This window comes from Astatotilapia calliptera, chromosome 7, assembly GCF_964374335.1.
Source record: "Astatotilapia calliptera chromosome 7, fAstCal68.1, whole genome shotgun sequence".
In the NCBI taxonomy this organism is placed as follows: Eukaryota; Metazoa; Chordata; class Actinopteri; order Cichliformes; family Cichlidae; genus Astatotilapia; species Astatotilapia calliptera.
Window position 1 is genome coordinate 26281841 of NC_137428.1, and position 273353 is coordinate 26555193.

Consider the following 273353-nt stretch of genomic DNA (forward strand, 5'->3'; position numbering starts at 1 on the left):
CAGTTTGTTTGTATTTTAGGCCACTTAGAAATCATTCAAAATATCTAACTGAAAGGATGAACCATTTCTGTGTCTGTAGATAACAGACAACATAGCAAACAAAAGCAAAGAAAGAATAAAAGTGGTTGTATCAAATATTGACTTTCAAGCTCGTTAAACTTTTTTCCCTTTCTATATTGTATTTTCATGTATGACTGCACATTATTTTTAATTTCTTTCACCTATTCAATTTTTTTCCTAGCATAATATAAAGAAATGATGGGTGTCTTAAGACTTTTGCAAATTAATGTGTACATTTATTAAAAGTTAATGACGAGGAGTACGTTCCTCGATTTATCTGACTCCCCTGTTTGAAGTTAAAATGACTTTACTCCTCACTTGAAGCATCTCCAGGACCTCCATGTGGCCACGGACCATATTTTAGCAATCAAGTATCACCGCTCCGATAGCGTTTTGCGCGTAATTTATGGTCATGGTTAGAGTCACCACTCTTACTACGACTTTTGTGCCGCTGGAGGGCGACTTGACTTCCTCTTCTTCAGACGCTCCATGGCACGAAGTACCAGCATTCCCCTTTCTATTATGCATGATTTTTACTTTCCGTAAACACTTATCCTGGACTCCAGCTGCAGTTTACCTTCTCTTCACCTTTAACCCAGATCATCGCTTAACACTAGGAAGGCCCAGAGCCCAGCCATTTGGCTTTTCTACCTTTAAAACCCGGAGAGCAGCCAAATGGCTGGTAGGCTTTTAGCTAAGCTTTAGCTTCAGGCAAGTGGAAGCTAAATTGGCTAGTCATTCATATGTAAATTGGGTTGTTACCTGGGAATTCTGGAGGGAGGGGAGTGGGGGTGTGTGGATGAGGGGGTGGGGGAGCTGCTAAAAGCGGTGAGCTTCCTTTTGTTTCATCTTGATGCATTCTCAATCATCCAGGGAAACAAATCTCCAAAAGTCACCAACTTGGAGTGTTTCAGTTTGCCATCTTAGGGAGAAATCAACACACATGGGTGTATGTCCTTTGTTGCTGAGATTTATTGATAAAAACAGTACAAAAAATCAACCATTTGTACACATTTTTACAAATAATTATAAAAAGTGAGTGAGTACATTTCAACATTTTCAGCAATCACTCACAATCCTGGCACTGCCATGGTATCTGTAGTCTGCATTTACCTTGGCTTGGCTTCCTGATCAATTGTCCACTACCAAAAGGAAGCCAAGCCCTGCCACCCTTTACAACAAAACAAGGTGTGATCACATTGATGCCACAATGGACGACTGATCAATGCTCCACTACCAAAAGGAAGCCAAGCCCTGCCACCCTTTACAACAAAACAAGGTGTGATCACATTGATGCCACAATGGACGACTGATCAATGCTCCACTACCAAAAGGAAGCCAAGCCCTGCCACCCTTTACAACAAAACAAGGTGTGATCACAGGGCTTGGCTTCCTTTTGGTAGTGGACAATTGATCAGGAAGCCAAGCCAAGGTAAATGCAGACTACAGATACCATGGCAGTGCCAGGATTGTGAGTGATTGCTGAAAATGTTGAAATGTACTCACTCACTTTTTATAATTATTTGTAAAAATGTGTACAAATGGTTGATTTTTTGTACTGTTTTTATCAATAAATCTCAGCAACAAAGGACATACACCCATGTGTGTTGATTTCTCCCTAAGATGGCAAACTGAAACACTCCAAGTTGGTGACTTTTGGAGATTTGTTTCCCTGGATGATTGAGAATGCATCAAGATGAAACAAAAGGAAGCTCACCGCTTTTAGCAGCTCCCCCACCCCCTCATCCACACACCCCCACTCCCCTCCCTCCAGAATTCCCAGGTAACAACCCAATTTACATATGAATGACTAGCCAATTTAGCTTCCACTTGCCTGAAGCTAAAGCTTAGCTAAAAGCCTACCAGCCATTTGGCTGGTGGCGGGTTTTAAAGGTAGAAAGGTAGAAGCCTGGGACTGCCAGTGTTAAGCGCTGCAACTGAGGTGGATGGGCTTTAGTAGACACACGAAGCTGGACAACCAGACATGCTGGTGATTAAACGACTCAAAATCAAACGGAGTGTGGCCCTGTCCAATAAGAAGTGACATTAAGCAAGAAACATCCAATCACAGGGCGTATAGCGAATTGTGGGCGGGCTTAAAAAGCGCGTGCATAAGGTAGAGAGTAGGAAGAGGAGGTCAAATGTATTGAGTGAAAACGTGAGGCTGTTTCAGGACAGATAGCTACAATATAACAGTTCAGTTTACAGTGGAGTTATTAGATATTATATTCAGAGGCAGGAGCGGGGGGGTTTCTGTGCATTTTAGTTTGTGCTGGTAACTTCCGCTAATTTAGAAGCTAGTGAAGAGAGATAAGGTTAGCTAAGGCTAACGTTACATGTCGCGTGTTTGCAGACAACTCCGCAGCTAGTGGCACTACTAGAGTAAGTTATGAATTTTTCTTTCTATAGTTGTGCATCATTATCTGCGTAGGTAGAGAGGGAATGCGCGGTGGTAGCTCGCAGCGCATTAGCTTTGGAAACAAAGTTTGCTAGCTAACCCTTGCTGCTGCACTCTGCTACTTCTGGAATTCACGTTGTCTTTGTGAACTTGTGTCACGGACACAGCTGTCATGTTTCACTCGGTGCCCCGCCGTCCGATCTGTGAGATCGGTATAAATACAGTGAGGCTTCAGAGCAGCTGGTCATTTCGACGCACTGTCGAGGAGGGAAGGGGAAAGCTTGAGAGGCTCCCGTTGCTAGGCAGGAACGTGGGCCTGCTGCTGTCCTGGCTGCAGAGGGCAGGTGTGGGTGCTAGCGACTCCGCGGCCTCTGGTCCCAAGAGGAAGGGTTTGCTGTCCATATTTGCGGACCATTGCGGCTTTGTGACCGGCCAGAGACTCCGGCGTGCATGCCAGGTTGGAGAGCTTTACTCCAACCTGTACTCGGAGCGCACCAAGTGGACCCTGGTTGGCAACATATGGCGCAGATTACAGAGCAAGCACGCCCCTACTGGGAAATTTGTGGCTGCCCTGGCTGGTGTCTTCATGTGGGAGAATGAGAAAATCCAAGATGAGGAAATTCAGAGGTGGGACAACATTTTATAAAGGCATATATTTTTGCAAAAAAAAAGGAATAGATGTAAACATGCCTCTTACTCTGTTGACACTCTCAACAAAGCAGCATTGATATTCCTGTCTTGATTCAAAATTTGAGTAAACAGTGCAGTTAAATTTGTTCTTACATTTGTATGTACAGTTAAGCATTTCATTATGACCTGAATATAACCTGTAAGTAATCTAAGCTTGTTATTTGCATCTTTGTGAAGGTGTGGACTGGAGCTGCAGGCGCTGGAGGCAGCAAAACGACTAAGTGTGTCTTCGGAGACTGCAACTGGGCAACAGGAATCTGGCTGGGAAATTGTGGTGGAAAAGAAGGACTTCAGAGTGTGGAAGCGACCTATTCCCAACAGTCACCTCTACGAATATCGAGGTCAGCTAGTCACATACATGTTTAACAGTGTCTCACATATTTGTCCAGTTTTGTCATAGAGGGAGAAATCTTTGTAGCTCTAAAGGATTCTGCAGATTTTTCTTGCATTTTAAGCAGTTAATTGAAGGTACTTTGAGCTGGTCTGATTTGTTATCTTTTATTTGCAGTATTGGGCTCTTATGATGATGTCACACCAAGACAATTCTTCAATGTACAGGTATATTTAAGTTCAGTCTAATTATGTGCAATTTTGACTACCTCAAAAGTTTAAGTCATTGAGGAAACTGCGTGAAGCTGATCACCTATTCTATTTCAGTGCTGACATACATGAGGAAATGATTAGGACGTACGATTAGGCTACACTCCTAATCCATTATTGGGGATTTAGGTGTGCAGCAATCTCTTTACTCTTGAAGTCTGACCTTCTGAACCACTGTTTACTCAGACAACCTTTTAAAATCGACACATCAAGTTGGGTTATAGATTAATATTAATTGGAGTGGGTTTTTCGGGGTTATGGGATTTTATTTTTTTGGAATCGCATTACACATCACAGGAATGCTTTAACAGCAATAACACTCTGCCTTTCCCTTCCCCCCAGTTGGACATAGAGTACAGGAAGAAGTGGGATTCTCTCGTTATCAAGCTTGAAGTGGTGGACCGACATGCCAATACTGGCTCTGAAGTTGTGCATTGGGCTACACACTTTCCTGTGAGTTTGTAGATTGCTATTTGTTCAGCCTACCCTGCATTCACCCGTGACACTTTTTTTGTTATCAGTCAAAGTATGAATAACCTTAATTTACCTTTTGATCAAGAGCAACTGCCAACCAAGTAAGGTTAGGTTGCATTTCGCACACTCAGTTGTTATTTGATCTTGTTTGATGTCCTTCACAGTATCCCATGTATTCGAGGGACTATGTATATGTGCGCCGCTATGATGTTGATTTCAACAACAACCTGATGATCTTGGTCTCCAGGTCAGACTTAAAGAGATGTTTGTTAATTTGTTTATTTTGGGGTGTATTTATATAATCAGACTAAATGCTGTATCTTATCTTGTGCATTGATAATCTGGCTGTGCAGAGCCGTACAGCATCCCAGAGTACCAGAGACACAGGAATATGTGAGAGTTCATTCATACCAGTCAAAGATGGTCATTCGCCCACACAAGTCCTTTGATGAGGTTAGTGATGAATGTCATGCTGCACAGATTATTTAATTTTAAACAACTGTGTCCTTTTTTTGAAGTTGCTCAGCATAGTTTTTCTTATCTCCTCACAGAATGGATTTGATTATCTGCTGACCTACAGTGATGACCCTCAGACCGTCTTCCCCCGCTATTGTGTGAGCTGGATGGTGTCGAGCGGTGAGTACTGAAAAAGTCATACGCTAATCACGTAAGGATTAACTGAAATTTATTCAAAAAAGAATATTTCAAAATGACTAATGTTGATCAAAGAGCTGTACAAAGCACAAAACAGAAAGAGGATAAAGGAATGGAATAAAGGAAACTGACTCAAATTCCAGTGAATAAATATAAGTTTTCAGTCTAGTTTTAAAAGTCTCAGTGGAAGGAGCAGACGGGGTGGGGGATGCTCTAACAAGTTTGGAGGCAAACACGGTTTAAAACAATATTTAAAAAGTTGACTACACTGTGGCAGTGCAATTTGTCATGATGTTGTTAATCAACACCATAACTAACGGACATAAGGCAAGATTTTGACCATATTTTACATCATATTTAACCACATGTATTCATATTTAATTGAATAACATATATATGAATAATACTACATTTTGTAGAAGTCTGGACAGAAATGTAGCAATCTAAAATGTAAAATTTAGTTTTCAGAGAGAGTGTTCCATCATGTTATGCCTTTTCCAGCCTGATTTTGAGAATGTTCTCCCTCTTAAAACCTGTCTAGGTATGCCCGAATTTCTGGATAAACTGCACACTGCTGCCCTGCGGGCCAAAAACTTAGAAGTGGGAATTCAAGACTACACGAGTGTCATTAAATCCAGTGACACAAACAGGCCGTCAAGCCAGGAGCGCCTCACTGGAGAAAATGCCCATACAGGTGGTTCTGGACAGATCTACGCTTGAGATGGAGATTTCGTAGAGAGCAGAGGTTTTCTTGGTGTGTTTTCACTTGCACTCAAGTCAGGAACAATAACCCTCCAACCCCAAACTTAGGGGTAGATTAGAAGAACTGAAAATGAAAGGTGCGATCTAAAATAGCGGCACGTGTCCATCCATAGACATGTTTATGCTGTTTATAGAGGAGATGTCACAAGAACGATGGACTACATTAGTGACGGCATTGTTGTCACTGGAGAAAGTGTTGCAATGCAAGTTGTCGTTCAGACTGCTGGTTTTGGCATTTTTCTTCTTCAGCCAGTCAATGCCACCTGATGTTTTCCTGCAATTATACAATTGAGCCAAATTTCCTAACCATAGACATGTTTTTGCCAAACACACAGTTTTACTCATTTTAGTATTTAATGGCTTGTCTTATGTTTTTAGACAAAGCTTGACTTTAAACTCTATTCAAACCGCCAGCTTGCTCACTACTGTATTAGCGTCTTTAGTGTGATTTCAACAAGTTGTGGCGGAAATGAGTATGACATAGAACTGCAACTACACCTGCCTTGTTTTTACTAAGAAGTTAACGCTTGGTCAAATTATGGATTAAGAGAAGAACTGAGGCCCCCTGCTGGGAATTTAAAGCATGACAGATGACAAGTTAAATTATGAGTTTGGCCAAAAAATGATACAATTACTGAATTTAAAAATTAAAAATAAAGCTTTTTGTTTGCTATCGACATTAGTTTACTATCCACCCTGTTGAGGTATCAGACGGTCCGTCTCACTGTGTTCCTGCAAGTGTTTAAAGCATCCAGCCTTCTGAAGATGAACCAGTCCTTCAGCATTAGGGGCATAGTGTCTTATAACAACCATATAAATCCTCAGATACAGTGGTGTAAAGTTTTAGGTATTTGTGCCACATCCCAAGCCATTTGCATTTAATGTGATAGTTTTTTTTTTTTTGGTTTTTTTTGTGTTTTTAAGAGGTGGTCCAATTTCAGTTCAGAATTTATTTTGTTACTGTTGGGTTCATCAACACAGTTTGCACTCCTGGAGGTCTGGATATTTCTGTGTTGCTGTAGATCTTGTATACTCAAAAAGTCACATCTGGAGGACTGGATTTTTATTTTGTTTTTGTTTTTTTGTCAATGGGTGCAATGAGATTCACGTCTTTCTCCTAAATTTTGATGCTACCGTTTTGTTCTCGTGTGTCCTACTGAAACTCCTTTGAATTCATCTTTCCATGTCACCCTTGCATGCAGGGGGTGCTATGAATGTACAAATAGCAGCACATGCCACAGAATATATAACATCGCCTAACACAGTTCACTGTTTACAGACTGGCACAAGAATCGTGAAATAATGTTGTAAAAAAACCCTAACATCTTGTAGCGCAAGCTTGTGCTGCGAGATGTGATTCACTCAAATGGTACATTTGAGTGAATTGGCTAATTCTATATGGTGGTTTCCACTTGTGTGAGGGAGGTCCCATGTGTGGATACGCGTATGCTCCCAGTGTATCAAAAGTGTGTGTAATTATATTCTGTTGTGAAGTGTTTTCCTGCTGTTTGTGTTTTTAACAATGGCAGTGTAAGATGAGATACTCTTCATGGGTTGACTGTGCAAATTGACTCTCATTATAACCCAATTAAACAGTATGTCATACTTGCTAATGTTTAGTGTGTGTGTGTGTGTGTGTGTGTGTGTGTGTGTGTGTGTGTGTGACATTTGAATGATCTGATAACTGAAGACACCTCTGTGCCACCTGCAGTATTTAAAACCAGTTTTCACATCTTATTTTTGTTTTGCAGGTAACTTTTTTTCTCTCTCTCCATTGTTAAACTTTTAGGAAAAGAAAGAGGGGGAAAGTGTGGCTTATGAACAGGTGCACTTGTAATCCACGTGATTTAAAATTAATTTCTGAAATGGAAGAAACATTAATCTGATGAAATAAACAGTCCTTTATGTGTATCATTGTGGGTTCAACTTTTGATGCAGAAAGCATTTGGCTTTGACTTGTGCTGCTCGGGGCCATGATTGATTAGCATAGTGTTTGTACTGAAGGGCCACCATCGTCCAGTCTAATGGGATAATCTGTAAATCCAATAGGCTGTCTGGTCAAACGGTCTGTGACACTCTGCACATATAAGCTTTACTGCACACACACTGTTTAATTTGTCTGCTCTGGATAACACTCACTGCTATATCTATGCTGACTATTGATTCTTTGCAGATAATCAGCACAGTGTACTACTTTACCATCAAATATTTATACGTGTTAAAATAGCTGCATGTCGTTTATAAAAGATATCTGCCAGTTTTGTCTTAAGTGCTTGACTTGAAGTTACCTCCACATCTTTTTAGGTTCATGAAGGTTCATTTAGGTTCATCGCCTCTGTCAGTGCGCCCCAGGGTGGCTGTGGCTACAATGTAGCTTGCCATCACCAGTGTGTGAATGTGTGTGTGTGTGTGTGTGTGTGTGTGAATGGGTGGATGACTGGATATGTAAAGCGCTTTGGGGTCCTTAGGGACTAGTAAGGCGCTATATAAATACAGGCCATTTACCATTCATGAAGACCTTTTACCTCTCATCCAAGAAGCTTCTTCAGTACTAAAACTGATGAGTCCCAGGTGCAATTAATGAGCACTTAAATCTGATAGGTTTATGTATAATAGTATTGAATGAGTTCATGTGGCTGAAGTTTGAAGGTGATAATTGGACAATGTGACGTAGCATTTTCCAATTGATATCTTGGGTCCATCCGTTAAAAGTCCCAGTGACCTTAACCTAAAAGTCAGTGGTTTCTTTGATAATTTCTGAAAATTACCAATGATTTCCAAATTTAAACCATAGCTGCATTTGGGATGCTTTTTTTTCCCAAATATATATTTGTGATGTGTTCATGGTGCAGATGTAAATAAAAGGTGCAGTCGCTGTACGGAAGAAGAGAGGAGTCAACTTAAACAGAGTAGTCTTTTTTTCAAGTGGCAGGAAATTTGAAATGCAACTTTTCAAAGTTGCTTACTAAATAACAGCAAACATAGTTTCTGCACAGTTTGTCGCAAAAAAGTTCTCTGCTAGCTAATGTCCAGTTGCTGTATTTCTCAGGGAGAGAGACCTTAGTGGGCACAACAGATGTTTTTGCAAAACATCTTGCAACCTTTAATTCGACTGACTTAATCCACAGAAAGCAGCAGCACAGGTCAGCTGCTGCTTTTATAGGTGACTGATCAGTCTACTCAGAGAAAGATCTACTGGCACTCCAAATAAGCTATTATGTCACTTATTAAGTAATTCTGCTCCCCACATTGCACTATAGCAGTCTGATTTGACAGGTAGAGGTCAAACAATCTTTAACCCTTTGTAGGGGCAGATCCCAACAACAGTTGCCTCAATGTCCTTTATAGTTTAGATTAAAGACCCTACAATAATAGGGAGAACACTCCAACAATCAGAGGACCCCTTATGAATAAAGACTTTGCAACAGTGGAAAGGAAAAATAACCTTTTTTCAACAGGAAGTAATCTCCAGTAGCGCCAGAATCGTGGAGGGGCAGCCGTCTGCCGTGACCACTTATGAATGCAATGAGGGGAGGGAAAAGAGGCGAAAGAGGGACACACAAAGAAGGATTACAGAGGTTGAAACACTTGGGATCTCTGGATTGCATTATAGGTGGCTGATTGCTGGCGTTGCAGGACACCAGTTCTCTTCAGTGATGATCTTTCACTTTGGCTGTTGATGTCCTTTACTCCTTTCTCAAACCATCTGTCTTTGGGAACATTCGGATTCTCACAAGAGCGTCCCCTCTCCTTTAAGTGCAGACGTACCACTGGCTCTTATTCTGATGAGGTGTTTCTTCTTTGCATCTCTGGGGTGGATGTTTGGTCTTTTATATGTACAAGAACTCCTCATTGTATTGCACACCGGACATTGTGTAGTCTTTACTTTAAGTTGGCAAACAACCCTCAGGACTACCGGTACCTCCAAGATGACAGCTTCCCAGGGTTAAATACCAGGTACATGCGATTAGCTGAACCCGCCACTTGAAAGAAACGTGAAACATCCTCGCAGACCAGAAAGAAGCCTAGCCGCCTTCAACACAAGCACTGAAGACTGAGGACCTGCAAACACAAATCTGCCCGTTTAAATTCATAGATAGAGATCTGAAGATTGAATAGCTCAAGCTAAGAGTTTCACATGGGAATGGGAATAGTTGTTCTCATTTAACAATATTCTTGTCAAGTCTAGTTTGAAAAATAAAAACTGTCTGCTGTGATGTGTGTATCTAGTGAATTAACCTTACTGAACCTGCTTATCCAGTCCTAACTAGTTTTAGTTTGAGAGGTTTATCGAATATTATACCTTAAAGTGTTTTTTATGCTTCACAGCAGAATTTAGGGCTACGTAATCATTGTTTTGAACGGCAGATGGTGAGGTCTTATTATTTTTCACTTTGCACTGCCATGCTGACTGCAGACTGTAGTGTTTAGGAGGTCGCCTGACAGACGTCCAAAGCTGCTTGTTGACTGTGGCTGTCTTTGTGTCGATATTTCATGTTCTTCTGCTGCCTCCATCAGTTTTCTCAGAGCATGTTCATTCTTTATTCTGAAGTTGTCGTGACTGTGAGTGCGTATGTTTCTGTGTCCCTGTGCATTTGTTACCTCTATTATAGACTGACCACGTACCCAGAATTTACCCGACCTCTCTCTTAATGGCTTGAGCCCCCTCGCATTGGGTAAGTGGTTAACAAAGTGGATGGATGGATGATTCTGTCACTGCAAACTTTCTCTGTGAGACATTTGAGTAGAATGTATTAGTAACACTTACACAATTACTGTATTTAAAATAGCAGCTACAGCTGAGGAATAACAAATGGCATGGCACCACATCCATAATGAGTTGATTGATTAAAATAAGAGTCGTAAAGAAAGGAGGAGTCTGGTTTTCATATTTCAGATTTATTGGTTTGATGCATTAGTTGGGATTGGACGACACAGACTGAATTTTAAAAGAAATAGCCGACCTCTGCGGAGAAAATGGAGTAATATATTTGATGATCATTTCAAGAACATAAACTCGGGCTGAGACATATTGGCTTGTAAGTTTCAGGCGTTTCTAAGAGTCTCGTCATTTGATTTACAGATCTGTGATGAGTCTGCAGTCCTTACAAACGACACATTGTTTTAATATATGACCTCTACCAGGCTGAAATCACTGGACATGCTCAAAATCACTGAGCACTTATTGTAATTGATCATTTCCACAAACCTCCCATATTTTTTGCTATCCAACTTATAGATAAAAAAACAAAACACTTTTTTTTATATGAATGCTATGAACCCGATTGCTTGCTTTCACTGTTAAGTTTTCCACTTTATTCAACATAACCAGTAAAAATACACAGAATATTTAGATGGTATTAATGAGCCATAGCCCCACATCTTACTGCATCATGAGATTTTATTAAAATATAAACTAAACACGTGTAATATTATTAAAATTGACCCTGTGGTTATTGATCTTCTTTGTGTTTTTCTACCACACACCACCGCTGTCGTCCAGTCTTATTTACTGCCCTATTTTTTGTGATCATTTCATTTATACATGAATATTTGGAAAAATGCAGAGACATTGAAATAGATATCCAGATAGCTGAGGCAGACAGTGCACACAAGACTCCAAGGTGCTTGGCACAACCATGGACAGAAGATGCACTGCATGGTTAGATCAAGCACAATGGAGTCATGAGCAACGACAAAAAAAAAGTCCAACAGATATTGCACAGATGCAACTCTGCACAAATTGACCAAGCAACGTGCCGTATCGACCAGGTTTTTGTGCAAATGTTAAGTAGCAGGTTTTATTTTTTTCCTGAAAAAAGACACAGCATTGTTAGAATATTTTATGGGTTTTGCTGAAGGACGGTCCTGCAGTCGGAGCTGTCGGCAATGCAAAATTTCAGAAAAATCCAAAAAGTGTGAGAGAAGTGATCTGATCTCATGGGGATGTTTAAAAAAAGAAAGAAAGAAAGAAAGAAAGAAAGAAAGAAAGAAAGAAAGAAAAGAAATGCTACTGGTTGGTCTACGATCAAAAAAAGATGAAGAGACTTGTAGCTAGGAAGAGCTGCAGAATTAAAAAAAGCGAAAGATTACTCACAGGTCATGGTCACTGCGGGAAAAAAGGGCTACACCCTTCCTGCGCACGAACTGCGTCAAACCCCACCCTCTCGCCCTTCACGCCCAACTCTAACAGAGGAAAAAAGTCACCATTTGATCACTTTTCACTCTTTTAAAACTCAAATCTCAAACATTTTTAAGAAAGGACCTGCAGCAGGCCTGAAAAATGTTGGCTTGATTAAATTTGTTTCCTCATTGGGCATTCCCAAAGTGATCAATGGAAACAGAGTTTGGGTAATTCATCTGTGATCTTATTAGAGTCGCAAGATCTCATAGAGTCCAAGTCCCTGAAATTTTAGTAGTTATTGACTAAAAACAAACCATGCTCCCTGGACACTATTGAATTAAGAATTAGAGGTATAGCTACTTCTCTGTAGTCCATCTGGGGTGCATCTGCCATCTACTAAGAGCAAAGAAAAACCACTCCTAACATTTTAGTCTTAACTATGTTAAGTGTTCCTGTGTTGTGATACCATCAGGCTAAGAGAGCTTCTTTTCCAAAAGGTTTGACAATCTTGTTACCTTCCCTTGTGTCTCTTTCTAGCTCCCTGAGGACATTTTACTACAATGAAAAGGCACGGCACAATAATCAACTTACAGGGCTCAGCAAGTGAAACCACTTTGTGTGATGAAATTACACCATAATGCATATTAATGCACCAAACAGGAAAAAAGCTGCCTTTGGAAGTGACCAAATGGCACGAAAATTGGAGTACTTTGGGTGAAGATGGTGGGCGGCAGTGATGAAACAGACTTTTGTTTTTCAGAACAATGAGGATGTTTGAAAGGGATGCAGCGCAGCTGATGGGATGGTTTAATGGGTTTTATGCACAGATGATGATTGTGATACATGATTACGCTTACTTACCTTCTATTTTCCTGTCTTCTTCTGGAAACCAACACAGCTTAAAATACTAAGAGAAGTATTTGAAAAAAGTGCTTTCTGAGCTAAAGCAACAAAACCTAAAGCAACTGTTCTTCAAACCTGACCAGCACAGTATCACTGAAAACAGTTGGTCTCAACCTACTCTGTGTTTAACGGACAACTTTCCAGCTGCTTTCGTTGGAAAGTCTCCTCTACACATTGTCTTTCCAAGAAACTCACCTTTCCATTCGCTAGCCTCAAAGCAAGCGTAAGGCGCAGGTGGTTGAGGGGTGGTGAAGACCGCTGGGTGCTCTGAGCTGTGTCTTGGGGTCTTCCAGCTTGCTCTACTGGAGACAGACTGTCCTGACTGCGTCCTCAGCACCCTTCAAGTCCCCAACTCCTGCCCCTCCTTCAAGCTAGGAGGGGTTGGGGATGTTCTCTTGGGATAGGTGCACTGGCAAGGAGGACTTGGTCAGGCTGGGATTGGATGTAGGTTGGGGAGTCTGAATGGGGGGGCGCCGGTTCCGCATTTCATAAATATTAATACAGAGTCCTCTCTCTCCAAATGGGTAGATTCTTTAATTTTGTTAGAGGGGGAAGTGCTTTATTCACTTAATGGCTTTTATTAGTGCCCAGTGTTCAACTCTTTCATTAGCTAAAGTGCTGCTATAATTTACAGGGTAAAAGGGGGTGGGGAAGAGGCGGTGTCTGGGAAGGGTTGATCCTGCTGCTGCTGCTTCTGCTGGACAGGCAGGCTTCACCTTCAACCACTGCAGCTTTTACTAAAAAGTGGCTTTTGGGCTAAAAGAACTGGAGTCAAAAGATATCAAATACACTCCATGAACCGTTATACTGTCGGTCATGCTGTCTCACTTTCACATCTGTTTTTTTTCCTAAACACATCTGTGCAAATCTAAAGTGTTAAGGATGATCCCGAATTAGACACTGTAACCAATTTATTTTAGAAAAAAGCACAATGTTGATGACACTTCTAACAAATAAGTGGCTTTTTACCTATGAGCAGAGAAAGATTTTGTGGAAACATGCAGTGGATTTCTCTCGCTGGCAAACTGGAATCATTTTTCTTTGCGGTTCCATATCATATTAATTTAGTAAATGAAGATAAAAGCATGCATTTTTTTGCAATACTATATCCAATATATGATAAAATGCCTGCATTTGATGTATACATATTAAATATACTGTAAGGGTCTCCTATTTAGCTTGGCAACATCTTTGCATGGGTTTTGCACACACGCTTGATAATTAAAAAACAAAACATGAGTATCTTTCATGTTTGGACTGCTTGATTTCACTCTTCAAATTTCTAATCCAGCCATATTATACCACAGTTTACATGCTTGGTGTCATCCATCGCATTCATTCATTAGCTTCTGGTACTCGCACTCCGAGTGGTCTTGTTGTAACATACGGACATTAAATAACACCAACTTCCAAGAGTGCACCCAGTGCCAATAAAAAGCAGCTTTATTTTGCTCTGTGGAGTTTGGCTACTTGTGAACATCCCAACAACCCTCAGACTGCATCTGAGTGAATGAACTTATTAACCTGAGTGGCCGTCCCCACCAGAGAGCGGGGGAGTGGGTGGGCCACCAGTTTGAATAACTATCCCCATCATCAATGTCATATAAATCTCTTTCCCCCCCTCCCCCCTCTAAGCCACAGTTAAATGTTAGCCATAATGCTGGCTGCGGGTACGCATCTGCAACATTTCTGTCGGATTTTTCCTAAAAAACCAAATTTAGCACAACACAGAACACTCCTGGTTACACTTTTTGATAAAGTAATAAATCTATTATCTGAATAAAAGCACAGAATAATAAAAAGCATAAAATAACAGACACATTGAGATTCCACTGTGATTTTATTGTACAGTTCTTTTAGGAGTCAATGGAAGCCTTAACCAATATTCAATATGAACTATTCATGGTGTTAAGTACTGTGTGTTACTTTAAATATGACACTTTAACCTGCCATTGTTTTAAATCAATGAAAGCAAAAACAACAGATGCTGTAATGACAGACATGTCCGGTAGTTTATTGAGCAGCTGTACAGAACACTTTGTGATAACATGGGTCATGCAGTGAGCATTAAGAATCCTTTTTTTTTTTTTACTTTTTCACCAGCTGGATAACATCTTCATCCTCCATCACATGGTCCTTGCCCACCTTTTGAGGGTTGTGCTTTACAGAGGAGCCCCAAACAAGTGCACTGAAAGAAAGAGTTAAGAAAAGAAAAAAAAAAGAGTTTGATCCTGGTTGACTGATGATTCGTTCAAGAGTGTGAAAAGAAAAGATATCAGGCCATTATAAAGTAGCCCGACAAATCATTCTTTGCTACAGCTCTATTATAAAGGAACCTACTGGGTATGTGACATCCTTAAGGAGCAAAAGCTTCCATGTGTCACAGTTTTACCCGTCCGTTCCCTTGAGGATGGCTAATGCTCAGCAGCACTAACATAATGAATGATTGACGATGTTATCTTGCCAGGGCCATTTAGAGATGGTGGTGCAACACGCGGTCACATGTCTAAAAATCAAACGTTCCAGTGATGGCAACATTTAGTCTGGTAAATGTTGCCATTAAGGGAGGTGATAGAGTCATGAGAAAAAGAATGTCCACCCAGTTTTAGTTTTAAGGTTTTGACGCATAAAAACACATTAAGAATAATCTGATCAACACCACACTCTAAAATCACTTACATATAACCTCAGATGACAAAAATATTTTTAAAATATTAGCATTTTAGCTAAGGCAACTATACTCACTACTTAAATTCTTTGATGAGGTTTTTGTGAATCTTCATGCAGAAATCCTCCACTGAAGTTCGGTCATTGGGGAGCACAACAGGAGATGTGTAATCAGGAAGCTGGCCTTTGGGTTTGGTGTAGCTGTAAGTAAACGTATCATCTCAGTAACTTTTTCCAGTTTGAACACACAAACACTTCAATTTTCCAAAGACTTGCTTTAAATCTATAACTGACTTTCGCCGCATTCACAGAATCTTTTGCAGGTTGTATTGATGGAAATTCTTACATGCGCACAAGCCTTAAGTAGTCCCACATCCTCTCCAGCAGGTCATCAAAGTTCCAGCGGTGGTGGGCTGAGATGGGCACAGTGTGGGGCACTTTGTAGATGATGTCGAGCTCTTCAATGGAGATCTGGTCGATTTTGTTGAGCACATAAATGCATGGGATGTAGACGCTGTTGGGACAGGGACAGAGTCTGTAAGTGAAACCACTACATACTCAGTTATACTAAATAATCCAAGAAATAAAATGGTGAATAAATGAGTCTATATTTTGGTGCAGCATGAAGCCTTCTACTACATTTACTTGTTAACTAACATGTCAGCTGATACGCAAATGTTAGATATTACAACTAATGCCATTTGCCTAGCACAGGGTGCACGCGGTCTCAAACAGACGATTTACAAATCAATTACTTTTGGCAGAATAACTCCTAATGAATATCATTATAAATTCATAGAGCTTGCAGTAAAAGTAAGATCAGGTGACCTTGAACTATCCCTCGGTGTTGCTGCTGTTGGCTCAGAATAATGCACGACCTCCCATAATGCATTTGCCTCTTTCACTCCTCTTGCACTTACATGCGACTAGAGTAAGTCCTTTTTTTGCACTCTGTCACAGTTTGTGCTTTGCCATCTCTGTGCTTTTCCCTTTCCCCTCACAGCAGATGGCTGCTCCACCCTGAGCCGCGTTCTGCCAGAAGCCTCTTCCTGTTGAAAATGAGTTTTTCTTCCCACTGATGCCAAGTTTGTGTTCATAAGGAAATCGCTGAATCACTGGGGTTCGTCTATAATGTTGTCTTTAGCTTAAAATATTAAGTGTCTTGAGACCATTGTGATGATTTGGTGCTACATAAATAAAACTGAACTGCATTGTCAACTATACACTCTAGTATACTCTGAGTCACTGACATGCTCTACTGTTTCTACTACATTTAGTAAGACATTTAATTCCTTTATTCTGCTTGTTGATTTTGAGATATTTTGTTTTTCATATAAAGCTTAATATTTTCATTTAAATGTAAACTTATCTTAATTTATTGTATTTATTTTTTAACTTCAAATTACTTTCTGCCTTATTTCTTTTGACATATCTTATTTTATCGATCTATATACTGTTTAAGCACTACTGCCTGATGTGGAGTTTACACGCCTGGGTTCTCGCTGTACTTCCTTCCAGTCCAAAGACATGCAGTTAGTGGGTTTAAGTTAATTGGTGATTGCAAATTGGCTGTCTGTGTCGGTGTGAATCGTTGTCTGTTTCTCTGCGTTAGTCCTGCCACAGACTGGTGTTTTATCCAGGGTGTACCCCACCTCTCTATGGTAGCTGTGATAGCCTCGAACCCTCTGCTACCCTGAATTGGATAAATGGAAGAGAATGGCTGGATGGATGGAATAAATAATGTATATTTCATTCAATTGTATAACAGGTGGTTACAGTTTCCACTGTGTCCATTTTCCTCCCAAAGTTCAGTAATTTTTTGAAGGAAAAAGTGTTTACTTTTCACAGGAACATTTGACTTTATTTTTTTTTAGATGTATATTAAGTAATTTTAATCATGTTTAAAATATGTAGTGCTACATTTCCTTTTGTTAAGACACCTCTCTTCAAATAAATACTGTAAGTATACAGGCAAGGAGGGGGCCCCACCTAGTGCTTTATGCAATTACAGTTAATAGGCCCATAGGCTTCTGAATTATGAGAATTTTTAAAAATATTTTGCCCTTATGAAACATCACAGTGGATTTTAACTCAATTAAATGTGAATGAAAGCCAGAATTTCATCATTAATTCAAGGGATTTTCACAAAAAACCCTTCTCTGCTCAGGTTCAGCCAAATGCTGCAAAACTGATCAGACAGAGCTTTGCAGTGCAAATGGATGATGACCCAAAGCATACTGCAAAAGCAATGACGAGTTTCTCAAGGGAAAGAAATGAGACATTCTTCAGTGGCCAAGTCACCTGATCTCAAATCAGTAGAGCAGCTTTTCAGTTATTAAATACAAAAGTGAGGGCAGAGAGACCCACAAACAAGCAGCAGCTGAAGGCAGCTGTGGTAAAAGCCTAGTGGAGCATCTCATGGGAGGAAACAACATCTTGTGATGTCCAAGGGTGACTTCAAGCACTCACTGCAAGAATTACAAAAAAAAAGTCCTTGTATTTAAAATTATGTTTTTCCAATTACTTTTCAGGATTGTTTAGGATTTACAGCATTAAGAAATGCTGTAAATCCTAAACATGTAATGCATTTTTTGGCCAAATCCCTTACAATAAAGCTGACAATAAGTCCGGACTTCAGACTTTGATTGGCCAGTCTTAAGATCCACATGGGGGTGTACAGGATTTAGACATTATTTAAAAAATATTCTATAGACATAGTGTTTGATAAATTTGTTTCCTTGCAGAAATTGTAGTTTTTATTTTATTGTATTGTGGTCTTTCTCCTAGTTGCTTTTTTCAGAGGAGGGACCATGCTCAACTCCACATATCTCTGATCCCATATTTGTTGACTTCTTATATTAAGATAAAAACCTTTGAGTCATCTAAGTAAGATTAAAACAGGAGTTCTCCCAGATGCTGCCTAGCACATAAACAGCATATTTAAATCCATCTGTAGTGGGAATGATGGGAGTGTTAAATAGGATTTCAGACCGGCAGGCCACACCCACTGAGAATGACTAAGAAAGGCCCATTGTGACACTTCAGCAGCTCACCGATTTCCCTCCACCACATCGATGAGGTCATCAGCTGTGGAGTCACTGCGCAGAGTGATGTCGGCGTTGTGGATCTTGTACTCTGCCAAGATACTCTTAACTGTTTCAGCGTCAAGCTCACTCTGTGCACACTGGAGAGAGAAAGAGAGAGTGCATGTGGATGGATGACTTAAAGTAACACAAAAAAGCAAGAAAATAGTCATTAAAAAAGTCACAATTTAAAGATCTGTATTAATCAATTATTACATATTAGAGTCAGCAATACAATAAAAATCCATATGTTCTAATCCATGTGGCATCACTACCCATTTCTGCATCTAAATGCTCTGCTGAATTAATAAAAGTGGCTGCTCTCCAAGGTGTTACAATAAACTGCAAAATATGAAAAACATTCAGCTCTGGACATAAACGAAAAAGGGAAAATTAAATACCACCCATGTTTGTTTGATTAGAGAAAATGGGATAGCTGACATTCTGCTACCTCATGATGAGCTACAGAACTACTGTTAGGCTAACATTAGCGCAGGTAAGCTGTAGCAAGAGGGTTAAACTGTTCTCGAAAGTACAGATAGACACAAATGCCGGACAGGAGGATAAACACAAATAAAGGACAAAACATCAAAATGTCTGGGACTGTGAGATTTTAAAAACTTAGCTTGGAGAACACATTACACTTGAATGTAGAGGCTTTAACTTTAATGACAAGTAAATGATGTTTTAAGTATCAGTGTAATTGTTCACTTGAGTTTTTAATTCTAAAGTGAAAACTGTAAGTGCGAAGTTTCATTTAGTGTGTTTATTATATGAGACGTACCGTAGCGGTAAAGTTGATGCCTCCTTTGTCCTTTTTCTTGAAACCAATGTTTGGTGGTTGCTTGTTAAGCCGAATGCCAAAGCCTTCCAGCTCATGTTCTATTAGCTTCTTATGAAGAAGAGGCTTCAACACATCGAGCACTATCAGAATCAGATTGCAGGTTCGAGCCACTGTGAGAGAGCGGAAAAAGAAACAATAACATCAGTCAGAAATGTGTAAAAAGAAATCCCAGTTGAAGTTCACCTGTTCAGCTGCTCGTTAATGCAAATATGAAATCAACCAATCACAAGGCAATATTTAGACATATAGCCAGGTAGGTCATATGGGTCAAGACGACTTGCTGAAGTTCTAACTTGAGCTTCAGAATGGGGATTTAAGTGACTTTGGTTTTTGATGCAGGACGAGCTGGTCTGCATTTCGGAAAAAGCTTTCAGGATCAACAGAATTGTCTGAAAAAGGGAAAATATCCAGAGAGTGCTGTGAGGAGTGCTTTTTATGGAAACCAAATGACCACTCCATAAACACATGGCACAATACAGGAGGGAAAGCTCAACAGAACAAAACAAATGAACTTAAAGGAGAAAGCACATTTTTTGAGGATGCCAGTGTTCACATTTTGGACCACGAACACAGACGGTTTGAGAGACGAGTAAAGAAGTCCATCTACATCCACTGTGAATGTCTGTCACTAAACAGAGGTGGTGGGTGTGACACGAGTTATCAGCCACCTACAATGCAAATTTGAGAAACTTTCCCGAGCATTTCCACACCCACTCTCACCTTGCCTCAGGTGACCTCGATAGCTCATATGAGGTGCAAGAAATGTTTTCACAAACCTAAAGAAATCTGGTTACCTTCTTTTCAAGCACTTAAGACTACCATGACCTGTAAAATCTACATAGACCACTGAGCACTATTTAAAATGTCACAGCCTACCTAGGTATTGTTGCAGCAGGATAGCACACCATGTCACAAAGCATCTTAAAACAGATTTTGTAAACATGACATTAAGTTGTCAGCAGCTGATAAATCTGCAGCAACTGTGTCACGTTATCATGTAAATATCTGAGGAATGTTTCCAGCACCTTGTTGAATCTGTGCCACATAGAATGAAAGCAGTTCTAATGGAAGTACCACAACCTGGTACAATGAAAGCGTAACTAATAAATTGTCCAGTGAGTGGATAAAGCTGAGGTTCACTGCCTGGCCATAATGGTCAAAAGAAATCTTTGAGCAGGCTTGCACTTTTTGATGCCAGAGAAAAATGTAACAGTAATGAAGAGGCTCATGAAAGGAAGAGCTTAAAACACCAAGACTTTATTCAAGAGTGTAGAGTGAAAGGGTGGCAAGTATGTCTGTTTCCTCTAGAAGTGGGGTGTGGAAGGTTCCCAGTACAGTCACTGTAGATGGCACTCACTACACTCAGAGTTTCAGAAAATGAGCGGAAGACAGCTGTATGCAGGATGGTGGAAGCAGCAGAAAGAGCCTCTTATGGGCTCTGGTGTAAAAGGGAGGTGTAGGGTTGGAAGTGTGGAGGTGGTGGGCAGTGATTTAAGATAAGATAAGATAAGATAAGATAGAACTTTATTAATCCCTCGGGTGGGTTCCTCTGGGAAATTCGACTTCCAAAAAAAGCACAGCAACGACCAAAGTTACAGTTACAGAACTGTTATATATATACACACACACACACACACACACACACACACACACACACACACACACACACACACACACACACACACACACACACACACACATAAATACAGAGACAAATATAAATAAAATATACAAAGGGGATAAATAGAATAAATAGGAATAAAAAATAAAAATACAAGTGAATTGCACATTTCAAGTATTGAGTCTATTGCACTGTTGACTATTTACAAAAAGTATTGCACAAGGTATTGTACAGTGAGGTGCAGAGGCACTACAGCTTAGTTGTTCCCCCCTCCTTTGTCCTCCTGTTTCCCCTCCCTCTCCCCTCCAGAGAGGAGTTAAACAGTCTGATGGCGTGTGGGACAAAGGAGTTTTTGGCCATCGCTGCTGACACGCCAGATGGAGGGTGTTGCAGTTAAGGGTTGAAACACCAGGTTAAGCCTGGGCATGACATCAGCTCCAGGCCAAAGGCCACAGTCAATCTGTAGAGCATCAGCAGTTGTGTTTTAAGCAAACTTTAGATAAAGACGTGAAACATTGTCTCACTGAAAATCATTGATTTTAGTGTTCTCGCATCTACAAATACAACATCTTATGATTTAATTTGTCTATAAATATATACAGGAGAAAGCTAAATTCTAGTAGCACTATTAGTAGTGCTGCCATTAGGGCTGGGCCATATCATACCGTTCACAGTAATACCGGTATAATGTTGGGCAACGATAAGAAAATGAAATCTCGCGATAGAATATGGGTAAAACCCGCATGTGCAGTGCCTTTGTTTTCATACGCACATGGCGGAAAAAGCATGGCGGCGACGGAGAATGAGAAGGGCGAAAGCGGATCGTTGAATGAAACGGATGAACCAGAATTGGTTTGTAAAAATGCTGCAACTTCAGTGGTGTGGAACTGGCTTAGCTTTCGTCTGTCAGATACACAACAAAGCACTATTTTTGGTAGAGCATGCTAGCCGGCCGTCATTATTACCATGTTTTTTGGAAAATGCGGCACCCCTAAAATCAATCCTTTGATTTTTCTGAAAATCGACAGTGCCCCTTATAATCCTGTGTGCCTTATGTATGAATTCTGGTTGTGTTTACTGACCCATCCATCCTCATCCGCTTTGTCCGGGGCCGGGTCGCGGGGGCAGCAGCCTAAGCAAAGAGGCCCAGACCTCCCTCTCCCCAGCCACCTCCTCCAGCTTATCCGGGGGAATACCAAGGCGTTCCCAGGCCAGCCGAGAGATATAATCTCTCCAGCATGTCCTGGGTCTGCCCCGGGGCCTCCTCCCGGTGGGACATGCCTGGAACACCTCACCCAGGAGGCGCCCAGGGGGCATCCTTGTCAGATGCCCGAACCACCTCAGCTGGCTCCTTTCGATGTGGAGCAGCAGCTGCTCTACTCTGAGCCCCTCCCGGATGGCCGAACTTCTCACCCTATCTCTAAGGGAGAGGCCAGCCACCCTTCGGAGGAAGCTCATTTCCGCCGCTTGTATCCGCGATCTCGTTCTTTCGGTCACTACCCACAGCTCGTGGCCATAGGTGAGGGTAGGGACGTAGACCGACCGGTAAATTGAGAGCTTTGCTTTTACACTCAGCTCCCTCTTCACCACGACGGACCGGTGCAGCGTCCGCATTACTGCAGCTGCAGCCCCAATCCGTCTGTCGATCTCCAGCTCCCTTCTCCCATCACTCGCGAACAAGACCCCGAGATACTTGAACTCCTCCACTTGGGGCAGGAACTCATCCCCGACCCGGAGTGGGCACTCCACCCTTTTCCGGCTGAGAACCATGGCCTCAGATTTGGAGGTGCTGATCCTCATTCCCGCTGCTTCACACTCGGCTGCGAACCGTTCCAGTGCGAGCTGGAGGCCCTCACCCGATGAAGCCAATGGTTGTGTTTACTGACCTCGAAACGATTTTATGTCGTACACGGCGCTTGAAAATCTGTCAAATGTTTTAGTATGACTTTGCTAAGCTACAAACCCACAGCGCTTGATGGATTGTCGGAGCATTACGGCTATCGTAGGCAGGCGCCTCGCTGAGTGATACGTACTGTGCTTCAGCATAATATTACGGTATTGTGTGTGTATAACCTCTTAAGTTTAGTGGATATTATACATGGTTATGCTGAGGATATGTCGGCCAGTTTCCACTGGAAATGCCTTTTGGTTTAACTGTCAGCAAGGAATTTGCATTTGCACTGTTAAATTTTTATAGAACTTTAATGCACATAAAAAACAGCTGCTTGTTTAAGTGAAAATACATTGATGGGTTTTTTTGCACTAATAAAGTTGTGGAGTTGTAAAGTATTTTGTCTAGTGTCAATTATATCGTCAGTTATATCGTTATCGCAAATTTTCAAATGTATATCGTGATAAATATTTTTGGTCATATTGCCCTGCTCTAACTGCCATTGTATTTCCCTCCAAGCAGATTCCACTGTAATCAAATCATTACCTGCGATGACCTGTCGGCCTCTGCCCTTTCCATCTTTGGCGCCCTCAATGATTCCTGGGAGATCCAGGAGCTAAAAAGGACGAAGTCAGAAAAAGAAAAATATAAGCAAATAACTTAAACCTTATCACAGCATGAACAATATTCCAGATTTTGAAGAAAGCAGAAACTCTTGTACCTGAATTTTAGCACCTTTATACCGAATGACTCCAGGTACTGTTGTTAGAGTGGTGAACTCGTAGGCAGCAACCTCAGAGTATACACCTGCAAGGTTACTTAGCAGTGTAGACTTTCCTACAGAAGGAAAGCCGACAAAGCCGACACGAGCGTCACCGGTTTTCGCTACATCAAAACCTAAAAGTTGGAGGAAACACATGAAAAAAAATCAAATATGCATTAGCATTCTTTGCCGGGCAAAAATAAAGAAATATTTAAAACAAAATTTTGGTAACATCATTAGGACACAAGTATCCTGATCTCACCTTCTCCTGTCCCACCACCGCTGCCTCCTTTAGGTGTGATGAGTTCCCTTCTGAGTTTGGCAAGACGTGCTTTGAGCAGACCCAAGTGGTGAGCTGTGGCCTTGTTCTTCTGCGTCCTGGCCATCTACAGTGAACAATAATACCAGTCTGCATGAGAACTTTCTAAAAAACATTAAGTAAGCAGTTTTTACTGACTGCACTCAGGTACAGTCATGGTGAAACTTAAAACAGAATAGACTTATCCTTTACAATTCAAAGTTTAATTTTGCCCATCTGGATTTACTGTAATGTCAGTGCAGTAACAACACAGTAACAACACTATAAACCTGGTCCCATTCTCTCATGTTGTACAGTTTTTACTTTATGCCAACTTAAATGCAAGAGTTTCTTACATTTGACATGCAACTTTAACTCAAACTTACATACTTGAATGATCATAGTTAAGGCAAAGAGTTTTTTTTAACCCTAAATTAACAGATACTCATTCATTTTATTTAATAATCCTAGTTTTTCTGTCCATTTGATAAATAATACAGTTTAAAGCATTTAATGTGGGAGGAAACATTTTTAATAGGCAGAAAAGTCCTGGCCAAGATCAACACAACTGTGTTTCTCTGCACATTAAAATGTACACCTAGTGCTGGTCTCAAGTTAAAGATAAATGGGTAGGTTGTGACAGGGAGGGCGTCCGGTGTAAAGTCTTTGCCAAATCAAACACGTTAGCTAGAAATGTTACTAGTGACTTACAAGAACTGCTACCGGTACAACTGACCAGCAGGGTGGCTGCTAATGGCCAAAGACTGAGAAAGAATAGTAGGGGAAGGCATGTTTGGAGGCAGTAAAATAGAAGGCAAGATTTTAAATGTAGGAATTATGGCTGGTAAAGTGAGAGAAATGGCTAACAAAGGAAAGGATGTTCAAGATGGATCTGCCAGGCAGGGAGATAAGAGGACGACCACAGAGAAGACCGATGAAAGCAATGATCTGCTGTGGCAACCCTTAAAGAAGACAGTGAAACAAGTAGTCTTTGCACTGCAACCTGGAGAGTTTCCTTTTACTGCCTCTGATAATACAGTAAGGTTTCCATTAAAAACTAGAAAAGGCATTTTCTGAAGAAACTGCAGCGTGAATGCCGATAGCTGAATGTTTTGAGCTGAAATGAAACAATTGCTGAATGTTAAGCTAAAGTTAAGTTTAAACTAAACTAAAAACTTAAACAAAAACATTCAGTGTAATTTAAAGCAAGTACCCCTGCTGGTACGAACTCTTATGTTCAAATTTGAGGCTTTCTCAATACAACAACAGACGGCACACCATACAAAGATCATAATATATGGATACGTGTGAATTAAAAGACAACACTGTCGTTTTAAGTTAACTTGTATTGAACAGTTAACGTGTACACATTATTTAAAGGCGAACTTGTTACTTGTTACCACCATCAACCTGCACTAGCACGTCCGTTACACTGTCTTATATGATTAGTAATGGATTCACAAGTTCACTGACTGGGTAAAGCAACTTTATATGCACTTTGTGGCCAAAAGAAAAAATGTGAGTTAGAAATATTAAGAGCAAAACAAAGCCCGGCTGTAATATTTTTGCTAACGCTAACAGCTTGTGGCTAGCTTAAACGTGACAGTCAGCGGGTTAGCCCGCCCGCTGTTTCCATCTTACCTCATTTTCAATTTCTGCTATTTTGGCGAGTATACTCATGGTGACGGTGTTCCCCGTGTAAAATTCACGTTACCGATTGAAACTGAAAAGGTTTTACATGGAAGTTGGCAAAGTTATTGGGGTACTTTAGCATGCACACCACACGAACGCGGTGGTGCGGTGTTTCCAGGGAAATCTCGCGAGAACCCGGACAGAGGCGGGGCGTGATACCCGGTGCGTTGACCAATGACAGCCCGCGTTCACTCACAGGTTGCTCACTGAACAAAAAAGAGAAACGCCAACGCAGCATGAGCTTCCATAAGTGCAAATGCTTCATTTGCGAATCAGGAAGGTGGAATTTAGTACAACTAAAATTTCAAATAAAATGTATAAACACAAGTACTGCTATAGTACGGCTATGGATAATGGAAAATTCCATTATTCATTTGGAAAGGTTGTTCTACTTCACTGGATATCAGGAAAAAAAACGTTTAGTTAACTTGCTTGATAAATCCCAGTTAGCTCTTCGAGGAAAAAAAAAATCTTTACGTCAAAACGTACAACAAAGCTATTAAACACAATATTTTATTAAGAATTAATGAGGCCTGTGTGCCTGTGCAGATGAGCATTGGCTTGTACTTTTCTCAAGTTTCGGATGTTTCTGAGTTGTGAGGAGACATCGTCGCTCTAAATTGATTTAAATAACTGTTTTACGCTGTAAAACATCAGATTTAATCAGTGTCTAGCTGAGAATGTACCACTGTTGTCTTATATCGTCATACAAAAGTTGTACCTAAAATACTGCATGAGTACATTTACTCAGGTTGGATAGTGCGCTTTTATTTATTTTGCTCTTTTATTGAAATAATCCACAAGTTAAATATTAGAAGTGCTTTTCAGTATAAAACAAAACTATTTAACTACACATGAACTAAATTATCGTCTCCTAAATTAGGTTATGAATAAAAAACACCTCTATAGAAGAAAATTTTGATGAAAAAATAAGCTCGTGGGCCACTTCACTGAGTACACCTTAGTGATATGAGGTTAGAATACCCTTTGCCTTTTGAATAGCCTTAATTCTTCGTGACACAGATTCAACGAAACGCCGGAAACATTCCTCAGAGATTTTGGTCTATGTTGAAATGATCACACAATTGCTGCAGATTTTGCAGCTGCACAACCCTTTATGAGAATCCCCCATTGCCACATCCCAAAGGTGCTCTATTGGATTGAGATCAGACCATTTGAGTACAGTCAACTCATTATCAGTCAGTATGAGATGATCTGGACTTTGTGACATCATGTGTAATCCTCCTGAAAACAGCCATCAGAAGATGGACACACTGTGATCATACTGAAGACCGACCGATATATCGGCACTGCTGATATTATGAGTTATGTTATGAGTGGTAATGTTATCAGTTTTCATGTTGCATAGTTTGTCCACCAGAGGGCACTCTTTAACGTCTCTGCTGGCACCAATGACTGTCATTGGTTGGCACAAACACGGCAGATCTAAGTAGAGTCAGGCAGAGCATGAACGAGTAATCCAGGACTTGCTTTGACAATAAAATATGATTATTTTTAAACTGAATTGGAAGGACTCATAAATAACATAACAGATATTATGGAAATTTGTTTATATTTCATGTATCGTATTTCATGTCACCCATCAGCCCGTCTAGCACCAATGACCACGCCATGTTCAAAGTCACTTGAATCACCTTTCTTCCCAATTCTGATCCTCCGTGTGAACTTCAGCAGGTTGTCTTGACCGTATCTACCTGCCATGTGATGTGTATCATATTTAACACATGGGTTTTTGTCTTATTTATGAGCTGTTGAAAAGGTGTACCAAAAAAGCATCCAGTGAGTGTATAACTGCATATAAAGTCAAAGTATTGCAAACTGATGCTTCGGTAAGATTAATATAATATCACATTTGTTTAATAATAATTACATTTATTCAGGTAGACGTTTAAATACTGTAACTGGATTTCTGGTGTATAATTGTAAAATTGTTGCATGCTAACTTTTAAGAAATAATCAATTCTACCTTTCTGCTTCTAAATAAGAAAAATCTTATAACTTTGTTATATACTTAAGGACTATGCCTTTACTTTTGCCAACACAATGGCAACTCTGGCTATATCAAATAACCTAATGTATGTCATAGCGAGCCTATTTCTTTAGAAGATCTACAAAGTCTGTGGTGCACTTTACCTGGAGCGTACATACTGATGAGCACATTGTCTACAACACTGGTTATTGCACTGAACTGTGTAACATCTTTCTACAAAAGCACATAAGATACAAACCCACATTTAAATGCACACAAAAAGGATGGAGACCGGTGAAATTGTATATTTTTATTGTTTAATTCTTTATCGTTTAAGTCGCATACAGTATAGTCTGTCATTGGTTTCTATGCTGCTAAAGTTTGTGGACGGAACATCTGTGTTTTGTCAACTCTCTGATTGATTTATTGGTTAATGAGTGAGCTGGTTGAACAAGACCTGTGATGGATCTCCTCTGACCCATGCAATGCTCTGTGAACCTTGGAACAGCTGTTTTAAAAATACACAACCATTATGGTCGTATACTGAGTAATAATGCATAAAAGGGTATGTTGGACACATCAGGAGATCTCACAGTTCATATGTAGCTACTGTGCATTAATGACCAAAGTGGATATATGAATAAAATCAGAATATATGTTAAATCAATTGTGGACCGTAACATTTCCAAGTGTAGTAAATGCCAATCACATTTACCAGCCCTGCTCTTCCAGCTCATCCCGCAGTATCATCCAAAGCGTATGCTGTAAACGATAGATGAAGTGTGAAGAATACCACAGTTTTTAAATCACACTGTTTGTTAATTATGTTCAGGAAAAAGTCTCACAGACAGTTTTATGTATCTTAACTCCAGTCCGAGATATCCTTACCGTGTGCTAGTTATGCTGAATCTGCCTCTTAATCGATCCCACGTTGTTGTTTGTTTAGTTTTAAGAGGTGTGCTTCTCCTCATTAAAGTATATAAAAATAGGCATTTACTTTTTAAAAGGTAGATATGGTTATGGTTTTGTTGTTCAGCATTTGATGGCAGCAAGCATAAAGAGCACAGGTAAAAGAAAAAAAAAAGGACAGGAGGTGAGACACAGCGAGACTGGGGGTTAATTAGTAAATGTATGATCACTCAGTAAGTTTCTAAAGACTTTTGCAGGTCTAAGATGATGCTTCTTTGTGAGAAACAGAAATAGGGCTTCGATTTGAATCATTAACACTAGCCACAACTCGATAATTGACAATAATAAACCCATGCCCAAACATTTAAAATGTTCTTCTTTTAATGAGCAACGTATCTTTATATCATATCTTAGTCAGCATTGAAGTGCATTGATTAAAAAGTAAGTGCAAGTACAGGTTCTGATGCATTCATTTTTACTAGAGGATTAAATTATTTGCAACGTGGCCCCAAAAAATAGTCATTCTACAGGGGCACTCTGCAAAGGAAAACCATTATAGTTGATGCTGTTTCTAACCTAAAAGATATATGCTGTTTTCCTCATTTCAAGCTTTTAAAGTTATCTCTGAGTGACAGTGTGTAGGAGCGATTTTCATCTGGCTTCTGCTGTCAGCTCACTCCAGTCCGTAAACCGCAGCATTTTTCCTCAATATCACTGCCATGCTCCCTGACTGATTTCTCAGTGGTTTCTCGGTTTCCTTTGAGGAACACAGAGACTGAATCAAGCCAGCAGAAGCACAAAGTCTGTGAGAAGCACTATTTTAGTGCAATAGTTTCACACTTGGTAACTCTGCTACCTAAAACTGGCTACCTCTGCATAGAGATGGAGAAGAGTTCTTATCACAGCCCCATCGATAGGCCTTTTAGTTGTTACTGAGGGAAGCGCCATTATTTTTATGTCACCAGAGCAAGGATAACAACATCTTTTGAGGTAATAAAAAAATAAATAACAGCATGAAGTTATCCATTAAAATGTATTGTCCCCAGTATCTTGGATTCTGTCATCAGAATTTGGATAATACTTATTGAAACCATAAGGCTTTACGATAAATGCAACTTGGCCATATGATGGCAAAAGTCTCCAGTGGAGGCGTTCCCCCTGGACTCTAGCTGCTCTCGGAGGAGGTGGGCGGTGCCGTGGAGGACGACCTCCGCCGGGACACTGACTGTGAGCGCTCAGGGCTGTGTTTGTCATAAGGCTGGAGCTGCACCTCCAGGAAGTCCCTGTGCTGCTGGCTGATGACCTGGCTGATGAGTCCGGGCAAAGCTTGCAAGTTACTCAGTAGAGTCTCCAGCTTCGTCTCCAGCAGGGCAATCCGTTTCTCCATGTCCTCCCCTCTCTCATTCAGGTCTGATACCATGTCATACATGATGTTCTGAGTCTGGAATAGGAGAGATAAAACAAGCTTATTGTTAACATTTTCAAACCGACGTTACTTTTGATGGACCACCAGAAAATTTATTATACATTAAAAAAAATAGGGAAAATGCATTTTCATCACATCAAGATGCACTGATAGTTCTGAAAAGAGAAGAAAGAAAACTGGTTACAAGAGGCTACGAGTGCTAAAGATTCACTGTTCAAACACATCAAAGTCAAAGTAAAGAATGACTTTAAAATAATAAGCTGATGTATATCTATTTGTACGTCTGTCTGAAAACAATACTCACATTCTGCCTGCAATTTCAATGTCAGAAATCGTGAATAAACATCAATGGCGCTATGCTGTGTAAAAGTGCAATAAAAGTTCAGCTAATATGATGCTTCCACAGTCTGAGTCAGATCTATAAAGCTCACAGTTTCAGATGTTACAGGCTTTTTTCACTGTATTGCACAATATTTGCTTGCTAAACCAAGATAGAAGGAAGAAAAAACTCACCATCACATTCAAAGTATTTTAGGATTTCATGTTTCTCTTAAATGACAACAAAAAATGTTCATGACTGAGTGCAGTAATGACTCGGATACACTCAACAGCCACTTTGTTAGGTACACCTGCTCCACTGCTTGTTAATGCAAACTTCTAATCAGCCAGACTGCTTTGAGTTGATAGGATGGCAACGGGAAGTCAAACAACTCCTCGTTACAGCTAAGGTATGCAGAAGAGCATCTCTGAATGAACAACATATTGATGAGCTACAGCAGAAGACCACACTGGGTGCCACTTCTGTCAGCTAAGAACAGGAAACGGAGCTACAATTTACTTGTAATGGTGTGGAGGATATTTTCTTGATACACTTTGGCCACTTAGTACCAAATGAATATTTAAATGCCACAGCCTAACTGAATATTGCTGCGGATCTTGTCCATCTCTTTATGCCCTTTATGGCCACAGTGTGCCCATCTGCTAATGGCTGCTTTCAGCAGGATAGTGCACCATGTCATGCTCCTCAAATCATCAAAATTGTACTCAAACGCCCTCCACAGTCATCACAACCTAATCCAATAGAGCACCTTTGGGATGTAGTGGGATGTGAGATTTCCATTATGTGCAGCCAACACATTTGCAACTGTGTGATGCTGTCATGTCAATATGGATCAAAATCTCTCAGGAGAATGTTTCCAACTTCTTGCTGAATCTGTATCCCGAAGACTTAATGCAGTTATGAAGGCAAAAAAGGGTCCACCCTGGTATTAGCAAGGTGCATCTAATAAAGTGTCCAGTGAGTGTATACACCTTACGCCACACACGAGATCAGCCTGTACAGAACCTGCATTATATGACAGGATGGTGATTGCACCAATGCTTCAGTTTATGTGTCAGGCTGCACGCTGTCGTAATACTGCACGGTAAGATGTTCCTGCGCAGGCTTCTTGAGCTGAATCAACAGTTCAGATTTTACAAACTGCTTTATGATACTGCCATTTTATCCATCTTGTCTGCAATGGCTTGTGTCTCACCCAGAGAAACCTTCACCATCCTTCAAAATAAGGTCAGAGGAACATTATTGGGAGCACAGTATCTACCGTAAACTGATCTAGAAGGGTGAATTTTATTTGGACAGTTTACAGGAGCTTTATGTTTTCATGCAGACCAGAGTACATTAGTTTGTGACCTTGAGGAGACAGGAAAGGTGCCTGCTGACTTCACATAATGCTCTTCTGATGCATCAGCCATCTCATAACAGGCTATTAAAAAACAACAACAAGAAAAGAAAAACAAACAAACACACAAACAAACAAACAAACAAACAAAAAAACCTCCATGAAAATTATATAACTACCGTATAACTACTCTTCTCTAAAACGGTTTGGGCTTCCAAAATAGTCAGCAACAGCCTAAGAAATTCATGTCACATTCCAGATGAGAAGTGGTGGTGAGGCTGCTGGAAGGTGGTCTCTGAGGTACTATTCAGTGCAGGACTAATAACCCCTGGCAGCTTAGAGGCGATGTCATCCATCACTTACCTTGTCCTCTTCTGATTTGAGGCGGGGATGATGGGATAGCTTGTTTATATGAATCAGTGAGGACTAAGGAAGCCATGACACTACTTAACCTGACAACTGTTGTTAGGGTTGTGCTATTAATATCAAATCAATCCAATAAAGGTCTTTTTCCTCTTAGTGTAATTAAGAAATGATTGCATCCAGGCACAGGCCTCCAAGTTTCAAACCGTGAAATGAAAGGAGAACATGCTCAAATAAGGTGGAATGGATGATAGAGAGCAAGAAAACCATTAGTAGATCATTGAGGAATATATGTGATGGAGCAAGAATACAGGTGGTTAATAGACATCCACTTGGGCTGTAATGTAAAACCGCAAATTGACATTATAAACCAATTTCTGTACAAGACGAGGGAAGAAGCGCGAGCAGAGTGGCAGAGATGGTTGTTAAAGCCACTTGAGTGAGCACTTTTGTAATTTAAGGATATGTACTGGAAAAAATGAAAAAGAAAAAAAAATCCTGTGGAAGGAAACTGCATTCAGCCAATGTCACATCGTTTATGTCACGCTGGATGAATAAACAGGGTCTGTATAAGTGACTCTGGAGGAGATAATGAAATAAGGGGATACGTTATGATCTGAGGAATTTCACTGTGCACTGCAGTGGCAATGCATCTTCCAAAAAGATATGTTCAGCTCTATTTAGCTCCGTCTTTCCACCGAGAGCGTGAAAAGACTGAAGCCACACTGCCCTCCTATGGTTGCAGACTCATACAACACTGGCCATAAGCCACCTTACTCAATGTCACGTCGCAGGTTTCCGTGCTGTTTTACAGCATGAGGTGATTAGGCAATATTAACTAATACCTTTCATGACATGCTGGCCTGAATCCAGTTTGACTGTGGTGTACTTTTGAATGTCAGAGTGCTCTGCTTTTCTCTCCTCTTTTTCTCTGCCTTTATTTCTGGCTGAATCATCAGATCACAGTGTGTCTCCCTTTCCAGGTTACTGTTTCTGCTGTGTCAGGCTGGCGCACTGCCTGGTCTTTCCCTAAGGTTTGTCGACTTCTGTTTAGTGCATCTGGAGACAAACATCAGAGAATACATAGAGGGAAAAACTGTGCCGGGTTTCTCATTACTCCCATTCAGTAATTTTTTTGTCCCGGGGACAGTGATTTACACTGCAAAATGAAGATGCGTTATTATTTCATACCCCAAGCAAATTGAATTCCAGGTGAGCGCAGTCAACCGCAATCAACACACAGATTGTAAAGCCTGTCTGTTTATTTGACACCTGTAGACTTTGATTTATATTAGAAAACACAACTAATTCAGCCAGTCAGCTAGCATGCATCGGATTCAGCCACACAGAGGGAGGAAACCTACAAAGGCAGCAGTGTACTGTTAGTCTAGCTTACCTTAGCAAGGTCCACTAGTGAGTTTGCTTGGTCATTCAGCTTGCGTTGCTCCATTTTAACACTTCTCAATCTGAACACAAGACCATTCAGAACCCAATAAATTAACGCTATTAGTGTCGATATGTTTTTTCTTTTTCTTTTCTTTTTTGTTCTTGTTGTAAATTTGTGCACACACAAGGCATACACATGAAGAACACTCCCAGGACATGCATGGGATATGTGTAGAGAATGCAGGGTTTGGAGGGGCAGTCTGCTTGGTTGAGCTGCATGCAAGTGGAAAGGAGACCACAGAGAAAGAAAGGGTGGGGGGGAGGAGAGGGAGCTGCCACGGGGGGTGAATGAAATCAGCTCTGCGTCCTACTCAACCAATACACACCACAAGGGAATGGGGGTGGGGGGTCATATCTGGGTACAGTGTAAACAGCATTTATCAAGTCCTACTGTATGTCTTCTTGACATATGAGATTAGAAAACATCAACAGCAAGGGTAAAAAGGTCAGCTGTTGTTCCTGTAAAGTTCCCTTCTGGTTAACTTTTTTCTCTTTACTATTCCCATTTAGTCACTCAGAGAGCCAAAAACATCACACACTGTTTTGTATTAACACAGAGGGTAAAGTTTAACCTTTAAACAGCAGCTATGAGCCTGCTTCCCTTTTGAGACTTTCCAATATTCCCATTAGAACAGAGAAAATCGTGTCATGGTGACAACTTTTTTTTTTCTTTCTTATTTTTTCTTCTCTCTTTTTTTTTAAGTGACAACTTAAAGAATCGTTTTAATTGTTAATTGCGGGCAGGAAATGAAAAGATTTTTCCAGAAACTCTCTTGTGGGCTAAAAAACCATGCAAAACGCTAATTTTTCTATCACCCAAAAATCCTACCTGCAAAGACTGAAAATTGCCTACTTTATAAAATGTGCTTAAATAATTTACAGCTCCTGTTTAATTATGCTACTGAAGCACCATTTTAAACTCTTCTTCTCAGGGGACTTAAAAACAGCAAAATGTGCACTATTGTAGAGTATTAGCCACGTGGCATCAACATATTAAAGAGGGTTTTTTTCCTTCCTTCTGAATCGCTTAAAAATAATAATACACCATTAATACAGTCTGATTCTTAGGTGATGATTGAGGGTCAAATTTTAAGATTGCTAAAGACGAAGAAATTCAAGAGTCTTCGAGGGAGACTGATATTTCATCGAGAAACTCCCAAATGTGCAGCGAAGACCAACAGAGAGTGCCACAGAAGCCACTAAAGAAAACTTCAAGCATAGGGCAAAAATGTCCTGCCACCTTAGCCCCATTATGCTTCATACAAAGAAGACTCTCAGACAAATGCAGAACAAATTTCAAAACATCACTCTTATATTCTTCTAGTTATAATGAAACAAATAAAGAAAAGAGCAGTGGTCTGCTCTAAATTACAGAAGATAATAGGTGTTCGGGGTTACATGGTTTTGTAGTTGACATGAGACCTGTTAGAAATATACATTTCACAATTGGAAGACCAATAGCTGTCAGAGGGCAGGTTGAGGTGAGGGCGAGAAAGCCTGCTGACCTTCTATTTTATATTCAAAGTATGTTTTCCACAATCAGTCACTGCTCATGGGCACTTCCCTTTGTGAACGGGCACTTTATATGCGGTTGGTGTTCATCGGGGGAAAACGGCTATGCTAAGCGTTTCAATCTCAGTTAGTGCTGCTCCACATTTTTTACCCTCTCAAGTTGCTTTATTTGTCATGACCTCCATTAAACTCATGGTGAAAAGAAATGCAAATTATTCTTCAAAGTAATGGATGGGTCTGACGTCTTCTTTTTTTACCCCCCCCGTCGCCCTTGTCCCTGCTGACCATTCACACTGTTGGTCACAGTTGCAGCCTCTCGAGCACAAACGGGATTTCTTCAAGGCTTTACCCTGACCTTCCTCTTAGGTCACTTCCCTCTTTGTTCAATTCGCTGATCTCTGAGCTAACAAGCGCTCACTGTCCTGCTTTTTTTTTTGTCCCCACTATGGTTCCTCCTTCAGCCTTGCGCATGGAAAAAGACTTCCTCCCCAAAGGGAGACATTTGATTTCACAGCCGTTATGGCCTAAAACATTCTGCAAGACATTTGGCTAGCACTTGTGTCATACCGTGCCTCTAGCACGAGTCATCCAAAGGACCTCAGTGTTGTTGTGTCTCCAAACTCTTCTTGCATGGCAGCTGCATGTCGTTGCTATTATGCTGTTTACCAGCCATGACAACAACAATGGACTGGCATCTCTGCTACTGTGTCATCCAACAGGGAAATGGAGGAAATGTAGCTGCAAATGTCGTAACAGGCGTAACAATGGTTCCACTTGCCGAAAGATGACCCTGAGCCCTGATCTGTGCGAGCGTGGCCGCTTGGGCGTATCGCATGACTTTTTGGGGTATCACAGAACGTACACGTCTGCAGGCTAATGCCACTCTGGTCGTCATCCTTCGGTAGGTGAAAGCACAGTCGATTGGAGTTTAATCAGTTGCTTTCTGATTAAAGATCAAAAGTCTCATCACATCCATGCAGAAATGGAAAGAAAAACACCCTCCATCATTGATAATTGAAATTCACTTAAACTGCATCTGTGGGTGTGTATACAATGTGCAGCGCATATCTGTTCACTAACAAGGTGCCTGTACCGGTGATTTAAATCAGACAAAGAAAAATGTGATGCTGTGTGTTTCGTCAAACTGACATGCCAACTAAGAAAAACACACTTTTAGCAGGTGTGACTGGGTTGTGTGAAGCAAAGATTTTTGAGGGATGAATTTCACTTATCAAATGAGGGAGTGTAATTTTTGTTTTTTTTTGGTAGTTATTGGGTTCAAGGACAAGCTCTCGTTAGCATGCACACAACAGGTCTGTATCTACATGAGAGGCGAAGACTTACTTTCGAGCTCTATTGCATTGTGTCGACACAAACAGGAAAAACAAAAACAAAACAGGAACAAAAAGGAAACATGAAGTAGACAAATGAATTATTACAATATCAGATAAACATAGTCAGATGGCAAACTGTGTTTGCTCACGTCTGGCTGCTGAAACCCTCATCGCTACACTGTCACCTGTGAAGAGCAGCCACCGCTTCTCCTGACTTCCCTCATCTTGAAACCAGTTTGTCATTTTACCCTGCGTGGACCGTTTCTGGTGGTTGCAGCTGTTTTTGTTCTCTGAATCTAATTTAGCCTTTTCTGGTCCTATCAGAAAGACAGTGAATAAAAGCAATCTTCCTGTTAATGCCGGCAAACCAGAAGTGTCTGTTTAACAACAGCTTTTACCCCCCTCAACTAATAAGGATGTGTGAGCAAAGTTTTCTCACTGTCTTACAACTTTGACCAGTAGAGGAAGTCAAAGATTGCTGTAGGCCTATTAAAAGCCTCCACTTGTTAATCCACTTCCTATTCTATATTAATTGCACGCCAGAGTTTGTCTGTCACACCCTGCGATTAGGCTACAGGCCCTACTTAAAACTCTCCCACACGAACCCCGTGAACACTCTGCCTCATAACCGAGACCGAATCTCTCTAACACAAAGAATGTGACCAGGAGATGTTGATACCACGCTGAGTGGTCGTTCTAAGCACACAGAGCAACGTGACTTTTCCCAACTGAATCTGGTTCTTTATAGATTGCACTTTAGCTCTGAGCCATTTCCATTATTAGGCTGTCCAAGAGAACAGGAGGTGGACATGAGAAGCCGTCATCAATGCCGCGAATCACCTGAACCCAACAGCAAGGGCATAATGACTCGAAAAGCAGCAACAATGAGAGAAAGCTATTAAACTGCAAGTCTGGATGCGGGTTGCAGCAGCAGCAGACAGTTTGTGTATATTTGTGTTTCCCTACCTTCCCAATAAACATCCGAATGCCGTTAAAACTTAAATGTGTGTCCAAAAGATTCACGAGCAAAGCAAAGTTGCACACAGTACACCATATATATATATGTGTGTGTGAATAAAACCACAGAAAGCAAAACAAACATACAAACAGAGGACATTTTTACTTGAGTATGAACAATATACCAGCGTATTTGCTATTATTTATTCTAATAAAGCGCCGAGGTGATTGCCAGTTAATGAAAGAAGCCTCAGTGTGGCTGTGCTGGTAAGCACTGTAAGCTGAAGGAAAACAACAGTGAGGTGAGGTTAAAATCAATACTGTTTTGGAGTGAGATAGCACTTTGGGGGTCCTTGGGGACCCACTAAAACACTAGCTGACAGGTGAATGTCTGAGCAAGCGCTAGAGGAGTAGAAACCGAAATGTGTCAGCCCTGAGGTCAGCCTGACATCTGACTCACAGCGAAGAAGACACACAAGAGTCAACCTGACAGCAAAAGGTGGAGAAATCGATATCATACTCCTGTGAATTCTGTAAAACCTGCATATTTTGAGGTAAAATGAACTTTACACAGAGTTTCTTTTTCATGATGCTAGTTTATGCCTTTTAAAAAACGGGTAAATGCTTTACAGGAATCTCCAATGAGTCATTGTGTATATATACATATATAACATTCAAACATCAGCAGAGGAAGTTGTGAAATCAGTCAAGTCAAAGCATGGTTATAAAAATACAAGATCCTCCAAATCTATGAGCACAAAGCTTTGCTACAGGTGTCAAACAATTCAGATTTCAGGTTTGTGTTGCTCTGGTGAATGAAATTGCTGAAGAAAAGTGGCGAGGTCAGGGTTAAGAGCACGGCACCTACTGGTGAATGGCTTGGAGAAATTTTCTCTGGTGCTTCCTGACTCTGGCGTGGTCCATCTTCCTCACCAGTTTAGTGTTCTTGTAGATGAGCCACGTCTCCCTGAGAACGTTCGCAGCTGTGTTTTTCACCTTAGGGTGCAAAAACAAAATTGCTTAAGACTGTAATGAAATAAAGCATCTATGACACCTTGCAGCGCTTTCACTTACTCTTTTGGTTAGCTGGGTGTCCATCATAAAATTGTGAACATGTTTTTCAGCTTTGGTTAATTCCAGTTTCTTTGCCACCACAGCCACCACCAAGGCAGTGCAGCCAGCGCCCTGGGAGCCAGAGAAAATATACAGCGTTCCTTTACTTGTCAATATTTTTCAGTCACGATAAATTAGCAGCAGATCGGCTGCTTTTACATAATTAATAAGAGTCTTTCAATAGTTTCACAAGCTGATAAAAAAACAAAACAAGCATCATAATCTCACCATAATGCCAGTCAGGAGGCAGACTCCTTTCCCACAGTACGTATGTGGGACCATATCCCCATAACCAATGGTAAGAAACGTGATTGAGATCAACCACATGGCTCCAAGAAAGTTGCTGGTTATGTCCTGGTTATCATGGTACCTGTAATGAATAATAAATGTATCAGACTGACACACCTTCATGCACCTGAACAAACTGCTACTTATTTCTTTTTTAAAAAAAATAGGTTTTAGCGACTGTAATGCCTAAAATCCAACGTTTCAGGACTCTGCAGTTTCATAATCTTTTCTTACAGCTTGTGTTAATCCTTCTATCTTGATGCTCAGACAGAGAGTGAGTATTCTATCTATTTTTAAGCCTTATCTATGTTTCATGCTGAGCAGCGCGGCATAGCATGAGAAAACTGATCCAGGCACCTCTCGCAGGCTCTCACTGTCCATGCAGCGATTATCCATAGCGAGATGGTGAAGACCAGCAGCACAGTGCCGGGGCAGATGGTCATGAGAGTCTTCATCACAAATCGCGTGTTAAAGTTAATCTTGTTGAGTGCACCGATGCTGCGGGACGAGGCATCGGTGAAGAGCTTGCTGTGCAGCAGCATGACGCGAGCGATGAGGTACAGGCGCAGGAACATGGGGATGGACAGGATGATGTCCACATCTGCATCCGTCTTGGATGCCACGTAGGAGTAGGCCAAGCGTGCCGTCCAGGTGAAGGTGTAGTTGCCTGGGATGGGGTGTATGGCGCACACCAGGATCTCCAGGCAGATGAAGAAGATGCGCTCGTATGTCATGGCTATCCTCCAGTCATCAGCTGCATTGTCCACCATAAATAGCTGCAAGGAAAGGGCACCATGAGAGTGATGAAGGGTAGAAAAAGCAATCAAACAAAAGGAAACAGCTGAAATTTTCATCATGTTGACACAGCACACTACAGGAAATCATTAAGCCCATTAAAGAGTAAACAGCAAATCGCCTCAAGCCATTAAATTACATTTTTTTTAAAAAAGAAACTGTGCTCAGAACATTTGAAGGAAGTGTAGCCAAAGAAAACGGAAAAGATTTCATGACAAGGGGAGGATGTTACAAGCTTTCAGATATTTACAGATATATACAACATCTAATGACCTCATCATGGCTTTAATGTCATATCTGTGTTTGTGAGCGCACCACACCAGGTGTGTAAGTTTTAATGCCTTAAGGAACGTTTGTTGCTATTTTTCCCATTTCCTTTAATGCCAAAGGTCTTTGTAACAAAATAAGACTGGGGCCGGGTCATGTTTACCACTGTGTTGCATCACCCCCCCTTTTTAACAACAATCTTAAAGCATTTGAGAACTAAAGCTTTGAAAGTCAAACGTTTCCCCATTTTTGCTTGATGTGGGGTCGCAGCTGCTCAGCTGTTTGACTTCAACACAGACTCACTGTTGCGATGTGTGTAAAACACTGGAAACCTCTGAGAAAGACTTCTGGATGGCAATATGTTCCTCTAAAACCTGCGTATGCCATTCAGCATTAAAGACGCTTTTGAAAATGTGGAAACCTTTGGTTGTTCTGACCACAGCAGAGTTAGTTTCCACCCCAGTCCATCTTAAATGAGCTTGGGTTCAGAGAGGATTTGTGTGTTTATTTTCTTTGATCTGAAAGCAGCTGAAAATGGGACTACTTATAAAAACGACTGCAGTTCTTAAACAGTTAATGCAATACCTTTGTTACAGCCATCGATTTAAATCTGAAAGTCTGCACTTCACCCACATCTCAATTGCTTGATTTAAAATCCACTGTGGCAGTGGACAACTTAACTGTTGGTACAGTAAACGGTTATTTCAGCATCAAATTTAAAAAACAAAATAGTCCAAAGACTTCAGATGTTCACTTATGATTGTAAACCAGTTTTCTTTAAAGTTTTACCTTTTCAACAAAACCGAGACATTTAAAGATTGTCAGGGCAGTATGGACTTTTTAAAGCTACTTTGACGTGAAAACTAAATAATGTAAAAAGAAAAAGAAAGCCAGGAAACGGCAGACTCATCAATGCTGTATAAAACAGCTTCTGCATACAATAAATTATTGAAATTTCTGGAATAAATGACAATCCTTAGTGTAAAGCATCTTAGTGCCTGTAGAATAAATTGTTCTGAAGATGACTGAAAATTTTGACTTCTTCATTAAAATGCATTAAAATAAAATATTATTACATCAGGCAATACATTAGCGGTGTGCAGTAAGCATTTTCAACTTCTAAGCAGTATACTAATGAGAACATCTGCCACCTCCACATAGCATTAGGTGCTGATCGCCTGGCCACCCTGACCAGAAGGCTGGCTGTCTCACTGGGGACTTCAGTGTGAGTGGATTTCAACACCTCCCATCGCTCTTCTCCACCCCGTCCTCTGTCATATATACGCAGGAGCTTTCTCACATGGTCATTCCTGCTGATGTCCCTTCACTCCTCTTTATCACTTTCTACAGCTATCTTCAACTCGTGTCCTCACACAACTACCAATATCAGCTCCTTCACAGTCTCCACTTCTCACGCTAAAGGTTGTAAACAGGCGATCTCAATTTTATACCTGTTGCTTTGTATTGTGAGGCTTGTAGATAAAAAGCGCTCCAAACTGTATTCCTCTCTCTGACACCTCGCACTGGTATCCCTTCTCTAATGCGCCCGCTCTATCCACTCAATCACATCAAGGTCCTGCGCCTGTACAAGCTGTCACAAGTGGCAGTAGATTTTTCACAAAACATTGTTGTCAGCAAATCCAATCGAGGTTTCCTGGCAGCTTTTTTTTTGCCATGAGAGCAGACGCCTTTATGAAGGGGGAAAAAAGAAAAGGAAAACTGCACTATTACGTGCCGTCCGAAACCTCCCTAATGTACTCGGTAATAAATTATGGGGTGTCCACTGACTTCTCAGGCTTAACTATGATATACAGTACAATGATTTTGCTTACAGCCCTCTGAAACAACATCCTGCACAGTTCTGTTCATCTTTCAGCTCAGAAATGTACAAGAATTATTAAAGTAAGAGGAACATCTTCACAATTTGTCCTATTAATGTGTTATATAATACTGAAGTATTTGTTTGCTTACTCAATGGTAAGAAATGAAAATCAAAAAATAACCCAGATATTTAATGGAAGGATTAGTTTCAGGTTATGTCGTAAGTCACAGAAAATGTATAGTTAAAAAAAAGTCATGATGCTCGCTGCAGAGGTTTTGTGCTGATCTTAATGCGAGAGAACAGCTGAAACACTGCAGTTACTGAGTCGGCAGAGCGTTAGCGAGTTTTTCTCTCTGTGCCATTCAGAGGCACTCGGTGATGCCGCTCTGTAACTTTATGTGGTCTGCAACTATGTCGTTGAGTTTCTATTGTTCATAAATGCACATGTTGCAGGGGCAACATCTCACAAGCAGTCAGGTCATCTTAAATGTGTCAGTGATATAACTCGAGAGGTGGAGCCATCAAAAAACCCTTTTGAGTTCTCGCTTGGCTTGGCTCCCAGTTAAATCTGGAATTGAATTTAAAGTCCTTCTCTTCCCATACATGGTCTTGAATAATCAGGCCCCATTTTATCTTAAACACCTCATATTAATGTATCATCCCAATAAAGCTCCTTACTCTCAGACCACTGGCTCACTTACAGGATAAAAGTAGAACGGGAGGCAGAGCTTTCAGCTTTGAGGGCCCGGTTCTGTGGAACCAGCTCCCAGTTTGGATTCAGGAGACAGAAACCCTCTCTTATTCTAAGATTAGCCTTATAACTTTAATTACTGATGAAGCATATAGTTAGGGATGAATCAGGTGACCCTGAGTGATACCTTAGTTATGCTACAATAGGTCTGGGCTGCTGGTGGATTCCCATGATGCATTAAGTGTATCTTCATCACTCACCTCTTTTAACGTGCTGTTAATGTGTTTATACATCACTCTGCATTTAATCATTAGTTATTATTGATGCCTGGCTCCACAGCATGTCTTTTGTCCTGTCCCCATCCCCCGAACTGGTCACGCCAGATGGCCGCCCCTCCCTGAGCCTGATTCTGCTGGAAGTTTCTTGCTATAAAAAGGAAGTTTTTCCTTCCCACTGTTGCCAAGTGCTTGCTCATAGGGGGGTTCTCTGTATTATTGTAGGGTCTTTACCTATAAAGTGCCTTGAGGTGACCGTTGTTGTGATTTGGCAATATATAAATAAAACTGAATTGAACTGAATAGGAGTAAAAAGATTTTAAAGAAAATTAGATGACCATTTTTAGAATAATTCATCATTTGCAGCACATAATATTAGTAAACATTGTATCTGAAGAAATCCCTACACACAAAGGACAACACTGAAAAACAAAACTGACTGGCAAAGAAAAAAACAGGTTACAGAAATGCTGCTGCATCCTCTGCTCGTGTAAGATGGACTGAGGTGAAGTGGAAAGCTGTCTGTGTTCTTATGTATCAAATTTTAAATTCATGCTTGAATTCACGCGCGCTGCTCTAACCAGGCTAAAGAGGAGAGGGACCGTTCGACTTGTTGTCTTGCTGTCAGGAAAGGCCTTATTTATTTGTGTAAGACAATGCCAGAGCCCATTCTGCGCAGAGTACACAGCACGGCTCTGTTGCAAGAGAGTCAGGGTGAAAAACTGGCCTGTCTGCAGTTCAGACCTGTCGCCTATTGAAAACATTGGATTAATAGGCAAAAAAAAAGACAACAAGAAGCAGCAAGAAGCATTTGATTTACAAAACTGCAGCAGCTGGTCTCCTCGATCCCCAAACATTTAAAGAGTGTGTTGTTAGAAACAGAGGAAAACCTGATCCTAACCTTTTTAAAATGTGTAGCTAGCATTAAAAATGTGGGTGTATTTTTCAAAAACAATTATATGCCTCTCTTTTAGCATCTATTACCTTGCCCTCGCACTTTTAATCATTTATATAGGACTTATATGATTTGCAAATCAGTCTGTCTTAAACTTTATGACAAATCATATGGTCATAATTTTCCGGACACTCTGGAGGCATACATCATGACTCGGCAGTTTGCCAGCTACTCTCCATTTAATTTGGAATTTCTCATTATAGAAGCAAAAAGAAAACTGTCCCACTCCTGAAAGGCTAATGGGATCACTGACCTAGATTGTAATTTTAGCTGTGACATGTTACCTAAAATGGAATCGCTGAAATAGTCATGTTTCTCACATCTTAAATAAAGCTCCCCATTCAAAGCGTTCATCTCAAGGACAAAGCCAGCGCGCAGAAATCAATAAGACTGCGCTACAGACGTGTACGAGTGCTCCACATGCTACAGTTCGACAGCTTCAAAGGGACTCCGAGACTACAGCTTCAGCTGCTTTAATGCAGAAACGGCACACTGCACGCTTATTATAGCTTCTGAGCCAAGAAATGTGCAGGAAATATCAGCTGTCAACAAGCCGGCACAGTACAACACCAGCCAACAACAACAGCAACAAGTCCGTGAATAAATGGTACAACAACCCCACGTAGCCTCTGCAGCTCATTTGTATTTATTCAGAAGCTACAATCAAAGTCCCCCGCCCTCCCCCAAACACAGAAAACACGTGAATTAAATTTTCAGCTGTGGTTGTTCCTATCAAATGAGCGACACTGAGCTCCTTTAACAAACTGACATCTGACAAAGAAGTGTGTAACTCTAACCACAGCTTGTCCTGTTCAGCTTTCCAGCTGAGTGTAATGTAGACATGGAAACACAAGCTGTGTCTCCACTCACACTGTGGTCTCTTACTTACAGAATTAGCTCTCTGAAAGAGGCTAAATCTATTGTTTGTACGCGGCACAAGCGACGTTTTATTTTACATTTTAAACAACAAACCGGTCGTGTCAAAAGCAGTTACAAAGTTTGTTACCTCCAAACAATGTAATTAAACATTTAGCAGGAGCTTGCATAAGGAAAGCCTACTTGGTGAGTAAAAGCAATTATGGTAATGGATGACCTGAAATACAATACTCATGGGGCTTTAACCGCACAGCATGAAATATTTCATACTCGCTGGAAAACCATGACAGAGAGGCGGAAGAAACTGCATCTATGGATGAAAAATATTCAACTGTGAGGTTTATTTTTTAAAAAAAGAAAAAACTTATGTTAACAGTGTGAAAAACAAAAGCCCTGATGAGAAATAGAAGGTTAATTATTTACAGCACAGATGGTTTAAGTACTATAAAAACAGGCTATAAATATAATAATTTCAGTTACATCATAGTTACATTTTTTAATGTTAAGAATGAAAATATGAAACAATTAATAGAGGTTCAAAAAAACAAATGAGTCCACAAGTAAATCTTGTGGTGATCATTAAATTATTATTACATTTTTTATTTTATTTACATATAGACAATTACATAAATGAAAATTATAACCACAGAGACATGATTATTAAAAATATGTCCAACCTAACATGAGAATAAAATAAAGGCCTGTGACTTGAGAAACATACCTGAAAGTTTATTTTTAAGATAAAGAAGGTAAAAAGAATCTATTTCAAGCGGTAAGAGCGCCGCATCTTAACCTCGTACACAGTGGATCATTAAGATTTGAAGATGAAACAGAGGCACAGCTAGAATAGAAGAAATCATTTTTCTTTTCAAAAAAAATCTTGTGCATAGACTTTCTTTGTCGTGCTCACTGTGTGGAAATATGACATTTAAATACGGTTAATCTTTTGTAAAAGTGGCAGAAACTTTATCAGGTGTCAATTAGCAACCTAGTTGCTAAAATCAACTTGTTTAATCTGCTCAAATGCTACACGTGTATGTTACTTAGCGTACACTTGTTAACCACTTTATTAGGTACATATGTTCAAATGCTCGTTAATGCAAATATTTCATCAGCCAATTGCATGGCTGCAGCTCAGTGCATTTAGGCTTATAGACAGGGTCAAGATGACCTGCTAGAGTCAAAACCGAACGTCAGAATGGGACTGCAAGAAGATCTATGTGACACTGAATGTGGCATTGTTATCGGTGCTAGATGGGTGATGAACAGGCAACAAAAACTCAAACAACTGCTTGTTACAACCAAGTGATGCAGAAGAGCATCTTTGAATGCACAACATGTGAAACCTTGAAGCAGATGTGCTACAGCAGCAGAAGATCACAATGGGTGCCACTCCAGCTGGGAAACTAAGGCTATAATTCGGCTCACCAAAAATGGATAACAGAAGCCTAAAAAAATGTTGTCTGGTGATGGTAGAGCCAGAAATTGGCATAAACAAGTTGAAAGTGTGTATCCATGCTGCCTTGTATCAGCAGTTCAGGTTGCCGAGCATGTACTGGCTTGAGGGATGTTTTTTTGACACACATTGGACCCCTTAGTAACAGCGCCGGTCTACCTGAGTATCTTGGTGACCATGTCCATCCCTCAATGGCCATAGTGCGTGCACCCATCTTCTGATGCCTGCTTCCTACAGGATAAAGCTCCATATCACAAAACTCAAATCATCTCCTGATCATGGTTTCTTGCATATGACAGTGGCCTCATATGACCCACACAGTCACAATCTAATAAAGCACAAAGATGGGAATGTGGAGCTGAAAAATCAGCAGCAGCTGTGTGATGCTGTCATGTCACTATGCTTTAAAATCTCTGAGGAATAATTCCAGCACCTTGTTGAACCTGTACAATGAAGAATTAAAGACGTTCTAAATATAAAGGGGGATCTAACCTGGCATTAGCACCTGGTACCTAATATAGTGGCCAGTGACATTTCTAATTAGCACACAGTACAGCTCAGAGTGATGGGAATGCCATTAAGTCTGTGAGGTTATAAACTAAAGGATCAGGTAAAAAAAAAAGAAGAAGACAAGACCTTAATGGCATTAGATTAAAAGCTAAGGAGTCACTAAATATATTTCAGTACATCCTGGGGGAAAGACAAACATGTGCACTTTATTCAGTGGCAATCCATCCAATAGTTGCCCAGACATATTATTTGAATGTGAACTGTGTGTGGGGTCACACAAGAGATTAGGATTTATCCTTATCTGCTCAGTATGAATGCCTATAATAAAGTTTCATGGTCGTTCCTTTAATAATAAAATGGCTAAAAATTTAGTCACAAAAATAATAGATGAAAAACAGGCCTTTAAATTCTTACAATCTATATTCATCACATGGATATTGAAAGACACGTTTGTTTGTATCTATATATGTGTCCTAACCTTAACTGTGTGCCTTTATTCTAAAACAGCTCTCTCCAAAATCCCCACCTTACCTTAGGAAAAAAAACCTAAAATCAGTTCAAGAGCACAGACGTTAATCCCCTGCAATGTACAACAGAGCCCAGGGAACAGGGCGCCAGCCTGTTTCTAACTCGGGCCAAATCAAAGCATCAGCGGTTTCTCTTTGACATTCATCTTGTTTTCTGATGGACTTAAAATACAGTCTAATCACTCAGAGTGCATGCCCCTTTCCCATCATCGAAAAGGCTTCTTCATGTCAGTCTGAGAGACAGCACAGCCGAATATGTCTTGAGCTCATTCCCTGCCTGCCGATGTCCTGTGTCTGCACTGTGCAGCCCCGGAGGAGCTCACCTGCGCTGCTAGCTGGGTTGGTTACTGGTTTCACTACTCTCAATATAACTAATGGAGTGCAGCTCAATATTTAATCTGTGTAATGTGTAGATGGGAACATATATCTTGTCACTGAGAATGAAATCACTCAATCTCATTAGTGAATTAGGTTGAGAGGTTGAGAGGTTCCAATTAGGCATTAATGCAATGCTTTATTTATGATATCAAAGTGAGCCACTAAGAGGCCAGTTTGCAGAATAAATCTGAAGCTTTTGCAAATTCTGTTTGCTTTCGCTTCCGAGATTAAGTCTCACATTTGCATGTGCAATTTTTCCATTCGAGCAAAGTGAAACATTTCTGAGCCAAAGTAAAAGCTTGTATAAATCTTTCTTTAAAGTGCTGTGGCTGCAGCCAAGTCGCCACACATTAATAATCTACATTCAGCTGCATGTTTGGAGTCACACACACGCACAAAAAGAGCAATTTCATAAATAATCTTCAGGATCCTCAACTCTATGGGTGGTTTGGTATCTGTGCCCTTGAAAGGCGGTACGTTCAGTGAAAACATTGAGGTCACCAGCCAGTGGTGGTTATCTGACTCCAGTCTGGAGTCTCAGGTAGAGGACAGATTTCACTGTGAGAAATTTAGAGCGTCTCCTGCAGTTACACCATATCTCTGACACATACGCAGCACTCAGGGGCAATCTGCAGAGCACAGCCAAGTTTGGCTTTGGCAGAATTTTGCTGGCACAGTTTGGGTGACGCGTTGTTGTTTTATCTTTTCCGCTGAACCGAAAAATGTAATATTGCGCGACTGTGAAACATCAGCGCAGACCCTTATCGCAAAAGTACACATCAAAGACAAAAAAAACCCCAACCCAGCCCCCAAAGCATTTTGCATTAGTTTAAGAGAACTCAGCAGAACTGTCATCACAAGTTAGAGTGACACAGCAGTGGCCTTAACACAACACTTTGATGTGAGAAGAAGAGGGAAACTTGCAAAATGTCAGTTTGTGTTCGCTTAGAAAAACAGAGAGAACTCATCAACCACCTCAGCAGCTTGCAGCTCATATCAGACTCTGACAAGGACAAGTCAAAGTTAGGAAAGAGCTACACACTCAATGCAGCTGTGTTAACTTCCACAACACAGCTGCATTGCCTAACTAAGAAGTCTAAAAATTACTCATCTGGAAATATTAAGGAGACGTATAATGAGATTCATGCTTCCGGCTCTTTATCAAAGCTGGTGTGTAGAGGGAGGAATACATATAATTTTCCTTGTGGACACTAAAAACAAAACAAAAACTAAGGACAAATCTTTTTCTTTTTTTTTAAGCACACTCAGCTCAGTAGGTCACTCCTCACTGCCAATGCAGCACAGCAGTTGTATCCCTAAACAAATGACAGCCTGTGTCCGACCTCTCTCCTGCCTGCTCAGAGTGACCTTTTTTTGAGTTTTCAGTCACTCTGCGCAGAACAAACTCTGTGTTGTGGAAATCAGAGAGCGCAGACTTTACCGAGCTTGACAAGTAAATCAGTTTTAAGGGGCTAGAAGTGGTGGGGAAACCATTTCATCACCCTGACTTATGCCTCTACATCTGACAGGCATCTGTGAGTACACATGGATGTGCATGCATAATCTACTTCACTGCAGGAACAACATTTCCCACATGGCAAAGTGCACTTTAGAAACAGCAATTCATATTGCAACATTGCAAACACATTAGGCTCTCGTAGAGGCGTAAAAATGAAGCGCGGGGATGTGGATGGGGAGGGCGTGTTAAACCTAAGAACATTGCATAAAACCGAATAACACAACAGCTGACAGAGTGCTGATGCAGTAATGCTAAATAAGGATTCAGTCGATGGGTGTGTTTGTGTTTTGGTGGGCGCGGTGGTTTTCAAACTTTTTCTCCAGGGGACGTCATTTGCAGATAGAAAATAAAAATATTTGGGTTGGTGAAGCTCTACATGGGAAATCTATCATTTAAAGCGATTAGTTTCTGAACTCAGGCTCTAATGTCAAATATTTGGAGTAGCCACCCCTCATTTCTTTACATTTTGTTAGGAAAATGGGAAATAGATGCAGAAATTGTCTAAACAAATATAGAAATAGAGCTTGAACTCTTTTAGACAAGCTTTCTCATAATTACTTTTGTCTTCAAGAATAGTTTCCAGGCTTCTTGTTAAAGCGCTGCTTTGGATGCTGACATGGCAGAGCCTCCACTGTGTTTACAAAAGGCTGTAGACACTCTTTGCATCAGACCTGTTGCCACTGAGACTATTTCTGATGAGTCTTCAGTGAACTGTACACGAGTAAACTGGAGTGTCAGATGCATCTTTCAGGTCCTGCGTCAGGTCTTTGTTGGATTTTTTTCCAATTTGTCAAGGACACAACTTCCAGAGCTGTAGAGAGTTTTTTTTAGACCTGCCACTTCTTGTTTTGTCCTCCACTGCCCTGTTTCCTCAAAATTTTAAAGACACGCTCCACAGCATGCTGAGTTATGCCAAGTTTTCGATTAATAGCTCTTTAGGAATCACCTTTTGTTACAAAAATCCTATTTTAAGTCTGCCAAACTGGTTCAGCTAAAGAAACGGGAACAAAGGATGAGCTTTTGTGACAGGCTGCTAGCAACAAAGTGTCTAACAACTCAATTCAATATTCATTCTTTGCTAAGTTGTGTGTTATGTGTAGACACAACACCGGCTGATCCTTGAGTTAGGTGTTTTTTAATACTTGAATGATTCATGCAGTAGGTAAAAATATTCCTCTGAAAATGGGCAATGTCCAAAGAAAATCTTTAAAACACCTCCATCCTGGAGAGCTATTGTTCAAGAGCACTTTAAAAAATTACACATCTTGTTCCTTGGAAAGAAAATATGAAGCAATTGTCGTTGGCTTTTGCATTGTAGTGCACATTTACATTGACTTCATTCATGGGAAAATACTGTACTTTTTGCTTTGCTACACTTACTACTTGGCAGCCTTTATGTGAGGTAAACAAAACATGGTCAAAGACAGAATGATTCAACTATCAGAAAGTTAGTTGGCAACTGATTCCTCTTTAGGTTTAGACTATTTGATAAAACACGAGTTTTTAGATGTTACGTTGTTCATTTCTTTGCAGCGAAAGCTTCTACTTCTGATATTTTAGGTAAACTTCCTAATCACATTAATAGATACATAAGAAACACTTTCAGTAGCTTTACTTTCAGCTGAGCTTTTAAAATGATTGACTTTATATGATTTTGTACTTTGTTGTTAATACTTGTATAGCATCTGATAACCTCTTTGCCACTGCCAGATTTCCCTGTGTGAATTTACAAATCACTGAAAATTTACCAGTCAGTAGTCGTATTCTTCCACCTGTTAAAGTAATGTTTCTGACTTTGGAGAAGCTTTTCTCAAAAGACTTTCCAAAACTGCCAGTTAAGCAGATAATCAAGTTAAAAATTAAATGCCAAATTAAAAATCAAGAACCCCCCTCCCCCCCAAAAAATTCTCTTGTTTCAGCTCGTCTGGTGTGACAATTTGCTGGTTTTTGTTTGTATTACATCACTGTCAGTGTTTGCAAGCATTGTACAAAATCTCTGCATTTAATAATGGAAAAAAGGCTAATTCAGCACCAATAAATGACTCCAGATTATTTAGAGATATAGTGAAGACTTAATGATATAAAATCTGAAGTAACATGATGTCACGTAGAAAAATGCGCATTTAAATCCATCCATCTCCATCAATCCTAACTGCAAAGACACTAAAGTCCAGGTGAAACTGGACATACACACTGAACATATCACCAGTGCATCACATGACTAATATCTACACCCAAACCAGTTTAGAATCACCAGTTAACCTAACATGCATGCCTTTGGACATTTGCACTCAGCACAGTGCCTGCAGGTGACCAGGTTCAATCTCAAACCTTCTTGAAGTGAAGTGAATGTGCTAACTGTTGTATCACCCCAATTTAATCATCTATCAAAATATTGGCAATGGTAAAATTTGCATTGGACAAGTTTATGTCGTTCCTAATGCACCCGACGTAGCACCTCACTGCTAATAAAAAAGTCAACCTTCAATCAGGATTTTCAATTTGGGGCATTACACCTTCATTTAGTCCTGATATTTAAATGTTTAAGGATTCAATCTGGAGTCTGTTTCAGTTTATCTTCCTTAAACAAAAAATAAACCGAAAGAAAACAATCAGTTTGTTTTTTTCACAAGTGTATTGAGTAGCAGGCAGCACACGGACAGAGAAAATCAGAAAGAAAAACACATTTTATCAGCTCTCTCCGGTCTCTCTCTGTTCTGTGTGCTTGTGTGTACTTGCGTTTACCATCAGCAAGGCAGATTCAGAATTAATTCAGCCGTCTACACATGTGCATGTGTACGTTTTTGAAGGCACATATGTCAATCTGCAGGAACCAAAAAAGCCACAACTGGCACAAAAAACAGCAACAATTGACACAAAAGAGCCTCAGGCAAGGAGGGATGGGAGCAGCTGTTGTGGTGGATGTTGAAGTATAACAGTGTGAACTGGATTTAAATAGTGAGACAAAGTCAGTTCCAGGGACTGGTTACTCCCAAAGGGAATGTGATGAATTAGAGGACAGACCTTCTAATCAACTTGTATATTTACAGAGCAGGTCTAGTGAGTAAGACTGCGGTGACTTGATAATGTTTTCTGACTCATCAAAGTGTTCCAGCTTCTACTTCAGTCAGCGTGAATATGTGGCGAATTGCAATAATCAGCTGTGAAGAAACAACTGCCTTAATAAAGTTTTCTAGGTCAACAAAGGAGGAAATGTCTTTTATAGCAAAAAGAGAGCTATGCGGGGTGAAAAATGTTGTGGATATTGACGTGACTGTCAGAGGGGACTTGATCAAAGATGTCTGAGCAGCCTGCCTGTGTGTTAAATATGCATCTGCTGACAATTAAAGGAATGGAAAGAAATCCTTGCTTTAGAGCTAAAATAATCACTTGCGCTCAGGAAACAGCGGTTCCTCAGAGTCATTTTAAGCAGAGAAAAGAGATTTCAACTTCTTGAATCCATGTTTATAATATACAGATGTGTTGCTGTAACATTGCAGCAAGGATATATATACATAAAAGTAGTCTCAGCGTCTCAGCAAACTGGTTTCCTGTGAATGGGAACAATAACCGCGTGGCTGATGCAGGACTAATTTGATACCTCTACCTAAATAGAAACATGCTGTGTACAAAGAATGTCTCTTTACATCAAAACTAAATTGTTACACCGGTCGGCAGCTGCATAAGCAAATGGTGAAAAAAAGCTCTGTTTATGGATTTATTTATTTGCTCTGTATTTTAGCAGAAATATCCAATGGCCAAAAAAAAGAGGAAGAAGAAGAAAAAAATGGGTTTGATACTTTCATACCAACGTATGATTTTCTTTCTAATTTATACACAGATCCTGGGAACCATCTGCAGGGGAAATGAAACAGCTTCTGTTGTACGGTGAAATATGATAATGATGCCTTTCTACCATCTCTTATGAAGAAAGGTTTACAATGAGAGATCTCAAGGCAGTGACACATTTTACTGTTGGGCTATTTTAATGACTGATCCTCTCCTGGGGTTTGTAGCTGCTAAATATACCAACAAAGCTGATGAAGATTCTGTTTGCCAGATGCAAGAGGTAAGAAGTGATGTTTTATCAAAGTGTAATGCACTATTTCAACAACAAAATGAGGCTACGTCTTGAGTTTGAGACTATAGACTGGCAACAAAGTGAAGAAATAAGGTCAGATGAAAACAGCTGGATCAGCTTTTACAGTTCAGCTGAAGGCATTTTTAAAATCACCCTCTTGTGCAAAGGTAAGAAACTCCATTAACATGATTAAACATGGCGTTGTTTAGTATTTGAGAAAATGCTTGGGTGGTGTTTCTTTTAAGGTGAAGCTTTTCCCATTTAGGTGAATTTAAAAAGAAAGAGACAGAAACACATCAGGCACATGGAAGCTGTCTGGCATGCAACGGAGGCCCATGCTGCAGGAAGTGAAAATTTGTGGCAAAGACATGAGTACTGAAGCACAGTAATGCAACAATGCTCCGAGGCATGGTCATAAAACTGTCATGTTGGAGTATCTCAGGCTAATAATCATTCATCCACTCAACCCTGCGAGGAGTTCCTTAATCTTCCCAATATCTATAATGAACTGTTAATGCGGCTTCAATAGCTGATGATTAGGCCTACAACAGCACCAGTGCAACAACCTCTCCCATCATTTACACACTCACAGGGCTGCAGAAAGTCTTTGATTCTTTGAAAGAAAGAAAAAAGATGGCAAAGAAACAAACACACCTTTCACATGTTTCACAATGTTCATGCATTAAATGCACAAAATACTTAAATCTGACACTAAATGAGCAGCAATGACTTTAAAATCAACCTGTAACAGTGTAAAAGAAGGGGAAAAGTGTGCAGAAATACAGCAGATTAGACATAAAACTGATAAAACATGCTTTGATTAAAACAAAAAACAAAAAACAACAACAGAGTGCATCAGCATTACCTGTATCTCCCTTGCATGGTAGATGATAATCAGCCCCAGGAGAATGATTGTAGAAAGGCTTATCAGGCATTTTAGAGCTAATGAATATAGGGATTCCTGCAAAAGAGCAAGGACAGTAAAGTCAAAGAAGACACAACAACATGACAGAAGATCTTGTCTTACATGCTGGAGTAACTCCTACTAATGTGCCAAAATAAATAAATAAGTAAGTAAAAACGGCACGATTTAGCTTTTTAGGACACAGTGCAACAAATTCTAACATTGCAGCTTCTTCTCCCATTCATTTTTTTGGAGGTGATGGTGGTGGGGGGTCCCCTTCATGGCTGGACAGCTGTGGGCCTTTTGGCCTGCGTGCCTGGGACCTGCCTGAGAACACTTTATCCTACCACAAGTTGTTTAACGTTAAAAACACTTGTTTCGTGAGTCACATGTCCCCTAAATCAACTCTAGCCTACATGGGACTGCGAGGCACGGACTTTGAGTGGGCTATACGCACCTTTCCATACGCTCCCCATGAGAGTTCAGTCTCTATAACCATAACAACGATCCCAAACATCCCAAAGATTAAAGCATAGTCGCTGAGCCGTTTCCTTTTCTCAAACAAGGCCCTCCTGTGCCCCAGCTTCTCCCCAATGTTCTGGTTCTTCTTTTTACCCGATTTGGCCCCGCTGTGGCTGCAGCCTCCCCCTCCGTCTCCCGATGCGTAAGGCATCAGGGTGCTTGAATTATTCTCCGGCTTGGATACTAAAGTGTCCGACGCATCTGCGGCGGAGATGGGCTGCAAAGGCTGGGACTCGGAATCAAACTCGTGTATGTTTCTGCGGGACGAGCTCAAGTTGCTCAGCGGCCGCATTACGCCGCCGTTGTATCTGCAGCTGCTCATGGCTATTTCATTGTAGGAGTTACTGTCTTTGTGGCTGCTGCCCAGGCTGCCCCGCTGCCTATCGCGGCAATGCTGCTGCTGCTGCTGATGGTGAGGATGATGATGATGATGATGTCTGGATGAACTACCATGACTAGAAGGTGTGAACTCGCAGACACTGTACTGGCAGCCTTGCCTCGAAGACGTTTCCGAAGGTGCCCTTAAAGTTCCCACAGTGGCCGGCGACGTCCCGCGAAAGACGAGGCTTTTTCTCGCATCACAGGTGCAATTATTGCAGGTGCAGCATTGGTCGTGCTGCTTGCCGAGGCGATCCTCGCGTCCGCAGTAGTGCTGGTACTTACAGTGCTGGAGCTGCTGCTCTGGGAAGAAATCGTTCTGCAGCTGTAATGGGGTTTCCATGTCAGTGCTGCTTTTTAAAGCAGCGACCAGGCGCCACAGAGCCCCCGACAAAGGGCGTCACGGTCCTTACGGGAGGACAGAGCTGCTGCATGAATAGATCCATTTCGGCTCCGGTAGATGTGTGAGAGGAGCCTCCGATTGGGCAGAGGGGACCAAAACAACTGTCTCGACGTCATGAAAAGGTTGCAACCACAGGAACTGAAGCCCAGCCTCGTTTCATTCTCATCAATATAAGCGAGTGAATTGTTGCTTCCCCCCACCTGCACTGTCACACCTTTACAAAGACACACAGGGAAAACTTACTCAAGGTGTGTGTGTTTTTTATTTCTCATTATTTCTATTGATTTGTGAAACATCCCTTGATCAGTGCAGCTCTGCTTTGCTGAGACACCGCCACTCCCACAGGTGCATTTTAGCTTTTGCCCCCAACAACACATCAGCACCTCCTATTAAGAAAACCCGGACTGATTTCCAATTTCTTACTTGAGAGGAAACACAAGTAGCTCGCTGTCACCCGTGATTTACAACAAGGTGCTGATTTCATTCAGCTCATTGGCCGTTGAGCGCGTGACGCCTTCGCAAGCAACGGCCCTCTGTCTCCGCAGCCAGATTGATGTGAGCGCTGGTGGCTACCTTATTAATGGAGTGCAAGAGTTATATCACCCCAAGGAAATACAACCAACTGCCCGAGATTGAGCAGCTGTGGCATAAAACAAAGACCGAAACCTAATCATCCAGACATCGCGGCGTAACAGCAGCAGCAGCAAATTTAGTCATAGGGCCGTTTGGCGCTATTGGAGTTATGTTGTTGTGTTTGCGGTGGGATTTGAGTGCGAGCTGCGCAGTTTGATTGCTCGGAATGATTTCTTTGCTTCATCTGCAGTGAAGTCGTAAAGTTGCCCTTCTATGCAATATTTACATTAAGCATAAAGCGTAGATCCAGAAACAACAAAACAGCTCCAAACGGGCGCAAAAGTTTGAACTGCACGAGAGTGCGTGGTAAAGCATTAAAGTGCACGTGTTTTCCTGCAGTTATCTAAGTGGAGCTGTTTACTGGAGCTCACAGACAAAAAATTTGAGTCTTCAAAGTCAGAAACTTCGACTCCGTGGACTGCTCCACTCGCCCATTGATCACTACCAACCCCTCAATAAAACAAACCTTCAGCACAGGATCGCAATGCGCACTTACTCCTGATTGGCTGATGCACACGCCACGTGACATCTCTCGCCTTAACGAGCCGGAAGCTTCTTCTTCTCTCTCCCCCCCTCTCTCTCTCTCTCTCTCTCTCTGTGAAGTCCGATGAATGAGAGCCGTGCTCGTTAATTCAAGCCACAAATCGCACGCAATCTATGGGAGTCTATGGACTCTTTTCTGTAAGGCAGATAAAATAGCCTTCATTGAAACAGAATGGTCATTTCTTCCCCCCACTTTGAATAGAAAGCATTGTCAGATATCTTAGCCTTCGTTTCTCTGCAAAACGGGCAGAGCATTTTAGTCCTTAAAAGCATTTTGAGCGGTGTTTTGAAATTACACCGTAAGAACAGCAACACGTTTGTCCTCTTAGGTAATTTAAAAATATGTTTATTTTACAATGTCACAACACTATTTTTGTTATAAGACAAAAAAAGAGAAGCTCTAATTGTAAGGGAATTCCAGATCTTAGGAAAAAAACCCACAAGATCCAGAACAATCATATGCACAATAATATGGGAAAAACAGGAAGTTATAAAATCAGATATTCTCGGTAATTTATATTTAGTTAAAATAGTATTTTAAAACTGCTAAAGCCTGGCTAACCCACCCAGGTACAGATTTATGATCGAGTTACTCACTTCAGAGGAACTAATTATTGCGCCTTCTAGTGGTTGCACAGAAGGGGAGAGAGATTTCAGTAGACAAGGAGACAGGAAGCACATATTCTAATGAGATGCTGGCAGCTGTGATGGTGTACATTTTATTCTTTCAAAATGGCGTGCACCAAACAAGGAAGAATAAACATGAATGTGAATTCCAAGCTGGAGAATAAACCCAGATAAATTGTTTTATATTCATGCCTTTTTGTAGATCCAGTTATATGAAAACCAAAGTGTTTCACAGGACCATATGGAGTTCCATGGAAAACTTTGGGTCTTTGTGGAATAACATAACTTGAAATAATGGTTTTCGTTTGACTTTGTCAGTCTGTCACATCGTTAGGGATGAATTTGGGTCCACTCTTCTCTACAGCATTGCTTCTGTTCATTGAGATTTATGGGCTTTATCTATGCACAGCTCTCTTAAGATCCAGCTGCAGCATTTCAGTCAGTCACCTTTGACTATAGAATACTTTGATATAAAGAAGATTTCATAGTCGACTCAATGTCTGCAAGGCGTCCAGGTGCTGATATGTGCTAATATAGTGTATTTGGTTTTCTCCAAATATGGTGTTGTGCATTGTTGCCAAATATCTCCATTTTGGTCCCATCTGTCCACAGGACATTGCTCCAGATGTTCTGTGGTTTGTTCAGGTACAACATTACAAACCTGAGCCTTGCTGTCATGCTCTTATTAGACATGGAAGACGTTTTCTTGGCAATCCTTCCAAACAAGACACAGTTGTTCAGCTTTTTTCAGAACTTTACCTTTAACATTTAACACATTAACTAAAGCCTGTAGAGTTCGAGATATAACATTTTGCAGTTTCTCTGAACATTGCATGATCTGACTTTGGAGTGAATTTGTTAGGACATCAACTTCTGCACAGAGTGTGACATTGTGTTTACACACAGTTGAATGCTCCAGAGCAGCAAACCGCCAAAACCGATGCTTTTTCAGAGGTGCTCACATTTGCTGATGATCAATTAACCACGTACCTTTGATTAGCAACACCTGGCTGCTACTTACCCTCTTAATTAGAAACAGTAATGGAGTACTTAGTTTTTTACAGGACTACATGGAGTCATGTGAAAAAGTTCCTTTTCCACATGACTGAATATATGGGCCTTTGCATTTACAATCTAAAAGTATGCTATCTCTGTTCATTCAGGCTTAAACTGTACTGTAATTAAGAGAACGTGTGTAGCTTTGGTTCCGTCGACAGGAATGTGTGTTGAAATTTCCAGGATTAGATTCATGAGTTTTGCACCAGAGTTATGTCTGTCCTCCTTTGTGCCATTTCTCCATTCTTGCCTCTGATGTACCTTGAAAGAGAAACATAATGCTTCCTTACACAATTACAGAGTCAGCACCAGTTTGCTCTGCAACTCCATGTGTTTATCTACTGGACTGTGTTTTGATCATACTGACAAGTAGGTTAGGAAAAAGTGAGGAGAGAAGCAAGCTGCAAAGTTAACAGCCTGCTTAGTCAACAGTATAGTTTGCTCCTTCCTTTCAAAGCACATCTGACGGAGTCGTGCACCTGAACCCAGTGTCACCAAAACAGATTCCCGAACATCTTTATTTAGATGCTTTGGTGACAAAACAGTATTAAAATTGCTCAAGGTGATACTGCCTTCAATATAATCTCTTAAGCCCAGTCATGTCCAACATGTACAAATACGAGTGTCTGCTTTTAATGTTTTTTATTTTTATTTTTAAATAACCATTTAATATTAATTAATGTTTAAATGCATATTTCTTATGTAAAATGACAAATAAGTCTTATAATTGTTATTATCATTTGGTCTTATAATGGGCGGTATCCTGCTGTTGTCCATCTGCACATAAATGATTCGTATTTGAATGTAAATGTGCGTACGCAATTATTTACATTGTGATTTTGTAGATGGATAGATAAAGAAGGGAAAGTACTTTCTTGAGGCATTTCAAGCTCAATGTCACCCACCTCCATTGTGCTGGGAATGAATTAAACATGATTTATTTAGCTGTGAGTCATATGGACACTGGATACCTGACTTGAGTGAGAAGCTTTAACTCCAGCATCAGTTTGCATCTGTTTTCACTACAATTCCTCCTCTAATGTCGCTGATACCTGATTACGGAGGGCTTTTAGGTGCGTCACACCTGACAGAAGAGCCATTTGTGTTGAGACGCAGATTTACTGGCAATCTGATTTAAGTGGCACCTTCAAGGGCATGATGGCGCGTCATGGAACCTGGGATTTTGACTCTCGGTTTCCATGAGGAAGAGTGATATAGTGCTGCTGTGCTGATTCATCTGTAAATGTGTCACTTGTAATCTGGAGAATGGGCAGCAGCCATGCATGCATTGGCAGAAATTCGCAGCCTAATTAGTCTGTCTGACTTTCGTGTGCTTTATGGCAAGAAAACTGAAGATGAATGTGAAACACAAAGTGAGGAGTGAGGTTTCTGACTGCGGCATGTGGCATCAAGAAATGAAGATTTAGTAGTAAAACACAAAGACATATTTTACGTATCTGAACATAATTAACATCAGTACTTGCAAAATCCTTTTATTAAACTTGCTTTGTTTTCATCGGTCTCTTTCCTGCCACTGGAGATTAGAAAATGTATCCACTGTGAGTGGCACTTTGAGGACAACCCTGACAAGCTCAGCATGTTTTTTCTTCAAATTATGTGTGTGTGTGTGTCTGTCTGACAACCTGAAAGTACCACTGTTTGTCATTTTGTACAAATTATGGATCCAGAAATGCAGCATCGCTCGAGTACATAATAGGACACTGCTTTGAGCACAGCAACTTAAATGAGGGGTTATCTGAAAGTCTGACGTCAGCTGTGCCTTTCCCCTTTGCTGTTCTTTGATCATTTCTATAACCCCACCTACAGATAACAAAAGAAAACTTCTCTGGAATAATAATTCTGTATTAAGCCTGGAAAGTCTAATTCTGGGCAGCATGGTGGTGTAGCACTTAGTACTCTTACCTCTCAGCAAGAAGATGCTGGGTTTGGAGGTTCTCAGCCTTTCTGTGTGGCTTTTGCATGTTCTCCCACAGACATGTTGGACAGAGATGGTTGTGTGTCATTTAGAGTGTTGACGGTGCAGCACCTGGGTCCACAAGTCGAAAAGTCCTTTTCCACTAGCACTTACTCGCCTCGACTCGGTTGACATGGCTCAACTTGACACATCTCAGTTTCTGATGTTTTCCATTACAATTGAGCACCGGATGGGCACATGAGCATTAGAACCGGACCACAGAGCAATGGAAGTGTGAGGGACCAAGCAACCAAAGCAAAGAGGACACAGGCAAAAAGGTATCTTCAAAAAGTGTTTTCTTTATTTTAACCCCCAAAAAGTCCAAAATTAACAACATTCAAAAACATACTTAGCAGGCCCGTAAAAGAGGTCAACTAAATAAAACGCTACGAAAAGTAATTTCCAGAAACTTAACCAAAACAAAGTGAGACACAACTTAACTCACAAACTGACCTAATTAGAAAGATGCATGAGGGTAGCTTTTATAATGATTTGGCCAAACCATTTACACACAATAGGGGGAAAACAAAAACATACTAATATTAACTAAGCACAGAATAACCTAACTAAACCTAAAACACCCCTGCTCCTGGTAAGCCCATGGTTGGTCCTGCTGAGCAGGCATTTTGTTCCCAGAGTCCTCAGCCTTTTTGCCCAGACAGGAAACAGCCACCGCCCAAACCCAGGGAACTCAAAGAAAGAGAAACATAATTAATATAACAAAACATTTTAGAAAAACCACACGATGCTATGTGCGCGCCTCGTAATATCAGTGTTAGGTTTAACCAAATGATCAACAGTGTTGGGGAGTAACGGAATACATGTACCGCCGTTACATACAAAATATGAGTAACTGTATTCCGTTACAGTTACCGTTTAAAAAGGTGGTATTTAGAATACAGTTACTTTGTTGAAATAAATGGATTACATGGCGGTACTTCCCTGTTTCATATTGTGGCGGGTCAGGACTGTTTGGGTTTTGTTTGACAGCTGTGATGTTCTGTTGTTCCAGGCGGCAGCGTTACGGTTGCCATCGTTACAGGGTGAGGCTCTCTCTCTGCTTGTTTTCTGGGTGAGAGAGCGCCTTTTTGTTGTTGTTGTGCTAAGCTAATAGGCAGAATGCTACAGGAAGAATGTAGCCTCATGGGCAGTGTAGTCCGTGCTGCAGGGAGAATGGACTGCCATACACGTTATGTGTCTGTGAGCGCGAGGAGGGAGAAAAAGGAAAAGTACAAGCTGTCACGGAGCAGAAACGGGAGCTGGAAGCATGTAAATATAATAATAACCACTGCAGCCAAGAAGAGTGTCTGACGAGCCCAGTTGTAAGTAAGGGCTTTGGAGTTGACTCGACTGTTCGTGTTTTCCTCCAAAAACAATAAGTTCCGTTGGAGCAGTCTTTCAACTCCTCTTTCTGTCTCTCGCCAGCAAAGTTGACCCACACAACAAAGTAAAGCTATTTTTCGGCTACGTGCCTGACACAGAACCCACCGTATTAGTCAGAGGTCCCTTTACTACGGTCCGGAGCCGCGGACCTTCAGTAACAGTAATAAATCACAGCAATAGCACATTCATGTAGTTGTAAACAGCATGATAATATATTAAGTAATCCAAAGTATTCAGAATACGTTACTCTCATTGAGTAACGTATACGTTACAGAATACATTTTGGGGCATGTATTCTGTAATCTGTAATGGAATACATTTTAAAAGTAACCTTCCCAACACTGATGATTAATGAATTATATTAATGAAGAAAACTGCAAAACAAACTAATAAAGTGGAAAAATGGACTGATTTACCCCTGTGTGGCTGATGCCATCACAGGAAGAAGGCGGTCATGTCGTATGAATCACATTTTCGTTTGCATCATGTGGATGGTTGGGTGCCTGTGCGCTTCTTACTGGGTAAAAAATAAGACCAGGATGCACAACAACGAGTTTCTCTGTATCAGGATTTGCATCTCGGTGCAGATACGTCAGCACACCTTTAGGCGACTAGTGAGTCTATTCCGCCAGGATAATGTTAGACAGATAGTCATAATGTTATGTCTGATCGGTGAAAGCACCAGTCAATTTTCATAGTTTTTTTTTTTTTTGAGTTTTAGCTCCAGTTTTATTTTAATCCTTATTTGTGTTTTGGGTACTTTTCTTGTCTGTCTTTCTTTCTCTTTTTGTGTGTTTGTGTGTGTGTGTCCTTTCTGGGTCTCAGTTATCTGCTCTCCCTGTTTTATTTTGGTAAATACTTTTCTTTGTGCCTCATCCTGTCTTTGTTCTTTTCCTGTCCTTGTGATGGCCTGCTCTGCTGTGAACTGTTTGTGCTCACCCTGGCCTCCCTTGCGTAAATTTATTCTTTGTGCTTTCCTCCAGTCTTGATCAACTAGCCAGTTTTTCCCACTTCCTATTGTTTGTTTAGTGGTTTCTCTGAGTTTCTCGTTCAGACTGGCTTGGTTATATCTTCAGTTTGATATTCTGCTTCTCCCCTTTTGTTCATCTGTATGTTTAATCAAGTGATTACAACCTCACTTCCCTGAACTATAAAAAAAGTGATTTTAGTTTAAGTTCATTGAATAGAAGTAGGATTGTGATTGCTTTGTGTGTGCTCTAAGGAAGCCTATTCAACAGTTTTCTTTAGTCTGATTCTCCACAGAGTCAGTGGAAGTTCTGATAGAGACCCCCCATCCCCATAATTTATTGCAATCATGTGCCTTTCATTTTAGCTGAAAGGGTTGATTCCTGCCAAGCAGGGGTGCAGTGTTTCTGGAAATAATCAGCCGAGAGGAGAGGTTATAAAACTGTTAGACAGTTTAAGTCACCCTGACCAGACTGGAGTTAATGAGGATATAGAAGGTGTGTGTGTGAACCTGAAAAGCTCCTTGTAAAGTGAACCTGTTAGGCATTCATTATTTATCGTGATCAAGCGTTGCCATGGGTCTCCGTCTACTTAGGAGGACTTCACGAGTTTGGCACCAGGCCTTGAGTGTCAGTTTCTACTGCCAAGTGTTTCTGAGACAGCCTGAAACAAAGAGCCCAGACTCAGAAATACAGAGTTATTTCCTGGGAATATAAATGGAGAAACTGACACATTGTTCCAAATCTAAAGTCAGTGCAAGGGATGGAAGATGCAAAACATGTCACTGACACATGACAAGAGAAAACACCAGACTATCACAGAGCCAACACAAAGAGACAGACAACCATTTGCCCTCACATTTACACCTCTAGGAAATTTAGGATCAATAATTATCCCAACTCCACTAACTGCTTGTCTTTGAACTGTGGGAGGATCCCAGAGGACCCGGACAGAATTCACGCAGATACATGGGAGGAACATGCAAACTCATCTGAGGTGACTGTGTTAAGTACTGCACCACTGTGCTGCTTTTCCCATTTGTGTACTAAACATTCTTACACCATACACAATATAAACAAAATCTCTACCGTGGTTAAAAGTTTGCAAGAACCGAAACTGCTTGGATAAAAGTGAAGACAGTTTGGATAAATGCAATGGAAAAATAACAGCACTCATGAAAATGCTAAGTGACACCTCGGTTTGGAGCAGCTTCTCAGGCTGACTTCATTTAAGGCGTTCTTCACTGATTCATTTTGCACTTCTATTAAACTGGAGGGCTCACAAGAGACCACTTAAAACAAGAATGAGTTTTGTCTCCATCTCTGTGCGGGGACACTTTGGCTGTCTATATACAGAATGTATATTAATAATATTATTATTGTTATCATTACCATTAAGTGAAGATTTGTCCTGCTGGTGATGCTAAATAAAAGAGCTAGGGATCACCAGGGTTATTAGGGTTTGTCTTATGGATATCTGGTAGTTGTTGACACAGTTTAGTTTGAAGTTCTTAGAAAATATAAGAAGAGTCTCACTGCTTTGCACCCACTCAAAACCACTTTGGACATTTATTTGAGCAGTTATTTTGAAGCATTATCTAAATGAACCTTAATTAAATTACATTTTAATGGAGACATAAAAAGTACATTTGTACAATCACCAGTTCAATCTGATAAATGCAGCTTCAAACCTGCTGACTTTGCTTCAAATTTAGGTTTAACAAGCTTTCCTATTTTAACTTGTACTTTCACCCTTGTATTTGCTGTTTTAGCACAGATTTCAGTTTGATTTTCTTTCAGTGGCATCTTTCTCTCTCTTATAACATCTGTTACACCCCGGCCTAGGCAACCGGGGTGCAACGTAGAAAAACAAAGATAAGGAAAATAAAACCACGAAGGCTCTCCACCAAAATCCCAAAACGAAAATATCCCATGACGAAAGTATTAACAAACCCATTCACAACTATTTACAACAGACTATTTATTTACAACAAAAACACCAAACTATTTACAACACGGGGGAGATCGCGACCATGACACACTGAAACACAGGGTTTAAATACATAGAGGGAGCAATCAGGAAATGGACCACAGGAGGGAAACACAGCTGGGGCAAATTAGAACTGACGAGACAGGGAAAATGTAAACTGAACACACTAAGATAACACAGACTTTCAAAGTAAAGCAGGAAATACATAAGTCATGCAAAAACAAAACACTGACACACCGAAACGTAACATTTCCCCCTACCCAAAAATCAAACATGTAACCCCAAGTGAAAAGTTTGATTCAGACAAACGAAGGCTGAAACGAAGGCAGACGAAGCTGATGGAGGCTGGAGCGGTCCCACTGACCCTCCAGCAGACGACGAAGGCTGGAGCGGTCCCTCGGACCCTCCAGCGAAGGCGGATGAAGGCTGGAGCGGTCCCACGGACCCTCCAGCGACGACAAAGGCTGGGGCGGTCCCACGGACCCTCCCCCCAGCGAAGGCGGATGAAGGCAGACGAAGCTGATGGAGGCTGGAGCGGTCCCACGGACCCTCCAGCAGACGACGAAGGCTGGTGCGGTCCCCCGGACCCTCCAGCAGAGGCGGATGAAGGCTGGAGCGGTCCCTCGGACGCTCCAGCGAAGGCGGGTGAGCAGCCACCAGCTGCACACACGGACACGCAGCCCACCAGCTGCACACACGGACACGCAGCCCACCAGCTGCACACACGGACACGCAGCCCACCAGCTGCACACACGGACACGCAGCCCACCAGCTGCAGAAGGCTGGAGCGGTCCCTCGGATCCTCCAGCGAAGGCGGATGAAGGCTGGAGCGGTCCCTCGGATCCTCCAGCGAAGACAGACGGAGGCTGAAGCGGTCCTCGGACCCTCCAGCGAAGACAGAAGGCCGAAGCTGTCCCTCCTTCGGACCCTCCACCGATCCCGGACGAGCCCCCATATGTTACACCCCGGCCTAGGCAACCGGGGTGCAACGTAGAAAAACAAAGATAAGGAAAATAAAACCACGAAGGCTCTCCACCAAAATCCCAAAACGAAAATATCCCATGACGAAAGTATTAACAAACCCATTCACAACTATTTACAACAGACTATTTATTTACAACAAAAACACCAAACTATTTACAACACGGGGGAGATCGCGACCATGACACACTGAAACACAGGGTTTAAATACATAGAGGGAGCAATCAGGAAATGGACCACAGGAGGGAAACACAGCTGGGGCAAATTAGAACTGACGAGACAGGGAAAATGTAAACTGAACACACTAAGATAACACAGACTTTCAAAGTAAAGCAGGAAATACATAAGTCATGCAAAAACAAAACACTGACACACCGAAACGTAACACATCCCAGGCCAAACCCTGCCAGATAAAAGAAACAGTTCTCACCTTCTGATGGAGGTAGCATGGCATAAAGGAGTGGTTCCAAGGGCTTGGCGAAGAGCAGGAGGTATTCTGATCCCTAAGGAGAAGAACTTCTCATCCATCAGCCACTTTCGTCAGTTTAGCCTGCTGAATGTAGAGGGAAAGATCTTCTTCAGTGTCTTGGTCAAAGACTATCTACTTTCTTGCAAAGAAATAACTATGCTGACAGATCAGTGCAGAAGGCCAGCATCCGGGGCTTCTTGGGATGTCTGGAGCATGCCACCGTCATCTGGCACCAGATTCAAACTGCCAAGAAAGAACGAAGAGACCTTCATCTGGCCTTTTGATCAGTTCTGCATGAGATCTTGTGGATGGCCTTCAACTATTTCAGTGTACCAAACAACATCACAGGACTGGTCAAGACCTATTTTCAGGATTTATAGTTTTGTGTGAGAGCTGAGAACACCACCACAGCCTGGCAGCATCTGGGAATTGGAGTTATGGCAGGCTGCACGATTTCTCTTCTGGCATTTATCATGACAATGGAGTTGGTCATGCGGGCATCTTGGTGGGTAGCGGGAGATGAGAGACTCAGTAGTGGCCTTCATCTTCCTCCCATTAGAGTCTACATGGATGACATGACCATCATTACGAAAACAAAACCATGTACTAGGTGATTGCTATAAGCTCCGGGAAAACATCGAATGGGCAAGAATGGAGTTTAAGCCAAGTAAATCTCACAGCATCTCCATTATAAAAGGAAAACTGACAGCCGAGCAATTCTATATCAGTGGAGAACCAATTCCAACAGTCTTAGAGAAGTCCATCAAGAGCCTGGGACAGTGGTATAATGCAGATGTGGCAACTTGAACAACTAAGGCAGAACATGGCTAACGACCTCAAGCGGATTAACAACACTGCACTCTGAGGGAAACTGAAGCGCTGGTGCTTCCAGTTTGGGTTATTACCCAGACTACTGTGGCCGTTGACAGTGTACGAGGTCTCACTCAGTCATGCCAATCAACTAAAGAGGCTAATGAGCTCCTACGATAAGAAGTGGCTCAGACTTCCCAAATTCCTCAGCAGAGTTGGAATCTACAGTGAATGGATACTGTCATTGCCTATCCCTAAATTGAGGCTTGAGATCACACTCACGGAATTCCGGGACCCAATAGTGAGAGGCACTGCTCCCACCCTAGCAACAGGGAGGAAGTGGACCCCAGCCACAGCTGTGCCACGGGCCAAATCTGCTCTTCGCCATTGTGACGTGGTGGGTCACGTCCAACTTGGCAGAAGAGGATTTGGTCTTGGAGCAGTAACACCTCTGTGGCAACAGGCATCTGTAACCGAACGTCAAAAAATGGTGGTGGAGGAGGTGCGTCGACAGGAGGAAACAGTAAGACATGCCAGAGCCATAGCGCTGGCCAAGCAGGGTCGCTGGATGAATTGGGAGAGTGTTGAAAAGAGGAAACTCACATGGAGTGAAATCTGGGGAATGGAGTCCAATAGGCTAAGTTTCATCATCCGAGCGACATACGATGTGCTACCTTCCCCAATAAATCTGCAGCTGTGGTTTGGAAAGGACCCATCTTGCACCCTGTGTACAGTCACAGCAACATTTAAGCACATCTTGGTTGGTTGTAGGACTAGCCTTACTCAGGGCAGATACACATGGAGACACAATCAGGTCCTCAGGTGTCTAGCTGAGAAAATTGAGAGCAAGATAAAATCCATCAACGCTCAACCTTTCATGAACCAAGAGGAGCGTCAGTATTCATCAGCATTTGTCTGGGAGGGGGACAAGCTGAGGACTAGCCCTTCAACCTCACTGAAGGTTGCCAGGGATTGGCAGATGCAAGTGGACTTGGATCAGAGGCAAATTTTTCCCACAGAGATCATAAGAACTACTCTGCGACCAGACCGCATCCTTAGGTCTAACTCCCAAAAATTTGTGTACATAACTGAGCTGATGGTACCATGGGAGGAAGCAATTGAAGAAGCATTTGAGCGTAAGACACTGCGCTATGCCAACTTGGCAGCTGAGGCAGAGGACAGAGGCTGGGAGATCAAAGTGTGCCCGGTGGAAGTGGGGTGCAGGTGCTTTGTTGCCAGTACAACAGCAAACCTGTTTATAGAGTTTGGGATCAGAGGACAGGCACGACAGCAGGCTATAAGAGAATTAGCTAACACTGCTGAGAGGACCAGTCACTGGTTATGGCTAAAGAGGGCTGACATCACTTGGGTAGCTAAGGCAGTCTGCTAACCGTGAGACAACCCGTGGTGGGCCTGCCTCAGGAGAGGGTGTCAAAAGGGTAGAAAACCTAACAGTAGAAGTTTTGCTGGTTGACTGATACAGCTGGCTAAGAGCCTACTGGGAGCTGTGCAGTTCATGAAAGTGAAACCTAAAGGAGGAATGAAAGAGAAAAAAAGAAAAAGAAAAAAATGTTCTGCTCTTCTCCCCTCTGCTCTTCTTCCCTTTGCTGGGAGGCAGTGGGGAGGTAGAGCGCACAGCCCGATCCGGCGGGGAGGTGCGGGATGCCAGGCACTCTCTGCTCTCTTCTATTTTGTCTCCTTTGTCTTACTTCTCTCTATTACCTTTTCTATTCCTTTGAAGAAGTGAGGCTCCATAAATATTAGAGAGGTAAGTATTATTTCTCAGTTGCGGTGAATTGATAGAAGAAAATAAATTGTAGAAAACTAAACAGAAGAAAGTAGAAGAGAAATAACAATTTAAAAGTTTATTTTAAATTGACACACTGACACACTCTGGGGCTTGATCAACCCTGGCAGGGCCTCCTTGGATGAGGGTGTCTAGTGATAACACCCGATGAATCCAAGGTCCACTACTGACGATGTGTCCCAAATTTTAATATGATAATGTAGACCAGATCTCTAATCCCTAAACCTAAACAAGGAGGGTAAAAAATGGTGGATTAGCCTGGGGATAAAAGACCAAAACACCCTGTGAAGTTGAGGCACACAATGATGTGTCTCGCTGGTAAAGTTTGTGGAACTTTTCAGAACAGAGCCTAAAGGAGAGAGCACGAGTTAACAAAGAAAGTCGATAACGCTGATGTCACCCCTATTATTGCTGACGGGGTCTTTATGTTTTCTGAGGATAGCTAGCATAAAGAAAGCATAATGTTGAAGTGTCTTTGTAGTACCCAGCAAACATACTACAAAGCCACACCAGGTCACGGTGATAGTGTACCATGGGGCACATAGTATGGGCTTGGGACCCATCTGGGGCTCCAGCCATGTTTGCTTGGTATAGCTGGTCTCAGTTAGCACACAACACAGATTGCTCATGGTTTAACTTTGCTCATGTTTCACCAACACCATTTAAAACCAGTGTATTGTATTTAAGTTCTAGTTGTTTGTTTTGATAGATCATCACAGTATTTTGACAGGAATGTTCTCTTCACACAGGAGAGTGATGGGCAGGTGGATGTGGCTGCAGTTACAGGCTTATAAAGAAGATCGGCCTATGCTTCTCAGAGTGGGAAGTCTGACATAGAGACTCACAGCTATTCAAAATAACTTTTATCCAACAACAAAGTCAGAGAATTGAACAGCAACGTGTGCAACCTGTACAACATTGATACTGATGGTTTTATTTTTGCCCTGCATTAGTAGGTTTTTCATGAATATTGTGGGTTTTTTTTAATATGTATGTAGGTTTGCCTTCCTTGGTGAAATATATATTTATGTATCTTTTACTGATTTCAGATGAAGATCATTTTCCCCTTTATCCCCATTGTTTCTTTAGTCCTTTTCACTATTGACGACGAGTCAATTTGGAGCCCAAGTTAAAGATTGAATCCTTTATAATTTGATCTGAGGGTGCATGTGTGGTTCTCCAAAGAAAGAAAAAACACACTGGTTCATCATTCAGTTCGCAGTAATGACTCCGTAAGAAAAGTCTTACAGCTTTCTCATAAAGTGTCAGCTGTTTCTCCTTCAGTCAAGCTGAAAATACAGCCTCAACGGCAGTTGCAAAAGCTTCATTCACCAGCAGGAATTTATTTTTTTAAGTTCTGGTCTTTCAGTGCTTTATTGACAGTGTTTTTAGTCTGAAGCTGACTCTGCTTCCTCTCTGGAGGTCAGCTGTGTGACATCTGGCTGCATCATGTGTCAGACACAGACACACTGTCTCCTTGGGACAGTTGTGCACAGCTTTTGTCCTTTTTGGAGAACCGGTTTACTTTTGAGAACCAGATGTTATGTAACAAAATTTGTGCTTTTCACAGTGAAGCGTCTTACTGCTGCTTTTGATCGTTCGTTGATACTTTATATTTGTGATTCTGACTCTGAACCAGAGTTTTGTAATAATAGGTGTGTTGGGCCACTCTTGTTTTTCTAGTGGAAACGACTGAAACAGCTTAATTTGGGTATCAAACCTAAGAAGCAACACTTTGAATAAATAGACATCTCACTGTGCCTTTCAAAGACAGATTACTATACACAATTAACAAAGGATTTAGAATAAAAAGAAACTCCCACACAATATTTTTTTTTTACAAAACAAAAGAGCAAGACCAATGTGTTTCTTTCTTTGCTGAAGAATCTTCCAGCAACATCCAGTTTCTCCTGTTCACTGTTTGTATAACTGAATGAGGTATGTGCAAACATTAAGGAAGTTATGTTGGTTGTAGCTTAATGTTTACTGACAACTGACACTGAGGTTTTCCCTGTCTGGATAGCTAATACATTTTCCAAAATGTAACCTTTCTTTTGAGACTTATGGCTCTGTATCCCTTCCATGAGATGATTTTCCTGTTGTGTTTTGTGATGCAATTCTCCACTAAGCTTTGAGACAAATAAAAATAGGTTAAAGGTTTTGGCTTAACTTCATAATCACGTCTTTGTCTCTCTCTGTGTAACTTTTTCAAACTTTTAAACAGATTGCAGGACAATAAATAACTTTTCTTTAAAGCAGCCTGTTAACCCTCTCAGGCCCAAATTAAGTTTTTTGTTGCTAATGCACAACCAAGTCCTGCAGTGGTACTTCTGAGTAAAAAAAAACTCATTAAATATGTATGTGGGGTAATCAGGTTGTTAGTTTTTAACTGTTGCAAATCTGCAACTTCTGCCTGGAGAGGGTTAAGGGTCTTTCATGATCACTGGGCAGAATCCTTAAGCAAACAAAAGTCATGCCCACATGACTTATTCCACATCAGACACATAACTTTTTAAGTTGTTGTTTTTGTTCCAAACACCTTTTATTCTTTGGCCCAGAAAAAAGTTAATCATTTCAGCGCTCAGTTAAATGTGTGCTGCATCCATGTGAATGATCTGAAAAGACTTCTCACCCGAAAGCGACAGACCTACAACAATGATTCAGCACTTAGGACTCCTGGTAGGTGACAGTTAAAACTATTTTTATGTTTACATTATGTTTTTTGAATTGTGAATGGCTAGCTCAAGCATATAAATGAAAGGAAAACTTCTTTTTTTTGATATTTAAATGACTGCTGTATATGGAGAATTGACACAATCCATAAAAATAATTGAACATACAGACTGACAGATGTAAGTTTAGGGAAATGTGGTATTGAAAAATTAAAATTTGATTATTTAGCATGATTGACGTTAAACAAAATGTACCTACATTTTCCATAAAAACATTTCTTGATTTCTTTAAAAACATTTTTACAGGTAGCTTATCCTGTTGTATTTGCTGCCATTTTTGTGTGTGGTATCGGTGGGACATTTCATTATGGATACAGCGTGTCTGTGATGACCTCCCCCTCTGTTGTAAGTGAGATACTTTACTAAATTAAAATACAGACAACCTTAAGCTGTATTTTCAGCATGCATAGACAAGTCTATACCTGTTCACCTTGTTGTAGTTTATAAAGGAGCTGGTGAAGCAAACATGCGTGCAAAGATACGGTCTCTCCCTGGAGCCATGGCAGCTCTCGCTCATCTGGTCCTTCACAGTGTCCATTTTCTGCATTGGGGGTTTACTGGGGTCGCTAACAGCTGGTTCACTGGCGTCAAAATTTGGCAGGTTGGTGTACATGAGCATAAAAATTCCATATTCTGTTTAGCTATTAACATGGCACTGTCAAAGACATGCATAAATAGATGTTCTGCGTTGGCCTCAGGCTCTAAGTCTCTGTTTTCCTGTCCCATAGAAAGCGATGCCTTTTGTTAAACACCTTTGTGGCTATACTTGGCAGCGTGTTGATGCTCTTGAGTAAAACAGCCATGTCCTTTGAGATGATCATGGCAGGACGATTTTTCTTTGGCATTAATTCAGGTAACCTTTTGAGCAAACTCACTGGAGCTAGTTTCCCGGCTGTCCAAACTGTCACCTCATTGAATCTGGTCAGATTGTGTATGTGTGTTGTTGATTTTTCCTGTTACTTTAGGAGCCAGTCTTGCAGTTTATCCAATGTACGTCATGGAAATCGCTCCTCGGAAGCTGAAAGGGATTGTTGGCGTGTTCATTGGTTCCTTCATGTCTTTGGGGAAGTTCTCTGGCCAACTGCTGGGGATCAGGTGAGGTAGCCTACATGTGAAAACGAAAGTATCTCACAGTCCTGTGAAAAACTAAGTACATCTCGTGATTCTAACACCTTCAGCAGAAATAACCAGAAGTAATCATTTTCTGTATAACATCATCATTCTCTCATTGTGGAGGAAATTTGGCTCACTCTTCTTCACAGCACTGCTTTGGGCATTCATTTAGCTTTCTTAAGAGCTCACCACAGCATTTCAGTCAGGTCTTAATTTTGACTGAGTCACTGCAGCCAATGCAACAGGACTGCAAAGGGTCAGATCATGTGGTATTACAATGTGGGACATATTCACATATTTGTAGACATTTTTTTGTGGATTGGTAAATTTCATCTGGCCATTTCTCTGTAAGATGCTCTTTTCACTTGTTACCGTTAGCCTAATTAGATGCAAAATGTTCCTTCAACTCCTTAGTAAAACTTAATTTCCCAGCCTTTCATTGCACATTCCCAGCTTTTTTGAGCTGTCTTGTTGCCATGAAATTCATCATGAGCTAATATTTTACATGAAATTTTAAACAACATATCTTTTCTATTTTGAACAAAATCTGAAATTTGAAAATCATTTGCATTCAGCTTTTATTTGCATTCTACACAACATCACTACTTTAAGGTTTTTATAGTATTTAACTGTATTTCTGAAAAACAGTCCTTTATGGTTCGTATTATTTGCAATTGCAAAAAAAGGAAAAAGAACAAAAAAGTGATAGTTGCAGGGATGGATGGCCACACTTCAAAGGCAGTGAAGGAGGCTAAAGTGATGTGGGAGTGGAGGGAACAGGGTTGGATGGTACATCAGGGACATTTGAGTGAACATGACTGCGCAGGTCCCGCTTCAGTTTCAGGCCCCAGTCCGCGAGATCTTCAACGCACACCTCCGGCAGAGCTTCAACAGCATTCCGAGGGAGACTGGGGACATTGAGTCCGAATGGACCATGTTCAGCGTCTCCATTGCCGAAGCTGCTGCATTGAGCTGCGGCCGCAAGGTGGTTGGTGCCTGCCGTGGTGGTAATCCCCGAACCAAATGGTGGACACCAGAGGTGAAGGGAGCCACCAGGCTGAAGAAGGAGTCCTATCGGGCTTGGTTAGCCTGTGGGTGTCACGGTTTGCGGGGCAAGCCGTGTGGATTTGTAGTAAGGACCCAAAAGGCGGCAGCTCTGGTGCAGGTGAGTGTTTATTTACAGGGGTGTAAGTACAAACAGCGGTGGCGACAAAACATGAAACCGGAAACCTAAACTGGGTAAACTAATAAGACAAACCAGAATGAGGATGCAGGGAGGTCCGGAGAAATACATACGAGGAGACGCAGGGAGACCGAGGGGAAACAACACAGACGAACCAGCGATTACTAAGACAGAAAATACAACTTAAATACACTCAGAACACAGGGAGATTATACACAGGTGGGAGACACAGCTGGGAGTGATTAACATGACGAGACCAGGGAGGCAAACTGAAAACACTCACATAAGATGCAGACCTTCACAATAAAACAGGAACACACGGGGGGAACAGGGTAAACACCAATTAGAGAACAGAACCAAAATCGCGAAGAGAAAACACAAAACGCTGGGTCAAAAGGACCCAGGATCATGACAGTACCCCCCCCCCCTCAAAGGCTGGCTCCAGACAGCCCAACAAGAAACAAAACAGCCAGAAAAAACAGAAAACAACCCGACCAGGGGGGGCGGCGGGGGCCCAGGAAGGAGGGCTCGAAGCAAAACAAAACCGGAGCACCAGAAGGCCAAAAGACAAAAACAAAAAACGAGCCCAAAACCAAAAGAAACGAAGCACACCAGAACACAGGAAAAAACAGAGCCCAATACAGAAGAGTTCAGGGGGCCGACAGCACAGGAGTCCAAAACAGTTTAGGGGTCCGACCGTGCGGACGGCAACGGCGGCCACTCAGGCGATGGCGGTCCGGGGGCCGGCCGTGCGGAAGGCAACGGCGGCCACTCAGGCGATGGTGATCCGGACCAGGCGAGGCTGCAGAGGCTGGACCAGGCGAGGATGAAGACTCGGATGAGGCTGGACCAGGCGAGGATGAAGACTCGGATGAAGCTGGACCAGGCGAGGATGAAGACTCGGATGAAGCTGGACCAGGCGAGGATGAAGACTCGGATGAAGCTGGACCAGGCGAGGATGAAGACTCGGATGAGGCTGGACCAGGCGAGGATGAAGACTCGGATGAGGCTGGACCAGACGAGGCTGAAGGCTCTGAGGCTGGACCAGACGAGGCTGAAGGCTCTGAGGCTGGACCAGACGAGGATGATGATGATGCTGCAGCCGGCGAGGATGATGATGATGCTGCAGCCGGCGAGGATGATGATGATGCTGCAGCAGGTGGCTGGACGGGCTCCTCGGGCCCTCCAGCTGAGACAGGTGGCTGAACGGGCCCCTTGGACCCTCCAGCAGAAGCCATCACAAAGCCAGCAGGCATGGAGTCCTCTGGCAGACATGAAGGCAATAGGTGCTGTGCTGAGCACTGGCCCTGCTCAGACAGCACTGACACGGAGTTGTTCTCTGAGGGCTGCTTAATCTTCAGGGGTCCAGAATCAGCTGGGGACTGAGACCTAGCCTCTGGGGAAGCCCTGGAGTGCAGAACGGTGCTTGAAGCAGCTAAAGCGCGAGAAACTCCCTGACTGGACCTTAAATCTTCTCCCTGCATGGAGTGAATGAGTGGAACCGGTACTGCTGGAGCCAGAGCTACGGGTAGCGGGGGCACTGGAGCTACTGGGGCCTGCGCTACAGGCGGCACTGGAGCTACTGGGGCCTGCGCTACAGGCGGCACTGGAGCTACTGGGGCCTGCGCTACAGGTGGCACTGGAGCTACTGGGGCCTGCGCTACAGGCGGCACTGGAGACTGAACTGAGGGTGGCACTGGAGACTGAACTGAGGGTGGCACTGGAGACTGAACTGAAAGGAGCACTGGCTGCGGGGGAGCTAACTGAGCTGAGAGTGGCTGCGGGGGAGCTAACTGAGCTGAGAGTGGCTGCGGGGGAGCTAACCGAGCTGAGAGTGGCTGCGGGGGAGCTAACTGAGCTGCCGGTAGCTGCACAGGCGATAAGCAGCTCGCGTTGACATCCGCCCCTGTCATGCAGTCTGAAAATGAAAAAGAGTCCTCACTCACCACAGCCGGTGATTTAGAAGCCCGAACGTACGGCTGTGGGGTGGCGCGCTTGCGGCGCGATCGGCGTTTCCTCCCCGCAGACGGCTCCGACGGGCCGGGCAAGATCACATCCGGCGAGTCGGGCAGTGAGGCAGGAGTGGCTGAGAGAAGGTGAGGTGTGTGCCGGAGAAAAGCCTGTATGGTCGGAGGAAGTGAATTCAGTAGCCATGGCAGGCCGGAAAAGAGACGTTGTAGCCGACCTTCCACGGCGCGGCGAAGCTCGTACGGAGGATTCTCCAGCCACAGCCCGAGGAGGATCTCCACATTGTAGCCGATGTCATCCTGGAGCTCCTCGGACGGATTGACTGCCGCTGGGTCCATGGTGGCTGGTTCGTTCTGTCACGGTTTGCGGGGCAAGCCGTGTGGATTTGTAGTAAGGGCCCAAAAGGCGGCAGCTCTGGTGCAGGTGAGTGTTTATTTACAGGGGTGTAAGTACAAACAGCGGTGGCGACAAAACATGAAACCGGAAACCTAAACTGGGTAAACTAATAAGACAAACCAGAATGAGGATGCAGGGAGGTCCGGAGAAATACATACGGGGAGACGCAGGGAGACCGAGGGGAAACAACACAGACGAACCAGCGATTACTAAGACAGAAAATACAACTTAAATACACTCAGAACACAGGGAGATTACACACAGGTGGGAGACACAGCTGGGAGTGATTAACATGACGAGACCAGGGAGGCAAACTGAAAACACTCACATAAGATGCAGACCTTCACAATAAAACAGGAACACACGGGGGGAACAGGGTAAACACCAATTAGAGAACAGAACCAAAATCGTGAAGAGAAAACACAAAACGCTGGGTCAAAAGGACCCAGGATCATGACAGTGGGACTCCGGAGGCAGCCGACAGGTATCGACAGGCCAAGCGGAATGCGGCTCGGGCAGTGGCTGAAGCAAAAACTCGGGTGTGGGAGGAGTTCGGAGAGGCCATGGAAAAAGACTTTCGGGCTGCCTCGAAGAGATTCTGGCAAACCGTCAGACGTCTCAGGAGGGGAAAGCGGTGCTCTACCTGCACTGTGTATAGTGCTGGCGGAGCGCTGCTGACGTCGACTGAGAAAATTGTCAGGCGGTGGAAGGAATACTTCGAAGACCTCCTTAATCCCACTGACACGTTTTCCGAGGAGGAAGCAGAGTCTGGGGATGAGGGGAATGACCCGCCAATTTCCGGGGGCGAGGTCACTGAGGCAGTTAAACAACTTCTTGGTGGCAGAGCCCCTGGTGTTGATGAGGTCCGCCCCGAGTTCCTGAAGGCTCTGGACGTTGTTGGGCTGTCCTGGTTGACACGCCTCTGCAATGTTGCGTGGAGATCAGGGGCAGTACCTGTGGACTGGCAGACCGGGGTGGTGGTCCCCATCTTCAAGAAAGGGGACCGGAGGGTGTGTTCCAACTACAGGGGGATCACACTCCTCAGCCTCCCTGGGAAAGTCTATGCCAGGGTGCTGGAGAGGAGAGTTCGTCCGTTAGTCGAACCTCGGATACAGGAGGAACAATGCGGTTTTCGTCCTGGTCGCGGAACACTGGACCAGCTCTTTATCCTCTCCAGGATACTTGAGGGTGCATGGGAGTATGCCCAACCAGTCTACATGTGTTTTGTGGACTTGGAGAAGGCATTCGACCGTGTCCCTCGGGGTGTCCTGTGGGAGGTGTTGAGGGAATATGGGGTGTCTGGCCCATTGCTACGGGCCATTCGATCCCTATACAACTGTTGCAAGAGCTTGGTTCGCATTGCCGGCAATAAGTCGGACTCGTTCCTGGTGGGTGATGGGCTCCGCCAGGGCTGCCCTTTGTCTCCGGTTCTGTTCATAATTTTTATGGACAGGATTTCTAGGCGCAGCCAAGTGGCGGAGGGCTTTCGCTTTGGTGGCCTCAGAATCTCATCTCTGATTTTTGCAGATGATGTGGTTCTGTTGGCTTCATCGGGTGAGGGCCTCCAGCTCGCACTGGAGCGGTTCGCAGCCGAGTGTGAAGCAGCGGGAATGAGGATCAGCACCTCCAAATCTGAGGCCATGGTTCTCAGCCGGAAAAGGGTGGAGTGCCCACTCCGGGTCGGGGATGAGTTCCTGCCCCAAGTGGAGGAGTTCAAGTATCTCGGGGTCTTGTTCGCGAGTGATGGGAGAAGGGAGCCGGAGATCGACAGACGGATTGGGGCTGCAGCTGCAGTAATGCAGACGCTGCACCGGTCCGTCGTGGTGAAGAGGGAGCTGAGTGTAAAAGCGAAGCTCTCAATTTACCGGTCGATCTACGTCCCTACCCTCACCTATGGCCACGAGCTGTGGGTAGTGACCGAAAGAACGAGATCGCGGATACAAGCGGCAGAAATGAGCTTCCTCCGAAGGGTGGCTGGCCTCTCCCTTAGAGATAGGGTGAGAAGTTCGGCCATCCGGGAGGGGCTCAGAGTAGAGCAGCTGCTGCTCCACATCGAAAGGAGCCAGCTGAGGTGGTTCGGGCATCTGACAAGGATGCCCCCTGGGCGCCTCCTGGGTGAGGTGTTCCAGGCATGTCCCACCGGGAGGAGGCCCCGGGGCAGACCCAGGACACGCTGGAGAGATTATATCTCTCGGCTGGCCTGGGAACGCCTTGGTATTCCCCCGGATAAGCTGGAGGAGGTGGCTGGGGAGAGGGAGGTCTGGGCCTCTTTGCTTAGGCTGCTGCCCCCGCGACCCGGCCCCGGACAAAGCGGATGAAAATGGATGGATGGATTATTTGCAATGTATTTAAGTGCAATTTATTGCACTTTGTTACCATGTATGAAAGAATTATATGCAAAAATCTTTGTCCCTTTAAAACTTTTCATAACTGTGTTTTTGGAAGCATGTTGCTATTTTAGATATTAACCTGTGATAACTTGACTATTGATGTTATACTTGCAGTGAGTTACTTGGTACAGAGAAGCTGTGGCCCTGGCTGCTTGGTTTCATCGGTTTCACTGGGTTGTTTCAACTCATCACCCTGTTCTTCCTGCCAGAATCTCCCAGCTTCCTGTTGCTGGACAGAGGAGACCAACGAACCTGTGAAAAAGGTGTACAAAAACATTTTTAGCCTTAGGGGATTTTTTTTACTTAGTGACTGTTAACTTACCATTTAAATCTCATGTTTTTTCATGCCACCTTAGCTTTAAAGCAGCTTTGGGGCAATAAGGACTACAGCAGAGAGATCGAGGAGATGCTGGAGGAGAAAGCTGCCCTGCAGAGTGTCCGCAGCTACTCAGTGTTGGAGCTGATTCAGAACAAAACGATCCGCTGGCAGCTGATCACTGTCGCTGTAACTTTCACCTCAGTGCAGCTCTGTGGCATCAATGCTGTGAGTGTATATGCTAGAAAGAGAGGAGTCTTTCTTTCACCAGTCTCTGTAATCTCCTTTTTTAGATTATGTTCTTTCAAAAAATCCTGTAATGTCTAAATATAATAAAATGTAATAAATACATAACTAACAATAACAGTGAAATATTCAGCAGGAAAACTGGCCAGTTTCAGTAAAATGAATAGAAACATTACACAGTTTCTTATCTGTGTATGTTTAACTTCTCTACAGGTGTACTTTTATTCTTTTGATGTGTTTCGTGCGGCGGGAATCCCAGAAGAAAAGTTACGATACACTGCCTTGGGGACAGGGCTCTGTGAATTTTCTACTGTTGTATTCTGTGTAAGTACTCTTTCACTGATATCCAATCATGTTTGTATCCAATAAAAAACGGACTGTCCAGCAAAATATAGGTGCTCAGCTCAAGAACGACAAACTTTAAAGGACAAAAAGTAGTGCAGCACAATGACTGATCCAAAGGTGTTTATTTGTGCAAACAGACTAGCATTTCAGCAGGTGGAGCCAGAGTGGACAAAAACTAACAAGGGCAACTTGTGTCCTATGACTCATCGTCATTTCTTTGTTCAGACTTCTGTTGAAATGTTAGTCACTTAGCACAAGCCAATTTTAGGGAAACTTTGTGTTTAACATCCTGTAAACACTCTTTCATTAATGTTTGTTTTATTTACTTCCTGCTGATGTATCAAATCATTTAAGGGAAAAAACGTCTGGAGGTCTCACCAGTGATGTAAATGCCTTGTGGCAGCTGTTTTCATGTGTAATCGTAGCTCCCCCATGTGGCTGTTTAATTAATTGTTTAATTTTAATTCTGTGCAAAACATTTACAGCAGCAGGCTAAATCTGTTCTCATGTTGCAGTTCATGATTATTAACAGAACAGGAAAAACGGCCCTGCTCTTCAGAGGCTACGCAGGAATGTCTGTGACACTAGTTTTCCTCACCATCACTTTGTACCTGCAAGTAAGTCACTGCAAAACTAACCACTTTTAAAAATATATTTATATATACACTACCAGTCAAATGTTTTAGGACACATTATTTTTTTTCCATTTTTTAATTGAAAATTACGCTGTTTAATGTCTCATTACACCCTGAAATGAAAGCATAGTACAAATAAGCTGTTGGAGTTAAAAGAGAAATCATGGAATCAATTTATAGACAAAAATGTATTCTAAAGTTTTGATTTATCAAAGTAGCCAGCTTTGGCAGATATAACAGCTGAACACACCCGTGGCATTTTTTCTGCAATAGAAATCCAATATTCTTCAGGAAGTTCTTCCCATATCTTTTGCAGAAGTTCCCATAAATGTGTGACACTTGTAGATTGCTTTGCTTTCACTCTTCTTTCCAGTTCATCCCAAACCAGCTTGATGGGGTTTCAGTCTGGAGCCTGTGCTGGCCTCTCCATGTTTTCAAGCTAATTATCTCATTCTTTTTTTCCTGAGGTAGTTCTGGTAAAGCTTGGACTTATCTTTTGGGTCATTATCTTGCTGTAGGATAAACCCCAACTAGGCGCATACCCGAGGGTGTTGCTTGGGGCTGCAGAAAGCTGTGGTAGCCGTTTTGGTTCAGGGTCCCTTTCACTCTCACCATCAAATTTCCTTCCCCACATTTGACAGTTGATACCACACACTGTGAAACCATCCTTTCGCCTACTCGAAAGGGTAGTTATGATGGGAAGATTTCAAATTTTGATTAGTCCATAATACCTTTTTCCAGTCTTCAGTAGTGCAATGGCAGTGTTTCATGGCCCAGGCAAGCCTTTTGTCTTATTCTGATTATTCTTAGCAATGGCTTTCTTATTGCTACTTGTCCTGTTAAACCTGCTCAAAGTCTTCTCTTCACAGTTGAAACTGGGACTTGCTTATTACGACCTCTATTAAGCTGTGCTTGAAACTGTTGTCCTGTGAGCCGCCTATCACGCAAACTGTTAACTCTCAGAAACTCGTCCTCTGATTCAGTTGTGGCTTTGGGTCTGCCAGAGCTCTTCCCGTCTGAGTTTCTGAGTGCCTTTTGATGTCGAAGGGAACTGTACTCACTGACACCTTTACTTTCTTTGCAATTTCTCTGTAGGAAAGACCTACATTTTTAGGTGCTATGATGGTCTGTCTCTCTTCCATTTTTCTCGCCATTTTTGTAGCCACACACTTTCTGTAGTACAATACTGTTCAACTGATGCTCACGAGGGCATGGTACCACAGTGTGTTCCAGCACTGCTTTTATGCAGACAGAGGGGCCAGTAAGTAATCCAGAAAAGTTGCAATTAGTAGCACCAGCTTTCAATGGTTGATCAACCTCCATTGCTGAACGACAGCTTTAAATTGTTAACCCATTTTGTGTTCCCCGAAAAAGACCTTTTTTAAATAATTTTGAAATGTATATTATTTTTTAGTTTTGGGTAAACTTACCTTCACAAAAAAAAAAAAAACATCTGGCAGTTGACCACTTACCTTTGTACCATTTCAAACTATTCACTGGACTTGAATGACTTGAATTGTGATAAATGACTGGAAAAATTGGGGTGTTCTGAAACCTTTGACAGATAGTATATACATCTGCATATTTGAATAAATAAACAAACTTAAACCCTTTTGTTTTCCTCAGAGTCAGGTCTCCTGGATGCCGTACTGCAGCATGGTCCTTATTTTCCTCTGTATAGTCTTTTTTGCCATTGGTCCAGGTACGTTTGTCTCTCAAGCTAATATTTCTAAAGACTGTAAAATTAACACCAAGAAGTTTTTCTTTTTGACCAAACAATGAGGAGATCTTATTGTAGCATGTACATTTTCCCCAAAGTTGGAGTTACACCTAGTCTTCCAGGGGAACTCTTTGCTCAGCCTTTCAGATCGGCTGCGTACACAATCTCTTGCAGCCTCAACTGGTTAGTCCTGTTTGTGGTTGGGATGGTCTTCCCCATCCTAGTGGTAAGTATGTTAAAAGTATGTAAAATGTGGCATATTTTTAAGATCATTTGAAATGTGTCAAGCACAAGGACTGACAAATTGCCTCCAAATGCTTTATTTCCAGGAGAAACTGGATTACTTTTGCTTTCTCATTTTTCTGTTTTCTTGCTTCATCTGTGGGCTTTATATGAAGTTCAACGTCCCCGAAATCAAAAATAAGACACCGCTGGAGATCGCTGCAGAATTTGATAAGATGCATTGCAAACCCAAAAGAGAAGACGTGACTGAGAAGTACGCCAATAGAATCATATCATACGAAACCAAACTGTGATTAGATTTATTAAAAAAAATGAAAATATGCTGTTAAATGTGCAGCTTGAATTAGTCACTGTATGTCAGACAGACAGGATATGAATGACGTTAATAAATATTTAGGATTAAACTGGTCATCAAGGACATAGCACAGAGGTTTTTTTTTTTTTTTGGTTTTTTTTTACTGATGAAGGACATTCACACTGCACCAAAATAACTGTGTAATACAAAAAACAAATAAATGACAGAAAAGTCATTTTATCTACTATAAAAACGTATTTTCTTTTTTTCTTTTTCTTTCTTTACAATGGATACGCAGTAAGATAAAAAACAAACAAACAAAAAATTAAATATAAAATAGGACATTTTCTGTCAATGAATAATTTATTTCTGTTTTCATACCTGAACTTTTTTTGTAATTTTTAACATTTCTGTCAAACATTTTCTTACAGTTTATACCTGAACTTTCTTTCATTTACTACAACAGTATAGTATATGGCATAGAAAAACAGCTGTGCTGTTGTAACTGCACTTCTTTTTCTTATGTTAAGATGTCTTAGGGATTCAGTGTGTAGTTAAATGTCTTTACACAGACAGAAAGGAGAGTTTCACTGGTCCAGCCCACTTATGATCAAAGTGGGCTGCATATGGCCCATGACCCATATTGTGAGTTTGACATTACTGACACGTTATAGATCTTTCACTCTTGTTTGATTATTAAAAAAATGATTTTAAAGTGAGTTGTAGCAGCATTTTTTTCTATTTGCGTTTTCTTACTTTACTCTAAAACTTTAATATCAGACCTTAAAATATTGTTGTGTTTGCTCTTGTGCTTTTTGCTATAAGCTATGATTTTTAATTTCTCCTCAAATGTGGTAAATCAACCATAAATTACACAATAATATTTAACTCGTCTGAAACATGATGCATTTCTATAGTTGAAACTGCTCCACAGTCTTTTTCCATCCTGACCAGTTGTATCACTGGAGTGCCGTTTAAATACTGATGACGTTTTTCCACCTGTGTGACACTATATATAGAAAAAGAGGGTTGGTTATGTCATGGTGGTGTGTCATGCAGATAAGTCCCAGCCCAAAGGGACTTACAGTACAGCACATAGAGAAACAACCGCACTACACAAACCACAAATGTACAAAACATGAGTTTTACAAATAATATTTGCTACAAAACAAACAAAAAAAACCCAAAAACTGCGAAGCTCAAGTTTGATGTAAGTTACTAAAAGGTGAAGAGATTTAAAAGCATACTTGAAAACGCATTTTCTTATTTTTCTTAAAGGGGCAATGCAGTTTAACATATATGGAGCATGAGACAGATGTGCAGCACATAGTATATAGCTGTTGCCTATTTCCAACACGTTTCCCTTGTTGGGCTTTTACATTCACAATGCATAAACAAAATGACAACATTCAATTACGTAAAAGCACCTGTGTGACACTATACATATGAAGTTAACAGTGTAAAAACGAAGAGAGGGAGACTGAAAGAGAAATGAAAATGATTTCCAATGTATGGATGCTTGTATACAGTTTTTCTCTTCCTGGTGACCCTTAAGGCTGCTTTGTGCATAAATGTGAGGATGGGGATGTGTTTCTGGGTGAAATTGGACAGTATGTCTCCAAATTGTTGCTGTTACTTTGAGCGCATGCTGCTGATAACGCTTCTGCACATGAAACGCAAACCAAATGATTCATAAATCAAATATCAGAAATGTTTTGCTTTGATACATGCAGCGTGTACTTGAGCTGCTCGAGTCGCAGCGGGACTGACAGCCATCAGCAAAACTCCCATTAGTTACGCACACATGTAGCCTGTGCACATGTGTGTGCCTCTGATAACACAATCTACCCACTCCAAGCTGAAAGCTCCGCAGCACCATGGGTGTCAATGCAGGGGGGCAGCAGGCTGCGTGCGCGTGTCCCACGGCCGTTTACGTCATTAATGAGCACTTAGTCAAAAGGAGGGGTTTCAACATGTGCACAAAAACAGAGAAGACGCTCAGCGGCACGCCTACAAAGTTTTGGGTACATTTGAGAATTTAAATACCTCTTTGAAAAGAGGAGCTGCACATCAGCAGGTGTGGACCATGGAGGCAATGGACACAAGCATCTCCACCGAGGAGAAGAAGAGGCGCCTTGAACAAAAGTAAGTTCAACTGGGGTAATATTGCACACGAATATGTAAACTGCTGCTAATTGAAACACTTTTTAACCTAAAGATGAATTTCCACGATCAGAATTTCTAAGGTTTTACAATATATTTTTAAAAAAAGAACACAAAAAGAAAAGAAAAGTCGTCAGTTTCAGCTCTTTCTTTGCATTTTTGCTGATCACAAGTTAATTACGTATTTTTACATCATAAGAATACTGTTGCTCATATAATAAGTTAGACAATGAATTGCAAAAAATAAATTTAAAAAATCCACTGGTATATTTCCACAACTTCCAGTGCTTTCTGACATTCTGACCTATTTCTCTATTCTGAAAGTTTGCACTCTAACCTACACAACTATTTGAATCATCAGCTTATTCAGCTGCTTCCTGTCAGTAAGTGCTCCTGCATCAGAAACACTCCCTTGCTGACAGCTTTTATTTTCTGTGTGGAACTCAGGAGAAACACATTCACAGAACAAGAGCTTACAGATTAATTATTTACAGCAACTCTATATGTATGAACTGTCAGGAAAGGTTGAGACTGGGCCATCCTGGTGCTGCAGACAGGCCTCCCTGCTCTGTGTGGTTAAAAGGTAGCATCTGGGGGCAAATGATGTAGAAAATACATGACAGACAAAAATACGTCATGATTATTTTTAATATGTTGTTCAAAATACACCATGTTAAGTATTTGGCAGTCATTTCAAACATCTGTGATGACATTGGTTTTGATAACATCTTTAGCCTCCACCCAGCACCACCCTGACTTGAGGGACTTCAAGGGTAGGATAGGTTCAAACTAAGTATGGAAGTCTCTGAATTTCTTTGGTGGAAAAGAGAAATTAAATCATAGCTTCACACACTAAATGACTTCTGCCCCTTGAAGATTCATTTAATCCACATCTCAGGGCAGACCTGATGTCAAAAAGCCAAGACGCAAACTGAACCTTAGGAAACCCATTCTGATAAATGAAAACATCAAATTGACCATAGTGCATAAAAAATGAATTTCTATGACTGTCTGCCTTCAGCTGTGTTTCTGTTTGATCACAGGGTGTTTGTCAACAGAAGCCTGACGCTGGAAAATATTAAATGCTATGGCTTCGACATGGACTACACGCTAGCAAGTAAGTAGAAGCAAAAAAAAAAGTTTAATCATCTTTATTTATTCTATTTGATATTGAGTTATCTGTACTTCTCCTTGCTTTCTGAGGAACATGACTGTGTCTAGCACAGAGAGTCATAGGATTATTATTTACCTACAAATCCTTAAGTTTGCAGTGTTGTGATGATGTCAGCTATACAATGTTTACATTTGATACACTTGGCCAAGAACAGTACAGTTTATGTATAACTGTATAATAACGTCATTTTTACTTTTACTTTAACTTGATTGTTTAATTTATGTTTACTGCACACTTTTAAAAATTGCCACCTATTTATCTATAGTACAATATATAGAGTGTATAATGGTCTAGATACCAACAGGATACCATGTATCCTACCAATAAAGTCATTATTACTTAACAAAGGATAAAACCCTTCCCTGAGCAGAATGAAGTATAAGGTACTTAATCTATATTTGTTCATTTTTAAACTATATTTTGCTTATCATACTTTTTACAGCATGTGTATAAAATATTAAATCACCCTGAAGATGCTACATGTTGTCTTCATTCATAATTTTGAACTCTCTGTGCTGAATTCTTCATTTTAGTTTCTGACTTTCCTTTCAAACAAGCTGCACAACAGTGGATGATTGTGTATTCATGCTTTTGCTGTGTGCATTTCTGCTTGCAGCGTATACGTCTCCTGACTACGAGAGCTTGGGCTTTGAGCAGATACGAGACAGGATGGTGTCCATTGGATACCCTCATGAGATTCTGCGCTACAAGTACGACCCCAGCTTCCCCACTCGGTTAGTTCCAAGTCGATTTACGCTACAATGAAGTAGCCAATCAATTCTTCTTATATTTTTTTTTTGTTCTTGTCTATTATTGATAAACCTTCTCCCCTTTTCTCCCCCTCAGTGGCTTAGTGGTTGACACTACATATGGGAACCTCCTGAAGGTGGACTCAAATGGAAATATATTAGTCTGCAGTCATGGCTTTCAGTTCCTCAAAGGGTAAAGTTGGAAACAAGTGAATACAGTAAAGAAAATGTTTGTATAATCTATTTTGTACTGTTTGGAATGATAGAGATCATCGAGGTGAGGACAGGCAGAGAGAAAGAGACAGAAACATAAAGACTAAAACCCAAGCAAGGCTGGGCCAGTTGAATTCAACACACACACACGCACACACACACACACGCACGCACGCACGCACGCACGCACACATATATATATATATATATATATATATATATATATATATATATATATATATATATATATATATATATATATAAACACCCAGCACGCCCCTGTATATATATTAGGGGTGCAACGATACTCGTATCGATATTGAACCGTTCGATACAGTGCTTTCGGTTCGGTACGCATATGTATCGAACAATACAAAATTTGTAATTTATTTTATCAACTTTCCTTCTGACGATGCTGTCTGTGTTGAGCGCTCAGTGAATCTGCGTTCGACTACTCCGCCTAGGGTCGACAGTGCAGCCTAGGCGGAGTAGTCGAACGCAGATTCACTGAGCGCTCAACACAGACAGCATCGTCAGAAGGAAGAGCGCAGGGCAAGCTAGCGAGACAGAAGTTAAGCTCTCCTTACATGGACCTCCCCCACCGTCATTCAGATCTGGCGTTTGGAATTATTTTGGTTTTCATGTGACGTATGACCCTGAAGGTAAGCGAGTCATGGACTAAAGTAAAACAGTATGTTGGATGTGCCATGCAATGCTCAATTACATGGGTGGGAACTAGTGTGTTAGCGCAGTTAGCTCGTTAACGTGTTGGCCGTCTAGCCCCATGCACGGGGCGATTGGCGGTAGCTCGTTAACGGAGATTTGCTGTGTTGTGGCGTTAAGGTCATTTCAACGAGATTAACCTGAAAGCACTAGTGGGAACACAACGAATATGACTGCACATTTACACCGACATCATCCTAGTGCAAAGACAAGTGGAAGCAGACAAAAAAAAGCAAGCATGCTACTAACTTTAGCCGAGTCATTTAGACAGCTGTTAGCACATGATTCTCCTTATGCTGCTGAGAATATAGCCCAGAAGAAGCGGATAGTATAGCTTTTATTTTGGAAAGAGACATTTCTCTGTAATAAACTCTCTTTTCCAAAGATGAGTGATTCCTCAATCAGATACAGGGCTTGCAATATCGCTAGCCTGACGTCCCGGAGCTAGCGATTTTTTTCAGTCGGGCTACCAAAATCTATCTCTGCCCTGCCCGTCGGGCTATTGTAGGAAAAATATATGTCAATGCTTTTGCATTCTTTCAGAAATGTAGCTGGGTAATTATGTCATTGGCATCGGTGAGCCACTGTCAATATGTGAAATATTGAAATCGCGTTTGAATTTGCGCTTGTTTTTTTGCTTTCACTTTGCAATCGTGCGAACTGTGTATAGAGAGCGACAGCACTGATCTGTGAGTGATGATAATTTGTGCACCAATTCCTCTGACATCGTCTTATTAATCGTTAGCTTACTATGCAAACATGACAAGTGAAATCTCCCGCAGCTTAAACATGTGAGAGGTTGATCGCGCAGAGAATCGCTGAGCTTATGTGAGTGAGTGTGTAAAAGCATTTCAGTTCTGCTGAGCCAAATAAGACAGGTCAGGGTGAAGAAGTGACAGCCAAAGAAAAGCTTACCACAAAACGGAGAAGTTATGACAAATCAGACTATAAGGCAAAAAGAAAGTGCAGCTTTATGGTTTCATGGACAAAATAATTTCTGTGGCTGCAATATGACGAGCTAAATAACCAGGGCTGCACATAAGTGGTCCGCAGGTGCGCATTCGCTGTCAAAATAAAAAACGCGCACAAGGGTTAGGGTTAAATTTAAAAACTGTACTTTTGAGTTAAAATATATATTTATAATTTTAATAAATGACAAATTAAAAAGGCATGAACATTTTTTTGTATCGAAAAAATATCGAACCGTGACACCAAAGTATCGAACCGAACCGAACCGTGAATTTTGTGTATCGTTGCACCCCTAATATATATATATATATATATATATATATATATATATATATATATATATATTGATTGTTTATATATATATATATATATAAACAATCAAGATGTGATTAACTTATAAACTTTCAGCTTAAATTCAAAAATTACATTACAGTAATTTTTATACACAGTCCCCTATTTTCTGTGACAGAGGGCTCCCTGACAGTTTCATAGCCAGGTGAGGTCCTGGTCCAAGTGCATAACTATATTTGAAACTCTCAACAGGAGGTACAAAGAGCTGTCAGTGCAAGTGAAGAAGGCCATCATCAGACTGAAAATCCCAAATAAACTTCAGGGAAGAAACGTAGCACTTGGTGACATCCATTCTTCTAGACTTTTAGACTTCAGACAGTTACTGACTGCAAAGGATTTTTATTGAAGTATTATAAGCAATTCTTATATATAAAGTAATTTTGGTTTGTTCAATTGCTGTTGAGCCTCTGAAAACAGGGGAATGTGTATGAACATGGCTGTAATTCCATAAACTTGTTTTAAAAAAAATCAAGTCAGCATAAAATTGTTAGATATAGACACAATGTCAACAAACAGTTATCAACATCAGCGGTCTCACTTGTGTAATTAAGTCCCACCTTTTTGTTGTTGTTATAAAAAAAGCAACATCAGGTTTCCTTTTAAATATGAAAATGAGATATTACCTCACTGAATAAACACTGGTTTGCATTGATATCCAACAGACAAGGAAGAAAAAAAAATCTCAAAATTGAGTAGTTTTGTTTTGGCCTTTATATTGTCTCACTGAAATGGCTGTCAACTTCTTCTTTTTTGCTTGTAAATCGCAGCAGTCAGTACAAGCAAGTGAGTTCAAAGCTAAGAATTTACACAAACTAGATGTAAATTCACGCACGTTTGCAAAAATGTTTTTGTTTCTCTGCAGCCAGTCAGTGCATCTGGGTTGTTAACATTGATCCGTGTTATCATTTTGTGCCACAGTGAAGACATTCACAAATATTACCCGAACATGTTCATCCAGAGAGACGACACTGATCGCTTTTACATCCTGAACACTCTCTTCAATCTTTCAGGTATAAAATCCTGCACTCTGCTATACTTTGTGTAAATTTTGTTTAGCGTCTTTGCTTTTCTACAATTTTTCAAATTTTCCTATGCATTCTAAACAATTTACGATTTATATGCACCCTGCAGAGACTTATCTCTATGCCTGCCTGGTTGACTTCTTTACTGGATGTACCAGATACACAAAGTAAGTCACATATTTTATCCATATTATATTAAACTATCATCCCACCAAGACTTGGAGAAATATTCACTGTTGAATAAACTCTTTGTCCCTTCCATACCTGTGTTAAACTCTTCCAGCCTCCTGAAAGGTTTCCAGCACGGTGACTTGCTAATGTCGTACAGAAGCATGTTCCAGGATGTTCGAGATGCCGTGGACTACACTCATGATACGGTGAGTTCACAAAACCCGCCAAAGTGCAACGTTAAACACAAAGAAAATGTGTGGACTTCTCAAAATTACAAAATGTTCAAACTGTTTTTTAGGGATCCTTGAAAGAATTAACTACCAAGAATTTGGAGAAATACGTTGTCAGAGATGTGAGTAAACTGAAAAGATTATCAGTCTGAGTTTATGTTAGCAGACTGAAACACTGAAAGTATAAATGTTTACAGCCAAACCTCCCTGTGCTCCTCACCCGGATCAAAGAGGTGGCCAAGGTTTTCCTCGCCACTAACAGTGACTACTACTACACCGAGGTGAGTGTGCCATGACTAAAACCTTCCAACTACAAAGGAAAATCAATGCCCCCATCGTCAGCTACACCTTGCTATTACTAGGTTGGACCCCTTTTTCCTTCAGAATTGCCTCAATTCTTTGTGGCATATATTCAACAAGGCCCTTCCTCGGAGAACAAATTCTGAGTCTGAATGTTGAAGCCAAAAGTTTGAGATACTGTTTCCTTTATGGCTCAAAGTAGTCTGGCTTCTCTGGGTTCTGGCACAGCTAAACGCACTGAGTTGCTGCCATGTGATTGGTTGATTAGATATTTGCATTAACAAGCAGTTGAATAGGTAGACCTAATGAAGCGGCCTGTTAATGTTTATGAGATCATTGTAAATGATCATTCTGCCTTTTAAATCATTCTAACTGTATATTTTACACTTTACCTTCTTCATCAAGGTCATCATGACATACCTGCTGGAAAGTAATGTGAAGGTAAGGCATCTTCAACTGTGGTTGGACTTTCTGTCCTCTAAAGAGAATCATGAGAATGACATTTAAAAAAAAAATTTTTTTCCTTCCAGCCTGGAAGCCCCAGAAAGAGCTGGCGCTCGTATTTCGACCTTGTCGTTGTGGACACCAAAAAGCCGCTGTTCTTTGCAGAGGGGACTGTGCTGAGACAAGTGGACACGGTGTGAAAGAGTGTTTGAAGAGTTGCATCACAATGTTGAGCATCAACAGTTTCCAGTAATCTGTTTCCTTTTTATACACAGAACACAGGAAAGCTTCGCATCGGGACATACACCGGTGACCTCCAGCATGGAACAGTCTACTCAGGAGGTGAGACAGCACTGAGTTTTCCTTCGACTATTTTGTCCTTATTAGTAACGTTCAATTCTGTTCAGTTCAGCTGCTTAACTTGTGTTTTCTGGTTACAGGATCCTCAGACATTGTTTGTGATCTGCTGGGCGTCATAGGCAAGGACATCCTCTATGTCGGAGATCACATCTTTGGCGACATCCTGAAGTCTAAGAAGAGACAGGGCTGGAAGACTTTCCTGGTCGTTCCTGAGCTCACCAAAGAGCTGCAAGTGTGGGAGGAAAGGAAAAGTAAGAACAATGATCCACTCGTTGTGTGCTGTTTTACTGTTGTGTCATGGTTTTGATGCAATACTTGGTTTTTCAGATATCTTTGAGGAGCTCAAGTGTCTTGATCTCTACTTAGCTGAACTTAACAAGTGAGTCTATTTTTTGTTTCGGTATATTTCCTGTAGATATGTTTAGATTTGAAAGGCACTCAGATCTGCAGTTTTTAGATCGGTGAGCTTTACCATTACTATAATTTAAAATAGTTAAACCCAATGAAATAATCAACATGTTCTCATAAGGTGCAGGGTTCTATATGTGGCTAGCAGGTGGAGCACAAGCACCCACAAGCCCCAGTTTTGGAAAAAAAAAAATCCCATCTTGTGTCATGTATAGATGGGATAGACTAACATTTTATTCAGTAACCATATGTAAGATTTTAAATGTTTTATTAATTCATGCATTTTTACTGGAAATTAAACAAGTTTGTTGATGTTTTGCAGCTCTTGAGATTCCAAACGAGAGAACTCTTCGCTGCGTATTTACTCACTAACACTAATGCTGATAAGACTTGCATTTGATTTTTCATTTCCTACATGTGACACAGTTAGATAAAGTGACATAGCACGTGTTCATTTTTCTATATGTGTCTTTTGAAGGCACCCAGACACCACCAGTCAAGAATATCGTGACATCGGTTCCATTCATATGAGAATGAAGGTGAGCTCTGCACACCACAACACAGTATTTTAAACATTTCCACACCTTAGTTGTGGATGCGCGTAAAGTTCAATGCATTCGTACAACCTACACTGTACCTTCAGCTGGTATTAGAAATGCTTTTTTGGATTCAAATTCTGCCTCATTCTCTGTATGTTGAAAGCTCAAAGTCCTGCATGGGAGCTAAATTATCACCACCATGAAATAAATATGTCTCATATGTCCTGAGATATACCTGGAATACGTTTTATGTCATTTTAAATGCATAAATGCACTTCTAAAATTTACCACTACGATAGCAATGCTTCACTATTGTAGCAGAAGAAAACCCAAATGTGTCTGTGCAGCATAACTGTCGTTCAGCACCATTACAGTTCACTTCACCACTTTGACAGTGTTTCTATTCCTTCGCTCTACATATGGTTAAAACTACACTTTTTAAAGTATTGAGTAACTTTCCACAGTCACCGAGTTGCAGCACTAGTTGGCACAAGTCACCCATAGTGTTAAGGTTCACAGAATAAGTGTATTTTTTAATAGTAAATACAGGTGTTGGCATGTTAACAGTACGGAAGACATAAAATTGCCTTCGATGTTGAAATCATGTGCTGATTTGTATTTTATGGAAACTGTTCGGAGTCTGTTTACAATCCCCGATTACACTGACACGCCCAGTACCATAGACTGTATGAAAAAGATGGAACAGAGTCCACCAAAGGCTGTTCAAAAGTGGTAGCGAGGAGCAAAAGGTGAATTTGGCTACAAAAAAACCTGAGGATGTAACTCATTCGTGTGTCATACTGAAGGATACCCAATCTTTCCATAAACCAGACCATAATCAACTTTTCAGTATGACTTAAAACTTATAACCATGAGTGTTAACAATAAAAGTGTTTGCTGAGGTCATAAATCAAGTGAACAGGGAGTCATGTTACAATAGACTTTTATACATTCTGACTTGTAGCCAGCTGGTGGTGATGCCCCCTGCTGGCCTTTGGAAAAAATACAGGTTTAAGGCACCTCAAAATATGCTTTAGTTTTCAGACCCTGAGGTTGTGTCTAGCTTTCATATACAGTCTACTGCTAAAAGGACAGAATAAAAGAAAACAGTACAAAAAAGTTTATGGTTAAAATGAAGCTGTTTTTGAACAAGAAATCATCCCTGAATGAGCAAGAATGAACATGCTCCTGGAATGTGTCTCTCATGCCAGAGACTTGAACTGTACACTGACACATTTCCTCTGTGGAAATTTACCATCCATGGACACTCATGGTGCAACATGATTTCCAACACAACAGCAACTGCACTCTGCTATGAAAACTGTAGAAGGACAGTAACACTAATGACCGAGTAACAGATAATATCTGTGGTCTCCAAGACTGCAGGGAAACCTCTGCAGGCTCCTGAGCGTAACACGAATCTCCTTAAAACAACACGTCAGAGGTAGATTATGACTTTTGACTCCCTCTGTCTATAAGAAGTCTATTCCCAAAAAAGTAAACTTTCTTAGAATTAAATTGGACTAAGCAGGAAGTCAGATTGGTATATTTTCACTCATCAACATTTAAAATGTTCGATGTGATGTGTGCCATTAAGCCACTGCATTGTTTATTTTATACTTGCAGTTGCTGACCTACAGGATGGACATGTCATATGGCCAGATGGGCAGCCTCCTGCGCAGCGGCTCCAGGCAGACGCTGTTCGCCAGCCAGCTCATGCGCTATGCAGATCTGTACTCTTCCTCCTGCCTGAATCTGATGCATTACCCCGTCAATTACCTCTTCATGGCTCCTCCAGTCCTGGTCAGCCCTCCTCTTTGGTCAAACATCACAGAAAGGAGATGTTTGTCTCTTTCATCATTTATCCTGAGAGTCTTTTTTTTTTCTCTCTCAGATGCCCCACGAGGTTGTTTCTGAGGCATCTCCAGACTTTGTGTCATCGCCGCTTACTCTCAACAGCTATCCTCTCACAAACAAAAACTGAGGTAACAGATCTTTATGATAAACTGTATTTCTTCTCTACATTTGTTCATGTTAAAAAGTTCACAAGTAGTTCATTTGTTTCTTCCATTGCAGTGACGGCAGAGTCAGACTCAGGGATGAAGAAGCTACAGAGTAATGTGCATCTTCTTGTCATTAACATTTCACACACTGAAGACGGCTGCTTGTACCCGTGCACACATGAAGGGTTTATTGTAAACCTAAGGTGCACACACTAGCACGAAATTAACTTACTGCTCCACATGCACGCTGACAGTTTAGGATTTCAAACAGAAACAGACTCAGTGTTTTTACTTCTAGTTTTAAAGGTTATGTAATGGTTTATTATTTTTTTTTAAATGTTCAAAAAAAGGAGCTTTACTCCATAATCTGTTGAATTGGTTCAATAAAACATTCATAAAATCCGTTTTTATTGTTCTCAATGAAGTAAAGCTCCTAAATAAGCATATAAATCAGTTTTGTCTAAGAGAGATAAATAATATTCAGAATTTTTTTTTGTAGTCGTTGCAATCACAGTTTTTAGATGTGATTTTTCACACAAAAATATAAGTATTATTATTTTAAAGCTCAGCAACAGATCGTTTAAACTAGGAGGCAAAATCTTAAAAATATAGCAATATAGCATACTTTAGGAAAAATAACGTGTAGTTAAAGATTTTACTTTCTGCATTAAAGTTTTTGTCCAGTGGGTGGCGCCTGATCACCTCTGCAGCCCACCTGAGGATTGATTCCTGTGTGGTTGAATGAGTTTATTTTTATACCCACAACAAACATATTGAATAGTTTTATCTCCTTAAACAAATATTTAATCTTCCAAAAAGCTCTCATCACTTTTATACCAGAAACATTTATCTCACAGCTGTTGCAGAAGCTCGTCTTGATCGTTAAACTTAAATAAGTTACATTTATTTTGAATACATGAAAGCAGAAGCAGATGTTAATATCAGGAGCCTCCATCTGGGTATTCATTCATCATGGAGAGCACCAACATAAACAGATGTGACGCAATCCATGAGCAAACACCTAAACACACTCACAAATATGTGTGGCTCTGCAGGACACAGGGCACCTGGACATTTAGCATTTGTTCTCCTTCTGTATCTCAGGAACACACACGCACACACACACACACTTTCTCTCCGTTGTTACTGTAGGATTTCCGCGCTCATGTGTGATTGTGGAGGAATTTTCTATCAGAGTGTCACGATGGTGAAAATGGTGAAATCCTTTACCATCAGTGACGCTTCACTCTGGAGCCAAACTTCAGCTTCACAGTGATGTGCTGATCGTGTTATTTTATTTTATTTATTAACTACTTAGAGCATTAGTAAAGATGATGTGTGTGAAGAGATTAAATGTGAATCTAACTTAATCTAAAGTCATCATTGTTTTAAAAATATTTCAAACTTTCAGCTGCTTTAAGATTAACACAGATGAACTCTTTTGCGTTTTTTCGCTGCTTGCTTCAGATTGTTTTCAGATAAGCCACGAGAGGTAAATCCAATGCTCAGTTTTCAATCCCTCCTCCTCCTCCTTGTCAAAACAGGCACATAAACATTTCCTTGATGATTTCACTTCTTGTATCGGGGCTATTTTGGTTTATTTGGATTTCTGCCTGCCCATTGTCTGTTGGTCACCCGTGTTTATTGTTGCTGTTTCTTGAGTCATTGTGTTCGCTTTGCCCTGTTGTATTTTCTCACCTGCACAAATCAGCTGATCGCTTCTGTTTAATCTGCTTTTGAATGAATGCATTTTGTGAGAATAACCCACACTCGGCGTCCGCTGCTATTTGATGTTCAGTGAAACTAAAGCAGGCTCTGATGATCAGTTTGTCGCTGTGGTAAATTTTCATTTCATCATTAATCATTTATCACATCAGCATAACGAGCATTTTGTGATTGTGTCAAATTCACTAGTTGCCTCTGCACTACAGCGCCTGTCCTTTGGATGGCATTAAACTGCCTCTCTGCAGCAGGGATGAATCTTTGAAGAGGGTTAAATGATGGGCACGGTCAGCACATCAGCAGAGAGGCTGTGCATCTTCATTTATCTCTCAGCAAAGAAAAGAGCCGAGAGAAACGACAAGTTTTGCTTTTCTTTTCAAATGTACCAGCTCCCATTTTTAATATGAAAATAAAGCATTGCTTCCTGTTTCAAATATTTTGAAAGTTGCTGAAATACAAAAGAGATTATATAAAATAGGAAACTTGTTCCCTGCCAAAAATACAATAATTTCCTTTTTAGACTTGTCCAAAAATCAGACTAACATACAAATCTACCCTACGCATCACACAATAGCCACCACACCGCTCTCTGATGGGAGAACTGTAAATCACAACTGTTTGTCTTTAAAATAATTTAGCGTCTGATCACTCCTTTAATAGCCTAACTGCTTAAACAGAGGAGGAAGAGGAGTGCCATCAGGATCCAAAATAGGGCCGTGACATTAATAGTTTCACACCAGCATTATTTTTGGCAAACAAAATTCACAGCAATGATTTTTATCATGATATTAAAGGAGAACTTGAAACACGAGTAGCCATAATACTGTTGGTGAAATCCATTAAAACACGTATATGTTCTGTGTTTTGGGGGGAAATGAATGTGACTCAAAATCCAAGTGCACAGACGTGGTGAAAGAGTCTGTGGTTATGAATTTCTAAAAGCATATAATGGGAACAATTATGCAAATATTTTACAATATATGCAACATGTGTATTAGTGCCACAGTTTAGATGTATTTTATCATCAGTCAGGGTTAACATGGCACCCCGGCTGAACGATGACAGCATGTCTGCTCTCCAGAGAGCTCATCACACCGTCGAAGCATCCAGAACCTGCTGTTTGATTTAAACACAGTGGCTAATGTGCTTTTGGTTGGAGGCCTTTCTGAACTGTTTGTTGCATTTATTAGAATGTGAAAAATGTCACCACACTGAATGGCTTTGCAAAGTGTGAAAATGCCAAAGAAATCGTTAATAATTCCAGTTATTTGCTTTGTTATGCAGCGAAAGCAGCATCACTGCACGAGAGTGAAAATGTATGGAATGCCAAAGTGGTTTTAGATCTGAGCCTACAAATAAGATACTATTGTTCACAACAAACTAAAAAAAATCATATTTTATTTCTTGTTCATCATCTACTTTGCAAACGGAAGGTTCAGTGAATATAAACATTTAAAAATAAATTGTGCTTACTTACACTAAAACAAATGGAAAGTCTTGGAGGTGTAATTTGAAAGTTACTGGTGGTTTTTACTGCTCTGGCCCACTTACAGTCAAACTGGGCTGTATAAGGCCCATGAAGTCAGATGAGTTTGACCCCCTAATGTTTGCCATATGAATTTCAAACCTAATGATTTTCACTTTGTTGATCCTATGCCTTTGCTGGGTCATTGTTTGCATTTACAAACATTTTTCCTCACTGCGTGTGAAGCTCTGAGTGTTTTCCCCGTCTTCCACTTGACTGGATAGTCTACAAGTGAAATTTAAACCCAAATATATACTTTTATTTTTTCCACGACACAATAACACCGATACGGTTCACACGTACTCACAATAGTTGATTATTTATTCTGCTATCTTTCTAAACTTTCTAGTTTCCTCTCAAATTAAAAATGGAGTTCTGTAAGTTTTGCAAAATAAATAAATAAATAAATGTTTTTAATAAATGCAACACAATTTTGCAACAAGATCCAGAGCGAAAATCTGTTTGTGCATCAAAACTGTCGAAGCTGTAAGTGCACCCTGCTAAACCGTCCGTTTAAGGCCTGCAGGGATTTCAAAGTTTAGGTACAAAAACTGACAATTTTCATGTTTTTTTTCCACCCTCTACTTTCTAGACTTTGTCACTGGAGTATAAAGGGCAATTTATATTTTTATGAGAATGCTGCATCTGCTGTGCAATCGTGTGGTTTCATTTAAACCCATCATTTTGCAAAAAAAAATAAAAAACTGACAAAGATGTAAATTTAACTGACTTTATTTAGAGAGAGGGTGACAGAAGAACATGACAGCAGATTAATGAGAAAGGTTTCACAAACCTGTTAAATAAATTATTTAAAAGAAATACACATTTACTTGGTTTAAGATCAATTATATAAATGCATCACATAATTTAACTTGTTTTTTTTCCCCCTTTTCAAAAATGTACATTACCAAAAACTAAATCAAACACATTAACTCGTGAGCAGTAGCTCCAAAAATAAATGACAAACAAAACAAGCACAGCGTTTGCTCTGTAATTGAGTTCATGTAATCATTTAATTAGCTTCTCTTGCCTGGAGTTTAACCGTGCATTCTCTGATTGAGGTTTTAAGCTGCTCAAAAAGCACTGCTGACATGTTGGGTTTCACTGCAGGATACTTGCTGCTCTATGCAGTCAGATAGCTGCAGAAGCACCACCGTCCCCCATTCCACACATTCCAGGATTTCCCAGCAAGCATTGCAAGCAAGCCTAAACAAGTCACGTTCTTTACTCAGGAAGAATTTCACACAGTCAAGTGACTGAAGCCTGCTTTTGTTTTCCCTCTGGTGAGCAATCAGAAAGACCCACCTTTACATCTGAAACACCTCTGTCACCGTTTAAAATGTATTATTACTATCATACGTTTTCTTTTTTGTCTTTTTTTTCCCTTGTTCCTTTCTGGAGAGACCTAATGAGATTCTATAAACCAGCTTTACTACACAGTCACAGCAAACCTTCTTTTCACCTGAAACCTTTTACTGCAGCGGGGCAATCTGTGCCCCAAAATATGCTTCCTGTCTGTTTTTAATAATACCTTGAGTCCTTCTCCAGCAGCTTGTAACAGCAACTGGACTGTGGTTAAACATTTCCACCCAGAAAGGTCCGCTGACAGTCATCAAAACAAACGTCTTTGCTCTCCTACTTCAGGGTTCAAACACGAGGCACACACGCACGCACACAGGAGCAGTGACACCTAATCTCGACACGGAAAGAGAAGGAAGAAAGAAAATAAAGGGAAGGCAAAAGGCAAGAGGGTGAGAGGGCCTTGCTCCCTACATTCCTCACAAACGTCCCCTCCCCCCATCGACCTGCTACCACCGAGGATGCTCAGAAAGAAAGAAACCCCCCCCCCCCCCCCCCACATACATTGACCTCCCACCCCTCCTCCTTTTCTTTTTCATCTGCTTATTTTACCCCAACATCCATGCTCACCATCTCATTGACAACAGAACACCATGAAGAAAAAAGGTAGAAGTCTGATAAGAAGAGAAAAACTTGATTGTTTAATCATTTTAACATAAATAAACTGCAGTGTCCGCTTTTACTTCAAATCCATCTACAGTTGTGTGTGTGGTTTTTTTTTTTAAGTTAAATTCACACTTTGTTTGGCGCCTGATGGAAATATGTGATGATTTCCATCACAAGCTTGACCCCTCCTAAAAAAAAGAAAAACCCAACTGTACCATATGTGTCTTCTTTACTTCATGTGCCTCATTTGTGAACCATTACCCAAAACTCTGGTCACAAGGACTTATGTCAGCCTAGAAAATGTGTGTAAACTCTGCTCTGTAAATACAGTACTAGGTAAACAGCTTAGGAGGCTTTCTGCCTCTACCTGCCATCAGACACTGGCTTTACTTCTACACAAGCTCGTCTGAAGCGAGCCCTTTAAGCACCAGTTTTAGTGTGAACTGAGGCCAAATGCTATGACAATACTATTGCACTGCTAGAATGGATGGTACAGTAGTGCAACATTGTCAAAGCAGCTGACCTCAGCATGTGTCAGCACGTGGACATGGGGTGGGGGTGGGGGGTGGGGGTGGGGGGTTACAGCCATTCTTCACAGCCAAACTCCAATTACGCTTAAATAAGAAGCAAAGGTGTTATTTATAACAAAACAAGAAGGTGGGTGTTGAAATGCAAATTTACCTGTCTTCTTCCATGTGGCTGATAACGTCTGTCGAGTGTGGACTTAAGTCTACAGGTTTCCGTGCAGCAGGAGACACAGTTGCATCACATTTAAGCACACCCGGGGGAAAAAAAATAAAAATAAATCTCTCCACACGCAGGTTAAGAGTTAAGGCAGTAAAGGGAGGTTTGAGTGTCTGTTTCATCAGCCAATGCCCTTTTAATATTGCACTGCTCATCTCAGTGTCCAGTAGTGCAACAGAAAAAGGGCAGTGGACAACAACATGGACACAATCAGCCTCCACTGCACATACTGACTCAACTACCCACCTTGTTTTCTCAGCCCTGCAACAAACAGTCGCTTAAATCACACAAATGAATTAAAACACACACACACACACACACAAACACACACACACACACACACACACACACACACACACAGTTGGATCAGAAAAAAAAAAAAAAAAGAGGGAAAAAAAAGTAAAGTTAGTTTGCAAACTAACTAAATTAAACCGGAAACAAATTGTTACTTCTGCACAAAGTCATGGGTTTAGCTCAAAAAAAGTTCAGCCCTGCAAGCGTGCATGTCCTGGAAACAAAAGTTAGGATGTCACAGATTAACAGTATAGCTTTTCAGCTGAGGAGTTAAATGAACTTCCCAAATTAAACAGCATTGGTTACTCTCACCCTGGGAGAATGGGAATTTCCCAGCATGTGGGCCCATACTATTCTCTCCAGTGAATGACATGCATTCTAATTTTGGTGGAGAAATGGGAGGTTGGAAACAGGGGAGGGGACACACACACACACACACACACACTCTCTCTCTCTCTCTCTCTCTCAAAGGATTCAAAGAGCCAGGGCTGATAATGCCAAACTATAAAAACACATTTTAAAAATAAATAAATATTAGTTTTGTGCAAAACGAACACATGGTGGGGGAAAAATTGAGCTAAATTATTTAACATATTCAAACTGAAAAAAAGTTTGCATCAATACAGGAAAAAATTAGTAAACTGTAGCTCTCCCTGGAAATAAAAGTGAAGCAAATCCTGCAAGTTTACACAATGGGTGCGCAGTTACACAACGTACAGAATCTATAGCATGACAGGAAAGAGGCGTTGCAAGCGTCCAGAACACAGCGTAGCTTCCTCATTCCTCAGACATCTGACGATTCCTATAAATACACCTCAAGGTGTTCCTCTCCCCCCCACCCACCCCTTTTTTCTTCCCCCCTTTTTTTACCTGTTCTTGGGAGCTTTATCCGCCATACATCTCTGTGAGCGGCCTATACGCCATCTAGAAGCGCTGGCTTTGCTGTGCGAGCCACTCCGGCCAGCTCTCACAAACCCACAGAACCATACTGACGACTTGTTAGATTGCACAACAGCATATAGGCTGCACTAAACGTACGCACACGCTAGCACCGTGAAAATGTCCCCCCCACCCACCGAACCCCCCTCGGAGAGACCCACCGCACTAAGATAACGGCGCGATAAGGTGGAGGACGCGGGGTGTCTGTCCACAAGGCGTTAAATCGTGTCCTGATCAAGTTTTGAAACGAGCTTCCAGATGCGCAGCGCGCGGGATTCACTCAACTCTTATCGCCGTTTTGCTCCTTTAGGTCACAGAAACAGGAAAATCTTCGTATCTCGACCTTTGCAACTTCCAAGTTTGCACTGAGCTCCTGACAATTTACGCACACAAAAAAGAAAAGATTTTAAAAATAAATAAATAAAAATCAGCTACAACTCATCGTGGCCAACCTCCCCCTCCTCCACCTTCTCCACCTCCATAACCTCCTCCTCCAAAATCATGAATAGTATCAAGCCAGGGAGGGACAATCCGTTATGGGCAAAAAAAAAAAAAAAAGAGAGAGAGAGAAAGGGGGGGGGGGGGGGGGAGAAAAGGGAAAAAGTTGTCCATAAAACAAAGAAAAGCAGCCCTCTCCACAAACCACACTTCGCGTTCCGCTAGTTTGAGGATTCGAGCCGTCATCCTGCGAGGTCGCGGGTGGATACAGATCAAATCTGCGGAGCTCGGAGAGTCAGAAAAAATCGCAAGTCTTCCATGCACAAGCACACGGCCTCGCAGACCCGGACTCCATCTTTGACTACTTGACATTCAGAGCCTGCCGGAGCAAATTCCTCGTTTGCATGCCTCCCGCTGATTGGCCTCTTCTTGCGCTAGTCTTTGCTATATGATGCGCCATTGGTTTGGTTTCGGCGTGTTCGACATTTTCAGCGCGCACGGGATTGGCTGCGGGCGTGGAAGCGTCACAGCGTACAACGAATACCTGATTAAATGTTTCCCATTCACAAATTTCTCATCATCTGCCCCGCACATTATCTGGATACTTAATCACTAATTATTGCGTTTACTGCGTGGCGCACAAACCTTTTGTGCGCTTATAAAGGAGATTATGGTTGGTGTGTAATTGGTCTCTGAGGGGACAGTAAGCTTCTCATTAGTTAAAATGTGGACTAAGTCCAGCTTATTCTCACGGCTTGGATAGCTCGGATCAGACCATCAGGAGTGACCCAAAATTTAAAATAATCGATTTAATATAATTATGACAGGAAGGCGGAAGTAGTATGTAGTCCATAGTGGGCGCCGATATGCAACCTTTATTAAAAGAAATTAGAATAATAAATTCAACTTGGACAGGCTTTAAACCACTAAGACAGTTTTTCTTTTAAAGAATATCCATAATTAGCCTGTATGGATCAGCTTGTGAGGGGTCAATGCTTGGATCGGATCACACGGTGCTGGAGGCGGACCTACTGGGCGCCTCGGCCCCTCGCAGAGCTTTGATTGACGCACAGAGAGGAGTAGCGGGCTGTGAAATTTGGCATTCCTGGCCAGAGGAGCTGAAATAATGGCATTATCCAGTGGGAGAGGGCCCACTTTTTACTCCCCACACACCCACCCGACTCTAGCCCACTCAGAAGGGATCTGATTGTGCAGCCAGTCGGCAAAATATGTTTGATGTAAGGCGAGGCATGATGGATCCGGTGAAGGTTTGGGCCAGTGATGTCCCATCTGAATCCACACAGAGAGGCTTTTTTCCCCTCCTGTGACTGTTCGCATGCTGGACCGAGTCCTGTCAACGTTTATTACTACCTCTGAAACTGATCATAAAGACCAATTATGGTATATATATTCTGATTTTATCACTGCTGCTGAAGCCCATTTTCACACATTGTTTCTGTCCTCATTCATAACCAAATAGAAACAGACAGACAGGAAATCCGTTTTAATGAATCTGATAAATACACCAGGAACACTGGAAATCTGTTTAAAAAACACTGACATGCAATATATGAAAATGAGTGGATCCATATTAGGTGGATGTATGAAATAGACCTGTTTTTCACATTAAAGAAATTAATTTATTAAAAGGAAATAGACAGTTTCAAAAACAATTTGGAGAAATGAGCTGATTCACTGCTGCTTCAGGCTGGATTTAAAATAAAAATCTGGTTTCACAAGGAGTGAAAATGAATTATTATTATTGCTATTATTAATAAGCATATTTTCAAAAATGTTTGAGGAAAGATTAATGAGTATTTAACAGGATTGACATAATTACTTTTACAAAAAAAACATTTTACTGTTTCAAAGACGCAGCAACGACTAATCTATGATACGACTTGATTATTTGTTAAAATGAATTTATATGTATATATTTTGTAAGATTATAAAACTGAATACACTTCATTAGACTCTGTTCACACTTGGTTTACCTTTGGTAAAATAAAAGGAATCAAATTTAGAAAGTACAAAGAGATACTTTCTTTTCAGATTTGTTCATTTAAAATGTGACACAATTACATATTTATATTTTGAAATAAAATAACATCAAACAAAAGGAGATAAAATACATTTATTGATTGGACAATTTAAACCATTTTACAGCTAAACTCAAATCAGGTTTGTGGTCACCAAAGGCTGATTTTCAGCTGTGTTTAATTCAGATATGACGATTTGCATTCTTCAGTTCAGGGAAATCCAGTTGGATTTTTTAATAACTGTAATTTAAGAGATTTACAGAACTGAATAATTTATTCTGTAAATAACAAAGACTAAAACAACATATGTTTTATGATTATTTCAAACATGTGTTTCCTGATTTAAATACAGTGTTTGACTCACATTTACGAGGATCCCACAATTCAACCTTTACATTTTAGGTTTAAACTATAAACTGTTAATAAAGCAAATTTGTTTACAGTTTCTGATAAAGCAGCTATCACTGAAAACACACCAATAATGTCACCGTTCATTTATGCACATATATACTGCAGTTCCTGACACATCTATAAGTTAATTTTACACCTTTTAGGACATTTTATCTACATTTCTGACATTTAGGGCTGATGTTTTCTGAGCTAATTACGTCTGATATAATTTAATAAATAAACCACGAGTTAAAAGGATCAAACAATTCAGTTTTATCAGATTTTTTCAATTATTTTTCTTTTTTTGGTTTAACTTTAAAAAACATTTAGAAGATCAGTATTTCCCAAAACAGAGATAGCTACACCTTAATTAAACTGGTTAATCTAGAGGACATTAAAGAAGGAATACACCTATAGAAACACAGGATGTGGTGCACTCAAATCCTCCTTTCATTAAGCAAATAACAGAAGCAAAAAACATATTTTTAAACATAAAAAAAATGTTTCATTTTTCACAAAATGTTTCTTCTGAGCTCGAGCTTGGGAGAAAATTACCAGCTAAAAGCTAAAAAAAAGGCCTGACTTTAAACTGCTGCCTGTGTGAGGTGTCATGGGGGTTGAGAAAAGCCTTTTAAACATGGGAGTTATTGTTCCCTCTCTTTTTCCCAACCTCCCATCCTCCGAAAATGTACCTCCTTTCTTCCTCTGCCCTTTAACCTCTACCAACCCCCTATCCCTCCATCTTACGTGTCTCTCCCCCTCAACATTTCCTCTCGCCTCTCGTCGGCTGAAGACCAAACAACTGTGATGGATCGTCATTGATAATTTCCCACACACAGAAAAAGGTTAATGGAGAAGGTTTTGGTCAGTGGAGAGAGGTGTTTTCTGCTTCATCTTTTTTTATGAAGTAGCAGCAGTAGTATTAGTGCTAGTAGTGGAAGACGTAGTAGTAGAAGACCCCACCTCGAGCACCGGCTCCCTTCCTAAAAGAGGTTTCCCCACCTCACCTCCCCCCTCTCTCCTCTTTCTTGAAACAGACTCTATGGACTGCATACATGACATTCCAGCTGTGTGGGTGGCACAGCCTTTACAGCTTCTCCAACAGTACACATGGCTCCTAAAGCACAACAGCAAAGGAGCCCACGATCCATCTTCACTTACACTTCATCACTTCAGCTCTGTGCCGCGGTTTTACCTGAGAAATGTAATCACAAATGTTGATGGCTCGTTATCTGATGACCCAAAAGTTCACAGGGCAGGACACGTGAAAGAATAAGTCACAAGGCGGCACATTTTCCCCTCTTCTTTATCTTTAACCCTGATTTTGTGTTTTAAGAGCTTTAAGGAGCTCAGAAGCATTCCTGGAATTTTGTTTTACCACCTTGACACCTCATGGCTGTTCAAAAATATGTTTTTGTTCTAAACATGATTTTTCTAATTAGTTATATGTTTTGGGAAATAGCTGTAGGCAGCAGCTTTAATACACAATTTAATATGAAAGATTTTCACGTGCCCTGTATCTGTGATAAATATGTAGCTTTTCCATTACTGGAGTTTTAAAAGCCTTTAATAGCCAGTTATATGTCTCATAAGTAAAGTCAGAATCTACAGCAGTGTGTACATTTGTCTGGAACCTACCTTTGTGTTTAAAGAAAGCTCACATTTTTAATACATTTCCATATCATATATAACATTTGAACTATATCTTTAGTAAGTGTAATCACAATACTTTTCGTTTTGCTCTTCAGTTCACCTCAAAAATGTTCTCCATATATCCATGTAATGGCAATAACTTTGATATTTAGTGGAAGGAAATAGTGAATAAACATTGCGCATGCACATGTATTAAGTCGCTCAAAGGTTTAATTGCACCTTTCGTACTCTTACGGTCAGAGACTCCCTCGCCTTCACTATACTTTTGTTTTACGTGTAATTCGTTTGTTAAAAAATAGACAAAGCACACAATAAATAAAGTTGGTGAATAGAAATTTGACTGAAGGCAGAACCATCATTTTTTTCTCTGATAGAGATCATGATAACGTCGTTAATGTAATAATTTACATTAACGACTCAGCTTCAGGAATCAAAAAGACAAAATTGGATACTGAGACCTACAAACCTTACAAAAAATGTTCTTATAGCTGGTCACAACTACATTATCATGCACCACAAACCAGTGATCAAAGGTTTATGGCGGTCTTCTAAAAGTTAGGGTGAGGGTTATTAAAGTTAGTAAAGTTGGTAGTTTTTAAAAAAGACGAGTGGAGTTTATGAAGAAGTAAAGAGGATATCAAAAATAAACAAAATGCCTTTCAGTGCTCGACTAAAAATTATAGAAACTGTTCACCAGTCTACTATGAATCATGTCAGCGCAGGTTAATAATTTGTGATTTTGCTTGTTGACACATGTTCTGTTTGTATTTATACAGCTCAGTGTCACAAATTTGCCACAAGGGGCTCAATCTGTCCCCTCTACCCAGAGACTCCCAGCCCCCCTTGGAATAAATAACGGGGAAAAAACTCAAAAGCATCAGTAATAATTTTATTGTCATCATATTAACCCAACAGCTGAGCTGTAGTGGTAGCAGGGAGTGGAAGCACCAAACAGCCTTCAGCTTCCACAGACCTTCATGCCTCCATTCAACAGCACCCTCCATTAAATCAATTAGTCATGAGGATCACTGCAGAAACTTACTGAAGCTCAAAACCTGCGGGTGGGAGACATCGATTCCTCTCCTACCACCAACAAACAACAAACCTCGTCCATAACTCACAGCGAAGGCTACGTCAGGCTTGTTCCCCCCCCCCCCCCCCCCCCCCCCTCACTTCCACCGGGCGAGTGCAGGAGCAGAGTCCAAAGGATGAAAAAACTCAACCCCATTAGCTGAACTTCAGAGGAATTCCTCACTTTACATACGGAATGCACATTAGGTCAAAGGGCAAAGGGCCAGAGGGGAATCCACCCCCGCCCAGGCAGGCAGGCAGGCCTTATTTAAACAAGCCAGGAATGCCTGGTTTGAGGAGAGGAGAAGAAGGAGAAGAAGAAGGGGAAGGAACCTCTATGCCATTAAAATGAGTTAAGGGGCCACTGCCAATGAATACCAGCACTTTTTAAATTACCCGCACTGGATGAGTTCATCTGCTACTGACTCTGAAATTTATTATGAGCTTTCCCTCATTAGATGTTTACTGCTTAGATGAGTCTTCCTGTAATGATAGGTGAAATTACTATGTGTGCTCAGATGTGCCGTGCAGACTGAGGAAGTGCAATCAACCTCTGAAACAGAGAAGCTCTGAAGATGGACAATGAATACATATAGACTTTATACTCAGTTTAATATACATACTGACAGTGTTGCGTAGATTAATATAGGCTTGTTGTTGTTTTTTATTAGTTAAGCCCAATCAAATCTGTTTTTCGTGACTTTTGCATTGTTTTTTAAAACTCTTGTGCAGAATTCATCCAAATATTTTTGATATTATTGGAAAACCTTTCATATGAATTGTGTTTGGCACTCCTTAAGACACACCAGCGAGGCTTATATCCACATTTGTCTCTATTTCATGTGCAGCTTTCACACTTAGTACTAGACAAATATCCTGAAAGTTCATTGGATTTTATTGATCTTCTGTCCCCATAAATTAAAACAAAGGATTGATTCCTACAGCAGTTGCTGGCTAATTGGGACTGTGTCTTGATCTGCATGTCTCTAATTTTAGGATCAAAAGGAGAGAGCGGTACGAGCGCCTCTAAATACAAAACCCTGCATTCCAGGCAAGGGCCAGCTTCCCGAGTTTTAGGACCATCTCGCCAAAATATCTTACAAATGACATGCTACAATCCCCATGACTGTGGTGGAATTCTGTCCACTTCAGGGCTTCAAAGCTGTGCAGGAATCGTGGATTGCTCTGGCCAATAGGTGGAGGGGGATGGACCCTGCCTGCTTTGACCTCAGAGACCTTCCCCCCCAAAAAACCTCCCCCAGCCACGCATTCAGTGTCCTGGCCTTCATTCACCCCCTCACCATCCACACCATCCACCTATCCACCGAGCCAGTCAATCAGTCAGTCAGTGGGTCGGCCTGTTCATCTGTATGGCAGTTTGAAGGTCTTCTGGGTGTCTTTAAGCAATGACGAGCACTCAATATGGAGCCGTTTCTTTTAGCACGAAACCTCAGCCAAATGTTACACCAGCATCTTTTCATTAAACTGGTCCCTGCTAGAGTAAATTGGCTTCCTCTCCATAAACGTTGGAGCTCAATCCTGACCCTGCTCGTACTCAAATATTTTAGCGCTGATCTGCCACAGCAGATCAGACAAAATGCCTCACATCCACTACAGACACAAGCACGGAGTGAAGATCTCAACATTATTGTAAACTCTTGACTCAGCGTCTTTGGTCTGTCATTGAGGCAGCCATTTCCCCCCATTAAGATCTCCCTACAGAGCCCTGCAGGAACCAATTACTGTACTTTGATGAGAGCACACCTTTCATTTCTGTTAACTGCTTAATCAAGGGATGATTTCTCTCTTTGATTGTTTGATTCTGCAGCTTTCTGCTTCTCCCAATGTAGCCTGGCTGTGAAAATGTGAACTGTAAACGCTGCGGCTCATCTGCGTGTTGATACATTGGGTGAAAGCTGCTCATATACAATGGAAAACAAGCTTATAACATCGGCCAATAAGTGAAAATACACACGCTGAGTTTAGGAGTAAAAACCTTTCATAACTGACTGGTGTCATAGGGTTTTCAGATATTTGTGCTCTGCTGCCATCTGCTGGGGGATGTTCATGTTGCAGAGAATTATGCAACTGATAGTTAATGGAAAATTTCATTTTCGATAGGAAGATATGGGGTCGATTCTGTAGCTGCATATGAAAACCGCCAGAATCTATCACCAGTGCATGCATTCTGCCTTAAAAATGGCTTGAAATTTCTGTTTCTAGGCTGACAATATATTTTTCTTTATTTTTATCTAACGTAAATGGGAAAACCTGTAATTTTTTTTTTTTTTTTTTTTTTTAGGTTTGTTAGCTAAAGTATTTCTCCAAAGTGTACATCATAAAATAGAAATCATAATCCACTATTCTTACTGTGAGCAGTTTCACACGGGAACTATTTTCTTTCTACCAATTTACACCTGCAAACCACATCACTGCGCCCATAGGGTGCGCATAAACGCGAGCAGAGGCTTGGGTGAAGACTCCGGCACACATTATATGTGGTATATTACTTTGACCAAAACTCTAGCTGGCTTCTGTTCTGCCAGTGGACCTTGTGGATATTACAGGATGCTGACACAGACGTTTCCTCCAGTGGTTTCTTTTAAACGCCGTATATTGGAATTCAGCGGGGGGTGACTTCAAAAACAGTCTTTTCTTTGCTCGATATCTGTTACCTTTACTTGGTTGTACTGCTGATGCCTTCATCACCCATCTCTGGTGTGAGTTGATGATTTACACCACAGAGCTGATGAAAAGTGTGACACCCATTATTTAGTCAATATTAGCATGTCATGTAAAATTGTTGCATAGGAAAACGTTTATTACGCTCACCTGCTATTTTATTAGGCACACCTGTATAACTGTCCCAATCAGTTAATAAAATGGCAGCAATTCAGTGGATTTACTCATTGCCAAGATCACTTGCTGGAGTTCAAATTGTCGCATCAGAAATGGAGAAGAAGGGTGATTTAAGTAACTTTTGAACTTTCTATGAGGCAAGTGTGAGTATTTTAGAAAACTGTTGATCTACTGAGGTTTTCCCGCACAACCATCTCTGGAGTTTACAGAGAATGGTCTGAAAAGGAGAAAATATCCAGTGAGCTGCAGCTTTCTGAGACAAAATGCTTTATTATCAGAGGTCAGAGGAGAATAGCAAGACTGCTTCAGGCTGATAGGAAGGAAACAGCAACTCAAATAACTGTTCAGTACAATTGAAGTATGCAGAAGAGCCTCTCTGAATGGACAACACGTCGAACCTTGAAGGTGATGGACTACAGCCATAGAAGACCACGCTGGGTAGCACTCCAGTTAGCTGAGAGCAGGAAACCGAAGCTACAATTAAGGCTCGCATGAAGAACAGGACAGTATTGGAAAACCTTCACCTGGTTTGATGAGTCTCAATTTCTTCTGCAACTTTCTGACTGTAGGATCAGAATTTGGGATATGAATACATCCTGCCTTGCATCAAAAGTTCAAACTGGTGGTGGTGTAATAGTGTGGGAGATTTTCTTGCAACCCTCGGAGCGCCTTAGTACCAGCCGAGCATCATTTAACCACCACCACTTACCTGAGGTATTGGTGGTGACCGTGTTTATCCCACTAGGATCAGTGCACTGATCTTCTGATGGTTGCTTCCAGGAGGATAACACACCCATTCACAATGTTCAGATCACCTCAGTGTTTCATAACTTGGCAATGAGTTCACTGTACTGAATGACCTCCAATGAAGCACATTTGGGATGAAATGAGATTTGCCTCATGGATGTGCAAAAACTGTAATGCTTTCATGTCAAAAAGGACCAACCCTGTATTTAACGTGTGCCTAATCAAGTGCTACCAAAGTCGAAGCACAACCTTTTTTTCCCCCCCCTTCTTCAATGGCACTACCGATCATGTATGACAAACCAACACAGGAGATGGACCCAAAGAAAGAGATGCACTCGTGTTACAGTTAGAGTCATGTTTATTTACAGCAGAATCCTGAATGAGGGGGGAGAGGAGCAAAGGGGGCGGGGAAGAGGGGTTAAAAGGAGACAAAGTGTTTTTAGATCAAGCGCTTCAGGATTCATGTTTCACTACACAGTTCTTAATTTATTTTATTCACCATTTTTCTATACAGAATCCATTCAGCCGTAATATCAACTCAACCGACAGAGCTCGTGTGCTCTGCTGGAGGGGAAGAGAGATGGAAAGAAAAAAAACAAAGAAAAAGAAAAAACCTAAAGCACTAAACTAAAAATACAGAGGGGCTAAAAAGAAAACAAATTTCAATAAAAAAAACAAAACAAAAAACCCCCCAAGATCATTAGTTATGCATATATTCACATATACATACACACACACACACGGGTATGTATATGTGTATATAAATCTATATATTTTCTGCCTTGTCCATGAAGAGGTGAAGGGGGGGGTGTAGATCCATGATGTCAGTTATGACGACTGCAATGAGCAAACTGCCAGAAATCCCGAAGCAGACAGTACTCAGGTCAAAACTTTCAGTCAGAGCTGACCAATCAAAGTCCTTCTGACCTGCAGCCTTTGTACTACCCACTGACAGGAGTTCATAGGTCCAATGTCTCCGTGTTGGCCAGCAGAGCTCAGCACTGCAGTAGCCCTGTTTAATGCAGTCTGAGAAATGATACACTGTACACTTAACATGCACGGCCAGGTAGCATAAAAAAGTAAAAAAAAAAAAAAAAAAAGAATAAAAAGAAAACACAAAACAAAACACCACCCCAAACCCAAAAAGCCAGCAAAATGCATCCAGACATCTTCAATCACACACTTTCCAGTATACATTAGATATTAACTGACAAGCACCACAAAACAGTGGAAAGACCAAAAGAAAAAGAAAAAACAAAACAAAAAAAAACATCAGTTAATGGTGACAGTAAAAACATCCTGTGGGTTAGCTTCAACCTCAATTATTTCACTGATTTCTGAATGGTGTGACTGATTCATGACTCAGCTCAATGGATTCAAACAGGTCCAAACACACACGCATACACATTCACCATCCATCCACAAAACCTTTAATCTGTAGCTACTTTAATCTCAGTAAGCCTTCATATCCAATGACCCTCCTCTGCAGCAGGCTTCGATTTCAAACTCTCACAATAGTCAGGTTTTCATCGACTGAGGTCAAACACTGACATTTACAGAGTTCAGATCAGATGTTTCGTTTGATTTGTTCTTTTTGTGGTTTGTTGTTGATTTTTCCTTTCCTCCTTTTTTTTTTTTTTGCCAAAACACAAAAAGACTTGTGTATTCTGGAAAGAAGTGTATTTTCAAGGTCATATATAAAAGGTGCAAATTTGGGATGTGCAAAATCACTGAAACATGTAGTTTCAGGATAAAAGTAACGTAGCATACCTTCAAGTTACTTCAACATTCATTTATTTGAAACAAACAAAAAACAACACTTTTTACATTTCCACCTGTCCGAAGAAAAAATGACCTCTGGTGAGTTCTGTGTAAAAGTTCATGCAAGTTTTGATTGAACATCCAGCTCAATGCAAACCTGACTATTGTCGCTGTTTCTAAACTTCAGTGTTCGTGATTTCAAATTAAAACCCATGTAAAACAACCATTCACTCATTTGTTCTGCTCTCTCTCTCTCTCTCTCTGTCTCACACACACACACACACACTTTAACACTAGAACAGGAAACTAACTTTGCAATTGATCAGTAACAAAGGAAATTGTTTTTTTGTTTGTTTTGTTTTTTAAACCGCGCACGCACGCACACACACACACACACACACACACACACACACACAAAAATCCATCTGTTGATTCTATTGGACAAGTCGACAAACATTTAGAAAACTGTCTCCAATAGATGGACGCTTGCTTGTCGACGCAGCTGGCAGTCAAAATTCACCAAAAATTCGGCTGTTGGCTGGCGTCAGTTTCCCACCCTGTTCAACATGCTCCCAAACACAAATACAAACTCAAGATACTGCAAATACATGTGTACACATATATACAAATAGAAGCGCCCCCCACCCGCCGATGCTGGGGGGAGGAGGCAGCTTAACAATTTATAATGCATCATTTCTGTATATGCCAAGAATAAAACTTTTCTAAATAAAATACATAGTTATCTGTGAGGGTGGGGAATGAGGACAGCAGATGAACAGAGAGGAGGAGCTCGCGGGGAGTGTCAGAGGAGAGCATGAGCGCCGAGGAGAAGCCATTATGGAGCGATGGTGGAACAGATGGGAGAAAGCTAAGGTGAACGAGGGCAGACGGATGGAAGGGGAAGACTCTTCTCCTTTACGGTGTCGCTGCTCGTGGGCATTCTCCTGTGCCGCTGCAATACTCCACCTCAACTCCATTTTTTTTCAGTTGTTCCATAATAATAATAATAATAACAACAATATTAATAATAATGACCACGACAATGCTAAAAAAATATATATAAACCCCTGCTATGTCTCACAACTGCAAGTCCACAAAAAGGGGGGAGGGGAGGCCTTGCCCTCGAGTTCATCTGAGTCATAGACAAAGAGATGCAGAGGAAATTAAAGACGTAGAAAAAGGAGGAAACTGCAGACAGAGAAGAGGCCTGACGAATGAGACGAGGCCATGTGAGGGAAGTGGCAAATGAGACCAACTATACACGTGTGAAAAAGGAGGGGGGATGGGGGGGGGGGCAGAACAAAAACAGCATGGGCAGGATGTGCTGTAGTGAAGAGGAAATAAACAGCAGAGAGGAAGCAGAGATGAAACAGGGAGGATATAGGGACCAAAGATGAGTTGTGTCGGGGCGTTGTGATCCACACACTGGTGTCCCTTCGGAGGGTTTTCTCAGAAGATTGGTGGAAAGCATGAACGAGTGATGACAACATGGCCTCACTGTGAGTGTGCCCTCTCTCCTTCCCTCGAATTAAGGGAGAAAAAAAAACAAACCAACAACAACAACAAAAAAAAAAAAAAACAAAAAAAAAAAAAGAACTTCTCCGTGCTGGTCGCTTGTCCCAAGTTGTATCATACCTCTAGGAAGCGAGAGCTGCTAGACTTAGTGTGGAAAGGCTCAGACCACATGCGCCGCAAATCCCCCTGTGGGCCACAAACACCAAGACAAACACAAGTTACGAGTCTTTAAGCGAATCACTCAAATGTCAGTAGATTGCAGACAGCAGTCAACCGAATTCTGTTTTCTTACCCCTCCCAATTCAACTGCGTAAGCTACGGTGGCCCCTGTAGGACAAACAACTCTCGCTGCTGTTCATCCCTCTGTTTACCTCAGGTGTCAATATGCCAGGTGTCCACCTCTATGTAGGAGGAGGCTGTAAAACTTTGTGAAAGTAGTCTGATACGAGGCAACGACTCAGTGAAGCTCACTTCTGTCTCATGAAAGTGATACTGAGGTGAGTTATCGAGCGTATCCTGAACCTTTCTGTCAGTAAGCGCTGCCGTTTTTGCAGGGTTAGGTCAACATACCTAAAAGACTATCGGCAGGATGGCGATGTCCATCTCAAACACTGTATTATTCAAGATGGCAGGCCAACATGGTGGCTTCCACAAAGTGGCGCCTGCTTCTATGCTGTTGTTGTTTTTTTTAAATGGACAAATTTTAAGTTTAAGAGTATGCATTAGTTTGTTGGAACACACACACACACACACACACACACACACACACACACACACACACACACACACACACACACACACACACACACACACACACACACACACACACACACACACACACACACACACACACACACACACACACACACACACACGAGTATGAGGAGTTTTTTCTGTTAAATAAACCCTGACTGAACCTTTAAATACACAAGTATGAGTTTCTTGTTGAAGTCAGATGAATGTGCGTTGAAAAAGCATGCTGACATTTTATCACTGTCTTCTGATTTTCCTTAGTTTAAAGTCCCAGTAACCAGTTTATTAAACAACATGGGCAAGCCTTTAGCACTTTCGAAGAAAATGTTACCATTTATAGAAATTGAGTGCAGTTTATAGTTTCACTTAACAATTAGATTCACACTTCTCTAAAAGCAGCACAAAGCAAAGAGCTTATTTTTTTCCCCCCACACGTAGTCTTTCTTTCTTTCTTTTGTTATTTCTAAATCAGAACTGCAACAGCTAGATTTTTGCCACAGTCCATGGCTGTTATTATACCTTCAGGTAGGCCATGGTGAGCAGAGGCAGCAGGGTGAAGGGCACCAGGTAGAGCAGAGCGGGCTGTGCAGCACGATGGATCCTGGAGGCCACGGTGGCAGTCAGCAGTCCTGAGGAAACATCAACAACATGTCAGAAATGTCACAAATACTTAAGACAAAACATTTTGAAAGGTCACAGCTTTAAAAAAAACAAAACAAAAATTCACCACTGCCTAACACTGAGACAATATAACCTTGACCTTATCCATCCCTTCATTGATTGCTTACCTACAAAGTATCCGATGAGAGTGCAGTGGAAATAGGAGACGCGCTGCATGCGTCCAGACATGTTACCGGGCCCTGGGACTTCCCCGGTCGCTTGCTTCTTGTAGTTATCATAACGCAGGACAAAGCATAACAGCAGCCCTGGCATCACGATGTCTCCTATTCCCAGCATCGAGAAGTGACTTCCTGTGGAACTGCGCAGGAGCAAAGAGCAAAAAAGAAGAAATGATGGCAAATCAATTCCTGTGTCTTTTATTTCCATTTCATCACTACTTGGCTAAAGCCAACACAAGGTCCTGAGCAAATATCAGACTGAAATCGGCCAAAAGTCAGTCACCATGGTAGCCGCACTGTGGTTACTACGATCACTGAAACAGAAAAGGAACTGACAGCTTTAGGTGTCAGCTTCAGCTGTATTATGTTAACTGCAGCTCTGTTAGTGCTACTAACACACTCATTTTTAAAGGGGCCCTAGAACTGCTTATTACCAGCTATTATTTATAATAATAATAATAATAATAATAATAATCTTTATTTAACTTATAATTCAACCTACACCTGGAAGGCACTTGTGGCTCCTCTACCTTTAAGCCTAGTTTCTTCTGACCTGCTGCGCTGGAGACCATGGACCATATTAAGTATATCTCCTCTCTGACATAATACAAGAGTCAAAAAACTGTCCAAAATGGAGCACTTAATGCAGTCTGAGGCTTGAGCTTCACTTGATTTTACCTCAGTAAAGAAAGTTATGCAGAGTAAGATAGAATATGTGATTGGTTTAGTTTGCTAGCAGGATCATGCAACAAAATTATAGCTGGAGATGATTAACCTCTGGCATTGGTCCAAATCTGGGTTTAGATTCGGTTTCCAAGTTTCCATTTGTAAGGACTGTTTACCATTGCAAGACGGGGCAAAAAATTTCACATCATATCCTGAAAAATATGCAATTCTGAAAATAAATAAATAAATAAATAAATAAAAAATAAAAAGGAAAAGGAAAAACATCAAACTAATATTGATCCAGGGACTCGATTCATGCAATTCAATCCTTTAATGGAGGTATAGAGAATCAGCAAGGTCATGTTTGCAACTCATTCTATGGCAGGAAATAAAACATTAACAGCTGTTTTCTCACTTAATCAATATAACTCCAAAGCAGAGTACGAGGAAAACATAACATATCAAACCTTTCTGAAGCACAAGCACGTGTTTTGTCTGACGGTGTCTAAGTTCATGTTTAGGTTGTCATCCAACACAAAGAATACATACTCATTGTGACAAAGGGACAAAAACAAACAAACAAACAAACCCCACAAACTGGTATACTAATTCACTGACAGTTTCAGCTATTAGGATGTACCCTTTAGCATTAATCTTGAGGCAGATCTTAAGAGGTAGTTAAAATGTTTGTCCTTTGTTTCCTGAAGGTGTTGTAAATTTGTTGGCGACACCAACAGCCGCGAGATAACAATACTTTAGGATTCACCTCGTGGGACCTGAAAGATGTCTTTTCAAGGGTCGGTAACATTTAGCAAACTTAAATGTCAAAAAGCTGAGCGGTGTGATGAAGTGAGCATCAGTGACTGAATAAAGGTCACACATCATGCACACGCAGAGGCTGATCACAAGCAAACGACTCGGTGATCCCAAATGAATGTGTACCAAGCACACACTGCACTGCTTTATGATTGAGAGCAGCATTACCTGGGAAAGACGAGTTTGCCGGGCAAGGAGAGGCGGGGTACGTCACGGCCCATCCCCGGCCCCAAATGGAGCTTCCTGGACAGAACATCTATGGGATTTTCAGCAGGCTGAGTGGCTACTTTGACCATCACATTACTATTGAAGATGTATGCTGAGAAAAACACCTGGAAAGAAAGAGAGCCGGCTGTTAATACTTATCAGGCTTCACCACAACCCAAAGTGACTGTTGCGACTTTTCTCATAAAACTCAAAACACAATGTTTATGGCATGAAAAGCAAGAAAATCCCACTTAAAAGAAGATGGCTGCAGCCAGTTTGATATTAAGTAACACGGAAATTCCACAGCAGGGACGGCTTATAAATTTGTCAATGCCCAAGTTTTGATAAGAGGCACCATCAGTATTTATGCACTTTTAATTCACTCTGACAGAGCAACTCATAACAGCTCTTTAATAAAGACAAAGCTACCGGTCTCAGGAGATTATGTCTGACTACTGTGTGTTTGCATTATGTGCTCTTCAGTCATAGCTGACAGGGCAGACTCTTCAAGAGCGTGTGCTCACTTTGATGTATTTAATGGAAATTCTACTGAATGCCATAAATGAAATGTATATGGCACTCAGCTTTCCTTACCCTTTTACCCATGTGAATTTAAAATTTCTATAAATCTGAAGGAAAGCGGCATGTTTGTTTGCAAAGCTGCTGCTGTACTGCTTTCCGATTCTGGTGCTTATGGCATTTGTCAAATTCAAAGGCAACTGACTTGGCTTTAAATTAGGGTAACACTCAATACTGGTGTAAAAATGTCTGTACTTAGCGCAAAATACAATTGACCATTTTTAAGCACTTTTCAAAATGCTGGTTGTTCTGGGAAAAGCAAACGGCTTCATCAGTGGACAGCAGACATGCACATTTAACCCATTCCTTAGTGCTTTACAAAATAAAATCAACAAAAAATTTTATTTTGTAAAAAAAAAAAAAAAAAAAAAAAAAAAATCATAGGGCTGTCATCAAGTTAATTTTGAATTCTTCCTGAACATGAACTGGGGGCTGGAGCCTATCCCAGCTACTACAGGGCGAGAGGCGGGGTACAGGTCACCAGCTCTTTGCAGGGCTAACACATAGAGACAGACAACCAGTCACACTTACATGGGCAATTTAGATTCACCAGTTTGCCTAAATAGCCTCACCTTTAGACTATGGGAGGAAGCCGGAGTATCTGGAGAGAACCCATGCAAACAGGGGGAGAACATGCAAACTCCACACAGAGAGGCTTCGAACAGGTGGTTGAATTGAACTCATGACCTTCTTGCTGTGAAGCAACAGTGCTAATCACCGTGCCACTGTGCTGCCACAATCTCAGATATTGACCGATATTTTTCTTCCAGGTAGACGAAACAAACAGATTTCATAACATGGATGAAGGTTGTTTTTTCTGTCCCTTCCTTTTCATTTAAAGCCATATACTGACAGATTGAAACATTTTTAATAGTGGTCCTCCAATAAACTGGCCAGGTTCTCTTCTTATATATACACCGAATGTCACCCAAGTATACAACTACGTCCATAAGTATTTCGATCATAAGACACTTGTTTGTAAGTTCTGTCTTTGCATACCAGAGGTGTAGTTTAATAAGTTTTAATTCAAGAGATTTTAATAAGTGCTGCATCGTCTGTTTAGGAATCACTGCCAGTTTCATACGCATATATATATTTTTATGTATATATGTCTTGACTCTTTTTCTCATTGCTGAAGCCACAACTGCAGATGTCTTTGATAGACAACTGTCTAATATAAAATATGGATGCAGCTACCGGGTCAGAAAAATGAAGCCAGTGCAGACGTGGGAAGTGTCTTAATCCTGGAATCTATCTGAAGGCGACTAGATAGTGATGGCTATAATTTCAAAAAGACTTCTGGTCCTATAGAGGTCTAAGGGAAAAAACTGCTTTCTGACTTTATGCCTGTATACACCTTCCTTGAGCTGAAGGGCTCAGTCAATCACTTCGGGTAATTTTGAACACGAAAATAAATAATTAAGAAAATTAAGCCTGTTATGTAAATCTTCGTCGTGGCTTGTTTCAACATAGAGGAATTTCTGTGGTATGAATCACAAGTCAATAGAAAATGAGCATGTGGCTTCACAGTCAGACTTGTCCTTGTCACTTTTGTGGGGGTTTTTTTACAATTAAGGAAGCGAGAGAGCAGAAATGCTCAACCTGAGGCTTCACAATCAGGACTTCAGAAATGAATGGGTGGCGTTATGACGGCACACTTTTAAAACAGTCTCTGCCATTATTAAAGTTGTTGTTCTGCTCTGGAGATCTGCTGTGAGCTGGAGGACAACATGAACCCACAGCAGGTAAAGGGCTGCTGCTGTGATGCTGTAGCTCATCTAGGTTGCTGAGCAGAACGAGTGGTCTAAGACAGTGGCGCTGAAGACCATCCACGAGATGAACTTACTGCAGAGACAGCTAAACATCGCTCTATTATTTATAGACACAAAACGTAAACCTTTTGTGCATGTAAACACAGATACACAACTATTTTTTTGTGTCTTAAAATATATTTTTTTCCTCTGTTTTGAGCAGCTCTAAGCAGTACTCAACACACTACCTACAAAATGGAAGAACTGTTTAACTGACCAGACATGGGGCTGTTGAAAGATGTGTAGCATTGTAAAATTAGAGGATATTAAACAAAGAAGAGAGACATACCAAAAGTCTGCCATAAAATGCTAGCAAGACTTAGATGCTTAAATGTCTTAGTGAATTAGTGATCTAGTGTTTCCTGGACTAGCACCCTCTGTAGCAAGATCACCTTCATGATTCATTTAACATGTTAATTCGATCAGTTTTGCTTTCTGCCAAATGAATTTTTAATTTTTCATGATTTATTTAATTTCTGCACAGCAGTCAATGCGATCAAGTTCTCCCCCAAACTCAATACTGTTCAATGTAAAGTGCCTCACTTAATCAGCAATGACAGACACCGGCCTGCAGGTTTGAGGAATAAATACAAAGCCTTTCATAATCGTGAATCATCATGTTTGTTTGTTTTTTGTTTATAAACAGAAATTTTCTCTTTGAATGTGTGCTTCATATATCGCAGTCTGTTTGCTGCGTCTCATGGAAGCTGCTTGTATGTGTTGCAGGTTTAATTTGGGTTGGGAGCATCTCTTACCCAGAAAACATCATAAATGAGCAGTCCTGACAGCAGCAGGCAAGACACCTTCAGACTGGGAAGTCGCACAAACGCTATCATGGCGACGCACAAGCCCATGGCTAAAGCTGAAAGGAGAGGACAACATATAATTTCACATTTTCAAAAGAAATGAATGAAAACATCAACACGATAAAGCTGTTCAAATTATTTTCCTACTTGAAATTGATTTTCTCAGGGCTGCATAACTGAAGATGAATACCAACATATACCTTTATATTGAGCTGGGAGTCTGTCATTACCTTTTTCAAAGTCCAGCGAACTGGAATGCCAGTTCATGGGTTAGTCATGTGGGTAAAATATAGAACCAATGACTAATATTTAGCATGTACTTTTCCACCATTAGGAGAAGTACTTCTTTTAAAACTATGAATCATTACAAGCTGAAGATGTTAAAATGCTTACTTTTAGCATGCTGTGTAGCAGGGCATGTTAAAACAACACCAAATCACACATTGCAGTTACATTTCTGAAACCTGACTACTTTGTGTTTAAATTTCATTGCTGCGGCTCTTATCTGTGGATTCTCATTCTGTTTGTAGTATGAACTGAAGCAACATTCATACAAAAGTTAAGGCAGAGCAACGTACCGTCCATGAGAAGCCAGTGTCCAGTCAGCACCCAGATGAGCACCAGCATAACAGAGAGTGAGAAAGACAGGAGCTCAGCCAGAGTGAAGCGCCCACAGCAACCAAACGAAATCCTGCAATGAGACAAAAAGACACAGAAGTGACCCACTTAAATCTCACAGAGCACTTTGGGGTAAAATGCAGTGCACAAAAACTTTTACAGGTGGATATATTTCTTAACTGAGGATCTGCTGCATATCGACTACTGTACAAAGAACTTATGTTTGAGACAACTGATGTTTGGATGAGTGAGAGTGGAAGGTAAGCCTGTAAACTGCTTTACAGATCAAGTTAACAGTAGTTATTTTGGTAAATAGCATGCAGGTGTCCATCTTTCAGCTAGGAGTTTTCCCTGGGGTGTGGCGCTGGCAGAGAAACCATTACATTGTGTGGGTTGTAGGGTGGAGCCTCAGTGGTTCAGGCTTGCTCTGGGGCATTCAGCTGATGCTTTGATGGGAGGGTGATGTCAGGAATTTTTGTCAAATGGCATGTGGAAAGCCGTTGCCATCATGACCATACTTTATTAAGTCTAAAGGGATTCTGGGTAGGTATGGAATTGTTTTGGGTGAGAGAAGCAGACAAAGATTTACTGAAAACTAGATATGGGGATTTGAATGTTTAAACAAAGTCGTTTTTATTTAAAGCAGTTTTTTCCGTGTCAGTTTATTGAGCAGATGAGCTCTCCTGGTGACTCTGTGTGAACTCCCCGGTGGAATAGAAGAGTTGATTATTCTAGATGTCTTAATCTAGAGACTATGCTGAACTTTTAAATGGAAATTATATGGAGCAAGGCAATGCAAGAGAATTTATTGAATTTTTACTACCTCCAAACATTCTAAATAAATTTCCCAGTGGTATTGAGCTTTGCATCTAGTTTCCGTTCTACTCTGTGAAATTAATGCAAAGCATTTCCATCACACCAGGAACAGCTGAGAGGACAAGGACATTTGATAAGCAGTAGTAAAAGAACTTTTTGAATACTTTGTGGAAGAAACGCAAAACACCACAGAGCAATTGAGCAGGAGCCAGAAAGACTATGAAACATGATTTTCTTACTTGTTCTGTGGGGAGCAGGGTCTGGTCAGATACTGGCACATTGGCAACAAAAGGAATGCAAATGCAATTGTTGCAAGAACTGAGGAGAGGAACAAAACACAGCAGTTAAATCCAAAGCCCAGTTCACCTCCGCTGCTTGTTCCAGTGGTTCCTGTCAGTTTAATGGGGCAGCTAATGTCTTCAGTTATAATAATCAATGCAGTAAAGATGTTTCCCCAGTGCGTAATTACACAACACTAACATAAAAGCTTTATAATAACTCCACAGCTTATTTTTTGTGGTATGTTCAAGACTGGTAGTTACCTGCAGTGCAGATGGTGAAGACCACCTGTACAGAGTCGAAGAAGAAAAACATGACTAGCAGAGACACTGAGGCTCCTATGGGCAGAAACAGGGCCTGTGTGGAGTCTATAGTCTGAATGCCTGAAAAGGAATTCAAACATTAATGTAAGATGGATTAAAATGCACAAAACAGAAATGGATATTATATATGACTTTAAAAACAACGGTACGAGCAGAGAATTTAATCATTCATAAGTTATTACCTGAAAATCCAAGAAAACGTTTAGCATGCACAGTTCAACTTTGCCCTGTATGTAATACTTACTGTTGTTTGTATTGTTGTTATTGAATGACCCCGTTGTTGAAGGGTTTCCATCCTTATCCTTGTCCTGGTTCTCACAATCCATGTTTAATGACCTGCACAAGGAAGGGAAAGAAAACCTATGTGTGATTCTGGCTTCCACAATTAGCTCCTCAAAGCATGTACATTAGTATGAGGTGAAGGGAGGTGAAAACGCAATCTCTGCAAATCAGATCTCATTGTGGATGCTCTAGCAGCTCAATTTCAGGGTCTTTTGCATGATAAGCACCTTGCAAAAGACCCTCACATTTAGCATGCAAGCTTTTAATTTTATTTCTTCATTTACTAGGCATAGGTTTTGTTTTTTGTTTTTTTAAATATTTGGTTTCTACATAAGCTGTGTATCTATTAAAGCAAAAAAGACAAGAGACCTGTACTGCCAAAAATGCATATTTTAATATTTCTTTGTCACATGTCAAACAGATAATCAATACTGAGTTTCTTCATATTGTGCAGGCCAAGTCTGCATACACAGGTCCAGTCTGATGACTTGCTAATAAAGAGTGTGGGCAGAAGAGTGTAAAGCTTGTGCCTGAAAAAGCACATCTTTTCTTTGAGTCAGAATGCCTGACTCACAAATCCCGTGACTGGAAACCTTGAGTTCAAAAAAATTTAATCCTTAAACATTAGCAAATTTAAACTTGATGCATGTTTTGAATTAATTATGCTTATCTACAGTAGCTTTTTTAAGTCATACTTTGATACCAATTTTCCATTCTGGTACTATAAGCCATACTACCAGAAGAGGGTGCAAACTGAAAATGTGGAGAAGCAGTGGAAATTACGTATGGATGCATGTTTATCTAAACAATTATAAGCAGACTTTATACCATTTATTGTTACACAGATAGAAAAATGCTCACTGGATATCTTTGAAAACTCGTTGCCTTCTCTAACCATCTTTTTTGCATTCTTTAACATCTATGGCACTTTTCATGTTAATAAAGTACAAGATTACTGTCACACTAGAGAGGCTGGGATCCTACAGTTCAAACCAGATTTGATTCAAAGACAAAACGAAAGTTTTAAAGACCAACAACACAGTAACCAAAAATAAAAAATCCTGATATCAGTTACTTAAAGGTGCCACTTGTGTTTGTGGTTGGGCTGAGGTTCTTTAGATAGTCTCGTCAACACCTGCAACAAGCTGATCTGAGATGCATGAGTAAGTCAAACTTGCTAATGTAAACCATCTTTTCAAACACACATGAAAATGTGGGAAATTCCAAAGTTTGGGAACATCAGTTACCACCAAGTCGCATTTCAAACACTTGAAGATCCTGCAAAAATAGTTTGAGGCCACTTATCACTTACAGTGGGATGCAAAAGTTTGGGCAACCTTAATAGTCATTATTTTCCTGTATAAATCATTGGTTGCTTCTGTAAATCCAATAAACTTTGTTTCACTTCTCAAATATCACTGTGTGTGTCTCCTATATCATATATTTAACTGACATTTTTTATCGTAAAAAAATTTATCACTTTTTGTTTCTAATTAAGATTTCACCTTAGCCAAGTTGGAATTTTTTTACATTTTGATTTATTTTTGTCATCGCTGCCAGAGATTTATACTGTGCAAAATCAAATGGCATGCCTCCCAACAGCAGCCGCCTCAGACTAGAATGAGCAGAGTGCAATAAGTTAATAATAATTAACTAACTAAATTTTGTCTGATGCTTTGCAAGCTGCTGTGCTTGCTGGAGTGATGGCTGAGTGGCAGTTTCATGGTATAATCACAGCTATATGAATGTTTAGTGTTTCAACCTTTTTTCAGTACCACAAAGTGTATAAAACATTTTAAGGTCATAAAAAGAGACAGAGACTCCCATAAGAGGCGTTCTCTGTTGTTTTTGGTTAGCTGTGATGCCCTATTTTAAGGAAAAAGTCCTTAAAAGTTAAAAGTCAGGCTAGCATTTCCATAGCAGAGCTGTGAACTAAGACTTTAAAACAAACTTATGTGGCACAAACTATCCTGTTATCAGGAAGAACACTCGATTGCCTCAAGTAACATGTTTCTGTGCCTTAGCTGGTTTCCTGATACTTTGTGTAAAGAAGCTGCCTGAGACACAACCACAGTGAAAGTTCAGCACAATTTTTTTTTTCTTTTTTTAAATTGAACAAAGTCAGACAGTAGACGAGTGCTGTATGTTTTTGACATATTCCTGGTCTCTTTGTGTAATGCAATGATGGACTCCATGTCGGATGTTAATGATGTCAGGTTACCTAGCTAGTAAATATTACCCAGCATGTGTGTAGCTTTGCAAATGTGCAGTTATTAGAGTTAAACTGTTTATTGTTCACAGATTATAGTGTGACTTATTGATTTCTATCATATAATTAGAAGTGTGAATAAGGCACCGGGCACACAGGAGCTAGAGTAGGATGTCTCGAGACCACTTTTACGTGGTCTTGGTCTTGTCTTGGTCTCGGATCCCTCGGTCTTGTCTTGGTCTCGCTCTCTCTGTCTTGCTGTCTCAGATCAACATAGTGGTTGGGAGATTTGGAGTCAACAGTATCCATGACACACAACGCAACGTTCGATAATCTGTCATGCGCAAAAGCATCAGCTCTAAGAGCCGTGCATAGAGAGTGCTTTGTAGTGAATCAGAGTCGACTCCCATTGAGCGAGAGCCGGCTCCTCAATTTCCTTTCACTGCTCAGCTCTCACACAGTGGCTCAGCTATGGTCCAATCCCTCCATATTGTGGCCAATCACATGCGAAGATATAGGATAATATCATTATGTGGAAAACAGAGGGTGAGAGACACGACAGTCAAGTGGAGCTTGTGTCTGTCCTCTCAGTAAGTGAGTGAGACAGTAGACAGCGGTGAGGAGGGCTGTGCAAGTGCATCGCAAAAACACATAAATATGCCTGACACCCATAAACGAAGCAGCATCTGGCTGCAGTTTAAAGACTTTTTTGTCTCGGTCTCGTTTCGACTTTGTCTTGGTCTTGATACCCTCTGGTCTTGGTTACAAGTCTAACAGGAGCCCATTCCCCCAGGCAACCACGGCTCTCTAGGGAAACATTAATATTCCCTGTGTGGTTGTGAGTAGTTGCTGGAGGTTGCTTGTTGTCACTAGGTAAATTTGGTCACAAAGGGTTATACAGTGCTAACTGAAAACCTTTGATTGCTTTGGTCACATAAAGACTGCCGCAGTCAACAGTAAAGCCCCTCAGGTACCCAGTATGGAGACAAATTTAGACTACGTGAAAATTCATAGGGACTGTTTTGTGGGCTGACTGGTAAAACACTGTGAAAATGTTATCATAATTTTGATCATTAATTAAATTATGTCCAGTTTTAATGATAGATTACACCTGTTATTACTGGGATGGGAGAAGATAATATATCCATACAGATTAATCACAAAATATAAATTAGAGAGATGTCGTAATTTTGCTGTTTGCTAATCCAAACAATTAAACTAGAACTTGAGCATTTTTACTGACTTGAACACAAACAAAAAAATTTATTAAAAAAAAAACCAAAAAAAAAACCAACCTACATTTTACTGCTCATCTACTGTAATAGAAACACTAAAAACCCCTTTTGCTATTAACACTCACCTGAAGCTGCCATAGACAATGAGCAGAATGGAAATGAGGAAGGTGGACACCTGACTGGAGTCAACTAGGGAGTACGCCCTATAGAAGAAAGAGAGACATACAAACATTACTTACGGCACAAATGACTACGCATGGACATTTAACAACAACAAAAGCACAACTGTCTCATTATTAACACAAGATTACTGCTATGTACTGTTGAAGAGCAGAAACACATGAATCTGATAATTAACTGTGCTGCTGTTGATATTTATTTTACCACAGCTTAAGTTTTCAAATTCCTAACACTCAGATGCTGTTGTCAAGCGATTATACTTGATGCTTGTGTGTGTTTATGTTCTGTACTCTCCGGTCACAGCTGTCAGGGCAAAACTCTGGGCTCCATTCACTACATTCAATAGTGAACAGCATATAAAAAAGTATTAAATAGACCAATGCCAGCAACCTCAATGACATCTCACAAACAGAACTGCTAAGAATATGAGGAATATGCGATGAGTTTCACTGCTATAGCAAAGTGGCTGCTGTTCTGGAGAGCAGTCTCACAACTGTGATGCTGATGGGATTTGTTTAACTAAAAATACAGTGGTGTGGCCTCTAACACTTGGCATTATTAGACTTGATATTTCATCAGTTTAAATGTTTTTTTCAATAAGTGCTAAGACATGCAGCAGCCAGGAAAAGGAGACTGAAAACAAGTGTCACATGCTTCAAAGTATGAGCGAAAAGAAAACACCAAAGTCTCTCTTTTTTTAACCACAAAGGTTAACAACAAAAGTCAGGATGATGCAGCAGGAGACAACAATGTGGAGGAGTTAACTCGAGTGAAAAACTTAAAAAAAAAAAAAAGAGTTTAGGTACTGCTTTTGCTGTAAAAATAAATCAAACCTTTGTGGTGAAATGCTTCTGCTAGAATCCATATAAATAATAAAGATGTGGTTCGATGACCATTTTTTCCAAGGGTAGCCGCATAAGCAGAGACCACCTTCACTAACAGCCCTGAAACATTACTGAAACTGCTCCTCTAAGGCTTTCAAGGGGTAAAGAGTTAACATTTTTTATTTTGTTGTGTAAAACAGAGTGTCAGTGGGCACTTAAAAGTTCAGAAAATGTTTGAATGTCTTTAACTATTAAATTTATTCATTGCGCCAAATCCAGCTGCTCATTAAGCCTTTCTGGTTTGATCAGAAAAGAAAACAGTGGTCCATACACCTGAAAGTCCTGAAAACACATTGTGAATTCTGTCTTGAGTCTACGGATGTATCCATGTATTTCCACAGTGCTGTTGCTGCGCCGAGCACATTTGAAGTGTCGGAATGTGGAAATTTCAACATCGCTTGAAAAGGTGCCAGCTAGCAACGTCCCTCTCACCGGTAGGCTAAGTTATCTTTAGCCAACTACAAGTTGAATCTGGTAGTTGGAGTTGTCAGCTAAAATACCATCATTAAGAAGCGGCACAACTAATGTGTGCGATGTGCACCGCTGGCCCAGCCATTTATTTTTTAATGCACCTTCTCAGATTAATTCACTGCGTGTCGTGCCCAGGGCTGGACTGGGACAAAAAAAAAAAAAAAAAAAAAAAAAATCGGCCCGGGCATTTTGACTAAAGACTGGCCCACCAGGTATTATAGGAAAAGCCATAAAGCCTTTAAATGAAAACGAACGCTGTTGTGACAGTGATGTACAGTCCTGTTGGTATATGTATGATCTCTATACATTTTACATGAGATGAAAACTTTGGTTGTAAGATTCAGATAATTATTTACTTAAAGCCAGACATTTTAAATGAGAATAAGAAAGAAAAGTATTTCTTTGTGCCCCCCTTTCCCTGTCAATGCCCCAGCTGGCCCCCTGGCAAAACTTTGCTAGACCCGCCCCTGCACAGTTACCAGCTGTCAGCTACTTAGAAAAGGATCCTGGTGTTATTTGTCTCTCAGAAACAGTTCACAACTTCCCTTCAACTCATTCATGTCACCTAAAAGGTAAACCTGTTTCTCCATCACTTGTTCAGCTCTGATGATTCAGTAACATCAGGACATCTCCTGGTTTCATCTTCACGTTTCCCTCTCACCAGATAAGCAAACCGATATCATGACCAGCAGCCTTTACAGCTGTGGCTCCAGCAAACATCAGCTGATACTAGAAATGAATATTACCGTAATTGTCGGGCTATAAGCCGCTACTTTTTGCACAAGCTTTGAACCCTGCGGCTTTTAGTCAGGTGCGGCTTTCTATGGATTGTCCATGATTTTTGTCATATCGTAAGAGGATTTGTTTTGTTTGTTCCGCTTTTGTACGGCACTACGTTGCCTGGCGGAAGGATCAGGGTTCAAGAGTGGTATGTTGGTCACATGTCCATCCGCCAGGCAACATAGTGCCGTACGAAGTAGCGCGAAAAACAAACTTCAAAGTAGCGCTACGCGTTCAGCTGGAGGCGTAAATAATGATAGGCGATAAACTTGCGAAAAGCAAGTTATGCTCAACTCCACCAGTGGATTCTGACAGCGTGGAAAAGTGTGAAAACATCCACGATCACCAACGGATTTCGAAGGGCTGGACTGCTGCATGATGGAGAGGAGGACACCGCCACGGCCCTTCCGAGGGTGTTCGACTCTGACACTGACAACGAGGATTTGTTTGGTTTTGAAAGTGACAACAAAGGAGAGAAGAAGAGTGGATGACGAAGCCATCATGAGCCTGTTCATATCCGACACTGGAGAAGAGGACTTTGGTGGTTTTAGTGCACAGGAAGAAGAGAAAGATGGTGAATGACTGACTTTTCTACTTGTTAAAGTCGTGTCACTGCACTTGAGCCTAAAAGGTAGTCCGAATCTATTTTTCTGGTGTGCTATAGGTTACTGTTATGTACTAGCGAATGAGAGAAGAAGATGGAGCTGATAGCGTAAAGACAGAAAAACTCAAGCTTTGTGTCTTTTTCCATTCTAGCTGAAGTCCGGGACAAACTGTTCCTTTTCAGCTCAATACGAAACGCGTAATAATTTCTCTGAATACGGGACGATCCTGTTTTTTTACAGGACAGTTGGCAACTCTGCTAACAAACCTTATGAATAAAATAAAGTTCACTATCAGTAACATCATAGCACCCAGCCAGCTGTATAGAAACTTCATCATGCTAGCTAGTACACAGTACGAGTTATTGTAACTGACTGTAAAAAGTCAGCACAATGAAAATAAACTACACCTAAACTTGGTTTATACCCGACCCAGATAGACTGCAGGTCATAACTTTCTACCTAAAGTTCAGTTCACCTGACACTCGGACCGGCGGCTGCCTCAGGTCTCGCCCTCCTCCTGCCTCCTCTTTCCCTCATCCACCCACTGGCCTCTGTGAGCTCCGCCATAGCCACCACCAAACAACGAACTTATTTTTACACATCGGCCATCATCTGGCCAATCCACCACCTTACATTGTTTATATCGTTACAAAAACAAACAAACAAACAAAAAAAAGAACCATCGGCCCGTAAAAATGAAAAATCACAATCGGCCCATCGCACAAATGCCCGGTATGCCCTATGGCCAATCCAGCTATGGTCGTGCCATCAGTTAACCCTTCGCGTGCCACACGGTTGCCAACCCCTGCTCTAAATGCACCACTCACTCTTATGTCAATCAACGCTATCCCGTACTTTCATTAGTGCCAGCTTTGCTTGTCTTGAAGTTTAGAAAAGTTTAACTTGGGATTTGCCCACTCTTCAGTTTTTTTAATATACTTTTGCTTGTTGCACAAGTTGAATTCTCACTTGATGTGATCTGACAACTAGTACCAAAAGAGAAATTGTTTAAAAGTGATTTTAGCTTTTGTGAGGCTTCCTAGCCTCTCCTTTTTTAGCTAAAGGAGAAGAAAATATTCACTAAAATACAAGCATTACCAAAAAGAAGGGAAAAAAAAACAAACCAAAAAACTATCACACCAGCAAAACAAATAAAGTTATGAAACAAAACATGTTGAGTTGACAAGGATTATTTAGTGAGTCAGGATGCATGTGATTACTGTCAAATTTACTCAAAGTTCAATTATGGAAGAGGAAATATGAGCTTCAGAGCTGGTATATTACAGGGGAAGAAAGTTCAGCCCTTAGATTTGCTAGACTGTGGTGAATTGTGTAAATAAGCCTCTCTCTGAGAATAAAAGGTGGTTTTCCTGCTGGATTCTACTCTGTAATCAATTCACCCATAGAGACATACAAACCATTGGTGATGTCCGAATAAATTATGGCTGTGCTGTTCTTTCCATGGAGTATTATTTTTTAAATCATCATACTCTAAACATAGCAAAAACAGACTCTAGCTGAAAATGGCAATTTGTGTGACTCCTTTCAGACTCTATACCTGACAATGGAAAAATTGGCTGTGGCAATTTTATCACCATGAGACACATTTGTCCCAGCAAAGTAGCACGGCACCAACAGCAACCACAAAAATGATAAACTGAGTGGAGCAAGTTTAATGCTTGGAAATAAAATAATGAAGTCTGCAGACTGTACCAGCAAGTGTAAACTAACTGGGCAGCATGTCCATTCTATACAAAGGTACAGCATTGTGCATTGTGCATACAAAGGGAACTGGGTCAGCAGAGTTCAGTTAACCATCACAGTGGCCTGTTAAAGAATAAGAATAAAACGAACAAAAAAAAAAATCCCCGTTTATCACTACATAACCAAACATGCAACAGAACAGAACTGGAAAAGAATCTGAATAAATTAATTATGACCACCCTACATCCCACTGAAGCTGCACAATACTGTTGAGCCGCACAACCATGAGCATATGTTCCCCTGAGATGACCGGACCTCATAATGCACACACACCAAAGGAGCGAATGAAACCAATTCGACAGCAGAATCTGAATTGCTAATTTTGCTGCATGTTAAAATGAGAACTCAGGAAAAGCAAGTTATTGATTATGAAAATCAATGAGGCCAATGGAACAGAGTTGAAGGCACACTGGAAACTGTATACTAAAGAAGAGGGTGTGAATTAAAAAAAAGAAAAGAAAGAACTGTACTAATGTTAAGTTCAGGTTTTAGGTGTTATGTTTATTGGTGTAGTTTAAAAGCAAATGACTGGCACATTGAGGTTTTATAAAAGCTGAGCTTGCACTAAATACTAGCTTTGCACCTATATTAGATCCATCAACATCTGAACATCTGAAATTTCACTGTGTGTATAACAATTCCCGATCGGACTGAAATGCATAAGCCAACACTCCAGATAGAAAATATAAATCATGCATTTGGTTCCTAGAATACTCTGTAACATAAAAGATTGTATAGAAAATGTTCTATAGTCTGGGATTGCCACCTATGATCATCTGCAGATCTTGCTGAAATAATGCCTCTGGAGTGGAATCCCCATGTGCTATAGCACTTATGTTTTTCAGTTTTATTAAATAGCCGAGGAACAGATTGAGCACAACAACGCAATAGCCCTCTGCTCAGTCACTATTAAAAATATGATCCACACAACTCAGCCTGAAAGCAGCAGGAATCATAGTTATGCACAATGACAGATGCATTGCACTTATTTTGATAAAGGGTGAGCATGGTTTTAAAACTTCAGATATCCATCTATCCATTTCAGTTTGTTAATCAGTCATGATTAGAGTTCTGCATCTAATCTGGATGTTTGCACATTAAACAGTGGCAGCTGTTTTCAAACAAATGTTTACCCAGGCTTTTATTTTGATCTTCGTCCCATATCAATATGCGGCACATCCTTGACATGCAACCTTATTATGCAGTCAAAAACTAGGCTGGTATTGTAATTTGCCTGCCTTAGTACGAGGTGCAAATTTGACCCAAATCCTACCCGTGTGTCTCCTGTCAAACTCTGGTCATGGATGAGGAATGCAGAGTGTATTTAAAAGTGCTGTTGAATTTAATGTTTACTAAAGAGTAAATGAAATAAAAATATACAGAGAAAGAAATAAGGTGTTAAAAAAGAGAAAACATACAAACACACAGTGTCAGAAACTATATGTGGACTATATGTACGACATTTAAAAGTAATATAATATAGTATCACTTCGTAGTGTTTCAAATGTTTCTCACACTATGACACCTGATGCCAGCAGCTACATCCTCTTTGGTTATTATGAAACAACACTGAATGGATGCAAAAATGATTTCCTTTGCAACATCCTATATTATACACATTACATTTCCGTTTGTGTTGTCAGCACCAGCAAAATGTGAAAGCTATATTATAATATATAGCAATCATAACTAACTGAAAATCTGCATTTTTGAAGCCAATTTCGTGAGCTATACTTCAAGAGCGACAATGAACAAATGCAATCTTGGATGTTTTATCTCTGTAGTGTGCACCATAATGCCTCTCAGCTTTAATTAAATCAAACAATCCTTGGATATTTTTTTGTTTGTTTTTGTTTTTTTAATTAAAGCCAGTAGAAGATAAGTTTGAGAGCAACTCCATAGGTCGAATGTTATAAGTAACAGTTTCCTTGAATTGGTTATTGGTACATATACCGTAATACACACAGTGTCAACACAGATGAAATACTCCAACACCATGTACACGAACCGAGATCCAGTTCATCAACATTAATTGGCTGATGTCCAGCCCAGGAAATATCTACCAGCTACACCCACGTCTCGGCAGCCACCTGTCAGACTATGCTGCCACACCTCCAACAGAATTTAGATTTTGTACAATTCAAACAGGTCAGCTATTAAAACTGGGGGATGTAAAATTGATCCTGCTGCAAAGATGGACATTTTAAGATGGGAGTCTATGAGAGCTGACTTGCTTTTGGAACAAGGTTCTAGTGGCAGAGGAACTGCTGTTTTTGGCCCATGCTGACTTTATTTTGCAGGCCTGAACTGACCCGAATGTAAAGCTTATCACACACACAATATCATGATATAAAGGGGATGCATTTTTAGTTTGGCTGTGCAATTACAAAGATTTATTTTCTGCTGGCATGCAGTTGAGTTGTATAATTATTTTTCCTCCAAACACTGATAGAACATTTAGCATAATGGGCCCTTTATACTCAGTTCTCATCCTTGCGAGTTGCACCGGACGCCAGAAGTGACATCACTTCCATTGGCACAAGCTGCACTTTGGTGTTCTGGTATAATGTTGGGTAACGATAAGAAAATGAAATATAGTGATAGAATATGGGTAAAACGTGCATGTGCAGTGCCTTTGTTTTCATACGCACATGGTGGAAAAAACATGGCGGCGAAGGAGAACGAGAAGGGCGAAAGCGGATCGTTAAATGAAACGGATGAACCAGAATTGGTTTGTAAAAATGCTGCAACTTCAGTGGTGTGGAACTGGTTTAGCTTTCGTCCGTCAGATACACAACAAAGCACTATTTTGGTAGAGCATGCTAGCCGGCCGTCATTATTACCGTGTTTTTAAAATCAATCCTTTGATTTTTCTGAAAATCAACAGTGCCCCTTATTATCCCGTGTGCCTTATGTATGAATTCTGGTTGTGTTTACTGACCTCGAAACGATTTTATGCGGTACACGGCGCTCGAAAATCTGTCAAATGTTTTAGCACCGCTTGATGGATTGGCAGAGCATTACGGCTATTGTAGGCAGGAGCCTCGCAGAGTGATACGTACTGTGCTTCAACATAATATTACTGTATTGTGTGTCTATAACCTCTTTTTAAGTTTTGTGGATATTATACATGGTTATGCTGAGGATATGTCGGCCAATTTCCACTGGAAATGCCTTTTGGTTAAACAGTCAGCAAGGAATTTGCATTTGCACTGATAAATTTTTATATAACTTTAATACACAAAAAACAGCTGCTTGTTTAAGTGAAAATACATTGATACATTGATTTTTTGCACTAATAAAGTTGTGGAGTTGTAAAGTATTTTGTCTAGTGTCAATTATATCGTCAGTTATATCTTTAATCACAAATTTTCAAATGTATATCGTGATAAATATTTTTGATCATATCCCCCTGCTCTAGTTCTTACTCTGCAAAAGTGAAAAAAAGCAAGACCGTTGTCGCTTTCATTTATTCAGTGGTACAGAAACTTCTACTGGGTCTCTGAGTCTGGAACACTAACATACAGTTCACTGTGGAAACGGGACACTAGGACAGCACTGCATCATACAGCATTACAATGGGGGTTGGTATATTTGACTCTAGGTGCGGGTTAAAACAACATGGTCAGTTTGGTTTCGAGCATTCATAAAGTGATAAGGGAAAGCTGACTTTGTTTTACAACACACCAATGAGGTCACTGCTCCACTGTCAACACAGCAAGCAGACAGACAGCTAGTTTAATCTCCCACAGACCTAATTCATATTCTAGCATCGAACTGGTTCGTCTGAATTCTGTGCACAGAAGCCTGTAGAACATGGGTGAGATAGATGAATGGAACATTTAAAAACAAAATACAATCCCGGACTGTTGAGGCCTGGACGGTAGCCCGAAGTGCCATAAGACGTCCTTGTTCGCTGACAGACTAGGTTTTCAATAACAATTCCAATACCATTCTTAATCAAAGCAGTTGCATGTAGAACTGGGCGATATATCGACTTTTTAAATATATTGATATATTTTTAGACGAGATATGAGATGTGACAATATCGTAACGCTATAGTATGTGTTAAGTTAGAATTATACTTGAGGAGCTGCAAGTTTGCCTGTCTTTCGTCCACTTTTGTCTCTACGCAACGTTACTCTGCCTCGCCTCTCTCCTTCACTGAACACAACTCCCCCTCTCCCATCGCTTCACCTGCAGGCAACGACAAGATGGACATGGCAGCTATCAAAGAGGAGCTGGTCGGTAAAAAGTAAACATTTGGAGATTAATGCTACCAGCACTAAAATGGTAATCTCATTAAAACGACGTTAATGCCATAACTGCATTAATGCGTCAATGCGGCTGGACGGCGTCAACACTAGAGCAGGGCGATATGGCCAAAAATATTTATCACGATATATATTTGAAAATTTGCGATAACGATATAACCGACGATATAATTGATGCGAGACAAAATACAACTCCACAACATTACTAGCGCAAAAAGACAACCTTCCATTTATTTTCACTTAAACAAGAAGCTGGTTTTTATGTACATTAAAGCTTTATAAAAATGTAACAGTGCAAATGCAAATTCCTTGCTGAAAGTTTAACCAAAAGGCATTTCCAGTAGAAATGGGCTGACATATCCTGAGCATAACCATGTATAATATCCACTGAAGTTAAAAAGAGGTGCTTTGCAACATTAAACTGCAGTGTGCAGTACGTATTTTTCGGACCATAAGGTGCACGGGATTATAAGGCACATTAAGCGAAACAAAGCAGTCAGATAAATCAAACTTTATTAAACTCATTCTTCTTGCTTCCTCCACTTCTGTACCATTGATTCATTAATGTTGAATTCTCTGGCAGCTGCTCTATTCCCATGTTGTTGCAGTATAGTAATGACTAACCTCGTATTGTGGATGGATTATCTCAGTTGTTCTCCTGACTGAAGTTTGGTCCGTTTACAGCATCCTGCCATGCGATTGCATTTGTCTCTAACCATCTGGAACCTTCACGTTAACTTTTATAAGTGGAAAAGTGTTAGTGTTCGTCCTCCAGCTTCACTATGTTATGCTAGCATAGCTGTGTCGCTAGCGATCACGTAGCACATCATTATATACCAGCTAGCCCAACTTCAGTAACCCTACAAACGTCACTGCTGTTTAGTTTCCTGTCTTCATTTATGTTGGAAGTGATAGCAGAGCTGTATGTTTGAATTTTTTCAGAAATCTCTCAGTCAGAACATGCAATATCATGCTTAGGTAACTAGCGAAACTAGCGAGCTAACTTCCGCTAGCTTCCTGCTAACTTCTAACTCCGTTAAATGTAATAACTTTTGTTTTCATGGATGCCTGGAAGTTAAACTTTATAGTTACACCTGGTAAAGCAGCAATGCTGATCGTTTTATTAAAGATGAAAGAATTTAGACAGTTTTTAACTCTAAGTGATGCTGCAGTGTTGTTTGACCTGAAGCATACGGAGTTTAGGACCCAGATTACTCCCAGATTTAAGAGCATCTTAGTCCGACAAATATGACAATAACAACGGCCGCTTGCATGTTCTGCAAAAAAATGTGCTTTGTCGTGTATCTGACGAACAAACACCAAACCAGTTCCACATCACTGAAGTTGCACCATTTTTACAAACCAATTCTGGTTCATCTGTTTCACTCAACAATCGGCCATGTGCGTATGAAAACAAAGGCACTGCGCATGCGCGTTTTACTCCCATTCTATCGCGATATTTCATTTTCCTATCGTTGCCTAACATTATACCGGTATTACCGTGAACGGTATAATATGGCCCAGCCCTAGTCAACACGTTAACGAGCCAACCGGGCTAACACATTGACACCATGCAGCCCCACGCACGGGGGCTGCCCGGCCTAAAACCCTTTCATTTTCTCAAAAATCGACAGTGTATGAATTCATACAACCAGAATTATGTATGAATTCTGGTTGTGCTTACTGACCGCAAACCGCTTTTATATGGTACACGGCGCTCAGCAATCTGTAAGCTACAAAGCCGCACCACTTGATGGATTGTTGGAGCATTACGGCTACCGTAGTCAGGAGCCTCGCGGAGTAATACCTACTGTGCTTCAACGTAATATTACCGCATTGTGTGTTTGTAAGGACCACAAATGGCACCAGTTAAGAGACATGGTTACAAAGAGGATTTCAAACTCCAGGCTGTCAGTCACATAGTAGAACACAATTGTGAGCTTTTTGTTATGCACAAAAACAACATTGTTTTATTTTATTTATGGAGAATTATTATTTAATAAATGCTGATAATTTATTTCTGAGTAATTTTTTCATGTACGCTGTATATTAATAAAAGTGCCTGTGTGAGATCTGGGACACAGCTTTGACTACGAACTCACTTTTTGTTCTTACTTTAGGGATTTAAAAAAAATTAAAAAAATAAAATATCAAGATATATATCATATATCGCCATCCAGCAAAAGAATATCGAGATATGAATTTTGGGTCATATCGCCCAGTCCTAGTTGCATCCAGACCTGACCACTAAAGGCCAGGTCAACAGGCCACAATAAAGACTTTTGCTACTGTGAGGTATAGTAGCAAAAGTCTACTATTGCAAAATGAACATCTTACTCAGGTCTGGTCTAATACACACACACACACACACACACACACACACACACACACACACACACACACACACACACACACACACACACACACACACACACACACACACAAAACAGAAAAAAGGCAAGTCTTCCAGGACTAACATTAATCTTGCGAACAAGTTTTCCCATCAATTACATTAAGCGAGGCACTGGGTGTTTGACTTCCAATTAGGTAGCATTTAGTGTCTCACCTTTATGATCAATTATGGACATTAATGGACTACACCCAATATAAAAGGACACATTTCCTCTGCATTGGTACTGTAATGAGTTATCTTTCCATTTTGTGTTTGTTTGAGAATTTAGCATTGAAATGGATCTTGGTCAGATCCAGGCGGTTCTGGTCAGGCTTCATCTCTGGTGTTACAATCCGACAGCCCATCGTTCATCTTAACGTAGCAAAGATTGCCTCTAGGAGGGGTTTACAATTTTGGAGTCCAGTGACTAGTAAGCAAAAATAATAATGAGATCAAAAATACATTCTTGAATTAATCTTTTTTTTTTTTTTTTTTTTTTTTAAACAAAAAGAGAAAATCTCCTGCAAAAAGACATGTTTTAAAGTTTTGTAACTGCATGACGTATGCTAATGAAAAAATAAGTTGAATAACCAACTAACCAAGAATCTATCAGTTTGTATTAAGACATCAGGGATAATACTAGCTGTTGCACATACCTATTAAGGCTGGCCTCAACATGTAACAATTTTACTCATTTAATCAGCACAGATGACCACCATTAAAATTTAAGCTTGATTAGGCGCCTGTCTCTCCAAATTAAAACAAATTGAGCTTTTCAGCTCTGAGAGGTTATCTTAGTGGTGCTTCTGTTCAGGACACATCCAACAGGTGCCTTAGTAGTGTGCCAAACTCAGGTCAATGTGTGCTCTTAAATAGAAAATTCAGCAGGATTAGCTCTGTCTATACAGCTGTAAGATCTACTGAAGAAGCCCTCAAAACTCCTTAAGATTTAACAGGATTATTTAAAAAGTGCAAAAGTCATTTAACCCTTTAAGACCTACTATAGAACCAAGTCCGCCAGAGTTATCTTTATATTTTTGCATGCAGTAGTGCCATTTTTGGGAGCATTTCAAGTTGCTATACATCAATATAACCGTTATAGCCCAGATTTTAATAATATGTATGCATTAAGTCTATAATAACTACATATATTACAACAAAGTGCAATAAACTACAAAAAAATTGATAATACTTTTTTGGGTTTTAAGAGGTTTATCCCTCAAAATTGTAAATACAAAAAAGTTGCACAAAATAGTTTCTAATAACAGGAAATTTATTTTGAGTGTCTTCATAGTTTTATGTTTGAGCTGCACCAATTTTTATATACTGCTGGAGAAGTGAAAATAAATATTACAATGCAAATAAACACCATGTGCATCAAAATAAACTATTTCCAGCAGTGCAATTTGAGTTCTAAGCATCCCAGAAACTATTCAGAAAACTATGAACTCAAAAATGACTTTTAAAAATTATTGTGCTAGCTTACGTGGTTCTGGTTCTACAGGGATTTAAAAATAATTACGCAAAACCGAGCATACCCGCTCCGACCGGTTTTAAAGGGTTAAGCATCATCGACTTGTACTGTAGATAAGTCTTAACAGGACTTTGTATTTATCTCTTTAAAAACTAGGTTTCCAGGTGTAAAGTTTCTTCTTTAATTTTTTAACTCTATTAACTTTTACTAAGGTATTCATTCATTAAAATAATCACATTAGTGTACATATGAACAATATTTTAAAAAAGTTTGTATTAAGATTATTTAAAAAAAAAAAAAAAAGGTGCAGGAAAAGTGCTTCAAACATCTAAAAGATGAGCTTAAACATTGCAAATACAATCATTGCATTTGCATTTAACATTCCATTAATGACATTGTGCTTTTAAATATTGCTGAAGATTTTGTGCTGTGTATAACACTACACACGTGCAGTATTAGATCAGTTTGCCAAGTGTTACATTAGCACTGCTAGCAGCAGTTATCCACCTTTCCTGTTGGCCAGCATCTACATATGTGCCTGTGCAGAATGTGGTTACACACAGCTTCAGTCTTGTTTATGTTAACTCTTGTAATATCTAACGTATAACCACTCATCTTTCAAAGCATTGTAGAACCGCACTAGTTCTCACAGCTGTCTGCCTACTTTCCATCACAAAGAGGGAGCAAGCACCACTGCCTGCCCTTAGACGGAAGACGAGATATTACAACCAATGGGTAATTTTGGATATCAATAAAATAAGAATCACTTGTTTACCTGACAAGTACTTCTGGTGCCGACTAGCAAAAGCAGCAATGTTTAAACATCTAGTTGACCAGATGTTTAAACATTGCTGCTCTTGCTAGTTGGCAAGAGCAAGTGTTTTAAATCCAGACTCCAGACTGAGCTTTCCTTTCACGACATGCAGTGTACAAGCATTTAAAGCACCGGCACCCTGACCCTGGAGCTGTGACGTCAAGTCTGCATTTGTCAGTTTCAATGACCCCCACATACATTAGGTGGTACTTGATCGTAATGGAAAATGGCCGAAACAGAGTAGGGTTGAGTTGAGCAGGTAGTAGTGAAAAAGGGCTATAAGACTTTAGGTTAGCATGCCAAACCTGAAGTGTCAGGTAGAAAGCTTGTTCTACAGGTTTGTTCTGAGAGAGAACATATGTTGACATAAATCCACACACAAGTTGATCTCTGCTTTTCTCTCCTTTTGTTTTTTGTCAACTATTAAATGTGTCAGATTGGCACAACTAAAAGAAAAGTTCTATTTTTTAAATATGCTGTAAATTTGATTGGATATGACAATCAGCAGACATGCAATGTAAAGTCTAATGTTTTAGGAACAAAAAGCTCCAGCAAAAAGCAAAAAAAACAAAACCCAAACTTCTTAGTTTAAACAAATAATTCTTTACAAAGATTCTGCTGTACATCCCTTTACACCTACATGCTGCAGCATTATGTTATTATTTTGGAGTAAACTTCATAGTTCTTGCAATTATATAAATTACAGTAAAATAGAAGTACCATCAGGTCCTTAACTATTTGTACTGGCTTTCCACTCAAGTCTTGGGTCTTGTGGCATCTCTACACAAGGACACACTAATTACATGTGCAATAAAATATTCATGTTGCATATCATAGTGCCCCATCTTGCTATACAATATAGTTACGCTTCAGACATACAGATATTTTTAAAAACACGCAGGCACTCGTAACTCTACCGCAAATGTATCTCTGTGGTAAGTGAGCCTGTAGTTTGCTTCAGTTTTGCCTGTTAAACTGAGCAGTAACCCAACTTAAATCTTATGATTATTACGAGCGCCACTATCTTGTCTTCATTTTTCCTCAGCTTCCTAATCCTGTCCCATATTAATTTTTTTTTCTAAAAAACCCTGAGCCTTTATTGCCTTTTTACTCTCATTTGTCAGTAACAAAAAGGAAATGCATGGGTACTTGAAATATAATATAACCTATTAATATAACCTTGAAACTATATGGCAATATCCCAAAAGGTTGATTCTGTTCATCTGGACATTTCGTCACCCACCCAAGTGACGAAACGTCCAGATGAACAGAATCAACCTTTTGGGATTTACTTACCTGGATGATTGGGCATGCGTCAAGATATATAGCATTATTTTTTAACATTTTAGCCTGATCCACAATCTGAATTGACAGAAAAGTATTTTAACTAACTGAAAGTGTTTCAAAGATTAGACAGATGGATTCAGTTTTAGCATGGTGGCTAGCTAGTTAAATTCCTCAAGTGAACTAACTTGCTGAGACTCACACCGTTTAACTTGACTGCAAGACTGCACAGGCCTGTTATGCATAAACAGCACTGCACTACCAATGATACGCTGGCATTCAGGTAACTACTTGTTACCTGAATCATCCTTAACATCCTCCACCCTTAGGTCACACTGACACAGAAATGACATATGACTTGGGTGTAGGCTATGTCAATTATGGAGAGATGGTACTTTCTTGGAGAACTCAAAATGTTTCTGACATGTAAATTCAAGTATTTCCTTCTAGACACTTTTTCATTGTAATCTACCCATGTCTATACACCAAGATGGAAGCCTACATATTTCAATTTAAAGGAACCCTATTGAACATAACACTCTTCTTCACTGCAACACCATCCAAGTCATCTCAAGGAAAACATACCTACGGGGCAATTTTTATGCCTTTGGAGAAATTTCTCAGACTTGGAAGAATTCAAAAGCATGACAAAGGAGATGAAATCATGATTTAATTAAGGAAAGTGCCATCCCTCCATAATCGTCAGAGCCTAATTCCATGCTTTAGTATCTTCAAGATATGAACTGCTTAAGCCTTAAAACCTTAACAGAAAAAAAATGAAAGAATAACTTTCATCACTGAATTGAACCACTATCATCAGAAATCCAGGGACATAATTAACAGACACTGGCACATCTTAAAAGCTGAACCGTCACTAAGTGGAATCACTGAGTGGAATCACTGAAATGCCTCCTCTCCTATCATTTCAAAGAGCTCAAACAATAAGCAATAATCGTGCACACAGTTTTCAGGCCAGCAAACCTAATCACACTTGGCATCACCTAAAAGGAAACTTAAGATGTTGGTAAATGCAGACAGTGTAACACCATTTCAGATATATTTTACCCATCCACATATTGGTAAAACGTTCCTTATCAAACAATTCATAAACTAATCTACAGTACAACATCAGTAATCTGTATTCTTGAATGCCCCAATGGTCAAGCTTACACTGAAAAAACAAAGAGCAGTCAACCAGTGAACTTCAGAACATATTAGATGCATGCATACTGGGAACTTGGAGTAGTTACAGCCAAACACTACCAAGAAGCTAAACATCAGTCCCTTGCCACTCTGCATTTCATTGGATTTGACTTCTCAGAAAGAGGTGTATTGGGTCTCAACACTCAACACAATGATGCCTGCTGGACTGAATGATGATTTTAGTTTAAAATGTTTTCTGAGAACAAGTTTATATAAAAATACAGAATATTTACAATAAAACTAATAACCCAAGACATAATCATACTCAGTCATATATATCACTATATCATTAGTTTGTTTTCTTTAATGCTCTAACAGAAAAAAAATGCCACTTATTACCTTTGAGTACTTGACACTGGACACAAATAACTGTGTTATCCTCCTAATATTTTATTATTAGCCATAGCTGCTAGTTCCTAGCTTAATGATGTTGGCTACTGTGGCTATTGGTTAACTGCTAATAGTGAAATGGCTACTGTTAATGTGATCTCTGGCTTTGTTAACATTTATGAAACCGTTTAACAACTTTGCTGTCCTCTCAAAATTCGACAATGCTCAGCAATAAAGTGTTGCTGAGCATTGTGTAGTGGTCATGTGTTCGGCAAATAGTGAGGTGAGGAATTTGACTGGAGGCAAAGATGGCACTGTTGCCATCGGTACTTTTGCTTTATCTAATCAGATCTGTAATTTTTAGCTTATTATTATCTACGTATTATTTTTTAAACAACTTTACTCAAAAATATGTGAATTTACAAGTAATTCAATTGCTGATGGCACAAAACTATTTAACGTTAGTTTCCAGAGGAATGAGATGTAGTACTCTTCTTGCAGTCATCTGTCAGCAGTATAGTACTGCTGACAGAAAGAAACATTATACCAGAGGATATACAGTAGTCATATACGTAAACACACACACACACACACACACACACACACACACACACACACACACACACAAAAAGGCCAATACAGTTTTACTGCCCCCTTTGGATATTTTTGCTGCCACTCTTCCCACCCACAACTGGGCTGCTTAAACTAAAATAATAAGTTTAATAGCTTTTTACCAATATAGGTCTTGATTGTGATTATAAAAACGAGCACTGTTGCTATCAACTTAAGAAAAAAAAATTAAAGCTCAGGTTAAGTGAAAGAAAATTAACGGTCTTAGCTAGGGCTGCACGATTAATCGTTAGAAAATTGCGATCTCAATTCATACTTATGTGCGATCTCATTTCCAAATGACAACAATTTTTTAAAAAAAAGACGATGATTGTACCGCATTTTGATCTGGGTACAATCTGCAACAAGCGCTCACTCTTCCTGCTCAACAAATGACAAGGGCGGAGCCTTATACCACGTGATACAGAAGCTGGCTGCTGAAATTGGCAGGGAAAAAAAACAACGGAGAGCACGTCAGGGATGACAAGAAAGTGACTGGAGAAAATTTGTCCCGGTCAACCACCCAAACATCAATAACAGGAACCTTATGCAGCGCTTCCCTATACACGTCGAACTCCCGCAGGCACAAAGAAATTATGGAAGCTATCACTTATCACCAGTGTTGGGTAAGTTACTTTAAAATAGTAACTTAGTTACATTACTAGTTACTTCTCTCAAAAGTAACTCAGTTACTTCAAGTTACTCGTTACTTTCAAAGTAACTAGTTACTAGGGAAAGTAACTTTGGTTTTACTCAGAATTCTCTTGTTAATGTGTTTCTCCCATAACTTTGCCAGTCTTCTAGCTTGCTTACTTGCCACAAGTGCACTGTGCCACCTACCAATAGAAAGGAAAATATAATGTATAATGTATAATGCATATTTCCACGAGAGAAATCCCACGCCTGGACCGTCATTGACTGCTGCCATGATTCTAGCCTACGTCACAGTCATGTGCGCCTTTTACATCCAACACAAAAACTGCAGTCGTGGTGCTTTCGATTGTACTCAGAACTCGGAAATTCTGCCTTCTGAATAGGAAGATGTAGGTAACACCAGACTGCAGATGAGCTGCATACAGGGCTGGACTGGGACAAAAAAATCGTCCCGGGCATTTTGACTAGAGACCGGCCCACCATTATAGGAAAAAATCATAAAGCCTTTGAATGAAAATAAACACTGTTGTGACAGTGATGTACACTGTTTTGATGGTATATATGCATCAATCTATCAATCGTTTGTTGTAAGATTCAGATATTTATTTTTTAAAAGCTAGACATTTTAAATGAGAATAAGAAAGAAAAGTATTTCTTTGTGCCCCCCTTTCCCTGTTAATGCCCTACATGCCCCCCTGGCAACACTTTGCTAGATCCGCACCTGCACAGTTACCAGCTGTCAGCTACCTAAAAAAGGATCCTGGTGTTATTTGTCTCTCAGAAACAGTTCATAACTTCCCTTCAACTCATTCATGTCACCTAAAAGGTAAACCTGTTTCTCCATCACCTGTTCAGCTCTGATGATTCAGTAAGGACATCTCCTGGTTTCATCTTCATGTTTCCCTCTCACCAGATAACCAAACCATATCATGACCCGCAGGTTTACAGCTGTGGCTCCAGCAAACATCAGCTGATACTAGAAATTAATATTAAATAAATTCTAACAACAGCTGATCAAGCTTAAACGTGCTGCTGTTGTTTAGCGTGACATCCACTGGTTTCCTCTTTCGGCGCAAAGTGAGCGATAAACAAACAAGAGAGCCGATCAGCTGATCATTGATCAGTTTTCATGATTGAAGTAGAAACGGGAGAGGGAGGGGGAGAGAATGAGAGAAGAAGAGGCAGCTGTGCAGCAAAGACAGAATAACTCCAGCTTTGTGCCTTTTCCATTGTAGCTGAATTACGGGACAAACTGTTCCTTTTCACCTCAATAAGAAACGCGTAATATTTTCTCTGAATACCAGACGGGACGGTTGGCAACTCTAATAACTTATGAACAAAATAAAGTTCAACTTCATTAACTTCATAGCACCCACCCAGCTGTATAGAAACTCCCGTCATGCTAGCTAGCACGCAGTACGGAAAAAGTCAGAATAACGAAAATAAACTCCACCTAAACTTGGTTTATATCTGACCCAGAGAGACTGCAGGTCATAACTTCTTACCTGAAGTTCAGTTCACACTTGGACCGGCGGCTGCCTCGGGTCTCTTTTCCTTCTGCGTCCCCTTTCCTTCATCCACCTGCTGCCTCCACCACTTGCTAATGTTACTGAATCTGTGGAAGCTCCGCGATAGCCACCACACGAAGTAACGACCCTATCTAAATCCCAGTAACGACTAACGCGTTCCTGATTTTGGCATAATAACTAGTTACCGTGCTCGTTACCACAATAATAACGTAGTTACTGTAACGCGTTACTTAATAACGCGTTAGTCCCAACACTGCTTATCACCTGACCAAAGATATGGCTCCCATCAACACTGTGCAAAACGAGGGATTTAGGAAAATGATCAACACCCTAGACAACGCTACACAGTGCTGTCCTGCAACTATTTTTCTATTGTTGCACTACCTGCTCTATACACGCAGCATCGAGCAACGGTGGAGACGGAATTTCAAGCAGTACAACATTTTGCGGCAACGACAAAATGTGAGACATTTGTTGTTTTTATGTTTATTTATTGTTTTTATGTTCAGTCTCAACTGTTACGAAGTTGATGTGCAGTTAATAAGTGCAATAAATATTTATACTGGAAAAGAAAATCGTGAGAGAATCGTGATCTCAATTCTAAGCAAAAAAAATCGTGATTCTCATTTTATGCAAAATTGTGCAGCCCTAGTCTTAGCCCAAGGGCTGTCTCTTTGCTCACAGCTCGGTGAATGTGTGTCAGAGGTGAGGCTCCAGCTCTACCATAAAATACAACAACGTCATCTTCTCTGCTATTGTGCTACTTAACCCAGTTTTCTGTGCAGATGAACTGATAACAGTAACTGGTGTAAACGCCATCACTAGCCTAAACAGGTCAGCAGGCAGGGGTTATGTCAAATCTTCCAACACTTTATATCTTTACTGGGTCTCTCTGGTGGTGGCAGGACTTAAACAGTTATATTAGGAAAAAAAAAAGTTTTCAGTATATTACAAATAGGGCAGTGCCCCATCAGTGTGTCAGAAATCAGTGTGTCCCTGCTGTTTATTCTGTATTTGCTCCCTCTGGGCAATGTGCTGCGCAAACATAATGTGTCCTTCCACACCTTTGCTGATGACATTCAGATCTACCTCCCTCTGAGGTTAGACTGTAAGGACTCTCTGCAGCCGTTATTCTCCTGTTTGTCTGACATTAAGACTTGGATGGCGCTTAACTTTCTACATCTAAATGAAAGTAAAACTGAAGTCATTGTGTTTGGGCTTCCTAAAGACCCCAACCTTTCCTTTGATTTTATGGGACCCCTAACATCCAAATGTACTTCCTCCATTAAGAGCCTCGGTGTTACTTTTGACAGTGCTTTTAAATTTGATAAACAAATCAGCTCCGTAGTCAAGGGATCTTTTTATCATCTACGGATTTTAGCCAAAGTCAAGTCCTACCTGTGCAGGAACGATCTAGAAAGGGTGGTCCATGCTTTTATTACTTCACGGCTGGACTACTGTAACTCCCTTTATGTTGGTTTAGATCGTTCCTGTCTGCATCGCCTCCAACTGGTGCAGAACGCTGCTGCTTGCATGCTGACCGGTTCCAAAAAGAGAGGCCACATCACTCCGGTTCTCTGCTCTCTCCACTGGCTCCCAGTTGCTTCTAGGATTGATTTTAAAATTTTACTGCTGGTTTTTAAGGTCCTTAACGGTACTGCACCTCCTTACCTGGCAGAGCTTCTTAGCATTTACCGCCCCAGGAGATCTTTGAGGTCAGCAGACCTGATGCTTTTAGATGTTCCCAGGTACAGACTAAAGACTGGGGGAGAGAGGGCTTTTGCTGTGGCTGCACCCAGACTGTGGAACAGTTTACCTCCTCACATCAGATTCTCCACAAGCCTAGGAATTTTTAAAACTGCTCTTAAAACTCACCTCTTCTCATTGGCTTTTAGCAAGGTTTAACTTATTGTTTTAATTTATTGTTTTATCAGTGAGGAGTTTTATGTACTTGTTTTTTATTGTATTTTATATTTGTATTTTGTTGTACAGCACTTTGGTCAGCCTCGGTTGTTTTTAAATGTGCTTTATAAATAAACTTGACTTGAGAAAGAGTGCCATACAACAAAAGAGTGCCATACAACTGAATAGTTCTGCTGCTCTATGCTTTCACTTCAGGAAGTGTGACTTTCATAATTTGATTTAAAATGTCACGGTTGAAAATTTCTCATTTACACTGCATGCACTGTCAGCTACACAACTAAAAGCTAGGAAGAGAAACTAGAACAAAACAACTACCAATGGTTAGTAATCTAACTTTAAAGCAAATTGCTGCTATTGCAAGAGTTGATAGTGGCAACAAATGAAGACTCTTCAGAAAGATTGGTCAGCTGGTTGTTGTGAGGTTGAAAGGGGCTCACTGTCGTTTGCGCCGGACAGCAATACACTTGATATAAAATTAGCTGCGCACAACAGAAACTAAGTGCACATTTAACAAATGTCTCTACAAATTGCGGTGAGAGATCGGTCTTCAAATATCTGCTCTTTGTCAACACTATTAATAAACTTAGGCATGTGATTTAAAACAGCAGTGCTTTCTGGTGTCTTCTGAAAGTTACTAGGAACACATTGCATTCAGTGGCTCAGTGTGCGAGGTAGCTGCACTGGGCCTAGCTGCTGCTCTTCTGACAAACGGGTACTGAGGTGAGGACAAAAGTGGCATCACTTACTCTACTGTAACAGGATGACTTAAAATTGATCTAGTGCAATATTAAACTATATTAACCTGATGATGCTGATATGAAGAGAAAACATCACTACTAGATAACACCAATAAAAATGTAGAAAATATGAAGCCATTTTCATGCATGTGCTCTTAACTTCTATCAGATTACATCAGGAGAAGTGTAGGGCAAAATGCAAATATCCCACGCAATTGGATCGGATGAGTTTTTGGGGGTTTTTTTTTTTTGGGGGGGGGGGGGGGGGGACCTGTCAGCTTCATGGGTCCATGTGATGTTTGAACAGAGCACCTAATACTGCAGCAAATCTAACATTTCCAGCACACTGCAAATTTATTTCCTGCTGTTCACTACAAGTGAGAAAAGCAGAAAATATCTCAACCAGATTGTTCCAAAACTGTCCTAAATTTGTGTTTGAAAACAGCTTATGTCTACAAACACTATGATATTCTGCCCTGATGGTTGGCTGTGCACACTGTAGTAATTAAAATAAATCTCAGGTTGGCTGCAAAGCAAAAAGAAAATTTAGTGCGAGCACACAAGCTTTGAGATTCAACTATAATTCCACATTTACTCATTATTCATCTCTGAAGCTCCTCAGTGACATTTAAGCTATTTCAAGCACAATAGATAGTCACGGTCTAATGTTTTTCTGCTGAGCTTGCAAATCAACACAAGCAACTATGTATCTAAACCCCATTTAGACTAATTTCTTTTGAGGAGCTTGAGTTAAATCATAAATATTACAATAAATACATCTCTAAGCAGGAATCCTTATATCAACAGCTCTTTAGCCATGGTTAACACAAAATCATTAAGTCACAAAATGTACAAGGCTTTGTTGACACTACGTGTTTAAAAAACAAAACAGATTTTCCTTCTCCATGGACTTTAGCCTTTTAGCCACACACGCAGTTTTAGGTCACTGAAACTGGCCTTTTGGAAATCATGGGTCAAGAAATTCAGAAAAGGCATTTGCAGGGTTGGCAGTTTTTGACGTTGCAGAGCCTGTGGTTCTGATTGGCCGACATGGCTTTATGGTTTGTCCACTTGGCATGTTCTTATCAGTGCTTCTATTGTGTTTCTGTATGTTTTCTTTTTTCCCCTCTATAAACTGCCTCTGTGGGTGTGTGTGGTTCTTTTCTTCCTCTTTTTTCCTCAAAAAAAATAGACTAATGTATGCAAATTAGACCAGAGAGAATTTTGAAGTGGCTGAATTTTCCCAAAATCCTTCTAGAAGAAAGTCTTGTCACTGAGCAGCCATCTGGGTAAAGCTTTGTGGCACTTGTTTGGGGAGTTAGTTTAAAGCAAGTATCTAATGAACTCGAACTTAAGCGGCAATTGAGACAAACTACACTCACAAATGAAATGTTTTAAATGATAATGAAATTATGTACAGATTTTCCCCAAAAGCAAGGGGTTTTCCCCCCCTTCCCTTTCCCCCCCTCTCAGTTAAAATTTCATAACCATCTTTGCTGTTCTGAATAAATTTCAACCAGTATAATGTCTCTGATTCCTCTTTTTCACTCTCTTGGATGGAGGTTATCCGTTTTTCAGATTCCCTTTGTACTAAGCTACCTTCAACAAGTGTTAAAAGGTTGAGAATGAACAATACGTTAACACTGTTAAAGCAAGGCCTGGGGACAGATGATAATAAATATGTTCAGAGCAATCCCAGATAGCTTACCGATCAAGAGGATTGTTACAGGTTGTTTTCCCAATAACATGTTAAATCATCATCATTAGCTTTTGAATTCATACTTGATTTAATCTGCATCACTATAACTTAAATATCAGCATATATAAAACAAACACATGCAAAATGGTCATGTGTAGGAGCGCACATAAAATAACCCCAAATCATTTTTTATGTTTGTAGAACAGTATAGATAACAGTGCACCTGGAAAATATTCTTAATTTGATCATATAAGGCATGCCTGAATATTTCTATTCATACCTTTTTTTTAAAAATAAATAAATAATCAAACATAAAGTTAACCCTCCTCCCCTCCCAGTCAGAGATGATCTCAGTCCTATAAATGTAATTAAAAAAAGAAAAATGATGGGGCTGTAATATTGTGAAGACATATTTCAATGTTAGTCCCATTTAAAGCAAAAGAATAAATGGACATTATCTGCTGTGTTACGAATCAATCCACTGATTTAACCACATCTGGAGGTAGTTTTGCTTGTGCTTTGATCCGATCTCATCGAGGTGTAAATCCATCTTGATCGGCAGTGGGTTTTATTGCTGCTGGGTCACATAAATTAAGCTTACTATGTTAATTAATCCCCACCAGTGCTTCGCTTATCTTCTGATATATCACAGCCGTTGACAAGTCAAACGGGATCATGAAGCTTGTTTTTTGGACACTAATTTGCATTCTGAGATCCAATAACATTGCACACAAAATTTATGACAACAACCCTTTCAAATATCAAGTTTCATTGTAAAAGCCTGTGGACTGGGTGTAGTCATAAAAATTGTGCATTAAAAAAAATATACAAACTATTTTCTTTCTTTGGCCTCACATTTTACAGTGATTTGGACTTTTTATACAACACATTTACCACACAAACAGTTTGATAGACCACTTATGAAGCTAAAAGCACACAGTGGCACCCTGCTGGCAAAAACGTTGGGAAAAACTTTGTTTTATCTGCATTTACAGATATCGCTGTACTGGGAAAGACTTTTGCTCACTGATCTAAAACTGATGAAAGATATTCAATTGTGATTTTTTTTTTAAAGAGCATGAATACTGGGATTTTCAGAGGCAGAAGGTGTGACATTAAATAAAGGTTAGTATATGAAATAAACAGTCGACTCGTACAACTCAATGAATGCACTCTCTTAGGGAAGACCCGGTTGGCTCGGCCTTCTCAGACTCAAAACAATCTTGTAGTAGACATGACACAAACACTTAATCTTTAGTTCATAGATCAGACAAGTATAACCTAGTATAGATTAACTAGGCCATAAGAAAGAGGTCGTTTTCGGAGACAACGCATTTCACTTATCACATCATCTCTGAATGATTTCGTGCAATCTATACTTTCGCCGACCACAAAAATTACTATGACACTATAGTTATATATCGTTTCTATACCTCGAGACCTGATGGTGCCATCTGTGACCGCCTATCGCTTGTCACTGTATGGAAAAACTGCATTTTTGTGACTTGACACCGATGCTAGCTTAGCTACAGCCGAACCTTTGTTATTGTGTGAGCAGCAGGTCGACGACGAATGCCAGCTAGCGCTAATTTGTTGGCACAGACAACAAACTAAGCCTTTTAACACTGTCATGAAACGCTGCGTTTATTGTGCACAACTGGGTTTACCAACAAAGCCAGCCGTACTCCAAAAAGCGAAGGAAAATTTTTAAAATGACCACCCCATTGTGCTTTAGCTATCAGCAGGGCAGCTAACTCGTTAGCATTTCCTTGCAACAGCCACCATTGGATTTAACCGATGCTGGACAATGTTAGCACGGCATCAGCTGGGGCTGCTCGTTAGCTAGGGCTAGCCAAAGTTAGCAGTTTAGCAAAAAAAAAAAAAAATCAAGCTGATGGAAAAATATCTGGATGAGTGACCTTTTGTTCTGAAGACGTTGATAAATGCATGTGAAGTGTCGATGTGAAGAGACAAAGGTTTCTGTATACTGACAGAAATACGGTTCGTTGGTTTAATGACCTATTGCAATCTGGTTTAGCAATAGCAACAGCGGCTACCAATCGGTAGCGCAATGCCTGTACGCACTCACCAGGATGAGTAGCCTTGCTCCGCCATATCGCCAAAAACAGTGGGTTCCGCGACTGTGGCTAACACAGATTCAGGTCCCAGTGACAACCCGTCGGGACCCGGGAGATGTTTTCTTGCGTTTCCTTCACAATTCGACGTCTTAGCGGTTACTTTTTGGTGACAACATGGTGATACATCCCGGCAGCAGCTAGTAAGAACTAGCTGAATATCTTGCGGTTAAAACGACAGTGATGGTTTGCTATCGTTAGGTGGACTAGACAAAGCACCCCGAGAAAAAAAGACACAGCTGTTATTTTCGGTGGTTTCGCTAGTGTCCTGCTGTCACTCCAACCGAGAAGGCTCGGTCTCCAACGATTCTACACCCACAGTAAATCCATATTCAGCTCGCTGTATGCAGACTAAATTCGGATATTCCTCAAGTCTGCACCTCTAGCTGTTATGGAAGACGTTCAGCTTTGTTTTCTATGGCGAGTCCACGGGAGCGCGCAAAATCGCCCTACTGAAGAGGTTTACAAATAGGACGTGCACTGAAACGCTTTCATGCATCGAAAACGTTTGTAATGGTTTCCCCTCCCGGCAGCACTGCAGCCTATCATATACACAGCGATTGTGAAAGGCAACGAGTTGTTGCAATTAATTGCTGAATTATGTGACATACAAAATACGGAAAAAACGGGCCGTGCATGAATATTTAACCAATTTACTTTAGTATTATGACAAAAAATAAAATTGTAAATTAAATTAAAAAGAAAAACAACTTTTTTTCAGAGCAAATTAAATTGAATACGTGTGTATAATTATAAAAAATAAATTCGTTTTAAGATTTTTAAAAATATTGTTTTGCATAATGCGACTCCTTTGGTGATTTTTTGTTTTTTAAAAGGGACCAAAAGCCGATAAAAGAAATGTCGTGCGGTTATCAAGTTGTCAGGACAATATGTTGACTGGAAATGTGAATCACCCCATAGATGCCCTTTATCAAAATATAAATAAAAGAGTGTGCAACATAGCAATATTTACTGAAATAATCAAGTCAAATTTATATAAAAAATATATTGGGCCTAGTTCTTTGTTTTTTTTTCTCAATGTTTATGTTCTCAATGTTTATGATGATGATTACGTAAATAAATCCATTTGTTGTGTCGCCCCCTCTGGCTCCTCAATGTAATAACCATAGTAGGGCATTCACTGTCGTTCCCCTTTTAGTGGTAAAAAAAACATAAACTCCACATGAAGATTGGGACTTTGCAGGTGAAATAAAGGTCAACGTGTATTGGGCTTGATCAAGTTACAAGATCTCTGCTCAAACACTCAGTGACGTTATCCATGGGCGGACTTATCCGTAGCTTAATTTATAGTTCTGTGGCCAACGCCATTTCCTGCAATTATATCTGTGCTTCTGTGTCGATGGCAACATGTAGTTACACTTCTAGGGAGGTAAATGTCCAGTTACCACATAGGGTTTGCAATTACAATGTAACTACAGCACAGATTTAACACAAAAGTATAAATCCACTGTGAGTAAGCAAACAATGGAAGCATATGTTTGGTTGATGCTTGCCTGCACCACTGGAGCACTGAAAGAAAAGTTAAGACTGGCTCAGCTTTAATTTCTAAATGTTTTATGTCAGTCATGCAGCGGTAAATGTTGGGTGCCATTGTGTAACTTCATATTGCTGCCTTCTATTGTCCTTTCCTACTAGTGATACCACAGCCTACCCACTAATAGAATATTGATTCCCTCTGTGAACATGGAATGGAGATTTTATGGGAACAAAAACACTGCAATACCCAACTGGTCTAATGCCCAAATGGCACCCAAAGACCACAAAATTATTATTATCAGTCCTGTTAAATGTATAGCTCTAGTGATGGCATTGTCTGCCGGTCTTTGACTTTGGTCCAGGCTTTATAATTGTACAGACTGCCACAAAGTCTTGTGTAAAGGATGAACATTGGGTTTTTTCTTTAACCCGTGGCTGTTATTTTTTTGTGATTTGCAGTTATTGTATGAATTGCTCTGTTTTTGTGCAGACTTTTGTGAATTTCTGGAATTTCGTTTCTGTACCTGATTTCTCCTGTAGCCACGTTTTGCAACAGTTTATTTTTCTCATCACTCACAATTGCAGTGACACATCTATAGACTGTTTGTCCTTTTAAAGAAGCCTTATCAGTACACAACACATCTAAAAGATCAATGTATCATTAAAGCCAGGGTTTGTTGCTTTGAGAATGACACAAATGCTTTGTAAGAGTTTCTCACAATCAATACGCCAATCTGATAAAGATGCATTTTTGAGCAAATGTGCACAAAAGAATGCAAATTTTACCTTTTATCCTCTGGATAGCATATATTAGTAAACTGAATGACAATCTGCCCTTTAGACTTTGAAGTCCTCAAGTGGATATTTTGGCCAGACGGTGGTAAGAGAGGAAAGGTCAGAGGGGGTCACCAAAACCATTAAGGACTCAGTTCCCAGGAGGACCATCAAAGGCCACACAAAATGTACAAACTGATGAGATGGGGTCTTAAAGGACAGATGTCCAAAATAGAACTGGCGTATTCTTTAGGTATCATGGGTGTGGTCAGGAAATTTGATGGTAATCTGCTCAGTATTTCTTGTGCTACGGTGGAAATGTTGGTTTGATGGGGATGAAAGAAGAATTAGGCAATGACTCAATATATTTGACATATCTCGTGGACATTATCTTTTTTTTTAGATACACTGTCACAAGCAGTTGTGCTGAAAAGTCCTGGCATTAGGCAGGGTCATGGCAGGGGTCTGATATTCACTAGGAATTTTCCATAGATATACTTTGGATGATCAAACTGTATTCAGATGAGTGCATGGAAACAAAACTACATTATATTATAATAATAATAAGCACATAAGCAAGGTGTTGACCTTATCTAACAAGACAAGACACATGAACGTGTAATTCACCAGATTTAATATAAGAGAATGATGGGTTGATGAAAGAAAAGAAAGGGGAACGGCTCATGACCCAGATCATAAAGCAATCTGTCAAACATGTTGTTGGTTCAGTAACAGAGTGAGCATCTACAGCTGCCAATAAAACTGGCACACTGACATTAATTTCATTGATGATTTTACTGCTGACAGAAGTGTTGCGACAACAATGCCAAGCACACAGCGAAGAATATCTTTCCAGAACAGCCCGTTCCATTTTGACGATGGGAAGGGAGGAAGGTTAACCAGACTGAGAGATAGGGAAAGAAAAAGCAGCAGAAGTACTCATAAACTGTAACCATAAGTGCTACAGAGAGCTAACAGACCTGTCTGAATTTTCCTGGCATGCAGACAAAGAGGAAAATGAGCTGATTTCTGCAGCAATTTTGGATGAAACTACCTGTCTGACCTGCTGGGAAACAGCAGTGACCTCTTTGTCTTTGTGGGTCCTTGTTTCACGTTAATGTTTCTCATCTTCTAAACTTCTTGGGCATTAAAACCCTAACAAATACACACTTACTCTTCTCATACGAATTGCTGGAAACATTCACTGACACTCTGAAGGTCATACACAGTGTTCCCCTCATTTGAATAGATTCAAGCATGCAAATGTACATATTGTCTACCGAAAACTTGAAATTCCCTTGTCTTTGATTTTATCACTAAGAATTTGCATTTGGATTTGATTTTTGTTCATTTCTAAGTGAGCAACTTTCATGTTTGACTATATTTTTTTCTATATTTTCGTTTGTCTGTCATTCAGTTTGACTTAAACAACATTTATTTGAAGTAAACTAAATCTGTGTGTGGCTTGTTCATTTTTAGTAGTGTGTCTTGGAAAGCTAACTTGTTGTTATCAGTATTTTTTCTTATGTGATGAGGAAGTTGAGGATTGTGGTTATGCCAATGTAGACACTTAAAAAAATCTATTTTGAATATTAGGTATACACGAAGTGGCTGAATCCTAACACCTTACAACAACATAGGCTGAAAGAAGCTGCAGAGAACGCTTGAGAGAGTATGGCCTTCTGCTCATGTGTGTATAGTTTATGCATGACTGCAGACAGCTTTTAAACAAAGCACTGCAGATGATAATTTTGTTTGAGCTTCATGCAGATCAGTATAATTACTTCTGAACCTCTAAACTATGCCTTAAAAGTCTCCTATTTAGTTCTTGCATATTTGTAACACCCACATTCAAGCTGTCAAAATACGTAGTTTTGACTGTACATATATTCATCAGAGGAAAATAAGATGCTTGAAAACAGAAGAAGGGAGGTTTTTCCTTACAAATACCATGAGGGGTCATAAATGGGGCAGTGGGATTCCCTCTTGCCAATGAGTGCTGGGATTACCAAAGTCCATAAAGAGCTTCTTTTCTTACAGATTATGTACAATCTGTTCTCAGCACGAGAGACACATAGTCACAGAATCAGCATAAAAAAACAGCTGAAATTCTAGGGCATAATCGACCATCCTACATTTAACTGCCTCGTGAAATAAAACACGAGATTACCCCAGTCTTTCGTGAGAGCAAGTTTAGCCTTTCATTTCTTAGAAACCACTTGCTGGTTTAGTTTGAGAGGATGTTTTTTTTTCTTTCTTTCTAGACACCAGTTGGAGTGGTTTCGCTTTCAGATCGGGACTGACAGAGGCAAGAAGGAACTATGAGCTAACCTTGTAACACACAGCCTTTCAGCGAATTAATGTTAAGTGATATTAAATAACCTTTGCAACCCCAAGCACAATAGTTATAGTAACTTTAGATGTCAGAACTCTTAAATTATGTATTTTGGCGCCCGTAACCATGGCGTGCTTATTTACTGAGACAGACGTCAAACAGATCTTGCCTTGTGTAGTGCTTGTGATAAAAATCTCTGTGTTCCTTGAAATCAGGAGCTGTAGTCAAAAGCTTCCTGGAACAAAGGGGTTGCTATTAGTGACAAAATACCAAGAAAATGCCTGTAATTATAACAATTTCCAAGAACTACCTGGAAAGTTATTGTTAAATAACGGGCAGGTCCAGGTGCGGGGGCAATGAGAACTGAGATCTGATTGGTCCCTGAAGTGCCCCGTCCTGTCGCTACTTATTTCAGCATTTTATTGGTCGGACCCACGGTGCTGCATTGATGTCATGTGGGAATTGCAGGTTACTGATGTGAAGATCCCATGTTTACAACTTCAAAGAACTTTATTTGTAAATGGTGAAACTGGCAATTACCTTTGGGACTTAAACGCAGCACGAGATTGCACCGGCTCACGAGAGGAGCAGCTGCGCTCAACCCAAAGCTTCATGGTAATTTACCTTTCTGCGGTTTAGCTGGTGCTGTCACTGAACACGCAGTAGGATTGCTGAGCATTAGGTTTAACACTGTTGTTGCATAAACAGTTAAACTTTTGGACACTATGGGCGTGTACCAACAAGAATTGGGACTTAACAGGTACCACAAGGTTTGACTGTTTGACTTTTGGGTTCTCAGTTCAATTAATGTGGTTCACATTTTACATCACACCTTAGATTGCCATGGTAACTTTTCCTGCAGGTCTAATCTGCTCTGGATCAGGTTATGCTCAAGATGGGAGGAATGTACAATGTCAGCCCCCACTAACTGATTAATTCCCCGTATATTAGTGTCACTATTCCTAGAGGGTCCCAGGAACTGGTTGTGTGAGGATGTGGTACAGGCTAGTTTTTGTCTTTGCTTTCTCCTGTTGGTTGCACTTTCAAAACAGTTGTATTGTTTTATAATCCTTAATATGGAGATGTGGTTTTTTTTGCTTGTTTGTTTAGTTTTTTGGAATTAATTTTCTTACTCTCTGATTATTTAACACCTCCATGTCTGCAGCTGAAAGAATAAGGTCGTGAGTTTAGCACATTAAACAGCATAGACTGCTAACTTAAGTAAAAACAAAATTTGGAGTCCCAGTCTGAGCTGTAGAGGTCTGTCAGCTTACAGTGAAGTCTCACTGACCACAGTGCTTAAAGTGCACACATTAATACGGTGCCTTTTAATAATACAATGCCAGTGTACATCACTTATCGTAGAATACACACTCACACCCGCTGCTTCTTGTCTGCAGTAGCTGTGCTGTTTTTTTAACCTATATGCTTTTTATGCTTTTTGTATTCTTCTAAAATTATACTTTGAGCTGCTACTTTGAAATGAATATCATTCTGCTGCTAATAAACCTCTTTTATGTTAACATGCTCAAATCTAGATTGAAAAACCTCAGGCTGACTTATCAAGTTCATACCGTTTACCTGATTACCGATGTTAGAGTATAAATGAAGCCATTTAAGGTAAAAACATCCTGGCTATGTAGAACTCCCGGCTGCCTCGGAGCAGCTCCAGTCACTTTTCACCATGCAAGAAAACTTCTAGATTCATGACAAGAGATAGCTAAATAGCTGTATTTCATGAGACATCAAACAATGAGTGAGAAAATATCATAAAAATGCACTCTTCTTCTTTTTTGTTAATTACAAGGGTCAAACAAAGGGATTATTATCAGCATGAACATCTGGTCAAAATGCAAAGAACACATTCATGAATGACTACTCCAGTATTATGGGTTTATTATAGGTAGTTTAAACAAAGGGAACATATGCACAACACGCTGAGCTCTGACAAAGACACAATAACTCAGCCGCCACCCCATGTGGTGGTGAAGGGAGTGCCTTTTTTGAATTATGTGTGGCGGATGAGCTCAATTAAGAAATAAAGAAACACAAGAGCCAATCAGCTATAAGAAAAATAAGGACAAGAAGTGAGATAAGGGTGGGGAGGCGTGGATAGGAAAAGGCTAACTAGAGAAGTTTATTACACTCCCATTTTTTAGAGAGAAAAATGTTTAAAGAAACCGTAATTGGAAGTATCTTCAGGGAGGGCTGACAGGCTATAGGCCTGATAGAAATTTGATAAACTGGTCCTACAAATGATCTGCTAGTATTTGCCCATGTTGCCAGTGTCACTGACCAAAGAGATCAGAGCCAGGATAAGACACTAAGGCAAGTGACTCATACTTCCTTTAGGACTGGATCCAGAATGTTAAAGTTGCCCATTTGTGTACGGGGAGTTTCTTATTCTGCTCTTGGGTTAACTGGAAGGAATGGGGAGATTTGTTGGTGATTTCCAAGTGTTGAAACTTAAACAACTAGCAGATTTATTACTCTACAGCACTTTCCAATCCTAGAGTACACTGAATATGTGGCTAAGCTAACCCCTAAAGTGGATCACAGCACTAAAGAAGCCTAATACACTTCTCCTCTAACCCATAATGCTGGTAAAGATTACACAAGAGACAAATTCTTGTCAAATCTTATCATCCCAAACAGATGAACCAGTGGCCCACCACACCTATCAAATGGCTGCTCCAAAGTTCAATCCACTGAACCTGGCAATGATGAATCACCTCCACCCATCCATTTTCTGCCACTTCTCTGGGGTTAAGTTGCGGGGGCAGCAGTCAGCAGAGAACCCCAGATCTCCCTCAGCCCAGACACCTCCTTCAACTCATATTGAGCTGAGACATTGCCAAGCCATCCGAGAAATATATCTTCTCCAGCGAGTCCTGGGTCTGCACCGCAGCATTCTCCCGGTAAGACATACCCAGAATAGATATTCTATCCATAAAAACTATGAACAGAATCAGTGATAAAGGGCAACCCTGGCGGATTCCAATACCCACCGAAAACAAGTCTGACCTATTGCCGGCAATATGAACCAAACTCTTGTTACGTTTATACAGGGATAGAATGACCCATAATATCTTCTGAAAGTCCACAAAGCACTTGTAGACCCCTTAGCCAAACTCCCACACACCCTCAAGTACCCTCGGGAGGATAGAGAGCTGGTCCACTGTTCCACAGCTATGACAAAAACTGCATTGTTCCTCCTGAATCCGAGGTTTGACTAACGAATGGACTCTCCTCTCCAGCACTCTGGCATAGACTTTCCCATGGAAGCCGAAGAGTATGAACCCTCTGTAGCTGGAGCACGTCCTGGGTCCCACCTTCTTAAAGATAGGAACCACCACCATCCAGGAACTTAGAGCAAATCTTATCCCCAGGGGCCCTGCCAGTGTGCAGTTGTTTAACCATGTCAGTGATCAGTGGTTTAACAAAAAAGGTTTTAGCTGCTCTTTAAAAGAATCCAGTGGGATTTACTCTAGGTCCTTGGTGCCACAGGTTGAAAGGCTCTGTCTTCCCAGAGTCTGTAATCTCATACGTGGAGCAACCAAAAAATTCTGAACATCACAAAGAGTGAGCAGCAGTGTGTTTAACCTCCTAAGACCCCAAATCTTTCATGGCATGCATTTAACTTCTCTTTGCTATTTGGGCTGATTGGGATCTGATGAATGTAAAGACAAAGAATTACCTGCTTTTTTTTTTTTTTACCTGACTTTTGTTTCTGAGAAAAATTAGATCCACTTATTGATTGATTGATTGATTGATTGATTGATTGATTGATAATACTTTATTCATCCCGAGGGAAATTGGGTTAAGGCTGCCAGCTGTGCCAGCGGCATCTACGAGGACATTTGTTTTAAATTTTAATAGAACAGTGGCAGTATAATGTCCTCGTAAGTGGATATCAGGCCCTTGTAGATCAAAACCTTGTATTTTGGTCTAGACAACCCAAACTGATGTCCACATATGTGGACGCCAGGTTCTAGGAGGTTGATAAGAAGATAAATAGTCTTGTCTGTTTATACTCCTTATGCGATTACAAGAATTTAAAAATCAATTCTAAAATAAATTGTGAGCCAATAAAGAGTATATAATAGGGTCGAGGTGAGCTGAGTTACTAGAACTTATTGTTAATAGTTTGGAAGGGCATTTTGTGTATTATGGAGGTGAGAGACAGATGATTCATCTAAACCAGTAAACAGGCCTTTGCAATTTAATTATGATCACAAAACAATGATTTTTTTTCCCAGTCCAGTCAAAGAGACCAATTGCAATTGTTACAATTTCAAAATGTTCATTAAATGAAAGACAGAGATGTGAAATGGTTTTTATATGTGAGGAATCTGATAATGCATAAAGATTATGAACATTGCACAGTTGAACAAAAGGAAGTGAGTGTTTTACTGCTGTTAAGGATATAGTTCATGTGGAGATACAATCATGGCCTCAGGCTTAGGGATGGGTATCGAAACCCGGTTCTTGTTGAGAACCGGTTCCCACTGTTTCAATTCCTTGGAATTGTTTGCCATTTTTGCAAACGATTCCCTTATCGATTCCAGTCGCCCCGAATGATGTCACCACGTTGCGGAGCGTCATTTACCTGGCAGAAAACACAGCGCCTAAGCGGCTCAAATGCTCAAAAGTTTGGTTATACTTTACGAGAACGGATGACAACAGGGCAACTTGCAATACTTGAAAAGTAGATATTTCATTTAAGGGAGGAAACACTACGAATATGCAAAAGCATTTGCTCACAAAACACACGATGACCTTAAATGAATGTCATGTTTTTAATTCTGCTCCGGACTCGTGAATCTCAACCCAGCGGCAGCGGTAACGTTTGCACGTCCTCTCCCGTTAATGCGGCAGGTAAATAATCAACTAACAGTGCATATTATGTTAGCGCGATCTGCCTTCTTACAAAACCTGCCATTACTGTGCATTTAGGTGACCATGATGAGAGAGACAGACAGAGTCTGGCTGGCTCAGATGCTGGCAGTTCTCGCTGCAGTCTACCGGTAGCGTCTCCTTTCAGGCCAGGATAGACGAATGTCACCGAGCAGTGTCTAAGTTTGTGGTAAAAGGTTTGCACCCATTTGCCACAGAAGATGCCCCCGATTTTCGGTAAGTGAATGTGTTTAATTGTTGGCAGGGACATTACTGGATATTCTTGTGTAATTGCTACAGAATAATTTATGTTATACTTTGTTATTGCTACAGAAGAATATTTATTTTATAATTTTACATTTACAATTTTTTTTCCTGGGGACCCTGTGACACCCCACCATAGGCTGGATCTCTTAAGATGTCACTGTTGGGTTTGTAAGGCCATGGTACTCCTAAATTTCTATCTTGTTCAAAGAGAAGATATAAAACAAAGTTCTAAGCTAATCGACCTTAGTGTTCTCCTTTTTTTTTAAAAGAATCAATAAGAGAATCGATAAAGAATAGAATCATTAAACAGAACCGAAACTGGAATCGGAATTGTGAAAATCTTATCAATACCCATCCCTACTCATGCTTGTTAAAATTTAAAGGTAATTGTTGGAGAACCAGTCACTAATCTAGGATAAACAATCAACTAGGGTTCATAACAGTCTGCAGACAAGATTGCTTTGATTGGATCAACAGATAAGAGACAGTGCATGCAGCAGTGGCACATTCTTTACGTGAGTACATATACAAATATTGAAGTACAAATACAAATAATATGTGACAAAGTGCAGGCTCTGAAATGCACTCCAAGTAAGAAAGTATAGCTCTTTAAAGCTCTTTGAAGATAGCTACCCACTGTCTTTGCATAAAGTTAAATAAACCTTGTGTTATATTACTATAATTACGAAATAATATTAACACTTGAAAATTGAAAGAACTTGAAAAACTTTTTTTTGTTTGCCTCCATGCTTACAAAGAAAAGTGAGAACAGTTGGGGCTTAAAGTGGGATTTGGCCGATCGAAAAGAATCATAACACAATAATTTATACTGAGAGCTCATGTGAACTGTGCTGCTGCTGCTGATTTGAGGTTTATTGCTCTTTGTGGATTTACCCGATTTCCATTCCCTACATTGTCAGTATGCCGTTTATACCAACTTAATAATGGACCATATAATGTTGGTATAAAGGTTGAATTCAGCAAATGAATCTAAATCTTGAATGAATGAATGAATGAATGAATCTTTGCACTTGATGTAACCTAACTCAGACTCGGGCTTCATGCAACCTTTAAACAATATAAAATTTGCTTTTGCAGGATGTTTCACAAAGTGAAAAAAACAAACAAACCCATAACTTCATATCATTTAAAAAACCAATATCTGATTTAAATAATTATGACATTACATGGAAGCTTTACATTTTCAGTTTATCAAGCATACCTTTAAAAATAACCTCTCTTCTTCCTCTCATGGCCCATCTTTTTTTTTTAAAATCTTTCTCCATCTTTGGGTGAAGTTGTGTCTCATTGTGGGAAATTAAGGAGCAGCTGCTGCACCTTTAGCTAGCAGACTGACAAACTGCACACACTTTGTGTGTTTACTGATTTTTGTTGAGCTGATCGCCCAACATTGCTCCTTTTATGCTCACTTCTCATTTGTAGCACTAGCTAGATGCCAAAGTACTGCACTACAGCTTATGGACATTTGCACCAAAAACGCAGTTCCTGATTGTTCTGACCCAATTATAGATCCCTAATTATAGAACTGTAAATGCTATAAAAGTATGTGTTGTTGATAAGCCTCTGTCATGGATACACCAATAGTACTGTATTATTGTTCCCTCCATTTAGGCTCAAATTAGTTTGATGTTTCAAAGCGTGTGGCAATCTGAAATAAAAGCTTCACTCAAATGTGTTAAACCTAAAGTAACAAGCCTATTTTGAAAGTGTGAGGAGTAGAAAGTAAAGATAATTGTGCAAAAAGGAAGGAAGTGAAAGTAACAAGTTGTCAGAAAAATACTCAAGTAAAATACGGTAACAAAGTATTTATACTTTGTCTCTTCACACCTTTCTGGAGTTGTGAGGGGGGAGCTTGCTGGCCTTGCAAGGGGAGTGCCATAATGGTAACTGCCATCTTGAACCTCTAAGGCTTCTGTTGTGGGTCCTGGTTGGATTTGATAGTTTTTTTAACTGCACACTGGCACTTTGTCAAGTTTATAAAACCTTTCAACACTCCCATGCAGCACTGGACGGTTATGTGACGGGAGATCTGTGAGGGGGCCTTGGAGTATCCATCCTAAATGGGTTTTGACTGCAGCAGAGACCCATGAGACTTAAGATAATACATCTGACTGGAGAAATAGGAGTAATAAGGTGGGTATAGTCAAAGCCTATGAGAAGCAGTAGAAAGGCCTTAATAGATGACAATGTGATGCTTTGAAGATGCTTTTACTTTCTATGAAGAAACAATACAAGATATGTGAGGTCTGAAAGTGCTAGTTAGTGCCTGCAGTTAAAGCATTCATAGTGAAAACCTTATCTAGGTGTAGGACAGAAGCGATCAGGACTCTTAAAGAACCTCGAATGGTTTCAACTTCTTGGTAAATAGAAAAGAGTGACAACTTTCAGCTTTCCCATTTAGGTGGACATACTACAAGAACTGTACATGTTTCAAGGGTTCTTTTGCTATTATGTAGAAACATTTCACAACTTTGAGAAATATGCTGTCACAGTCAGCATGCTGTATCTGCACTTTATAGTGCAGATACAATATCTGCACTATAAAGCTAGCAACATTGTTAGATCTCTGATTTACCTCTCACAGGACTTGTAGGTGTTCTCTGAAGCAGCCTGGTGAGTCCCAGTACTTTTTTATCTTTTCATACATCAGTGAACCCGGGACATTTGCTAATGTGTTGTTCAGAGAAGCAACAATATACACAAGTTGCTCTTTTTTTGTACACATTGCAAAAGGCTCTGAAGGCTGCACTAAAACACAAAGTTTATTTGCTCTATGTAGAATTGTTTTAGGGGGAAGTATGGAGTTATGAGATGATGATGATGAGATAGCCTTTATTTGTCAGTTGCAGGTCTTTTGCCCACAACCAAGATGACAGACCTTGCCGACCGTACATACAATACACAAACATCACATTGGGGAGACAGGTCAGGCTAGGTAGCGAGGAAAAAAAACATCGAAATATGTAACACAAAAGGATAATACAGGAATGCACAGATATCAACACACCATAGCACAATAAACGCAGACAAGCAACATGGGAAAGAGTTCCAGTGTGCACATCTGATCTGGGACCGCTGCAATCTTCGACTGCGCCTCCAACTGTCCCAATGTCCACATCAGAGGGGAGGTAAGCATTGGAGGTGGCGTTGGATCCGGGGTAGGGAAGGTGATGCGTCAGTGAGTGCTTATCAGTATATGTATGTGTGTGCGTGTCCATAGTTCAGCTGAGACAGTGTCCTTCGCCCTGCCAGGCTAAGTAAACAGTCTTCCAGCCAACCTAGGTGGCCTTGCATGGAATGGGAAGGAACAGACTAAACACAGTCGTTATCAGAGAGTTTTTGTTCGGCTCCAGATTTGAGCCCACAGCTGGCGCTGAAGGGGTAGCCGGATTGTGATGGTAATTTTTCTTTTGCAACAACTCATGAGAATTTCAAAGCTGTTCTTTAACACTCCGACACTGGTCTCTCAATCTCTCGTTGGAGAACCACGAGCTTCCCCGTGATGGTATCAAACTTACTGGTGTTGTCATTCTTTTGCTCAGAGAGCCGATTCTGAGACCTCACGACTGCAGTTAGCTGCTCCACGATGTAATCCAACTTTCACTCAAAGGTGTTATTCTGAGCAGGCCTCTCCTTGATGTAACCCAATATACGCTCAGAGGTGTTATTCTGAGTATTCACGGCAGCTGTAAGCGTCTCCAAGGTCTTAACCATGCTGCTTTCAATGAGCCCGTTCTGAGAAGTCGTGCCTCGTCCCATCGTTTCAATCCCAGCGGGCAGCCTTGGGGGGTTTGAACAGCCAGTTCCACTTTCTTAATTCTCCGATAAGCCAGGGCCAAGCCAGTTCAGATCAGCAAGAACCCTGTTATCATGGTTCCGAATAGGTAGATATCTTCAGCGTCCTCGATCGACAGTCCCGCCAGGCACACGACCCCCCATTTCTGCCACCCGTCCATCGTGTATCCGGCAGGGAAAGTCCCTCCAGGGCACTCGGGCTCTCCTGAGCCCAGACTTCTCATTGAGAAAAGGGTGTCAATAGCATTCAGAGACCAGTTGATCAAATCCATAATTCTCTTTAGGTTTTAGAAACAGACTGTGAGAGAGTGTTCCAGGGAAAGTAATACAAAAAAAACGAGACTAGACAAGGACATAAGAGCTAAGCAGGGAAGATAAGGGAGAAGAGAGGAGAAAAGTGCGTCCGCCTCCTCCGAGAGCCAAAAGGACACGTAGTAACATAGTAACGAAGATGGTATAAATCTCTTTTCTTGATTGATACAGTTTCCAACTAAGATGAGAAAAATGGTAAGTCATATTTTATGTCGTCATTACCTCTAGAGATGCTGTTTAAAGTGACTAGTGCATTCTGCAGGCAGCTTTTCAAGGAGAAGAACAACATTGCAGCCATAGCGTAGTTCTGGATGTCCTTGATCATCCTTGGTGCCAAGAAGAAGAGTTTGTACACAACAACAAAAAGTTATTAAGAGCATGGCCTTCACCTACTCTGATAAAGAATGGAGAGATAAAAGGAGATAAAGAATATCTGCCTTTAACAGTTTGAATTTATGGGTATAAACAATATAAAAGGCAAGGGCTAGTCACTTAGCTTTATATTTAAAGTACTGTCTCATTAGGGTCAAGTAAGTTACTTAGTGCCATCTGCAATATCCCGCACTGCATTTCATCTTTAGTAAAGTGTGGTGAATGAAGGGCGCTCAAGCTGGTATGCACGTGCTCTACTAGTAAGTGGTCGTAGTACTGGCTGCCTTTGCAAGGCATGAGATGTAGATGATTATGGCCTTAAAGTAGAACACTGCCTCTGCCCAGAGGAAATGGAAATAAGAGGCTGAGTGGAGCCTGCAACTAGAGAATTTGAAAGCTGATCACAACAACTCAGTAGGGGACCCTGTAATAGTGATGCAAGAAAACTAGAAGGTATCTCATCATCTTGTGCAGCGAGGATTGGTATAGTAAACTAGCTGAAGCATCGAGAACTGACAAATCATTGTAACTGGGACATGGCAGAGGAAACAGATGTAGGGTGATGGCTAACCTGCGGCGGACAAGAACTTGACTGAAAGGTTGGTGGTTTAATTACCAGGTACTGTTCAGGTTGCCTTTGTATTTGGGAAACTGCTGGTTATTTACATACAGAGGGTTTGATATCTCCAGATCCAGATTTGGATATCTGAAGAATCATTGAGAATGGGGAGTGGATGAGTTAATCATAAACCAGCTTCCTTTATTATCGCTTAAAGTTCCTTCATAAATATAATAATTAGCAAGCAGAGGATCAGGGTCTGGATCTTGTTGGCTTTGCTAGTCTTGTTTATTATCCTGCAGCCATTGTGTGTCTGTGTCAACATGCTGACATACTGTTTGGCTTCCTGTTTCACATCCAGCACCTTTAGCTCCAGGATACCAAACGTTATAATCTTGCAGGAAAGCAAAGTGTTGACTTTCGTGACCGGAACATCTGAGGGTTTCAGTTGTTCCCTGTGAATGACAGTAACATGACTCCAGCTCAAAGTACCATTTTAATTAGGGGGTTCAAATGAAAGGACTGCTGTAAAGAATACAGATGTCAATGATTCTCCAGTGTTTAAGGTTCATTTTGTTTTTAGAAGGTTAGACATTAACTTGAAGAAAAATTTATTCAGTAAACTCAAGAGAAGACCAAAATAAGCTCCCCTTCGCCGCTGCGCCATGTGAGAGCGCAAGGAAGTGCAGTCGTCTTATGTGTACCAGGTGAGTCAATTAAGGAACGCAGAAAAAACAGGAGCCAATCAGCGATGGGAAAACAAAGACAGGAAGTGAGGTAAGGGACCTGAGCCATGGACAAGCAAGGAAAGGGGTAAATAAAATATCTTTACTATAGTGATGAAGTTTAACAGCTCTGTTTTACTCACTACGAGGGATATCTCCAAGGATGAATAACCTTTGCAACATAAATCCACATTACACTGAATTTAGGCTTATTCAAGGTCCTTACGTGAGACTTGCCTCTACACTAATGTAGTTGAATATTTTTATTGCACTTCAGCCAACATTTAAAAGATTTATGACACAAAACGTACATTTTGACAGACAAAGTAACACAGCTGACGTGCCGCATTAGGAGAAAAAGAGAAACTGTTAAAGAGGAAAAAGGCTTTTTATTTTCTCTCTGTTTCTATAAATAAGAAGCTCATCTCTCAGAATCAGCATCTGATAACCTCATCTCCCTGAAACATAAAACACTCTGTTTAGTAATAATAATGCATATAACACTGCAGATTTACCCCTGTGAATGTAATCAGACAGTGAAGTCTAGTTAGAGTGTAGGGATTTATTCATATATACTGTATCTAAACATTATCACAGTTTTTAGATCAGTTACATTAATTTATTATAAAAGTATCATGCACAGCACACCCTTTTATGCAGTTACTTTGCAAATTACTTTTTCCCAAGCCACAACAACAAAAACCATTTTCTTTAAAAAAAATAACACCTTTAAGGTCAACTTAAAAGAAAGGCAGACGTGAAAAGTAAAAGTGAGGTCAGAGGTCAAATATGACATGATATTTGGATCCAAACTATGATGGTATATTAAAAAAAATCCCCATTCACCCATATCGTTTGTTAAAAGTTGCCAAAACAAACAAACAAAGACAGCAGAGTTTGAAGGATAGTTTTAAAGAAATGTGACCTTATTTGACCTGGAAGAAGAGGTCAGAGGTCCAAAGTAATCTTTTATTTAAAATTGCCATACATCATGCCCTGTATTCCTATATGTTGTTAATACAAACAGTGGCAGTTTTAAATAGATCTATATTAGCATTACTATGCCATTCAGATCAATTTATTAACCTTGAATGAGAGGTCAAAGGTCAATGTAACAGTTGGTCAATGTGACAGTTGGTTTGAAATCTTTATACAGTGCTCTGTATATGTTGACAGTGTGTACCACATCTGTAAGAATCATAGTTAAGCTAGGTTATAAGGCTTTTTGTCAATTTTTGACCAATAAATTTTTATGTTAACTTTGAAGACCTTGGTGGATGTTGGTGGATGTAAGCCCAATTTTAACCCCACTCTACACCCCTACAAAGTTTTATCAGAATTAATTCAAAACGTTTTGAACTATCATGTTTTAGACAGAAAAACACGCATGCAATCTTTTTTGTGGAGGCAATACTACTACTACTACTACTACTACTAATACTACTACTACTACTAATAATAAGGAATGTTTAAAAAAAAAAATCAAACACTATGATAATGGGCTTAAACCCTGGTACTGTAACAACGAGGTGCGCCGGAGTGTTTTGACTTCAGGACCCAGATGCAGATGCAGAGAGAGAGGCGTTGTCAGCTAAATAAAGCTAGACAAAGCATGAAACTTAAAACAAAGAGGACTGTGAACACCGTGTAACTAAAAGACTATGAAACTCAGTGAAAAAACTATGAGGAAACCATGAACACTGAGTGACTATGAAACATAGTGAAGACAAAAAAACAACAACCTATGACTATGGATTTTTTGAGGCTGAGCTTTTATACATGATGAATTGCTCTCTTCAGTTGGGTGTCTTCCCTGCTGCCTTTAAAACGGCGGTGGTGAGGCCCCTTCTGAAGAAGAGCAATTTGGATTGTAATGATTTTAATAACTACAGACCTGTATCCAACTTACCATTTTTAAGTAAAGTCTTAGAAAAACTTGTTTTTACTCAGATTACTGATTTTCTCAATGATAGACAGATCCTGGAGATATTCCAGTCCAGATTTAGGGTGAACCACAGCACAGAGACTGCTCTCCTAAAGGTTTTAAATGATCTTAGATGTAACTGGGACGCCCAAAAGCTCTCAGTCCTGGTGCTACTGGATCTAAGCGCAGCCTTTGATACAGTAGACCACGCTATTCTTTTAAACAGACTGAAACACATGGTGGGCCTCTCTGGTGCTGTACATAACTGGTTCACTTCCTATCTCTCTGACAGATCTTTTATGGTGAGTATGGATACATGCTCCTCTAAGATCCATAGAATGACATGTGGTGTGCCTCAAGGGTCGGTTTTAGGCCCTGTACTTTTTAATTTGTATATGCTCCCTCTCGGCAGTGTCATCAGGAGGCATGGAGTGAACTTCCACAGTTACGCTGATGACACGCAGCTGTACATCTCCGTGTCTCCTGATGACACCAGACCAATGGATGCCCTTTTTAACTGTATCTTGGATATAAGATCTTGGATGGCAGAAAACTTTTTACAGCTTAACCAGGACAAAACTGAAGTTTTAATTGTCGGTCCTGAGGCTCAGAGAGAGAAACTCTTGTCTAAATTAGAGGCATTTTCACTATGTCCTTCGCTACAAGTGAAAAACCTGGGTGTTATTTTTGACTCTGAGCTTGGTTTTATCCCACATATTAAACATGTAACTAAAATTGGATTTTATCATCTAAAAAATATAGCCAGAGTCCGCCCTATTCTCTCTCGGGCCAACACGGAGATGCTGATGCATGCTTTTATTACCAGTAGCATTGATTACTGTAATGCCCTGCTCTCTGGTCTTCCTAAGAAGAATATTTCAACTTTACAACTCTTGCAAAACTCGGCAGCTCGTGTGCTGACGAAGACCAGAGGGCGGGCCCACATTACACCGGTTTTAGAATCGCTGCACTGGCTCCCCGTGTGTTTCAGGATCGATTTTAAAGTTCTTTTATTGGTTTTTAAATGTCTTAATGGTCTTGGGCCTTCTTATCTCTCAGATCTGCTTTTACCATACGAACCCTCGCAGACCCTGAGGTCCTCTGGTACTGGCCTTTTGATTGTCCCTAAAGTCAGGACACATACTCACGGAGAGGCAGCTTTTCAGTGGTATGGTCCTCGTCTGTGGAACAGCCTGCCGGAGGAGCTCAGGGCCGCAGAGAACGTACATGTTTTTAAGAACAGGCTCAAGACCCACCTTTTTAATTTAGCTTTTACTTAGCTTTTATTTATTTTTTATGCTTATTTATTCTATCCTGTTATTCTATTATTAATTTAGGATTTACCTAATATTTTTTGATTTTATTCTTATTCATTTTTTAATCTTCTTACTCTATTTATATTTATATTTATATTGTATCCTGTTCTTATTTATTTTATCATTTTACCCTGTATATATCGTATTGCGTCATATCTCCAGTGTTTCCTCGGAGGGCGCTCTCTGCACCGGGGCTGTTATTGACCGTGGCTGCTGGGTCTCTGGGGTCCTCTCAGCCTGGTTGGGGGGCTCCTTGGCCTCCCTCCTGCTGTGTGCCCAGCCCGGAGGCTGCGGTCTGTGACCGGCTCCCGGTGCAGACGGCTCTCTGTTATAATATTTCCTCACTTGGCTCATGCGAGCCCAGCCCAATTTTTACTCTTTAAGTGTGCGCGTGTGTGTATGTGTGTGTGGGTGGGGGTGGGGGGATATATGTGTATTGAGAGTGTGGGGAGTGAGTTGGAGGGTGGGGTGGGCTGCTTTTAACTATGTAAAGCACATTTTTTCTGTATGAAAAGTGCTTTATAAATAAAGATTGATTGATTGATTGATTGATTGATTGATTGATTGATTGATTGATTGATTGATTGATTGATTGATTGATTGATTGATTGAGAGCTAACAGACGACGCAATGCTGAACACAGGAAGATTGAGGACTTAAATACACACATGAGGTGATCAGGGGAAGTGGAGACACACGGGGACACAGCTGACTAGAATCAAACATAATGGCAACACGGGAGAGAAAAAGTAACCACAGGAACCCAGAACACACGATTTACTTCAAAATAAAACAAGAAAGTAGACATGGCAACACTAAGCTCACAGACCTAAAACACAACACAAGGAAACAATAAATAATGGCTGCCTTTAACCTAAACTAAATAGGAATAACACACGATCACAACGCTAACATGAGAAGAATACAAAAATAAACTCAGAGCGCTGGGTCAGAGGCCCAGTCTGTGACAGGTACATTGTCAGTTACATGGCTGTAACCAGAGGTGGGACCAAGTCATTGTTTTGCAAGTCTCAAGTAAGTCTCAAGTCTTTATCCTCAAGTCTCAAGTCAAGTCTCAAGTAATGTCAGGCAAGTCAGAGTCGAGTCTCAAGTCACTGGTGTAAAAGTCCGAGTCAAGTCACAAGTCTGAAATTTTGAATTTCAAGTCCTTTCGAGTCTTTAAAAAAAAAAAAACGAAAAAAGAATGTTGCAGTTATGCTAAATGTAAATATTAGACCATGTAATTTTAAAATCTGTGTTTTTCTCAACACATGACAAAATAGTGAACTTAGAAAATATACACAAATTGTGAAATTGCACCTCTTTAAAATGCAGCTCAATTAAACTTAGCTCCAAGAATAATTTTCACCGACAGTTCTGAGATAAGCTGCATGTTATTCTTGGATGCGGTTGTAGGACTGGCTTTAAAATCGCATGACAAAAATATCATATACATTAAAAAAAACTGCATCACCAACGTAGCCTGGAAAACATTTGCTAGTTAGATGAAGTCAGCTATCTCATCTTAGCATATTTATATGCATATTTATAATCATACGGTTCTTGGAGTGAGTGCATACACTCATGAAGTTTAGTAACTTCAGGTCACTGCAACAAGCCCAGGTACAGTTTACCGACGGATGGGTACAGGACCTTGAAATGCACCGTGTAGAACGAAAGACCATCGTACGTATCATAAGTTTACCAGTCTCACAAATTGTCGTCATAAATACACATTCATTAACCGTTTATTAATAGGACCTTTGAGCTCAACGGTAATTAATTAGTAGTGGAAATAATTTCTGGTAGCGTTACAGAAATGTAGCAGTGACAACAATATTGTATGCTGTAATCGTACTGGGCAATTAGTGATACAAAAAACCTGTTTTATCCTGTGAATAAAAGTATATGTTTTTGTCAATGTACCATAATAACAGAAGCGAAACGCAATATTGTGTCAGGACAATTTACTATTTATGCACAATAAACAAAGGAGCATAGCGCGACAATTTCTGTTCAGCGTCAGACTTGCTTGTAACCTATATCACCAATTACGTTAAGAAAAATGACGTATTAACTACTAAAAAATACTGACCTTCGTGTAAATGCTTGGAGCAGACTAACCTGTGAGCTGGAGTGTTCTGGGACGTTATATTTGATCTTTGAATGGCTGCAATCCAGACCATCCGTCGCGTCTTTGTTACTTCGGAAACATGGCTTGAACAATTTCTCTTCAACGACGTAATCCGATAACAACCGATCTCTTTACCCGTCGGCTTCCCGTGGCTGTCATGCGACCGGCTATTGCAGTTAATAATACAACAGCTTCTTGACTTGACATTTTTGTGTTTCTTTTTATCGCTGTGTGACTGATTTTAATTGAAAGCCTGCGTGCGCTACTACCGCTTGCCACGAGTTCCCAGAATCCTTTGCGGTTCTACCCGTGAATGACGTCACATTTTCAATCTCTATATAATATGCATGTTAAATTTTATATTTTGGGTAAAATATCAAGTCTTTTCAAGTAAACCGGTTCAAGTCCAATTCAAGTCCCAAGTCATTGGTGTAAAAGTCCAAGTCAAGTCACAAGTCTTAGAACATTTTTTCAAGTCAAGTCTAAAGTCATAAAATTAATGACTCGAGTCTGACTCGAGTCCAAGTCATGTGACTCGAGTCCACACCTCTGGCTGTAACACAGTTGGCAGGTTATTCATTTTAGACCCATGTGCTTACATCAAATAATGCTCTTAATGCTCTTAATTAACTGATGTTTAAATAAACTTTCTCTACGATTTTGTAAAAATAATATCTAGAGCAAAGACACATGAACATGTTGATCATACAATTGAAAAGCAAACATCTCTATGTGCGGACAGTAATAGAGAGAAATATTGAACATACTGTATTTTAAAGTCCATCCAATGGAGGAACTGAAACCATTTAGTGTTGATTATATCTCTTTGGGGCAAACTGTTGATTTATATAGCGTCAAATCACAACAACAGTCGCCTCAAGGCACTTTATATTTACGGTAGATCGTACAATAATAGATTCAGAGAAAACCCAACAATCATATGACCCCCTATGAGCAAGCACTCCCCACTTCCTTTCAGTGGGAAGGAAAAACTTCCTTTTAACAGGAAGAAACCTCCGGCAGAACCAGGCTCAGGGAGGGGCAGCCATCTACTGCGACTGGTTGGGGTGAGATTACACCTCAAGATGATTCCCAAGATATTAGCTAAAAACGTAGAAGTGGTCTCAATCAGTTGCGTTCCCTCAGGGCAGGCAAGCCATGTGCTTGTGAAATCTATTTGTTTTCTGACAGGAGATTAGCGTGCAAGACAAGTTGTCACTACTCTGAGATCAGTTATGAGCTGCACTGTGGGAACACTAAGCACAGCTCCTAACCACCTCAGCCAACAAGTGTGACTTAAGAACTTGTTTAGCACATTAGTAATGAAAGCTTCTGGTCCTGCATGCAGTAACATCCAAGAATAAATCACAAAAATATGAAAACCATTAAATGTTTTTTGAAACAAACATATTTCTTGAACAAAGAAAAGCTCATTAAAGGATGTGTGTCTTAGCTCAAAGATACAGAGCCAAAAGTAACAGATGAATAAGTGATAAAATATCTAAAAGAAAAAAACCTACTGAAAAAAGTGCTACTCCAAGACATAATCCTGTTATCTTTGACGTTTCTTAGCCTTTAAAAAACATTTTAAAAAGCTGCCAAGCAGTAATGAAAATTTTTGTCCACACGGTGACAGGTGGACATGAACATATGGATCTATGAGCTGATTATGCAGTCTAACATTTGATTGTGGGATTACAATTGACTAATGTCAGTGGTTACATGGCCTGAACTGATATCCCTGCGTTGGTGTTGTCTGAGCAGTCAGTTAGCATTAGCCAAGAAGTTAGCAGACGAACGCGACCTAAATTTAGCTAACGGCAAATCTAACTGGATAATATGTTTATTATATTGTATAAATTAATAAAGGAAAAACACAAAAAAGTGCTTACTGTTTGTTCTAAAAGACAGGTTAATTTATAAAAAAGTCATTTTTCTTTCTCCGCCCCCCTCCACACATTATAAAGCTATGACGTCACAACAGTGTGATTGAGTAGCTGCAATTTTGATCCTGGACCAACATTATTCCAATAACGAAGGAAGAACACCAACAGGGGAATGGCAGATACATTGGGCATATGTAGAAATGCACCATAGCCCAGTGGTGTGCATACACGATGAAGCACTTCAATGTTTACATAAAAAGTTTGTCCCCGTAGCTCCAGACAGAAGGTCACAGGTTCAATCCCTGGTTCTTTCAATCCACATGTCAAAGTGTCTATAGGCAAATGTCCATCAGTGCATCCACTGGTGCATGAGCGCGTTTGGCCTTGCAGAATTATCCCAAAAGTAAACAGAAAGCACATGCAGAATGTTTAATTAAAAAAATGAATACTATGTAGGAATCTTAAGTTAATCTTTTCTAAACAACGGGTAGAATGAGGATAAAATGGGGAGATCTTTTGGGTGAAACAGATGGTTGAAGTGGTGTTTGAAAGTCATTAAAATACCAGTTTCTCCCTAAAATAATTTTATTTGGTCAGAAGCTTAAGAATAACAGCACTTAATCAAACACCACAAGAAAAATCTTCCAGATATAATGAAATGTGAAAATATGAAACAAGAAGTGCAAATTATGCCTACAAATGACATAAAAATGGGAATTATGTATTTGGTAAAAGCTAACTTTGTTAAAAGAAATTATAAAGTACATAATTACAAATATTGAACCGTTTCCCGTAATTAGCACACATGAGCTCAGAGGTGACACATCTTGTCTAATGTGTGTTTTTATGTCTATAGATAAATATTGCAAAAAATGAAATGAGGACCTTGGGCAAGGTTTAAAAATAGTGGAAAAGTACCAAAATATAGCTGAACCAGAATTACTTATCAGCGACAATGGACTTTTTCACACAATAAATATGATGGATTACATTGTCATAATATGTCTTCACACAGAGAGAAACACACACTACAACAATGATAATAGGCTGCATGTGTATATTTTAATGTTTTTAATTGAAAACATTTGTACCTGATTGAGGTTGCAGGTGAAGTTGCATCTATGACAATGCTTTTGGATATATAATTATGTGGTGAAACAAAAAGAAGGAGAAGAAACTTTCAGCTGCTCCCTTATTCACCAGGGCTCACCACAGCTGGTACATCCAAACTGTTTCCTCTTAACTATATGTTATGTACATGCTTGGCCACTAGGTGTCAGCATTTACAGTAAAACCAAGCTAGATGCCACACCAGAGCGCAACACTTGGAAGATCATGTAAATGCAGGGCTTTCTATTTTTTCTCATTGTTTGTTATTTGCTGTTATTATCAGATAAAATTCAGTTTATATAGGCCATGTTTGCTGAAACTAAGTTTTTAAAGTCCAGTATTGCCAAAAGTGATGTTTTCAAAAGGAGAAAAGGAGGAAAAATTATTACAGCAGCAGGTAGTCACATATCACAGATCAGATGGTGCACATCTTGCGCTCACGCTGGCCCTGCTAAATGCTTCATTTCTCTGGCTGATTTAAAGCACCTGATTATACTTCTGAACTGATTAAACAGAGAGTCTGAGTACACTGTCAGTATTGTTGTACATCTGCAGAGAGCACAAACCTCCAGGTCATGTGGTTGTGAGAAAGGAAATCCTTTATGTACCCTGTCTGTTGGTTTTACAAGGCTGGCCTCTGTGATTCATTTTTTTTTTTTTATGTGATCACTATCTAGCAATGTACGATAACCTCTCCACTTAGAATATCTGCCCCTGTGCACAAAGTCTGAAGAGAATGAATGATTGAAAGGATGATGTCATTTTCATAACTTGTGTACCTCATGGGATTCATTCCGAATTACCAAATGAATATGGCATATGTGCCATGTTTGTTTTGGACTTTTTGTTGGTGCTCTGTACAACCATTTAAAGAAGCCTAAGCTTAAAAGGTTGTCCATTAGTCGTTTTATGATAAGGCTGAGGATAAGTATTACAATCCTCAGCCATAAATCACAACACAGGAACACCAGTGACACAGACTCTATGCTTGGTGTCAGAGACACTGCTCACAAAAGCGACTTTTACATCTCTGCTTTACACCCTGTACTGATCTCTGTTCCCACAGCAAGTTTAGTTCACACAGGAAAGAAAGTGTGTCATTACAGCTGGATGGTGACACGTCCGTATGTAAATGGTTGCTAAATTTATAGAAAGAGACAGCTTCTTTCACAGTCTCTCGAGACAGGATCTCTGCTGCCTCGCTTTCACCTTCCTCTCAGGCAGAGTCAGGGGTGAACGCCTGTTTGAAGTTCTCCCCCTGGGCTCCGGGGTTCTGTGGGATCTGGGTGCGCTTACACTGTTAGCACGCCTGATATGAGAGCCTGATCAAAGCTGGCTCATTCTGCCTGACCGATTTCCACAGGATTAAGGATTAGGGAGACAGGAAGCTGTGAGAGGCACAGAGACAATCTGGGAGAGACAAAAAGGAATATGGAGAGTGAAAGGGATGGAGGAATGCTGAAGTTTTATAAAACATAAAACCAATGATTGTACACAGTAATAATAAAGCAAACATAAAAATATAAAAGGATCTTTCTGCAAAACTTATTTTTAGGATTTAAAAGACATTATAGCAAGTTTAGCCTTACTGGACTTACCTAACTTCATCAAAGATTAAATGTGTCAGTTTGAACTATTTTTTAACCATTTTCTCTTAGCAGTATGATTCAGCTTCCTATATTTCAGGGTGGCAATTTTCTTCGTTTTTAACACTTTTTGACCATCACTCATCTGTTAAGTTCACTTATATTTTTATTTTGGGCCACTATTAGTGCTACATACTACTTTAAGTGAACTATTTCCTTTTAAGATGCTCTTTCTTTTTAAGATCTTGTACTCTGCAGTAGCCATGCACACACTAGCTGTTGCAGAAATATCTCCATGGGCATGTTAAATCTTACTTAAAGTGAAGCCCTTATGCTCCATAGCAGCTCCCTATTTTTTATTTGTTATTACTGTTAACTTTTGATGATTCACGGTTCAAAAATAAATCCTCATTTATTTTATAGTGGCTCTTCATTTGGTGTCTGAAACAAGCTGTTTGACCTGCTCTCCCCTAAAGGCCACCCTCCCGTGTGCCACATGTCAGCCATGTGCCCGAGACGACCATATAGAACAGCAGTCCCCAACCCCTGGGCTGCGGACCGGAGTCGTTTGGTACCGGGCCGCGAGAGTTGAAGCTCGGGTGTGAAATTGATGGTTTTCAGGTTTTTTATCGTTGTTTTTTAATCGTTAACTTGGTCTTTTCCCATGTGTTATGAATACATTTTCTTTTTTTTTGGTACTGGTTTTATTTTGTTGTTTTTATCCGCGACACCTTAAAGGCCGGTCTGTGAAAATATTGTTGGACATAAACCGGTCTGTGGCGCAAAAAAGGTTGGGGACCGCTGCTATAGAGTCTAGAGCAGTCTGAACTTTTTGGCTAATAGCCTTTTAACCTCTTTATTTTAAACCTTTTGCCATGTTTAGTATGACAGTCCACCACTGTGACGATATAAATGGAAAAGCAAAACACGCTCCCTTTAAGAAGAAAAAGAACGGTTTTGAGTCTAAAAGCAGCAAAAAGATGAAAGCAGTGATATTTTTTTATTCTTTTTTTTTTAATTAAGAAAATATAGGATGAAAGCCATTATCATTTAATTATATGAACATTACATCCAAACGATTATCTCCAGACCTAGTGTAGCCTGAACAGCAGTGTGTTAATCGTGAGGCTTGGTTGTTAACAGTTATGAAAAAACACAGTATGAGACTGTGTGCCGCCAAACACTGGTGCTCTTCAGTGCACAGCGGCTTGTACAACAAGGAGAGACCAAAATAAGATCAGCGAGGTGTTTACTTAAACGAGTCAAGATGTTATGTGAACCAGAGGGAAAAAATGGTGGCAACGGTGCATATCATTTGTGTGTGTGTGTGTGTGAGTGTGAACGTTTTTGTATTCATATACATCAAAACATGCCTGACGCAAATGTTTCCGTCACACCTGGAGCTTTATCTCCTCTTCTTCAACAGGTATGTCATCACTGGCTTGACATTTGAAGGTGAAATGTCAACAACAGCTACTAAGCCTAAGTGAAAACACTGACTGAGTATAAAGCCAAAACGTCTTATCTGAACAGGCAGGTTGTGTCTGTGCCGTCCTCTGTGCACCAGTGAAGCCTCAATGCAGTCTTGTCCTGTTGAATCGATGATACGGATAGGGGCTCCCCACTGTGGGCGCTTGTGGTTGTGTGTACCTGACTTAGAGTGTGCTATTATACCCATGTTTTTAGTTTCAGTCACTCATCTATCAGAAAACAGTTCCCTCTGCACAGAAACCGAGATTTGGAAGATTTCTGCTGTAACCTGACAGCTGCTAAAGAGGAAGGAGCAGGGTGTTTAAAGTAAATATTGGTAGACGTTGAATGGGGTAATAAGGATAAGGAGAGACGAGGGGGAAAGTGACAGAGAGAAAGAATGGGAGCAGCACAACACGTGCCTGCCGGCCTGGATTAAAAGGCCCAGATGAAAGGTTGGCGAGAGGCAAAGTTGTTCACCCGCACCAGATGTGCTCTTGCTCTGGCCTATAGCCGATTAATTATCTCATTGTTCATGACACCAGGGTTGGTGTCCAGGCAATTGCATTACACTACACACCCTGAGCAACCTGATCTGGGGGATTTCTTTCTTGTTGATCGGTCTGATTTGGGTGTGTGCGTGTCTGTGTGAATCTGTGCGTTAGTAATATAAGGGGAGTCTCTTCACACACTAGCGGCATTCGTAATGACAAAGCAATCACACTCCAGCGGTGCAATCGTTACGTCTCTAGGGGTAGACTTGCGTGTGTTCTCCGTGGCCGCAGTCTAGTCAAACACATTTGTTTTATTGTCGTTCTCAGAGATAAACGAAAAGAGGAAGAAACACAGGAAAAGAACAACCCATTCACACCCCGCATGACACGCTGCCTCATTTGCCCAAGCCTCTATCAGTTCTTTGTTATAGCCAATAGCATTAAAGGAAGTGGTCACACTGTCACAGAAACAGTTGGCACGGAAACAGCACATTACACCATCGTCCAATCCCCCTCCCATTCCTTTGTCGTCATTTCTCCCCTCCCTTCCTCTCTTCTTCTGTCCCGTTCCCTCCTCCACCTCCCTCTCTCCCTATCTTGTATGTTTTTTTTCAGTCATCAATGAAATCACAACCAATCCTGCTGCTGCACTGTCAACAAGGAGACAGCTCTTTAAGGGGCAGATCTACTTGCCATATATACTTATAATCTAACCTTCAGGATTGCTTAAATACCAATGTGTGTTTTTCTAGCATAAAGCAAGGATGCTGTGGCTCCCCCATCAAAGCCTGCTTTCTCTCTCTTTCTCTCTCTCGCTCTCTCTCTCTGTTACTCTCATGATTTAATCCTGACCATTTCCCCCTTCTCTCTCTATCCCTGCTGACTCCTCCCTCCATTTCTGCCCTGCGCTCCCTCTCGCTGCCTCTCCGTCTCTGACACACTCAAACACACGCATATACACACCCTCCACCCCCATCGCTGCAGTGTCTCAACTGCCTTGAAGCAAACAAGAGAGGATATAGAACACAGACGTTAATGAGAGCGAGAGAGAGAGAGAGAAAGAGGGCCGCGGGAAGAGAGAGATGTATATGTGAATGTTTCACCCTGTGAACATGAGGAAGGCATGAAGATGGAGCAGCAGGACTAAAGGTGGCTTGTACAGAGCCTTTCTCACCCTGCAAGGGCTTGTCTGCAGTATCCTTTGTAAATGGATGCTGGCTTGTGAACACGGTAAGCCTCGCCACTCTCACAACGCTTCCTATTTCGCTATTTTGGCTTGCTTTGAGACAGGAAGATGATATTTCACTGAAGCCGTTCTGCTGCTGAGGCAGACTGTATTTTCCCATAAAATGCACCAAAGCAAAGCAAGCAGCCTGTCCAGTCCCCTCCTCCACCCTGTTAGCTCTGTGCCAGCGGACGCTGCTATCTGTGCTTGCAATTTGACTCATCATCTCTCCAGAGCATCCTCAATTCTTATAGAATGCTTTTATCTGCGTGCAGATAAATTAATTTAATTACTGTATATAGGGCAAGTGGAGGATGGATTAAATGTGTGTGCGTGTGCGAGGCTGTATGTTTGTATGAATGTCTCTATGCTCTGTCCAGGCCATAAGGTGTAACAGAAAGAGGGGAAATGAGCGAAACCGCCATCACACACACACACACGATCAGGTGTTCGGTGCTTACAACTGGCTTTACGAGACACTGAATGTGAACGTGCAGTGTGGGAGTGGGAGGTGTACCATTCCTGTGGAGCTTGGTTCTGCAGACAGTGGGATAGGAAGGCAAAATGTGGCCCGACACTGGCATGGGAACATTGTAGGATTTGCCAGTGTGGAGCTTGCTGTCCCATGAGGTAAATTTACAGCAATTAATAATCTGGATGTTGAACAGGGATTTATTTGGTTTGTTTTCTGTCCAGCTGTCTGTGTCTGCCTCATGATTTTAAATCCTGACGGTGAGAAGAGGGAAAGAGGCAGAAAGCAGAGCATGTTCATTACTCAGCAGGCAAAGCAGGGCAATTTCTAACATTTTCTGTCTCAACATTTCACATTTCCAACAGAGCATTACTGTATTTTTATTTATTTATTTATTGTAAGTGGCAGTTGGAATTTTTTGTGTAGCATCAGGAGAGCATGTGTATTTGTGTATATTGTATGTGTGTTTGTGTTACATGCTCGAGAGAGAAAAAGAGAAAGCAAAGCAGGGAGGGGTTGAGGGGCCAGGGATTTAACGATAGGGAGGCAGATGTGGCAGAGGGGCGGAGGTTGATGCAGCATCGAGCAAGAGAGGGAAAGAAGGAAAGGCAAGATTTCGAACAGAATGGACGGATGAGTGGGACCAAAAGACTGTGTTAATGTCACGGTGGTAGAAAGCCAGCGCTCGTTCTGGGCGAAGACAAAGTGATGGATGTGTCTGTGATAGTTCCACCAGCAAAAGCAGCAGCGCCAGTGAGGCCCTGAGACATCTGTGAAGCAAGGCAAAGATGGTGGAAATTCCACCACGCCTTCTTTCTTCTTCTTTCTTGAGGACCAGTGATCTCAGGATGGCTCAGAAATGGTAGATTGATTAAAATAAGTGGAAGGAAATACTGTCGTACAGCATCTACAAATGCAGATAAACCCCTTAGGGGCAGCAGGAAATTCAATCTAGTGTTCCTACGAAACTAAATGCTTTGCATTTTCAGACAAGGCCAGACTTTTAGCACTTTTTCGATGAACGTTCTGTTTGTAAATCACATGCAATCTTCAAGTGGGATATGACTGAAATCAATGTAAAACAAAAGGTATTGATATTAGTCATTTTGCCCACATATGTTTGACTTCAAGGGATCTGACCTGTTGTTTAGAGCTTGTAACAAAAACCTGCAGATGCATCGTGATGCTATCTCAAGAGAAGATGCCTGTCTTGGGTGAAAGAAAGAAACTGTGGGCTGTAACATTGCAGCCTGAACCAGGATTTGGTGCAAAACAGTGAACGTTTTGCATTCTCCCTGCATTCTCCCTATATCTCGCATGTTTCAGCTCCAGTCAGCAACGTGCGCTGCTCTAAATACAGATTCATCTCATTTCATTTCAGCTGTGCAGTTTGTTTGTTTTTTCCACTTCTCCCTGCAACATGTTACAAATGTCAGAGGTCACCGATGACCTTGGCTTTAAAATGAGGGATGACAAGGTCCAGTGTGAAGTATAAAGGTTAATCACATGCTTACATAATGGGCCTTCAAGTTTCAGACACAAACACACACACACACACACACACACACACATGCACATGCGCGCGCACACTTAAAAATGTCACGATACCCTCATGCCGATCACTTGGACGTGAGGTCGGAGAAAACAAGTGTATATATATATATATATATACACATATATATATATATATATATATAAAAACACCCAGCACGCCCCTGTGGGCGGTTTATCCTTCAAGCTCGGGTCCTCTACCAGAGGCCTGGGAGCTTGAGGGTCCTGCGCAGTATCTTAGCTGTTCCCAGGACTGCGCTCTTCTGGACAGAGATCTCCGATGTTTTTCCCGGGATCTGCTGGAGCCACTCGCCTAGCTTGGGAGTCACCGCACCTAGTGCTCCGATTACCACGGGGACCACCGTTACCTTCACCCTCCACATCCTCTCGAGCTCTTCTCTGAGCCCTTGGTATTTCTCCAGCTTCTCGTGTTCCTTCTTCCTGATATTGCTGTCATTCGGAACCGCTACATCGATCACTACGGCCGTCTTCTTCTGTTTGTCTACCACCACTATGTCCGGTTGGTTAGCCACCACCATTTTGTGCGTCTGTATCTGGAAGTCCCACAGGATCTTAGCTCGGTCATTCTCCACCACCCTTGGGGGCATCTCCCATTTTGACCTATATATATATATATATATATAACGTGGCAGTGTGCGGTTACACTGCACTGCTTTTCATATTCAAATAAGAGCAATAGTGTAGCAAACCCTATGCTGAGTTGACCTCCTTCCACCTCTTTTGTTACTTGCTACATCCATTCCACTGGGTGACATAATGGCAGGGGACAGCAGGGACACAGTTGGTTTTAAAGTGACAGCGGCTGTTGAGGTAGTCACTCGCAACACCGAGCAGGCCAGCGTCACCGTCCGGTGCACTTTTAGCAATCTTTTTAACCTTGTAGGTGAGCACACCACCAGCTTGGACAATTAAACTCAGCTCTATTACAGTTAAGTACCAAGGGGGCCTGAGCGTAGCTCCCTCAGCAGCCTACTTAATAAAATGATTAATCTAAGGTGTCATTTATTTCCTGGAGGGGGACCAGCAGAATTATCACACAACTCTTACAGCGTTTGTCTTGGTAGTTGTGAGAGTGAACATGAAGCCCAATCTTTATGCAGGCACGGTTAAATAAACACTAAGGAAATGCGTGTCCCTAAGGTATGTGTGTGTGTGTATGTATGTTTGAGCTGCTTTGCCGCTATGTTCAGGCGGGGCACCGCTCTGTTCAGCTGGCTCAGCATTTGTGTTTGTTTTGGGTCTTTAATCCTAGCCAGGTACTGGAACAAAGTGTCATCTCCACACAAACAGCTGTAAGACATGCTTTGGCAGCTCATTTTCAACAGGCAGCCGCTGATTGTAGAAAGGGCTAATAATCGACTTCACAGTAAAGCATCAATGAGGGAAAGCTGTCAGAGGAATCGAACAAAATCTTAGGGTGGGGTTCAGTGAATGAGTAAGGATTAGACTATCTTTGGTGTTATATAAAACCACACCAGCTCAATTCATCCTTCTCTCTCTCTCTCTCTCTCTCTCTCTCTCTCTCGTTGCCCTCCTTTCTAATCTTTGCTGGTAGTCGCATACAGGGGACTGTCTGTTTTCCTGAGGCAGGCCAGCAAGAGGGCCTTGCTTCCAGCACTCAAATCTGAGTGATGAGAGGGCACAGCAGAGGGGACTAACAGAGCAACTTTGTGTTCCACTGCACACACATAACAGTGGTCATATGACAACAAGGAGGTGGTGGAGAGAGAGGGTGGTGGTGAGCGAGGGCTACGGCCTACAACCGACTGCTGAGGGATGTTGATCTTCAGTGGAAGAAGTGAAAGCTGATATATGCCACATATATAGAGAGAGAGAGAGAAAAGGAGAGGCAAGCTTTACAGTCTGTACTCTTAGTTCAGGCTTTCTGGATCACAGCCACTTTTCTTTGTTTTGATGAGGGCGTGCAGGTCGCCTTTTCCAAGAAAACATCTGAAAATGACGTGAGGCTGGTGGTGTATCTCGGTGACTTCTTCTTGCTCCTTGCTGTTTCCATAAAGTTCGGCACTTTCACATAGCCGATGCTCTAGGCTCTTTCTTCATGTAAACACACAACATACAGTTAAACTATACTCGTCTAATTGAACTCATTTATTGAAAAACATACTTCATCGTCATCTCCAAGACTTCCGCACCAGAAACCCACTGTAACATCAAAGATAGTTTGCGCCTAATAGTTTAAGTAGCACTTTTTTCCCTTTTCATTTGTCATTGTCCTTTGTGCTTTAATTCTACAGAGCTCATTGGGTGGGTTAATGGCAATTAAAGTGTTGCATCTGCTGCAGTGTAAGATGTTTCTCTTTTTCCTGTTCCCGTTATCAAATCACTAACAGCAGATAATGCCTGTGGGTTGTAGAAGCCTGAAAGTGTCTGTTACCCGCAATTTCCTTCTGTTAGAGAAGGCGTTTATCTTATCTGTCATGACCCAAATGAATGCTGTGCTGTAGTGAGTGTTTGAATGCAGATTACAGTGTTCATAGCACCAACCTGCATTTGATCTACCTAATACGGTTCAAAAGCCGAAGAATGCCTACTGTATCCAAAGGCATGCATGCGCGCCCCCGTTTGCTTTTATACAGCAGCACGTGCACGCGAGCCTCTAGTGTCCACCTTGTGCCATCTTATCCCTTCACATCACACAGCGTACAGGCTCAGCCTGTGCACAAACATGCCATTGTCATCGCTGGCTGGCCTTGTGATTCAGTGTGACCCGCTGGATTAGAGAAGGGGGAACACAGCCGCTGAGATGAGGAACATTAAACAGAGTATTATCACGGAAAAGCATCTATCATACAGCGACCTCACCCCCACCCTGTCTCCACCCTCTAAATAGCCCACTGTTTTGGGGGAGTGGAGAGAGGAGAACACTGCCCATCATTGTTTTCAGTAATGAATGAGTTGTGTCCTCACATGTGTATACTACGCAGGCATCTTCCTCAGAGGTCTGCGGTGAGGACGTGATGGAAAGTAAGAACGTGAAATGTTAAAGAAACAATTTTGAGGGCTAAATTAAGAGTTTACAATGACCAGACTCAGATATGGAACTTTTTTTTAAAAGAGCATTTAAGGCCATTTTTGATCCACAGTGTTTCAAGAGTGTTTACAGAGGGAACATAAGTGATGTTGGTGATTTTGAGTTCACTTAACTGCAACCACCAGCCAATGGTTGGTCTCCTGACACGTGTTTTTGAAGCAACTGTGCGGTCATTACAGGTTCTCAGAATGCCTCTCCTCAGATGCTTCTCAGACACATGGCTGCAGACTAGACTAGTTATTCTTTGACAGCCCATTCAAATGCCTCTTCAGTGTATATATGTTGTTAACTATCTATCAGCTCTCAGCCTGGATGACAAGGCTTACTGCTTCTTTAGTTTTCACTATAATCCAATCTCCTCTCAAGAACGCTGATGTATAAGAAGTGAGGATTATTAGTGTGTTATTAGAAAAAAATGAAGGTTAAGCCATATGGTTAAATCTAAAGAGGTGCAAACTGCTGAATAGAGCTGTGAATGTGACGTAAAGTGGGGCGACCACAAAGCTCTGACTCATCACATAGAACCGGGCCTTCTAGGTTGGAAAACTTTGTTTATTTAATTCCTGTGAGATATGCAAACCAACAGAGTGCCTTTCAGTTATCACGATCGACAAGACACATGGCATGTTTATCTGAAAGCATCACATGGACCACCATAATCTACAGAATCTGTATTAGCAGCTAGCATCAGTTTGCAGCTCAAAGCATGAAACTCACTGTCTGCTTTATGTCGCTCATTCTGCAGCGTTGTGTTGCAGCACAGCCAGTCAATGAACTGAAACATGAAAATCATTCAGTGCAGCGTTCAGATAACCCAGATATTATTTACCAATTCTTTCTGTCCTATTACACGTCGCAGCTCTCTATAAACACACTCTGTGCTTTCATCCTACTTCATCTAGCTAGATTTCTGCCTAGCGTGCCCTGCTTCACATGATAATACTCGCAACAGTGAATAATCTATCAATTAGAGTCAATCTATGTTTGGTTTTTTTTACCCGTGGAAGCAAAGTGACAGCAATTATCTACACAACAAATGCAGTATGGTTAAAAAATCCAGCCTTTTTTATTTGTTTGTTTCCCCACAAGGATTTTTGAGAGATTTAGATTGTCATAGCCACAGTAACCAGTTCCATTTTATCTTGCTGTGTATTAGCTGTTAGATGTAAGATTTCCTGGAAACCTTCCCAGACTGGTAACATCTCCAGCACCCTTTCCAGAAGCTCGAGCAGCACTGATTTAAGACTCCTCTCAGCCCCTGCTCTGCTTCTTGGTAGGAGACCTAAACAGAATGCCACTGGGACAAATGAGAACACACAAACCCAGCAGTACAATTAAATAACATACACAAAAGAAAAATTAAGAGTGGGTTATGTAACTGCTCGTGCTGCTCCAAGCTAATTTGTCAGCAGCGCTGCCTGTAAATGATTACTTTTTTCACAAGGCCCATTTTAGTGTCTTTTTCTTATTTTCTGTGATAAGAAATCCTGGTTATCTGGGTCATAATTTCCACACTGGAGCCACTCAAGTATATCAAGCTGGCAACGATGATAGAAAGGCTGCAGCATCTTTCACAATATATTATTGTAACTTAAAAAAGACAGTTACCAACAGGTTATCAGTCACTGAGTGAAATGTCTTGTTTTTTGTAAATGTAACTTGAGACAATTCATTCTTAACAACTGTGATTGCCTCGTGCAGCTAAAGCTTCGGTGTCCTTGCTTGTCCTTGTGCAGACACCTACAAGTCCACATTGGAAACTGTTGCAAAACCACTAAAGGCACAATTGGAAACATTACAAATGATGAAATCAGAGTTCAGAATGAAAAAACTGCACAAACTGATCAGCAGTAACCGCACAGCACAACTGCATGCAACCACACAAAATGACAGGCGCACTTCATTGCTAAACAAAAGCAAAATAAACAATAAACAGACGATATTATGCAATAACTTGATGAACATAAAACTAATATAAAATGACCTGAAGTATCCAAAATAACAAATAAGGAAAACTAAGAAACTATAAAAAAAGAGTTCACTGTCGTCACATCCAGTAAGAACAAACCGATAAATGGGACTTGACCTGCATGAATGTCATGTGACCTGATTTGCGTCCTCACGAACATGCAGTAGTGGCTTTTGCTGACAAAGGGTAGCGTTATTTAGATCAAGAGGTTCGGGTGTGGATTTAGAGGGACATGAAACAAAAGTGTCTGAATATTACAGCCTTCTCTCATTTCTTTCAAGAAGGTGACGTTGAGCGAGGCTTTTGTGTTTGAACTCTCTTCACTTATGAATAGCCAATATGTGGTTTTGGAGACACCTACTGTAGCAGGAATTACCACAAAAGCTGCTTTGTATACTTTGTAAGGCTATCTGTCTATCAGCACACTGCCATGACACCTCACAAGAGTGCATTTGAGTTTAAAATCAATGTCAGTTTTGTAGACGGGTATTTTCTGGCTCACAAAGGGGGTAGAAATACATCAAACGCGCCACTGGTCCCTCCACTTAAGCCTCTCCGCTTATGTCTGCTATATAAACATGTAACATTTGTCAAAGATTAAAGTTTGCAAGTCATTTTGTGGCTAATGTAATAATCTCTAATATTTCTCCATATGGTATCTACTTCACTCACTCGCTTTCTCTGTATCTGAAGCCGGAGCAGCTAAAAGGCAGTTTGAGCTTTCAGACTTAATTTCAGTCATGTGTAGTGCATCAACCACAATGATGTTGTGGTCCAAAGTATTCAGGAAAATACTGTATAAGATGTGAATCACATGCCTTCAATTCAAATTAGTTTTTACCGAGCTAAATATAAAATTCTCATCTTCTTCCAAATAAAACACTTCCTTATTTCAAGAGTCTTTGCTGTATGAATGTGGATGTGTTTTTTTAAATATTTATGGTAGAAGTAACATAAAAACATGAGCACAGCTCCAAATAATATCCATGACTGTGTCAATGCCAGCCTGACAGATGAGGGCATTTTCTTATATATACCTTCATTTAGGAAAGAAAGCTTTTAAACTTATTGCATCATCACCTGTCGGTCAAATTGACTTAAGAAAATCCAGTCTGTACCAAATGGTGTTATTCATAACTTCTTGGAAGTTGCAGTCATCTCAGATTATTCACCACCTCTGTGGTAATCACATGATTGGGCAACTGGCTTTAAGGGCTGATGGTTTTTAAGAATCTCTTACTCGAGAACACCTCAGTTTCGTTTTAGACTGGACTTTTCTATATAAATATGACAATTACTCTGAAGGCAGAAGTGAAAAATGACATACTCAAAGGTTTGATCACTGCTTTATATTTAGAGATTAGCTTCTGTTTCATTTCTGAGGTTTCAGATATGACTATAAAAACAGGGGAAGAAAATTCTTTATCTTGATTCCAGTAAGTTGCTTACTTACTAGTAACTTTTTTTTGTGAGCAGTAAGCAAGCTTTCAGTCAGCAAAACAGATGCCTTTTGGTCAGAACACATAAGCACTGTTCCAGCACAGGGTACAAATGCTCGACTGGACTGGGCTCCAGAAAGTTGGGTGAAGTCCTCGTCGTTCTCGTGTCTTTCCCAACCCACTCCTGCGGAATCTTTGGGACTTGTGGGGCAGTCTGTCCTGTTTCAGGAGGCTGGAGTGGTCTACAAACATGCTGTGACTGGTGCTACCTGGACCCAGTGGTTCCCAGTGGAACATTACATTGGGAAAAAATGTGATATACACAACGCAAGGTCATCCACACCACCTATCAGTGGTTTTAATGCTGCGGCTGATAAGTGTTCATCAAGAAGAATTACATGTGAATTTCTGTGTGATCCTATTAGAAACACTAAATGAAATAGTTGCAGTTTCACGTCACAGGTGCCACTTCCCAGATAGTTCTGCTTATATTACAGTCACACAAGGGAAAACTGGTGGGAGACTGTAGCATGACCAAAATGATTGCAAATGTGTGCAATGAACTTTAAAAGTCTTCACAGACAGGGACAACTCGCACTCAGTTGGCATCTTCAAAGGAACTTTGGTGCACTAAGACTTCAATAAAATGGTAATAGGACAGAGTCAGTCTGCATTTAGTCTGTCATCACCTTGCAATTGAACTGCATGCAGTCTCTTTGTGATAATGGTTAACTGTAATCATTCGATTAAAATGGCAATTCTGTTCCTGTCTACATACACAGAAATTCACAAGAATGGCCTGAAACTCATAGATTTGAATCCAAAATTCAGAAACTCCTCCATAAATAGTGATCTAGTTGGCGTACTTTACTTTAATATAGGAATTGGAGTTGGCCTGTCTGCGTTTATTAATTAGATAGCAGTTATTTGCAAACCTTTGGCAATTTGAGTCAGTCTGAGTCGGACTGTGATTGTTTGGAGATGGGCTTCTTACCACATCTGCACAATCACCTTGTAAGTGGTCACCAAGAGGTTGAGGGTGCTACACACTCAACCAGTTTGTTACTGCAACTACTTGCAACCTGTGACTGTAGATTTCTTTCAACTCATAACCAAATGCAAAAAAATAAAATAAAACAAAAAAAAAATGCAATAATCAGACTACCTAGTTGCAAGGTCTTTGCTGCCTCATTTTCACTCTAGTGTGACTGAGACATTAGTCATAATAAATGTCCTACCTTTTGGATTCATTCAGTATGGATTTCAATAATTGCTGATTAAATAATAAATCTGCCTGTGAATTAACTTGCACACACACACACACACACACACACACACACACACACACACACACACACACACACACACACACACACACACACACACACACACACACACACACACACACAGCCCTGCTCACCTCATTCATAAACCATTACAAGATGACTAAAAGCACACCTGCACTTTTCACCTTTCTTTTAACATTCGACATTTTTCCTTTTCATTTATAAAAACAGTAGAATTTCCATTCTGCATATCACCAGCAGTTCTGTACTGCATTTGTCAGTCTCATCATTGCACATCTCAGCACCGTCTTGGACCTTCAGTTGCCTTTTCTTTGTTATTCCGTTGACATAAGTTTCATTTCACAAAGCAGACTTCAGCAACATGTCTTCATTAGCTGCAATCAGATCTTCCAAACATGCTTTCTAATTGCTGTTCTTATCCGGAAAACTAAGTTCACTGTCAGGATCTGGTCACCACTCCAGTTTAATTTTAACTAATGTTTAAATTCTGTTTAAAAACTAAGGCTTTTAACTGATGTGACTAAAAGAAACACTTTCCCTACCTACCTATATGGTGTGATCCTTCCTGTGTGTTTAAACATCAGTATGAGATGTCAATGTTTGTTCACATACTGTCCATTCTGGTAAGTCATCTGTAGTCGTTACATAATGCATTTTTCTTTGAACAAATTTCATGTCTGAGCAATACCATTCAGCCTCTAATGGATTAAAATCGCCACTCAATCTAATGTGACTGACCCTAATTGTAAGAGCATTTTCGTGGGCTAAATAACTACAGCAGTAGGACAGTAGGAGAGGTTATACAACAGAAACCACCGTGACTGCATATACTCATCTTGAATCAATCGTGTGATTGTAATTATTTGCAGCATGGTGAATTAATAATTAGAGGTAAGCCTCTGGGAGCAGTAGTGAAGGGGGAGATGATGGGCCGTGTGCAGCCAGAGCTGTGCAGGAAAGGCAAGAGAGTGACCAGGCTCTGTCACATGATGGCTATCAGATTTCTTCAGCCCTCATGATGCATCAAGATGCTGTCCTTTCTGCCTGGCCCCCGTGGCTCTGCATTCACTCATCACTCGGCCTCCACGCTGATACTCAGTCATTCGATGTACCCATAACACTCACTTTCTAGAAGACGGTCTGCAATAGTTCTAGTACAAATATTCAGAACTATTTTGTGCAAAATGCAGCAAAATCAAATCAATAGTTAGTGTATTTAGTCAATGCAACAAAACAAACAAACAAACAAAAAAACAGGAGAAGCTTTGTATTGTAGACTTGCAAACAGTTTTTCAATCCATTTGCAAGGTGAGCTCCTCCAATGATCTTTGAGACCTTGTAGTGGATTCATGCTGTGTTAAGCTGAGCAATTTTGCACTTTCCCAGACAAAAACTGACCAACAGGAGAGAATCGTTATATCTTACAGTGCTCCAGTGTTGCACTGTGAGAGAGGTTCAAAGTTGGTAGTTGCAACTAAAAATACTCTATATGGACAAAAGTACTGGGCCACACCTATTAATTTTTGAATTCAGGTGTATAAAATCAAACACAGAGCCATGCAGTCTGCCTTTACAAACATTCGTGAAAGAATGCGTTGTTCTAAAGAGCTCGCTGGATTCCAATGTTGTAATTGAACAAGATGCCACCTTTTCAACAAGTCAGTTTGTGAAATGTCTTCTAATGGATATGTCACCGTCAACTGTAAGCACTGTGACACATTGTGTGTAAAAGTCACCAGTGCTCTGTTGACTTATTTTCTTTAGTTACAAACCTCCTCTGGCATTAACATCAGCACAACAAATTTCCCCTGAGAGCTTCATTGCACAGGTTTCCATGGTTAAACGGCTCCTGTAGGTGTGATGTGTAGGTGTCCCACATTTGTCCATGTAGTGCAACTGTGGTCAACTGAGCAACCTATAGGGCGAGACATGAAAGCGCACAATAATCAAAAATACATTGGCATAATAAAAAAAAATACAAAAACAAACCCAAGTGGAATAAGTGGAGGCAACAAAAAAAGAAAACAAAGTTACTAACTCACATGATTTATTACAGCAGCAGGATGCAGTTAGAGTTTGCCATCTAGTGCAAATATTCAATTCAGTTCAGGTGTGTAACAATTCACAGCAACGGCCGCCCCAAGGTAAAGATCCTGCGGTATTCTGGAGAAAACCCCAACATTCAAGCGATCCCTTATGATCAAGCACTGTGCAATGGTGGGAAGTAAAAACTCCCAGAGAACCAGACTCGGGGAGGGGCGACCATCTGCTATAACTGGTTGGTGATGGTGGTGGATGAAGAGAAAGAGAAAAGATAAAAAAGAGAGCTGTGGCAAAACACAGACTAAGGGAAAAAGAAGACAAAAATTTGATAAAAATTGTGAAGTGATGAGTAAATATCCTCCTGGAGCCTATCGGTGGATGTTGGGGTGGTGGAATGGTTGAATCTGCAGGCAGCAATGCTTAAATGTCACGATGGGAAATTCATCAGCTTAAATACACAGAAAAAAAACTGGTGAGGTGTGCTTGAGATATGGCGTGAGGAGACTGAGGCACGCTACATAAATGACCCTATGTGACTCGAACCAGCTCATAGGCTTCACGTCATTTGTGACATCAGAAATGCTGCTTGTGTGTGTCGTCCAGAGGTCTTTTTGTCAACAGCGGCATGCAGTTTACTAGACTGCTGAAAGCCCACAGTCTGTAGGCGCCTTTAGTTTCATCTGTCTTCATGTATTCTTGAACTGGCTCCATGATGTTGAGATCAGGTCACAGTGGCATCTGTTGTATATTGCCTGGATATATTTGGGGTTGTTGTCATGCTGTGGAATGAATTTGGGGCCTTTGTGATAGTATTGTGTCTGGTTACAATTACATTTTAAGTCTTTGCGCCAAACTCTTTGTAAGTTTTACCAAAGCCTGAGATGTATCCTTGTAAAGTAAAGTTGGCACTGTAAGCATGATGTGAAATCCTGATATAGAAATGATATTTTCTTGACCTTTAAAAGCTAATTATTTATTTGCTGTCGCTTGCATTTGGAGCTATTTCGACTTTAAACTAGACTGTATAATTTGTTACAAAGAGTAAGCATGTTTTCATCCTCTAGGCACTTTCCTAATTAATTTGTGTTTGTTTTTTGTTAAAATTTTGTGGGTTCCTGCTGCGATATGCTCTAGTTATCCATGTGTAAGGAAGAAAAAGGCCACGTTCCTCTCCATGCAGTGTGTAAATGTGTCTAATATTACTTCAGCAGTGCACTACTTCCACAGAAATTATCAAATAAGAGGTATAACTTCAAAAAGTGCAGAAATGTCAGAGCTGCATATTTGTGAAATAACAAAATGGAATGACTTCGCACGCAGCTTTAATGTGTTTCATGGGCTCTAAAAATCAGTGATGTGCATTAACCGGTTTGGCTGGCTTTGCCATTTTGAGAGGGTAGTAAGGTGCCTGAAGCCAGGAACCAACTCTCTTTTCTGTCTGTGTCATGATGCTTTATTATGGCTTTGTTCTGCTTTGTTGTCCTTTGTCTTTTGAAGAGTGGACGCCACGCACCAGAGTAAAAAAAGGTGCTCTCCTTCTCTCTGTGTGTGTCTAAAGATAATACCAATATTCTGCCATCGCTTAGTCTGTTCCAGTGTGCACCCATTTGTTGCTGAATCTGATAGAAACAACAGTAGCACAGTTATTCTTGCTTGTAATTATTCACGTCAGCCTCTGGACATTTGAGACATTTATGTAAATTCAAGCAACCAAGCTTCTTCCAATGCAGTATTTGTTTTATTTAAATAAAAGTGATGCCATATGCAAATAATGTATGAAAATGGGAGATGAACGAAAACTATTTGCATGTGAAATATGAAAGATAGCCACACATATGACTGGACAAAGAGTAAGAGCTTTGCAGTAGCATGAAAGCATGAGAGGCACCTGCTGGCTTGAGCCTGTTATTTTCCACTTTGATAGTAAATAAGCATTTCACCTTGTTTTACTGAACACCAGCGCAGAAAGAGTGCAGGCAGAGACACTGGCTTGTGAGGGAACTAGCATGAGATGCTGTTGTTTGCAAGAGAAAACACATTTTTGTTTACACTGCATCACTTCCCTTTCAAACGGTGGATAGTGTTTGTTTGTTTTTTGTTTTTTTAGTTTATCTCGCCTGGTTCAATCCTATGTTTGACCTTGATTGTGTATAAAATGAGTCTGTGTGTGGTACTGTTAAGTGGATAGGCAGGGTTAGCTTGCCTCAGAGTAAGTGGTAACAAAAGACTCCTGTTAAGGGAAGTAATCTGAAGAGGCAGAACATAGGTATTATGACAATGTTTAAATGGGAAGTGTGCAGGTTAGTAAGCGTGCTTTCAGTAACTATCTGCTGGATCAAGGAAGAATCAATAGTGCATTTATTTTTCATTTCTTCTTCTCAGTTTTGCATAAATATGCAGATAATAATGTCATACTAGGCTAGAGCTTGGCTTGGCATAAAAACCAAAAGCAGTGCTATCCCTACTCCCTCGAGCTCAGAAATAAATCTACCAGCACCTTTAGAGCTCCCTCATTCAAACACCTACCATAAGTACGTCTATGGCCTTTAGTATGCAGCTTGTTTGGATAACGACTTAGTCCCAGTCTTCGAGCAAAATGTTAATAGTTACAATCAGAGAAGTTTTTAAAAGTAAGCACACTTACTGCTTACATAGAAAGAAGAGGGAAAGAGGACACCAGATACTAATAATAAAATACAGAGATTAACTGACCATCAATAAGTGTTAGCATCTCTATAAAAGCAGGAGTTTTGGCAGTTTGCAGGTCTGGAGCAGTCAAGTGTATGTTAACACAATGCCACCATCTTCTTGAGAGTGGACATCCCAGCAAATTCACCCCAGGGCAATGCTCAGAAAATAAATAAATAAATAAATAAAAAAAACCAGAAAAAAACCCAACCTGAGCTACATCTTAGTTAAAGTTCATGACAGCACAATTAGAAAACTGAATAAGTATAGCTTTTTTGAAGGGTTGCCAATAGAAAGCTTCTTCTCTCTAAATTGAACATGGTAGCACAGCTTAGGTTTGCAAAGGTGAATCTCAACAAACTACAGGACTTCTGTAACAATGTCCTTTGGACAGATAAGACCAGAGTGGAGATCTTTGGCTAAGATGCAAAGCTCTACATCTGGTGAAAACCAAAGGCGGCATATCAGCACACTGTGTGGGCATCCCACATACTAAGCATGGTGGTTTAGGGCAAATGATTCAGGCTTGTTTTGCAGCCACACAACCTGGGCACCGTGTAATCATTGAATGGACCATGAACTCCTTTGTGTACCAAAGTATTTTAGAGTCAAATGTGAAGCCATCTATCTGACAGCTCAAACTTTGCTAAAATTGGGTCATGCAAGACAATTATCCCGAGCACAGCAGCAAATCCACAACAGAATGTTTGCAAAAGGAAAGATCAAGTTGTTGCAATGACCGAGTCAAAGTCCAGATCGCAACCTGACTGAAGTGTTGTGGTAAGACCTTAAGAGAGTTGTGCAGAAACAAATTCTTGCAAACCTCAATGAACTGAAGCAACTGAAGAGTGGAGCAAAATTCCTCCACAATGATGTGACAGACAAAAAAAAAAGATTACTTCAAGTTTGTACTGCAAAAAGTCTAACTACAAAATGTAAAACATGGTATTTTCACAGTAAATACTATGACTGATTTAAAAGGTATTGCCAAATGGAGCTTTTAAATGTAACTTTCGCTTTTATAACCATAGACTTAAGATGCAAAAAATACAATCCATTACAAGCAAATGAAAACATATTGTCTATAATTGCACAAAAAATGGACATGATATGAACCTCACTCCCCTAGGAGAGAGTCTGTTGTCAGCTGATCTGTTTGTGTAGGTACCAGACAAAGTAGGTAAGTGTTAATTCCTCCAGTGGTAACTATTTGTGCTGAAGTAAGCTTCTAACCTCCAGAAAAACAAAAACATATATAATGAATTGTCGCTTCAGCACAATTGTCATTAATAAAACTGTTGCTATTTATCTTGCTCACGACTCCTCTCTGTCTTGTGTGTTGGCAGATTTGGAGGCCTTCAGTTGACTGGGAGATATTTCACCACAGGAAGACCAAGCAAAACAGGCCAAAGATACAACTTTGGTGGATGATTTCAGAGGCTGAAAAAGGGCAAAACACTGCAAGAGCCATGTGGGAAGAGAGTGAAAGGGGTTTGCTATTTGCTCGCATCAAGCCTAAACACTTTCTCTACTGACATACACTGAACGTTCTCGAACCTTCCTCCAGAACATTTCCTCAGGGGGAGCCCCTGCTATGAACCCCAGGCTTCAGTAGGCAGTCAGACCTCAGAGCCAGGCCACTGTGTGGGCATCCCACAAGTCTGGGTTCTGCCCACACAGAACTCACAGACTGCCCCTGAACAAAAAGCATGAAACACTCCTGAGTCACTCGTCAGTGTGGTAGCTTTCCTGTCTTGTCCTCAACTAGTCTATTGTGAAATCTCTGAAGGCCTGTACACACAAACGCCCCTCTTCTCTCCTTCTACCGCCACATATTCAGTCACCACTTCATTACTATTTGCTTCCCCATCAAGTAGCAGCACGAGTTCCTTTGGGTTTACCACGTGGTGGAGGACCATGGGATGCCGTCAGAGCTCGGAGGAGAAGGAAGCGGCGCGGCGCTCGCGGCGGATCGACCGCCACTTGCGCTCAGAGAGTCAGCGGCAGCGGCGTGAGATCAAACTGTTGTTGCTGGGCACCAGCAACTCTGGCAAGAGCACCATAGTCAAACAGATGAAAATCATCCACAGTGGAGGCTTCAATCTGGAAGCCTGCAAGGAGTACAAGCCACTCATCTTGTACAATGCCATCGACTCTCTCACCCGCATCATCCGTGCTCTCAGCACTCTTAAAATTGACTTTCACAATCCTGACCGCGCCTATGATGCTGTGCAGCTCTTTGCCCTTACAGGGCCAGCTGAGAGCAAGGGGGAGATTACTCCAGAGCTGCTAGGGGTAATGAAACGTCTGTGGGCAGACTCAGGGGTCCAGGAGTGCTTTCAACGATCCAATGAATACCACTTAGAGGACAACACTGCCTACTACCTAAATGACCTGGACCGCATTTCTGCACCCGAGTACATCCCCACGGTCGAGGACATCCTACGATCCCGTGACATGACCACTGGGATTGTGGAGAACAAGTTCACCTTTAAGGAGCTCACCTTCAAGATGGTAGACGTGGGCGGACAGCGTTCGGAGAGAAAGAAGTGGATTCATTGCTTCGAGGGCGTGACAGCAATCATTTTCTGTGTTGAGCTAAGCGGCTATGACCTCAAACTCTACGAGGACAACCAGACGGTAAGAAAATTCAGCTTTAAAAAGGCCCAACTTTTGTTCTGACAGTGCAAATGCTCTTATGCACAGATGCCTAAACAAATGCAGACAGGCAGCAGCCACTCAGAGTAGTGTGAAGAGGGACGAGGCAAATATCTACCCAATTTGCACAAATTCAGTAATTATTATCTCTTGTTAAAAGTTAATTGCAGTCATGAGAGAGGGATGTTTCTCACCATCAGATTAGAACATTAAAGTGGAGACAATTCATCTCTTTTATACAACAAACACCATTTATCCGATTTACTGTGTGGATTTTAGGTACCATTTATCTTATCAGCAGCATCCTAGTCTGTAAGATTACTTCTGATTCTTTGACAGGCAAACTTAAAAGCAGAGATATCTAATAATCACCTGCCAGTGAACTGTAGTTCAGTTTCACAGCTTGGATATTCATGCTATGAAACAATCAATGTAAGAAATGGCTTCCGAAAAGTCATTTTTGCTGTGTCACTTCCTCTCTGTGCATCCCCTTCTAGAGCACAGATAAGCCTCCTGTGGTCACATGGATCCACCGAGACACACATGGTTTTTAGTTCGTGTCAGAAATTTTTTTTCTATAACATCACTCTGAAAGTATTAAGGGATATGTTCAAAACACTTTTTAGAATCGGTGCTGTTAGATATTTGCTGACAATTAAGGTAACAATTGTGTAGTTTGATTACTGAGTTTCCTGGAACAATTAAGAAATAAAGATTACTCAGTAAAGCCATTGAGGCTTACATAACTTGTATGTTTAGTCTGGTCTCCTCTAAACCAATAAAATTATTAATTGCACATTTTCCTGAAAACCCTGGCAGGCAACTGTTAATAGAGACAAACTGAAGGGAGCAAATGCACAGTATCCAAATTTAGGGAACTTTGGTTGCATGATCTCTTCTAAGGAAAACAAAGATTTTTTGTCATTTTTATTTTTCAACAGGCAAAGGATCTAGGACTTTTTAATTCTCTGCATAAATCCAGATTCCAAAATAGTTCTCTCGATTAAAACATGAAGCTCTTCTCCTACCTTGGGCTAAATGTGCAAAAAAAACCCACCGAAAAACAGTAAACTGTGGTTCCACTTTGTGCGTTTGTTTTCTGTGTGGGAACATTTTGTAATGCTGCCACTTTACAGTGTAAAATTTGCAAAACACACCACTGAGCAAAACCAAACCATGTGCTGCTGCTGACAGGTGCTGCTGTTACAGCTGTGACGCCAATAACATTTCTGATAACTGCTTGTGCAACAAATGTAATTACCACAATAAACAAAAATGAACTTAGCCACATTAATTCAGACTGGTAGCCACTTGTGACATGGTACCCAAGACTACTCAAAACACGGAATGATACTGCTTTACTGAACTTCATTTATAGTTTTAGTTTTCAATTTAGAAAGCCTTATCTACATTTTAAGTTCCTTATCTAATGTTTTTGGATGGTGAAATGGATTCTCTTTGCCTTAATGTAGTAATCACAGTTATTTTATATCTGTCTAAAAGAGGGGAACGGCTTGTGTTTGTTATCTTCTCTTCATGGTTTTGGAATTTAAACGATTTCTTCTCCATAGCATATTCATCATCTTATCTGAGTGTTTTAGAAAAGTTACTTCTTGTTTAACTGCCTCCGGGATAACGGAGGATCAACAATATAATTGTATTTGGTTATGAGGGGAGATCGTCTCTTGCTTCACTTTTTCCACGATCCCAGCATCCACTTTCACCTTGATGTTTTACAGTCAACTCCAGAAATAGCTCAAGCGCAGAGGAAACTTGGTCATTGCTGGAAGTGGACTGGCCTGATAATGCATGGGTTACCCGGATAAAACAGGGTGTACATCGAGCCAGGTTGGAACATGAAATCAATTAGCTTTATAGGTTAAAAATAAAGTCTGAGGAGAAAATGCAGTATGGTGTTAATTGAGTTCACAGAATAAAGTGTGAGGTTGTACCTGTGAGAATTAGCAGATTGTGCAGGCACTGTATAGCAATGGGAGTTAACTGGTGCAAGGAAAAACAACTTTTATTATTCAAACAAAGGCGAGGAAAGCTATCAGAGTGTATAAATCCAAAGGAAGGGGAGTTATGTGGATTGTCAGGAAAATGCATGATATACTTATGAATTTAAAAACCAAAAATGCCCTCATCAGCCACTTGATTGGGGACACCTTGCTAGTATTGGGTTGGATCTCTTTTGCCTTCAGAACTGCTTTAATGCTTTGTGGCATAGACTCAAAGTGTTGGAAAGGTTCCTCAAAGATTTTGATCCACATTGACATAATAGCATCACAAAGTTGTTGCAGACTCGGCTCCCACTCTACTACGACTCAGCGGTGCTCTACTAGATTGGGATCTGGCTGCTGTGGAGGCCATTTGAGTAAAGTGAACTGTGTCTTGAACACCGCCACATTCAAGAAAGCAGTTTGAGATGATTGGAACTTCGTGTCATGGCAGAAGATACACTGTGGCCATAAAAGTATGGACATGGTCAATAGCAGCATCCAGATAGACTGTGGAGCTGTTACTAAAGGGCCCAAAGTGTACAAAGAAAATATCTCCCACACCATTACACCATCACCAGCATTCTGAACCTTTAATACAAGGTAGGATGTAGCCATCTTTTTATGTTGTTTACAAGAAATTCTGACCCTACCATCAGAAAATTGAGACTCATCAGACCAGGCAACATTTTTCCAATTTTCTCTTGTTCAATTTTGGTGAGCCTCTGCGAACTGATAGCTTCAGTTTTCCGTTCTTAGATGACAGGAGTGGTACAAGGTTTGGATTCAGAGATGCTCTTTTGCTTATATCAGCTGTAACAAGTGGTCATTGCAGTTACTGTTGCCTTTTTGTCAGCTCAAAGCAGTTCGGCCATTATCATTATCATTGCCCTCAATGTAAAGTTGTTTTGACTGTGAATACACAGTTTTATTCTTTAGTTGGACAATTAATGCAATTCACACTTGTGTCAAGGGGAATTCTTGGCTGGAAAAGCAAGAGGAAAGATATCCATGATATCCATGCTCTTTGGCTCAAAGTAATAATTTAATCATTAAGCATTTTTGCAAAAGCAAGTTTTGATCTTGATCTACAAAACAGCACAAAAGAAGGAGGTTTTAGTGTTTGTGTTATTACGAAACAAGAGGAGTTCCCAGATGGTACAGTGGACACATGTGTGACTGCTGTGATTAAAGCATCTTTCTTTCAGCTTCACGAGTGAACCGTCAGCTGTTCAAACACACGTTAAAGTCCGTTTGGCTCGACACCACCGAACAGAGGCAGCAATATAACATAGCTAACATTAACAGTGCAGTGAATCCTCCTTGTGCTGTGATATTCAGGACTGCAAACCGAGCAGCATCACTGACTTTCAGCTTGTTGTGTTTGTGGATATATGACTGACTTTAATTATCCATAAAATCATCACATTCTCTGTAAGATTAAGGTCGACTATTGAACGGCGTATATTTTGAAGTAAAGGCTTTAAAACCAAGTTAGTACAAACATCGCTAATGTCACATAACTTTCCCGACATGTGGCCAACATGTTTTAATGTTCTTCATTATAAAAACATTTGCGCATAAATAAGTGACATAATATTCAGTACTTACTTCCGAAAGTTTACTCTTCGGCGACTCCGCTTCCGCTGTTTTTTTCAGCAAAATTATCCACACCACCGCGGCGCTATGAAATCTGGGATATGTTGGGCCATGAAGGCTACACCGACCCATCCTTAAAATTCAGGAAAATTAAGGACACATTTGAGGGCTGCATTTCGAGCAGCCTTTGAATTGGGACAGCCTTCATCGTGTCGCTGTGACGTAATCGGCCTTAAAATGCGGCCTTTAAGGCTGCAGACCGAGCAACCTGAAACAGTTTCTCATCTGTTTTGGTCATGTAAATTTACGTGTAAATTCTGGAAGGATTTCCACAAGTTTATTACTGACTTTGTTCTCCCTAATCTTCAACTGTACTATAAGGATGTTATCTTTGGCTATTATAATTTTAAAGACAAGGACAATGATGCTTTCTTTTTTATAAATTTGGTTTTTATTTTTGGCAAAATTTCATATACACAAAAGCAAAGTCCTCGGCAGAAAGCCTGAACTTCTTGTATTAAAAATGGAACTTGCACAATATATAAGGACAATCTCCTCATCAAAAAACACTAAGGCTCTCAAGACTGTTAACATCTGTAACCGATTGAAACTGCTAACTTGATTTTGGCTCTTGCAAACTTTTGTTTATTTATGTTCCCCTTAATTTATTTTATTTTTTGTACTCACTTTTGTCTCACTGTCCTTGTCACTCTTTCTGTTCCTCATTGTACTACCACAATGTCATCTTTTATGTGATCCCTGTTTTACTTGACTGTATGTCTATAATGTGATAAATAAAGTTTAAAAAAAAAAAAAAAGGCTGCAGACCCTGAATTGGGATACAGCGTAAATCCTGTCATTGGTACTTCCTGGCTTGTGTAGTTACTAGGTAACAAAAGCTCAACACTGCCCCTAGCGTCCTGGAGCACTTCCGTTGTGTTTTGGAATTTGCATGTGTTTTGGAGTTTGTACGTGCTTTGTCTCTAGGGGCCACTGTAGCTAACCCACATGCTGTGAAGTGACAGCGCTAATCACCGAGTCACATCAATCATACTCGTCAAAATTACACAAGAGAGCATGTAACTAATATTGCTTTATAATAACCATTGTCAACAATAATTTTTAACTCTAGTGAAAACTAATAAAAAATAATGCTTATTACTAATGTTCTAATTTATGGTAGTTTGTGTTGTTTACTGTACTGTAGCTATAAGATGTGGATGACATGGGCACACATTATATTTTATATGCCATTTTAAGCATGTCTTAGTGGTTAACACATGCTGCCATTTTAAAACAAAAGTTTGATAATCAGGTAGTTTTCAGTCCAAAAGTATCAAATACTGCAGTTTTCTCAAAGCGGATAGTATCTAGCATACAAACCAGGCGTACTTTGAGGTTTGTGCTGTATCAGCAAGACAAATCTCACGATTCATATGGGTTCATGTGATGAGACAAACCAAAACCAATAGTATTACAGTGCTGAAAAATCTGGTTAAAAATCTAAAGCTCTGCACAAAGTTTAAAACTACATTAGCATACAGGCAAGGTAAGCTGCTCAAAAACAGCCAGAGAAGAACAAGTTAACATGTTTGTTACACAGAGAAATTGTGTGTCTGAATTAATCTACCAAAGCTACCCGACTCTTTGTGAAAAGTAATTACCCCTTAAATCTAATACTTGGTTGAAAACATGCAATCAAGTGTTGGTGATAACTGACGATGAGTCTTGCACATCACTTTGGAGGAATTTTGGCCCACACTTCCTTGCAGAATTGTTTTAATTCATTCACCTTGGAGGACTTTTCAAGCAGAAAAGGCCTCTTCTAAGGTGATGCCAGTGCATCTCAATCTAATTTAAATCCAGACTAGGCCACTTTAAAAACCTTCATTCAGAGGTGGACTTGCTGCTGTTGGACATAAACTAATATCTGGATATTTTCCTTCAGAATTTTCTGGTAGAGAACAGAACTCATGGTTCTGTCATTCGTCCAGGTCCTGAAGCAGAAACCAGACCCAGACCATCACACTACCATCTCTTTCTCATTGTTGAATCATGAACTCTGACCTTAACTGATGAAAGTGAGGCCTACAGATCATTAGATGTTGTTCTGTACTTTACTGTCATTTACTTTTTGTGGTTAGAAAAAAAGCAAAAATTAAAAAAAAAGTGCAGATTCTGACAAAAATGGTGATTACGAAGCGAAACATTGGTGACTTTTAAAACATTAAAACTAAAATGAATTAGTATTCAGTACAGAATGCAGGGCACACATGTGTGAAGCAGGAAGTGTAAGACTCTTATGTAACAAGCAGTGTCAAAACTCTATGTCTTGTCTTACAACAGACACAACAAGCAGTGTCAAAACGCTATGGCTTGTCTTACAACAGACACAACAAAGACTATACATGTCCAAAGTCTGTTGTTTATACAGCGCTACATATAAAATACATATGTATAACAGATATTTATATTGGATACTTAGTGGTTTAAAATTGAGGAACTTGGGTATAAATTCTGGCAATTTAGTACAGCTGCCACACCACACCCAATAAATCTACATGATCATCAGGTTGCAGTATTACACCACAGCTACATCGCAAAGGTTGCCGGAAACAAGCAGCTTCCGTTCAGGGGAAACATTTTTTATACATTTCTGAGAAATGTTACATTTTCCATCTTTTTAAGTTAGGTTATAGGGAGTCAGCAATGTAGACTCCAAAGATTTAGATAACAAGGCATGACCACATCCTTGCTTTAACATTTTGCAAGATAATCTGCAATAAAGTTGAAATCAAAAGCAGCAAAATGAAGCTGGGTTGACACATTATAATAATGTTGTTAGAGCAGCTGGCTCCATAATGAGGCATTTTAAAGGTCTTTAAATATCTCTGACCTTGTTAAAAGCATGTCAGTAACACTGAATAAATTTGCACAGTATGCAAATTATTTGCGTAGACTCATTCATATTTTTTTTTATTGCATCACAAATATCGAACATTTTATTCAATGAAAACACTTGGAAAGATTATTAACATCTACATTAGAAGTGCCACAATTGAGTCACAGAGTGTAAAACCATTAGTTCGTGGGAATTAAAACTTTGCATTACAACAAGTTTCTCATGAACAAAAACCAGGGTACTGATTCAATAGTCCTACCCAAGAGTGACTCATCAGTTTTCATTTAAGTGCATCTCTGACTCACTGATTTCTCAGAGTAAGGTGGAAGTGCTGTAGGTTTGAACCCAGTCATTGCAGGATGGTTTAATAGAAAAGTTTGCCCTGAGGCTTTGTAAGAAATATATAAGAAATATATTAAACATAGTGACAAACAACACAAGAGGACTGAAAAGGAAAGCTGAATTGCACAACCACATTTGGTGTGTGGTCGTTGTTGGTGTTCTTAACAGTCATTAGAACTTTTGAGACATTCATCAGATTTTTCTGCGCATGTTTACAAATACATTTAAGCTGCTTTCAAGAACAAAAGGTCCCATTTTATTGTGATACCTTAATGCTGTGACCGGTGATCACTTAAGTGGTTTCAGCATTCAGGATTCATACAAGCAGAAAAAAATCAGAACTCATCTGACCGATAAAACACTGGTTCCGTTTCCATGCATCAACTCGCGCAAGACAGAAAATGCACCATAATAATTACAGTATATTTACCCATCATCCCATTGCCTGATGCATTTTCGCTGTCCCATCCCTGTCTTCATAATGAATCGGTTACCACGGCTACTGTTGCTTAGCAACAGGCCAGTCAAATGCTCCTAATCCTGTGCTGTTGACAGTGAGCTGTGACTAGGGAAGGGAGGATGAGAAGGGAAAGGAGCGGGGGGGGGGGGGGGGGGGGGGGGGGGGGTACAATAAACAGCAGCGCTGGAGAGAATAGATGAAGTTTCATGCATGTATTGTGTTCCTGTTCGAGTGTTTGTGTTATTATGAATATGTAGCGCAGGTTTATATGCAACGGCTGACGCCGAGCAACTGCAGTCAATTCTTTTTATCTGTGAGGGGAAAATGAAAAGCATAGATATGAGATTAGCGCTTGCTTAAGCTTGTGTTTGCCAAACATGAGCACAGACGCTGACTGTACTGTCAGCTCTACTTCTATTGTTTCATTTATTATTTCAGTAATCTCTCAAATGGGAATTCATTACCTGTCACATGAAAGGACGCTGGAAATCAACGAATAGGGTTTCACGTTTTCGAATGTGGACCTTTGTTGTGTGTGCCTTATCTTTCAAGCTACAGCAGAGATGATGTGTGAACGGGCCTGGATGTAAAACATTTTCCCTGATCGGTGACTTTGAACAGTAGTGGCTGTTTTTCAGAATCGCTCGGGCATTAAATGTGTTTCAGACAGATAGTTTTTTTCAGAAATATTTCCAGCCCTGTGCTTCTTAACTGGCTAATGGGTTATCAAAGGCATTACCATCATGTTTCTTCGTATCAAATAATGGTGTTTTGGAAAAAGAGCTTTCCATTATATGACTAAGAATACAGAAGATATATATGACCCTTGTTATAGCGACATACAAGCCTAGTACCTGTCATGGCCTCTATATTTTTCTTAGAGTGCTTTGAACTTTGTCTTATTCACATCATTGTCATAATAAGGTGACAGACAAAAATATTAAACAAAATAGCCTAGATGAATTTGTTAAATTTGTTTAGCTCATGTTCAACTTTTTTTTTTAAAAGTGCTTCTGGTCATGTGTACAAATACATTGTGTTTATGTTTGTTTGCCTGTTCGTAACAGCTACACCCTGCAGTGTTGCTGCCCACAGTAACAACATTAGTAATTAAAAAGAGAGCGGAAATAGAAAGGGAGCGGTCTGAATAATGCAACTCTCAGGTGCAACAGGGAAAAAAAAGAAATATGTTGACAGAAAAAAAGCAACCTTGGCAGACAGATGCAGGGTGTCATTTCTTGTCAGGCAGTGACATGTAAATTTAACCTTAATGAGTAATGGAGAGATGGCTGCACACTTAAATGGCTTGTATTTGGGAAACAAAGCAATGACACAGTGATGAACTTCCTCATTAATACTTAAGCTTAATTAAAGCCCACACCGCTCTCTTGAGTACTCTGGCAGGAGGAGGTGAGGGGGAAGCAGGGTGTGTGTGCGTGCACATATGTGTGAGCATGTCTGCATCAGTGGGTGCTTGAAGCAAAGGAGGGGGTCTGCGTACTTTGGGGACCCCCCAACCCTGCTCTCCTTCCACCCCCCGTTAGGAAACACTTGCTGTAAAGTGATAGGTGGCCAGGTGAGGAGACTTGAGAGTCCCTTGGCTCAGCTGGCTGTCTCCTGCTATGCTCTCTTTACCATCTGGGCTCTTGTTTTGACACCCTGGAAAAAGGAGGAGTGAACTCAAACAGCCTGACAGGACCATATGCGGTATACAATGTTTAGGTCTCAGCATGCACACTTGTGAAGGAAGGAGAGCTTGTGATTCAATCTGATTAGGTAGCGACATGGGACTGGTAACAGAAAGGAAAACAGACAGACAATAAAAGAAAAAGGCACTTAAATGCTTAAGTGCAGAGCAGATTTGGCAAACACACTCTTATGCAATTTGTATTGAACACTAAAGCCAAAATTATTTCCTTCTTCCTGTTGTCTCATTTTGATTTTTTCAAGCAATTAGCTCATTTCTGGATGGGACAATAAGGCTTTAAAAAGACATTTAGACAGAGCTCGGTGAGTTGATCACCTTCTGTTACAACAGATTTTCTTTTTTACTTTTGAGGCTGCTTCCTTCAGTGGTGCATTTATTATTGGATACTCTGTCAAACTGTTGCATTGATAGCGAAAATGACTGCCAGGGAGCCATTTAATGATTCTCAAAGTTAATGGTTTAGTGCATACTTTGATTTTCAGTTTTTCTTTAGCTTTCTACTACACTATTTAAATTATGCTCAAAAAAGCATATATTATTCTGGCTTTACAGTTCACTCTTTACTTGAACAGTCTGTAAAGATTACAGCTTTCACCAGACTAGCTTGCTTTCATTTCATCTGGCTAACTATCACCACTCAATCCACTTTATCACAGTTATTTCTCAACCTAATTTTTTCAACATGCAGGGGTGCCTCCAGGATTTTTAAAGTGGGGTGGCACAAGCTGTGCCAATAACCAGTAAAAGGAGGGTCATTGGAAATTTTTAAATTTTAAACCCAGGAAAGCAGAAATATGTGCACAGACCTGCTTCCTTAAACATGGATTAGAAGATGTTGCTACCTCCATAATAAGACAGCAGCTGCACTGAATCACACACAAGCAAGGTAAAGGTAACATAATCTAGTTAGAAAAATCAAAATATGTTACATTTTACTGAGTGCTAGAAGAGTTAGACTGGTTGGCAACTACCTACCAAGCAGCGGTTGGGGGTTGCTGTCAGTGGCTGAAATTGAAATTGATTGCCAAAATCCCAGTTGTAAAGACTTAGAGACCAGTCTGGTAGAGACCCCTGGTAACGACCAATCACATGTTTTTCTGTTGCTGAGTGGACGGTGGAAGTTGCCTGCTGTTGCTAAGTGAAAATAGTTGCACTATAGCACTGCATCGACAACGTCCTTCAAATTGCTTTGGTCTCTAGAAGATTGTAGCCATTGCCCATTGGAAGATGTTTAGTTGTGTTCAAACAATAGCCAGCTATTTGCTAAGCGGTGGTGATACTGTGAAACTTTGCCCTCAAAGTAAAATTAGCATATTTTGAAATGTGATGGTTTCGTGGTTTAGGCACGGCATTTACTATGGTCTGTGTTTCCAATCTGTGTCGCACTTTTCAAAATTTCATTACTGCTCCATGGTTAGTTACAGAGTGTGCAAAAATTTGGCATCTTCCGTACAAGCTACGGGTGACTGCGGTAATCTACTGGCGATGAAAGCAATCACAAAGAGGTTTTTAGTAGATTTCACCAAACAACAGCCAGCAATCCACATACCCACTAGCAAACAGTCACGGAGTGCTCATTTTTCTCTAGCGACAGTGGTTGCCAGGTGGCACTCAACTGGTCTGTGTGACTGAGGCCTTAGATGACGACAGGCAATGGACCAAGCCACTGTAAAGTATTGTATTCAGGTATTGTTTCCCATTCAGGATTCAACTAGTAGCTTGATATACTATTATTTAACATTACATAATTATCTATTTACAGTGCCTTGATGAAGACAGTTGTTGTGCACGGCACCTCTGTTAATAAGGCTTAAAAGGTGGCTGCCGGTCAGGAAGAGGCAGAATGTACAAGGAACCAGGACTGAAACTTCGGACTGTTTGTATCACAAATTCATTTTCAGTTTCACAGTCAATACACCCCTGGTGGCATTTCTGCTCTTTCAGTGAACTGCAAAACAATTAGCATAATCAAGGGTACTGTAGTTAAAATGAATAATCACTGGATGTACAAAAAATAAAACTAGCTAAAGTATAAACAATATATAGAGGTTAATTAGGGGGTAAATATCAAGCCTGAGGAAACTTTGGTGAAAGTGTATGGAGATTGTGATGTATATGTGCGTGAGTGTGCTTTTATTGCTTAACACTAGGAAGGCCCAGAGCCCAGCCATTTGGCTTTTCTACCTTTAAAACCCGGAGAGCAGCCAAATGGCTGGTAGGCTTTTAGCTAAGCTTTAGCTTCAGGCAAGTGGAAGCTAAATTGGCTAGTCATTCATATGTAAATTGGGTTGTTACCTGGGAATTCTGGAGGGAGGGGAGTGGGGGTGTGTGGATGAGGGGGTGGGGGAGCTGCTAAAAGCGGTGAGCTTCCTTTTGTTTCATCTTGATGCATTCTCAATCATCCAGGGAAACAAATCTCCAAAAGTCACCAACTTGGAGTGTTTCAGTTTGCCATCTTAGGGAGAAATCAACACACATGGGTGTATGTCCTTTGTTGCTGAGATTTATTGATAAAAACAGTACAAAAAATCAACCATTTGTACACATTTTTACAAATAATTATAAAAAGTGAGTGAGTACATTTCAACATTTTCAGCAATCACTCACAATCCTGGCACTGCCATGGTATCTGTAGTCTGCATTTACCACATGTGTATCTGTTGCAGTGAACACATCGCACAGTGGCATGATTGTTCTTGCAATTGTGTTTGACCTGACACATGGCTCTTTTTCCAGGGCTCGGTGTGGAGGGTTGTGTCAAAGGCAACTGTTCTTTTCTTGCCTTCTTCGCAGCTACATGAGAGTGAGCTAACTCCCTTGCAAGCTCCACCAGGAAGTCCACCCGTCTTTCCTTCGTCCCGGAGCATGCTTGATACAGCACATGTGCATTCAGTGCTGCCATGTCAATCATGTTATAAAACACGGCAACTGGCCAGCGCCGTGTTCCTCTGCGGACAGTGTACTCCCGAACCATCTGGTCCATCACATCCACGCCACACTTTGTTTTGTTGTAAAGGGTGACAGTGTTTGGCTTCCTTTTGGTAGTGTTATCAGTCTGAACCACGCCGTGCATGCTGCTAAGAATATAGACTGTCTTCTTCCGTTTGGCCGCATACGCCGTCAGCGTGGCAGCAGAGGTTGAAAACACCTAAGAAATAAGATAAATTGTTATTTCCATAGCACTTTTACACACAATGAAACACATAAACATAGAACCAGAAAAGACCTGCAACATACCTGAGTGGTGAATTCATTGCGATCTGTCTGTCTAGTGGATTGAGGAATTTCCCTGCGAATCTTGTTGACTGTGCCGAGGATGGTGGTTTTCCGTCTAAGAAGTTTTTGCGCAAGTGAAAGCGATGTGAAAAAATTGTCCGTGGTAACATTTCTGCCCTTGTCTAGGAATGGTTCCATCAGCCTCATTACTACATTTTCAGAAAGTCTCTCCCCAGTGGGACGACTGGGGTCCTTGCCAAGATATGGGAAGACATTGCAAATGTACTTGGATTTTAGGTCGCAAGCCACCCAAAACTTGATCCCAAACTTGTCCGGCTTACTTGCAATATACTGCAGGAAACTGCACCGAGTCTTTGATGGGAAAAGCTGTTCATCAACGGTGATATGTAGACCAGGGTTGTAGCACGTGATGCAGTTGGTGACAAATGATCCCCACAAACTGGAAATTGCAGCGAACTTATCAGTCTTTGCTCGATCACTGCGGGTGGACTTGTCATCAAAGCGTAGGTGTTGCATGATTTCTTTGAAGCGGTTTCGTGCCATAGTTCCAATTATCTGTGGGTTTCCCAGGTTTGCTGACCAGCAGTCATTTAGAGATGGAACCCTGGTAACCCCCCGCAAGATGACAATTGCAATAAATGCCATTAGTTCAGGGAGGTCCATGAACCAATGAACATGCTCCGTTTGCTGTGCATGTTGAACAGTCCATTCTTGAATGCTACGAAGCATGTCAAGAGTGATGAAACACAGGAAGCTCCGAAGGCGACTCGTGATATTTCTCCTGGCCTTAGCCGTTGGCTCTCCATCTGCAGCGTACGCTTCTATTGGGGTGAAAGGGAGACAGGTCCCCACCTGTTCTTCACGCCACACTGTGCCATCTTTCGCTGTCTCAGTCCCCAAACAAGCTCTCTTTTTAGGTGCAGAAGCAGTCTCCTCATCTGCAGTGTGAACAAATTCAAATTGTGAGCAATGGGAAGGTCCAGTATCTCCTCCTCTGTATCAGAATAATGTCTGAAATATCTTACTTACAAACTACATCCACTTACTTATTTGAAATGAAATAGGAAATAACATGAAATGCAACTAACCGGAAGACTGATCAGACAGCTCTGAGTCCGAATCCGGCTGAACTTGTAGGTCTTCTCCATCCGAGTCACAAGGGTCGACTTCCCTCAGGATCATTTCCAAGGCCTGCTGAGTGGTGAGTCTTCTCTGCATTTTCTTTCCTTGGAGAGGAGGTCCGTACACCACAGAATTCTTCAGGGCAATGAAGGATTAGGCTAAGTGTAGTGAGATTGTATCATATATATAGGGCTTGGCTTCCTGATCAATGCTCCACTACCAAAAGGAAGCCAAGCCCTGCCACCCTTTACAACAAAACAAGGTGTGATCACATTGATGCCACAATGGACGACTGATCAATGCTCCACTACCAAAAGGAAGCCAAGCCCTGCCACCCTTTACAACAAAACAAGGTGTGATCACATTGATGCCACAATGGACGACTGATCAATGCTCCACTACCAAAAGGAAGCCAAGCCCTGCCACCCTTTACAACAAAACAAGGTGTGATCACATTGATGCCACAATGGACGACTGATCAATGCTCCACTACCAAAAGGAAGCCAAGCCCTGCCACCCTTTACAACAAAACAAGGTGTGATCACATTGATGCCACAATGGACGACTGATCAATGCTCCACTACCTTTTTTTTTTTTTTTTTACTTTGATTTTTATTAGGTTATTTTATCATTGTGGACATACAGTAAAGAAAATAACAAACAGACATACAAATGGGTCTATAATTCTTGCAGTATTCTTTGTTTTTTCCTTCTTTGGGTAAGATTGTTATAATAGCTTCTCCCCATGATGGTGGAGCTATTCCCTGATTCAGAGTCCAGTTGAAGCAAGATAGAAGAAGTGGCTTGAGTTCTTCTTTGAAAACTTTGTAACTTTGTAGGTGTGATCACATTGATGCCACAATGGACGACTGATCAATGCTCCACTACCAAAAGGAAGCCAAGCCCTGCCACCCTTTACAACAAAACAAGGTGTGATCACATTGATGCCACAATGGACGACTGATCAATGCTCCACTACCAAAAGGAAGCCAAGCCCTGCCACCCTTTACAACAAAACAAGGTGTGATCACATTGATGCCACAATGGACGACTGATCAATGCTCCACTACCAAAAGGAAGCCAAGCCCTGCCACCCTTTACAACAAAACAAGGTGTGATCACATTGATGCCACAATGGACGACTGATCAATGCTCCACTACCAAAAGGAAGCCAAGCCCTGCCACCCTTTACAACAAAACAAGGTGTGATCACAGGGCTTGGCTTCCTTTTGGTAGTGGACAATTGATCAGGAAGCCAAGCCAAGGTAAATGCAGACTACAGATACCATGGCAGTGCCAGGATTGTGAGTGATTGCTGAAAATGTTGAAATGTACTCACTCACTTTTTATAATTATTTGTAAAAATGTGTACAAATGGTTGATTTTTTGTACTGTTTTTATCAATAAATCTCAGCAACAAAGGACATACACCCATGTGTGTTGATTTCTCCCTAAGATGGCAAACTGAAACACTCCAAGTTGGTGACTTTTGGAGATTTGTTTCCCTGGATGATTGAGAATGCATCAAGATGAAACAAAAGGAAGCTCACCGCTTTTAGCAGCTCCCCCACCCCCTCATCCACACACCCCCACTCCCCTCCCTCCAGAATTCCCAGGTAACAACCCAATTTACATATGAATGACTAGCCAATTTAGCTTCCACTTGCCTGAAGCTAAAGCTTAGCTAAAAGCCTACCAGCCATTTGGCTGCTCTCCGGGTTTTAAAGGTAGAAAGGTAGAAGCCTGGGCCTTCCTAGTGTTAAAACTAGCACTGAAATGAATAAAATAATTATAAGAAAACATAAAAAGTGCACTAACACAGTTTGTGCATGTGAATGCGGTCTTCTTGGCACACATTAACAGCTTTAAATGCATTTTTTGGAGCAGTATCTAAGGGATACCTGCAATACAAGTTTCTCATAACTGCAGTCTTTTCATCATTATCCAAAAATAATGCACTTACACCACTGAATTATGAGGGTTTACTTTGAATCTGGCAGCGATTTCCTAATCCTGTGCTATTTCCCTCAGTATCTCTTTTTTTTCATGCTGTGCAGATCTTGTGATTTGCTCAGAGCATCATGTTGTTTCTGTAACCTTTTAAACAGCAGCGTTTCATCTGACAACCTCCCAGTCACAAGCTACTGGCCACTCGCCACATGCCAGCAGATGCCATGAACAGATCAGCTTTCTCTTTCTTAGCTTTGCCTTATACAATCAACATCACATGAGCACAGCTGTAAGAAAGTGCATACATACTCATGTTCGCAGGCTTTTTGTTTTTTCTTAAGCACCCTAACCTGCATGTTTTTAAAGATTACTGCAACACGCTATCAAAAATGAGCTGCATAAAGTTTCAAAAAAACACATAACTGTGGTAGTCTCATTTCTCTCGCTAGTAGTCTTCTCTGCTCAACCCTTACTTTAACTTATGGCTAACGGATTTGTCTGCAGGATACAGCAGGCATCAGCGATTTCCATCAGAGAGTTGTGAAATCTATTTTTTTATCTCACTTTAGAGAAAATGAATGTGACATCTAATGTGGTCCTACGGCTAAATGTGATAATTGACCCACTTTTTGAAAAGCTCCAATGTTATTTATCAAAGTTTAAGGCTGAAGGTGAACTTTGTCATCAAGCCACAACAGTTATAGCATGCTAGGAAAAAAAAGTTTTCAGCATCCAAATGAACCATAACGGAAAAGAGGTAGGGACTGAGAGGGAGAAATCAGTGTTGTTCTTATTATCCTTCTGTAAGCTTTCCTAAGTCTCAGCTGCACAGTGTTTCTGTTATGACAAACTATATAAGGCCATAGAAGTGTGTTCCACATGAGCCACTCACATTTTCTTATATGTGAGCTACTCTTTAGGGAATAAGTTAGTTTGTTTGACTAAAGACTTGAACACGTTTTCCCTGACTGATCATTTCACTGTGTAGGACTTGGATTAAGCAAGCAGCGGAAGAAGAGATAATCAGCAGTTTTAGAGGAGAGCATAAGAGTTCAAACAAAGGTCTGCGGCTGTCTTAGTCTCAAGTCTGTGTTGACATAACAGAGAAGGCGTACCTTTGGCTAGTCTAGTAGATGTCTGCGACATGCGCTGGATGATTTCAGACTTAACATGTCCTCATTTACCTGAAATCTCGAGCTACCAGAATGAGTCCAGTTCGGTTAGTCTATGTTCTTAACTCTTCACAATGCGAAAATCTGGGCTGGTTTGAGTTGTTATTACAAACTAAATGCTACATTTTCTTTGTCATGAAGTCATTTTTCTCATGATCTAATTCCCCCCCCCCCCCCCCCCCCCCACTACTTTTCTTCCCTTTTCTCCTTCACACAGAGCCGTATGGCCGAGAGCTTGCGTCTGTTCGACTCCATCTGCAACAACAACTGGTTCACCAACACGTCGCTCATCCTCTTCCTCAACAAGAAGGACCTGTTGGCTGAGAAGATAAAACGCATTCCCCTGACAGTGTGCTTCCCCGATTACAAAGGTCAAAATACCTATGAGGAGGCAGCTGTCTATGTGCAACGGCAGTTCGAGGACCTCAACCGCAACAAGGAGACCAAGGAGATCTATTCGCACTTCACCTGTGCCACCGACACCAGCAACATCCAGTTCGTGTTTGATGCTGTCACGGACGTGATCATCCAGAACAATCTGAAATACATTGGGCTATGCTAGGACCTGACACGGGTGGGGTGGGGTGGTGGTAGGGGGTGAAAAGCGGGCTGCTGTTAGCCTGCCGCGAGGCTGGATAAACAAAGGCATGTTAGCCTGCCGGGCAGTTTATCTCTTTGAAGAGGGGGCAACAGAGGACTGGAAAGGAAATGAGTTAATAAGACAGTGAGGGATGGACAATACTGTAGATTCAAGTGTTTCAATGGAAACAACAGAGCTGAAGGTCCATGGTTGAGGTGGGATTTCTACCCTACATGTTTGCACTGAATATGAGTATGCAGAGACACCCAAACACATGCACACCAACACACATCCTTATAGTTTGCTCACACGTGCGATCTTCAGTCAGACACTGGTTTGACAAGGCAACACTGGAAAATTTTTAGAAAGCTGCCCCCAACTGCCTGTCAAACCTGAAACCTGAGTCAGTTAATGCTGCTTAATTGAAAATAATTTCTGCAGAATCAATGCTCTCTTTTGGCTTTTTACCCAAACAATAGTAAACGGCGAGGGCACCTGAGGAGACACAGATATAGAGACAGAGAGAGAGCCTGTATTTCTGGGGGAAAAAGAAGTCAGTAAACATGACGTCACAGGTTTTCTGCCGAAAAGAGGAAACTGCCACAGTCTAAAGTTGAAGTGAAACATGTTTTTTACGCACCATTTCTGTTCTTTCCTTATCAGCTGTCTGTTGTTGTTCTTTTCCTCTCTTTCTTTTATCTTTTTGCGCTTAAAAAAAAGAAAAGAAAAAAAGAACATGTCTCTCAAACCAGCTTTTACAGCAGGTCCCTGACTTAAAACCAGGAGTATGTTACACTCGGAAGAGTCAAAAGTATTTTTCATTACCGTTTCCAGCAAGAGACAAAAAAAAAACAAAAAAACAGTGCCAAGATCAGTTTGTAAATAAATCTGGATCCCATCCTTTATTTTACTTTTTTTTTTCTTTTTTTGGTTTAGTTTTTATGGACGAAGACATTAAATCATGCATGATTTTGTTACTTTGGGATACTAATATATTTTCTTTGGGATTATGTTCCTCTTTTCCTAGGTTCTAAATAATATATTCCCAAAAATATATATTAAAGTCAAACACTGTGTACGATTGTACAGTTGTCAGAGAGGAATCTATTGAAAAGAGTTATATAAATATAATAATGATGATCAGAATTTTTATGGTGACAATGCTAACGGCGATGATGAATATACTGGTGATGAAGATAACCTCACTACAGAAGTTTGGGGGTGAAAGGGGAGACTGTAGAAGAACCTGAAAACAAAGAAGCAAACTTTCAAAGTTCAATCGTCCTTGCATTATCTAAATGGAAATTGTTAAACCAGTCAGTCAGTATGATGTGTAAATATACTGTAAGGTACACTCTTTGTTCAAACAACATGAAAAATAACGGTTGAGTTGGGATGCTGTGAGTGCGATAAAGAGAGAGTGAGAGACAGAGGAGGAAGATCCCACTCCACTCCTCCTCTTACCCTTTCTTTTTTTAGTTCAGAGAACAACTCAGCCAAGGGCTTGACTTTACAGGATGTCCACTTCAACAACAGACTAAAACGATGAAACAAACAAACAAAAAAAGACGTATAAAAGGACAATAACTATTAATAAAACAACTTATGCAAATTTTTATGGTGTAGTAAATGTGTTTTTGGGTGGTGATTGTGTCAACGGTGTTTTAAATGTGTTCGGGAGGGGAATGTTTATAGAGGACGGACTGCCGCAGGCCCTCCATATTCTTTCGTAATTATGCTGCATCGAGTGATTTTTTTGCAACTCGGAATAGAGCACCCTGTCTGAAACTTTGCTTCCATCTTCAGTGTCCAAACGATGACAAAAAAGTGTTTGTCCTCCTCGTACAATGTAGCCACTGGGCCAAGCAGAACTCGGACCTAAAGTATGCAATTAAATCACTGCAGAATGAACTTGGCCTACGTGTGATTGGGTGACGGTGCACAGCAGCACACAGACTTCATTCTAATTAGTGTATAAACTCCAGCATCACCAGGTGGGCTGATAGAGTCCACAAATACTTTTGGATTTTTGCACTTCTTAGTTTTTAGTCAAGTAGTCATTTCAAACTTCCCTACTCTAAAGGAAGAAGATATGCTATTAAAAAAATACTTTCACTGTATTCAAACCTATAATAGGATGATATGACCCTGTGGCCATCCTAGTACGCTCAAGTGGAACAAACTTTTTCGTGTTTGATTTAGCATTCAGTATGTCACACAGGGGACCAAGCGTTAAATAAAACTACTATTTTGCCTTTTACATCCTCCTCCTTTCATCATGATCTACATCCATGTGTGGGAAATGTCTTCAGGTCATGGGGATATTGTTTTGTGGACTGATTGAACCAACAGTGGGAATCTGTTTGAGGGATGAACATAAATAAAATTCATTTCTGAGAAGGCTGAAATTGTGCCTTATGACTGTCATGTGGTTGGAGTTGGTGCCAACTTTGAAAACTGAGAGAGAAGTCGCTGCAAAAAAAAAAAAGGCCAAAGTCCTGCATTTCTTTCATTAATTTGTTTATTAATTCAAATGAGACTGGAGTTTAAATAATTTATTTGTGTATTTATTTATTTTCCAAATAAAATTTGAAGTACAAACTGGTCGGCCTTATGCTGTCAGAGGGTAGCACTAAGCAGCTCATTGTGACACTGACAGAGGTTTTTAAAGAAAAATAACACAAAAAGTAGCAGTAAAATGTTTCAACACACTCAACAAACCTTTGGTGATGTGTACAGATCTGGGTTTTGTGGTCTAATAACTCTTAAGAAATTCGCTAGAAATGATCGCAGTTTAGCTTGCCAAAACTCATGACAGCTTAAAATTTCATTTTCTAAATACAGTAAAAATAAAAATGCACTCTTGTTGGCCAATCCCAGTAGTTTTAACAATTTTTGAAATACTCACAGCAGTCCATCTGGAAACCAGCAATGTTCAAATTAATATAAATCACCTTTCATCCTCATTCGATGCTCAATTTGACCTCCAGCAGGTCGTCTCGTCTACGTTTCTAAATGCATTGAGTTCAGAGTGATAGACCAAGAGTTTGTCACTGAATGCTTTGGTAAGTATGAAAATAATGTGAATCACATGCTGCCTTTGTAGCCAGAACAAAGTCCGATTTTGGACTGACCTGTCAGACAGCAGCCTCTATGATCAAAATAGCTGGCATATTTCATCCCTGCAGAAGAAACTGGAAGAAATGCTCAGGACTTCACCAATACATGTGACATGATAATTTTTTCAGTACATTGTGTATATACATTGTAAAAAGATGCAAAAATAATTATTCCCCAAGAAAATTAACAAAGAGTGATCTAGAGTAACAAAAATTAGGATGGTAACAGGGCTAAAATAAAGATGATGGAAGGTTCCCTAACTTTTCAATGGTCAGTGTTCCCAACATTTTGAGATATTTAAAAAAAAGAATATAAAATCTTGTGATCTGCTATATTTTAAACTTACCAAAATGAAAAAAATCTATCAGAATATTACAAGAAACTTTGTCACCTAGTAGTCTGTATGGGTCAGTGCGTTCTCATATGAATTCAGAGGTCAGGGTCAGGTTTTTGCTGTTTTACGTGATGGAAATACAGTACATGGAAACAGATTGATGGGCCTATAAAAAAATTACCGGCTTATAACAAAACCTCTGACTGTTTTTACTTTTAGATTGTGACGCATTGCCCAAAAATCTAAGACTTAAACGGGGGCCAGAAACCTCCGGTTTGTCATCAGTATTGGGACATACAATAAATAATAAGGAAAAAGGACTGAAGCATTTCTAAAAATAAGAAGTAGTTCAAAAAACAACCACAGGCACAGAAAGAGACATTTTTGGCCATATGATGACAGCTCTGAAACAATAAATATCTGTAATTCCTGGCATGCTCCAGCCCTGTCTATTTGTAGGCCTCCTGAATCATTCAGACATTTTTCAAAGAAAGAGAAGGAAAACAAAGCCTTTCCCACTAACTGGTCTTGTCTGTTTCCATGTTGTTGACCAGAACCAGACCTCTATAAGTACACTTCCTCACGCCATTCCCACTAGGTATGTCTTGTGATTCTGTGTTTCCGCTTGTCCTCAGCTCAACTCTTTTAACTTACTTCAGCTGACTTTTCCCTGTGTCTCCGCACTGACCTCCACATTTATTCTTGCACTCTATTTCCCTCAGGGCGCTCTCTCCCTCTTTCCCTCTAAGCTTTCCTATCTGCTCCCACCTGCTTCTTGGCTGTAAACAGCCTTGTGAATCAAATGGACAAACTTCAAGCAGCTGTAGGAAAATTCCACAGGTCTGGCTTTCTTGGAAGAGTTTTAGTATTTCATCTCTGTCTTTCTTTGCCTGTATCTGGTGGCAAATCTGCCATTTACCACTTTAAATCCAGTCGATCCTCTCATCTCATCTCAGCACTGCTCAGCTTACTCCTCCCTCCTCTGTTTGCTTTGTAAAAAGAATGATGACAGCCAAGCCTCATCCTTCAAACTAACCTTTGGACACTGTCTCCTCCTCTGACCCCTGTAACACAAGCTTAACGCCCTAAATGAAGTTCTGAAAAACAGACTTAACTTCTGTCCTCTTGAAACGACCTCCTGCTTGCTGTCCCGGACCACTGCTGCTGATCTGCACTACTTCCTAATGAGTATTATCAACCGTCCCTGACATCTGGCTGTGAACCATCTGCCTTTGAGTCAGCTCTCTGAGCTAAAGTTACCCTCACAAAACATCTTCTGGACCCTGTGACATCAGCTGTCAAAAACAATAAGTTATTGCCAAATATTAAGTCATTTTTAAAATTTTAGCAATGCCATTTTACTGGATTTTAATGGGTGGATAATGCACACTTATCAGTGTATGGGTAGAGAGGTGAGCTCAATTTAAAAGCAAGATTTACATTCTGTTACATCATTTTGTGAAAGCCCAATAAAAGCTCAATCATAAATTACAGAGTAATAAATTTAGAACTTACATTTATTTATTTTTCCGGAAAATGAACGAGCAAGTGTGCAGGTCCTCTTCTTTGACGATCTACAGCACAATTCCAGGATCACTATAACTGCAAATATCCAGTAAGCAGCTACAATGCATGCTTATCATTTAGTAATTTATGAGCATGCTTTGTTTTATTAAATTATGCTAACAAGAAACAACATGTGGTTGATTGCATTGGCGTTAGTTATGCAAGCATTAGTCAAGAACTAGAACACAATTATGATAATTACAGTAATATAATAATATCTGATGATGGTAGATGTTAAAAACATAAATAAATCCAGAATTCAAAAAGTTTCTGCAATGCATCATGGTGGAGGCGCAACTTTGTGTGCTGAGATTTAGGCTAAAAAACAAAACTCAAAGGATTACGAACTCAGCGGGCCGATATCATCAACCAGTATCAGCTGTCTATAAATGCTGATATTAATCTATCAGTATCGATATTTATTTATCGATATCATTCTATTAATGATGAGGGAAAAATGAAGAGATGATTGAAGAGATGATTGAAGAGATCACCATTCAGATGTTACGAGTGTGAGTTTGCATAGCTTGTCCACCAGAGGGCACTATGCAACTGCCCTGTTTGTAACAACCAGCTGATCCAAGCTGCGTGAACAAGTAAATAAATATCTACGCAAAATCAGTTTACATTTTGTCTGAAAGAAAACAAATATTCCTGATAAATTGATTATTAAATGTGCAAATATCAATCTGAAAAAACGTACATCAAGTTGGATGGTTATGCACCATCAATATCTATAAAGAAAAACTTGTAATTCTAATCTTTCTAATAGTGGTTCAAATGTTTCTATCATAAGAAAAACAATGTCCACCACAACAAGTCTTTATTATACTGGTATGAGAGGCAAAAGCAGAACTCTCTGTACTGAAAACAGGCCTTAACAGGTCTGAAGTGGTGGGGAAGGCCTTGGTCAAGTCCATATCACAGTGCCTGTGGGCATCAGATAAAGTATGCCAACATTCCTCTGCTGAAGCAGAGGGTATAAAATAATATTTCACTCAGCTGCAGTTTGGCTGTGATTGCACAACGCCAGGCAATATAGACTGAATCACAAAAAAGGCTGAGGGTTAGGGCCCAGTCCTACTAGTCTTAAATTTGAAGCTTAAATCCATTCCGGTAAATGGTTTCCATATTTAACTTTGTACCAAGCCTTTAGTTATGTTCACAGTATGGGCAATAAAGTTACAAAATTGCCAAACACTGGCAGCTACATTGTCACTGAGTTGCAGTTAAACTGTTGCGCAAAATGCAGGATTGCATTTGTGAACTTTCACTTCCTATTCAGTTAATGTTGCAACAGTAAATCACCAAAACACTTGTTTCACAGGGTTCCTCAGTCTCAGTGACTGAACGAGCAAAAACCTCTGACAAAAAACAAACAAAACAAAAAAAAGTCTGACAGTAAATTCACCACCACCAATCCAATGAAACCACAAAACTAACACCAGCACCGCCAACCCACAGCAACCCTCGTCGGCTTCCTGCTTCCAATGCGTGTCCCTGCAGCAGTGCCAACTGATGAGGTGTCAGAAATTGTCAGACTGACAGATATAGAGACAGTCACACTAACACAAGGCCAGCAGGAACTGATCAGTGAAATAGTGATGCACAGTAGCTGCTTTGCCATTTGTCTTATTCTGCAATGAATCACTTCCTCCTTTTTTTACTATTTTGGTTCCAGGAAAGCACATACAGGACGAAGTAGCTCCTGTGTTTAGCTTTGGTCAAGTGTGATAGTCTAATGCTGTTAGCCAGTTAAAAATACTTTTTTCCGTCTTTTGTGTGCGTGTGTCTGTGTGTCTGTGTGTGTCTGTGTGTGTGTGTGGGGGGGGGGGGGGATTTGTCTGCCAAACTCTATGAAAAGCTCTTCTCCGCACTGTGCTTTTATGAACTGCACGCTCTTTATTTCTGTAACACTTCTCCAGCTCTGTGGAGAGACAACACTCTGTCTGTTCACATTTTCTATGCTGGCCTCGGTTAATTGCCATAATGTGCTCCTAGTCTGTTGCAATTACTTTTCCCCCCTAAAACATTTAAATGCTTGGGTGTGGGCAAAATGGCCTGCAGGCATTATTAAGGTGTCAGAAAACATACTAACGCCACAATCATTTGCTGTACTGTTGACAAACTTATTTTTGACTGGGAGGTTCTGTTTATGAATGAACAGTATGTCTGTTTTGCATTGACCTTGTGACCTTGATTTGTTGATTGCTCTGCACTAAATAATTTTCATCGTTAGTTGAAAATTGACATCTGTCTATTATTGCAATATAGCCTGTATATAAAAGATAACCACTATAACATCATGCATTGGTCAATGAAGTCCTGTCTTTCAACTGTAACTTGGTGTTATGCAACTTAACAGTGGTGGATCTGACAGTAGGACCCTTATGCCAGTCCTTTATCTTCCATTTTGAATCTAATGAAGGCTACAATTATGTTGTGTTAAATAAAACATGAAATTAGCAATTGAGACTATAAACACAGTAAACTGGGCAGTTTCCCCACAGATCTCAAAACAGCTTCTTTTTGCAACCAGAGGAGTTACTCTAAAGAAATCAGACTGGCTTTCGATTGGCCAACTTATCTGTGCGATTAGGGTTACATCGCCACCTGCTGCTTCGGCATGCTGTGGACATTAATATTTTCATGTGGACAGTAGAAAACTCCTCATTTTCATGCACTCAGAATAACCCTTTTAACACAATACAGCGACAGAACAGGTGCGAAAGTGAGAGAAACTGAAGCATGCGAAGGCTTGCACTGAGATGTGGTGAAAAGAAGCATAGAAACAGATGCAGGTAATGTGTGTTTTAATTGAACAATAATACTGTAGATGCTATTAGTTGTAACCATAGCTGTTCCATCACATTTATCTCTCCCTAACTCACTTCCATTTCTGAGCTTTCTCTAAAACTTATTCAACTTTCATTGTGTTTTCCCCCCACTTTTATGTTTTATTCAGTTTGTGTTTTGCGTGCTTTTTCAGCATTTTTCTATTATTTTTTCACGGGTTCAGTACAATTAACTGATTTGCTATGGATTTGGATTCTTTCAGATTGACAGTGTGATGGATTTTGAAGGATACACTTTTGACAAGTTGAAGTAACACTCCTTATTTTCTTCCTGAACCTGGTCCACAGAGTAAAAAATCTTCTTGAAAAAGTAGCTAATTTATGATCGATACTTGCTGAAAATCCTGTTTGTAATCCACATCAAGATTGCAGCTGCAACCATATTCCAGTTCATTTTCTTTTTATCTCCCTTTCCATGGTGACCCTGCATTTTATAACCCCACTTAAGGACCAGAATCATTTCCAGCCTCTCTGAGACCTTTCATTGTCATCTGTTCCATTACTTCACAAAGATCACAAAGATGCGAGTTCAGAGAAGCAATCCACCTATAATTAACAGGCTTACAGGTTTTCCAAATTCTGGGCAGTCTGCCCTCCAGTCTAAAAATGCCTCAGATGCCTTATCACTAACATCATCTGACCTAACCTTTTGGATGATTTTCGCTTTGATTTTTCCATCCTTCCATCCATTCATCTAAAAAAAAAAAAAAGCACTTTTCCGTGAGATTTGCTTATGTCTGATAGCTTTTTAACAATCACTTAGTTTCTGTTTTGTTTTGTTTTGTTTTACAGCCAGGTTGATTCCACGTGCATGCTGCCCTATGTCACTTACGTCATTTTCTTTGCTGAGAAGATAAATTTATCCAAAGGTAGACAATACAGAGTAGTCCAACAATAGTTCACAATCTGAACCCCTTATCCTGCTCAGGATTACTTCCCTAGCACATCACATTCAGGAAAATGTGAGGCAACTGCATCCACCAGGACATTTGGTGCTGATAAAAGCATTTGTCTTTATTCAAAGTCCATGTAATATAGGCCAAAAGCATCTAATCACAGAAACACTTTGTCCATGTAATAATTATTAAATGCCACTATATGGGCTACTACAGGGTCATAAATGATACTTACTCTGTCTCTGACGTATGAAAAACTGATACTAGCCAAGCCGCTGTCCTAACAGCACCTCTCCTGACAGCTATTTTAAAAACATAATGTAAAACATTCACCTTCTCAAAATTGTACATTTGCAGCGTCTATGTAGAAATAACAACCCCAGAAGTTCTGTGTCCATGAGGCCCAGGCTGTTTTGATGGACAAAAGGAGCCTACATAATATAAGACAGGTGATTTTAATTTGTGGCAAATAATATCTTACCAAATCATCCAAATAACTTATCTGGAAACTTATCCTGGAAATCCAAATGCATGTTAACAACAACAACTTGGTTACAGTATTAGTTTAACATGTGCTTACTTTTTAACTTTGATAACAAAATGTTTACGCACATAAAAATATTTATCTTGGACTTGATAAGTCTGAACATAGTAGCTTATCTGGCATCACACACCCCGGTCATTACTAAAGGAGAGCTGAGCATAAATTAAGAACACGTACACTAAGTATAAAAGTAAATTATCTCCTGGAACGGGATCAGAAGATGACGGTGACAAGAAGGTTTGAGTGTTTTATGCCTACAAGTAAATCTAAAAACAACCATATCATAGCTGTTTTAGGAACCGTGGAAATAGTTCTCAAAGTGGGTGATTTTTTTTTCCCCCACAGAAAAAAGAGAAGAAAATAAACCAGTCGGACCATAAAAGCAGGAGACTAAAGCTCAAAGAGTTCAGAAAAGCATCACTGTAATTGGTTTAAGGTAGTTGGCAGAATGAATGAACGGACCTCTGGGGCTGGCTTTACAAAGATAGATTAGACTGGTCTGTATGGTTAGATAAAGTCTCACATTTCCACAATGGAAGTCAGACCATTTAACAAAAACAACAATGGACTAATTTTCAGCCACAGAAACATCTTAACCCCAGACTAACTAACTCTATTATAATAATCTAATATAATAATATACCAACTATTTGTACCCAAATAAAAAAGAAAAGGGAAAACTGCTGATATGCAAGTGGTCTGTAGTTTCCTTGTATGCTGTATTATAAATTATATTAGTGAAATTCAATTCAACCTTTCAATTTAATTTTATTTATTTGGCACCAAATCACAACAACAGTCACCTTATATTATAAGCTAGAGAAACTAAAACAATAAAGAGAAAACCCCAACAATTAAACAAGAATCTATGAGCAAGTGATTTTGGTGACAGTGTGAAAGAAAAAATCCCTTTTAACAGGAAGAAACCTCCGGCAGAACAAGGCTGAGGGAGGGCCAGACATCTGCTGTGATCGATTGGGTGATGGGAGGACAACAGGACAAGAGACACACTGTGTAAGAAAGCAAGAGATACATAATAACTAGTGATTAAATCCAGATAGGTGTTTCAACGTATAATGGGTGAAAAAAAGGTGAGTAAAGAAGAAACTGAGTGCATCATGAGAAGCCCCCCAGCATCCTGGACCTATTACAGTATAACCAAGGGAGGATTCAGGGTCACCTGACCCTGCCCTAACTATATGCTTTATCAAACATGAAAGTTTTAAATCTAATCTTAAAAGTAGAGAGGGTGTCTGTCTCTTGAATGCAAATTAGGATCTGATCCAAATTAGCTTGTGTTTTATTTTTCCATTGATTAATATCAACCTGTCCACTGTTTATTCCCTAGACCAGAGGTGGCAGCTCATATATATCTTCAACGCTATATGTTTTATGGTCCTCCTCTTAATTTACCCATAATTCACTGCACTATTGTCCTGCTTAAGATAGTCAGAGTCTAAAGTTCTTTGTGCAATGGATGAATTTAGTCACCTACAGTGTATGTGAACTATGACTGCTTTATCAAAGCCATAGTCAAAATCTGTTCCCTGAAACTTCTGTGTACTCCTCTCATAGGCTCTGTATGTAATGAAGGTTTTACTTTGTTTTTTTAGCTGCTGCCATGTCTAATGTTGGTGCTGTTTCAAATTTCAGCAAAACTTTTGCTAATGCCACTATCTCAACGTTTATCTTTCAAAGGCAGAAAGAAAATTGTATCCCAGATGTGATTATTTGAGATCTCAAGACATCTATATGTCAATTCAGACTCCAGAAGTTATCCTGTCCTTTTCTTAGGTAACAGTAATGTAAAAATTGCTCAGTACAGGTGAAGGTTATGCTTTCAAAAGTAGAAATACTTTCTTTGTATATAACTATTGGATGTGGCTGATACAATACTACATATGGTATAACATTACTAAATCTGCTTCATCTACTTAAGAGCAGTAAAGGTGTTCTATCACATAAACTCACTTAAATCTTTTTGTCTTTTTTTTTAAAACTATTTGGCTCTTTGGGATTTAAACAGACATAAAATTACTCATGTCTGAGAAAGATTATGAAGAACCTCGCGAACCTGAATGGATAAGTGTTTAAGAAAATGAATAGGAAGAAGTTAAACAATGTGGCCCCAGCTAAAGGAGATACATTTCCACAAATTGGATACATTTCCACAGCAAACTGTAGTAAGAAACAACAGAAACTGGAAAAGTATAGATCTTGAATGAATGCCGTTGATGTCCAGCTAAGAAACGCCTCTGAACTACCTGTTAAATATAAAGTAGTAGACAATATTATCTCCATTTTTGGCTTCCAGAGTTCTTTCAGTTATTTCTCTTGTTCAGTGACGCACCACTTTTGCAGAGTTATGCTACTATGCCACCTTGTGGATAATATAATATAACATATCTAGTCTGTCTGTCACAGAGTGAACACAGAGGGGCATACAACCATTCACACCGGTACCAAACGACTCACGGACCGGTACCAGTCCGAGGCCCGGGGGTTGGGGACTGCTGACTTAGATCACCTGGCTTCCCCTTTCTGATGCTCGAATTGATCTTCTGTATTTTTCTTGACCATGTCTACCTTAATGGACTGAGTTGCTGGATGTGAATGGCTGATTGGATATTTGCTTTAATGAGCAGCTGACCAGGTGTACCTAAGAAAGCATCCAGTGAGTGTATATTGCAGTTTGATGCCTTTAAAAATATTTTTTCACATCATCAAAACTAAGTAGTAATTCTATTTTCTTTTCTCTTTTCTAAAACTAACTATTATAGGCAGCTTTAAGGCATATTATTTATTTATTTGTTACATATTATTAAGGCAGTGTCTCACAGTAATGCTTGTATTTTGTCAGTTCTTTTGTGTTGGCATACGTCTTCTTCAGGATTATATTTCTCCCATTTTCCTAATAATAGGAGATAAGGTAAAGATCAGTTAGAGACAGTATCTGTAAATAATGTGAGATTTGTACAGCCACAATGTTTACACCATACGAGAATTAACCAGCTTTCACAACTTCTAGGCACACAGCACTGAACACCGTGGGTGTCCCATTGGGATCATCACTTATTTGGAAACATTTCTATTGTTGTTTGGGCTACACTCAGAGTAGCGCATATTTGGAGCTTATTTTTTTCATATTTGGATTTTCAATTTTCTTGTGTTTCCATCAGTTGCATGGTTTTTCTTAGGTTGCAGCCCACTTTGTTCTCAGAGTCACCACACAATAGGGCTCTCTGCAGACACCAGCGACACAGAGATATGCTCATAAGGCATCACATCTGCATTGAGCGCTGGAGATCACAGTTTATTTACCCAAGACTATTTTTTCACACTAGACTCACCCTCCCACAAATGATTGCTTTTTGGCACTATTCAGTAGTGTCTGTTTGTAGTCTTGCAGCACACTGATAGGATCATCTTTTGTGCTTAAAATACCAAGATGTCCCTGCCACGTTATAGATTGAGTCTTGGTGAACAGAAGCCGAGAGACATAAAACTACAAAGAAAACATTACCCCATCTGGAGACTTTTGATGGTTGAAGTCTCTGCTTGTGTTTTAAAATCAGGACCAAATTCAGCGCATGCAACTGAGCCTTAATCCCCAAAGAGCATGGCCTCATTCCAGTGATTGATTCTCATTCAAATGAATATTGATTGTCCTCATTCAGAGAGTTCAAGCAGCCATTTGTAACAGTAACAGTCTGATATCTCCTCCTCTATTCCTCTTCCTCTCGCTGTCCTGGCTGTATTCAGTATCAGTAGGATGCTGTGGTGTAATAGTTACAAAAGCCTACAGACAAGGTTCAAGGTAAATAATAGTTTTTTTTATCAGAGCTCATAAATATAATCGGTATCATAACCATATAGTATTATAATCATTGTCATCATGCCAGCCTTACCAGGCCATTACTGCCAGAGCTGTCCAGGGTACTCTAGTGTTTAGCTCATCATTACCTAACACCCTAATCTAATAGATAGACAGAGCAACCTTTTTCTCTAAAGCTCACTCTGCAGGGCACAATCCCTCACGTACTGCTGAAGCTTTAAGGCACACAGCGGTCTCTCTTAATTTGATGCTAGCAAACATCTCAGCTCCTGTTACTCTGACAAACTGCAGCCTGCATGGCAGACAGATTGTCCTAAATACAGGTGTTACTTTCTTAAGTTTGGCAACATTTGATTTTTGCGTCATCGTTGACCACAAGTTTGGTGATTTTTATTCCATTTTCAAAGTGATGTGTCTCCGTTTACATTTCTTGTGTTGTGCTAAATCAGTTATTGCCTAATTGAGCCAGCAGTCTCTGATGTATATAATAAAGAAACCTATGGAGCAACAAAGTGTATTTGTTTTTTTTGTACACCTATCTTGGCTTTAAAATACAAATATACCTGAGATACCCAATAACAGTCATTAGTTACTTCTTTTCCCTATTCGCACTTTGCTCCTCTCAGATGGTTAATGCATATCACTCTTCAATTAGTTTCGTTTTTGCATGCTGCAGTCTGGTGTTGGTTCTCATGCTGACAAAGAAATGTTTGCTTATCATAACAGGAAATTGTCATGCTCTGTGGTGACCACTGGGTTGTGCAGCGTTCCATCTGTACCATGTAATTTTTGCTGGCAGTCTTTAAGTGTACCACATGCACCTGTTTCCTGTCATTCTGTATTTGTAGTGGTTGTACAAATGTACCTAACACAGTGCCCCTTCGACCATGGTACATGTCGTCACGCCCTCATCTTGTTGAATTCAGTTGGGAAAATCCAAAGTTAGCTGCGAAGATTAGACCAGGTCAGCTGATCATAGCCTGTATGCAAATAAAATATAACAAGTCATTATGTGACTACTTTCTAATTAAATATTTTCCTCACACTGCACCGGTACACCCGATCTTAGGTTGGGTTCCCCCACCTCCCAAATCCCACTTTAACTACTGACCCCTTTTTCCCCTAAATTTTTTTTTATCAGATCATAAATATGAGTAAAAATTGGGCAATGTATGTGTTTTAACAAAAATTAAACATTTTTAGTTTGACAAATTTCCTTAATATAGTCATTCTAAAATTGAGGCGGGAACCCAATAAAATATGGAATAACAAGTTTGCTTGTTTGTTTTTTCAGAGAAAATAAACAAATTATAGTTTGGTGCTATTTTGCAGATATTTATTCCACTTAAATTCAGCTTTGATCCTCTGTTGTTGTTAATGATTGATTAAAAGAAACTGTGGTGTGTGGGGCGTGAACCTTTTCCAGTTTCTCAAGTTTGAGAAGCAATGCTCTAATGGTTTCTCCTTTGCTCGCTCCTCGTGGAGCTGGCAGTAAAAGAATACTATAACCTTGGACATAGATCTCACCATAATGATGATAGATAAAGTGCCAAACAGAAATTTACTGGTTGGAAGGAGTACAGAAGCACTCGAACAAGTAAGTGTGAGACGTATGTTAGTGCAAGAAATCCTGTGCAGGCTACAATATGTGCCTTCAGAGGTGGTAAGCAGAAGAGTCTAAAAAGAGTAAAGTATTTGCCGCAGCAACACTTTTAGGAACAACTAATACAGTTTTTGCCCTATCCAAGCTTTTTGAGCCAATTCAAATGTAAAATTACCTTTTTTTTTTAAATGTTACAATTTCCCACTTACAACATTTGATTGCAATAAAATAAAGTTTCTGTTTTTATCTCCATTTTATTTTTTAAATTCAGTTGAAAACATCATCCTTGAATAAAGTAATCACTGGTTTAAGCTTCAACTTAAACTGTTTATATATTTGGTTGGTTATTGTTCAGTTCCTTAGGAGTTAGTTCATTTGCGTTATAATTACAGAGGATTATAATTAGCACATTTAAAGTTTCTGAAGATGCCAACAACCACTGCTAATTTGCCTGTGTATATAAAAAGCATAGCTACATTAAATCCCCACTGCTTCTTTAAGGAAATGAGTGTAGCTCTGCTGAGTAAACATTTGCTTTCTATATGGCTGTATTTATTGCTTTAAAAACAATAAAACCTCTGCTGAACAAATGGCAACTACAATAATGACTTTATTGTGCTGATGTCATGAAAGATTTTGATGAATCATGCAACAGTGTAATGCAGGAGGCCACACCTACATCGCTATCAATTACAGCACCATTTGAAAGTTTCAAGCATCACAGGTGGGAGCAGAGCCTTGAACACTAATCTATGGTTTGTCAATCCGGTGGCAGTTCCTCATCTGTACGAGCTTAGAGCCATCTGGTTTAGAAAATTGTTACTGCAGAGACACCTATTGGCTGCTGACAGTACTAGCTTCTTTATTTAGCTCACTATAGTTTTAATGCAGATTTACAATATACATTCATCCATTTACTTTGTGAAAATAATATATATATATATATAAAAAGTAAAAGCTGTGATTTATTGATGTACAGAATTCAATTTGAGGTATTTGGTGGTGATAAGGATCGGGGCATTACCCTGTAGACACGGGTGGTGGAGATGAAGATGAAGGCTTGAACTGGGTTGCACAAAGGCAACTGCAAGGAAAAATGACAGATGAGCGGTGAGATTTAAAGTATGGAGTGAAGGCTGATTGGCCTGAAGAAGGCAAGCAGAAAGCTGATTGGGCTAGACCTGTGGTGTCACAATCAGCTTGAGAGTGTGGGAAAGTGGAAATGATGTAAAGCTTAGATTAGCCAGAAGCATAAGCTTCATGTAAAACTGAGGTTATTGTAATCACCTCTAAACATTGACTTAATACTTACATTGGTATGACATATACGTATGTATGTACAAATATGTAGGGACTGCTTTCTTGCATTTGCCCAATATAAAATTAGAAAAATCCTATATTAGAGTGATGCTAAAAACTCTCCTCATCCCCAGCTGATCCAGGCAGACGGCTGCCCCTTCCTGAGCCTGGTTCTGCCATCGGTTTCTTCCTGTTAAAAGAGGGTTTTTCCTTACCACTGTCATCAAGTGCTTGCTAAGAGGGCTGGCCATTTGCCAACAAACGATTGTTGGTGTTTTCTCTGTATTATTGTAAGGTCTTTACTTTATAATATAATTCTCAAATTTAATGGACTTGAATTACTTCTTGTATGTTTGTGTTTTTCAGGCTCTTGTTGTGGTTGTAATTCTGTAATGGATCTTTGTGCCCATCTACATTAAAGCTGGGGTAAACAGAACTCTAAGGCTGCATATTGACCTGAAAGATCCTCAAAATCTATTCATTTCCACTACCCAAATGACATAAATGACTACTATGTCTGACAACACTTTGAGTAATGACAAAAATCTCATGCTTTGTGGATGTATTTAAATCATCACCTGAATACCTGAATACTTCAGAAGAGGTTTGGAGGACAGTGCATTCACATTTATCTCTCTGTTCTCTCCCTTGTCTTGTATATCTTCACCAGAATTTCAGTAAGTGCCTCCAAAAGCAGCAGAAAATATTTATATTATACCTGTTTTCGATGGTCCTAAATGAAATCCTACACTTTTTTTCTCCCAATTCAGGCAGATATTTTTTCTGGTACAACCTATGTCCAACAGGCCCTTGGGCCTTGGTTTTTCACTTCTAGCAGTTACTGCACTATATACTGTCAAAGGTTTGTACACAGGAAAAATTTCCTTCCTTTTCTATGGAACTCACAGATATTTTCCTAGAAAACTACAGTGTCATAGTACAATAACAAGTGTTATCGTACTTGAGAAGACTATGCCCAGTCATGGTACGATAATACTTGTTATCATACCATGACTGGACATAAAGTCTTCACAAGGCCATGTGACTACACATGGAGATTTAGAAACACATCACACACACACACACACACACACACACACACACACACACACACACACACACACACACACACACACACACACACACACACACACACACAAATTCTCTGGCTTTCTTCATTGCTGGTTTAAATGTGCTGACTTGTTGTAGTCAATTGCCCGTGGACTATGATAACCATGAATTGGCCTTCTGTTGCTGTTTAGTAACAAGACATCCACAATTGAAAATTTTACAGAAGGAGTAGTTACATAATTACAATATGTGTGTTTCCAATAAATAAATAATACATTTTATCCAAGGTGGACTGATCTACACAGACACTTTACAGACCATCATCGTGGTTATTGGATCATTCATTTTCATGGGCTTTGGTAATATTTTACTTACAATTTATTTGTTGGACAGTTTAAAAAAAGGTGGGTGGTGGTGATTCTCCTCAGCTTTCCATGAAGTGAAGGGCAACGAAAACTTCAAGAGACTCTAGATGCAAGCTGTCCCTCAATCAAGGGTAACATCAGTGCAAACTGCTATGAGCCCCTGCCAGACTCCTTCCATATCTTCAGGGATCCAGTTACAGGAGACCTCCCATTGCCTGGCATGGTGATCGGACTCATTATTTAGGCTACCTGGTACTGGTGTACTGATCAGGTGAGTAAAGAAATAAACAGAAACACTGGGCAGCTCAGGTGCAGTTTTTAGCAATCATTTACAGTTAGTCTGTCGTCATAACCAGAGACTCAAACAACTGATTTACAGATTAACTCATTAACATATACACATTAATGCCCCTTCATATTGCTTTTTGAAGCATACTCAACAAGCAGTCTACAATGGGAGGATAACTATGCTTTTAGTTTAGTTCTCTTAGTAAGAGCCTGACGCCAATGTAATATTTTTTGTTCCATTACAGATAAAGATGATTTGATTCATTGGTTGTGAAGGAAATTAATATTTAAAGTGGAACATGGTGCCATAGGCTTCCACACAGCTGTCATGTGGCTAAGTCTGCGTAAAGTGCTAAAAAGAGTATGGGAGCAGAAACTCAAGCATTTTGTGAGGAGAAAGGCAATTGTATTTCAGATCTCTCATATGACAAATTATTGATGTGCACTAATAAATGAACTAAATAGCAAACTACAAGACCAGAATCTAATATGTGAATTGCACACCCTGTGATGACGTTTATGAGAATGTTGCAATTTATATCAAACCAGTTGGAGAGCAGCATTCGTACTCACATGTCAATAGTGAAAGAAATTGTACCATCCGTTGATCGCCTCAGGTGGTACTCACCCATGTTTGGAGCCTTGCATTTTAACTTTTTAAGGTGATTTGAAGACTTCAAATTAGTTAAGAGTGAAATGCACATGATTTTGTCTCCTCCACTTGCACTTTATATACTACATCCAGTGATGTTCAGCTTGAACTCACTGACCTGCAGTCTGATTCACTGCTGGCAAAGCATTTCACGTCAGTATGCTGACAAGGTGTAAAATATACACTCAAGTTTTATCCCAAACATTCATGTTTTTACACACTGGGTTATTCATAGATTAAATAAAGGATGTGTGTTAGTTACACAAACTGGTAAATGCTATTGTGACCATTTACCTCACGGCATTCACACTATAAAGATGGCCTAGGCTATAAGAAGATTGCCAACACCCTGAAACTGAGCTGCACACGGTGGTCGAGACCATACAGCAGTTTAACAGGACAGGTTCCACTCAGAACAAACCTCGCCATGATCGATCAAAAAAGTTGAGTGCACGTGCTCAGTGTCATATCCAGAGGTTGTGTTTTGAAAATACATGTATGAATGCTGCCAGCATTGCTGCAGAGGTTGGAGATGTGGAGGGTCAGCCTGTCAGTGCTCAGACCGTACGCCATACACAGCATCACATGGCTGTCCTCCAAGAAGGAGACCTCTTCTAAAGATAATTCATAAAAAAACGCCTGCAAACAGTTTGCTGAAGACAAGCAGACTAAGGACATGGATTACCTGTGGTCTGATGAGACCAACACAAACTTATTTGGTTCAGATGGTGTCAAATAACCAGGTGAGGAGTACAAAGAGTGTGTCTTGCCTACAGTCAAGCATGGTGGTGAGATGTCATTGTTTCGGGCTGCATGAGTGCTGCTGGCACTGAGGAGCTACAGTTAATTGCAGGAACCATAAAACAGAGCATGATCCCCTCCCTTCATAAACAGGGCCACAGGACAGTATTCCAACATGAAAACAACCCTACACACACCTCCAAAAAGACCAGTGCCTTGCTGAATAAACTGAGGGTAAAGGTACTTAACTGGCCAAACATGTCTTCAGACTTAAACCCTTTTCAGCATCTCTGGGGCATCCACAAATGGAAGTTGGAGGAGCGCAAGGTCTCTAACATCCACCAGCTCCATGATGTCATCATTGAGGAGTGAAAGAGCATTGTAATGGCAACCTGTGAAGCTCTGGTGAACTCCATGCCCAACAGAGTTAAGCCAGTGTTGGAAATAATGATTGCCATACAAAATATTGACACTTTGGGCACAGTTTGAACATTTCCACTTAAAGGTGTACTCACTTAAGTTGCCAGCGATTTAGACATTAAGGGTTGTATGTTCAAGTGACAAATAAAGTATGCTGAAAAGCATGAAACCATGGTCGGGTCTGTCGTACAGTGATGAATTAGAATGGATGAGATGGATGGTAACGTTTTCAGACAATTTAATTGAAATTTTTGCTGTATAAGATGTATATATGTGTTTAAATGCTTTATTATTGCTCACTCACAACTTACATAACTTCAAATGGAGCTTTATATTCATACACAGGGAATTGCTGGTTGGGCTCCCATGAACCCCAGCTGGATGGGCTCTCCAGAGCCTCCGGCCAACGTGGAAGGTGCAGTCTCTGCAGAGTGTGCTCACTCTGAATAAACTGGCTTGGGTGCATAACAGTCCATAGGGGAGGCCTCAGTCTTTGCAGGTGCCAAGAAGAGGCCTAAGTTACAGTTTGTGACATTTGTATTTACAGACAGCTTAGAACCCAGCTGTGAAACACATGGCTTGGACTGTTCATGAATAGTGAACAGTATCGACCAGGTCCAAAAACAGACAGATAAACTGTGCTCACCTTACAGTAAGCACAGTTTGAAGAACACATTGCTGAAAAGCTGGTTCATGAACAAGGTACATGGATCTTTCCAATAACAGGCCTGAAACTAAATACTGCAGCCAGCTTTAGGTTTAGAAACATTAAACATTTTCTTATAACTCCCATTAGCAGAAATGAATGTTATTTTCAGTTGTCCCAGAGAATCCTTAATTATGGCAGATTTGGCCATGCTACATGCAGTCCTATTCCCATTGTTAAACACCTCTAAACACATAGCTACAGTTCTTTCAGGCACAGGGGTTATAATCACTGGACTTAAGTCTTTAGAAACAGAGTCAGTAGAACAATAATAGTCTCTTTTACTAGGCAAATTGGAAACAAAAGCCTCCTAATTCAGCTCTGCTGGATTGGCGGTACATGGAACTGATATGGAACCTATAGTCAGTACTATTTTAGTCTCAGCTCTCTCGGTTCTCAAGAGAGCTGGTGGCAAGAAGCCGCCATTACTCATCCCCGCTGTTTGATCCGGCAGCGTGGTGCAGAGGAAGCCGCTGGGTAGCCGACTCCTCATTCCCAGCTCACATTCTGGCCAGAAACATGGCCGGGCAAACCTGCTGCTGCGGCTGGGTGATGACTGGAAACCTGGAAGGCAGTAACGGGGAGGAGCCTCAGGGTGCTGACCTTAATCGCTGGGATGCCAGAAATACAAAACGAAACTGAACTGGAATATAGAAACCTAAACCAAACACACAGAGAAACACATAGCCATGAGGGAGATGGCAACACAGGACAGAGTGAGACGCAGACATGAATGAGCACGAGGGAAAACGAGCGAACAAACCACGGGAGGGAACACAACTGAACATGATCTAACTAACCAGCCAGACAGCTGTCACAATAAAACAGGAAACACTGAGACGTAGACTGACACGAGCTTGACAACAGGACATGGAACAAACATGAAAACTTAGAACAGACTGGGGAGACGAGATGGGAAAAAAGGAGAGAAACTCTGGAACAGGTAAGGGAGACAAAACAGAGACACCTCTAAGACTGCAACGGCAACAGAGAGGTAGAGAAAACACAAGACAGAGGTCGAGCGAGCGAGAGAGGGCGAGGGAGGGCGAGGGAGAGCTGATGGGCTGGGGAAACATGGGTAAACATGCCAGACAGGGGAGACATGGAATGAACACAAGGAGGGGGAACTTGACAACAGGAAAGGAAAACAAGACACAAGGACACACATAAACAAAAAACACACAGAAGACAAAGACACAAGGGCAACCTAAATAGACAAGAAACTAAAACATAGAATAAACTCAAAATGACTAAATAAACCTGAATAAAGACCAACCAACCAGAATACAAAATTGACACCAAAACAAAAGAACTCAAAAACACTTTGTCAAATGACCCAGGATCATGACAGTTACACATTTTAACACATTTTTCAGGTCAACATTCTTGAATCAGCAACGTTCATATGTGCATCCACCTTCAGCCAACTGGAGTATGTGTTAATGTCTTAGACAAACCCACTCTTTGTTTTCCCTTCTTTTACATCTACACTATCTACGCCTCCTGCTTTCATCTCCCTCTCACATGCACACCAAAGGTTATAAAGGTAATCGCTTTCTGTAAACGCTTCAAACAGAGCCGACTCAAACAACACTGCTGTTGTCTGTCTCAGCTAAAATGTCTCAAGATTATTCTTATTTTGAATTCTCTTACATAAACAGAAATGCAGAAAATGATGCAAAAAACACCACGGCTCTTAATAATGCTGCAGATATCTCTGTTATTGTGGTGTACTTCCTGGTCGTCTTGGCAGTTGGAGTTTGGGTAAGTTTTGCAATCACTTTTAAAACCAATTTCTCTGCAATTCCTCAATAATTTTATAAACTGTTTCCAGCTAAGAAGATTTAGTATAGTTTGTATGTTAATGTGTCCTAATGTGTCTTACACCCCTGATTCTAAAAAAGTCAGGACACTGTGTAAAACGTAAATGAAAGCTAAATGCAATGATTTGAAAATCTCATAAATTCATATTTTATTTCTAGTGGAAATTTCAAATTAACCTAAAAAAACATGTACCATTAAAAAAATCCTAATTATGAATTGGATGGAGGAATTTTGTCCCATTTTTGTCTAATAATATAGGATTCTAGCTGCTCAACACTCTTGGGTGTTCCTCATATTTTTGCCTAAATGGTTGGAGTTGGTGAAAGGTCTGGATTAATGCCAGGGCAGATCAGTCTTTTCTACTATGAAGATATCCTGTTGTGATAGATGCAATGAGCATTGTCTTGCTGGATAATACAATGCTCTCACTGAAAAAGATGTCGTCTGGATGGGAGCATATGTTGCTCTAGAATCTGCACATACAACACCTTGCAGCATTAAAGGTTCCTTTACAGATGTGCAAGCTGCAACGGCATAGGAAGCAAGTCACCCTCATACCGTCGAGTGACTGAATGCTGTTAACAAGCCATGTTTTTCTTCTCCTCTTTAGTCTGGATGTCTTTGTTCCTTCAATGTAGTCTGTTACAGTTTTGCACATATTTAAGGATTTTCTAAAAACGTGCCTTTGTCCTGTTACAGTCTATGGTCCACACTAACAGATCCACTGTAGGTGGCTTCTTCCTTGCAGGGAGGAGTATGGTATGGTGGCCGGTGAGTATCTTTATATTTAGAATTAGATCATTTACAGTATTCTTCCTGCATTTAGAGCCATTAACAATTTTTTATTGCTGTGTTCAAATGGAAAACAATGTGATGTAAGCTATCATAAAAGAAGCATTTTATGGTACAGTGGTGGTTATCATAGTCACGTCATAGCAAGAGTGTCCCCCAGGTTCAAATCCTAGCTGTGCCATTCTGTGTGAGTTTGCATGTTCTCCCTCTGCCTCCAGGTATCCAGCTTCCACCTGTAGTTTAAAGACATGCATTTAAGGTTAGCTGATCATTCTACATGGACCATGGATGTGAGATAGATAATGTGCTGTATGAATGCGTGGTCAAATTATGACTACACATAAAGCATGTTGAATGCACAGGGTTTTCCCAGGTGCCTGGTTTCATCTTATAATCCTAAAAAATGCATGTTAGGTTAATTAGTGATTGTGTTCTTATAGCTGGAATGTGTTATTAAGATTTTGTTTTGTATGATTTGGCACCCTCTTGGGGCCACAGTTGGCACTTAGGAAGCTTGTTATGCCCAGCTAGTAGTGGTGGGAAGTTCGTTTTCAGACCTTTTCAGAGTCCTGCTCTTATGGCTTGTCTCCCAAAGAAGAGCTGGCTCTTTTGGCTCCCAAATGGCTCTTCATTTATTATCATCTGTAGCCTCACATTTTAGCCTTATTTGGCAAATATGAATGCTTTGTGTGTTGACAAACCCTTTTGCATTGAGTGTTTTTATGAGAAACCTTGTAATTGGATAATTTTGTGCATTTGTTCACACAAAAACAAAACGCTGCAAACAAATCCACAGAACAGAAACAGAGCCAAGGTAGCTGTTCAGTAGCCAAACAGTTTGTCCTCAGTGCAGGTTGACATTCAGAAAAATCAAATGCCTCAGCTTGGATGGGCTGATGCGGTTTCTCCACTTAGTTAGTGTCTGCTTCTTTAAACTGCAGCCAGATGCTGCTTTGTTTATGGGTGTCAGTCATATTCACCGCTGTATATCATCTCACTGACTGACTGAGGGGTAGTGATGTGTGGAGCGGTCCTGAACTATCAATGCTTCCATTACCAGCGTTTCATGTTGCAGGATCAATTCCCATATGAAAATATCAATAACTAATTTGATTACACTTTTCTAATTTTAAATTTTTTACATTTTTAATTTAAATATGACTTACAGACAAAAGTAAACTCCACAATTAGCGGGACATTTGGCAATACCCTTTGGATAGGAACTACAATCGCCTTCCGCCTCTCATTCAAGTGCGTGCTAAGGCTCCACAAGAATGTGAGTCAGTGAGATACCCAAGGCACAAAACAGACCACAAAACACTCAGTCTTGACTTTGTTCACAGATTATAACTGCGTTTATGTTCAGCATATAAATTATGCTGTGTGCAATGTGTGTGGGAAGACAGTTAAATACTGTAGCAATGCAAAAAACCTTGTTAAAAAAAAGTGGGGTGCTGGCTCTCACTTGATGGTTTGATACAAGTGCCCAGTAGAGGTGAAACCTTTGGCCATGAAGACTGTTTTGAAGCCTGAGGAAGAGTGCTGGTATCTTCCATTGTTTGGAGTATACCATCTGCAAAAGCCTGGACAAGTAAGGGTTGTTTTTGACTCAAGTGCCAAACACGAGGGGGAGTCATTGAATGATGTCCTTTTGGTCCAGACTTGAACAACACTTTGGTTGGTGTGCTACTGCAGTTTCTAAAGGAGCCCATAGCAATAACTGCAGATGTGAAACAGATGTTCTACTGCTTTACTGTAAGGGACGATCACCGAAATTACTTACACTTTCTCTGGTACTGTGACAATGACCTTGCAAAAGATGTGACAGAGTTCTGCATGACAGTGCATGTGCTTGGCAATAGCCCCTCGCCAACTGTGGCGATGGATGGGCTACAAAAAGTCTAGTTTTGAACAGAGATTAAGACTAGTAAAGTCCCATATAAATATGATTTATGAGGTTATATGAGATTAACAAATCATCATCATTACTTCTGAGTAATCAAATGTGTAAATCATTTACAATTTATACAATATACTGAGATGTGGGCTAGCATAAAAAGCATAACCAAGTTGATTCTTGAATGAATTCTTAAGTCTCCTTAATTTACAAATGGACCTACTGACAGATTGAACTGTACTCTCCACAGATCGGAGCATCGCTGTTTGCCAGCAATATTGGCAGTGTCCATTTCGTAGGAATTGCTGGTACTGGCGCAGCTTCAGGAATAGCCATTGGTGGATTTGAATGGAATGTGAGTAACTGTTCCTGAGCCACTGATTCATTATCAGTTTTTATTTAAAATAATTTCCTCGCCTCTGATACTGAATAAGTTCATGTCAGCTCATAGTTTATTGATTTTTATGAGCGCTCCATTGTGCAGAGGAAAAAAGGATGAAAGGAAACAGGGTTCCTGATTATTGCATATTTCTTGTGTGTTTCAGTCTCTTTTTGTGATTGTTATCCTGGGATGGATCTTTGTGCCCATCTACATTAGAGCTGGGGTAAACAAAAGCCCTCATATATATATTTATTTACCCTTTATAAATAAGCAATGATTAATGAGTAAAATCTCATGTTTTGTGGATGTATTTAGATCATCACCATGCCTGAGTACTTGAAGAAGAGGTTCGGAGGACAGCGCATTCGCATTTATCTCTCTCTTCTCTCCCTTGTCTTGTATGTCTTCACCAAAATCTCAGTAAGTTCCTGAAAGAAAAGCAGAGAATATTTCTATTGTGCCTGTTTTGGATGATCCTAAATGAAATCCTACTTTTTTTTCCTCCCCATTCAGGCAGACATTTTGTCTGGTGCAATTTTTATCCAACAGGCACTTGGGTTGAATATCTATCTCGCTGTTATTGCACTTCTGGCGATTACGGCACTGTACACTGTCACAGGTTTGTACACGGGGAAAAAATCATTTCCTATTTTACTGAACAAACAGACATTTTCCTCATAAACTACCCAAGAAGCAATATCTACAGTTATATTATGACTGGGGGTAAAGACTTCTCAAAGCCGTACGTGGAGATGTAGACACACGCCACACACACACACACGCACACGCACACACACACACATAATTGCTCTCTTTCTTCAATGTTGATTTATCTTTGCTGAGTTGCTGTGGTTGATTGCCATGAACTAGGATAAGCCTGAATTGGCCTTCTGTTGCTGTTTTGTAACAACACATCCACAATTACAAGTTTTAAAGAATGAGCAGTTACATACGGTGGCCCCTACAGACAAAGCACATGCAAACCCCAAAACACAACGGAAGTGCTCCAGAACGCTAGGGGCAGTGTTGAGCTCGATTTGCAAAATAAACGGCAAGTTTGTCTGTATGGGACGGTCTAGTTTCCGTCGCGCTTCCCAGGTTGCCTAGCAACCATGATACTAACCGCTGGAAACGTGTCATACAACTTTGTTTGACAGAAATGAAGGAGAACATATTTTGTTCATTTGTTTGTTTGTTTCTACAAGAGCTTTGTGTGATTTGATAAGTATCTGAGGCTGAGACCACAGGACAGTAAAACATGATTTTTGGGCTTCATTTCTGTACTGAACAGTCATTTAAGATTAGTTAGTAAATAAGAATTAGCTGATGTTGTTCATGAGACTAAAGTCATATCACTTTGGTAATGTAAATATAATATGGCCAATATTATAGTTATTATATTAATCATTATTAGCTATTACAGCAGTGAACATGAACTCTGTGTCAAATACTGAGCTTCAGTACAGATTCAAGTTGCAGTTATTTATATGTCTTATCACCTTAAATCTTCACTCAAAGACAAGTATCTTTGACAGTGCATATATAGGTGTATCATATATAAGAGACAAATGTTGTTCCTTCAGTATGTTGGCATTACTAAATTTGGCTCATTGCTTACATATATTTATGTAGCGAGCGAAAGCCACCGAGTAACCGCTAAGGGCCTCTATACTACTTGTGCAAACTTTCAGGCCCAAAGCTCTCACAGGAACGAGCCCAGAATAAACAGGACAAGAGGGTCAATATCAGTCAGATATGTTAAAATTTATTATTTTAAAAGAACACAAAGGGTTTGCAAAAGGCCTAAAACATCAAAATGGTAAAAAGGTCACTAACGACCACAAGATAGTGTTATTGGTGCAACCTGCCAGCAATGCAACTATCACCTGAGGGCTTGCTCTCCCTTGGCGGTCCCAGATGCTCATTGCTTTAAAAGAAACAAATCCACCCCAAATAAATACGAGCCCAACAGAACACTTATCGCATGCACTAAGTGCTAGTTCAGGCAATAATCGGTGGCACTAAAAATCACTCTTAATAAAAACTTATTCACTGCAAATCCACACAGAGCACCTCTAAAGATCCTAATTCCCCTAAGGTAAGAGCCCCACTCAGGGATTGCACATTGCCCGACTAATATTGCACCAGCCCAGTAGAAATAAAAACAAACCCGGCATAAAAAAAAAAACAGTTTTAAAAGGTGACCCTACCAAAACCAAAAACACAACAACAAGGAGAAGGAGGAAAAAAAAAAACAGCGACAAATTCACATGTGCAGCCTGCCCTGCAGGAGGCAATACAATATAAATTAGATTATAGTGCATCAATATACTTTTTTTAATGTCGAATATATTAAGTTAACATACCTCCAGCAGACAACTGTGTTTGCTGCACACCTGGCTTATCTTGGCTTATCTTGTGAAAATCACTACTAAAACATAAAATACAATAAACATCAAATACATTTCAACAAATTAAAAAAAAAAAAAAAACACTAAAAGAAAAACAGCCTGTACCTCGAACCTCTGCTGTAGAGGTTTACAACAACTGTTTGTGTAGCAGACAATTAAAACTTCTCAGGCTCTTCACCTACTCACGCAACCATTGTTCACAGCCGCTCGTCAGTGGAAATGAAGAGCACCTGCTGCTACTTCCTCTTTTATACCCTCCATTGGGTCCCCTGGGTCCTAAAGACTTCCCCATTACATTTATAAAAAGAAAATGTACAAGCTGTGATAACTGTTTCTGATAAAATGAAGAGTAGACTGATATATGAAATATTCCTTTATTGGGTGAGAAAATCAGACCATGTCATAACTGCTTTAAGTCATACAGAATAGATATCAGAGCCTTAAACAGGCTGACTTCTGCTAAATGGGTCAAACTGGGCAGAAAGTATACAAACACATAACATCCTTATAGAATATGATGTAACAATATAGATCAACTTACCTCAGAATATATAAAGCATATAAACAATTACAGCAATATGATGCAACAAACACAGCAGTGCTACTAATCCAAAATACTCAAAGCTTCATAGAACTGGAACAAACATTTATTTTTAGGTCCATTCTGCTGCTGATACATACTTTAGGTTTCTGAACATTAAACTTGTTGCTGCCTTTCATAGTGTGTAACTTGAAGGCCCTGAGTACTTTCTCCCACACTGAAAACACTGGAATGATAAAATTATTTGAACATTACCTAATAAGACTGATTCAGGACGGACAATTAGTGATTCTAAACTTTTCTAGCAGTTCTTCACAAACAGGGAACGGTCTGTCTATTCTCTCCATCTGTCAGCTGCTGCTGGCTCTTCCTCCTCATCTTCCTCACACACTGCTGAGTTTGTCCTGGTGGATCATCAGGGGTGCAAAGCCTCACAGATGACGTGCAGCAGTGGGTCTCTCAGTCTGTCCTCACTCTGGACACTTGCAGTTGTCACACATGGAAATCAAATGTGTGATAAGCTGCAGGATTCAAACACAAGTGTGACTTATCAGAGGTGTGGACTCGAGTCACATGACTTGGACTCGAGTCAGACTCGAGTCATTAATTTTATGACTTTAGACTTGACTTGAAAAAATGTTCTAAGACTTGTGACTTGACTTGGACTTTCACACCAATGACCTGGGACTTGAATTGGACTTGAACCGGTTTACTTGAAAAGACTTGATATTTTACCCCAAATATAAAATTTAACATGCATATTATATAGAGATTGAAAATGTGACGTCATTCACGGGTAGAACCGCAAAGGATTCTGGGAACTCGTGGCAAGAGGTACTAGCGCACGCAGGCTTTCAATTGAAATCAGTCACACAGCAATAAAAAGAAACACAAAAATGTCAAGAAGCCGTTGTATTATTAACTGCAATAGCCGGTCGCATGACAGCCACGGGAAGCCGACGGGTAAAGAGATCGGTTGTTATCGGATTACGTCGTTGAAGAGAAATTGTTCGAGCCATGTTTCCGAAGTAACAAAGAGGCGACGGGTGGCCTGGATTGCAGCCATTCAAAGACCAAATATAACGTCCCAGAACACTCCAGCTCACAGGTTAGTCTGCTCCAAGCATTTACACGAAGGTCAGTGTTTTTTAGTAGTTAATACGTCATTTTCTTAACATAATTGGTGATATAGGTTACAAGCAAGTCTGGCGCTGAACAGAAATTGTCGCGCTATGCTCCTTTGTTTATTGTGTTTATTGTGCATAAATAGTGAATTGTCCTGACACAATATTGCGTTTCGCTTCTGTTATTATGGTACATTGACAAAAACATATACTTTTATTCACAGGATAAAACAGGTTTTTCGTATCACTAATTGCCCAGTACGATTACAGCATACAGTATTATTGTCACTGCTACATTTCTGTGATGCTACCAGAAATTATTTCCACTGCTAATTAATTACCGTTGAGCTCAAAGGTCCTATTAATAAACGGTTAACGAATGTGTATTTATGAAGACGATTTGTGAGACTGGTAAACTTATGATACGTACGATGGTCTTTCGTTCTACACGGTAAATCTCATCTTAGCATAAATATGCTAAGATGAGATAGCTGACTTCATCTAACTAGCAAATGTTGTCCAGGCTACGTTGGTGATGCAGTTTTTTTTAATGTGTATGATATTTTTGTCATGCGATTTTAAAGCCGGTCCTACAACCGCATCCAAGAATAACATGCAGCTTATCTCAGAACTGTCGGTGAAAATTATTCTTGGAGCTAGGTTTAATTGAGCTGCATTTTAAAGAGGTGCAATTTCACAATTTGTGTATATTTTCTAAGTTCACTATTTTGTTATGTGTTGAGAAAAACACAGATTTAAAAATTACATGGTCTAATATTTACATTTAGCATATAACTGCAACATGCTTTTTTCGTTTTTTTTTTAAGACTCGAAAGGACTTGAAATTCAAAATTTCAGACTTGTGACTTTACTTGGACTTTTACACCAGTGACTTGAGACTCGACTCTGACTTGCCTGACATTACTTGAGACTTGACTTGAGACTTGAAGATAAAGACTTGAGACTTACTTGAGACTTGCAAAACAATGACTTGGTCCCACCTCTGTGACTTATAAATACATAAATACATTACACAATCAGAGAGAAAGAAAAAGAGAGAGAGTGCAGGACAGACAGACAGGTGACAGTCTCAGGTGTATACACTGCTACAAAACAGCACAAAAGAAGAAGGATTTAGTGTTTGTGATATTACGAAACAAGAAGAGTTCCCAGATGGTACAGTGGACACATGTGTGACTGCTGTGATTAAAGCATCTTTCTTTCAGCTTAACGAGTGAACCGTCAGCTCATTCAAACACATGTTAAAGTCCATTTGGCTCGACACCACCGAACAGAGGCAGCAATATAACATAGCTAACATTAACAGTGCAGTGGATCCTGCTTGTGCCGTGATATTCAGGACTGCAAACCGAGCAGCATCACTGACTTTCAGCTTGTTGTGTTTGTGGATATATGACTGACTTTAATTATCCACAAAATCATCACATTCTCTGTAAGATTAAAGTCAATTATTGAACGGCGTATATTTTGAAGTAAAGGCTTTAAAACCAAGTTAGTACAAACATCGCTAATGCCACATAACTTTCCAGACATGTGGCCAACATGTTTTAATGTTCTTCATTATAAAAACATTTGCGCATAAATAAGTGACATAATATTCAGTACTTTGTAATTTGAGCTACTCACCCCTCCCTTCCTGTACTGAATCGTAAGCGAATCACTCAGGACTCGCTCACCCCCTCCCTCTTGTGCTGAATCATAGAGCCAACGAATCACTCACTCACTCACTAACCCCCTCCTTCCTGTGCTGAATCGTAAGCCTAAGTGAATCACTCAGGACTCACTAACCGCCTCCCTCCTGTGCTGAATCGTAAGCGTAAACGAATCACTCAGGACTCGCTCACCCCTCCCTCCTGTGCTGAATCATAGAGCGAACGAATCACTCACTCAGGCTGTGTCCCAATTCAGGGTCTGCACGCTTGAAGTACGCGCACTACACGTACTACGTACGGTGCGTACTATAAGTACGAGAAGTGCGGAAAGTGAGAGGCTTGTGAAATGGGACGGTATACGCTTCGTCGCGCTGTTCAGGTTGCCTAGCAACCATGATACTAACCGCGAGACACGTTACATACAGCATTGTTTGACAGAAATGAAGGAGAAAAAATGTTTTGTTGGTCATTCATTTTTGTCATGACATCACTTTGATTAGTTGAGTATCTGAGGCTGAGACCACAGGACTGTAAACATGATTGTTGGGCTTCATTTCTGTGCTGAACAGTCATTTAAGATTAGTTAGTAAATAACAATTAGTTAATGTTGTTCATGAGACTAAAGTCATCTCACTGTGGTAATGTAAATATAATATGGCCAATATTATAGTATTGTCAGATTATTATGATATATATATATAAAAAAAACACCCAGCACGCCCCTGCGGGCGGTTTATCCTTCAAGCTTGGGTCCTCTACCAGAGGCCTGGGAGCTTGAGGGTCCTGCGCAGTATCTTAGCTGTTCCCAGGACTGCGCTCTTCTGGACAGAGATCTCCGATGTTATTCCCGGGATCTGCTGGAGCCACTCGCCTAGCTTGGGAGTCACCGCACCTAGTGCTCCGATTACCACGGGGACCACCGTTACCTTCACCCTCCACATCCTCTCGAGCTCTTCTCTGAGCCCTTGGTATTTCTCCAGCTTCTCGTGTTCCTTCTTCCTGATATTGCTGCCATTCAGAACCGCTACATCGATCACTACGGCCGTCTTCTTCTGTTTGTCTACCACCACTATTTCCGGTTGGTTAGCCACCACCATTTTGTCCGTCTGTATCTGGAAGTCCCACAGGATCTTAGCTCAGTCATTCACCACCACCCTTGGGGGCATCTCCCATTTTGACCTCAGAACTTACAGGTTATACTCGGCACAGATGTTCCTGTACTATGCCGGCCACTTGGTTATGGCGTTCCATGTATACCTTGCCTGCTAGCATCTTGCACCCTGCTGTTATGTGCTGGATTGTCTCTGGGGCATCTTTACACAGCCTGCACCTGGGGTCTTGCCTGGTGTGATAGACCCCAGCCTCTATGGATCTTGTACTCAGAGCTTGTTCTTGTGCTGCCATGATTAGTGCCTCTGTGCTGTCTTTCAGTCCAGCTTTGTCCAGCCACTGGTAGGATTTCTGGATATCAGCCACCTCCTCTATCTGCCGGTGGTACATACCGTGCAGGGGCCTGTCCTTCCATGATGGTTCCTCATCTCCCTCCTCTTTCTTGGGTTTCTGCTGCCTGAGGTATTCACTGAGCACTCGGTCAGTTGGGGCCATCTTCCCAATGTATTCTTGGATGTTCGTTGTCTCATCCTGGACTGTGGTGCTGACACTCACCAGTCCCCGGCCCCCTTCCTTCCGCTTAGCGTACAGCCTCAGGGTGCTGGACTTGGGGTGAAACCCTCCATGCATGGTAAGGAGCTTTCTTGTCTTTATGTCAGTGGCTTCTATCTCCTCCTTTGGCCAGCCTATTACCCCAGCAGGGTACCTGATCACGGTACCCTGCTGGTACGTGTTGATGGCCCGGATCTTGTTCTTACCAGTCAGCTGACTCCTCAGGACTTGCCTGACCCACTGCAGGTACTTGGTGGTTGCAGCTTTTCTAGCGGCCTCTTCATGGTTCCCATTCGCCTGCGGGATCCCCAGGTACTTGTAACTGTCCTCTATGTCTGCAATGTTGCCTTCTGGTAGTTCAATCCCCTCAGTTCTGACTACCTTCCCTCTCTTTGTTACCATCCGACTACACTTCTCCAGTCCGAACGACATTCCAATGTCATTGCTGTATAGCCTGGTAGTGTGGATCAGTGAATCGATGTCTCGTTCACTCTTGGCATACAGCTTGATGTCATCCATGTACAGGAGGTGGCTGACAACTGCTCCGTTCCGTATCAGAATCAGAAAGGGTTTTATTGCCAAATGTTGAGCAGGTAGTCGGTATCCGTAGCCAGTCTTGTTAATGATCTCACTGAGGGGGTTCAGGCCTATGCAGAACAGCAGTTGGGACAGAGCATCTCCTTGGTAGATCCCGCACTTGATGGTGACTTGTGCTATGGGCTTGGAGTTGGCCTCTAGTGTTGTACGCCATATCCCCATTGAGTTCCTGATGAAGGCTCTTAGGGTCCCATTGATCTTGTACAATTCTAGGCATTCCAGTATCCAGCTGTGGGGCACTGAGTCATAGGCCTTCTTGTAATCAATCCAGGCAGTGCACAGGTTGGTCAGTCTGGTCTTGCAGTCTCGGCTGACTGTTCTTTCTACCAGTAGCTAGTGTTTTGCGCCTCTGGTATTCTTGCCAATTCCTTTCTGTGTCCCGCTCATGTATTGACCCATGTGCCTGTTCATCTTAGCCGATATGATGCCTGACAGGAGCTTCCATGTAGTACTGAGGCAGGTTATTGGTCGGTAGTTGGAGGGGACCGGTCCCTTCTTGGGGTCCTTGGGGATCAGGACCGTCCGACCTTTGGTTAGCCATTCTGGGTGTCTCTCGTTAACTAGCAGCTGGTTCATTTGTGCTGCCAGACGCTCGTGGAGTGCAGTCAGCTTCTTTAGCCAGTAGGCGTGAACCATGTCGGGCCCTAGTGCTGTCCAACTCTTCATACTGGAGACCCTTTCTTGGATATCTGCCACTGGTTACTGGACCCTGTTCAGGGAGGTCGCTGTGGTCTGCCCTCAGATCCACTAGCCACTGAGCATTGCCGTTATGGGTTGCGTCCTTCTCCCATATGCTCTTCCAGTATTGCTCCGTCTCCAGCCTTGGTGGTGCTGTTCTCTTATTGTTCCCTTGCCACTGAGAGTACACCTTTGCTGGTTTATTCTCCTGCCTTCTATCTCTCTGGTGTACCTCCTCAAGCGGCTGGCCAAGGCTGTGAGTCTTTGCTTGGCAGTTTCCAAGGCCTCAGGTATGGACAGCTTGCTGTATTTCTTATGCACCTTCTTTGTCGCACCTTTCTGCAACTCCGTTAGTTGGCTAACCTCCCTCCGTGCTACTTTGATCTTGCCCTCTACCCTCCTTCTCCATGGAGGGTACTGCCCCTTGTGGCTGTTCAACTTGTAGCCAAGCATCTCACTGATCACTGCTGCCGTATTGTAGATCAGCTTGTTAGTGTCGGTAATCGTGGTTGTAGGTATTGTCCGTAGTGCTGCATTAACATCATCTAGCAGACCTTCAGAGGGTACTTCACGTAATCTTGGTAACCGGCTACGGGGGATCCAGGTTTCAAGCTTGGCCATGATCCTATTTTTCAGGTCAGTTCCTCTCGCACTCAACGATCCCTCTCCTATCGCACTTGGGGCGATGTACCCAATCTCGGGTGGGGGTGATGATATCTTTCCCACCCGGCATCCTGACTCCTCCTTGCCGTAGCATTTGTGTTGCATCTCGTCACCTTCTTTTGAATGTTGGAACACTGAGCTACTAGTTGTTTCGCCGTCATTGTGGATGTTGGGTATCGAAGAATCCATAGGTCCCTCATCCTATTCATGTAGCCCCTTCCGCTGGGGTTACTTGCGTAGTAGCATTCCAACAACGCTCTGTTTTTATCTCTTGACCACTGATGCCTTCTTGTTCCAGTAGCCCACTTTTCGTCAGGGTGCCCTGGTTCCTCAACACCTGACGCGGACCTTGTTGATCCAGGCGACGTCCGAGCCGGCATGCCTTCATATTTATCTGTCTCGCTCATGTTTGCGGTAGGCTTGCTTAGCATAGGGGGTCTGGCCTTAGGACCCTTACTGGATACAGACGCCCCAGGCAGGAATCGAACTTGTGATCCTGTGTTGCAAAGGCATGTAGTCTAACCACTACGCTATCCAGCTGCTGTCAGTGATTTTTATATATATATATAAATCACTGACTTTCAGCTTGTTGTGTTTGTGGATATATGACTGACTTTAATTATTAAACATTCGCACATAAATAAGTGACGTCATTTTCAGTACTTTTGACAGTTCACTCTTCGGCCGCTCCATCTTATTAGGGAAATTCCACATACATAAATGTAAATTTCAAAACTCAACCCCATCACTTAATTTGTTTTTGATTGAAATTGAATATTATTTAAACTCTCTTAAATTAACTTCCAATAAAAAAGGTTTATCATTGATTGAAATTCATTCAGAAATGTTTAACGAATGAGCTGTCACAACTTTCAAGTACACAGTTGTTATGAAGTCTGTCACATTCCCCCCCCCTTTTTTTTCTTTTTTTCTTTTTTATCCTTTATTTATTTATCCTTCTTATTTCATTGTACTGTATATTGTTACTCTTATTTGCCTTGTATGTCTACTGTACAAAGTGAACTGGAATGACTGACTGTTCGCTTTATAATTTCAATAAAGTTTTGAAAAAAAACAAAACCTCTTCGGCCGCTCCCTTCTGCCGTATTTTGCGGCAAAATTATCCACATCCACCGCCGCGCTATGAATTGTGGGATATATGGGACCACGAAGCGCGCACCGGACCACGCTTGATATTTGGGGAAATCGACAGCGCATTTGGAGTATGCATTTGAAGTACACTTCGAATTGGGACAGCTGTCGTCGCATGGCGGTGACGTAACCGCACTTAAAATGCGTACTTCAAGCGTGCAGACCCTGAATTGGGACACAGCCTCACTCACCCCCTCCCTCCTGGCTCACAGCTTCCTCTTCTTCTTGGTTGGCAACCAATGTTAAGGCGCATTACCACCCCCTGGCTCACAGCTCAGTGGACATTTAGATGAGAAAATATATATTTAACACATTTAAGGAAAATACTAATGAAATAAAAAATAAAAATATATTAAAATAAAATAAAAATGAATAAATGTTTATTAAGCAATTTTGATAGGAAATTGCTTAATTTTAGAAATGTTTTGCTCTTTTTTGCTCTCTAAAATAGTTGTTTTCTTTTAGAATCATTCATCTTAGCAGTAGGATTTACATGAAAAGAGAAACAAATTAAGTTTTAGTGAAAATGTACATTTTTTGCACTCTCTGGTCGACTGACTCAGTGACCCAAATGACTCAAAAAATCCGATTCACTTTGGTGAGTGACTCATTAAAACTGGATTCAGTAAAAAGAATCAAATTTACTATCACTAGCTGTGACATAATCGGCCTTAAAATGTGGCCTTTAAGGCTGCAGACCCTGAATTGGGATACAGCCCAAATCCGGTCATTGGCTGTATCCCAATTCAGGGTCTGCAGCCTTAAAGTACGCATTTCAAGGCCAATTACGTCACAGCGGCACGCCGAAGGCTGTCCCAATTCAAAGGCTGCTCGAAATGCGGCCCTGAAATGCGTCCTTCATTTCCCTGAATTTTAAGGCTGTGGCAGTGTAGACTTCGTGGCCCAACATATCCCAGAATGCATAGCGCAGCGGTGGGTGTGTATAATTTTGCCGAAAAAAAACGGCGGATGAGGGGCGGCCGAAGAGTAAACTTTAAGCAAGTACTGAATATTATGTCACTTATTTATGTGCAAATGTTTAATAACGAAGAACATTAAAAGATTACTGTTGGCCACATGTCGGCAAAGTTATGTGACATTAGTGACGTTTGTACTAGCTTGGTTTTAAAGCCTTTACTTTAAAATATACGGCGTTCAATAGCTGAGCTTAATCTTACAGAGAATGATCAAAGCTCATGTAGAAACAAACAAACAAATGAACAAAAGATTTTCTCCTTCATTTCTGTCAAACAAAGCTGTATGACACGTTTCCAGCTGTTAGTATCATGGTTGCTAGGCAACCTGGGCAGCGCAACTGAGGCTAGACCGTCCCATTTCACAAGCCTCGCACTTCCGGCCTTAGCGGTCTTTGAGTATGCGGCCCTTGAGGATCGTTGAGGCTGCGTACTTTAAGGCTGCAGACCCTGAATTGGGATACAGCCATTGGTACGTCCTGGCTTGTGTAGTTACTAGGTAACAATAGCTCAACACTGCCCCTAGCGTCCTGGAGCACTTCCGTTGTGTTTTGGAATTTGCATGTGTTTTGGGGTTTGCATGTGTTTTGGAGTTTGCATGTGTTTTGGAGTTTGCAAGTGTTTTGGAGTTTGCAAGTGTTTTGGAGTTTGCATGTGTTTTGGATTTTGCAAGTGTTTTGGAGTTTGCAAGTGTTTTGGAGTTTGCATGTGTTTTGGAGTTTGCATGTGTTTTGGAGTTTGCATGTGTTTTGGATTTTGCAAGTGCTTTGGAGTTTGCAAGTGTTTTGGAGTTTGCAAGTGTTTTGGAGTTTGCATGTGTTTTGGAGTTTGCATGTGTTTTGGATTTTGCAAGTGTTTTGGAGTTTGCAAGTGTTTTGGAGTTTGCATGTGTTTTGGAGTTTGCATGTGTTTTGGAGTTTGCAAGTGTTTTGGATTTTGCAAGTGTTTTGGATTTTGCAAGTGTTTTGGAGTTTGCAAGTGTTTTGGAGTTTGCAAGTGTTTTGGAGTTTGTACGTGCTTTGTCTCTAGGGGCCACCATAGTTACATAATGACATGATGAGTTTATTGAAGAGGACTTTTTTATGTATATTAGTGCTGATAAAATCTCAAGTGATTAAGTGAAGATTTTCACAGACTGATAACATCATATATTTTATCCAAGGTGGACTGGCAGCAGTGATCTACACGGACACTTTACAGACCTTTATCATGCTTATTGGATCATTCATTCTGATGGGCTTTGGTAATATGAAAAATTTTACATACAAATTATTTGTTGGAAAGTTACAAAAATAAATAATAATGTTGATCTAACTTGCACATGATTTTCCTCAGCTTTTAATGAAGTAAAGGGATATGAAAACTTTGAGAAACTCTACATGCAAGCTGTCCCCTCAATCACGGGTAACATCAGTGCAAACTGCTATGAGCCCCGGCCAGACTCCTTCCATCTCTTCAGGGATCCACTTACAGCAGACATCCCATGGCCTGGTCTCGTGTTTGGACTCACTATTCAGGCTATCTGGTACTTTTGTACTGATCAGGTGAGTTAAGCAAATAAGCATTGGGCAGCTCAACTGCAGTTTTCAGCAACCAGTCTGTAGTCAAAAACCGAGACAAATTCAGCTGATTGCCTCGGTGTGTTCATATATTCATGCTAGACTGAATTTAAATAAGGAGAGAACAATTGGAAGAAATTCAGTTAAGTTATGTAACCAGAGGTGGTGAAGAAAATGCAGATGGAGTCTTGGATCCAGCTATGAGTAAACAGGGTGAAGCAGAGATGAGGAGGACCTGGGCTGCATGAATAGGAATCATAAAGGCAGAATGACAGACAAGCACTGAGATTTAAAAGTATGCAGAGAGGAGAGTAGCAAGGAGAGGGCAGGGGAAAATGATTGGACTAGAACAAGGATGTCAGGACTCAGTCTGATGTGGGAAGTGGATGTAAAGAATAGACCGAATGCCCGGGAAAGCAGGTAGATGAGTGATTATAGATCTTCCTCATTAATCGTACGTGTAAAGTCATTTCAATAACAAAAGATTATTTGAAAGAACTGAACATAATTTACAAAGATACAGAATTCAATTAAGTTATTTGGCAATTAGGCTATTGATCAATGGTCTTTAATCAATGGTCTTTAATCAATGGTCTTTGATCAATGGTCATAACAATTTGCATATTAATGATCAAGAAACTAACCTCACAGCCCATTGTTCATTCAGTGGGCTAGTTTCTGTCATTGTGCCAATGTACTGTGTATAAGGTTGGGCTCTAGTGTGGTGGCAAAATAAAAACCTAGAAACTTGGCTTGATACAAAGTACACTACAAGGCCGAGAATCCTGCGTGGCAGCCTGAAGAACATAACAGAACATTTCATAAGCAGTGACTGGTGTTGTGGTGCTTGCGGTGCGCACTAGAGTGAGAGAGAGAGAAAAGGTGTTGGTGGGTGCATAGTTTGGGCCAGAGGTTATAGTGACTACTGAAATGGAGTGTCGGAGTGGCTTACTTGGGCAGAAAGACGTTTAGGCTCAGAGGGGGAGGCAGAGGTCCGAGTGGCTGGCAGAGGAATGACCTGAGCTTTCTAGGCCCCTGTGTGGGATGGTGATAGCAGCAGAGCAGGCAGGTAGTGCGGTTGGTGGTACTCCCTGGAGTGTGGCTGAGAATCCTGAGAGGTTTTGTGTCCAGAATCCATAAAGGTGAACCTTAGTGTTGGTGTCGTGGTGTAGCAGGCTGGTAGAGCTAGGAGAGAAGATGACTAGGCAAGCATACAAGGACAGTGAAGCTGGCGATTAATACCCTCCATTAATTGGAAGAGGCAGGGAACCACACAGGTCACACCCAGCTGCTCGCACCCTCAAGCCCTTCCCCTCCAAGTCTTGAACAATTTTGTCTCATTGGTTACCTGCTAATTGCAGAGTAGGCATTTCCTTCTTAAAGTCAGGACATCAACAATTTCCATACCAGTCTTTTTATCACAATAAATCCACATCAAACAGATTAAAATGGATCCTCCCTCCAGTGTCTTTTGATTATTTTAAAAGCAACCTTCCAGGCTAAAACTATTTCCTTTAAAATGTTAACTTCTCTCACTGGAGTCTCCAATTTCAACTGGCTTCCCTGCTGCAACTGTGTCCTACAGATGTCGAGTGGAAAGCCAGTCTTGAATTTGCTATTAATGTTCATGAATGAATGAATCTAATAGAAAACTATAAGGCCAGGATCCCAGTGAACATTTTGATAGGAGGAAATATGCAGTAGGTCTCAAGCCAACTGAAGACCAGCATTCTTACTCAGATGCCATCAGTGAAAGAAACCATAGCATCAAGCGATCACCTCCACTGATGCTCTTCCGTGTTAGGAGCCCTTGAGTTTTAAAGGTGATCTGAGGACTTAAAATCACTTGAGAGTGAAATGGATCTCTTTTCACTTGCAGTGTAGATAATGCATCCAGTGATGTTCAGCTTCAACCCATTGAACTGCATTCTGATTCAGTCACAGGTTTCACCTCATAAGTTGACCAGGTGCAAGTTCCCAGCAGAAACATGCTCACTGTATGATTCAGGGTGAAAGGTCTTGTACCTGGGGAGCAGGTGTGAGCCTTCAGCCTAGAGAGAAAGATAAGCCATTCTCCTAAACTGATGAGCCAGTGCGTTGGACTCTGCAATGTGTATGAAAGACTGTCAGATGTGGTTTACATGGTGTGGCTGGTCGAATAGAAAAGGGTGGTTGTGCTCCATCGTGACTGTCATGCACTCAGGGCTCCAGCACTAACCCTAGACTCTCAACCCAACTTGAGAGACCACTGAGAAATCTTCTAATCTGACTTAACGACAGTGTCACCTCCCCCAACATCTCAAAGATTTTGACACAGACATGTGGGTTGTTGGGGACAGCTAATCACCTAGGTGAGGGCTGTGTGGAGTGTGGGAGTGTCTAAATGTAATTTCCCATCATGCCTCTGAAACACTGTGTTTCATATTGAATTTAAGAAATTTATGTTTACTGTTATGTAACCTGCTGGAAGTACAGTGTTAGTATGCTTTTTAAATGCAGAATAAAAGAGCACAGCCTTTGGATTTGTAGGGTTTACAGCAGTATTTGAAGATTCAGTGCCTCCTTGTGAGTTTCTTGCTGTCTGATTTCTCAGCTTGTTGCAATACTTTACATTGAATCTGGCTCTATGAGTAAATGTATTTTGTTGCTTACCACCACTGAATTGTACTACAATTATTTCCTAATTGTAGGTGATTGTGCAGCGCTGCCTCTCTGCCAAGAGTCTCTCTCACGTGAAAGGAGGTTGTATCCTATGTGGATACCTGAAGATACTGCCCATGTTCCTCATGGTTTTCCCCGGGATGATTAGCAGGATCCTGTACACAGGTGAGTGTGGTGTGTGGTTTTAAGAGTCTGTTGTATGTAACTTATGTAGCAAGCTTACTGGTATATTTAAAGTTGTGATAAAATGAAATACTGTGGATTTCTGCCTTTAATCTAGATGTGGTAGCATGTGTGGATCCAGATGAATGTGAAAAACACTGTGGGACCAGGGTGGGCTGCAGCAACATTGCTTATCCGAAACTGGTCGTGGAACTCATGCCTAAAGGTTGATGACCTTTGTCTTATTAACTTTTAATAATTGCAGATTTTTTTATATTTCTACTTTTTAATCTGTTACTCTATTTCAGGCTTGCGAGGTCTTATGCTGTCTGTGATGCTGGCCTCTTTGATGAGCTCCCTTACCTCTATCTTCAACAGTGCCAGTACTCTCTTCACCATGGACATCTACACTAGAATCCGTCGCTCTGCTAGTGAGAAGGAACTCATGATTGCTGGCAGGTAAAACACATTTTTGCCATTGATTGCAATGAGAAAAATGATTGCATTGCATGACTGATTGCATTTTTTGTACAGAGTTTTTATCTTGGCCCTGATTGGTGTGAGCATAGCATGGATTCCTATGGTGCAGGGATCCCAAAGTGGTCAACTCTTTGTCTACACTGAATCCATCACCAGTTACCTTGCCCCACCTGTTGCAGCTGTCTTCTTGCTTGCCATTTTTTGCAAACGTGTCAATGAGACTGTGAGTTGCCTCCTTCAGTGTTTGCTTGACTTTTTCATGAAATAAGAAAGAAATCTGTTCTTCACTGTCGTTTTGTGCAGTGAAAGAATCCTTCACATACCTCTGGGATTTAGTCAGGAAAATGTTATCAAGAGCAAAGCTTTTGTCATTTGTCGCTTGGGGAAAAACTGTTTTTATGCCGAGTGTTAGGGATAAATGATTAAACCAATCTGTAAGTCTGTAGAGGAAAAATAAGACAAATAGTTCATAGCTCGGCTCAGTAGATGGACTGGGAATAAAATAGAGCTGTCAGAGTGCTTCTTGGCAAAAGTAGTTATTTCCACCCACAACCACTGAAAAAGTTCAATTAATAAGTTGTTTAATCATTCCAGACATCCCAGTAGGTCCTGACCAAAAAATAGTATTACACTTGGGCAAAAGTGGTAAATATTCCTTCATGAACTGTCCAACTACTTTTTGTAGACACATTTTTTATATTTTGGATCTGTACATGTACACAGGATGCATGTTAGCTAACAAGAGTTACAAATGCCGGTATGTTAATATACTGTAAGAATCATGATTCCAGCTTCCTGTTCAATATGCATCCAAATGTAGCGCTGATTCAATCTCACTTTTAGCAAGAAGCATTTATCCAAAACTATTTCTTCAAACACAATATTATATATACATATATATGTTGCTATCTATTACCATTTTACTATATTGTATTTATTTACCATTTTTAAAACCTTTAAACTTTTTAAAACTATTTCGATAAAAAGTAATATTTGTCCTTTTTTCTTTCTTTCCACAGGGTGCATTTTATGGCCTCATAATTGGGCTGTGTATGGGCTTGAGCAGGATGATTACAGAGTTTATTTATGGGACAGGTAGCTGTGCTATCCCCAGTAACTGTCCCACTATCATATGTGGAGTTCACTACCTTTACTTTGGGCTCATTCTGTTTGTCATCTCCGGCATCGTCATGCTGGCAGTGTCTCTCATGACCAAACCTATTGACGACAAACATGTAAGTTTTTAATTTAAGACACCAAAATACCAATGCACCTATAAATTGTTGTATAGAGCATGAGATTTCATGGTCATTGATCACACATCAACAGTGTTGGGTAAGTTACTTTAAAATAGTAACTTAGTTACATTACTAGTTACTTCTCTCAAAAGTAACTCAGTTACTTCAAGTTACTCGTTACTTTCAAAGTAACTAGTTACTAGAGAAAGTAACTTTGGTTTTACTCAGAATTCTCTTGTTAATGTGTTTCTTCCATAACTTTGCCAGTCTTCTAGCTTGCTTACTTGCCACAAGTGCACTGTGCCACCTACCAATAGAAAGGAAAAGATAATGTGCATATTTCCACGAGAGAAATCCCACGCCTGGACCGTCATTGACTGCTGCCATGATTCTAGCCTACGTCACAGCGTCATGTGCGCTTTTTACATGCAACACAAAAAATGCAGTCGTGGTGCTTTCGATTGTACTCAGAACTCGGAAATTCTGCCTTCTGAATAGGAAGATGTAGGTAACACCAGACTGCAGATGAGCTGCATACAGGGCTGGACTGGGACAAAAAAATCGTCCCGGGCATTTTGACTAGAGACCTGCCCACCATTATAGGAAAAATCATAAAGCCTTTGAATGAAAACAAACACTGTTGTGACAGTGATGTACACTGTTTTGATGGTATATATGCATCAATCTATCAATCGTTTGTTGTAAGATTCAGATAATTATTTTTTAAAAGCTAGACATTTTAAATGAGAATAAGAAAGAAAAGTATTTCTTTGTGCCCCCCTTTCCCTGTTAATGCCCTACCTGGCCCCTGGCAACACTTTGCTAGATCCGCACCTGCACAGTTACCAGCTGTCAGCTACCTAAAAAAGGATCCTGGGGTTATTTGTCTCTCAGAAACAGTTCATAACTTCCCTTCAACTCATTCATGTCACCTAAAAGGTAAACCTGTTTCTCCATCACCTGTTCAGCTCTGATGATTCAGTAAGGACATCTCCTGGTTTCATCTTCATGTTTCCCTCTCACCAGATAACCAAACCATATCATGACCAGCAGGTTTACAGCTGTGGCTCCAGCAAACATCAGCTGATTCTAGAAATTAATATTAAATAAATTCTAACAACAGCTGATCAAGCTTAAACGTGCTGCTGTTGTTTAGCGCGACATCCGCTGGTTTCCTCTTTCGGCACAAAGTGAGCGATAAACAAACAAGAGAGCCGATCAGCTGATCATTGATCAGTTTCATGATTGAAGTAGAAACGGGAGAGGGAGGTGGGAGAATGAGAGGAGAAGAGGCAGCTGTGCAGCAAAGACACAGAATAACTCCAGCTTTGTGCCTTTTTCATTGTAGTTGAATTACGGGACAAACTGTTCCTTTTCACCTCAATAAGAAACGCGTAATATTTTCTCTGAATACCAGACAGGACGGTTGGCAACTCTAATAACTTATGAACAAAATAAAGTTCAACATCATTAACTTCATAGCACCACCCAGCTGTATAGAAACTCCGTCATGCTAGCTAGCACGCAGTACGGAAAAAGTCAGAATAACGAAAATAAACTCCACCTAAACTTGGTTTATATCTGACCCAGAGAGACTGCAGGTCATAACTTCTTACCTGAAGTTCAGTTCACACTTGGACCGGCGGCTGCCTCGGGTCTCTTTTCCTTCTGTGTCCCCTTTCCTTCATCCACCTGCTGGCCTCCACCACTTGCTAATGTTACTGAATCTGTGGAAGCTCCGCGATAGCCACCACACGAAGTAACGAGTAACGACCCTATCTAAATCCCAGTAACGAGTAACGCGTTCCTGATTTTGGCATAATAACTAGTTACCGTGCTCGTTACCACAATAATAACGTAGTTACTGTAAAGCGTTACTTAATAACGCGTTAGTCCCAACACTGCACATCAATGACATAGAGGTATTATGTCTGTAGCCTAGCGCAGCCTTGAAACTTTCTTCTCTTTGTTGCTCCTGTCATGATGATGAGGAACATACTGCTCTCCTATGAAGTCTGAGAGACATCCACCATCACATGAACTCCATTATTTATTTGTTTGTTTTTTTGTCTTGGTATCCCAGAGCAGCAACTTCCAGTCGCCTTTGTTAATCTAGGTTCTGATTGGAAAACAGATATTTGTGACATATTTGTAAGATAGCCAATGCTCAGTTTATGTGATTGACACTGAAGATATTTACACAGAGGAGCACATTGATAATATTCATCAGCTAACAGTAAAGATTTCGGATGAACCAAACTAGCCAGATGTGGTCAAGTGCTGATCCAGATCTTTGGTGACCTACCAAGCCCTGATGATGCTGCTGTTTGCTTGTCTGTTACAACCATTCAAGCCGTGGCTCAGGAAGACATCGGTAATGAGTTGGTTCAGAGATACTTAAAAGAACTAGGTGCGAGGTAGTGGTGAAGCAAGTTTATTGAGTGTTATTCAGAGTAAGGTCCAAAAAGCTCAACATAACCCCAACACTCACAATGACACCCAACTAAGAATAGTGGCACATCCCCCCAACACTGTAACTATTGATCAATTGATCATGGTGAACCTACCTACAGTGCACCTTCCAGTGCTGTGGTGGAACTTGATAGTATTGATCTCACTCTACTAAACCCAACTCAGATCTAGAAGCTCTTGGTCAACACAAACCAAATCACGCACCTTTGCTGGCCACACTCCCTCTCCCACTGGTGAGGTAGACTATGAAGCATGACAGACTCAAGTAGATCTCCTTCTTCGTGATTACCTTTATAATGATGAACAAAAGATGAGTAAATACTTTGAAGGTTGCTCAGTCCAGTTGCAGAAGTTGTTAAGCTTCTTGGTATGAACTCCCTACCCACTGCTTATATTAATCAGCTTCAATTAATATAAGCAATTTAGTGTTTAGAGAAGTGTTGTTTGCAGCATTTCTCAGATCCAATCAGAATAGTGAGGAAAAACTGTCAGCATTCTTGAAAATACCCCATCATTGCAAACAAGGAGGGGCTCATAGCTGATCCCCGACTTAATCCCACCCCATCTTGCATCCATCTGTTACTTCTACCGCACGCGACACTGTAGTTTCACTGCTCTCTTACATATTAATCTTACATACTTCTCTGCCACTCATGACTTCTTCACGCGATACAACAGTTCCTCTCTTGATACCCTACCATATACTTTCTCCACATCTACAACACCTCCCAACCTCTCATGATCCTGTCTGACACTCTCTTCACTTCTACAACAGTATACACATACTCTTAGTTTGAATCCATCTCCAGTGCTCTTGGCCTTGCTTCTATTCCATCTACTCTTTTGCACACAATACATCTATCTTCTTCATTATATCCTCCAGCTCTCTCCCTTTACCAGCCATAGTTGTAACCAGCCTACATTTAATGTTGCCTCTACACTCCTGCTTTTTTCTTCTATCTTGCTGCCTCCTAACACACCTTCCCTCTATCCTCATCCTCCAGCTTCCACCAGACTGATCTAGTATGGAGATTTAACTTGCTTTAACCTTCATATCTGCTGAGTCTCCTTGTTAAACTGTGTTTAATCAGTTATTAAGAAGTAAAATAAAATGATAAATTTTCTGATAATATTTTTCACCACATTTTGTGTCGTTTGACTAGTTGTATCGACTGTGCTGGAGCCTGAGGAACTGTACAGAGGAGAGGGTCGATCTTGAGATGGATGATTGGACTGATAACCAAGATTCCAACAGTGTGGACTCAGACGGTAATGAGCTGACATACGCAGCAGAGTAAAATATAGCACAGTAAATATGCATCCATACATATAAACAAATACATGCAGACTTTCGTTTGTCTTGTTTCTTCTTTTGCAGATGATGAGCCTGGCTTCTTGAAGAAAGCGGTGATGTGCTTCTGCGGCCTGGAAACCAAAAAAGCCCCCAAGCTGACTAAAGAAGAGGAGGAAGCGCTGCAAAGGAAGCTGACAGACACCTCAGAGGTGCCTCTGTGGAGGAACGTAGTCAATGTCAACGCCGTCATCCTTCTGTGTGTGGCTGTGTTCTGTCATGCCTATTTTGGCTAAGAGAGCTTTTTTCAACTGCTCTCTGACTCTCTAATTTATACCTCTCTGACCTGTCTTCCCCATGTGATGTTTTGTGTAATGTATGTATGGTCGAAGGGTAAGATGGCGCCGCCATTGCGTGCCTTATGAAATTTCCCCTTGTGGGACTAATAAAGGTATATCAATCAATTAATTTATACAAATTTAACAGACTGCTCAATAGGCCTCAGCCCTAAAACCCTGTTTAAACCTTATATGTTTAGAGCACTGTGCTTGTCTTTATCGCTTCTTGATATTTAAATGTTTAAGTGAACCAGTAGACAGTACTGTAATAATACAGTGGTATGCAAAAGTTTGGGGACCCTTGATAATTTTCATGATTTTCCTTCATAAATTATTGGTTGTTTGGATCAGCAATTTCATTTAAATATATCATGTAGGAGATGAACACAATGATATTTGAGAAGTTAAATGAAGTTGATTTATGAAGGTAAATCATGAAAATTATCAAGAGTGCCTTGATACCTTGCCCTGTGTCATGTATTACTGCTAATGTTCATGTGATCCATTCCCTTCTCTGTCAGCTAATTCAAACGGCTCTACACTCTTGCACTTATGTATTCTGTATCATTACTACTGTATCAGTGTTGCAATTATTATATTTGAAAAGCACTCTCCTTTTTTTTTTTTTTAACTCTTTGAGGTATTTGAAAGCTTAAGTGAAGTAAACTGTGCTGTAACATAATAACACATATTAGACCTCAAACAAGTTTAGGTAATATATAAATATTTGCACATTTATATGTTATCTATATTAACGGTAACTTTACAAAAGATCTTAAATGGAGCTGCAGGTTTGTCTTCACTCCAAAACAATTAGTGGAAATCTACGATTTTATTTTTCATTAATTATAATGGATGAGACTTAACATTTTCAGACATAATTTAATTGAAAGTTTTGTGTTTAAATGCTTCATTATTGCTCGTGTGTAAAAGGAATTGTTACATAACTTTAAATGGAGCTTTATATTTAGCCACTCTAAAGAAGGTCTCTCCACTCCACAGCAATCTGTGCATGTTTAGATTTACTATTCACCACAAAAATGGTTCAAAAGTTTATCCCAAAATAAACTTTCATAAAGTTTCTTTTACTTAAAAACTAAGGAAACAAACATTTTTAACACGATCTGTGTGAGCTTAGTGCCATGTGGCTCGTGAAGCTGTTACTTTAGAGACACCTGTTGCTTGCTGATAGTACTTGCTCCTTTTTACAGAGGTTCACTTCATAGATCATATCCCTAAGTTGACTTTGTGATGGAGATCAGCACAAAACTACAAAGTAAGAGATATTTATTTTGTTCTGCATAAGTCTCCCTCTTTTTTAGGGCTTTATTTTTACTTACAAATGTATATTTATGTTCTTTTAATGGAAAAAGATGAAGATCTGTCTTTGATGTTTTGAGAGAGATCGATAGATCTATTACTCAATTTATAAAAACATTTTTGGAATTGGTAAAATATTAGAAAACAAATAGATGGATGGTTACACTGTTATGTGAAGGCTGTGTGCAGGCAGAAATGGTGGACCCAAAATGCAGACGCTCGGAGGCACAACGTGAACTCAAAACAGCTTTAATGCTGAACTCAAAGTAACAAACTTCCAAAATACAAACATTAATGCAGGCAGGAAAAACCAAGACACACAGCATGGGTGAGGGTAGATAAGAGTAGATTGCAACACAGACACACACAGGGCTTAAATACACAGAGGGAGCAATCAGGGAATAGGTAAAAGGAGAGAAACACAAGAAGATGTCACACAACGCGCTCTGTTTAGACACAGAGCAAACAATATTGTTTGACTGATGGCCCTTAATATAAAGACTTCGGACTTCACGTTTCCCAATTTTTGCTTTAAGTTATTTTGTTATTTACATAATAATGTAGATAACCTAATAATTATCCTTATTGCTGTTTTAGAGAGGAGCGGTGCTTCAAAGGATAGTTGCAGATTTCTGTCAGAATCTGCAGATTATGCAGTACAAATAAAATGTTCACGTTTCTCCAACGTTGTCTTCCCAGCAGTTTCACCGGATGGCCAGGAAGCGTTCGCGATGTCTTATCGGGCGCTTCTCCGGTGCTGATAATTGGCGTCTGTCTTGTGTCAGTGACGTAAAAGACGGATTTAATGCGACTTGACCGTTCACACAGCAGTCGCTTTCTGAAACATCGGATATGTATCGGATTCAGGACCACATACGAAAGTGACCCAGATCGGATTTGAAAATATTGGATTTGTGCCGTTCACACTGTCATACCATGATCGGATACGGGTCGTATAGGATAAAAAAAAATCGGATTTGATGCGCTTTTGCCTGCAGTGTGAACGTAGCTTTACTCTTATGCTGTTTTGTGGATCACAAGGTTTAAAACTACTTATAAACACATACACACAAAGTAACTCCACCAGAGTGCCTATTTCGAGTCACTTTTGCCGGTCCAAGCCCGGGTAAAGGAGCAGGGTTGGAATTGTGACATTAAAAAAACAATAATTGCTAAAATAAATTTAATTTGTAGTTCTAAATAAACTCTAAATGCATTTAGGACGTTTTTTACTCACTTTATGTCTCTTCCACAATGTTATTTCTCTCTCCAACAACATAGGTTACAATTAGATTAGCATGACCAATTATGCAAATTAGGCGATGACGTCATTTAGCGACTTCTAGCGACTTCTAGGACAACCAATAGCGATTTTCCTTACTGAGGAGTTGGCAACACTGGACAGAGCAACTAGAGAACAAAGAGACATAAACCATAAGACAGAACTCTAACAAAGAAACCAAAGACTAGAGATGATAAGTAATATAATAAACTCAAAACCCTGGGTCAACGACCCAGGCATCCTAACATACACATTTACACTTAAATAAGAAACTTTTTTTTGCTGCTACAGCTTTATGTTAGCCTGCTGTTATCAGACAATGATAAGATGAAGGATTTGTATGCTTTACTTGACTGTTTTATTGCACTTATCACAAGGTAAAACACCTGTAGGTAAACAATGTTGTGACCAAAGACCCTTCCTGATTTTCTTATTGTAATATTTATCAGACTCTCATATTTCAGATCATTAAACACATTTTTTTATATTCAAATACAAATAAACATAAAACTGTTATTTTTAATTCATTAACCACATTTATTAAACATCCAAGTTCAATATCACAAGCCACAACCAGGCCTCATTACACCTCCTACACATTCTGAATCAAGAAATCACTGAAACAGAACCAGGCTGTCAAAATGAAGCAGTCTAAAAGATCTCAAACATCACGCCATGACCTAAAGAAACTGAAAAACAGATCAGAAGCACAGTAACTGACATCTATCAGTCTGTCAATTGGCAGGCGGGTCTCAAAGGCAGGACTCTGACAACAGGGTAAATTAAGCTATTTAGCAGATAAACTATTTACAGCAGGAATTAATCCACAGTCTATTCACCAGATCTAGCTCTAACTATAAACTTTATCAAAAAGAAAAGTTTCAAGTCTAATTTTGAAAGTAGGGAGGGTGTCTGTCTCCTGAATCCAAACTGAGAGCTGATTACACAAAAACCTTCTGAGCTGTCCCACCATCTCTATCCACACTAGCCACAAGCCACCAGGCTGTTACTGTAGAGACACGGCAGACATTGCCGGCTTACAGCCAATCCTCCTGAGGTGGTCCATCACCGCCGAAGTTGACCCGTAGTCAAGTTCCATCTCTGACGCTGTCCAGGCCCCATAACTGTTCTACAGCCTTGCACCTCACCAGTGTTTGACTTTGCAGTGCTCTGTTTCTTGTTTTTGTTCACTTGAGCCTACGAGGTAGCTCTTCTGTGTTTGTAACCCTCTTCAACACAAGTTGTTTTGTTTCCCTGATGTATAATTTACAAGATTTGTAAATTGGCATTTAACAGTGTACACTAGGGATGGGAATCAAGAAAGAAACAGTTGCATTATACTCCTAACACAACTTTGGTTCTTTGCAAACATCTGCTGTTTTTTACAGGATGTGTAAAACACTGATGAGCAGTCAGGCTGGTGCCTCCATTTCTACCTATTCATGTTTCCACTGTATAATCACCACCACAGCTACAGTCTCACGCCACACACTTGGGAGTGTGTGGTGTGAGACTGTAGCCTCAGGGTTATATATTTTTAAATGATAATTATGAGACAATGTGTTTCAGTTATTTTACAGAATAACATGAAAGTAATGTAGCGAGTAGTGTAATGAAGTACTTCTCATTTTTCCCAACACCGATCATAGCAAAGAGGGGAAATACCTCCAACAATGTGTTATCCTGTGGCGGACCACCAGGTGGCTCCACTCACACCCAAGTTGAAGGGAAGTGTTGGGGTGGAGATTTTGGCGCTCACTATATGTGAAGTTCTGAGAGTCAGTTAATAAAGTTGGAGTGAGACACTGAGACCTCTCCTGTCGTTATTACATACCTCCACATTGGTGACCCCTGTAGCGAACATGCTAAGGCTCGACGACGAAGCCAGCTCCGGCCTGGAAGCATCGGCTGCCGCCGGACTTTCACCTCCGCCGATGGCTGCGTTTGCTGTGGCGCTTAAATTGCCGGATTTTTGGCTTCACGATCCTCCTTCATGGTTCGTGCACGTAGAAGCTCAGTTTGCTCTTCGTGGAGTTTCAGCCGACGATACTAAATACCACCATGTGGTGGCCTCACTTGACCCGCTGTCAACCCGCTGCGTGATGACCCCCCAGCCCAAGGCAAGTACGCCGCCCTCAAGGCGCTGCTGCGGCGTTACTCCCTCTCTGATGCTGAGCGGGCCGAGAAACTCCTTTCCCTCGCGGGCCTGGGCGACGGCACCGCTCTCGAGCTCATGGAGAGCATGCTGTCCTTGCTGGGCGCGGATGACGGAGGATTTCTCTTCACCCACCTCTTTCTCCGACAGCTGCCGGCTCCAGTGCGCGCTGGCCTTGCCAACTCCCCGCTATTGGCCACGAAGGATTACCACTCCCTTGCGGAAGAGGCGGATCGCATCCTCCTGGCTACCAGGACTTTCAGCGTCCAGGCGATTGTTCAGGACTCACCAGCGTTTTCCCCCACCCCCTCACCGATGCTCCAGGGGCCCTCCGACTCGTCCACGGTGGCCGGAATCGCTGCACGGCGGCACCGCGGAAAGGGGCTTTGTTTTTATCACCAGCGTTTTGGAGCGAAGGCACGGCGCTGTCTCCCGCCTTGCAGTTTCCAGACCCAGGGAAACGGGCATGTCAGCGCTCTGTAGCAGCCGCGACCGCTGGCAACAAGGAAAGGCTGCTTTTCTTAGAGGACTCCGTCTCGGGGAGGCGTTTCCGGCTCACAGAAGAGCCTTCTTCCCCCGGCTGGCTCGGACAGGCTAGCTGAGGGCTGCGGGCCATTGCTAACAGCGGCTAATGGCTCTCCCATCAAAACCTTCGGTGAAAGGTTGGTGACTGTTTGCTTTCACGACCGTGACTTTCAGTGGAACTTTGTTGTTGCTGCTAGCTCTGTGCCTATAATAGGTGCTGATTTTCTTTGTGCTCATGGACTGCTGGTTGATGTTGCTAACAGACGTTTAATTGATGCTGTGTCATTTTCCTCATTACCCTGTTTGACTCGGGGTGCTCAGCCCGTGGTGCATGCTAACTCAGTAGATTCGGGTGACGTTTTTCAGTGTTTGCTTTCTGAGTTTCCCTCACTCTCTGTCTCCACTTTCTCGAGCACGGTGACGAAGCATGGGGTGGAGCATTACATAACTACAGTAGGGCCCCCGCCTCGACCCTGCCAAACTGGCTGTCGCTCGGGAAGAATTTGCCACCATGGAGCGTCTGGGCATCGTGCAGCGTTCGAACAGTGCCTGGGCTTCTCCGTTACACATGGTGCCTAAATCTGATGGTCGGTGGCGACCTTGTGGTGATTTCCGCCGTCTTAATAATGTCACAGAGAACGATTGTTATCCCATTCCCCACATCCAAGATTTTTCCGCCCATCTTGCGGGGACCTCGGTTTTTTCGAAGATCGATTTGATACGGGGATATCACCAGGTTCCCGTGCGCGCGGAGGACGTCCCCAAAACCGCCGTAATTACACCTTTTGGCCTTTTCGAGTTTCTGCGCATGCCGTTTGGCCTGAAAGGTGCCGCCCAAACCTTCCAGCGGTTGATGGACTCGGTCTTGCGTGGGCTGCCCTTTGTTTTTGTATATCTTGATGATATACTGGTGGCCAGCAGCTCGAAGGAGCAGCACATGTTCCATCTGCGTCAGGTTTTTCAGCGTTTGGCGGAGTATGGACTGATTATTAATCCGTCTAAATGCCAGTTTGGTTTGCCCGTTCTCGATTTTCTTGGGCACCGTATTTCCGCCGAGGGCGCGGTTCCATTGCCTGACAAAGTCCGAGCTGTTTCGGAATTTCCGCGTCCCATGAATGTTAAGGCACTGCAGGAATTTTTGGGGATGGTGAATTTTTACAACCGTTTTCTCCCCAGAGCGGCACATCTGCTAAAGCCCCTTTATGGGGCGTTAAAAGGTAAGAAAGCTAATGACTCTGTTGACTGGTTTCCGGAAAGCATCCAAGCGTTTTCTGATGCTAAGTCAGCGTTGGCTAATGCTGCCCTTCTGGCCCACCCATCCCCCTCAGCGCCGATTGCGTTGACCACCGATGCGTCGGACATAGCGGTGGGTGCGGTGCTGGAACAGCGAATCTCGGGTGTCTGGCAACCGCTCGCCTTTTTCAGCCGTACGCTACATGACAGCGAACGCAATTACAGCGTTTTTGACAGGGAGCTACTGGCGCTCCACCTGGCGACTCGTCACTTCCGATTTTTTCTCGAGGGTAATCACTTTACCGCATACGTGGACCACAAACCCTTGACGTTTGCCATGTCCAAGGTTTCTGATCCATGGAGTGCACGCCAGCAGCGCCAGTTGGCAGCCATTTCTGAGTTTACCACGGACATTCGGCACGTGGCTGGTAAATCCAATCATGTGGCTGACTGTTTGTCCCGTGCGCTGGTTTCTCCCGTCTTTCTCGGCATAGACTACTCCACCATGGCTGCCGATCAGAGCGGTGACCCGGACATCCTCGCGCTTAAATCCACCCAGACGGGCCTCATACTAGAGGAGAGACCCGTGCAAGACGGTGGTCCCCTCCTCGTCTGTGACGTTTCCACCGGCCGCCCTCGCCCAGTGGTTCCCGCTTCCTGGCGTCGTCAAGTTTTTGACTTGGTACATGCTCTCTCTCATCCAGGGGTCCGGGCCTCTGTTAAGCTGGTCAGCTCTAAATTTGTTTGGCCAGGCCTTCGCAAATCTGTTAAGGAATGGGCGTCGGCGTGCATTCCCTGCCAGCGTGCAAAGGTTCATAAACACACCAAGGCGCCCCTGGAGCCGTTCTTCATACCCGGCAAACGTTTCGATCATGTGCATGTCGATCTGGTGGGTCCTCTGCCACAGTCACAAGGTTTTACGCACCTTTTGACTGTTGTTGACCGGACCACCAGGTGGCCGGAGGCGGTCCCCCTGGCGTCCACTACTGCAGCAGTGGTGGCCAAGGCGTTTTTGTCAAGCTGGGTCTCGTGTTTCGGCCCACCCGCGGACATTACGTCAGACAGAGGCCCCCAGTTCATTTCCGAGCTTTGGTCGGCCATGGCTGATGGACTGGGGACTAAAGTCCACCGCACAACCGCATACAACCCGCAAGCTAATGGGATGTCTGAACAGTTCCACCGGTCGCTTAAGGCTGCTTTTCGCGCCTCCTTAAAGGATGGCAATTGGGTTGACCGCCTCCCGTGGGTTTTGCTTGGGCTGCGCTCTGCGGTTAAGGAGGATCTCGGCGCTTCCCCAGCTGAGCTAGTGTTTGGTCAGCCCCTCCGCGTGCCTGGAGAATTCTTGCCCGAAAATCCTCCTCCCTGCTTCGATCCATCGGTGCTATCTCTCTACCCTCTTTTGCACTCGCTTCGGGTTCCTGTTCCAAAGACTTTAGAGACTGCTAAGTTTGTTTTCGTCAGGCACGATGCCCACAGGACACCGCTGCGGCCGCTGTATGGCGGCCCATTCAGGGTTATTGAACCGGGCCAGAAACATTTTGTTTTGGATTTTGGGGGTCGAAGGGAGACTGTGTGTGTTGACAGACTTAAACCTGCACATGTTCTTCCGGACAGTAATGTAGTGCCGGCCCAAGCCCCTCGCCGTGGCCGCCCTCCTTCGATGGGGTTGACAGACTCTGGTTTTCCCCCCAGGACTACCCCCGGACCACCGGCGTTTGAGCCTCCTCCTGCCTTTCCTGCTCGCCTTCACCAGCCTCGTTCACAGGATGGACCTTCCTCTGCCTGTTCTCTCCCTCCCAGGTTCAGTCGTTCGGGTCGTTTGCTTAGACCCAGGGTCCTGGACTGAATAGAGACCTAACTGTGTGTTCGGGGGGGGAGGGGGGGGGGTATGTGTGGCGGACCACCAGGTGGCTCCACTCACACCCAAGTTGAAGGGAAGTGTTGGGGTGGAGATTTTGGCGCTCACTATATGTGAAGTTCTGAGAGTCAGTTAATAAAGTTGGAGTGAGACACTGAGACCTCTCCTGTCATTATTACATACCTCCACAATCCCACATTATCTGAATGATATCAACATTCAAAATAAATAAGACATTAGTTTAATAAGCAGAGATCATATAGACCAACTGAACATGATTTATGGAGATAAAAAATTTCAATTAATAAGCCATTTGATTTGGCAATTGGACTCCAATGACCCAACACAGCAGAACAGAATAACTGTTTATATTCATGGACTAGAGGAACAAGCATTGAGTTTGGCAGTGTGAGAAAGAGGAAGTGATGTAAAGAATACAACTGCAACTGAACACACGGGAATACAAATGAGTGATAACGGATCTTTCCTAATTGAACTTAAGCTTAAGCTTCATTTATTGCAACGGTGACACTGAGCTTTTGAGAACAAAAAGCTCTTTGTCAAATGTTTTTAAAGGTGGCCTGGATTATATCTATGCTTAAAAAATATAAGAGATTATTTAGCATATGCTCGCTTGAGATGCTGTGCAACAGAACTCTATGGCTACAACGTTCTCCCGTTTACAGCTGCACACTGACTATTTTTCGCAGCAGAAAAATGTCCAGCATGTAACAGTAGCACAGTATCAGTAGCATTGGTATCAGGTGATTTTTGCGTACACATGTAATGATCTCTAAGCAAACAGTAAACAGAAAACAGCTTTCTTAAAGCGAAATGAATGAGATTTATGAAGCTGAACTCCAACTCTGTTCAGGTTTTCCTATCTGCACTTGTAAAATAATTTCACATGGGTTCATATTTGTGTGCGAGTTGGAGCATGTATTTATGAGTGCTCAATAGTTAAACACAAATCATTGTACAGATTTATAAATCTTAGTTTAGGCTTGTGGATCATATCATAACTAACTGAAACTAATTTAAATCCATAATCAAACATTGTCCTTGATGTGCAAATTATGAGTGTGACAAGTTATCAGTGAATGTGTTTAATAGCAATGCTTATTTTACTGATGGGCATAGGTGTCAAAATCCAAACAGATTAGACTGGATCAATTGGACTGAATTAAATTTTAGCTATAAGTCATTGCAATGCAAATATTACCTGTAGAGTTTTGTTTTTACAAACCCTGGTGTATTTACTTGAGGTATTCCCTTTGTTATGGCCCTGTCCATAATCTGTTTTGGTGGCTGTTGTTGTCTGTGCCTTTAAGTCTTTGCAGGTCCCAGAGTGGATGAGCTGACGGCTGCTGATTGGTCCCCTGGCCATGTGATCTTCTTCAAATCCCTCACCAGCAGTTGTCCTGGGGCAGCCACTGACAGCAGCAGCAGACCTGACCCTGGCCTCCAAAAACCTGAGACTTTTGTGCCTGTGATTTTTGTGGCTTTTCTGAGTTTTGTATATAGTGTGTACACTAGTTTTCATTGTAAATAGCACATTGTAAATAGCACTGCAACAGAAGGGGTGAGCTGCCTTATTGTTTGTCCTTGCACTGTTTTCTCCTGTTTATTTCAAGTTAGGGAGTTAGGTGTAGCGCTTGTCTTTTGTTTGATGTTTGATTTCACATAGGGTTTTAGATAGCACCTCCTCCTGACTTAGCTTGTTTTGTTCGTTATTTTGGCCTTTGTTCACCCCAGAGCTTCATTTTTGCAGTGTAGATAATAAATCACGATTCACTAAGAAATTGGTTTCGTTCTGTGTATGGTTTTGGGGACCAGGGCGGGGCAATCTTTTCAAACTTGTGTTGCGTTCCTGTACCCCTAGACTGGGGCGTAACACCCTTGTAGGGTTAATAATTAACAATATTATTTGGTAAACAGTTACACATTTTAACACATTTTTCAGGTCAACATTCTTGAATCAGCAACGTTCATATGTGCATCCACCTTCAGCCAACTGGAGTATGTGTTAATGTCTTAGACAAACCCACTCTTTGTTTTCCCTTCTTTTACATCTACACTATCTACGCCTCCTGCTTTCATCTCCCTCTCACATGCACACCAAAGGTTATAAAGGTAATCGCTTTCTGTAAACGCTTCAAACAGAGCCGACTCAAACAACACTGCTGTTGTCTGTCTCAGCTAAAATGTCTCAAGATTATTCTTATTTTGGATTCTCTTACATAAACAGAAATGCAGAAAATGATGCAAAAAACACCACGGCTCTTAATAATGCTGCAGATATCTCTGTTATTGTGGTGTACTTCCTGGTCGTCTTGGCAGTTGGAGTTTGGGTAAGTTTTGCAATCACTTTTAAAACCAATTTCTCTGCAATTCCTCAATAATTTTATAAACTGTTTCCAGCTAAGAAGATTTAGTATAGTTTGTATGTTAATGTGTCCTAATGTGTCTTACACCCCTGATTCTAAAAAAGTCAGGACACTGTGTAAAACGTAAATGAAAGCTAAATGCAATGATTTGAAAATCTCATAAATTCATATTTTATTTCTAGTGGAAATTTCAAATTAACCTAAAAAAACATGTACCATTAAAAAACAATCCTAATTATGAATTGGATGGAGGAATTTTGTCCCATTTTTGTCTAATAATATAGGATTCTAGCTGCTCAACACTCTTGGGTGTTCCTCATATTTTTGCCTAAATGGTTGGAGTTGGTGAAAGGTCTGGATTAATGCCAGGGCAGATCAGTCTTTTCTACTATGAAGATATCCTGTTGTGATAGATGCAATGAGCATTGTCTTGCTGGATAATACAATGCTCTCACTGAAAAAGATGTCGTCTGGATGGGAGCATATGTTGCTCTAGAATCTGCACATACAACACCTTGCAGCATTAAAGGTTCCTTTACAGATCTGGAAGCTGCAATGGCATAGGAAGCAAGTCACCCTCATACCGTCGAGTGACTGAGTGCTGTTAACAAGCCATGTTTTTCTTCTCCTCTTTAGTCTGGATGTCTTTGTTCCTTCAATGTAGTCTGTTACAGTTTTGCACATATTTAAGGATTTTCTAAAAACGTGCCTTTGTCCTGTTACAGTCTATGGTCCACACTAACAGATCCACTGTAGGTGGCTTCTTCCTTGCAGGGAGGAGTATGGTATGGTGGCCGGTGAGTATCTTTATATTTAGAATTAGATCCTTTACAATATTCTTCCTGCATTTAGAGCCATTAACAATTTTTTATTGCTGTGTAATAAAATGTGATGTAAGCTATCATAAAAGAAGCATTTTATGGCACAGTGGTGGTTATCATGGTCATGTCACAGCGAAAACGTCCCCAGGTTCAAATCTTGACATGCAATTTAGGATAGCTGATCCTTCTACATGGACCATGGATGTGAGATAGATAATGTGCTGTATGAATGTGTGGTTAAAATATGCCTGGAGGTCTAAAGCATGTTGAATGCAGGGGCTTTTCCCAGGCACCTGGTTTCATCTCATAAACCTAAAAAATGCATGTTAGGTTCATTAGTGATTCTATACTGACCGTGGATGTGAGGTCGATAAATGTGATGTATGATTGGGTTTGGTTACTAGTCTAGTTTTGAATGGAGATTAAGAACAGTAACGTCCCATATAAATATGATTTATGGAGTTATTTGAGATTAACAAACTATCTTAATTACTTCTGAGTAATCAAATGTTTAAATCATTTAATATTTACACAATATACTGAGAATATGGGCTAGCATAAAAAGTAGGGGTGGGAGTCGATTAAAAAAAATTATCTAATTAATTAGAGGCTTCGTAATTAATTAATCTTGATTAATCACATTTAATCGCACAAGAAGTTCAAATGTTTTTTAATTTTAAAGGGTTTTAGTGGACGACAGAAGAAATATTAGACATTGACATGAATATTGTCAACTGAAGCTCTTTTAATTTAT

General features: G+C 40.7%; 8 protein-coding genes and 1 pseudogene across 14 annotated transcripts; 6 read left to right on the top strand and 3 right to left on the bottom strand.

Annotated features, from left to right (window-relative positions):
- The first annotated feature begins 2165 nt into the window (after positions 1 to 2165).
- Positions 2166 to 7251, top strand: stard7 (StAR related lipid transfer domain containing 7). The gene is made up of 8 exons (XM_026173983.2): positions 2166 to 3085; positions 3326 to 3489; positions 3657 to 3706; positions 4091 to 4201; positions 4387 to 4469; positions 4576 to 4675; positions 4774 to 4858; positions 5418 to 7251. The coding sequence occupies exons 1-8, from the start codon at positions 2631 to 2633 to the stop codon at positions 5594 to 5596; spliced, it is 1227 nt and encodes a 408-aa protein (XP_026029768.1). The 5' UTR covers positions 2166 to 2630; the 3' UTR covers positions 5597 to 7251.
- Positions 7252 to 14486: 7235 nt separating this feature from the next.
- Positions 14487 to 25715, bottom strand: drg1 (developmentally regulated GTP binding protein 1). The gene is made up of 9 exons (XM_026173984.2): positions 25474 to 25715; positions 23797 to 23920; positions 23493 to 23668; positions 23318 to 23387; positions 19200 to 19369; positions 18386 to 18516; positions 15679 to 15846; positions 15411 to 15533; positions 14487 to 14853 (listed from the first exon to the last, which is right to left on the bottom strand). Exons 1-9 carry the CDS (start codon positions 25510 to 25512, stop codon positions 14754 to 14756), a joined length of 1101 nt encoding a protein of 366 aa, XP_026029769.1. The 5' UTR covers positions 25513 to 25715; the 3' UTR covers positions 14487 to 14753.
- A 2094-nt stretch (positions 25716 to 27809) lies between these two features.
- On the bottom strand, positions 27810 to 55220 carry kcnn2 (potassium calcium-activated channel subfamily N member 2). Of its 2 annotated transcripts, XM_080304319.1 has the most exons (8): positions 54055 to 55215; positions 53559 to 53654; positions 38899 to 39317; positions 38482 to 38623; positions 38215 to 38325; positions 38009 to 38136; positions 33288 to 33423; positions 27810 to 29864 (listed from the first exon to the last, which is right to left on the bottom strand). In XM_080304319.1, exons 1-8 carry the CDS (start codon positions 54838 to 54840, stop codon positions 29589 to 29591), a joined length of 2094 nt encoding a protein of 697 aa, XP_080160445.1. In that variant the 5' UTR covers positions 54841 to 55215; the 3' UTR covers positions 27810 to 29588. The 2 variants fall into 2 exon arrangements, with proteins under 2 accessions (XP_080160445.1, XP_026029772.1); XM_026173987.2 differs by lacking the exon at positions 33288 to 33423 and having other exon boundaries at positions 29680 to 29864; positions 54055 to 55220.
- A 15181-nt stretch (positions 55221 to 70401) lies between these two features.
- Positions 70402 to 82436, top strand: slc2a11l (solute carrier family 2 member 11, like). The gene is made up of 12 exons (XM_026173989.2): positions 70402 to 70818; positions 71118 to 71216; positions 71312 to 71472; positions 71600 to 71724; positions 71837 to 71966; positions 78036 to 78184; positions 78278 to 78465; positions 78697 to 78807; positions 79344 to 79445; positions 81090 to 81165; positions 81282 to 81409; positions 81513 to 82436. Exons 1-12 carry the CDS (start codon positions 70795 to 70797, stop codon positions 81717 to 81719), a joined length of 1500 nt encoding a protein of 499 aa, XP_026029774.1. The 5' UTR covers positions 70402 to 70794; the 3' UTR covers positions 81720 to 82436.
- Positions 82437 to 83702: 1266 nt separating this feature from the next.
- Positions 83703 to 122967, top strand: nt5c2l1 (5'-nucleotidase, cytosolic II, like 1). Of its 3 annotated transcripts, none has more exons than XM_080304321.1 (19): positions 83703 to 83866; positions 84928 to 85001; positions 85675 to 85792; positions 85905 to 86000; positions 88982 to 89073; positions 89195 to 89252; positions 89369 to 89462; positions 89555 to 89608; positions 89684 to 89767; positions 90192 to 90227; positions 90317 to 90424; positions 90506 to 90572; positions 90671 to 90841; positions 90918 to 90969; positions 91477 to 91537; positions 93164 to 93340; positions 93432 to 93522; positions 93614 to 93652; positions 119600 to 122967. In XM_080304321.1, exons 1-17 carry the CDS (start codon positions 83808 to 83810, stop codon positions 93519 to 93521), a joined length of 1491 nt encoding a protein of 496 aa, XP_080160447.1. In that variant the 5' UTR covers positions 83703 to 83807; the 3' UTR covers position 93522; positions 93614 to 93652; positions 119600 to 122967. The 3 variants fall into 3 exon arrangements, with proteins under 3 accessions (XP_080160447.1, XP_080160446.1, XP_026029773.1); XM_080304320.1 differs by lacking the exon at positions 119600 to 122967 and adding an exon at positions 98432 to 98839; XM_026173988.2 differs by lacking the exon at positions 119600 to 122967 and having other exon boundaries at positions 83704 to 83866; positions 93614 to 95696.
- Positions 110267 to 151906, bottom strand: sppl3 (signal peptide peptidase 3). 2 transcript variants are annotated; one of them, XM_026173990.2, is made up of 11 exons: positions 151137 to 151906; positions 125567 to 125644; positions 121960 to 122051; positions 121656 to 121775; positions 121353 to 121431; positions 120258 to 120370; positions 119629 to 119735; positions 116445 to 116608; positions 114744 to 114934; positions 114475 to 114584; positions 110267 to 113388 (listed from the first exon to the last, which is right to left on the bottom strand). In XM_026173990.2, the coding sequence occupies exons 1-11, from the start codon at positions 151160 to 151162 to the stop codon at positions 113317 to 113319; spliced, it is 1152 nt and encodes a 383-aa protein (XP_026029775.1). In that variant the 5' UTR covers positions 151163 to 151906; the 3' UTR covers positions 110267 to 113316. The 2 variants fall into 2 exon arrangements, with proteins under 2 accessions (XP_026029775.1, XP_080160448.1); XM_080304322.1 differs by lacking the exon at positions 151137 to 151906 and having other exon boundaries at positions 125567 to 125673.
- Positions 151907 to 162901: 10995 nt separating this feature from the next.
- gnaz (guanine nucleotide binding protein (G protein), alpha z polypeptide) lies at positions 162902 to 216560 on the top strand. Of its 3 annotated transcripts, none has more exons than XM_080304324.1 (3): positions 162902 to 163105; positions 195769 to 197062; positions 213790 to 216560. In XM_080304324.1, exons 2-3 carry the CDS (start codon positions 196340 to 196342, stop codon positions 214132 to 214134), a joined length of 1068 nt encoding a protein of 355 aa, XP_080160450.1. In that variant the 5' UTR covers positions 162902 to 163105; positions 195769 to 196339; the 3' UTR covers positions 214135 to 216560. The 3 variants fall into 3 exon arrangements, with proteins under 3 accessions (XP_080160450.1, XP_080160451.1, XP_026029776.1); XM_080304325.1 differs by lacking the exon at positions 162902 to 163105 and adding an exon at positions 163682 to 164100; XM_026173991.2 differs by lacking the exon at positions 162902 to 163105 and adding an exon at positions 179591 to 179885.
- A 7983-nt stretch (positions 216561 to 224543) lies between these two features.
- Positions 224544 to 231884, top strand: LOC113027358 (sodium/glucose cotransporter 1-like; annotated as a pseudogene).
- A 4175-nt stretch (positions 231885 to 236059) lies between these two features.
- On the top strand, positions 236060 to 261627 carry LOC113027317 (sodium/glucose cotransporter 1-like). The gene is made up of 15 exons (XM_026176932.2): positions 236060 to 236211; positions 236971 to 237042; positions 239211 to 239315; positions 239506 to 239565; positions 239658 to 239762; positions 239856 to 239961; positions 251980 to 252060; positions 252153 to 252361; positions 255067 to 255202; positions 255318 to 255425; positions 255508 to 255658; positions 255734 to 255902; positions 256699 to 256914; positions 260553 to 260658; positions 260768 to 261627. The coding sequence occupies exons 1-15, from the start codon at positions 236065 to 236067 to the stop codon at positions 260974 to 260976; spliced, it is 1980 nt and encodes a 659-aa protein (XP_026032717.1). The 5' UTR covers positions 236060 to 236064; the 3' UTR covers positions 260977 to 261627.
- Positions 261628 to 273353: the final 11726 nt, after the last annotated feature.

What these genes read in the sequence shown, in the direction of transcription:
- stard7 (XM_026173983.2), top strand. Translation starts at nt 2,631, where the DNA reads ATGTTTCACTCGGTGCCCCGCCGTCCGATCTGTGAGATCGGTATAAAT. An exon ending in GACAATTCTTCAATGTACAG is followed by an intron (nt 3,707 to 4,090) that starts GTATATTTAAGT and finishes CCTTCCCCCCAG; the next exon opens with TTGGACATAGAGTACAGGAA. An exon ending in CTGATGATCTTGGTCTCCAG is followed by an intron (nt 4,470 to 4,575) that starts GTCAGACTTAAA and finishes CTGGCTGTGCAG; the next exon opens with AGCCGTACAGCATCCCAGAG.
- drg1 (XM_026173984.2), bottom strand. Translation starts at nt 25,512, where the DNA reads ATGAGTATACTCGCCAAAATAGCAGAAATTGAAAATGAG. An exon ending in GATGTGGTGGAGGGAAATCG is followed by an intron (nt 15,847 to 18,385) that starts GTGAGCTGCTGA and finishes CTGTCCCAACAG; the next exon opens with CGTCTACATCCCATGCATTT. An exon ending in TACTTAAGGCTTGTGCGCAT is followed by an intron (nt 15,534 to 15,678) that starts GTAAGAATTTCC and finishes GTTTACTTACAG; the next exon opens with CTACACCAAACCCAAAGGCC.
- kcnn2 (XM_080304319.1), bottom strand. Translation starts at nt 54,840, where the DNA reads ATGGAAACCCCATTACAGCTGCAGAACGATTTCTTCCCAGAGCAGCAG. An exon ending in ACAGTGAGAGCCTGCGAGAG is followed by an intron (nt 38,624 to 38,898) that starts GTGCCTGGATCA and finishes TATTCATTACAG; the next exon opens with GTACCATGATAACCAGGACA. An exon ending in TTTCTCCAAGCCATTCACCA is followed by an intron (nt 33,424 to 38,008) that starts GTAGGTGCCGTG and finishes AAAAAAGAAAAG; the next exon opens with AAAAAGAAAAAACATATCGA.
- slc2a11l (XM_026173989.2), top strand. Translation starts at nt 70,795, where the DNA reads ATGATTCAGCACTTAGGACTCCTG. An exon ending in TTTCTTTGGCATTAATTCAG is followed by an intron (nt 71,725 to 71,836) that starts GTAACCTTTTGA and finishes CTGTTACTTTAG; the next exon opens with GAGCCAGTCTTGCAGTTTAT. An exon ending in GGCCAACTGCTGGGGATCAG is followed by an intron (nt 71,967 to 78,035) that starts GTGAGGTAGCCT and finishes TTATACTTGCAG; the next exon opens with TGAGTTACTTGGTACAGAGA.
- nt5c2l1 (XM_080304321.1), top strand. Translation starts at nt 83,808, where the DNA reads ATGGAGGCAATGGACACAAGCATCTCCACCGAGGAGAAGAAGAGGCGC. An exon ending in AAGAGGCGCCTTGAACAAAA is followed by an intron (nt 83,867 to 84,927) that starts GTAAGTTCAACT and finishes GTTTGATCACAG; the next exon opens with GGTGTTTGTCAACAGAAGCC. An exon ending in TGCTGAGACAAGTGGACACG is followed by an intron (nt 90,425 to 90,505) that starts GTGTGAAAGAGT and finishes TTTTATACACAG; the next exon opens with AACACAGGAAAGCTTCGCAT.
- sppl3 (XM_080304322.1), bottom strand. Translation starts at nt 125,673, where the DNA reads ATGTTTGTATGTCTCTCTTTCTTCTATAGGGCGTACTCCCTAGTTGAC. An exon ending in CTTCACCATCTGCACTGCAG is followed by an intron (nt 121,432 to 121,655) that starts GTAACTACCAGT and finishes TCCTCTCCTCAG; the next exon opens with TTCTTGCAACAATTGCATTT. An exon ending in TCATTTATGATGTTTTCTGG is followed by an intron (nt 116,609 to 119,628) that starts GTAAGAGATGCT and finishes CTTTCTTTCCAG; the next exon opens with GTGTTTTTCTCAGCATACAT.
- gnaz (XM_080304324.1), top strand. Translation starts at nt 196,340, where the DNA reads ATGGGATGCCGTCAGAGCTCGGAGGAGAAGGAAGCGGCGCGGCGCTCG. An exon ending in TCTACGAGGACAACCAGACG is followed by an intron (nt 197,063 to 213,789) that starts GTAAGAAAATTC and finishes TCCTTCACACAG; the next exon opens with AGCCGTATGGCCGAGAGCTT.
- LOC113027317 (XM_026176932.2), top strand. Translation starts at nt 236,065, where the DNA reads ATGTCTCAAGATTATTCTTATTTTGAATTCTCTTACATAAACAGAAAT. An exon ending in CGTGGAACTCATGCCTAAAG is followed by an intron (nt 255,426 to 255,507) that starts GTTGATGACCTT and finishes ACTCTATTTCAG; the next exon opens with GCTTGCGAGGTCTTATGCTG. An exon ending in GAACTCATGATTGCTGGCAG is followed by an intron (nt 255,659 to 255,733) that starts GTAAAACACATT and finishes TTTTTTGTACAG; the next exon opens with AGTTTTTATCTTGGCCCTGA.